Source organism: Anas acuta, chromosome 17 (genome assembly GCF_963932015.1).
Source record: "Anas acuta chromosome 17, bAnaAcu1.1, whole genome shotgun sequence".
In the NCBI taxonomy this organism is placed as follows: Eukaryota; Metazoa; Chordata; class Aves; order Anseriformes; family Anatidae; genus Anas; species Anas acuta.
This window is the reverse complement of record NC_088995.1, coordinates 9,650,930-9,938,408: the sequence shown is the minus strand read 5'-3', so window position 1 is coordinate 9,938,408 and position 287,479 is coordinate 9,650,930. Positions and strand designations below refer to the sequence as shown.

Below are 287,479 nucleotides of genomic sequence, written 5' to 3'. Positions count from 1 at the left end.
GTTTACTTACAAGAATGTCATATACAGTCCATGGCCAGCCTTAAATTGAGACCCTATCACATCTCTCCTTTCATATCTGTCCCTTTTTGTCTTCACGTGTGGCTTATCACAGACACGGCATGGATTACTTCAGAGGCAACAAGAATCTCAGTATTAGCGAGTAGTAAAATTCCTGGCAAAACAATGTCCGTGCATGGCGACTATCAGGCAGTTTCTTTTTGTCCAAGAGGATGTCTATCCCTATAACTTCAGGAAAACATCACACAGACTGGTAAGTGTGTCTCTCCCTCAGGAATAAATCTTGTGCAGCCACCAGTTTATTTCTTTATTGAATCAAAAGCTACGTGCCAAGCCCCTGGTGCCCCTCTGCCCAAGGTAAGCAGTGATTTGAGAAGGGCTAGGGAGGAAGCAGGAGTCACAGGATGAGCCAGGGATACCCACCACCAGGAGGGCAGCCTGGAAATACCTGCCGGTTGGTACAGGCAGATATTCTGCTCCGGGAAAACACACCTTATTTTTAGATCCAGTCAATAACAGGATGTTAGGTGATCACCGAAGACAGCTACTGCTGCGTTTCAAACCCTGCCAGCTAGCTGTACTCATCTCCAGAGTAACCCTTAGCATAATCACAAACAACTGGTGTGATTTTAAACATAAGTGGCTGACCGTGGCTCGCGGTGCCATTAGCCGAGCACGGCCCCGTCCCTTTCCCCCGCCGGAGCCTGCTGGTCGCACGGCGGCTCTCGCTGCCGCTGCCTGCCCGCTGCCTCCTGCCTCACCCTGAAAGGCAGCCGAGCTCTAATGACCTCCCATGCACTTACATCTAGCAGATACGTTCCTGAAAACAGAATCAGACCTCACACATCTACGACCACTTTAAAAGGCTTCCCACCGCACCTTCTGCTCTCTGTTCTCTGCACTTGAGCGGAAGAATTGCACAAGTCTCCCCCTCCCTCCCGTCCTTTCCACCTAAACTCTTCCCGACAGCAAGAAAAACTCAGACCAACGAAAGGAAAGTCAAAGAAACAACCCTGGGGCCTGCCTGCTCAGGGAACAATTTCCATATCTGGCTTTCACTGCTTCTGGTGGGCTGGGTGCAGCCGTGCTGTGACTTCTCTCCCTCTGTGCCCTCTGCTTTCCATGGCTCCACGTGGGGAAGGATTTTGTTTGCCAAATCAAAGCAGTCAATGGGAGAATCCTTCCACCAACACATCCCCAAAACTGTCCCTCCTTTCCCTCTGATGCCCACCCACTCAGCATAAAAGGGCAAAAGAGATAACAAAAGCAGTCTTGGCTCTCCTCTTCTCCCCTCACAGCTGTGACTCCCAGCTGCCAGGTTTACAGAGCCCCTCTTGCTGATGGCCATGGGCTGAGGCTCACGGGGCACGTCCAAGCCACGTGCCACAGCCGGGGCGCGAGCAGGGGCTGGAGACAAACAGGCAGCGCTGACAGTGCCAGGACTCATTCACCAGGCGGATACTCAGAGCTGTGCAGCAGCGTAATGGGTGACTTCCCCATACCAAAGCACGTAACGCTTTGGTACAGGGTCACGGTACCACACCGTAGCTGGCACACCCTCCTAACAGCTCTGCGACAGACAGGCGAGAGGATGGGATGTGCAGCCACACACACAAACTGGTAGCGGGGCCCAGAGGTCCTTCAACAAGTCAGTAACGCAGTGAAACTATGAGGTTTTAGGCACTGGGCCACAAAAGACACAGGCAGACAAGAAAGATGGCTTTCGTACAAACTCAACCCACCAATTTTTCACTGAAAGCAGATCACCAGGGCAGCCTTGTCCCAAGGTTTCTCCCCGGAGCAGATCTCACCTGCCTGTGCCATTCCCTCGGGCTGTGCCAGGTGTTGCTCCGCAGATCCTGTCAGGTGCTCTGGGCGGTTTGGCAGGACCACGACCACACAGCCATGATTCGGATTGCCAAAATTTTAGATCACTAGGTTACCAGGGGCTTGGCAGGCACAATCCCATATCAGAGAATAGCACAAGTCAGGTCAGTGGCTTAAATCCAAAGGACCACATCCCTTCTCCAGTACAAAACCCCCCCAAATTTCCTACTGACTACAAGGGACTTCCAGCCATGTCTTTTTTAAGGATTAGTACCAGAGAGAGATAGTTTGTGTGCAAGATTTGTGACACCTGTATATCAAAGGCTCTCTAAAATATAAATTAGCGCTAGTAATGGGCTGAGTCAGATTGTCACTTTAACAGATAATAGCTTTTGTCATACAGATGTATACATAACTTCTAATCCCACCTACATTCTAAATTAGCATATGAAAATCTTAGCATAATTGATTTCTGAAGAGTAAAACAAATACTGATAACTATTTAAAATTAATTCAAATTTGGAAGAGGAAAAAATTCCCCCAAAACCTTGACAGGTTCAACTCTCAGAATGAGATGCCACCTGGGCCACCTTCCTTTACCAGTTCTAGTTGGGGTTTCTTTAACTAAATAGTTGTAATAAGTTATTTTGCAGAAGTAGACCAAGACAGCTGCAATCCCTTTAGTGGAGCACAACACACATACACCTTCTTCCATTTCCCCTCTGCTGTGCTACATTCACTTCCTTTTGGGCACTCACCTTTGGGGCTCTCTGTTCAGTGCCCCTTGAGCCCAAAGGGCTCCCAGGGCAATGGTTTACCCTCCCCAGACGAAGACCCATTGCTCCTTTGAGTTTTTCTCTCTCCCACTAATTATCCCCCTCCACCTTCACAGTCACATTGCCTGCCCTTTGCTACGGTTCAGTCATCTCTTCCCTCATGCCTCTCCGGTGACTGGAAGAAGGCAGAAGGAAAGCAGTGACTCACAGCAAGTAAATGGGGTTTGAACTTCCTTTGGGTCTGCATTTCTTCTCAAACAGAGCTAGGGAAGCTCTGCCAGCCCAACACAAACCCTCCTCAACCAGCGCTCTCCCTCGCTGCCGCCCTGGCCTTTCCCCCATTTCGGGGGAGTGAGGACGTTCACTGTTGAGAACCAGCCGAGGTGAGGAGCTGGCTGTTCTTCTGAGGCCAAGGATGCAAGGTGGCAAACTTAATTCTCCTCTCTTAACTGCTTCTTCACTAAATCTACGCTGCCTGCTAATCTCCCGCATCCGTATAGAAAAGTCACGACTGAAGACTCAAGTTGTCAAAACATCACATGTCTTTTCCACCAACGCTGGTGGAAGCATGGCTGTGCTCAGCTGGAGTGGAGTTGAGCGAGCTTTTAGAGGGTCCCTGTTTCCAATTTAGCACAGCTCCCAGGAGGTATTACATTTCCTGGTGCAGAGCAGAAAACGCTTTGAGATCCTCAAGCACAAAGCCCTGTTGTTTTATTCATTTGTACTGCTGAGCAAATTCTCTTTTCAAGGCTTCCAGTGGGGAAATGTCCTCCAGTTTCTTCATAGCAAAGTCCAGATTAAAGTTACCTTCACCCTTTTAATGTCTAGAAAGCACAATTCCTTCAAAGACCGGCTTTATTTCCTGTATTCCTGGAAGATCTTTTTAATTGCAAGAAATACACCGTTCCTAATTACAAAAGCATTTAAGCTCATCCTCTATTCTGTTGTGTTGTTGGCAAAGCCCCTGGAAGAGCTCTCCAACCTGAAACTTCCAAGGAATCTATTCGGAAACCCATTGCAGCTTCCAGATAATGCCCTGCCAGCGTTATTAAAAGAGCAATGCACGAGCCGGCTCATACTCGCATTGCAGTCATTCTTGGCACTCCCGCGGGCTCCTCCATCCAAGAATCCTGCACGGCTCATTCCACCAGCTGCCGCTTCCTACCGGCCCCATGGCTGACGCGCGCGAGCACCTTCCACGATCACCTGAAGCTCACGCGTTTTACAGCACTTCATGAATTACGCTTTACAAGGACCCTCTGGTGTCATCCCCGCTTCTCCCACGAGAGAAACTGAGGCACGGAGCTGATCAGAAGCAGCTGCAGAGGTCCTCGCACCAGCGGCCGAGGGCAGGCTGGCTGTCTCGGGAATTCGGGACAGGCTCTCTGATGTTTAACATGGTGAACACCGCTGTCCCCAAGCACTCGTGCTGTGCTACCGTCAGCCAACCACATCCCAGCATTTTTTCTTGAATTTTCCCCAGATTACAACCAGGGCAAGTTTGCTGCTGCTTCAAAACAATGTTTCTCTGATTACAACCTAGGCTGACAATTATAGTGATTTAAAACCAAACTAATTGTGAAGTACTTTGATCATGCTTAGCACAACTTGTGGTTTGTAGGCTGAAAATAGTTAAAAGGAACCCTTGGGTTCACAATTTCCTTGCATATAAATTTTATTTTGATACATAAGGTATGATTTTAATATTAAAATTAACCTTGTGCCTGTGTTTTCCCCTCATCCCATTTCTTCTTTGAATATTATTGCCAGTATAATTTTCTCTCCCTTCCCTTAATATTTACCACACAATTTGTTTTAGCTTAAACTTAGCTTTCCTTATTTATTGGCTTTTATTGAGATGAGTTTTCTGAAGTATGTCTTGATTTTGGTCTCAGTTGCTTCTTTTCCTTTGTTAAAAGAAAAAGGGTTGGCAATGCAAATCGCTCCCCTGCGGGGGCAGAGAGAGGGCATCCGAGCAGCAGACCCGGGGTACCGCGAGGATCTCTGCTGATATCACAGAAGCCCTAACAGCAATTTGCACTGCGTTCATTCAGCTCATGCACAGTTTTTGTTAACATAGTATGGGCAATAAATCCTGTTTCCCCGTCCTTCCTTCGCCTTGCTGAGAGTACAGGACGTTTGCTTTTGCAGCGCTGACAAGCCTCATCGGTTGGCTGCAGCCAAACCTTCTGGCCAAGCACCGTCTGCAGACCCCTATTTCAAACCATGTTTATTTGTGGCACAGCTACCAGGTAGCCCTGGGCCCTGTGTTTGGAAAACCCTCACGGCTCCCCTGCTTCCACCCCGCTGCTTCTGCCCCTTCCTGCAGCAAGCCTCCACCCAGGGCTGCTCCGGACTTTTCCTGCCTCTGGCCCAGCGCGTGCTCGTTTTCGGCGTGATTTCAGGTACAAGGGGCTGCTTCAAAGGGAGGTGCACATGTTGGTCCCATCCCCGAACTGGCGCCTCTCTGCCTGGGAAACCTGAGAGTTTCTGTCCCTGCTTATGAACCGTGACATCTGCGCATTCCTCGGGCGCTGACCCCCGGGGGCCACAGGTCACCCCCAGGTCAAGCAGTTTCCTCTTTCACCACCAATAGAGACCTTGACTAGAGGTAAATTATGTTGCAGTTTAAGGAAATAATTTGAAACACTCTTGTAATTATAATAAATTTTGCTGTTTACATTTTAATCTTCAACCCTTTCACCCTCTGGTTCTCTTGTTTAAGGAAAAAAAAAAAAAAAAAGCGGGGAATTATATATTTAGCAGAAAAACTCCTGCCATGGTGGACAGTTGGGTAAATAACTTGAGTCCCAGTAACGCAACAGCTCCAAGGTCTTTGTCTGCCTTCAGCATGAGCATGCACTTTTGTAAGTGCAAGATCTACTTAATCTTCAGATAAGTACGCTCGTGCAGTGCGGCTGGAAACATAATCCAGTGTCAGGAATGCCACGTGATAACCAGTCCTCGCGGCGAGAAACTGTAAAGTTACTTGAAGCAAAATCTTGAGCACCTTACTCAGGCAAAATTCCAGTCGGCTCCAATGAAATCTTGCAGTAAACCAGACTTTGACTCATGGCTATAGAAACAGCAGCTGTTTTACTGAGCATACGTTGTCATCTGATCATTTTCGCTTGCTGCTCAGGAGTGCTGATGGGGTTGGAAAAGTCTTTCATTCAAAGGAAAGTGTTCAAATAACCAGAACAAAATCCTGCTAGCTTTCAGCTGGGTACCATCACTCCATCTGATATTTTACAACAAGACCCTGCACACGTACAACCATTCCCCACTCACCCAATACACACCATCATCCAAAAACTGAATCTGGGGCAAAGAAGAATGACTACAGCAGGAAGGTGACATTGAGTGTTGCAAGAATGAACACTCAAGGAAAGTGGAGAAAACAAAACTACTTGCCACCAAACTTGAATTCTCAGGACTAAAGCATGGGGCTTTTTTACAGGGAAACCTGAGCTTGGTGCCCATCACCACTTTGAATGAGCAAGAACTAGAGCCCCCCTCCTGCGGGTGTCGGGGGTTTGCCATCCCACATCACCCTGCTTGAAGCTACGTGGTGTCAGCACAACACAGTAAGGCCAGGGGAGCAAACGGAGCAAGTGCAACTGGTATCGGCACACTCCGATCTTTGTTCTGGTGCAGAGCAGTTGTGTGTCTTAGGGCAGACAGCGTAACTCCGCTCTGCTTTAGCAACGGCACTTGCAAAGCAGGTACAACAATCACCTTCTTAAAATGCCGTCAGATTTACAACTGCAAGCTGCTACTCGTAGCAATATTGGATCTATGTTAGGTATTATTACAGAATGCCACGTGCTTTGAGAGCTTTGGATAGCAACGGCTTACAAAGAGAAAAACATTGCCTTTAAAAACCAAACCAAACCAAAACAACCAGCACCAAAAACCCACACAGACTAGCACAGGCTAAAGGTACTCACTCACCAGCAGCCACAGAGGAACCTCCTGCAAAGCACAGTGACTCTCAGAATTAGCCCGACAAGGCTGAAGTAGCTGGAGCTGTCAAACTGAAAGCCTGGCCCTGCATGTGGCGGGGCTCTCTGGGAAGGGAGTCCCTGTAACAGCGGGCTCGGTGCAGCTGGGTAAGCGCTAAGCGGTTTGCTTGCTGTAATGAGCAGCTCGCTGACACCAGGTGGTCCTAAAGCGTGGGCAAGATAAGCCCCAACACTGCTTACTGAAAGAGGAAAGGGAATACAAGGAATCACTGACCAGTCTGTTTTCTGGATCTTCCCGTCCTTGTTTCTGGAACGAGCAGGGGCAGTCAGTCCAGGGAACTGCCGCCTGCCTCTGGGTGCTGCATGCATGGGGGAGCCAAGGGGCAACCTCGGCTCCTTCCTTCCCCGATCACAGTCCTATCTGGGGCAGCACAGCTCCAGCTCCCCACTGCCAGCACTTTCCCACCCCTCACTGTGTGTACCTGATGGATGCACGGGCTGTCCTCAGCTGAAATAATGCTGTTCTGCTCTAAAGGGAGGACCGTGGCGGGGAGTAGGAGAGGACAACTTCCTCTGCGGGACCAAGGGGAGGGAGGTGTCTGTTCTCTGCTTGAGAGCACAGGGAACAGCGAGACACTGGGCTGAAATGTGGCAAGAGTCTGTAGCTGGCAACCACTGTGTTCCTGTTGGCAGAGCATGGTCTAAGCCTCTTTATCCTTTTTTCCTTCCTGGGGATCCTTTCCCTGGCCAGCTGGAATAGGGTACCAGTGTCTTGGTCTTCTGTCACAGCACGTGAAATGAATCCTGTTGTAGCAAGCTCTGATGGCAGCGTCCTGCACCTCTGAATACTTACTGTCCCTTGAGACACACACACAGCCTCCAGCTGGGCCAATGAAAGCCGCACGCCTGTGTCCAGAAGCAGTTTCAGTCCTCACGCTGATCCACATCAATGATTTCAGCAGAAGATGCTGTTGGCTGGTTAGGGACTGGAAGCTCTCCAGACCTCAGTTCTGGGCTGCAGTGGAAAGTCTGTTTCTTTAGCACTCTGGTGCACTTGTCGTCCTGCACCGACGCAGCCTAATAGTGTAATTCTACCTGCACTCAAAGCCAGCAGCACAGTCCCACTGCTTTCAGATGGAAACTGTTCCAAGCCCTTAATCTTCAATTAAGTGGCCAAATTAGAAATGAATAAGCGCCTTCCATGTTCAAAGGGTTGAAAACAGCGATACTCTATGTCTTCCTAAAACACGACAAACGAACCATTTCCAAACAGTGTAACAAAGCAGGGCTGCACAGAAAAGCACGGAACTGGGTAGTGAAACAGACACTGCTTTACTCCGAGCATCCCCCCCGAACTTGGTCAGCTCCCACGTGGGACCTTTTCTACACTCTGCATGGACCACGGGAAACGATCTCGGCTTCTTCAGGTCTTGCTTTTCACCCATCTGCTGCTGAGGGGTTTCTTAAAAGCAATCTCTGTCTCAGTGCAGAAGTCCTGCCAGGAATAGCTGGACTGACAGAGCTTTCCCCATCTCCAGTTTCTGAATGCATTAAATTAGATCGGTATCTTGTTTCGGGACAAACCTAGGTAGATTGCTCTTTTGATCTACTAGGGCCATGCCTGTGTTCCTCTGATGACAGGATATCACAGAAATCTCACAGGAGTTTCCATGGATCCTCCCCAGGAGCAGCAGGTATCTGCCATTCCTATCAGCAGTACTCAGAGCCGTGGCAGCAGTGCTGATGGAGCTGCAGCACACAGGTGTACAGGAGTGGAGACGAGACAGTGCTAGATCCTACATCGCAATGAAACGTCTTATTGTCTGACTTCTCTGAGGTTTCAGGAAACAATGGAAAATGAGAGAAGGCAAGTGAAAATCTGTCAGTAAATAGGCTGGTCCACATTTTTGTCCAGCCCTGGTTTCTATGAGAACTCCTCAGTTGCTTTCCCCAGAGGAGCCGGTGTCTCTGCGGGACAAACCAGTCAAATCCCAGAGATGGGTTTCTCTGGGAATTCAACCACGGGACTGCTGCCCAGCCCTCACCCCAAACCAGAGACAGAAGGCTAAAACTAAAATCCAAGAAGCGTGAACTAAGGACACATCAGATTATGAAAGCGATCAAGATACTGTGATCATTAGCAATCTCCATGCCCTGTGCTAAGAATATTTATTTAAGCAGATCTGTATTCTGAGGGTCCTCTAATATATTTTCCTATCAACCCGTAGACAGTTTACAATGTTCATGCTCAAAACTTCAGCTCCCTCTCCCATTTTCTCTCCGGAGTGGAGAGCAGATTGCTCCCCGCACACACACACTCACATCTAACCAGACACATGGGTAGGAGGAGTAGAGATCGAGATATTTGCTTTCCCCACAACATATAAGTACAGGAGGGATCAGGGTAAGACCTCTTGTGATTTCACCCTCTGAGAAGCAAGCAGATGCCTTAGTGGCACACTCACAGGATTCCAGCATTACTCAGAGCATTCTCTCCTCTTGTATCCAAACGTGGATGATGATGCACGACCGAGTTGTAGTCATCTTGCAAGAGGGATGTTCTACCACTGGGGAGTTTTGATTCTCTTCTTACAATTTATTACTCTCTCTCTGACTTTCATTTTCATTTAGTTATTAAAGCTCTGACAGTGAGGATTTTGCCCCACAGGGTTAGAGACTTGATCCAATTTATTGCAGCTACTTTTTCTTTCTTGAAATAGCAAAGTTAGCTGTTAAAATATTTTGGTAGATATTCAGCAAACTCAAAACTCAGCTGGTGCTTAGGTAATCCCATGGACCACAGGAGAGCATCGTGGGGAAGCACATGGAGAGGGTAGCTGATTCATTTTCCACACCTGCACATTTCTAAAAGTGTCTGGGACTCAGATGAAAAACGAAGCACGCTGCCTGCTGTCCATGTGCTGGCCAGTCCCTGGTCACCTGTAAAGCAAAAACTGCTTGTGTTGGGATAAACACCTTGTCTGAGCCTTAAAGCAGTGCCAGGGGAGGGGATGGCTGGTCCCAGCGGACAAATGAAGGAAAAGCAAAGTGCGGGGCATGCACCCTGGCACAGGGGAGCGGAGCTGGGATACATCATTCTCTCTTCAGTCTGACTCCAAACGGGCACTGCTGTATTGCTGAGGCTGCCTGCAACAAAAAAGGGCTCTGACACCTGTGGTGTTTGTGCGGTATAAACTTTGCCACTCTCTCCTGCTCTCTGGGCTCTGACATTTCTCTCACTTACTCTTCCCACAAGCTGCACAGTTCAGGAACCCACTTCTGCTTCTGTTCAGGCAGTGCAGATTACTCACGTCCCTGCTGCCTGACTTAACCCTTTTTACCTCCTGTATCTCCACCGAACGCAGAGCTTTTGTTTGCTGCGTACATCCTTGCAGTCAGGAGCCAGTGTCTCCTGGTGCACTTGACACCTTAAGAAGGAGGGACCCACAGATCCGCACCGGAACTGAAGAAACCACAGTAGAGAGGAAAAAAAAAAAAAAAAAAAAAAAGGATTTTGGTTGTGTCTGCCCTACAAGGGTTGCCTTACAGTGAGCACCTGGCACCAGAAGCCTCTGCCTCAGCTGCTGCTGGGAGGCACAGTGGCAGCAGTAACAGCAGAAATCTCACCAGGACAGATTTTTATGTGAGCGACCTGCTCCCAGTGAAATCACTTTGAACAACAAGACAGCTTTCTTCAGTCTGAAGAAATCGGTACGCTCACCCCAGCCACTATTTATTTTATAAGTGTCCTGCGTGTAATGAAAGGAACAATCTTTCTTACCATCTGCCTTACTGAAAGGCACATTTTGTGTGTCGACCAGTTTCAGAGAGCTAATGGCAAAGTGCACATTACGAGCCCAGCAGTGAAAGCATTTGTAAACATCATCATCATCAAAGAGGCCTAGAGCTGCAAAGGCTGTTTTTTGCCTTGTGAGTTTATGTCTGTAAATGACTAATTGGTAAAGTTTTATCTGCAGAAGGTGGTTGGTGGTGGAAGATATTTACAAGAAAGAAAAGCAGGAAATAATTCATCTTGAGAAGCTGAATCTAATCCGAGATGCTCGCAAATTAAAGTGGGCTTTAAAAACGGGTTTATTTTCTTTGAAAACATATCAAAAAATACAATTCTAGTTTCCATGAATGAGGAATGGAAACAGGCTGCCAGAGGGTGCAAAAAACTGGAAAACAGGTGAGCGGGAGGCTGCGTGGCTGGCTGCTGCAGCCAGGATCACCGCGCAGGAGTTTCAGGATGGAAGAGCTGAGCACTTGCACCCACTTGCTGCACTTGCCACTAATTTACTGAAAACAAACAAGATACCGGATTTTGAATGACACAATGGCTCAGCTGTGGAAAATAACCACTTGCGTCTTACTGCTTTATTTTATGCAACCCTCCAAAAATTCTTCTTCTTTGAAACAAAACCAAAAAGGAAAAAAAAAAAAAAAAGGTATTGTAGGCTAGAGAGCAGTATTTTCCTTTAGGCCATGAAGTTGTTAAAATCATTTCAAATGAGGTTGGTGTTTAGTCTTCACTGCAGGAAACATTGCTCTACCTGTCTGAAATGGCTCTTATCAGGAAAATAACGCTCGCTACCTCTGCCGAAAAATCAAGGGGTGACTCTTTAAAACAGTTATATGACCTTTAAAAAGTACACAAAATAAAGGAACAACAAGGATGTTGGGATCCCCATTAGTTAAATGGCCTCCTAGGCTTTCATTGGGTTATGGATGTATTTAACTAATAGAAAACATCGCCCAGTCTGATTCCTGTCTTAGAAGGAAAATAGGGATAATTTAGTATCAGGAGTGATTAATGTCATTTACTTACCCATTTTGTTATAGCTGTTACTGAATTTAAAATGCTACTCACAAATTAAATATTTTACAACCATTTTGCTCCTAATTGGTTGCAGATCACAGATTTCCTTTAAACATAACGGCTGTTTAGGTGGTGGGGTTTGCAATGCACATTGTTTTTTTACAATCACTTTCGACATTTTGAGAATTTGTTTAATTTTGATTAATTTTGGTTAAATGAGATGAGAGTGTTCTCAGACTATTCTCTGGAACAGTCTGTTGTTTTGAAGTGTGGTTTAAGTGCACAACAACCTTTACCATATTAATTTGCACTCTTTGCCATATGTATGTTGGTTTTAAGAGTCTGAATTAATGTAGCTTAAAGAGATGTTATCTTGATTGTTACTTGAATCAGGATAGTTTAACAAACTCTTACTAAAAACACCCCATCACATAATGAGTCTAAAGGTTTTAGGGATTTCTTTTGATGATGTCTTTTAAGGTAGCAGTGAATTCAAACCCAAAGGAGCAGTGATGAAGCACAGAGTGTGCATCCCATACATGAGCAGTGGAGGAAAGCTGGTTGCTTTTTACAGGAGGCTAACAAACAGCAAGTTTTGGTGTGCCAGGAACTTCTGAAAGTTGTGCTGAAACCAAGATAAGGTCTGCCAAGAGCCAGGGAAGAGCAGTAAATAAACTTTACACTGCATCCGAGTCAACTCCTGTTAGACAAAGCTTACATGCATACTTGGAAGAAACCCTAATAGTCTGTTTTAAATATTATCAAGGTATTCTTACTGTGGGTTGGTTTCTTTGTGTGTGTGTGTGGTTTGTTTAATCACAGTCAGAGTACACCTCTCCTCTCTTAAATTTTTACATAGGAAAGAGAAAAACTGTCTGAGCTGAAACATAATGATGCTTGAAGCTTCCACTGTCAGGTCTTAGGAGAGCACTTTTTCTCTTAAATTCTTAAAATTTTAAAGGATTTTGATGGTGTTTACAGCACCAAAGCAGCTTCATTCTAAGTTGAGGTCCAAAAAACTGCTCTCTCTGGTTTCTGCCACAAAGCACAAGTCTTTCTCTTCACTGGTAGTATTAAATCAAGTACTTGGAAGAACTGGTGAACTGCTGCTGCCCTGCCCTGCACTCACTTGCCCCTTTCTCTAGTTCCCTGTCACTCCTGTCCAGGCAAAACCCTACCCTTCCTTGATGGCTCTGTAATTCCCCCCAAATGTCCTCTACCCAGAGGAGCTGCCCAAGGACAGAAGCCCTGCCTTGCCTCCCCACTGCAGCTCTGCCATCCCACAGCATTTGCCCACCTCGAAATGTGTGCGACGTGCTGCAGCAACCACGCATGGGCTGTATTTGCCCCTTCCTTTCCCAATTCAAACATTTGCTCCCTGATCATCCAAATATTGATTTAAACGCTCTTTGATGTCATTTGGGAAAATACATTTGAATGTTTTAAATGTGGACTCAGTCCACTACAAGGAATACTCGGAGGACTGAGACAAACAGGGACCCCCTGCACTCCGTTAGCTAATGCCATATTCCCTCCAGCATTTACTAAAATCATTTAGTCAGAAAGATAACATTGTGGATAAGGAATATTTTTAAATGTTTTCAAAAGCCCCTGTTATCTGTTTGATCTTAACAGATGACTTCTGCAATCTAAATTCCACCTTCACCGATAGAGAAAGCTACTATTCTGTAAGAGAGTGTTTATAGTAAACCCTATCTGAATTTGTCCTGGGTTTGGTCACAGGCTCCTAACAGGTTTGAGCTCTCACTGAAGAATTAGTTCTCCTTGTGGGTTGTTATTTTCCAGGTACAGATCTCAATTAGCGTGGAAAAGCTCTAGTTCTCACAGAACTGCTCCCAGCTACAGGCTGCTGCATTTAAGCAGGACTTCCCAGTTTCTGGGTGTATAAACACCCAAATTTCATTGCTATTTTTTCCCCATTGACATGAAAGGCATACATAAACATGCTCAAGAGCTAGCAGTGTTGACTGAAATATTTCTAAAGGCTCTTTTACACCTTAAGCACCCACCACTTCCCTGTGGTTAAATGCACAATGTGTGTGCGATATTAACCAAAGAAATTCTGTAATTGCAAAGATTATTTTTCAAGGCTTGTTAATTCATTTATTTTCATTTTCCACTTGTGCCAACAAAGCCTTGCTTAACTAGTTCAGTATCTTTCATTACAACTGACGAGGAATGCGAGGTTATAATTTAAGGTAGGTGCTCTGCTCAGTTAACCAGAGGGATCTGAAATCTGGATGTGAACTAACAAGCGAGATTTTAAATATAAGTGAAGCACTGATCTCTGATGAACTCAAATAATTGGTATACAGCTTGAGAGAAAATAATTTAACAAAATGCCAATATTAATTGTTTGGGATTTGTGAGAAGAGCAAACCACACAAGTTTGAAGGTAATGGGAAATTAATCTTGAAACAAAGTTTTAATAAAGGTGGTTTCAAATGAAGCCTCGCCGGTGCTGCTGAACAATACAAAGGTTAGATTTAACTTTGGAAGCACCCACCAAGGCTGCAGGTTTAAAACAAAGTTATATTGGTTAACAGCTAAAAGCACTGGAAATGAGTTTTCAATTCATTTCTAGGACGTAATTCAGCAGCCATGCCAAGCAAAACTGCAAACACTTCTTTCTGCAGTTTTCTGTTTCATTCTGAAGGACAGTTTATGAGCTAGTCAAACCGAGAGCACAGAGCCACGGGTCACCCCCCGCGCCCCCCACATTTAGGCTGAAGATTCACAAGGTTTGTGAACTAAAGCATCGGTTTGATAATCAAACCATAACTTCATCACTCCATCTGTGCAGGTCAGTTACTTTTACATACACAAAGTGCATCTGCACAAGTGTTTGCTGGGGGGATTTTGAAGTTAAAAAAGGAAAGGGTGCTCCCAGCATTAATCAGGGAAACAAATACCTCTGCTCACACCGCACTGAGACAGGCTGCGGTTGCACCTCAACAAACACACAGCTATCCTCGTGTTTGGCACGTATTTTACAGATAACCTAAGGCAGAGAAAACCTCTATACTGATTTATTTTCATATTAAATTCTTAACTCAGAAGTGAGATGTGACCCTCAGATAAATCTCCCACAATACCCTGCTGATTCCTCCCGTTTGGTCAGGGCTAACAGATTCGGATTAATTGGCAACTCTGCTGGGGGGGTAAGGAGGGAGGTTTGTTCTGCAGTTACTTTTCTTGAATGTCAAGCAGATTAGTGCACTAAAATGCCTGGGAGATAAATATGCTGCAGATTTCAAACAAATGAAATTCCAAAATTGTTTGTTGAGATTAATTCAGTGAATGAAGGAAATCACTCTCCTTTTTTCATGCTCTCTGAACTGTGGGTTATACAGTTGATTTTGTTTTGTTTGTAAAAACAAAAAACATTTAAACTCTTTCAAAAACAGCCACTAGATTTGGAAAGAAGGAAAAAATTAATCCCAGGTTTGGCTTCTGATTAAATTTAGTGGATTATTTTTTTTTTAATTATTATTAACTAAATGTTCTTCTTGACACCAAAAGAAAGAATGAGATCCTGAAATACTTTCAAGTCTGTGTTTTGTTGCTGCAGTGCACTCTTAAAAAAATGCTTCCAACCTTTCACAGCACAGCTCCCTGGCTAGCTGGAAGCACATTTTAATTGTTTGATGCAGCAAAACGACCTTTTTACTTTTGTTCCAAACAGAAGTTAAAGCACATATTCACAGAATTGTGAAGATAAGCTCATCCTAGGTATTTTAGGAAGGGTTTTTTATTAGTAAATATTTTGTTTTAAAATGTACATATGAAAGCTTGTACAATGGTGAAAAGATGAGTTTCCTGAAATTAGCTAATCCTGAAAAAGTTTCTTTCTATTTAAAATTGTATTTGTTACTGAGAATCCCAGGGTTCTCTAAAAATAATATGTCCTGGAAAGCTTCCTAAGGCATATTCTGAACAAGCTAGAAATAACTGTTGCATATTTGTCTGAATTAATACAAAATGTTTGGGACAATTTTGTCTAAATAAAAATCATTAAATAAAAATAGGAAGCATTTGAACTGTGATTTAAATACAACTTTACACTAAACAATTTATTGAAAAAACTCTTTAGTTTTAGTTATATTACATAGAAAAGGTACTTTTTTGTTGTTTTTTTTTTTCCTTGTATAGCTCCACTTAAATTATCTCGCTCAAAGTCGTGCACTTTTGAACCAGTAAACTCATTCCTCAGTTAGTGTTACACTGATAAACTAATTTCAAACAAATGTAGCTCAGTGCCAACACACAATTTCAACAAGTAGAATTACACCAACAAATATCAAACAAACTATTTGACTGTTTGAGCCCGTGTGAAATCTGAGAAAGGCAGATTTCTCAAACAATTGTTACAGGAACTTGGGGTTGTTTGCTGCTTTGGAGCTTTTTGCTGTTAGATGCAGCCACGTTACGTTGTACTGATGAAACACTTTCAGGCTGCTTTTTGCTTTTAGATTTTACATTGAAATGAAGCTTCCAGACACAGCTATGAATTTTCTTTTAAATAATGATTAAGAACTGCTTGCTTTCTAAGGAGAGAACGTAGCTATTCACTTTTAGACCCATGCCAAACCTCTGCAGTATTTCTTTGAGCTAACCTTTATCCCCTTTCTGGACTTGCCTTGGTCTCTGCTAGAGAGCAAGTCAGCTGTAATTACTTACAGGTGAGTTATTCCATACTAATGAAATAGCTCTATGAAAACGATGTTATTGAATTGAAACGTAGATGGCAGAAACACATTGATTTATTTTGCATGGATTTTTAAACGCTTAACAATCCCCCCCTCTCCCCTCGGTGCTAAAGAAATTAAGACCCAGCAGCGAAGGGGAAGTTCCCTCCTAAGCGAGCCCCGCACCACTTTTGCTCGGGCTGGGGGCAGAACGAAAAAACCGGCTCGGTTTAAGAGCTTCCTGGCAAACCCTCTCCTTGCTGACTTCCAAAAGCCCGGTGCTGGACACAGCAAAGCGCAGCACCCTCGCCTCGCTCGTGACACTCTCCGCCAGATGAATTTGTTTACCCCGTTGTGCCTTTTTTTTTTTTTTTTTTAAAGCGTGGGTAACTCCACCCATAACTCTGCAACTCCCCACTCTCCCCGTCCTTTTTAACCTGTTAGGCACTGCTCCTGACCTCCAGCCATCCTCCCCGCCGCTCCGGCCAGCAGGCGCTTTGCAGCCCGGGCCGTGCAGTGGAGCAGGAGCCGCCCGGAGCCCGCAGCCCCTCGCCAGGAGCCCCCAGCAGCTGCCAAAGCAGCGCCGGGGGGGCCCTGCCCTGCGGGGTGGGCGCTGCTCGGGGCTCCCCTCTCCCCATCCCTACGGAGTTATTGTTATGATTATTATTTAGCGTTATTATATTTTTTCCTTTTTTTTTTTTTTTTTTTTTTTGGCGGGGGAGGGCCGGGGGGGTTGTTTTGTTTTTACAGCAGCCATGCAGAGCCCCGGCTATTGATTTTCGGGCAGATGAAAGGGATTTTTACAGGCCTTCCCTGTGGAAGGGAGCAGCAGTAAAAGGTGATACCACCCACTCCGAAGGAATGCTGTGCATGCAATTAGGAGCGAGCTCCCAGCCGGGGGGTTCCAATTCAAAGCAAGGCGAAGGTTCCCCACCCCCCCAGCCCCCAAATCCCTTCAAACTACCGAAGCCATCAATACGGATCGATGCCGCCCGCGCCCCTTAACCCCTTCGCGCCCGCTCCCCGCCGCCGCCGGCCATGGGGTCGGGGGTCGGGGAGGGGGGGGACGCGGCCACCGCCGGCTCCCTCCGCTCCGCGGGCACACCGGGGGCACCGTGGCCATCCCGGGGGGTGCCCCCACAGCCGGGGGGGGCTCCCCGGGAGCGGCATCGCCCGGCCGGGGCAGCAGCGAAGCGGTTAATCAATAGCGGGGCTGCGGGCAGGGGAGGGGCGGGCTGGAGGGGGGATAAAAAATGCAGAAAGGAAGGAAATGGAGGGAGTGAGAATTAGAGTCGCTATAAAACCTCCCCGGCCTGCCTTACAAAAGCGGGAGGGGGCGGGGGGGAGCCCGGCCGGGCCCCGAGCCCCCCGCCCCAGCAGCGGCCGTGCGGGGCTGCGGCTGCCGGCCCGACCCGCACAAAGCGCGGCGGGGCAAAAGCGGCGGCATTCACCCGGCTTGGGGCAGGGGCTGCGTCTCCCCCCCCTTCTCTCTCTTTTTTTTTTTTCTCTTCCCTCCCTCCCATCCAATCCCTCATTCATAACTTGCATTTAGCGACTGTTTTTCTCATTCATGTTCCCCTCCCTCTCGGACACTGTCAAAGCGAGCACAAGAGCCTGCTTTGTAGGGGTTTGATCAGCAGAGATTTGAGATCTTGGGGCTGGCTGCGTTTGGGTTACATTCAATCACTTTTGAAGCTATCGATTGGATATGTTTATGGAAACACGAAAGGTATTTCTGGCCATCCGCTAGCTAGGAAATGATTGAGATTATTTATTTTTATCGAAAGGAACGAGGAGGTTTCTCCGGCTCTCTGATTTTCAATCCTGCAGACAGGGAAATGCCATTAAGAAACTATTGCGTTTGTATCACGTTAAAACGATTGTTCAGCCTAAATAAAGACGTGTTTGGGGGGGTGGGCGCGGGTGCGTTTTAAACTTTTAAAAATCGTTTCTGACAGCTTCTCAATTACTAAAACGTTTCCGAGGGTGGCTTTTTGTCGTGAATAGTTCTTTTGTTTATATTTTTCATTTAAAAATCCTCTAAGCAGCTGCATTTGTTGAAAAACTCTAAGAATGAAAAAAGGAAAGAACAATTTGAATTTCACTGGTGTGTAGCCTCGTATATCTGAATAGAGATATACACTCACAGAACAGTTTTAAACTGTTTTGTTCTCCTCTGCCTGAATCAAAGCCCATTCAAATAAAACTTTTCTGTAAACTACTTGGGTAAAATACGAGGATGGTGAAATCTCACCTATTTTACTAGCAACTTTAAGGATCATTCAAATCAGTGCTTAAAGAAAGGGTCCACTTCATATTGAAGTCTGTGTGTTAAAAAAGAAAAGTCGAGGTAGCTGTGCAAAATGAGGTTTAGGATTTTAGACGAGCCCAGAAGTGACTTTGATTCCCAGACTACATGCAGGGGCTTTCTGAAGTTGAGACAAACCAAAAGTCCAATCTGTTTAAGCTTAAACATTACTAGTCAATGCTGCCCTGTGAACGTTTTACGAATCTATTTGTTCCTGTCTCCTGTGGAGTTTTATCAATTCGTTTTGAATCCAGCCTTACAATTTTGTCCACAGGAGCAAATGTTTGCAGGTAGTGAGCCGGGAAGGAAAGCGAAAACACAAAAATCAAATCTATTCTTCCTAAATGTAGCAATCTTCCACAAAGATGGACTTTAAAGTTAATTTATAACAGCCTCTGTAAATATCGTTGGAAACTTCTATGAAATTTTCCTTGCCCTCCTCTTTTCCCTTTGTTCCTGCCTGTCACCCACATTCACGAAGCATATGTATGTTCAAGACCTAATTAGGAAGGTTTTATATGGGTTTGTACATGTGTTTTCACACAGACGCTAACGGCAGAGCGTGTTACTGTGCCGCTCGGGTGGGACTAGGGGAACCTTGCAGACGGGAAGAGCGTTATTAAAGAAATCGTAATTAATAGCATTAAGAAGCTGATTAAAATAAAAAACGCGTTATTGCAGCAGGGGTCTCATTAAGAAATAGTCATGCCTGTCTGCCACAGATTTAAGAACTTTCAGCCACAAGGCCTTGAACCGAGGCAGCCCCAGTTGAAGGAACGCGGCGCAGACTCCTCCCCCGGTGACATCAGATTGAGTTACACTGCAAAACCACCCCAGGACCGGGGAAAAAAATTCTGCTTTTCTCCCTCCCCTCCTTGATGTTTAAAAATGATAAAAACGCCATTCTTCTCCAGTGCTGGACGTTTGCAAGGAGCCCTTCTTTAAAGCGACCTAACATCACAACAAACGTCTTTCATCCGCCTTCCTTTCCAAAGGGAGGGAAGAGCACAACTGCCCGTTTGCAGCAAAGCACCACCAGAAAAATCCAAAGAATTCCCCAATGTCCCCCAGCCCTGAAACACAAAAACCCAGCCGGTCGGCCCGGCGTTGAGGCAGAGTAATGCTCCTTTCGTAGAGCAGGAGGAGCCCGGTGGGAAGAGCTGCGCGACGAGGCTGCGGATCTGGGGCTGGCGAGCAGAGCTGCTGATGGGGAACTTCCATTAACTTTATTTACAGTTGGGCCAAAATTAAACTGACAAAGCCGTTCGGAGCTTGCTGTAAAGTTACACATTTTTCATGTAAACATCCAAGGCAGTTGCCTTTCTCTAGGATGTGTCATTTCCTGTGTGGCTGCACTAATATATTAAGGAAAGGGATTGCAGTGGATTTGCATATTTGTGCACGTATAGACGCTGGGCGTAGGAAAGCTAGCAGGATGTTGTATATATACAACAGCAGAAATCGGCAGAAAGCATTTTGTTCAAAAGTTTGACCACCCTGCAGTAAGAAAATTGCTTCAGATACTCTTGACGTTCAGGACAAGGCTGGCAATGAAAGATTTGTGGACAAGCCAGTGTGGGACAGGAAAGCCTCTATGTTTAAGGACTCGGGGAGGAGGATGTCATACTCAGGACACAGGTCACCAAAAGGAGCTACAAAACCAACTTAATTCTTACCAGCTCCCTCACTCATTATTTACTGTGCCTCGCTCAGTGCTAAACATTTAGGAAGGCAGCTGTAAAGAGACGCTCTGGCAACCAACAGCAAGAAATTAACTGCAGGGATATAGGGGCTCACCTTTGCTCCAGGAAGGACATCTTTCTGGTTCTGCTGTAAGATAACTTTTTTTTTTTTTTTTTTTTTTTTCCTTCCAGCAGTAAAGTGTCAAACCCACAAAGGAAGCGATATAATTAGTGCTGGTACCTACTACAGACCCGGATCTCTGAAGAGACCAGTGCAGCTTTTCAAACGTCTACCATTTTGAAATCAGAAAAACATTTTCTAACAGACAGAAGAATCCCTCTTGAATCCCCCCTGGCCCTTTTGAATTCACGCCCTGCCTTACATCAAACGCTTTTTTGCTGATTAACCGCACAATCAGGTCCCTGCAGATCAGGGGAAGAATGGAGAAGAGAAAAGCAACCTCTTTTCCAGAGAACAATACCATTATTTCAGCTCCATTGGACAGGAATGTGTGATTTCACAGCCCACTGCCCTTCTCTCCCATCTCCAAAAACACTGCCAGAGATCCACTGCCCCAAGTCCCCACCCATTCGGCCCCAGAGCCAGCGGTTACAACTCGGGTTCAGTGTCTGTGCGTGGGGGCTACGCTCACACTAACATACTTATATGGAGAAAATATCCAAATGGGAACCGACTCCCAAGCCCAGGAATAGATACAAAGGAAGTTTAGTTTATTTTTGAAAATAGCTAATATCCTTTTTCTTGTATAATGTAAAATTCTCGTTCACATGCACACGAGATAGATTTTGGGGTTGGGCTGTGTTTGAAGGTAGTTAACAAATGAAAGGAAAGGAGATTTTGAAACAAAAATCATTCATCACTTTAGGGAGAAATATGTTTTTCAAATACTGATTACTTAACAAAATGCTAGCAAATACAATAGGAAAAAAAAAAACTTTTTTTTTTTTTTTTTTTACATACAGAAGTGTATCACTTTCTTAAAGCTTGTTCAGTTCATTTGCTGTTAGGTTGGTCTCGTTTGAGTGCTAAAACACTTTCATTTTAAAAAACATCTGTTGAAAACAATTGTTGAATAGCTGATTCCACAGGAGGAGCTATTTATTTCAGAGGTGAAAGCAACTGCACAAACGTGAGTTTGTTGGTTAACAACGTGGCAGAAATCTTTTCAAACACGAGCCACCAGCACATGCCCGTGTTACAGAGACCGTGCCTCGTTGCTCTCCCGGTCCCCGTTTATCCATTTTTTCCAACAAATCCCGCGCCGTGCGGCTGGCAGGGTGGGAGCCATACCACGCAGCCTCCCTCCCTACCCCCAGACTCGGCGATAACGCGCTGTGAGGTCAGCAGCGATGCCCGGGGGGAGCAGCCCCCGCTGTCACGCCGTGCCCCCCGCTGGCCCCCGGCCCTCGGTGCCTGCCCAGCGGAGCCCAGCCCTGCCCGGCCCGTACCCAGCGCGGCTCCGGCACCGAGCGGACCCGGGGGAGCCGGGCCCGGGGCTCGCACACGCGGGGTGCCCCGGCTCGAGCAGCGCTGCCCCTCCTGCTCTGCCCAGCTCGGCGATTTGTTTTGCCAAGGCAGGGCTTGCTTTGCTACTCGGGTCGAGCTTCGAGAGGGCAACGTGCACGGGGTAGCCGCGATCTCTCGGGCAGGGCAGAGCGGAGAAACACCGACCACACCTCTCCGATAAGGGACCGCTGGGGCTCGGGTTTGTTCCCCCAACACCAGCAGCCCCGAACAAAAGAGAGAAAGAGGGGAGAAAATAATATTTGCTCAGGTCCCCCCTCCGCTCGCCTTTGATTTATCTGTTTACAGCCGGGACCCCCTCAGTTGAAACAAAAAAAATCAATGAAAATGTAGTTGCAGAAAAGGCGGGCAAACTACTGAAAAAAAAAAAAAATTTGTGAATGGAAGAATGTGTTTGTGCGTTCATTGTTAAAATAAAGCCCAGCCCGTGACGTCGGCCGCCGCGGGCCAATGGGCGGCGGGCTAAGATTTTTAAATATCCTCCCCGGCGGCCAATGGGCGAGGCGGTGGCAGAGACTAGCGCAGGGCCCGGCCAATGGCGGGGCCGCTATGCTAATGAGGACTTGGTCAGGCAGGAGCTGAATGTCAACTAGTCAAAGATGGAGGCCGGAGCGGGGAGGCCATGAGGTTCGTACCGGAGGGCTTTGCCCCGAGCGCCGGCGCTCGGGGAGCGGCGCCCGAGCCCGCCCGGCGCGGGGCCGGGGGCTCGGGGGGGCTCTGGGGAGGCCCCGGGGGGTCCTGGGGGGGCAGCGCGGGGCCGGTCCCGTCCCGTCCCGTCCTCGCTTTTGCGCCTCTTTTGGGAAGTTTCGCCTCCCCGCCCCGCGCAGCCCGGCTCGCCGCAGCCGGGGGGGCTCCGGGGCTCCGCCGCAGCCTCCTCCGGGGTCGCAGCCTGGGGGGCCGGGGGGGAAACGGCGGGAGCGGAGGGCCCCGAGGGGGAGCGGGGGGACGGCGGGGAGCGGCCGCGCTGCTGCCGTGCCCGTGGGGGCCCCGCGGGGCTCGGGGCAGAGGCGGGGGCGGCCCCTCCCGGGCGGAGAGCGGGGCGAGGCGGGGGCACCGCGGCATCCCCGAGCCCCGCTCTCCCGGAGCGCTTTCCCCGTGGGGCGGGCGAGCCCGTCCTGCCCTCCTTCCCTGGCTCCATCCCTCCTCGCCTCCATCCATCGCTGCCTCCCTGCTTCCCTCCGGAGCGGCTCCGGCGGCGAAGTTGCTGCCGGTGCCCCGGCGGGGGCCGCGGAAGGCGGCGGCGGGGCCGGGGAGCGAGGCGGGGAGCGGCCGGGGGCGGCCGGCGGCCCGGTGCGGCGGGGAGAGGCGGGGATGCGCGGGAGGCGTGCGGGAGGCGGCTGCGGGCGGGCTCGGCTGAAAACGCTTTGCCTAGGGGCGAGCCGGCTGCTCCCCTTCTTGCCCTTTTCCTCCCCCTTCTCCCGGTCCCTTTCTCGATGCAAAAAGCTCCGGAGAAAGCCGAGCGCGGTCCCGCGCCCCGCGCTCCGTTCGCCGCAGCCGAGCCGGCCCCGGCGAGCTTTGTGCGGCTCGGCTCGCTCAGCGCTGCTGCCGGCGGAGCCCCGCTGCTCTCCCCGCACACACGGCGTAGCTCGCTTTCCTCTAAGAGGTCCCGCTCTCTTCCCCCCTTCTCTTTTTGTGTCTCTTAAAACCCCCGAAGAGCGAGGCACTAAGTCACATGCTATCTCCGGCCAGTATTTATATTGGCTTAATATTTAAATCTCGTAAAAGTAATGCTTTGCTTAAATAGTCCAGAGTTTTTGCAATAAACCAGGGTGCGCAGCCCGAAGTGTTTCTTTGGCATTCTTGCACTTTGCCCCAATTCCACTCCGTTTCCCTCCAGTGTGTGGTCTTGAGTTGTGTAAGGAAGGCTCGTACCCTCGAACACAAACTGGGGCTCGGGAATTTTAAAAAAAAAAAAAAAAACTTCCCAAAGTTTAAAGCACATTCTTTCTTCTAGCTCTCACTCTCTCTTTCTCTCTCTCTTTTTTCTTCCCCCACCCCCTTCTCTCTTTCTTTCCTCTTTTAAACATCTCCAAACTAGCCTAGGTTTCTGGGTTAGGGAGAAATTCTTGTCCAAAAAAAAGGAGAAAAAAATAAAATTAAATCAGCAAATAACAACAATGCAGTTTAAGATTCTAATTGGTTGGGACACTTCCAAATCAACTGGCTTTTTGTTAATACTACTCTATAAATTTGACAACCAAAATTCATTTAGTGCATTTTCTCACTCAGCCCAAACTCCCCCAGACTCGAATCAGTTTAATTCATTGTAGCATTTGGTACGATTCTTACTCATCTGTACAGCTTATGGAAAATTGTTTTCAATTTTGGATTTCTTTGCCTAGAATTTCTTTGCATTGTTTGAAGCTTGAAATCAAAGTATTTTGTAATTTCTCCAGTGATTCTTATTTAACAAGTAGTTACGTTTTCCAGCTTTAAGTTTGAAATTGTTTAAAGAAACAAATGGTAACCAGTTTGAAACCTAAAGACTAACAAGTTGACTTTTAAATGTTACTTATTGCTAAAATTATTTGGAATGTCTGATTTGTAATGATTAACTGATGTTTTCTCCTCACTACCCCTATATTCTTTCTGAAAAAAAGAAAGAAAATAATTCAATAGTAATGTTTTCACGATGCAAGCAGATGACTTTTAAAGGTCTCTCCCCTCCTGGATGGCAGTTGTTTTGAAAGCTTGTTTAGATGCTTGCAAAAAATAGCAAAACTTCCTCAGCACTTAAAAATAAATAGAAGCAATTTAAACTACTAGCAGGCATGTATATAATAAATACCAAATATTTTAGCAGATGATTCAGATGAAAGCAATAGAAAGAATATGAACTTCTCCTGCATTGTGTCTTTGAGATAATGTTTAATCTACTTCATTACACACCTACTTTTGTAACGTGCTGGGTCCTGAAATGCAAGGAGGACAATCCAATTCTGGTCTTTGCTTTCACGTGCTCTAATGCAGTACATTTGTCATGGAAAAGAAAAAAGTCCCTAAAACAACCTTGTCTAAATTCTTGCTGAATTAAATTTTAAGATGCAGTTGTGAAGTATTAAAATCTGACTTTAAAGAATAACATTGATTCAATGTGGTTGTCGAAGAAACTCCTTTTTTTTGAATATAACAAATCTGTTTTAGAGTAAATCATGCACAGAAGGCCATCACTTGGAGAAGTTTCTAACTGATTTATCACTTATATTGGAAAGTCTCTGAAGTATGCTGTTGTCCAGAGCCCTTTTTCTGTTGTACTACTGGCAATTATGATGAGCAGTGCAATATTAAAAGGGCATTGGCTGGCAGAAACATGACCCCCTTTAGCAGCCCACCCTCTTCAGAGTGGGCAAACAACCCTAAAATAGATGCCTCCTCCAGTGTATTTATGCACGTGTGTGAAATAAGGTTTTATACATGTGGGAGTGGTTTTAAGTAAGGAGACAGATCCTGGGTTATAGATTTTATTTGTCCTTATATATGAAAGGGCTGGAATAGTTTAAACACATCCTATTTAAAACAATCTCTAAACATTTCTGGGAGCTTTCAAGGCATCACATTACCTGCTTTGTTTACCGATATCCCGTGAGTAATTCATTATTCTACACACTCTAAATTTCTACACACTTTCATGCAATATCTACATGGAAATTTTTATAATGATTTCTCAATAGTTTTTCCCCTTTAGAAACTCTTCCCTGTATGTTCAAGGTGGTCTCTACCAATGTCTGTAGGGATTTAATGCTGTTGATTTGTTTCTATGAATCTGTTGTGTTTATGCTGTGATTTTTGAGTGGTGACACTGAGATATGCGTGAGATTGAAGCACAGACACTATGTATTTTTGTATACAAGTCCCATCGTTTCTCTAACATTTTCCTCCACAGCAAATCAAAGCACTGTGTATTTATACCAGTCTATATATACACACACATCAGGCTTTTTGGTCTGTACTGGTCAACCACTAGAAAACACACAGCACAATTAAGAAAACTTCTGAAAGCACAGGAAGGGGCTGGCACTTTGTGTGATTTATTTAAATTGTGCAGTTCAGATTCATTGACTGACCAATTTAGTTTTTATGGAAACACATACGTTTGGGAATGCTGAATTAAGCCCCTTGTTCTTTTTATTCTTCATTACTATAGCAAAATATTTGATTGTATAAAACCTTCATAACGTACCGTGCCTAGATATACTGGGCATGTAGCAAAAGCCTGAATGGTTTGTTTAACAAGCCATACTAACAGTGCTCTTTCTCTCTCTCTCTCTCTCTTTCTTTCTTTCTCTCTCCCTCTCATTTTTTTAACTAACTTTTTGTTATTGTTGTTTTTTTTTTACCTTGTCTAATTACGATTGCAAATAAACTTTGTCATGCAGAGTTTTATTGGGGCTAAACATAAAAACGTTATTGTGGTTAACACTGTAATGTAACAGTCCCTTACAAAAGGATGCAGGGCAGCTGTGCAGAACGTGACAGTGGCTGCTGGTATCGCTGGCTCTGACAATGTTGCACTACTGTCTGCACAAATAAAGCAGTGCAATAATATTGTCAAAGCATTTGGTTCCAGTCCTAATACATCCTTATGATCAGTTACTGTTGCACACCCAGCCCCTGACATTATGGGATTCTGTAGTTATTTAATGCATTTTAGGAGGCAACCATCCCCCTACTCTGATTCCTCCTCCCCACCCTGCCACAAAGGCTCGAGCGAGTGTTAAATTGTCAAGCTTGTGTAGAAATTGCCTAAAAAATCCATCCCCTCGTGTTTGTTTGTTTATTTTGTGTTTAGGTTGAGTGGTCTGTATGGAAATTCCTTGGGTTTTGTTCCCCGTTTTGACTGCTTCAGTGTACAAAATGGATTGCCCTTTCTGCCACTAGCGTGGGTTTGTGTGTCCAAGTTGTAAAATAAAACGCTGGCCTATTCACATTTTAAAGCCCTCTTGTCCTCCTTTAGAGCAATCACCACCTTTAAAAATATCCTGACCAAGTCTGAATATTTTCTTGCTTCTGCTTTAAAAATTAGTCTTAGGAACGTCAGGATGTTGTTATTGTGTATGGAATTCAGTGACTTTAATATATACACGTGTATTCACAGGCAATTTAATTTTTGCTTCCTATTGATGTATCTTCCAAGTTCCATCGTATTTCACTTTTAGAGGAATTACTGTTAAGACTAAAGCAATATTGATACCTTCATTTTCATTAAACAAAACAAAAAAAGAATAGGAGGCGCGTAAATAACAATCAATAGATTTTGAAAGACAATCTTTCTCTGCAGTTCTCAATAGCAAGCGTGGAGCGGGTCTGAGAGACGCAGGGATGATGCAGGCCTAGGAACCGTAATATTGCATTCAGAATTGATCTTTAAATAACAATCTGTTGGTGACTGTCACTCGCGGTGTGGTTGGAGGCAGATGTGGTATTTTCACTTGCAGCTGCTAAGAAAGGGGTTTGGAGGGCTGGGGGATGGGACCTTTCTCTCTCTCCCTCTCTCTCTCTCTTTTTTTTTTTTTTCCTGAAGCCTTGAGCTGTTACCTTGGGAGCAAAGGGTGGGGGTGGGGAGAGCCGTCATATTGGAAATCAAATCTAGGTAAAGGAGCATTTTCAGATTGCATTGCGTACCCCAAGCCAGGCCAGGGTGTGCTAGCGAGCGAGCCATGGGGAGGCAGAAAATGGAGGACCACATCCTGAGGCAGGGGGGGGAGGTGGGATCCCATTTTAGAGGGACAAGGGGAAGCCGAACCTCAATAACGCCCTCCATTCCTCAACGAACAAGTGAGCAAACAAAAGGCACCTTTTCGGTCCCCGGGGTGGTGAGGAGCTGAAGCCTGCCTCCCTTTCACACCCCGAGGAGAAGGCTAAGCCTCCGAACCTGAAGCGGAGGCTCGGGGCCGGTGGCGGCTGCAGTGCAGTGCCCAAGCCTCAGAGGAGGTAACCCGAGCCTCATGGCTCCCTCTCTCTGGAGCTTTCCTTTTCCTCCATCTCTGCGCGTTGCAGCCCGGTTGCCATTTTTGCGTGCGGTAAGGAGCAGGGAGGCCTGGGTAGCTGAGGCGCCTTCCCCTCCTGATTTTTAATTAAAAACTAGGAGAGAGCAGGGTCTGTAGAGACCCTGGCGGTGAAGGGGGGGACACCATCCCCCCGCCATCACTGGGAGCAGAAGAGGGAGCAGAGGGGATGCGCGAGGGGCCCTTTGCTGCGTCCCTCTGAGGAGGCCGGCAGGGAGGAGCAGTGCCCGGCTGGAGCCACCCCGCTGCAGGCAGCATGGAGCCCACCGGGCACTGGGGGCAAGGGGCAGCCACGGCTTTAGGCCGGGCTGTAAGATGGCCTCTCCGAGGCCCGAGCCCGCCTTGTTTGGCGGCGCAGAGCTCCTGGGGGGAACACACATGGAGCTGTGTGTCCATGTGAAGCCCTGACCTTACAGACCAAGTGGTAGCACTGCTTGGAAACCTCCCCTGGGCAGGGGGGATTCGAGGCGTGCGATGCAGGGCAAGGCCTGGGTGGTGACAAGGACTGAGTTCCACTCGCCAAGGGCCAGGGGCCACTATCCGAGTCCTGCTCATGGCCACTGGGGCCACTGCAGGCCCTCCACCGAGCTCAGGCTGCCAAAGGCAGCCCTGGGGGCGTGGGGGGCGAGGACTGGGGTCCCCTGCAGATCTGGGCCTGGGATGGAGGTTACACATTCCAAGCCCTTCCTTCCCCACTCGCTCTCTTTCTCTCTCTCTTTTTTTTTTTTTTTTAACCCTGCCTGGCTGAGGAATGTAACAGCGAAAAAAAAAAAAAGGCACTGGAGGAAAGCAAAAAAAAAAAAAAAAAAAAGCGGGGGGATTCGGAAGCAAAGGCCCCTTCAGGAGTCTGTATTTGTGCAAGGGAAACCATTTGCATGTGTGTGGAGATGCCAGAGTTTGTCTCCAGTTGGGTCGGAGGGGGAGGGCGCGGGAGGAATGCGGGGAATCAGGTCGGGCTGCGGGGGGAAGGGCTCCGGCAGAGCCTCCATCCTGTTGTTGCATAAACTTGTTAAAAGAACCCCTCCTCTGTGGAGGCAGCACACATAGGGTATTAGTGTGGTGGAGGAGGCCAGACCTGCGCCCTGGCTACACAACCAATTGGAGCGGAAAGTGAAATCAGATGGTTTAAGTTTTCAGAGGGATTTTTTTTTTTTTTTTTTTTTTTTTTTGCAGGGGGACTTTTTGAGTCATTGCATTGAGTGCTCGAGCCCTGTTAAGGTCGCTCCCGCTCTCGCTGCTCTTGGGTGGTTTGGGGACCGGGGCTGGGGGGGGTGCAGGAGGTGCCCGCTCCCCTCCTGCGGGGCCTTGCGGGGAGCGCAGCCCTGGGCCAGGCGGTGAGGGCACTGAGGGCTGCCCCGAGCCCTGTGGGGCTCCCGATGGGGTGGCAGGCTCCGAGGTCAGCCCCACACACACGTCTCCACCAGCTGAGGCTGCTGGCAGATGCCCCGCTCACCCCGCTGTGTGCACAGGGCTGTGAGTGGGCCCGGCCCTCCCCAGGTGATAGGATTTAGCCCTATTTTGCTCCTGCTTTCAGTACCACAAGTCTTTTTTTTTTTTTTTTTTCCATCAGACAGCAGAGCGCTGGTAAACACCACGCAGAAAAGCCGTATTGTGGGGTTACAAAGTCTAGGCTGTTTAAGGAGCTCTGTCATTCCTTTTAATGGAGCTCACTGACGCAGATCTGGCTTCTGCCAGCCGAGGAAATGTTGCTGCTGAGAAAAGGGTTATTGAAACCCACAAACTAAATATTATAAGCAAGAATCAAACGGCGGGACATTCTGGTGTGTAATCCCTCCTGATTGCAGGCGGAGGGAGGGGGGACATGTTGATAAGTGGCTGTGGGTGACAGAGGCCCCCGGCCTGGTGGGTGAAACGGGCTGGGGAAGGCAGCGTCTGCGGGGAGCACTGCCAGCACGGCCTCTCCGGAGGCTCACACCTGGACAGGTTGACTCTTGCATGGAAGCAAGAATCCCCTTTTTCTCTGGACGGACTTGTAGTAACTTGCAAGATAGACTTAAGGAGCCAGGACTGGAATGCTAAGAATTTTCTCTTTCAGAAAAAAAAAAAGGGGGGGGGAGAGAATTAAAAAGGCAACACTTCCCAGTTTTAAAACAATGATACAATTACTAAAGAGGTTGGAAAACTCTAAATCAACCCTCAGCCTACAGCTGTTTCCAAAGTGTTTGCTCTGACCTTTGGTAATAGTGTCAATTTTGCTGCAGAAAATATATTGTGGACTATATAATGTATTTAATTGCAAGATGGCTTTTAAATGGTCTCCTTTCCCCAGGCTAGCGAAATGGCTGTGACCAGGGAAACGAGGCTGGACTGAAGCTTTGTTGTCCTGCCACGTTTTGTGAGGTTGCAACCGAGATGAACGTTTTAAAAACACTCTTGCCCGAAGTGGCACCTTTAACCACAAGGGAAAACAAACAAACAAACAGCAGTGAAGGGAAGGGGAAATGGCTCCCTAAACTACACCAAAGAGGATGAGGTCTGATCTCACATGGAGCGGGAGGCCTCTGAGCTCCAGAGAGGCTGCTCACTACTTTATATTTATCCTCAGGCTTCATCATTGGGACACTTCAGTCTCACCGACGCTTTCTGCTAACATCAGAAAAAGGGGGCTTAATCATCCAGCAATGACTCCACTACAGTTAGAGATTCCCCCCCCCCAACACTGCCAAAAAAAAAAAAAAAAAGCTTTGATTATTGAGCAACATGTAAAGCGTTATTTCCATACTAGTCTGGGTGACATTTCCATTTAGTTTCTATAACTGTGATTAAAGGCGAGAGAGGTTTCTAAACATATCTAGAGATGCTGAGCCTCCTGGAGTATAAATAGCATGCATTTCATAATCTCGTGTTTAAACGTTTATTTTAAAATAACCCCCATATACATTCCAGAGAAGTCTCCCTGCTATAGGGCATAGATTGACCCTGGCTTTGCACATATTGTTTGCAAACTGGGGAAATACTATTGGGTATTTGAAGCCGCCTTTATTTTTCCTGTCTTGTTAAAAAAGAAAAAAGGGGGGGAAGTGTGGGGAGTCCTGTGCCAGTGCACCACTTGGAGATAAGGAAATTCTTGAGACACGTCTAGGCTCTCAGTGCAGATCCAGAAGCATAAAGGCATAGTATCTTAATTGCCTTTGCTTGGACTTTAACTCGTGGCTGACGTCTCTAATTACATCCCTTACTCCTTCCTGCCAGTTGTAGCTTCTGCAACTGCTGAAATTCTTAAGTTGTGTAGAAATTGTCAAGCCGTGCTTTCCCCCCACCACTACTGGTGCATTAGCAACGTCACTCGATGTGTGAATTGTACGTTTCGACTGTACGCTCACCAGTGGGCTTGTCTTTGGGCCACTGGAGAAGTTAAATTGTGTGTGTTAAGCATAAGTCTTGTTTGAAATAACATCGAGGCTGAAGAGTGGAAAACACATGGTAAACATAAGCAAAATAGAGACTGGACGGGAATAGATGGAAAGGTAAGGCAGAGCCTAGCTGCATTTTTTTTGTTCTCAGTCCAACTGGATGTCTAGGTTGCAGGGATTGCTGAGAAGCAGAGTGGCAGGGTTAAACGTGAGGGTTTGCCAAGGTAACAAGAACACCAAAGTTTGATAAAAACTCATTCTGAGCTGCTTACAGCAATCTCTGTGAACATGGCCTCTTAATTAGCGTGAGCAAAGGTTAATACAAATAAATAACGTGGAAGAAAGATTCCTGTTTGCTTCCAACAAGCATCACAAAGGACAGGGATAGGGAGGGGTTGGGGCAGACTGGAGATTTTGTTTATCAGTCCATTAGAAAAACAAACAATTAATGGAGCTTCCCCTGTTCTCTTTTCTTTGGCATGTCCTCGGTTTTCAGCTGCTTTGGGCAAGTCAGGCAACATCAAAGGGGATGCAGGGCTGCCTCACACCAGCATGCCAAACGCCAGGGATCTCTAATGGCAAAAACCAGATCAATGTGGTATGCATAAATTAGCCAGGAATCCATGAATTAGGGGATTGTCTCTCCATTACACTCTTATTTAATGCACTGGAAAGCAGGCTGAGGAAAGAGAAGCTTAAAGTGTCAAAATCATGAACTGGTTTGGGATGGCCTGGGAATGAAGTTTCCTTCATCTTCCTCTGGACTCTCAAGTGTTCCTACGTGAGGAAGGCGCTGGGGCAGGTTCACTGGGAGCAGGATTGCAGAGGAAGAGCCTTGCTGGCAAAGCAGCCCCAAAGCTGGAGGTGCCTCAGCCCCTCCCTGGGGCCGCTGCTGTGCTCAGCCCCAGCTGAAGATTGCGCCTTCCAGCCTAGGACAGAAAAGGTGCCAGGGAGGGGGCAGGAGGAGAACAAGCTGAACAAAACCAGCTAGGGCACAGCACGCGTGCGTCTCCAAACAGCGTCTGATCTGTGTGCGTTAACGTGAAGTCAGTGCTGGAGAGCCAGCCCTGCAGATCCTGTTTCGCTTTCTAATTTTTGGTGTGTACTTAATCCCGTGATTTCCAATGAAGGGAGGGATATTTTCAAACACTGGGCTCTCCAAGTAGGACAGCCCTGGAAAGGAAGTTCTCCGAGGGCTCGATGCCTATTACTAAGAGGTTCAAAATACAACTATCAATTAACCAAATAAATAGTGCTTCCCAGCCCTTCCAGCTCAGGCAGCTAATTGACTGAGTTTATTAATAAAGGAGAAATTCACACGCAAGAAGAAGGTGAGAACTGGGGACAGAGGTACAGAAACCTGGGTAAAATCCACACTGGTGTTACAGACGTCCTGGGAGAAAGGGACAGTGTCCCCAAACCGATTCTGTGGGGCCAGAGGTTTACTGCTGCTGCACCCCAGCCTCCTGGGAGCACAGGGTGCTGCGATGCACAGGGCAGTGCGCTGCTTTCTAACTTTTTACCCCTTCCCCATTTGCAGGCATGGAATGAAGCTCCCTCCAGTCACCTGCCGCAAGACACATTGTCCAGCTTCCTAACCTTAAGGATGAGACCCTATCAATATTGCCTCTGCTTTTGTGCTCAGGGTAGTAGTGCAATATTGCTTATAGGGTCTTTTCTTTTGGGGGTATTCTTCACGGAGAGAAGACAGCCACAGCAGGAAAAACTAATCCTATGTGCCCATCGAGTTAAGGGGAAAGTTGTGAAATATCGAGCCTTGTTAGATAGGCAAGTAATGGTGCGGAGACGTTACTTGTGACAAATAATTGTGCTATTGTGGTGACTCAGGTCGTGAGTAATGGGCGTATTTTCGATGCTATCGCACAGGATTCAAAATGGCCTTGTGTTTAAAAAGCTCACGCGGTGACTGAAACTGGAGAAACCCATCGTGTCTCCATTTTAAATAGCACGAGTCCCGAGAGGTTTGAAGGGTGCCTATTTTACATCACGCTGTAAACACCCACCGAGGGATGGGAGGAGATACATAGCCACACTTGCTGTTTCCGCGCCTGATCCCAGCCCGAAAACCAGCGCTGTGCGAAGCAGGGCGCCGCACAAAGGGGCCGGGGCTCTGCTCCCGCTGACCTCCCCGCGGCAAAGCTCTCGCCTCTGCCCGGTGAGCGTGGCCGGGCCCGCGGCTCGCAGCGGGGTCGGGCGGTGGAGCGGGGCTGGGCACGGCCCCCGGCCCTTCCCCAGAGCCGTTCCCGGAGGTACGTGGGAAAGGAGCAAGGGACGGGGGCGTTAAATCTCTCCGCTTTGTGAGGGATCAGCTGGGGGCTGACAGCAGCCGGGATGGCCGAGTGGGTGGCCCTGCCTTCCATTTCAGGTGGTCCTCGCGGTCCCTTTCGGGACCTCTGGGGCCCAGGGAAAGGGGTGGTGGGAGGGGACTTTGGGGCCAGAGCGGGGCTCGGCGGAGCAGCCGCTGCCTCCGCGGGGCTTCACAAGCCGCTCCCAGGGCGGTGTGGGGCTGCTGCAGCACAGCCAGGCTCGGGGTGCTGCCGGGGCTGCACTCGCTGCTTGGGGCTTCCCCCCCCTCACACACACACCCAGCATCGCTGCGGGGGGAGGCAGCCAGCTCGGGGACAAAGCCAGGAAATTCCTCCCCCCACCTCCAACCCTAAACCCGGGCTCTCCCTCTGTGCCCCCAGCCCAGCAGCAGGGCCAGCGCTGGGACCACCGGGCGGGCTGCCCCTCTTTCCCTGTTGCACTACTGTCACGGTCGCAGCGAGCAGTGCAATAATGAAAGGGCGTCAGTGCGCCGGGGAGCGGCGAGAGCCGGGGCCGAGCTGGTGACAGTGAGCAGGGCCGGGCCCCCCACCCAAGAGCTGTCTGATGGGGGGCCGGGGGGAGCCGGCATCATGACCCATGGCCAGGGGGAGCTGGGCACAGGGGCAGGGCGAGGTGAGTGGCCCCACACAAATAAAGTGACTTCCCATGTCCCTGTCGCTGCCTTTTCTTCCTCGGGGGGGTTTCTTGCAGGTCACCGGCCTCCCCAGCGGCGGCACACAGATGCAGAGCCCCCGCAACGTGGTTTTGTGGGGCCGGCCAGGCCTGTGCTTTGTGGGGAGAGGCTGAAGGCACTAATAGGACCGGGGGTCTTCCTGCCCTGTGGAGCCCGAGAAGCGGGCGGGAGGCATGCCCTGGTGCTGGGCTCAGCGGTGGGGTGGGAGGGAAGGAGCTGCAGTAAGGGAGAGCAGATCGGTGCTCTGCAGCTGGGAAGGCCAGGAAATAGCCCCGTGATTATTAGTGGCCATGGCGAAATGGATCCTTCTATAAAAGAGGGCCGGGGAGGGTTATTTCCTTTAGCAAAGGACCTTTCCACTCTGGCCTTTTGAACCCGCGCTTCTCCCTGGCACCGTTTCTGCTTCATCATGACTTTTTGCAGAGGAAGGTGAGTGCAGAAAGCGGACCGGCTCGAGGCGAGGGCTGCAATCTAATCCTGATGAAAAGGCTTTTACAGCCTATGCTTCATTTCCTATTTCTTTTGGATTCTCTCTTCCGCCTCTCACGTGCACAAGCAGATAGAAAAGCCGAATCCTTCCCTGCAGTCTCTCTCCCGGGGAAGAGTCAGCCCCCTCCCCAGCTTCACCTTCAGGCTGTGCACACACAAAATGGCTGCAGCAGCCTGTGGGTGGGCATGGAGAGCTCAGGAAGCCGCTTTTCTTTTTCCCACCCTGCCTGCCCAGGAAGCCCTTCTGCTTTTATTTTCTGTGGCATTTCGCTCTCGCATAGCTCTGTGCAAATCCAAGGGGGTCTCCTATGTGTAAGCTATGCATGGAATGGGAGCTGGGGAGGGAAACGGCCAGTTTGCATGAGAAGGGGACCTGTCGGGCCCCAGTGTTTATTTTTTTGCTGACCTTCTGGGGATATGGTCAGTGAGAGCTGTGACAGCTGCTGGAAGCGGCAGGGGCTTTGAAGATTGTGAAGGTTGTGACCTCGAGGCCCCTTTCCTCTCTCTGTCCCAGGAGCTGCTGAGTCAATCAGGGAAAAGGGGAGGTGAAACGGGGGCTGCTCTTTAGCCATTTTTCAATCGGTGAATGAAACAGGAAAGGACAAATGCAAGAAGAAAAAAGAGCGATTACTTCCACTTTGGTGCATTACTGAGAAGGGGGGATATCTCTTTGGCAAAAGATTATAACAATAATGGGAAACCACTGTGCTCCTGAGATCCAGCACCTTGAATAAAGGGGTTGACTGGGCAAGGAGCTGATGGCAGATCAATAACGCTAAATTAGGGGGAAAGCCTACAAACTCCTCATGGTTCAAAGCAAGAGGAAATCCACCTCTCATTTCCACCTGATACCAGCTCTAGATGTAGGGGGGGAACCCGGGTACCACTATCCTCCACCCCCTCCTGGACTTCATAGGACCACGGCTTCACCTTCGCTGAGCTCAGCTCAACACTGCGGCTGTTGTAGGAGCCACCAAGGAGGGCTGCACCGCACACGCCAAAATAAAGGGACAAAGTACATTGTGCTGCATCCCTGGGGTGTGCATGCTTTCTAAGAGCACGGGCTTGCTTAGAAATCCACGCTCCAGGCAGCCCACGAGAGGGCTCTCAGCCCCTGAGTCCTCTCTAAGCCCAGAAAGTGGGGTTTAAGTCTTTTTCCCTTTCTGGATAACATGATCCTATGGATCTATCCTTTAAAATAGTAATCAGAACAGCAAACACAGCGCCTGGCTTCGGTTGACCAATACACAACAGAGGCAAAGAAGGCAAACAGCAGGCTTTTCAGTTAGTTTACACAGGGGGCACTTAAATACTGTATTGGTTACATAATACCATTTGGGGGTTGGGGTTTTACACATTCTTCTACTAAATATATCTGTGAGATTTGTTTTAAAGTGATCAACATAAATCCAGCCACAGCTTTAAGGGGGAAAATTCCTGTGATTAGACTTAATACCACTAGGTAGCTCACAGTGTATTTACTGAAAACCAACACACAATAGATTTCCCCCCCCAGCCTCGCGCTTTGCTGCGGTGGAGGGTGTTGCTCTCCTCTAGAAGGGCTGCCATAGACAGCCACTTCCCCGCAGGAAGCACAGGCTGCTGGTTTTAGGGCCATATCCTGCTACTGTTCCACATCCAGCCCTCAGGATTCATCCCAGCGCGGGCTGAAGGCAGGATATGGTCTGGCAATCTTGACAAACTAAGTGCTAAGCGAGAGGGCGAGGCATATAAAAAATAAATAAATATCTGAGAGCCTTCTTGGCTGCGATTGATTATAAAAGCACAATTCACTGTTAACTCTTCCTGAGAATCCCATTCACATGGGACACCTGAAGGTATTTTCCCTTCCTGATGAGCCTTCCAGTAGGCATCCTGTTCCCATCCAAAGGGAGTAGCAGGTGGCCAAACTGCCCCACTGGAGGCTTGACAATGGCATTAGCTGAAGCCTGGCTCAATCTGTACACAACTCCTCAGGCTCCAGCTAAGCCCTTCCTGGGAACAGCAAGCATCCCCGGGCAAGGCCCGGATCTAGCAGCCCCATGTCCTTGCGAGGCACCCTCTGCTCAGAAGTGAACAGATGGGAAGAAGCGCCTCAAAGCAGCACAGCTTTAAAACCGTGCTCTTCTCTTCAGCGTGTTGTCACCAGCACCTCCGCGGGCAGAGATCTCTGCCATAAGGAGCGAGCAGAACGGCGGGTGGGTGGCTAATTGAGAAGGGGAGATCCTCGGGGGCAAACCCAAAGTGTTTGCGGGTGCACAGAACAAGGTACACTGCCTGCACTCAGCACCAAACTGCAGCTCAGTACAAATCCTGCTTACTGGCTCACCTGGGAGGTGGGTGCGCCTGGTCCTGTAAACCTCCTCAGGCACACAGTGACCGGGTGGTGGCAATAAGCTGCTGTGCATGGTATGAACTCAAACCTAATAGTCTGCAGGGGTGTAATAAGCCAGTTACCTTAAAAGTCACCCTGCTACTACTACACCAAATGGCAGACCTCTACCTCCCTCAAAAACTGATCTGCTGAGAAGCACCACCTTTGCCAGGACCTGCTACTTCTTTACCAGCAATTTACCCAGTTACAACCAGTAGGGAGTGACACTGGGTACAAAGGCACACTGCGCTAGAAGACAAACTCTGCTTTGTCCCTCCTCTGTGAATCCCCATCACATTTCAGGATAAGTTTGGGTTGACAACAGTCGGTTTTACACAACCCACCAGCAATTCTGTTGCTTAATTTTCCCTTTACAGCAGTTACACCTTTAACATGATCTAAATAATTTAAAGAGGGAGGAAGAAAAAAAAAAAAAAAAAGAAACAAAAGGCAGACTCTGCCCTGAGAAAAGCAAAAAATGAAAGACTTCCAGACCTGAAGGAAATGGGGATCTCTCAACAGCCCTGGAGAAGCAGGGGAGGCCACCTCATCTGTAAGCTGTTAAGAGACACCGAGCACCAGTAAAGGATTCCTCACTGCCAGCCCCCCACACCCCGACACCAAGCAATTCATTTAGGGCATTTATAGCAGCGTTTGGAGCAAGTCAGAGGGCAGTTTTGGTGTTCCCCTGTTGAATCTCTGGTCAAATTCTCTGATCAAAATCAACTCCTCCTTCCCCTCCTCACACACAGACATCCACCCCACTAACCTACAGAAAGGTGAACGCTTGAAAAAAAAAAGAAAAAAAAAAAAAAACGAACCAATACAAACAAGAACCCCCCCCAAAACCACTACAGACACACCAGCAGCAGGAGAGCTTTTAAATCGGGACGCGAGGCAGGTAGGGGTGGAAACCGGGTTAATCCCGAACCGGGGCTCCCGCACGGCTTTCTGTTATCCTGTACGAGGCAGCACCGGAGCCCCGTGCAGGCGGGGCGCAGCCAAACCCCGCAGCATCCCCGCCGGCTGCCGCCGAGCCCCGCAGACCGCGGAGGGAGCGCAGAAAAGGGGCTCCTGTGGCTCTCGAAAGGAGCCCGCTGCCAGCCGGCCCCGGCGCTGGGTTCCTGCGGTGTTGCCCTAAGGGAAGGCGGCCAAGGCCGGGGACGGGGCAGTGCGGGGGGAGCTCCGGCCAAAGCCCCTCCTTGAGCCGTTTTGGTTCACCCGGGGGCACGCAATAAAACGGGTGTGGGGAAGAGAGACCGCTCGCCAGGCGGTGCTGATGCTAGGCACTGCCAGGCTTCCAGGCATCCCTGCCCCAAACATCCCCGAAACCCTCGCACATCCCTCCCTGCCCCTACGCTCCTGAACCCTAAACCCAGCGGGGCGTATCTGTTGGACCACCAGAGAGCAGAAAATCCGTTCTAGCGTCAAGGTGCCTTTCTGGCAAGAGCGGGCAACTTTCCTAGGGAGAAGGGCACTAGAAAGCAGCCCAAAAGGAGTGCAGTCGATTCGCATCATTATTTTTCCTCCCCAAACGCCCTTTATCGCAGCGCCCCGCTCAGCACCAGCCCCCCCAGCGCGGCCGGGCAGCATCCCGGCCCGCAGCCGTCGGAAGCTTCGCGGCCGGGGCTCGGCGGCGGGGGCTCAGCCGGGGGGGGTAGGGAAGGGCTAGGGACACGGAGCTCCCCCCGCCCGGCCCCCTCCAGGTCCCTGCTGAGCCCCACCGGGCTCAGAAAGCCTCTCTCCCCGGGGTACGTTAGGAACACTTGTTCTCCACCCCTAAAAGCCGCACGGGGAAGCTTCACGCCTCGGGGAGGGTCGGGTTTTCCTCCTTTTTCCCCCTTGCCCAGAAGCCCTGCGGGGGCTGCTGCCCGGTGAAGGCAGCTCCCCAAGGGCCGACCCGAGGCGCTTTCCCCCCTCAGGGGCTCCCAGCCCGGTGCCGGGGCACTGCTGGGACCTTTAAGCAAGGTCTCAGCTAACCGCAGCGAACAGCCTCCCGTCTCACAGGGAAACCCGCGGCCCGGCAGGATGCAGGTAGATTTTAACATTTTACCCCAGAGACTGGATTTGAAGCTCGACTGGGAGACCCCCTCCCCGCCCTGCTTCTTTTGTACGCGGTGCACCACAAACGGGCGTTTTGCTGCGCAGCTTTAGGGAAAATTGCCCCCGGCTCGCCAGGAATCACCTCCGCACCCGCACCCAGGGAGGGCAGAGTTAATGCACGCAGCAGGATGATTTCTGCAAGAGAGACAGCAGATGGTGCTCCCTCGGGAGCAATTTCGGGAGGAGCCTCGCTTTCTGCGCTTCCCAGTTTCTGCTCGAGCCGCGCAGGTTTGACGCTGCAGCAGCCTTTTGGCGACAGTCACCCGGCAGCCGTGTACAAAAAGCTGCTGGCACAAACCAAGAATCCGTCCTCCTTGAGCAGGAGGGGAAGATACAAGCGGAGCAGGTCGGCTGTTACACGAGTGCCTCGCCACTTGGCACCCCGCACCCCCGGAGTCCTCCGCATCTAACCCAGTAACCGCGCCAGCCCAGTTTGGAACAAGCTGGGAACTGCTGGAAGCTCGCTACGGGGCGCTCCCCCGCAGTGCCAGCAGCCGGACAGGGCTGGAAACCCTCTCTGAAGCCCTCCAGCAGCAGCGGAACCCTTCAGGTGCGAGGTGAGGGCTGGGGGCGCCTGGCAGCGCCCCCCCGGGGGCTCCGGCCGGCTCTGTCGGGCGGGCACCGGCGGGGCGGAGGAGGGAGCCGGGCTTTGCCAGCAGGCAGGAGCCGAGGGGGGGGGGGGACACGGGGACCTCCGGCCACCCCCCGAGGATGGCGGTGGCGGGGCTGGCTCCAAGCGCTGCCGTCCGGGCTCGCAGGAGGCTCCCGATGAAGAGCGGCTTCGCGCTGGGTGCAGGGGAATAGCGGCGGGTGGCTGATGCTGGGAGAAGGCTGCCAGGGAGAGGCACAGAGGGAAGAAAAAAGGAAAGCAAACCAAAACCCTACATCCACCTGGCGAACGAGCCCCCGGCTGCCCTCCTGCCGCCGCCGGGCCCCGCACAGCACCGGGCTGGCTCCGGGGGGGGGGGGAAGAGCATCGCTGCTGCCGGGAGCCGGGGCTGGCACGGGAGCGCTCCGGCTTCTGCTTTCGGAAGCTCGGAAAGACGCCGCGGGATTGCTGCATGCACCCAGGGAGCTCTGTTCCCCTCCTTTCAGCCCCCCTACACCGAAACCAGCACCTCCTTTTATTACGCAGCTAACTGCCCTGAACCTCTACCTTAAGCAAGCGGACCTCACCCTTGGCCGCACTCCACGGGCAGCCAGAAACGCCCGGCGCATCCATCCCCTGCCAGCCTGCGCCCCCCGCTCGCTTCCCTCCCACGCCAGCCAGGCACGGCTGAGAGCAGCGACCCCCGGGGGCGGCAGGGACCACCAGTGGCCCCCCCGGCCCCGGCCGTGCCGGGGGTGCGGGCTCCGAGCCCCCGCTGCCTTTGCCCGGAGCCGGAGAGCCCGGCACCGGCGGGGCAGCAGCGCTCGCTAGCGGCAGCTCGTGTCCCGCAGCCTCTTGCGGCTCTCGCAAGGCTTTAGGGCTTTAAAAAGTGGTAAGAGAGAAGACCCAGGACCTGCCCGACCCCTTCTTTCCCCCCCAGGCACAAGCACCCTGCTCGCGTGCACGCCCCCCGAGTGTAGGTAATTTAAAGCGCTGTTTCCCACGCAGGACGGAGCAGTCACCTGGATTCTGGTGTCGAGAACAAACCCTGAAGTGTATAAAGGATCCTACGGGTCTCCATGCATGGGGTGCCTACAGACCCAGGAACCAGTGGAAGGTATTGGAGAAAAGTAACAACATCAAATACCGCTGATTAAGCATCACTGGAACAGGGGTTGGTCATTTTTTTCCCTTCTTTCAACTTTTTTTTTTTAAATGCTGGTTTAACTTAATAAGAACAGATACACCCACTTAGCATTCCCAAACGTAATGGAATAAAAATGCTGGTTTATCTTTAGCTTTGTCATTCAGAATTAAGGATCATCCCACAATAAGTCTCTTCTGGCAATTTAAAGCAGTGAAAGCAGTAACAGACCTCATTTATACTGACAAAGAAGGCAAAGTATGTGGCAAGTGTCCGTATGCTGAGCAGTTAGACAAACCTTTAAAAAAAACTGCAGGAAATAAGAGAGTAAGAGTGTTTGCACTCACAAGTTTCCCTATCCCCATATGAACATGCCTCCACAACTGCGCCATCCCACACTGAATTAGGTATAGTCTATATACACCTTTACATGAAATAAATGCAGCATTTGGCAGAATTTTCAAAGTAGAGAACTTGGAGCAGATTTCTTTCGGCAAATATTCCCACTGAGAACAATTATGAAGATCCCTCTAATGCTTTTCCCCCAAAAGCTTTTCTAGCTTGTTAAAGGCAGCGTAACACTGGCACACCTTCTCACAGAGCTCCTGTAACAGCATAACGAGCAACAAATTGCAGAGCACCTACCAGTTGTTTGAAAGCACTACATTCTGCTAGCATCAGCAACCAAAACATGTAGTTGTTACTTAGCCTTAGAGCACACACAGAGCTTTGGAAGGAGGTACTATAGAGCTTACATTGCCACAGTAGAAAATAACAAAGGGAAAGAAGAGAAAGCAGCAAAACAGTGTTTCAAACTTTCACATCTATATCTGAGTATTTCACGTTTTACTCAAAGTCCCAACATCTTTAGGCAGATAAATTACACGGAAAACAAGCAAAACCAAAATCCAATAAAAGAATCTTCAGTTTCTGAAGTCTCTAGTCCTCAGCTGTGGAGGATGAACTGAAAACTTGAATTCTAAGCAGTCAGAGTAAATAAAAACACTTGAAAGAGATTCTGAAGTCTCAGTAATGCAGTTTAAAGCATAAAAGACAACATTAAACAGATACTAATGGAGGTCTTGTAAGTCTAGGAGTTATATAAAAAGGGAAGCACATTAGCAGTTGTACAAGCCATCATTTTTTACAGCTACGAACCTCTGCATTTCCTACATTAACTCATGACTTTTATAGTCTGCGTTTAGCACATTACCAATGACAACAGTTATCTCAGCATTCCAATAGGCTTTTCCAAACTAAGAGGTACTTCAACTCAAGTTGTTTAACAGCATAACTTCTGTAGTGAAAAGAAGCAAAACAAACAGAGCTACCTGGCACACAGACCGATGTGAGCCACACAGACCTACCCTTTCTCAGCTAAACCAGTATTCCATAAGTGCATCAACAAACACATATTTAACTCTTACTGACAGAGAACTCATTGCCAAATTTATTTTTTCCTTATGTAAATGCAACACCTGCAATCCTTAAATAGCAACATTCAACTAAGATTCATAAGAAAACAAAATAATCTTACCTTATTTGAAGAATAATCAGGCATTGCAGAATGACAGCTACAGAGGAGTCTTGTTTTGTAGGATGTGAAGGGTCTTCACTAGTATCAAAAACCCTTAACTAAAAACTGGAGCTAGCCTGTGAAGCACCACTGCATAAGGCACTAGATAAGAAGCAGACAAGTGTAGGTACAGCTAAAGTCTAAATGAAACTGCGTTGGTGTGTTGCAGCTCATCAACACAACTCTCTAACACAGCACCACATGACTGACAATTTAAAAGCAGCAAATCACTTTCCTGCTTCTTTAACTGATTGACTAATTCAAGACATAATTAGCAAGCTGTTTACACATGGAAACAAAAACCACCTGGGTTTTCTGACTTTTCGCATTCGTTTAGCGAGCTTTCCTGTTTAAAACCAATAGAAAATGTATGGTACTTTAAATTTTAATCAGTGGTTCCAGCATCACTGTATAACACATACTCAAGAGTTATTTTTTTTCATAAAAATAAAACACAGGAACACAGAAATTCATGCCTTATTCATTGTAGATTCCTTGCCAGCACTCTATAGCATACCTCTCTGATAAAAATCTAGAACCAAACCATTTCTAAAATTAATTCTTTTTCTGGATTCACACAAAAGAACTCCACGTGGGTATAAGTCCCACTATTTATTCACCTGGATTCTCATACTGGTCTTGCGGTGACATGCAAGTACAATATAAATCAATTTCCTTCACATCAGTTTATAAAATTATAGTATTAATTAAATGAGAGTAGCTTCGTGCACCAGTTCTTAGAGCAAGACAGTCTTACCATTTGATAATTAGCAGTATCACCATTGCCAGAAAACCTGAACTTCTTGGGAGAAAGGAAACAAAAACTTTTGTCTTCTTATGCCAATATATACAACATTTTCAACTCTTTCATACATATACAACAGAACTCAAGAAAGACATTGGAGGCAATTTTCAGACAGGCTGTGATATTTTTCTGGAAGGCTGAGTAGCTGACTTCAAACCGTTCAAAAGATACTACATTCCAAGCATTATATTCCCTTTCTAGACTTACTCCAACTCCTCCGAAATAACATTCTCCCCATTAACAAGTAGAAGGAAGTTTCCAAATATTTAATGATAATTGGAAAAAGATTACAAAATACAAAGTTTTGCTGTATTTGGGACTACAGAAATGTATTACTTGTTTTTTTTTCCATTTCCTTTGAATTTGAGAAAAAGTAACAACCAAAACAAACAATAGTGAAAACTAACAGACGTATGAACTAGTTTCACCAAATAAGCTTGAAAATTTAGAAGGGATTTCTTAAATAAATCTCAGTGTCTGAACCCGGCAGATGTCATTCCCCACAGAAGTGCTGCATTCCTAGAGTGAACTAATGCCCTTCAGTAACACAGAAAGTCAGTCACTTAGGCAAGGCAGGACTTATAAGAGACCAAGGGTTAGCATCTCCGAACATTGGAGTAAGCTGAAGCATTTTGGATCCTCTGTCAATTCAGAGCTCATCGTGTTTTGCAGGGTCCATACTGGGTTTGATGAAGACTCCTTCCATTGCTTTCCAATAGTTGTGGTGATTAGCGGTGGGCATGCCATGAACTTCCCGTTGGCCTCTAATTGGATGGCCATATTGCTCCCCCGTTATCGAAAGGAACACCTCAGTTCCCACGTGCTTGAAGCGCACTGCATCCTCCCGCTCCCAGTGTGTCCCACTGCATTGCACAATCCATATATCGAGGTCATCGCCTTCACCATCATCACCAAAGGCACTTACTTCCTGTTAGAGACACAAACTTCCTGAAGTGAAAATGTAAGCAAACACTCAACGCGCACACAGAAATATCAGCCACGGAGCCAGCAGAGTTTAAAGGCAGGGATGGAGAGGAAAGACAAATATGATCAATTGCTTTGTCAACAGCAGTCAAATCCTGAAGCAGTAACTTTCTCACACTACAATCTGAAGATAAGATGCCAACAAACTCCAACGCACAATCTGAGCAAAGAGCCACCAAACCCCAACATATATTAGAAATTAAAGAGCACTTGAGCACAGAGATCAGAACAATCCTTCTGACAAAAAAAAAATAAAAAAAAATAAAAAGAAACTAATGCTGATACAAATTTTCTCCACTAAAACAAGTTTGTAACTGTAAATATTTAGCATGACCACTTTCAGAGTTACCACTGCAACAGACTTTTTTCCGCATAATGTGTTTTTAATCACAACATTGCAACAATTTAGCTTAAGTAATTGTATTCCTTTTTTACTTAATGATACCAAGATTACAACTGGGTTAACAACTATTTTGGTTTGCACTCTTACTTCAGACAGACAGTTGAAGGGCTCTTAAAAAAAATAATAATAAAAAAAAGATAAAGCAAATGAATTCCTGCTAACACAGAAATTAAAGATCAGATTTCATTACGCACCCCAAAATATTCCAAGTGTTTGCAGAAACACGGTAGGTCTCAGCTCAAATCATTTAAGACTCACTACAGATTTTAATTCTTAAAAAATCTGATGACTAGAAGGGAATAACAACTTGAAAGTAGAACAGAAATAGTTTGTACCTAGCAAGTTAATCTTTTAGGGTCATGTTATTCAAGTTTATGTAGTCCAAACACTGTCAAAGGCAAGCTATTAATTGAAAAACAAACTTATTTGTTAAGAATATGAAATTAAAGTTTGTGCTCAGAACCACACCATGCTTAGTAAGATAAGTCACAGTACTATCAATCTCAGGGAAGCCATGCAAAATCTCCTTTTGCTTAGAAATTATGCAAGCACATAGCTAATGCAAAGGGAAAACAACAAAAAAAAAAGACAGTTGCTGAATATTTTTTACATTAATGACAGTGTTAAATTGTAAAATGAATTGTCTAAATTGACAAATGGTGGAAGATTTAAAAGTCCATCTGTTCTTTAAGTAATTCTTCTGATATGTTATTTTTCCATCACTTCTTTTGTTTTGATAAATATGTAAACTAGATATTCCAAACAAAACTGGACCTTATTTTTTCAGCCAACTTCAGACAAATTTGTTTCAAACAGAGTCTGGTCTTTCAACTTAGAATCGAATGGCCTAACTACTTGGCCTAAAGGAAAACTAAAATGACTGCCAATAACCAATAAATTTAGATTTTTATACAGTGAGAAACATTGTTCTAGAAAATTATAAAATGACAAATAAATGTGATTGTGAGATGATTTTTTTTTTTCTGGCAAAGTAGGCAAATAAATAAGAATAGAGAACTAAAACAGGGACAGGGAGATGATTGAGACTAATGGATTGGAACTCCAAGAAACTTGGATGCAGAACAGCCTAGCGTCCTAACACTAGATTAGCTGTCTGGTTCTAGACCAGTCTTTATAATGTTCAGGAAGGTGCCCAATCTCCTGGACTGTAAAAGTTCTGAATACTTCAGAACAGTCTTCCCAGTATCAGTGGTGCAGAATAGAGAAACAAATACAGGTTTGTTAAAACTATTCTGGCAAACAAGTACTGGTAAATATTTCTCTTAGAATAACGTATTCAAGTTCTTGACAGAGACAAAGATGCAGAGAAGAATCCATCTGGACTCAGCATATCCAGCGATACACTTTCTGGCGGTACACGTGCCTGATTCTCCATTTTTCTTGTTTTTGAGGAGAGTTATTGTCAAAAATCAGCCATGCACTGTTTATGCAAAAGCTTAAGATCTAGAACAACTTACCTGGTTATTGGAGAGCGGTGATGGGAAGTGATGAGTGTGTAAGTTTTTTCCCGTGTTCACATGGGTAAGTCGTATTGCTTGCCCACATTTCACTGGTGTTCCACGTTGGCAACTGCCATCACTCTTCCCCCGAATCCGCCAGTAACTGTTAGCATCATCTGAAGCTTCAACTCCTGTCACTGACTGCTGCCCGCTTCCTGTTGGAATAGAATTAATGGCAAGAGACTTAACCCACTTCTCCAGTTCAGAAAGTCCTGAAAGAATTAGAGAAATCTGCTTTAATGTTCTCATGCCCTCATATTTAAGAAATGCTTAGTTCTCACAGTCTGTTCACTCACTCTGGTGGGAATGGTACCATACAATACTGCAGATTGAGGCACTTCAACACGCTACATGTTAGCACATGCAAATTGCCAGAGCTCACAGTGAAGTTCTGACTCATGACAAAATTACTAAAAAGCTCTTCAACAAGGCACTCCGCAGCCTCAGTCTCACCAGAGCAGGTGCTCCCCAGAAGGCGCTGCTGAGGCCCCAGACCCGGACCAGGGCTCTCCTCGAGGACCAGGCAGCACATCAGCACCCCAGGGCCCATGGGGTTCACCTCCAACGCCTTCCTGCACCCAGGCCTCGTTGTCCCCCTCTCCCTGCTGGGCTGCCAGGCCTCCAGCCCACGCCACAGCCCCACCTCCGGCCCGCTGCCCCCTCTGCCCCAGCGACACGCACCTCAGAGACCCCCAGCTTCCCTCCCTGTCCCCTCAGGACCCCCCCCGGCCATCTCATTTCCCCTCAGCCCCCCCTCAGCATCCCCCCACCATTTCCCAGACCCCAAATCCCCCCCTCCCCACCACTTCCCTGTCCCCTCAGGACTCCCCCCCTCACCTCCCTTCCCCTCAGGACTCCCCCCCCCCACTCCTCTCAGGATTCCCCCCCCATCTCCCCTCCCCCCCTTTCCCTTCCCCTCAGCGCCGCCCCCGCCGCTCACCGGAGCCGTACTTGACCTCGTGCGAGTGCAGCCTCACGCTGTGCCGGGTGTTGAGCAGCTTCAGCACCGAGCCGCAGGTAACAGCGCCCGGCGCCGGCTCCCTGCCGCGGCACGGCCCGCGCAGCAGCGCCAGCAGCAGCAGCGGGAGGAGGCGGCGGCCGCCCCGCATCGCGCCTCAGCCCGCCCGGCCCCGCTGCCCACAGCGCTTCCGCACCTCCCTCCCCCCTCCGCCGCCGCCTCGGCCAATCGCCTCCCGCCAGCTCCGCGGCCGCCCAATCGCCGCCCACCTTCCTCTCGGCTTCGGTCTCTCATTGGGCAGCGCCGCGGCGATCTCAAAGCCCGGGGACCCCCGGCACGGGGAGCTGATTGGGCCGAGGGGGAGAGGCGGCCAATCAGAGCGAGCGGCGTGGCGCCTCCCAGGGGAGGACGCGAAGGAGGACTGCGGCGCCGCGGGGTTCCCCGGCCGCTGGGCAGCGCTGACGGGAGCGGGGCGGGGCGGGGCGGGGCGGGGTGGCGGCCCCGGGCCCTCAGCGCCTCAGCCCGGGAAAAACGAAGCCGGGGCTGGTCACCGCCGGGCGGTACGCGCTGCCCGAGGAGCTAACAGAGACATTTAGCGTGTGGTGATTTCCTGGGGTTGCACCTGCCGCGGTTGTCGCTCGGTGAAAGCCTTCCACAGGTTGTCAGGAGCTGCCCTGTACAGAAGGGTTACAGAAGGGTTCCCACACACACAGGTTAACACACGACCCTCACTGGTTTGGGGCTGCAGGTTGGCAAAGGGCCCGCAGCCCGTTAGTTTTGCCTCAGAAATCACTCGTTGGGTTGCCCCGTGTATCACATCACGGGCAGCCTGGTGTCAGCCTCAGGTAACGCTCCCAAGAGTACAACAGATTTATCATTTATCAGGATTTTTATCTTAACAGCAGGGAGACACTTAGGTAGGCACCTGCCTTGGGACTTCACTCTATGTAACAACTGGATTCTGTGTGAGAACAGCACAGAACTGCAACGCTGCACCGTTACAGGATGGGTTAGAAAGTGCACTCGTGTCCCTGGCTAGGGGAAACATCATGCGACGCGCAGCTGACTCCTTATCACCTACACCGATCTGTGAGGCTTTTTCCTACCCATGTGATGCCGCCCCCTTGAATGGTTAGTCTTCTTCATGCTGGCTCTGGCCTGGTTTTTGTATCTGTATCTCTGAAGAATCTCTGACTTAAATGTCAGGCCTGCATTAAACAAACGTGGCTCCTGAACCGAGTCACACAGGCGTACATGTGCACACACGTACACACAGGCCCAGTGTGTTTTTCTGAGGACTAAAAGTTCGTGGTCCCAGAAATGTGTTTATTTGCTCACAGAAACAAACACAAACCCCACAGATTCAATAGTCAAACACCGTATTTCTTTGTCATTCTAAGAAACCTTGTTCCTAAAACTAAGACAAGAGCTCACATTTGCTGCCCTTGTTATAAACAGGGCAAAACCAGATGTCTGTAGTTGCCATTTTAGCCGTGGAAAATCAATAATATGGGGCTTTAGCTGGCACCTGTCTATCTTTCTGGGAGGTCACTCAGTCTCTGTGCATTTAGTGCCATTTACATGGTGCTCCCTACAATGCTTTTCAGTTGTACTTTAGAAACATAATTGGGTTAGAACGGTTGCCAACAAAGAACCCCATCAATGCCAAACACCCATGGCAATTAACAGCCACCTCACTGTGACAAAGCCCACTATTGTTTCTAGCAGGCTGCTGCAAGCTGCAGGTAAATTTTTTGTTGAAATTAAGCGATGGTGCAGGTTGGTAATGGAAACGACAGCTATTTATTTATTTATTTTAATAGGAATCTCATCATGACTCTTTTTTTTATGCACACAAAATAATTGAACAACACTGTAAAAGGGGAGAATGCAGTATGTAACAAGGATGCCTTCTGCCTTCAGTCACTTAACCCTGCAGTCATTTTTCACATTTGGTTCTCAAGGACTGAAAGCACCTACTATCCCCACTCAAGTGTGCTTCAAAGTATGACCTGCCCCTCCCTGATAGGCAAGTTTTAGTGGATTTGGCAGGGCCAAACGTTTTCAGTGCACAGGAATAGGAGACCTGAGGCACATGAAAACTGGCAAACTCAGAGAAGCATGTTACAGAAAAGGATGTTCCTTCTTTTTACATTGACCTCTGTTAAACATGCTTTTGGTTTCTATTTATTTTGCATGACAAAAGCAGTGACTGACAACTAAGGTAGCATAGCAGGCATCTCCTGAGCATGATCTACAACTGAAAAAGCGCTGGTGTATCTTTGGATAGAGACAGCCCCCAATTTATGAAGAACCTTGCAATAATATTGCCTGGATTCTCTTCCACAGACTGTCACTAATCTAAGACAAAATATATAGGGCACAGTTCTGACCTTCTTAAGACCTGATGCAAAAATAAATGTGTGAGCTTTTCCATCGACTTTTCTCTGCATCTAGTCCTTTCACGGATGTCAGTAAGGACATATTGTACTGAATTCAGGGAGTAACACTGAGGAATTAGGCCTGTAAACATTCTGTGGTTCTTTCTGTCTCCTTTCACCCCATGCTGATGAACTGACAATTATAACCTTACTTCAGATCTAGTATTTATATCCATTGGCATGCCTTACAACAGAGCTCTTCTAACTGTGATCTCTAAGCATGACCTAAATTGAAATAGTAAGAAGTAGTAATAACAACAAAATGCTGTCACCCAGGGAGAAATCAAAATGGCAAAATAAAAATAAAAATATATATGGCTTGCCAAAAATTTACATAATTACAGTTTATCATTTAGCCCATACTGTTTAAAGGATTAGAAACCCAAAATCAGATATCCAGAATTTTGCATCAGAAGATAAAAGTAGAATATAAGAATAAACAGAATGGAGGAGTAAGCAAAATAAGTAAGCACGAGATATTTGGCAAAATATACAGATATTTTAAGTGAAGCATTTTTCATCTGGGGGAGTTTTTTGACCGCTGTCTTCTGCTTCTAGACTGTGAAGAATTGAGGACTTCCTTAAAAGTTCTGCAGAGTCCTGGCAATCTGTGTGTGGTAACAGTCAGCATCTTTCATCTACTCTTCAGAACAATACTTGTCCTTCAAGAAGATGGGATCTCTCCTAACTCCAAGGGAATTATTTGATGTGTCCATTCAATCAGCTGAGATTTTCCAGGATGCTTTCAGAGATGCTGAGAGATGACAATGATTGCTCTAAGTGATCTGACAGATTCAATTCCATGTGTAGTAATGTTACTGAGAAGCAGGAATGAATAGGCTGACTTTACATTATCTCAAACTCAGTCAGAAATCACAGATGCTGTAGCTTAGGTCACAATCAAATATTAATTTCTACCCCACATTGGACACGCTGAAGGAAAATCAGCAGCAGAGAGAAAATAACCCTCTGAAATAAATGGGTAGTATCTCCCTACACCTCAACATGGTACCAAATGAGTACCAAAAACCTCCTGTCTGGGTCACAGAGGATTTGAGATTGGCACTTGAGCAGTACCTGATAATTTAATACAAATGTAAAGTTAATAATAAGGTTGTGGGTCAAACCTCGCCTTTCACTTTGTGCCCCCATGCTAGCACCGTGCACGTTGAGGCACTGACTGAAGTTTGTATGTCTGTAAATTCAGAGGATTTCAGAAGGGAAGGCGACTGATACGCCACGTGTTACAGTGTAGGGAGATCTCTGAGCTCTTAGCAGACGTACCCCAAAACTTGGGAATTTCGCCCCTTTTGATGCAAGAACCCCCAGGGCTTTGCCCAGCGGAGGGGTGGCTGCGCACTGCTCCTCCCACTGGTTGGGGGGGGGCGGCAGAGCACGAACTGGAGCAGAAGCGACCCTGCTTGGTCCTGCAGCACACTGAGGTACAGCCCTCAGCCCCCTCAGCCCTCAGCCCTCAGCAGCCGCTCCTCGCCCCTCCGTGCCCGCTCCCCCCTCAGAGCCCCGGCCCCTGGCCACAAAATGGCGCCCACGTGCCCGGGCCGCGTCTCCCCGCTGCCGGGCCGGGGCACTGCGCAAGCGCAGCGGCCGCCCCGCCGCGGGGCACACCGGGAGTTGTAGTGCGGGAGGGCGCCACGGTGAGGCGGGAGGGGCCTCCCCGCAGCGGGGCTGGCGGCGGGGCGAGGCCCCCAGGGCGCAGAGATGGCCTCAAGGAGCGGGGAGCCGTGCCTTGCTGTCACACCCAGCGCTGTGAATTCTGTGCAGCCTGACCTGGAGTCCAGCTCTCCTCAGCACTATGTCCCTTTGCTCCTGGTCAGGTGTACACAGACACTGCGAGTTACAGCTAACGAACACCCGGCCCTACAAACACTCCTGCGTGCCCCCTACCTCAGCCTTTCTGAGAGCCCACAACGCCTCTTTCCCCTTCTGCATCTTTTTTTCCTCTGAAAACAGATCTCCTTAGAGGGATGAAAAGGCTTTAATTTAAAAATTAATACACTGAGTTACAAGGTTTTGTAAATATTCAAGACTGGGGAAGAGAAAAAAAAGTTAACGTTCTTTCATGTAAAGAGTGGGTTTTACTTCATCTCATTCAAACACCTTGTCTTTTACAATTCATACTTTCAACAAAATTTCATGCTCAAGGAAAAGACAAATGAAGTCCTACTGTGCTACCATTGTAATCCCAAATGAACTAACTCACTACAGCTGAGGGAACAAGAAAAGCAGCATACATTTTCTATGTCAACAGCCAGTTTATTGGAAGCATTTGCTTTTAGGAAATGCTTTTGTGAAATACAGGAAACCTCTAAATCTGCTACTGAATAACTGGAAGTTCAGGAAAGAAATGCAAGCTGAAAACCAGTGAAGCCTCGTAACTTGAGGATGGAGAAAGCTCTTGCTGGCTTCTGTGACTAAGATAAGGTTGGTTGGGCTATGTGTTTTTTTTTTTTTTTTTTTTTCCAGAAAGCTGGAAGATGCAGCTTGTGCTTTGTACATGCCCTGGCTCATGCAGTTCAACCAGAAATGCTGGCCAATATTCTCTTTTGTGACTTTAATGAAGAAGAGAGAGTAGCCAGATAAAACCTGCCTTGCCTTTCAGCTCCAGGTTGATTTTGTAAGCGGCTTTCCTCACACAGGGTGGGATGCAAAGGCTATTTTGGCAGCCTGCAAGGGTGTGCAGGCTGCAGAGGAAACATGGTTCTGGGGTCTCAGGGAGATGTGGCACTGTGGCAAAATTTGCTTGCTGTGTTTGCTTCCAGTCACAGGAAGGAGAGCTGGATAAACAGGAATAAAATAAAAAAATAAAAGCCTCCAGGAATTGCATGCAATATTTAAGAAGGATGTTACTGTTAATAGCATTAAACACACACTAAGATTAAGAAGGCTGAGAAGCCAAGCTTTGTCTAAGATTCTTACGTAGCACCTCTCACCTGTGCGGAGGCAAGCAGCACTGTCGCTACTAGAAAGAGGCAAACCAAAACCCAAGTGGTTTGCATTGGCAAAGGCAGGATGTACTTGTTTTTCATTCATGACATTACTTCAGAGCCATGCTGACTTAATCTGTTATAGTAATAGCCTTCATCGGTAGATGAAGCCTTGAGGGAACGTGAGGTTCACGTCCCAGAAGAGGAAGCAAGCAGCAGTTGCACAAATATCCGCTCTGAAATGCCAAGGGCACTGGAAGCCCTTACAGAGCATCAAAAACTTGTCTGTAACAGAAGCACACAATGTGAAATCACGGAAATACTCACAGGTATAGCCAGAACGGAGATTTAGCAAGTTCTCTAATGCATTTTAGCATGTTTCTGTTTGGTTTTAATTTAATTCCGTGTAATTTTTTGATGAGAAAAAAAAGAGCCACTAAGGGGGCAGAAGGCTGTCTCCAGCTCTCACTGAGTTTTCCTCTAGTCAGTGTTTGTTTACATGCTGGGGAGGAGTCAGCTTTCTGAACCATCACTGTCCCCCTGCCCGAGCACCACTTTGTTATTTTCCCTGTGCCAGCAGCAGTGGCCGGGTACCTGGGGCTAACATCAGCCCGAGAAGGGACGCGCTCTGCTTTGGTGGCACTTCCAAGTCCTCCTTCCCCAGGCAAACCCGCAGGCTGGAATCTCCCCCACCCAACTCCTGAGGTGCTCAGCGCTTCCACTTCCACTCCGGCAGCCCGAGACCAGCTCCTGGGGACCCCGGGGGGCTGTGAGGGACCCCCTGGCTCAGGCCTCCCGCAGCCCCGGGCCTCGTTTTCCTCTCAGGAGCCTGAGGCAGCGCGGCCGGGTCCCCTCACACGGGGCAGGGCCGGGCCGGGCCGGGCAGCCTCGCCTCACCTCAGCGGGGCCGGGGGAGGCCGCGCTGCAGCCCGCGGCCGCCAGGGGCCGCCGGTGTGGCGGTGCTGCCGGCCGAGGGGGGGCCCGGCGGTAGCGGCCGGCTCCCCGCGGGGGCTGCCCGGCGGTGCCGGGGCTGTGAGGGGATGCGCGGCGGGGCGGCGCGGCCCGGGCTCCGCCGCCGGAGCCAGCGGCCCCCCGGGACGACAGCGGAGGCGAGCGGGACCCGCACCTGGCAGCGGGCAGGAGGGGAGGTGAGCGGCGCCCCGCAGCGCCGGGGGGCGGCCGGGACCCGCGGACCCCGGGAAGGGCCCGAGCTCGGGGGCCGCGCCTCGCCTCTTGCCCCCGGGGAGCGGCGAGGCGGCGCCCCGGGAGCTTTGCCCTCGGGCCCTGCAGGCCGGGAGGGGAGGGAATTTGCCCCCTGGGGCGTTCGGGCGGCCAGGTAGGGAGCGAGCACGGCCCGAGCACGCAGCTGCCGGCGGAGGTGAGGCGGGAGGGGTTGGCCACGAGCTGAGTCACGACGGGGCTGCCCCCGCCGAGCAGCGCCTGCTCCTGCTCGCCCCCGAGCTGCCGGCCGTGCTGATTGTGCCTCCTTTCCTTTTTATTTTCGCCAGGGATGACCTCTAAGGATGGTTCAGGTGAAGCTCATAGTCACGGGAGATGACTTCGGCTATTGTCCTCGGAGAAACCAAGGCATTGTGGACTGTTTCCTGGCTGGAGCGGTGTCTAACGTGTCCCTGCTCGTCAACGGAAGTGCTGCAGCAGATGCAGCCAAGCTGGCAAGGAGGTAAGCTGCTTTCTTTAGCTCCTTTGTGGACAGCCTCCTCAGGCTATCCGAGGGAAGCCGAGCCCGTGAACTGTAGTATAGTGTAGCCCTAGTACAAACACTGTATGATAACCTGGATTGGTATAAGAGAACTGGATTACAGGCATCTTAACTAACTCCTCATATCAAAACCACCAACCTACCAGTCATACCCAAAGCGGCTTTTCCTCTGGTGTTAGCTCCTACACCGCCCATTTTGTTACGGTGATAGAAGGCCAGTTACACAATTTGACTGGTACGGTTTGGGTTGGTGGGTTTTCTTTCCCCACACTTCTAAAAGACGTGCCATCAGAATGAAAGTCCACGCTATCCTGCCAGACTAAACTGCCACCCCTAAAACTATTGAGGCATAAAAGCACTAATTTTTAAGCCTAATCTAATTTGATTAATTTCAGCCAGACTGAACATGGAATTAACCAGATTGTTTTTGGAATCCGGAAGCAGGATTGTTCTGCAAAGGCTCACCTATAAAGCTGGGCAGTGGAAAACTCAACTTTTAAAAAAAAACTTTTTTAAAAACACATCAATATTTCTATTTATTCTAGTCTTGATAAATCCATTCTTAAAACAAACAAACAAACAATCTTCAAGCATAACAAGAGATGATACCTCCTACCTGTCTTGTACCTACCACTTTTGCCCTTTCATGAACTTTTCAGAGGTTTCTGGCACAGTTTGCTCTGTAGCAAATCAAATGGCATGCATCATTCTGTTGGACTAGCCCAGCAAATCCTTTAACAGGAAGCATTACTTCAATTTAGAAGGTAAAACCCAGCTAATACTATAATTCTGGAGGGGAGGCACTTTGGAGCTGGAGTACATCCTGAAAAGAAGAAGAGCAGGGCTGAAAAAAGGGAGGAAACAAACTGTAATGGGACTAGATAAACTGAAACCTTATGCTTTACATATGCCTCCTGCAAGGGACAGTTTGATGGGAGTCACGCTGTCCTTGTTCTCCTGGAACACTTCTCCCTGATTTAATTGTACTTTTGGAGGTACTTAGAAATTGCCTGCAGCTTCCCTGGTGAAAATGAGTATTGTGTAGTGCAGGAAAGTCAGGGTGTGGTGTTAGTGGCAAACTTCTGTTAAAAGGGCTAGAAATGACACAAACACTGGGAGGGAACCACCTCTGGGCTGATAAGGGGAAAGGCAGCAGGGTAGGCACAACACTGCTGAGGTGTCTAAAAGCCTGTTAGTAAAACAAATGAAATGTAAAATGAGGAGGTAGAGGCAGCACTTCTCTCAGACTTGCAGGCACCATGAAACCCTTTAAGCCCAAAAGCTGTGGTAATGTTGTCTGCTATTTCAGCTGTGGTCTTTAGCAGGCTTTTAAATATAGAATCCACCTGGCCTCATTTCCATAGCCAGAAAGTAGGCTGTACAGTCAGAGGTTTAAAAAGCATCTTTGAATCCAGGTCATGACACTTGTGCTGACAGCTGATAAGGGTATGAAAAGCCAGGTTGGGGGGCTGCTGACAGCAGAAGCTGCTCAACCTGCTGCTGCAATTTTCCTTTTTTAGGGGCGGTTTTGAATTGTATGTGTGAACAAAATGGATTAAAAATCTATTTCTGAGAATATAATCTGAGTGACTTCAGGAACATCTGTTAGCATCAGCAACCCACATTCTACAATTCCTCATTCCTGAGTAACTCATTGCAGCTGTATTCAGGCCTACCCCTGCACTGGAGAAATATTTGCAGGTGTAGGACACAGGATTTGTCTAATGCAAAACCTCAATTCAGGTGCTGAATATACATGTACTAAATTGGCATCTGAACATGTAAACAAACTTGTCATCCCTCATATGTTCCCATCATGCAGAGATTTGCACAAAGTTTTGTGGACGCGGATGTCTAATAGGTTGGACTTACTAAAAACATCATTGAATCCTCACCTTGTGGTGTCATGATGAAAGGCAAACAGGAGTGGGAAAGTATCACTGTTGCTTTGCTGCCTTGCCACTGTATTGCCACTTCCCCCTGCTTGATGTTGTCTCCTGTCCCACTGTGAATGATGATACTTTGCAGCATTTTATGTTTTAGGGGATGAAAATCTGCCCTGTTTTCCTATCCCATGTTTGCCTTCCGCTACAGACACCCTGCTAAGCAAGTACCAAGCACACACACACACACACATGATCAACTCCCCAGCAGTGCTTTCAGCCTGCAACTACACAGTGGTGTAAGCTGGGAGGCTGGATCTGTCACCAGTTGAAAAAAAGGCTTGCAGCAAGCAGCTTCTGCTTTCCTGGGGTTCATCCCAGTGCTGTGGGATTTGAACTTCTGCACTCAGTGCCAGGATTGTCAGACTGCTGGTGTTTGTGACTTGTGGAGATCATCTGTGTGCTTCTTGGTTAACTACGTCCTGGTTGCTTGTCACTGAAGGTCTTAAGCTCTCCTCACCTGGTCTGCAGTTAATTGCATGCATGCAAAGCTAATTAGTAACAAAAAGGCGTTTCTTGCAGGGTAGTCTTTTGTAAGCACCTTACGCTGTCCTGCAATGTTAGGACTCACCATCCTTCAAAAACACAGTTCTGGAATTTCATTCTTCCCTTCATTTTCACAATAACTCTGTAGGCTTCTGGGTATGCCATCTGTTGTCCTGTGCTTTCATTAGAAGAGCTGGCAGAAATGTAACTGTAGTCAGCAGCTGTTTGTACCAGCTCTAACACAAACTAATTGCAAAGCAGCAGAACCAAGCAGTAAATAATATACCTTCCATCACATTCAGGCTCTGGATTTGGGTTTTTTCACACTCACTTTCACAACCGGGCTAAAAGAAAGGGCCCACTCACTTCAGGCAAGAGAGTAGTTTCAGCAGAGGCCTGATTCATCCTCAGATGACAAACCTATTGACAGCAATTGCTAGAGCAGTGTGTAACCAGAGCAGCAGAAGGGAGAACAGATTTCTATTGTTTTTTTTCCAGTAACTCAAAAGTTTTCTCTTTATGAGGCATAAGGCAACGTGATATCCTGGTTATCCAAAAAGGTAATCTTAATTGTGTATTTTATCAAGCCCCACCTTGGATTCTGGCAGTCATCTTGGTGCTTCTAGAGCCTTTTCCAGAGATCAGAAGAATTATTTTGTTAACTGAACAGGTCTCTTCATTTTTCCTTAGAAACAAATATGGAGATAGCAGAAATACAGAGACCTATGAGTGTTTGCTGCCTTACTTCCCCCCCTTTTTATCGCTCAGCTCAATTGTGACTTTTAGGCCCATTTTCTAGATGATTATATCCAAACACTTGATAAAGAGTGGCATATTTTAGAACACAACCTCAGTTGTCTTCTTTTTTCCTTTCTGTTAAATGCTGAACATCAACTACACAAAAGCTGAAGCCCCCACATCTGGGTACATTTAACAGAAGAATCTAACAAAACCACATTTAATTGCTGTCTATGTTTTCACTTCCTTTCCCATCAACACTAATTGCAAAATGTGTGTGTAAATTGTGACTTAATTCTGACCCTCCCAGTTGACATCTGACTAATCTAGAAGTCTCTCATGCTTTCTCATCATCCTTTTATCTGACTGTTAATCACACGGCAGACAGCCCAACTGTGTTTGGGTTAGGGTTAGCATGCTGAGACATTAAACTAGAGACCTAGATCAAATTAACTCCACTGGAAACAGCACTTTTGCTGATGTAAGGTTATGGATGTTAAACCTAAAGCCAATAAAGATGTAACTGAAAAGAAAGTCTGTTCTAAACACTGTTATAGTATTGGTTCTTAATACAACAGAGGCTTTGGAGTGCTCCTCCCACCAAGAATAAATCCTTAGCAGTAATGGAGCAAGACAAGATACAGTTAGATAAACACATTTTGCTATAGAGTGAAAGTGGGGGAAAAAAGTGTGCAAACGTCCACCTGAAGAAACTGAGATGTGCCCTTCTTTGTGCGGAGCACAGCCTTGCTTTGACTGGACATTTACTGAAGCAGGATGTCTGCATAAAGATATTTACATGGGGCTCTTAATTGCATCACACGGGCTGAAACCTGATGAGCCAGTAACTTCCCAGATAAGGATACAACCAGGATGTTGAAGGTGGGATCTATTTACCCAGCAAGGAAACGAGTAAGTGCCACGCTTATCCCAGAGTATGCAGCCTTGAGTGAAACAATTGGCAAGGTCTAGGCCTGGGGAAATCACACAATTTCCACAGCTATTGCAGCTGCTCGCAGGGACTGCACAGAGTCCTCTCTGTGGCCAGGCAGGGCACTGTAGTCATCCACCAAGCTCCGAAACGTGCAGCAATGCTGGCGGCATTATAAGGAGTGCCTCAGTACAGTGACACGGTCCCTGGGGACCCTTTACTGCTAAGGATATGAACGAGCAGGGATTGCAACTGCACAAAAGCCCATTGCCTCAGCTGGGCCATTTGTTCAGAGCACTCGTGTGGCAAAACAAGCAACTACTTGAAAAGGAAGCAGTTTAGCCGATTGTATTTCCTCTATTTGATAGCTGGGCTGGGCGTGTTGGCTGAGAAAGCTTTCCAGACTTAATTCCTTGTTGCCTCTTGGAGCATTTGTTGCAAGGGTATCTCCTTTCTTCCCCCCCTCTACAGGGGATGCAGAGCAGTGAGCTGCAGAGCTGGGCTCGCTTCAACAGCCAAATTGCTCTCAGTGGAAGCAGCTCACTAATGGACTAGCCTTAGTGGCTGCAGAAGCTACTCAAACTCCTTAAACTCCTCTCAGCAAGGTCACAGACCCCAGCCCAACACTCCTGATGTAGAAGCAGGAACATGCATTTGTAGGCATTGCCCTTTGGGTTCATCAGGATGGAATTAAACCCTTGTGTTAAATTCACTTCACATCCGTGTATTCTCCAGGGCAGTGGGAGTGCAAACACCTAGACATGCACCCCTCCAAAGAGGTAGTGGAAGGGTCAATGCTGCCTTAAAGAACCAGCAACAGGAGTTAAGAGACCAAGCCTCAGCATCATGCTGTGTTGGCAGTAGTAGCTGTTAACTGCAGCTCTTTTATTGCAGAGACCGGTGCTCAAACCTTGGTGCCAATCGTTTTGAATCAGACCTTGGGTCGAGCAGTTAGATTTGGCTGGTAAGGACCAGCAGGGCTCATCCTGTCCCATCTATGGGGAAATCTAAGGGCAAACCCACAACAGCTGAGCTCTGGTCCCAGCATGGCATCACGTGCCAAGCAGCTTGGGCTCTTGGTATCTGCTCCAATATTCTGTCAGCTTCAATATTTCAGTTACTGCCTTTGGAAAGATCTCGGCACCTATCAAGCACGTTGGTGTAGAGGAAGCAGTTACCTGCCTGCTGCTAAAAAAGGGCCCTTCCAGGGCGTTCCTCTGACTTCACTTTTCACCATGGCTTTCTTCCAGTGCCATGTGCCTTGGCATTGCTCTTTGGTTGCAGCAGCTACATTTCACTGGTGAGAGGCAGCTGAGAGAGTTCGTCCAGTGCTCACAGGAGTAGAGGAAAGCTGGTGGAATCAGTCTTAAAGGCCAAGCCTCCAGTCAGGACAGAGCATTACTGGAGCCCAATTTCCTGGGGCATAGCCCAGCAGTTACCATAATGCTTTAAGTTTTGCTCACATTTTCATCCTTTCACTTTGGGCTTCAGATACTTGTGCAGTGTCAGACTGTTAGGAACAAACACTCAGCTGCAGGGCATTTGGTGCTGATTAGGAGCAGCACCTGGCTCATTTCATTTAGAGGACATGCACTGGCTTGGGTACAGGAAAATGCTAGCTAGCAGCAGAATGCTGCTGAGCCCACTGCAGTGTCCACCTTCACACGTCCTTAGAGCTCCTGGCGTGCTTGCTTCTATGCATCTCCCACAGACGAATACTCCCAAAGAAGTTTATTGTGTGCTGTGTTTCGAGTTCTGGTTTCAGTGCCTTTATCCCAGAGCTATTAAATGCTAACAGTTCCTCTTTAGACATCTCAGTGTGGACAGTCTGTCAGACCAGCCAGGACTAACTCCAGGAGAAAACTATTAAGATACTCAGCTGGTGTTAGCCCAAGCTCTGAAACACGCTCTAAAGTTACGGAGAGAGGCTCTCCTTACAGCGAGAACAAGGCCAGCTCTCTGCACTTCCACATTCTGCACATTCCCCAGCTCCGGGGCTGGCTTCGGCTCAGGCAGAGGAGCGGCTCCAGCGTTCTGCAGTGCAGTGCTTGGCTCCTCGGTGTCCCACACCTGTCAGAGGGGCTTGCCTTTTCCTGGGGATCGCTTCACTCACAGCGTTTGAGGCATTGCACAATTGGAGGCAGTTCATTCGATGCCCCTGGGAAGCCCAGCTGTTCATTTCTGGCCCTCCTGCAACACATGAGAAGGCAAGTGCTCCACAAGAGAAGTCATCCATCTGCTGATTCATGGTAACACATGAATCCTTTTCTTGTCGACACCAGTGGCTGTGATGCAAGTAGTGCTATCAGCTGACGTAGTCAGAGCTTCCCAGAGACACGGTAACCAATCTGCAGTGGCTTTCCAGAAGAACAAGCTCCCCCTCTGCCTTTGGGCTCACGCAAGGTATGCATCAGGTGACAGGAGGGAAGGGATGCCCTCTGCCACAGCTCCTCTTCTGCACCGTAGCTGCCTCCTGCCCTGCCACCAGCTGCCTGTGAGCTTCTCAGCGGAACGCCTCAGGGCCCCCGCTCCCAGTGACAGCATCTTCCAGTGATAACTTGGACACAACCACGCTAACTCCTTCCATGTGCTCAGGCCCTGGTGTGAAAACCAGATGGTCAGTTATACAACCAGGTCCTGCTGCAAAGAAATCACCAGATCAGAGGAGTTTGAGGACCTTTTCCTCCACAAGCTGTTTTGCTCCATGAAGCAGACTTTCAAACTGCAGAGACATGGACTCGTTTTGTTTCACAGAGCTGTCCATACAGCTTAACACTTCCATCTGCCAGGAGGAGGAGTACCTAGCAACAGACTACACCATCCACCTGGAGCACAAGACATGGAGGAGCCAGGAAGAAAATTTCAGTCCTTCAAGGCCTTTAAGGTTTTACTTAAAGCCTGGAGGAGCTAAATGGTTCTGATCCAGTCTAATCCATCCATAGTCCCTCTGCTCCCTGTAACTTGGTACTTCACTAACCAGCCTCAGGGCAGCAGACAGAAGGGGAGATCTGGTTTTCCAGCAGCCCTTTGCCTTGTCTTGGACAAAGTTCATGGCAGTCCATCCATCCCAGGGGCACCTCTGTAGGTTTTCACATTCTCCTTTTGCAACCAGAACACCATGGAGTGTTTCAATGAAATCACTCCAAAATTTAGCACCCTTCAGCCATCCTGTTTCCATTACCCCTCCAGAGAAATCTGTTCCAAAAACAGGACTGGAAGCAACCACTGCCACCAGAGATCTGTCCTCCTGTAGGCATTTGGAATTATTGCAGAGCTCCTCAGAGAATCCTGAGAACATGTCTAAACAGGAACCAATTTATGATAACAGAACTTGGAGCTAGAGCTGGACAGGACAGTTATCTGATCCCATAAAACTTTAACAGGCATTTCCACATAGAGATGAAAGAGATATCTGACTTGGAATAGCTCTGGGGGAAGGTCAGTTATTTGTAAGCTGGGTGTTAACTCTCCTGCCTTGCTTGTCATTAGTATCTTGGGAAGGAGTTTGTGATGATCCACATCTCCTGTTGGAACTGTTCTGTTTTGCAGATATCCTTTGAGCCACGGGCTTGATGCAGTCTGCCACAGTCTGATGAGTCTTAAAACCCTGAACCAGAAAGGTCCCTCTTCCATGAATGCCTCTTTGTGTGTGGAAAAACTTAAATCAACACTTGCACCAACACAAGGGAAAATTAGCTCCTAGACTGGATAAGAAATTTCCTCATTAAAACTTCTTGTCCAAACATGAGCATTCTCTGAAATGCAGCTGTTTCAGCTTCACCTGGAACCACCCTCTCTCTCTCAAGACAGCAGGGATAGAAGGGAAGTTGGTTGGCCAGAGAACTTGAGTTTTCCTAAATGGATGTTGCTTTTGCTCTCCTCCTTGTAGTACAAGCATTGCAACGGGGACCAGGCCCTGTTTTAGCAGCTCCGTGCAGAAGTTCCAGGAAGGATATAAACCATAGACTTGTTGCCTTGAAGTTTGCTTGGCACCGTGACTCAGGCTGGACAGCACAGAAGGGGCACTGCACTCCAGCTAGAGGGTGTCTTGGGAGAAGTCTCAAGGCATCATTTTGGTCACCCTGAGAGGATTTTGGGAGCAGCAAGCGAGACTCGCACAAGGCTGAGCACTCCCAGGTCCTGTTCTCAGTTTAGGGGAAGCCACGGCACACAGAAGGAAACACCAGCACTGTGCAAAGCCTGGTGGCTGACAGGAGCTCTGCAGATACACTGGTAGTTTTTGTTTTAATTTGCAGAGTGCAACTCACTAACAACTTGGACCCTTTCATCTCCTTAACAAGGCCCTACACTTACACCACCAACCTCCTGTGTAACTCTGCCTCTGTGCTGGAGATGCCACTTGGTACAGCCCAGCTCCGTCATCTGCACGGGTAGATGGAAACCTCGCCACTGCAGGCAATTCCAGCTGCTGCCTCTCAGACCAGGTTACCCCTGAACTCAGGCAGTATTTACACTTGCAGCCTGTGCTGTTGCCATAACCGCTGCCTTTGGCACTGCTGATACATAGCGGGGTTCTGCTTAAAGGCAGCTTTAGAGGTTGTCAAATAAAACTCCAACGTCTCAGAAATGCAGCATCTTCAGGAGTGTGAACTCAAGGGAGTACCTGGGCTAATGAAGTGCTTTAGAACAGAGTTGCAAGGTCCAGATTTCTGTCAGTCACTGATGAGTTCAGCACCATACAGTTAGAGCTTTTAGTGCAGTTACAAAATTTAGCCTGAAGTGCCTTGTGGCTGCTCTCCACTCAAAGTAGGATGAGAACAGAACTGGGGGAGTCTCAGAACTGGACAGGATTGTTACCTGGTGATATCCTGCTCTGGTCTAGTGTTCTGTTTTCTTTTCTAGAAGAGCAGAGGTCCAAAGATGTACTCGTGTGAGCACACTGTTTAGATCAGAGTAGCTCTTTGTCTGAAATCTCACCCTTTGGACCCAGTAAGGAAGGTAGAGGTGCAAAGCTTAACAGATATTTCAATCCTGTTACAGATACAACATCCCGATAGGACTGCATGCCAACCTCTCCGAGGGCTCCCCTGTATGTGAGGTGCTCAAGACAAACTCTTCTCTGCTCAATGAAGATGGATTTTTCCACGGGAAGATGGGATTCAGAACAGCCCTATCAAAAGGTCTCCTGAACATGTCAGAGGTAGGAGAAAGCCACATACAACCATGCAACTGATAAAACTTAGCCTGCACTTATCCCAGAATGTAACAGTTGAAGGTCGTTGCCAGGTCCCAGCTGGGAGTACACCTACAGATGAATCTAGGTTGTGTTTTGGCATCTGGAACTGCCTGTGTCCTACACCTAATTTCACCACAGCCTCTGAGAACCCATTCCTCCCTGCTTCAGTGACACACATGCTAATGTGCTGTTAGCTGCTTATCTGATAGGGCAGAAGAGACATTGGAACAGAAACTTACTAAGAACCTAGAAATCAATAAAAGGAAAGTGTCAGAGAAGTGCTAAGTAGGCTTTGCATCACCTTGTCAGAGGCTTTTGTTCTCTAGGGAAGTGCCTGGTTTTGCCCCATGAACAAAGATAAATGTGTTCAGGTGATCAAAACTGCCTACAGGATTAAAGCTGCCTTTCATTTTAAAGGGAAAGGGACAGCAAAATCTCCAGGAGGCACTATGCACTCTTCTGACCTCAGCCTACTGACAGGTCTTTCTTTAACCCCTTTCTACTGTGCAGGTGAAGCAGGAGCTAAAGGCCCAGGTGGAGCTGTTCCATGAGCTGACAGGCCACCTACCTCCTCACATGGATGGGCACCAGCACGTTCACGTCCTCCCAGGTAAGAGGGCACTCCTCTTCTTCCCAGCACCAAGCAGGTGAAAGACAGTCAGCTGAGAGATGACTCCACTTGCCATGGCTCCCTGGGCAATAAGCCTTCTAAGACCTTAAAGAGGCTCTACAATTGCAGTTTGAGCATTCTCACCTGGGTCAAGTTAGTCACTGAGACTGAAGCTGGTAGCTCTTTGAAGTGCTTCAAGATCTCTATCCTGTCAGTTGCATTTCCACACCAATCGTTGCAGGTCTCAGCATGCTTTCCATCAGTGGGCAAGTACCTGCTTTTCAACTAAGGTCATTGTGGTAGAGATAGAAAACAGCAAAAATCAGTATTTCCCCATGTCAACACAGCTGTCTCTGGATGACACTGCTCTTAGTAATTTACTCTTTCAACAAATACCTCTGTGCAGAGGCTTGGTGAAGAACTTCTTCCCAGCTGTGCAGATGCCTCAGGTGCACTGTACTACTAGGCTAATTTAGGAGAAGTTGGTGGACTAAATGCTTAGTGCTGGGGGGAAGATGAGGCACCTGTGGCAGGTGTCAAGGGAGTAATGTTCCCAGATATTTCCAGTTTAGAAGGGGACTCCCATTAAGATGAATGGAACCATTTCAGCAGAAGAGAAGCCAAGTCAGATTTTTTTTTTTTAAATGCAGAGAGGAAAAGATGTCTCTCTGCTAACAGGTTGCAGGGGACATGTTTTGATTCCTGACTAAAGTAACTCTGTTTTTACTTGCAGAGGTCAGGAATGTATTTGCAGAGGTGTTAGAAGAATATGGGATCAAATACACACGTGTCCCAATAGAGCCAGGCCTTCATAAGTGTGACTGGATCACACCATCCCTGATGGACTTCTATCTGGGAGTAGAAGAAGATTCTCTTAACACAGTGGATGTGTTTACAAGTCATGGAATAAGGTAAGACAGGCTTTACTCATCCTTTTTGTGGTAAAGCTTTAAGATCTTGTCAGTTCCTGATAGGATCTTTTCAGGGATGGAACAAGACCTTGCTCTCCTCAATTTGGGGTTTCCAAGGGGATTCAGCAGCAGTACTAAAGCAGTGGAGACACTAAGGGTAGCATACAGTTTTGTTTGAACAGGGATAACTCACTTCTCACCTGAAAGGGATTGTTCTTTTCAGGGTTTGCTTCTCAGCCTTTCCAATCAAATAGATTAGTCTGGCCTCTGGGACAGTAGGAGACTGAAGTGCTACTTCAAGACCGAAACTTTGTAAGTAAGATCATGGGGAAACTTTCAAAAGATAACTTCTCATCTCCTTGGAATAGTGAAGAAAGGGTTTTAAGTAGCAGGAAAGAGACTAATTAAAAACAAGTATCTGTAGTTATAGGGAGACGAGGTCAGAGAGCTTGCAGTGCCACAGCAAGTGATCACTGCTTTAAGCAGTCTTTTCAGTGTCCTGCATCTCAAAACGCAGCACCCACACCTCAAAAGCTCAGCCCTTCCACCAGTAACACATTTCTTTTAAAAGCTTAAACTATTTTTTACAGGTGAAAAGTTCTTTAGCTGAGATCCTTGCAGTCACCTGTCCTTTGTGGCACATTTCATTACTTTCTCAGTCTGCTGAGAAAGTTTTCTTGGCTTTTACACAATTTATTTAGGGTATCAGTTATTCTCAACACCAACACAACACCAGCATTTCACTGTGCTCTTCCCAGGCAGAGCACACAGACTCTCATAAGACAGCCAATTTCTGAGGAGAAGGGCACAGTAACTCAGAGTGGGAAATCAGGAGAGATTAACCTACCTTTTAGGGCAGCTTCGCATCAGGAATAACAGAGGGGAGCTTAGCAGAAATCCTGCATGCTCCAGGGCTCTCTGTGCCATATCATAGGACCTCCAAGAAGCCCCTGTTGCTGTACCCACCCTGCTGGCCCTCAGGAGGGAACTCAGAGAAAGGGCTGCTGTGGGAGCTGCATCTTTATACCCGCTGTGGCACCGCCCCAATAAGTGGGCACCTGCAGCTGCCTCCTGCCCAGAAACACTGCAGTGGGCCAGGCTCCTCCTCTTTCTCCAGGTGCCAGGGAGAGTGAGGAGGAATGGACTGCTACCAAAGAAACAAGTAATGTGAAAAAACACAGGAAAACGTGGGGAAGGTGGTCAGCTGAAGTCACAGGAGAACAAGCTGCAATTCAATTTCTGCATCTGTGCAAGGAGATACCACACCGAGCCCTCTGAGTACACTTTATGACACTGTAGAGGGCAAGACTGTGCTTACTGCGTAACAAGGCTCTCCTTTGAACAAGTTTGATCAGTTTACAGTTAAAAAAAAAATGTTAACTTTTTTCTTTCCCCAAGTGCTGCAAACTCAGATCTGATGAGGGCAGTCAGCTGGGCTCATCCTTGAGCACATGGGTCAGCATCTAGCTTGTTTCTTCCAAAAGCCTGCTCATTCTGCCCTCAGATACACTTGTACATCCTTCCTGGGCTTTTATGCACCAAGCTAGAACTGCAGTTTGCAGCCAGATGTGAACAAAGAATTGTGCTGAAGCTACATAAGAAGCAGCCTTCAGCTGGTGTCCTCTTAGCTGTGTATGGTCTTTAGTAGTAACAACATTTTGCCTGGTGCTTCATCTTGTCCTTTGAGTTCTTGTGGCTCTTTGACATATACTAGGAGAATGATTTGTTAACCAAGGTTGTTTCCATTTTATTTCAGTCACTTCTTTTCCCCATATAGCTGAAGGTTATTATCTGGAGGTGGTTATTATTCAGGTTTTAATTGGCCTATAAATAGTTACTTTAATCGAGTGGCATTTCTCAGTTTAGCTCCATTCTTCCCTTCTGTGCCAATGATGTGCACCTGTAAGCTCTCAGATGCCACACAAGGCCAGTGCTGCGATGCAGTGTATGTTACCAGAGTGATAACAGAACCGCTGGTGTCGGGGCTCTGCTGTGCCTTTCTGCCAGACTGCAGAACTGCTGCGCTAAATAGTGGCTTGATTTTGATCAGGAAAGAAACTGTGATTCCTAAGCCACTGGACATGACACACTCCTGTCTAACTGCCTTGTTAGCATTAATATCTGTGTTCCCACCTCTGGCTGCAGGTGGCCAGACATTTACATAGGTTTGAGTACCATGGGCAAGAACATGTCCGTGAGCACCATCTGCAGTGCCATCGACGCTGCCGTTGTGGAGTTCACATCCAAGGCGCCCTCGCCCACACACCCGACGCCACGGAGCAGGACCGTAACGATTGAACTGATGGTGCATCCAGGGTACCCGAGCGTCCCGCCCATCGGCGGCTGTGGGGAAGGACCAGACGATTTCTCACAGTCCTGGGAGCGCCTGCACGAACTCCAGACATTAATTAAGCCAGAGCTGCAGAGCCATTACAAAAGCAGGAACATTCAGCTCTGTTCATTCAAAGATCTCTAAGGAAGCAAACATACACACACCCCTACGTTTGTATTTTGGGGGTGCGCAGAAGCCAGCCAGCTGCTGTTTGTGCTACCTCCCTGACAGGAGCCGGGGATGGCCTGGGAATGGCGTTAGGCCTTTCATGGAAGGTGCAACACCCTGTGAGCAGTGACAGTACCCCAAAGCCCAGTTTTTAGGTCACAGCAGCTGCTTTGAACATTGCAGCTCTTTGCAGTGTAGCCCACTCGCACACCATTCTGTGGCACCAGCGTGGCAGCAAAGGTCAGCTCACACTACCAGAGGTCAGTTCTGGCTGATGTGATGGTAAACGGCACAAAGACATTTGCTGGGAGACCAAGGAGCCTGCTAGCACCCTGCCAGGCACGATCGTTTCTGTTTCAGCAACATTTTTCATTTCTGGACTTATTGCCAAAACAAAAACCAAACCCACACGCTGGGTAGCAAATGCTTTGGAACAACCCATTGTTGCAGGCTGGCTACAGGGGAACCAGAAACCTGCAACATTTCATTTTGTTACCGCATGGTCTTGCTGCATGGACCCTTACCTGCTGCTCGTGCCTGCCCATGGTGCCAAGGGCTCGCTGCTTCGGAGCATTTCCCCAGTCAGAGCAGTCGGAGTGTGGTTTTAGCCTGACGGTGAGCGCAGCCATGCTCCATGGATGTCCCCAGCCAGCACCACTTAAAGCTCTATTCTATTTTTGTTGCCTCAGCATTGAGCCATCACAGGAGAGTAACCATCAGTGACAGCCCTTTCATACTTTTTTTTGTTGGGGGGGATGACTTTACAGGAACAGCAACTGTTGACCCAGCTGCTGTTTCAGTAGCTGCTGCATGTAAGAGCTCACCAGCACCCGTTACTGCGCTGCCCACTGCCTGCCATGAAAAATGCACGGGATGGCCGTCCACCAGTTGACAGCAAGTTTTCAAGGGGACAAAGTTCTTGTACCTTTGTTCATTTTTATTCCAATCATGAAAGCATCTGAACTCCAGCAAGCCCTAGTAATCCCATGTTTAACTGCATTTTTAACTGTGGCCCTGTCACTTGCTCGTAACTTTCATGTGGGGAAAAAATATTGTTTACACTAATTTTCTGCACAAAAGCACTCTACTTAGCATTACTTTTAACTGTTTTTAAAATATTAAAAATTTCAATATGATCATCATTCTTTTAAATGAAGAATAAACTCAGGCCTTTTTCTATTGTAATGCTTCAAGAGACTTTCATTTTTACTTTTAGCTAAAAAACGCTCAAGTATCCACTCTAACTGTGATCACCTGCAGAATGCCAAAAGAACATCCTTTTGTACCATTAATGGGAACCAGTTCACCTTTCCTTCCTTTTGGACATCTGAAGGAGTTTTTGTTCTGTACAAATACAAAAAAGAAAAACATCACCAGGGACATTTTATGAATATTTTTTCAGGCTATTTCCTAGATTACTATCACAGAATTAATTTGACTTTTTTTTTAAACAAACATCTGCCACACCATGCAAGTGCTATACAAAGCAGTTTCAGGTTACAGTAGTAGCTAGCACATGGAATGACAACTTCTGAAGCTTGTCCCATCGGTGTTTGATGGTAAAGTTTTTGTTTCTGTTGTCAATACAACATACAAAAAAAAAAAGATGGTAAACCTGTGGAAGGTGACTGAAGATCCTGAGCGCAGTTAGACGTGTGAGTGCCATCTAGTGACTGATGGTATCTTACATACAGGAATATGCCTGACACCAACGCAGCTTAGCTTATAATAGTTCTCTGCTTTTAATGTAATGGGACCATATTTTGACATGTAATTTTTAACCTTATTTTTAACTTTTAAATTGCACCATATCCTGATTGATCAATTTGCTCTGATCACCATCAATGGGTTACAACACGTTGACTTCTGTGCATTTTCTGCTAACTCAACACAGAAATTAACGTGATGACAGCAATCTTAACCTGAGTTGGCTCTGTATTGTTAAGAAAAACATTCTATAAATACCGTATTTATGTGAACAGCATCAAAACACAAGTTTTCTTTTAAATTCAAATGAGTTTTAAATTGAAAAATGAATAAAGAACTACTGAAGGACTTCTAAATAAGAAACCTTTCAAATGCATAAAACGCACAGGGTGAAGTTTTCTCAGCAGCTCTATGAAAGCTTTAAAAAACAACACTGAGTTCAAATTAAAAATGCATTCAGACCACTACATATGAATGACGCTGGATCAAGATATTTAAAAAGAAGTCTGAAAACAAAACCATGCCACACCACCTTTGAGAGCAATTTTTATTAGGGTAGCAGTATGGAATTGCAGAAAGCCTATACCAGTGCTCCTGGGTGTAGTTTCACCAGTATGTTGTTTTTATTTTGGATTTTAAACTGCATGTTTAGAATTCAGCATGGCTTAGGGAACCAAAGAGCACAAGAGCTTGATTTCCTGAGTTAACAAAGGATTTGACTTCTCCCCTGCCCCCCCCAACTTCAACCATACAGTACAGTATTTGATGTCTCATCTTTCTTTCCGAGGGCCACCTACAGACAAAAGCCATTAAGTACGTTACACACCTCATAGTTTAGAAATTGAGCCATGAAGAACACACAACGAGAACTGATAGCAACACCTGTCTTCTACATGATCTTTACAGATGAATTCGAGTAGCCGGTGTATAGCACTGCTAGAGGCCTGTATGAATCAGCTGCAGCTCCTTGAATTACACAGCCCTTCCAGTTCCCTTTCAATGGCATCCACATCACACTGATTCAAAGAAATGCAGTCTTTAACCTGAGAGGCTTACAACCAGAAAGTATATTGTTTAGTAGTAACGATGGCAGCAAACTAGTGCCAGAGTTGTTTTAAATAATGATAATAAAAAAGCAAATTTAAAGAATGGAAAGTTTCTATGCCAGCAGACATGATCGAAAGGTACAGTGACTCATCTGATGCAGAAGTTACACACACTTCAGTTTGACAGATAATTTGGCATTATTTTATTATGAATCCGAGTGAGCATGAATGAAACAAAATCAGTACCAACTTTCTGCAAATGAAGACACAAAGATGTGAAAATTTGGTAATAGACAGTGCTCTCACAAGCCTGAAAACACTTAGGAAATGCAAGTTTCCGTAAATAAGGTGAATGTGGTTTAACTTTATTTACCTGCCAAAGAATCTGTCTAAGAACACTTAAACATAAAATTTCTTAGCTCCCTAACTTATAAAAAAATTTACTTTCAACAGAGGTGAGGTACTGGGCTGTCATTGTTTACGCTAAGTCTGAAATAAAAGCTGGATGAGAAGAGTGAATGAAGAAATAGCAAATATACAATACATTAAAAACCAAAAAAAGAGACCTACCGCTTGACACACTAGTTCTGAAAGGTTGCAGAGGCTGTATTAAAACTGAATTTAGGAGTAAAAACAACCATCCGGGTGTGAGGGATTTTCTAGTTCAACTTCCTGCACATCAGCGTGATATGTACTCCCAGATACCTATGGATTTCTGGAAACATGTTTGCTCATTAACATACCCCAATTCCACAGGTGGGGAAGAGAAGGCAGTTTGATTGTATGGCAGTTTGACTGTGGAGCTATGATCACACTTTAGATTTAGGACAGGCAGGCAGAAGAAAAGCAATACAGGGAATAGAGGGTGCTCAGTTTTGAGCAGAAAGGGCAGCCTTCAGCATGGGCGTGCCCTGGAGCAAAGGGAAAAGAGCTCTGCCTGATTAAGTTAGGGTGATAGAACAATACTTGAAGTAGTCATTAAACCATCTAATGTGTATTTCTAAAACATAGGAACAGCAGTAGTGAAGTGTACTCTATTACAGTTTATTGCTTAATCCTATTCTCATACTATTTTAAGTAAGAACTGTACAGCAACTGGGCAGGGAAGCAGCATGAGTGCCATCCCCTAAAGCACAGATGTTCCATATGCATTCTGATGAGAAAACATACTCAGATAACTAGCAGTGCTGACAGATTTAGTATTTGAATTCAAAATAATTTCTAAAATCAAAATTATTTCTAAAATACTGACTTTTGACTCAAGAACAGTTTATTACTTTGGTACCTCTTGGTCCTCAGTTTCTGGAACTGGTAGCAAATGTTCTGTGCATGTTTTCCTAGCTACTCTGCATAGGCATAAAGAATAGAAGTGAAAGGAGTTTGTAATCACATTCCACTATTTGTTTGCTACAGATTAGTTTTTTCCATAGTTTTCCAAAAGCAGGATATAAGCCATATTTTAATTCAATCACGCACACAGAAACTTGGGTTTCCCCGTTTAATAAACATTTTGTGGTAACACCAGCCAGATTTACATAAGACCTGGACATTATTTCTGATTGTATTTGTGGGGTTTGTTTTTTGTTTATTATGTTACAAACTGAAGTTAAAGGGAACTTGCAGCAAGTCCCATAAAAGCACAGTGCAATGTTCAAAGAGAAAAGTAAACAAAACTGCCAAACACTCAATCATTTTCTGCCAGAACTGGGATATTTTTTTCTAAGACATCAGTTTGGGGAAGGAGAGAAAATTCAATGAAGAATTAAGTGAACTCAGGATAGTGGGAACTGCAAGGAAAAAAAAAAAAAAAGAAATGACAGCCACAACCTTTTCAATTTAAGGGCAGAATATAAGTCTAAGATATTTTTGATAAATTCTGACAAGAAAAAGAAAACAGCATACTTTAAAGTATATTGAAGCAGTGATTTTTAAACAAAGAAAGCAGAACTAGAACATCTTAAATTTTTAATCCTTTCTTTACAGGTTACCTAGCCCACTTTTGATTAAGAAAACTGTAGAAAGTTAGTAACAGCCACAAGTTAACACCGAAAGGTGGCACTTGTCAATTTTCCATAGAGTCCTGCTTTACGGGGTGTCTCAAATGCACTGCTCCGATCTTCTATCATACGTTGCTGACATCAACTGTGTCAGATTTTAGTCCACTGGTCGCTTTTCACCATATTTCTTTGTAAACTCTTCAGCGTTCTTACAGAATTTTTTACGGTCCTTAGAGTATTCTTCAGCTAGGTCAGCCCGAAGGGGGTGCTCGGGCTGTGGATCATTCACCAGTGCTATGAGGGACTGGATTACTGTCAAAAGAAGTATAAATATTGTCAGATACTAAGATGGTTCATTTTTAATATCAAAATATAAGCCAAAATTTCCAATAAGAAAATAGCAGTATGCCAAGACTGAGTTTGATACAGTGAATGGGTACCAGAAAATCTTATCTGTAAGCAAAATCAACTACTTCAGCATAGATCAAAATGCACTTCAAATTATTTCCCATGTAATTAGCATCCTATCTGTGAAATACTTTTCACACAGCTAAGGAGGAAATGAAGTTTCACAGACAAGCTCATCTAAAATGGACTGGATGAAGAGAACACTGGGATCTCCATTGTGAAGCATTTTTTCTTGACACCTGTCACAATGAGTTACACCATTCAGTTGTAATTGGGTCTGCTTCGGGAAACCATTTCTTCAGCTTTATATCTTTCTATGACTCTTACCTCCCCTACAAACACCAGACAAGTCTTGTCATTATTCTGAACTGCCAAATATATCTCCTAGTAGAGAGATACTGCGGAAAACAAATGGGTAAGAACTGTAAGATGCTTTTTACCTTACTGTTGACAACTATTTCATCAGCACTCCTCATCACTGTCAAAGGAAGTCATTCTTACAATAACTGCATCGCACTTCACATTTACACAATGAACCTCACATACTACGATGACATTTATTGCTACATTTTCCTCATATACATTCTCATGACCATTTAAAGCTAAATTGGTTACAACAATCCTGAGATCTGATACCCATCCACTGAGAGGGAGGTACGTAACAGGGCAAGCCTACAGACAGGACACAGAAGACGCATTTCTCTGTACAAGAATAGCAACAACATTCCACTTGAAGTAAGTTTGGGCTATCGAGAGCAACACAAAGCAGTACCAAGATATCTTAAAGTAAGCGTACCACACCTGTTAACTGCATACATTACACACCACAGCCAGCCTCCTTCTGAACTTGCATCAAATTCTGAGAGCCACAACATCCAGTGGCAGGGAGCTCCACAACAGAACTACACATCGTATGGAAAGTCAGGTGCTATTGTTTGTTCTGAAACTTCTGCCTACCAGTTTAACTGCATTCTCCCTGGTTTGGCAATGTCAGTTCTTACAGTACCTATCACTCTGGTAGATTCTAGAGCAGCTTCTGTCAGAGCACAAATCTCTTCACACTCATATTCATTTCTACCCTTACCTGACACAAAGGAGGGACACACCTCTCAAAACAAACTCCCAAGAAGTAAGGTTGTCAGTATATTGCCAAGCAGGAACCTTTCTTAACATAAATCAGAGTTTAAACTGTAACAAACTTTCTAAGGAATGCAGAACTGGTACTAGCTTACTTCACAGCAATTTGCCTGTCCTGTACTTCTGAAAACTGTCATCATATTGCTAGTATTTACTTACCAGACTAGGATCAATCCTGTATGTAACCCTTTTCACTCAGTAAAACATAATAAAACACTGTAACAATCTAGTAACACTTTATAGGAAGTTAACCCACAAACCAGGAAAAAATAGCATTTTTCCTAATTCCCTAAATTCCTAAAACCAGTAGTTGTCTCAACAGCCACAGCATTTTAATACCATACTGTCACCATAGTCTTAGTATTAAGCTAAATTAATAAAGTTCAACTGTAAACACTATACAAAAGATGAGTTGATGATCTATGATAAACCTCATTTCTCTATTCTGTGACACTTAACTGATCAAAATCAATTATTTTGATACCCATAGTAATAACGTTGCCTTATTTCCAGAAAAAGGCCTACACAGCAAACAACCTGAAGTTTATTTTTCTGTGCAGAACAGTCCTACAGAAGAGGGGACAGACACTTAAGCAGGGCTGTAATGATATTGTTGCAGGCTCATATAAGGATGAATTAACATCAGACATTGACACTAAAATGACTTCTTAAAGAGGAAAAAAGATGCACGGAAGACCATAAAACAGCAGGATGAGAAATTTGAAATATTTTGGTACCCAAGATCTGTTCCAAATTCTAATTGTAAGGTACTTTGTATTGCTTTTCTCAGAAAAAGAGGATTTTACTACTTCTTCAGGAAACACTATTTCCCACACACAAATGATTTCCTCAATAGTTCCAGCTGACACCAACTCACACTTCTAGCCAGGTGAAGCCATTAAGTCATTCCTTTCCTTCAACTTATTAGCTTTCTCTAGTTAAGACAACTACTAAGTTGTTCACAGAAACCTTCTACACATTGCTTCAACTTCATTTCTCCAAAGGATCTTTGTCCTACATATTCTAAGAAAAATCCAGAACAAATTGCAAGATTTTCACTATCTACTTAACAGGTTCTTTTTGCTTCTGTCCCCACTTCCCCCCCAACATTCAACTGCTCATTCTTTTCCAAAATAAATTTATGTGTGTATATATGTATATACACACACACATAAATATATATATTTATTTTGTCATTGGGGTGAGATGGTGCAAACTAAGTAGTTTTATTAGCATAGAAAAATATACAGAAAAAGAAATCTTAACTAGAGCATTGTTTACTATCAGGAACAAGGTTCACATGAAAATAATCCTAAAGAGCCTGGAAGATGGAAATACGTTTTCCTACAGACCAAGACATATCAGTGCCATTGAAGTTCTTGCACTGGATTAAACTGCTACTGATTTGCATTCAACTTGTTAAAACATGCAGTTATTGCAAGAATGCTTGCCTTTTTTTTTTTTTTTTTTTTTTTTTAAAAGTGTACAGTAGTAATCACTTAATATCAAATTTCTCGTTCCCTGCCAGAAAAAAAAAAAAGAAATTCTCACCCCAACAGGAACAACAACAGACGAAGCCTATTCATTTCATACTCTCAGTCTGGCCAAGGACCCGATGAAACTTTTACCTTAAAATATTTAAATTCTTATCCAAAGACACTCTACACACTAAACCTCACAGCAGTGACCTTTTAAGAGCTAAGAGTTGTGTTATAATTCAGTTTTTGCTTAACCAAGCAAGGCAAACGACACATCTGGATTATAAAGTCACTGTTTAAAATGAAACATGAACATGAATACCCTCACCATTCTCTCCTGACTACCAAAAGAAATGACTTTTAAAAAAAATATATACCATGAGCTACCACCTTAATAAACTCATCAGTCATTAAGTTTCGTGGTTTCCTGGAGGTGGAAATGCCACAAGTCAGTGTCATTACCTTATGTTCTAATAACAAAATGAGATTCCAAAAGAGTTGCACACTGTGCTCACATCATGTGATTCATGATGCAGAGCTTATGGAAACAGATACATCAGGAAAGCAGTCACTGCCTGACAAGGTGAAATGCTACTAGCTTCAAACACACAGTGCAAAGTCTCTTAATATCCGTTTTTTTCCCCCATGGACTCCTACCTTGGTCAGTTTTGGTTGCTGGCTTCCAGTTTTCAGCACTAATTACTGGCAGACAAACCTGACCCTTTTCATCGATGTTAGGGTGATAGATCTTCGTTTTAAATGTAATCTTAGGAGGTTTGAATGGATATTCTGCTGGGAAGTTGATTTCGATTCTGAAGGCTCCTTTGTCATATGGAGGATTGTCCTGCAACAAGGTAACAAAAATCAAGAATGCAGCATATTCTAACAAACAAAATTTAAGAAAAAGCAAGCTCCAGGCTTCAATCTATCAAATGACCTCGTTTTAAAGCACTTTTTTCCCTAAGCACACTGACACGTCCATGTGTCAGAACATCAGAACCAATTTGGGAAGAAAGAAGCACTACAACCTCTATCTTTGTATTCACCCTGGAAAAGGAGAATTATCACTGTTCTGAAGCAGGCTGACATTTCTACTGGTAGGAAAGCACCCAATACCATTAACTCCATGATCAGAGATCTATCTAGTAAGTACTTTTATTTCCACACCTTTGTATTTCAAAAAAAGCATTGTAAACCCTTTCTGAGACACTAACAGGAAATCTGGCAAGGAAATTGGTTTCTCTAAACCTAGTTATTTTGTGTGTCTCGCAACATGGTGGTTCGAACAGCAAGGCAGCTTGATTCGTCAGATTTCCCTATACATTCTGAGAACCTTTTTGTGCTGACTACATAAAAATCTGCTGAGCATTCATTTGTACTAAAGATAGATATTCACTGCGTCTGCTGATGAGAACATTCTGAATTCGTATGCAGTTTTAGCACCCACTGTTATCAGATCATGTTTGAAGGAGTACGATGAAAGAACTGTGAAGGAGGCAAAGCAGATCTTCCTGCTGTAACAGAAAAAAACAATGCCTAGAACCTCATTTAGAAAACCTGTTAGACTATTGATATTGTTTCAAATAGTAACTGCAGAGAAAGGCAGAAGAAAAATAAGTTATTGCTACATTTCAAGCTGATAAAAATGCCATTCTGCAATGAAAACAAAAAACTGTCATGAAGCCTTTCCAGATACTTGAAGAAAAACAGTTGAAGACTGAATGTTTCCAGTTTGTGTTAAGTACAATCACACAGATCCTTCATGACCCATCAGATAATTTCTTTCAATCAAACTCACCCACGAGTTAAAAAAAGCTTTACCAATATTTGGGGGTAAGGAGCATTTTGAAGTTTTATTTTAGTTTCATCCATGTGGGGAAGGCTGGCTGTGCATTTCTAAGAAATAAAGCACAACTTTTTGAGTCAAGGCCAGAGGAAAGTAAAGTGCCTTAAAATCACTTTTTATCAAAGCAATCATAAAAGCCTGGTAAGTTTAACAGGTAACTTTCTGGTCATAGCGACCATTTCAGCATTTAATGCCCTCTCCCCCGACCCTGTTCACTTGTTCTTACCTCCACCACATGCTAGAAATTGTGAAGATGTTCAATGAACTGATACAGGAACTGACCTGGCTTAAAAACATCCATTTCCTGCTTGGCTCTCTTTCAGTCAGAACAGTTCTTCACTATAACTCACCAATAAATTTAACTAAAAATGTATGTAAAAGGGTTGCTCATCTTTTCAATAGACAAAACACAAACTATTCCAGCAACTCATTTCCAATAGTTTGTTACATTTATTCTGATACTGACAAGGGAGAGAATCAGAATTATAGTGAAACACAGATGACAAGCAGTTGACTTACATTCACCTGGAGTATTTTGCTGCAAAAATTTATCAAAACTGCTCTTTTTTACTCTGCAAAAGTTTATCAAAACTGCTTGCTATGGACAAAGTAAAATGAAATTCATGGTACACCAACAGTCCCTCTTAAAAGGGCAAGGAGCCTGAAGTCTTGTACTGGTGTTTGAAACAAACAGTGTACCTTCCCAACATAGGGTACATACGGTGCCCTATTCTAGGATTTAGAACAGGAAAACACATTGACAAGCTGTCTCAGTTGAACACTCTGGAAAACTAACAGTCATTGCAAAGAGCAAAATATGATATATAAAGGTTTTTAGAGCAGTATTTTTCACAGTAATTCTGCATCAACATGCAGAACTAACATATTAACCTTCATATCTTAATGAAAGTGTTAAACGAAACTGACCAAAATAATGCCTAGTTACAGAGTTTAATGATCAGTAACCAGTTATTCCTACTACAATATGAGTAGTAGGTCATTAAACCCTTACCAAGAACAAAAATGGAAACAGCAAGTAAAACTTCAAAAGCAACAACTCAGGAAAAGAAACAAAACAAACAACCTATACTTGCAACCAGTTTGTATTTGACATTTTTAAGCCACCAACCCCAAGAATGCAATAGCTAAAATATTATGCTTCATAGAAAGCATCGTTTTTAGTATTTCCTCTGAATAGTCATCTATACTACTCTTTCAACACTTACAACACATAATTATTAATTACTATAATAAACGTAGATTTCGTGACAAAATTCCCTCTTAACTACACCAGTAATGAATCTATTTATGTGCCCTTGCAACAGGGCACAGCATAAAGCAAAAGGCAAGCATAAAGTGTGGCTCATTGCAATGATGCTCGAACACTTGCAACGTGAATCTTTGCAAAGAAAACAAAGTTCATGCTCATACCCTGGTGAGCAGAAAGCATTAGAAATAGTACACCATGTACTGCAAATTTTAACAGGAATAAACTTTCTGGTGTTTTGCTTTATTAGCCACATTAGTGTATTATCAAAACACTATCCTGTTATACACGAACCACAAAGAGCGGAGTGGCTTACAAAGCACACTGTTCCTCAGCTATGCCAAATCCTAGTGTCAAATCCTGCATTCTTTATTTGCGAGAATAAGCTCAACCACTAGAATTATTTGCAGAAATGCATGTAAAGAGTAAACTAAATCTGTTTTACAGTACCTCAAGTTCAAAGGCCTTGCAATTATCTCAGCAGAGACTGTATGATCCAAGTTCGGGAATGCCCTTCAGCTAACACAGCACAGGCACTGCCAGACTGTTTCAAAGTGTTTTAAAAAGACAGATTTACGCTGGTCAGGAGACCTTTTAGGTTGTACTAAAGGAAAAGCAGAACTGATGCTCTACTGGCATGGCTTCTATTGCTGCAGACATTCGAGTAGCTCATGTAACTAAGTAAGCGTGAGCCATGGCTGTGGAAAATAAAGGAGGTGAAAATCCACATGACTTCAATTTAAAGAGTTCAGTTCTGGGAATCCAAACCTTTTCCTTGCATCAAACTTTTTCCAACACTAAATTTTGTTCTAGAAATACAGTCAGTTACAAACAAAACAATCCAACCAACCAAAAAAAAAAACTGAAAACCGAAACACACACCAAAAGCTATTGAGAAGTGAACAAAGTATTCACAATTCAGACTTTATCCAATGATGTAGATTTTGTACTTTCAGATTAACGTAACAAACCACAAAACGAACCTGCCTCCCCTTTACAAAACCTTTCCATAGTAACCCAGTGCCATCACTGAGCCCCAGCCCTTGCCAGTTGCAGCTGTCTGTTGGACCAGGCCAACAGCTGTGCAGCATCCAGCCAGGTATCGATCAGAGAGGTCTAGAATCTCTTTCAATTACGTATGGATTTTTCTTCACAGGAGTTATGAGAAACACCGACTAACGTAATCACACATGGATAGAATAAAACCACACAGGACATTCAAGTAAAATGAGACAGGAAGGTCACAGTATTTGCCTAAGATCAGAGAAGTCTAAAGAGAACCAAGAATTAAGTCTAGGGCTACATTAAATGCCCAGAAAACCAGAACTCCGAAAGCCAGTTCTTACAGCAGTAAGAAATAGTTTTGCACCCTCACAAGACTAACAGCACTAACAGTCACTAACAGCAGTGCTAACCTGTGCATTTGTGATACAAATGATCATTGCTTTATTTTAAAGCTCATTAGAATAAGGAACCATCTATACTCACAGGAACAATAAGCCCTTGCCAGGTCAATAAATTAGCTTCATCAACCTGGATATTACGGAAGTTTTTCATTCCACATTTGCGGATTTCTTCAAGCTCCTGGAAAACAAGCAGAGTGTAAGCGAAAGTTAATAGTAACATCAGACAAGATGCTCATATCAACATTTCAGAATGCTTGCAGGTCAGTGTGGGTTCTTTGATACTAAAGAATATTGAGATTTCAGTGGCGGCAACCCACATAAAACAGAAAATTTTGCCCCTGTGGGAAGTAAAATTTTCTGAGACAGGGTATTTTAAAATAGTTGTTTTTTGGTAGGTCACAGATACAAAAATGCTTTGTTAATAACACCACTATACATGCAATGAAGTAGCAGTATAAGAAAAAGTATATTTTTTAACTGTTTTTACATCTCAAATGCAGATCAGTGCCTTTGATAACAGCAAATAACAAAAATCAAGTGCAACTGAGGACTTTTCTGAATGAGAACTATTGATTTGGAAGAATTACTCCATAACAGCTTTAAACACTTAAGTCACTAATCAGACCCATTATTTCAACCAAAAACTAACAGATTCCTGCTAGATCAACTTAAACTGATGCAAATCCAGAAAAGTATCCAACCCAAGGTAGACTTATTTAGATCAGTAACTCAAGTAGAGTTCAGAAGAGTTCTTCATCTTTGGTTCATACCTCTGAGTTAGCAGCATTTATTAAGATGCCACTCTTTATAACTACATCACTCTTGAACAAAGCATCTTTCTGCACCCATCAATCACCTGTCAAATTATTTTCGATAGGTTAGTGATCTATCACCAAAACAAATATTTTAGCTATTTTTATATTTAAAGTCACCTATAAGCCCTACTGTTTTCCAGAGTATTTCATCTTGAAGCTTTAAGACCAAAAAAAACCACCTCAAGGCTCCACTTTTTTTTTGTAATTATTATTTTTAAACCCAGTAGTGATAGGCCTTTGCTGTTGAATTAAAGAGCTTGACCTTTAATGAGAATTTAAGTGAATTTGAATTCAAGTCATCCCCAGTGAAACGTAAAATCTTCCCGGTGATTTCAAGACTGAAGCACATGCCTGTATGGCCACACACGTTAGGAAAAATGTTGCTTCTGTGCACTCTGCCAGCACACAATTCTTTGCTGAGTGCAACCACATTCGTGAAACTAGGCTGTATGTTATGATAGGAACTCCAACTATGAACTCCAAAAACACTGTATGCTGGAAAAACAAAACAAAACAGGTTTCATGGTAAATGTTTTTTTTTTTTTTTTTTGGCTAAAATATTCGTATTTCGTCATAGAACAACCTTTTCTGCATCTGCCTGGCAGAGATTTAATGCTTGGAGTGATCTCTTGCATAAACTTAGCAACATGATAAAACACAAACACAAAGGGGGAACAAGATTTCCAAATGCACAAAGCAAATAATAAAAAAATCACGACAGCTACACACTAGAAGATGAACATTTCCACTTCCACCCACTGCACCTCTGAAAGCAGGAGCACACTCAGAACACAACAGTTTAACCTTGGTGTCTCGGATATTGAACTGATGCCCAACGCAATCTCCATGACACTAAAACCAGCTGCTCAGGCAGGATCTCTGGATTAATCCCCAAATTCTACTGCTGTTAGATTTGTGCAATATCACAGACATTTTTGTTGTTGTTGTTTTGCTTTTTCTAAAGGATAAGAGGATTATCTTATTTCCTTAATGCAGGAAAACATACGGAAACAAAAAATCCCATGAAGCACATTTAGAGGGATCCAGAGCAAGTCAAACTACCCAGATGAAAATAACCTTTGTTATCACAGGTATGAGAGATCATTTTTGACCTCTGAAACTGCAAATCTGCACGCTGCTTTACAGCTGGCTTTGAACACTCACTGCACAAAGCATCAGCTCACGAATGACCTGACCAACACTGCTCATCCTGGCTGGTTCAGGAAAGGAACTAACTCACAACACTGCTCTAAGCCGCTTGCTGTCTACACTTACAGAACTGTGAAGGCCTGCAAACAACCCCTCCACAGGGTGTAATAGGGATAAACCCCCTTCTACACCAGATGTAACACGCCAAACACCAGGACCAAAACAAGCCAGATTAACCATAAGGCATTCAAGCATGAATAAACATGCAACACAAGTAGTTTGCCTCTAAAACATGGGAAGAAAAACGGGTTTAGATATTTTCTAGTCAATATATTTAAAATGTTACACGTATATGGAAGCCTACAGAAATCCCCAGAACATCCCAGTGAGGGTGCAGCTTCCATGTGGAAGTTATCATCACAGGTTTGGAAAAGTTGCATGAAAGGAAGAAAAAAAAAATCCGACAAATATGCAAAAAATTATTCCCTGTTTTCCCTCAAGTCCACCACACGGGAGAGGGAATTAAATAGCCTGGAAGACACTAGGGCAAAGAGCAAGCAGAAACCGTGTTCAGGGCACCTTCCTCTTTTAAAATGACTTGCTAAGCCTATGCAGGAGTTCCCTTTCATAATCAAAGAAGTGGTAAATTACTGCGGTGCACTGGGACTACATTCTGTGCTTCTGCTGCTGCCTTGGGTCTTGAGGTAGTAACTAATAACTGAAAAAGGAAGCAGAGGAGTATAAACTCAGCAATTCCTCTCCTCACACAGATATGACTTGCATGAATTATTTGCTTAAGACGGGTTCCAATTTATCCTAGAAGTGTATTTACAGTGTAATACTATATTTGCAATTCATATTTTTAGGTTCTTTTTTGTGTGTAATTCATCAGGAGTGATAAGAGATTCAGTACTCGGGATTATAAAGGGCACAGGGGGTGTTTGTGTTTTTTTTTTTTTTTCTGGCAACTGACAAAACCCCTAATAAAGATCTAAATTGCCTCCGAATTACAGAGGCAGACACAACTAAAGCATACACGTACAGTTAGGAGTGAATGAGCTACTAAATACCATCAAACAGCACAGATTAAAAGTTCATACTGTATTTAGCATGAGCTTGAGTAAGTCCAAAGAGACAAAAATTACTTGATGATGTTAAAGGATATAGTTCAAATATTTACTTTAAAATAACCCTTAGGAGTTTAGGCAGACAGTGAATGGATTAATTCCTACTCCCGTTCTCTACCCCTTAATTTTGTCAAGTAACATAATTAAAGGCGCACAGAAGGAGTGTAACTAGAGGTTAGAACACTGCAGTAAGAATTTAAGTCATCTTTCATTACTCTGTTATCAACCTTGCACGTGGCCTGCCTGCACTGGTTTGCCCGTTTATAAAACAGAAATGTCTTCTTATTTCAGGGGGCTCCCTTGGGACAGGATGTTTGTAGTTTGGAGATGTTCAGAGAAAGTGTTACACACAGTGCGTGAAAAGGGGAAAATGTTGTTTTAGAGGCAATAACTGGTCTGAAGGCAGTCCTACAAGTACGCGCTACCCTTCTCATATATAATCAATCAATAAATTGTTAAAATTTTAATTTTAGCTTTGGACAGCACAAATGATTACATGCTATTGAAAATAAAATGTTTGAAATGAAGAAGAAAATTAAGTGGCATCAGCTTAAAACGTACTCAACTCTTAAAAAGAAGGTTCAGATATTAAGTATACACCTAAATCCATGTATTCTTGTTCTAATAATTTTTAGAATTCCCAGTTCCTCTAAATTCCATCCAGGACTAGGAAAAAATGGTTCTGAACACAGGCCTGAAACTGCTTTGCCCATGCATCTCTGAAGTTTGGGGTCTTGTCTAAAAAGAAACAAACCTGGTATGAAAACACAGTGAAGACTTAACACCAGGTAAGAGTTTAATCCAAGATATGGGAGTAGGGTAAGGGCTTATATTGACTTCACCAAGTTCTGCATCAAGCCCAAAATGCTATTAAATTCACAGAGAAAAACGAGTTTACTGAAACAACTCCAAACCTCATTTGTCTTGTGTTTACAATTTCTGTTTACCTGGTCATAAATAGAATCTCTAAGAGAAGCGTGACAAAGTTAAACAAGGCTCCAAAGCACTGATAAGGCGCTGGCCAATTTTACTCTCTGAATCTTGTATACTGCTGAGAAAGGTCAAAAAACAAAAACAAAAACACACATTAAAACCCAGTATAATGGAAAACAAAACAAAACAGATTCTAGCTCTTATAGGAGCTATTATTAAGTTTCCACTGTGACATTACAGCCTGTATACACACGCTTTTTATTTATTAATTCTACTTTTTGGCAGAATATTTTCCATCTGATCTTTATTCAGAAATGTTTTCTTAAGATGTTGATTACAAATCCTTTTGCCACTCTTCAGTTTCCAAAAAGGAAAGTAAATCAGTATTCTCACTTTTCCATAGGGACAACCATAGCTGCTCAAAGCCAGACTTCCCTTGTTACTGAGGACCAGTGTCTGGATCCATGTAGAGTTGTTTTTCAATAGCGAAGTTGGTTAGAACACCTTTATTTGGAATGGTTATACTGTTTACAAGACCACAGCATACTGCAGATTGCAGGCCATCTACAGCAGGTACATGGGTGTGGCTTTGTTTTTCTGTTTTATCATGAAGTTCAATAGTTGCATAAATGTTTGCCTATGCAATCATGGCAGCACAGTGAGAACAACAAGAAGAAAATACCTGTTACTTATTATTTACATCTATTTTCAGTTCTTAATGCTAAAAATACTTTTGATATCTAAAAGCCAGGAACAAAAGCATGGATCCTACAGAAACCTTGGCTTGCTCATATTGCAGATGAACACAAAGAAGTAGCTCCAAGCCCGGGAGCAGCCAGCCTTCTCAGATGTTGCTGAAAAATGCCAGTTGAAGGCCCGTGTCGGTACCACACGCTACTCAAACCCCAAGTACTATGACTATCCAGCCCCGAAATAGCCTTCCCTTTGCAACTACCCACTACCTCTCCACATATCATTTAGTTCCAGATCTCCAATGGAAAGCGGCTTGTTTTACATCAGTGGGTGGCAACTGTGAAAAGCACTCGAGTGAAATCTCTGGCACGTCTCCTGGAGATCTGTGTTCCCCATCAGAAGTGTTTGGAGACAATTTGATTTTTACGAGAAAGGGTCTTGAAGCAAAGCAGCTCCCCTGAAAGAGAAAGCTATGCTGCTTTCCTAAATCTAATTACTCTGTATTTGCCTGTTTTTTTTTCCCCCCCTCGAGAGATGATCCAAAACAACAAACCCTTGTTGAAGACTGCCTTATTCCCACCTCTCACATTTCATGAGGAGCTGGTATCTGACAGCTGTGGCTCTTTGAAGAGGTGTAATGGTGGCTCATAGATCAAAACTCCACCTCAAATGTTGGTGGAACGTGATTCATTAGCTATGAATATTTCACATTTTTACTAACCTAGGTGTGCTCCTGGAAAGACTTGAAAAAACAGTAGAGAACACTTGAGTTAGACTAATCAATGGTATAAAGTCAATGGCATAAAGCTACAGGAGGCCATAAATAAGGTCTCCAGCCCATGAAATGTAACTTGTGCACACAGAGCCCGATATAACAAGACAATCTTATGCATGTTACAACTTGACTTTTTTAGGACTTGATTTTTTTTAGTACTTCTTTCATAAGGAGGCTTGTGAGTTGAAGATTCCACCATCGGAAAAGGACATCCACTTCCACCTGCAAGGTGGCAACAAGGCTCCTGTTGCCAGTTTTCTGTGGGCAGGTAGCATGTTATTACAAACTTACTACATCCAATCTTTGTGCCACTGTGATTAATGTGAGTAACTATGCTGCATGACACGCACCCAGAAAAAATTACAGTACTTCAAAATGCTGGCAAGACCTACAGAAATGGGAATTACTTTATTTTATGTGACCTATAAAAGGTTCAAAGCTTATTCTCAGCTACCAAAGACAAACTTGATATTTAGCCCAAAGAAAGACAGTTAATGCTTATCCTAAATTGCTTTAGGAAATGGAGTGACGTGCTGAAAAACTATTTCCTTTAGTTACCATCTCTCATCATTCTATGGCCCTGAGAAATAAACACCACATACCCTTCAATATTGCAAAACTTTAACAGTGAAAGACTTTAAAAAGTCATTTGCTGATCTATGAATTTCCACTTTAGAACTTAAACAACAGTATCAGGTTGATACAGATGAGATTGGACCTGCAAAACACCATGCTGCAGAGATCCGCATTACATCATCTGCACAAGAGCTCTGGTTTGTTCCTACCGAGATGAATGAAGACTCAGAGCATGTTGGACCCTGCAAAAAGCACAAAGGTAGCTGCCTATTTAACAGCACTGACAAGTTACACAATAAAGCATCTCACAGCTGTTGAACTCGCATAGAAAAGTGCACAACACACAGTCCATAAATATAAGGCAATAAAAATGAAAGTAAAAATGTAAGAGGGAAGTTACCAATGCCTCCTTCCTTCCTAAACCACTCCCTCTGAAGAGCAATTGCCACACTGTTTTTCTAGAAAAGAACATCACATTATCAAAAGTCATTTTTACGGTATGCTTTCAGTGGAAAACTAAAGTATTACCTGATGGTTAAGAAGCATAGTGAAACTGAACGGGGGTTGAAAAGCAAGAGGCACTATAAATATTAAGGACAATTTACTCACCTCCTGGATTTTTATGTCCTGTGCTTTTTTTTTTTTTTTAAATAATTACACTTTTTCCCCTCTAACAAGAAAGTAGCAATGCTCTTTTTCAACAATTAACAGATTTTTCAGAACTAGCATAGAAACTGCTTTGCAAAAAGATAGTTAACAACAGTTCAGTTTATCTGAAACAAAGAACCTTATCTGAGTACAAAGGAACAGACATATTGATGATTCTAAAGCTGTGACAAGAACAACTGCTATCAAAAATGAAATAAATGAACGTCATCTCACCGGGATCCTTAAGGACAATTAAAGGCTTACTCCTATTGATTCAATATATATGAATGACTCTGCACATAATGTATTTACTATTTAATTTGTGATGGCTACATAACACAATTAAAATGTTAAAACTACCCTTATGGAAGCAATACTAAGCTATTGTTTTCTTCAAAAGTGACTGAGCTTCAATGGTTAATTAAGCATTTGCACACTTAAGGAAATACAATTTCAAATATCTACATATCCCAGCCAAGTCCCAGCCCTACCGGGGGGCTGCATCCTTGGAGATGCTTCTAAGCCCTGTATTAAAAGGCTAAGTTTAAAAGAATCACCCATATATATGCCAAATCCTAGTGCACGGTTACGTTGCACTCCACAGGGAGGTGGTTTTTAATCAGGTTAAAGCACTGCCTGACAGTCTGAGGGTCCTTCCCCTACGTTTCACAGCACTAGCCTGTAAAGTTCATTGATTTATGTTCCAGGCGTGCAAATACTGTAGGGTACTGCCACAGCATTTTACAGATGACCAGATTTTATGCCACTAAGTACGCGTGTCCTAGGCAAATTCCACTGCAAACAGCTTGTGACATGAATTGGCAATTACACACAACACACAGAAGAAACTTGCACCTTTTGGGGACAATCAGTATCTTTTTGTTTTTAAGAAGTATTTTAGCTCTCAAACAAGACGATGACAAAACAAGCCCCTCAGACGAAGCGTCGGTTTAAAAATCACACGCTCCCTTTGTCGAAGCCGAGCTGCAAACAGCACCGCACTCGGGCGCGAGCCGCCGGCTGAGGACGCAAACATCACCGCGCCCGGCGCGTCTGAGCAAAGTGCTGAACCCGGGTCCAGACTTCACCGATAAGCCCCGGCCTCACTCGGAGCCCCCCCCGGCAGCCCCCGAGCACGGCACCCCCCGGGCAGAGCCCCCCCGGCCCAGGAGCCCCGCTCGCTGCCCGGGGCAGGGCTGGGGCAGGCAGAAAGGCCGGGGCGCCTCTGCTCTCCTCCCCTCTCCTCGCCCCCTTCCCCTCTCCCCCCGTCCTTCCCCTTCCCTCCCGGCGCTGCCCCGACCCCTGGCAGCGCCCCGGGGCTCGGCCTCTCCCCGCGGCGTCCCGGCAGCGGCGCTTCCTCCCCCCCGGCCCTTCCTCTTTGCTTAGTCACCGCGGGAGCCCCCCGCGGGAGGGGACCCGGCCGGCCCCCGCCCCGCGCCCCCGCCCAGCCCCGGGCTCTCGGCGGGGCCCTCGGCGGCGCCTCAGAGCCCGGCGGGCGGCGGAGGGGGGGGGGGGGGAGCCGGGGCGGCCCCTGACGGCCGCGGCCTAGGTGCCGGCTGCTCCCCGCCCGGCCAACTCGACCCGGCCGGCGGCGAGGAGCAGGGTGAGAGCCCCGCCGGGCTCGGAAGGGGCTCCCCGGCCGCCGGAGGGGCGCTGAGGGGGAGGGGGCGGCGGCGGGCGGGCGCCCCCCGGCCCGCGGCGGCGCGGCGCTGCTGTTACCTTCATCAGCCTCCTGCTGGCCGCCATCTTGGCTCTGCTGCTGCCGCCCCACAATGCATGGCGGCGGCGGGCAGGGCGCTGCGGGACCCAGCTTCCTGGGGCGGCGGGCGGGGAGGGGCGGGGCGGGGCGGGGCGGGGCTGAGGCGGCAGCGCCAGGCCGCGGGGGGCAGCCCCTGAGGTGCAGCCCCAGCGCTGTCAGCTCCGGGTTCAGGCACCTCAATTGTTCCCCAAGGGGTTCTCCCTCGCCCCAGTGCTCCCAGGAGATGCTCCAAGATCTGCCCCGCCCCTGGCTGGGAGCTTGTTTCCCCTTCACCCTCCCTCGCGTCAGGCAGTGGCCTCAGCTGATCGGACACTTGTTCTACAATAACGCCACTTTTATCACCCAAAAAGTCTCCAAGTTTTAAAACTAGCTTTACAGACTCAGACAAAAAATTAGGTGTAGTTATCAGAGAAGGCTTCAGGAACTCAAAAATGCAACAAAAGTTGATCGTAATGAACAACACGCTCATTGGTGTATGTTCTGAAAAATTATTCCCTGAACAGCTATTTGGTAACAAATATTTTGCATTTATATAGTACTTGTTGCTCCAAAACCCACTTAATGTTTGTTAATGAAATAAGCTATACAGGAACCAACTTAGTACTCACCACTTCATATGGGTGTTGTAAAATAGTTTGTAAACATCTTTGAAGATCATAATGTAAAATGAGATCATAACTCTAATGAATGTGATACATTCAAAGATTACCACATCCATTTTACTCAAGGAAAATGGAGTCAGAGGAAGCTAAATGAAAGGGGCAGACCATCCGGCTGAAGTAGTGGACAGATGTAAAGCAAGCAAGTGTGCTGGCCAGCTGGAGAAATTCCAGGTGTGTCAGGCAGGTGCACACAACGTGGAAACAGAAATGCAGAGACCCGAAGGAGTAGCGATGTGCTGCTGAAGTGGGGTGCTGGTGCTATTGATTAAAGAATTCTGGTCTGATAAAAGGGCTACCTCAGATTATATGCTATTGAAGTTCAGAAATACCTAAGTCTGATACCATGGTAACTTGGAAGAACAGTTCTTGCAAATTATTTTACAGATCTCTAAAAACACATACACACAAAAAAAAGCCGCTTTAGTTATTATCTTGATGTGACTGAACTCTATTCGTATCTTAATTCAATTCTTTAATTTTCCATGACCAGCGTAAGTCTGAAGTATTAATTTTTTTTTGTTCAGAAGAGTTACTCAGGCCCTTGCCTATACCTGCACAGAGGCACGTAGCGTCCATGCACAAAAGATAATACTAAAAGCAGCACAGGGAAATCTGCGTTTACTATCTATAATTTTAATCCATGATTTTTACAGCTTGTAAGAGTGTCAGAAATATCTGGGATAATTACTATGATAATCCGCATTTCCTTTGACAAGAAAAAATACCACCCACAGTATAACTAACAATAGCCCAGCCAGTTCTTAAGAAATCATTGCTGAGTGTAGCTGTCCTCACAAACTGCCACTTGATGTGGAAATCCTTTATTACAGCAAGGTGTTTGAGAAGTTTAGGCAGAACTGTGCACATTTCACATACCTGCCACCAGCATCCTGGGTCCTTTCAGTGTCCAGTTTTGGACTGTATACAAAGCAAATGCTGTGATGCCAACACTGTTGAATGATGCCTTGTTTATTAGCAAGGGCTGAGCAACCACGTTCATATTGCTGGATCTCTCCGGCATGTCAATTACTGGCAGTCATGCAATGCTGTTGTTCAATACTGAAGTAACAGGAATTTCCCTTCAGACAGAATTTCATCAATCATACCTCTTACTTCCCTGCTAGTGACAAGAACAGGTCATTACTTATACTGACTTTTGCAGACAGTTCTGCATTTTTGAACTTGTTGTTGTTGTTTCCAGGTTGTATCATTTTAATTGACAAGAGTACCCAAAAGACAGGTTTTAGCACTTGTCTTGTGATGTCTTCAAGGGACTGGCAGATGTTACATCTATGCCTGCCCACTTCTAAGATCATTTTCTATGATCTGTTTCTATTTAGATAAGGGACATAACTGTTCAACTTCAAAAAGAAGAAAAAAAAAAGAAATTGTGTAAACAGCTTGAACAGGTGAACCATAGCCCAATCCTTGAAAATTTTAGAGAAAAGAAAATTTCGGTGAATATTTTCCATTAGGAAATGACCGTCTGAAAGAAAACAAAAGAAACAAACAGAACTTTGTTCCCTTTGCTCTTCCCCTTTAGTTTTCACAAATCTGTTGCTGTATTAAGTCTGTCTGCACAACTTGAATATATGAGAAATATGCTGATTTGCAGAATAGAGACAAAATTCAGATTCGAAAGTTAATTAATTAATTCAGAACACAATAAAGGGATCTACCTGTGGTCTGCAAGGGTGAAGTTCACCTTCAGAAGCAGCTAAGATAAAAACATAAAATAATTCATGTCTTAAATCATTATATGGCTCTAAATTGGAACTGTTAAAATGGAATAAAAAGACTTTTTTTTTTTTGAGAATCCTCTACCCTATATTCCTGTACAGTTGCCAACAAATTTAAGTTTTTACACAGGTTTTCTTGTCGCATCAGCCTCTTAGATCTCCAATGATAAGCATTTTAGAGCAATCAACTACATATTGTGATAGAACAAATATATGATAACTATCGTGCATCTAGTAACTAATTATAAACTCATTTTCCTCCTCCTGTGTTTTGTATTTTATGTACATTATTAAATTGATTCTGCCCTTTATGGAACCCTTTCCTCTTAAACACAAGATTCCTTGACTATTTACAGAAAAAGAAATACATTAAGTCCCCTTTGCTCCAAGGTAAAAGGAAAAAAGAGCTCTGTTGATTTCTTGTGTACTAAGAGTAAACTTAACAGAATCTGGATCAAGTTAACACTGCATTGCACATACCATTTACCAGTTTGTGACCAATTTCTAACTCTGAATTACTTCCACTTCCATCCATGATCACGTAACACCCAGCTGACTTATGTAAATAACTCAACTGGCTTATTTAAATGAGTCACATATATCACTATGTTTTTAAGTTGCTTTCTAAAGAAGCGTAACAGCAGAAAAAAAAAAGGGAGAGCCTGTATCCATGCCCTGGTCAGCACTGCACAAATGAGCACAAAGTAGAGAAAAGCACTGCGAGTTGCTGCTCTTGCAGCAGGCAGGAGCTCAGCTCAAACCTCACTCACCCCTAGTGTCTCAGCTCAGTTCTTCAGTGCTGTGAGACAGTTTGAGGAAGGTTTCCCTTATAACTGCATAACTGTTCTGACAAGGTGGGGGTAGAAAGACATTTCAAAACAGCTTTAATAAAATCATTGCCAAATTACACCATGTTTCAATAGCAACTGTTTAAGTGTGCTGCTGGAAACCGATACACAGATGGTGAGGGAAGCATACGAACTACCAAAGCAGCTACACCATGAACTGCAAATATCCCAGTACTTGAAAGACTGCTAGCAACGCAAGCCTTCTGTTCAAGTTGCATTAGCATCTATAACCTTGAACCAGAGATGAGGTCCCACAGGTCTAGAAACTCTTCAGTATCACAGTGACAAAGACAAATCTCTCACTGAAAAAACTGAGAAGTGAGTGGTGCATCCCTCTCCAAATAACTCAGGAGATAGGATGGCTGGTAAATGCGTGTGCCATTGCTTGGAAGATTATTGAAATGTACATTACAGCAGATATCTTGAGGTCTCGTCTGAATTCCAAAGCTGGGCAGGTCCTAGTTCTTGAGGAGTTGCTCTCCTGTCCCAGTTTGGGGTGGGGGATGAGAATGGGGCTGTCCCAGTGTAAGGGTTTTAGATGGCCCAGCAGCATTACAGTTTGGGTAACAGACACAGGGCCAACAGCTTTAGGGATAAGTTGTTTCTCTCTAAATAACAGTACAGTAACAAACAGTAATCAGTCGTACAATTATCCATGTTGTTTCATTAGTACAATGAGCTGCATTGGAACAACAGCAGATCCAGTAATTCTCTAGTATTAGAGTTACTGCGGGCTAAACTTCACATCCAGGTGCACAAAGACTGACAGGAAGCAAGGCTTCTTCAGGCAAGTGACTCAGAGTAGCCACCAGGCTTTGGGAATTCCCCGTTCCCAGATCAGACTGACCTCTCTTGTTGGTGAGTCACAGCAGCACGACCTGGACTTGTCAGCCAACCGTCACATCCCACCTCTGCTCCTCCTCTGTGCCCTTTTTGTCCCTGGTGCACACGGGGCCTGGAAATAACCACTGCTGTGGGCTGACCCCGGCCAGCAAAAAGGGAACGTGATGAAGCTCAGGTGAAAGAACTGGAGAATCAGCATCAGAATCAAACAGAATGATATCAGTCACCATTTCAGGAACTTGAACAGCTGAAAAAGAGGGAAAACACAAATGTGTAATTTAAGAGCTGCCACATTGCATGTTCTTTCATGGCACAGACCTCGGCGGAGGATTCCAGTGATCTTTATAGCATTAAAGATAACTCTGACACTTCTGAGAAGAGCCCTGGCATCCCATGTAAGTGCCTCAGAATCAGATTCTGTACAAAACAGCCCTAGGTTTTTCCTTCTTTCAAAGAAGGACAATAAAGGATACAGAGAACCATTAACAAAAGTGTTCCTTAATAGTAGAGTCGCCAAGACAATCTCCAGCAAAACTTAACCGAAAACTTAGCTGAATACAGCTGTGATCCTTCTGATGATCCTAAAAAGCAGCCTGAAGCAGAGCTTCCTCTAATACCTAGAGAATAAGCTTTATTCCTTTTGAGGCACGGATGAGGCTGGTTTCTCTGAGGAAGAGCTGACAGGCGGCAGAAGAGGACTGGCTCCCTCTAATTTGATAGTTTCAGATGATCTGATGACAATTTTGCCTCCACAGCCAACTGATTTCTTGCAGAACACAGATCATGAAGTGAGTTTTTGCAGCAAAGTGTTAGTATTAGAGGAAAAGGGGATAGTCTTGACAAAGGAATCTGTGTCAGTGTTGGCTGATAGACGAGGAGACAGAGATTCCTCTTCATCATGCAGCAGTACCTTATCCAAGAAATCTCATCCTAATCAAACAATTTGCAAGAAGTATTATTATTGGCTGGGAGCCTCCACTTGTGCTAGCTGCGTGGGAGGAGGTGCAGAACTATAACATTTATGTAGATACCAAATGTAGTTTATATAGCCAGAATGTGAGATTTAGCTCAGAGACTCAAACAGCGACTGAAGGCTTGGATTTAAAGAAATAAGACCTACTGAATTTCAGCTCAAAGCATAAAATGGAAATGAAATTCAGATAAGAGGCAGCATACTATCCTGGTAGGGAAAGACTTCCAGATAGCTCCAAAAGGTTTGAAGTTTAGGAGTATCATTCCTACTTCAGAGGTCACTCAGAAGCCAAGCAGCAGCAATTATTTGCATGCTGTGTACCTTAATGAAAGGCACTGTGATGCAGCAAAGCCAGGGTTCTACTGCTCTGCTTTCCAAAGCTTGCAAAGCAACACACAGCATGAAGCAAAAGTGAGAGTGTGGCCTAAAGACATGAAATAGCACATTAACCAGAAGAAGCAGGAGGAAGAATCAGCAGCACTGAGACTTGTTACTCCACCTGCACAACCACCGCATGCTCCACTGGGTGTTCAGGTGGTAGCCTGGCTTCTCAGCTGTACCAGCGTCAGTTAATTCTGGAGGCTCTTCCAATGAACACTGCTGTTTACATCAATGGATGAAGTGACAGAAGCTGCATCTCCAGCACTGGGAGCACCCTGGTGGATCTGCCCCATTTACAGATGCTCCACATACCTCAGAGTTTTCATAATAACTTTGTCTCCAGAGGAAGATCCGTTGTTTCTACACAGAACGTCCTACACTGAACGTCAGGAACAGGAGACTGCAAATTGAATCATCCTAACTATCATAGTCATAGTCATGGTCTTTCTTTTTGGAAGAAGAGGGTCTAGCTTCAGGTGTTCAGGGGAATAAACAGCATAGAAACAGGAGATAACAGTAATCCCACCCTGCAGGAATCTCTCTTTCCCTTCACAACACGTTTACACCAGAACAACATTGAGAGCATAGGCCAATTCCTGACATCTTTGTTTTCCAGCCCATTCTCAGGGGAGATAGGTAACAACAATTCTCTAAGTACATCTGTGGCACTTTTCGACTGTGATCCCATATCTATGTCACCTGATCTTGAGGCAGCTGAAGGTGTCATGCAAGAGAACTCATTAAATACACGTGGAAAGTAAACCTCCACGTAAAGCTCAAAGTATTTGGGTCTGTGAATGATGATGGATTTCTCCTGCATGTGCAAGGACAGGGGCAGAATTATATGGCATATTGGGTATAAATGGCAAGGTTTTGGAAGTGGGGATCTGCTTGGGTGCCCTCTGTGCGTGGTGGTCTGAGGTGACCTGTGCCAGTCACGGTTCCAGCCGGCTCTGCAGCACACCACAGCTGGATGAGCTTGTGGTACCTCTGTGAAAACACATTCAAAAGAAGGCAGAAAATTCTGAGGAGAAGGGAACATGGGAATGACAGAACAACAAGGTCAGAGCACTATGAGGTGCCCCGTAGTGGAGCAGGCACACCCCTGAAGGGACTGCAACCTGTGGAGCACCACAGTGAGCTCCAGGATGTCCTCAGCAAGCTCTGCTGGAACACCAGTGGTAGCCAGGCCACCCATACTCACCAGGCCAAAACAGTTGCAGCTGGAAGTGTCCTCAAACACACCCCAATGTGGTTTGAGGAAGAGCTGCCTGAGGGCCAGGGGAAGGTGAGCAAGCAGCTGGGGGCGGCCTGGCTGCTGGCTGTGGCCGGCCCACCACAGGTGGACAGAGGGGCCTTGGCCCTTCTGACTTCCTAAAAGCTTTCTCAAAGTAGGAAGACAGTAATTTTAAAAATATAATTCTATCAAAGAGGGACACAGCTTAAAAGCAAAGCAAAAACAAGACAGAGATTAAAAATGTGATTGTTACAAAAAACTAGTATGATTGGTATCCATGAAAAGGCTCCAGCCAATCTGTACATCTAATGCTACACGTGGCAGAATACCACAATGAAAATCAGTTCCACTTCAAGTTTTAACCATTAAGGTAATATTGCTCTTTTTTTTTTTTTTTTTTTTTTTTTAAATGAAAAAGACAAAAATGCTAGTCCTTAAAAAAAAGGAAAAAGGAGCTCTTTCATCTCTTATTAGCTATATGCATACTATCTAAATGGCTGTTGCCTCCACACCAGGTAGAAGTTGTAGCAACAGACATGAACTTCTACTGCTTTTCAGGTCTTCTGCAAGATAACACTCACTCAGCTGCCTGTTCCTTCTCCCTCTGATTTCAAGTTCTGTTAAAATGGAAGGAGCAGCTCCTTACCAGCAGTAAGCAGAATATTGCAGCAGGAGACAAGCCGCAGAGGCACTTCAGTTAGTACAGAGCCCTTTCATAGCAGAATCCATGTGACTTAGACTCATGACATTCTCATACAAATCCTGTTCATCTGAGATCTTAATATGAAGAAAGACACTGCTTTCTTCAACCAGCAGAAGAAAACCCTACACAGCTGTTCTCACTAAACTTCATTTTATCTGGAGTGAACTTAGGAAATGTGTATTTATTTACCATTATTATTTTTAAATACTGCAACTTTACCCTGTTTGTTAACCCACAGATGTCTCTTCACCAGCTAGGTGTGTATATAGTGTCTCTATTTTTGTATGTAGAAGCCAAAAAAAATGAACGTATCTTGTCCCAGTTGAACTGAGTATTTTTTTCCACTGACTTTCAAAGTATACAATTAATGCTCAAATTCTTGTCCATCTCTAGATAGAAACACAGACTTTTATACCAGAAATATGTCTTAATTGATACATCACAGAGGAGTGACTGCCAAAAACAGCGTTCTGCTAGGACATGAATGAAATACCTATGAACTTCATAAGTTCTCCTATACTCAGAAAAAAGTTATTCTTAGCTCAGATTTCAAAATGCAGGGTTCTGCTCAGTTAGCACTCAGGTATCCAGTTTTACAATGACTCCATCCATGTTGACAACTCCACAGAATCACCTTTTGTGCATTTAATATAAGGTGTTTCCCCCCATAACTGATTAAAGCATTTTCTCTGTAGATACTTGCTTGCTTGGAATGTTACACTATTCTACTTATTAATGTTTAAAAATACACTAGAAATAAGGCAAGTATTTCTATATGAAAAAAGTATGATCAGATCTGGCTATATTATGTCGTAAAGGGTGACTCAGCTAAGTTACATTTAGGGTATTTTAAATACGTAAGTATTAATATATTTAAAGAAAATTCTTTATATTAAAGATAATTTATTTAGACCAGTGGAAGGCTTACTTTTTTTTTTTTTTATAGTATTGTTTGTCTCTTCCCATATTTCACTTTTTAAGATACAGATTTGTTTAGTTTTTGGATGTTGGAGATGGCTTGTTTTTAAGTAAGCCTTTATAGCAATAAAACACTCTTTTCAGCATTTGCTATTGTCCTTCACTAAATGGTGTTTTCAAAATTATAACTTTAATAAAGTTATTTAGCCCTTCTGATGTATTTCATTCCATGACTAACTGGTAAATTGATCTCTTTGGCGAGCAGGGGATCCTGTGACTGGGAGGGGAGAAGAAAAACCCGCAGTATTCCTTTCCAACATTCAGTCATTTCCTAGAATTCTATAACTGAAAAACAATTGATAATGAAAGAAACACTTGCTTCTAAAGCAGAATTAGCCACGCAGAAAGCAATTTAAAATGATTGACTTCAGAAATAGCGATTAAAGCCATGAGATGGCAGCAGAGCCCAAGAAACGAGTACCTTATGGACAGCAATACAGCAGGGATGTCTGCGTTATCGCCTCTGTCCTAAATGGCTTTCCTAAATGCCTCTGCTGTTACTTGCAATAAGAAGTCCAGAGAATGCTAATCAAAGCACCTGTTCTTCATTTGTGAGTTACATTTCTTTTTGTATTTCTCACAGCTGCGATAATTTGATCAGTAATCAGATCTCTATTTTAAATAAGTGACTTCTCCCCTGTCCCCCAAGTTTATGCACATCCTTATATCCGCCTCCACTTTGGAAAAGCCTGTTTCAAAAACAAAGATGAATTTTTAACCACATCTGAATTTCTAGTGTTCATTGCTCTGATACAAGTAAGTTTAGGAATACTCCATTACAGAAATGTAATTGTACTTAAAAGCATGTATTTTTTTAAAGATATGAAATATTACAAAGAAAGGTCTAAATTGAATATAATGGAATGGAGAAGATTGCAAGACTCAAGGCACTTAAAGGAAAAGTTAAGAAGCTCTTTTACATCAAATAAATTGCAGATAGATTGTCTCCAACCCTTAAAATACTTTAATACTTCTTCCCATATCCTGTCACTCTAAATTACGTCACTTTCATAGTGACCAAAAAATGTTTAAATATCACTGTCATATGGGGAGAAAAAAGGGCAAAGAGACAATCTTTTACCACAGTAACTGTTAGTAGAGATAGATATGAACTCAAGCAACATAGAAAGGGTTGAGAGAGCTATCAGAAGTCTGTCTCTCTAGTTGTATAGCTACAAGTTTGGGAAAAAAACAACAACAACAACAGAAAAATGAATAATCCAGTGGTCTAGAACAAGCACAGGTCCTGAAGATTGGGCCTGATGAAGTTAGGGGTGCAGGACAAGATCAGGACAGTTTGGGGATGGATTCTGTCTCATTTGTGGGGAAGCCATGGGGGTAGCAGGAGGCAGCGTGCCTGACGGCTCCTGCTGGGAAGGAGGGAGGACGTTGTACGGCTGCTGAAAGCCTGGATCAGCCGTATCCTTACGGATCCCCAGCCACAGGTCAGGTTAGCTCTCAGCTTGCAGCAGCCAGCAGGAAAGTGAGCCGGGCACTACTGCTGAGTAGCAGCTCCAAACTGGGCTGCCTGCCATCGCTGGGGGCACAGCCTGGCTCCTCAGATGGAGCTCACACCGAGCGGTGCTGAGCCAGGCTGAAGCAGAAAGCAACGCAGCAATAGGTGGAGCACTGGGTTTTCCTGGGGCGTCACGAATACCACTAGGTACAGCTGTCCGAGATATCACCACCTGCATGTGAGCTGCAAGTTCACTGAAATATTAGGCAGCTGAAGGACAAAGGTGGTGTGTGTGTATCGTTTGGCTGTGGACTTTGAAGGTGCTGAAAGGATGACTGACAGGTCTTATGCCCTAGGAGGTGTTGTTTTAATTAAAATAACTGAAATTTCCATGAGATGCACAAAGACAGACTACTCAAAAGGACTCAAGATACTATAAAAACAACTGCACATTCACAGGGAGATGGCATTAGATGACTGATTATTATTTTAATGTCCAATTTCTATGTTTAAGTAGGCCCATGAATGCCTAATTTAATATTAAAGGTATATTCATTCACACCCAGGGTTTAATTTGAAGAGCTATTGAGGGGTAACATTTAAATGAACCACCCTCCAGAAGCTGAACACAGATTTTAATAAATCAGCTTTGAAAGAAGGCGTCATCTCTCAGCAACCATGTTTTCCAACAAAAAAAATAAAAATCAGAGGTAATGGTCCAGACTTCTAAGTCAAGCCTTTGACTACACCTGTGCCCTCAAAACTAGATTGCTTTGCTGCCCAGGCTGTGAGCTTCTGAGCATGGGCTCAGGCATGGGTGAAATTCAGCCCTTCAGGCACACAGGTATGCAACATGACTGGTGGATGAGTGGCACACTCACAAGTCCATAGGGTGGTTCACATGTCAGTCCTGTAAAATGCAGCCAAAAGCATAATGCATCACTCCAAAAGTATTTCCTCTAAGAAATACTTTTTTTTTTTTTTTTTTTTTAAGAGCAAAGCTGACCCAGGCTGTACACAGTCACCCTTCACAAGAAATGCTTACAACGTTCTTAGATTCTCAGCTCAGTTACTTCTGCACACATCTGATGGAACAGATCCTGTGGAACAATGCCATGAGGCCAAGTCTAGTTTTATTAGATTTCGCTATTTAAAAAAACAAACAAAAAAACAACACCCTAATATTATTTTAAGCAATGAAAAGCAGGAGTGGCATCCACTTTAAGGGGATATATTTTGCTATGACTTTTACCCCTGACCTTTTCCTGCACAGCATGTTTCATCCTCATGGCCCGAGCACAACTGGTGCTAGCGACTCAAGCTGTCACATCCATGTAAAAGGAGGAAGCAAAGCTGGCATTATGCAACTCGCTGCTTATTCACAGAGTGAATGTGAGTAAAGACAAATCCATGAAGTATGTGGCAGCCTCAAGGACTGCATCCTTCAGAGCACATTAGTTGTCTGGTTCCCCTCCACACGACCAAAAGCATGCTGTTAGTGTTCAGAAAGCTCCAGCACAATATGGTTTATAACAACTTATCTGTGAAATATGGGGACCAAAAAGCTGTCTTTTTTTTTTTTAAACTAATGTTATCCATCCCATAAGAAGAACATTCTTAAAGGCTTGAAAAATCAAATCATAAAGTAGGAAGACTGAATTTTAAATTAAACTTATACATTACTTATCATCTCTAAAAAGGCAGGCAGATGATAAGAAGTATGGCAAATGCAGAAATCCGTATTTTTAGCAACATTTCTTTACATATTGTATTGCAAAATAGCCTTCCAAATTCTAATAGAAATCACCATGACTTACTTTACCCTAGTAAAGAAAAATAGAGTCTAGAGAAAACACTGCTTCCATGGCTTATAGCTTTTAGAAATTACCTGCCAAGTGTGTAATTTTAAAGTGATTGTCTTCCATTAGAGCTACAATAAACAGCATGGTAGAAAATTCAATCTGATTAGCTTTTCTAATGAGCTGCAGGAGGTTGCGGAGGCCAGAGCAGAAGAATCTTAAACATTTCATCACTGATTACAAACCTGCCTCTGAATTAATCAGATAATGAAGTGCATGGATTTAAGGAACCTAATGCTGATCAACAAATTATCAGTGATCCTTGCAGATTTTTGGCAGGCTAAACTCTTTTTTTCCCCTAAGATTTCCTAAATCACCAAGGTTACAAAAAGCATGTACTATGTATGTAGCTTTCTCTGCAGTGACCAGCAGATGCAAACTTTATAATTTACAGAGCTATTTAATTTACTCACAACCTGTTCAATTTCCTTTTGGTCTCTAGGAGGGCTGTTGATATCACAGGTGAAATTTAATTGAGACAGCAGCAATTAAGAAGATAAGATAAATCCAAACCACTTTTAAGTACAGTTTCACTCGAAAAAAGGAAGCTCTTACTCTGTAAATGAGAGCAGAAAGGGTTTCAGGTATTGCTAGTGCACATTGTGCAAATCCAGATTTCTAAACAGAAACTAGCCCTGTCAGTAGAACTACTTACCACAGTGAGCATTCAAACTATGCTCGGGCTGACCTGCTGTTGTCTGTGCTGCTGCTGCATTCCTCTCCAGCCAATTCTTTCCCTTCTGTGTTGCTGGAGTTTAATCGTGCGCTTCCATTTTGCAACAGAAAAACTGGCTGTAGGACCCCTAAGCAGTTGTATCTACTGAGGCAAAAGAACACAACAAATCAGTGCCACTGGTACTCAATATTTAAATTCCAGCAACCTCAGTGCTCTCTGTAAGCACGTGTAACACCTCATGGTTCGTACTTCTTGTGAGACCTTGAGCTAGGTCTGAGGCACAGGGAGAAACAGATTCACTTGCTGTTTCTTCTGAGTTGTGGAATACTTTGCTCTTGGGATTTCTTTTCGTTTTCTGCTTAGTCACCAACTTAATACTCACTGAAAGATCAAAGCCATTACCGTTAAAATCTAATATACTGCTCTTGGCTACTGCCAAAATCAGGGTATGGACTAGATAGACCCTTGCTCTGATCCACTATGGCAGGTCTTATGTTCTTATTATGACTTAAAATTTACTTTCCCCAAAGGGATGTGCTTGTAGAAGTACATCTGTCAAGTGATTCATGAGAAGTGGACATAAAAGAGAACTGAATATGACTAACTGAATACATTAAAAAATTTAAACAAGTATTCCTGGCAAATGAATACTTGAAAGATCTTACGTAAAAACCCTGAGTAACAACTTGAATTTGTCACTGCTGTAGTATCTGTTTTACACTTTAAATAGTTGCACCTTTAATCAAACATTTTTTTAACGTTATGTATTGCCCTTTTCTTATAAAGACATATGGGTTTTTCCTTTCTGTCTCAGTTGTTTTGGATTAAAGAAGAAGAGGCAATTACAGGAATATCAAAGAAAGAGACAGAAGCAATCGCATGGATCAAATTATCTCATTGAAATCCAGGGGCCTGTTACTTTGTGAGTTCAGTCAGACCAGGATTCATCCTCGTTGCTTGGAACAGTGGCAAATTTGTTTTAATCTCTGCACATCACTCATCTGTGCCCAGTATGACCTATCCTGCAAGGTTAGATTTTTGGTATTTGTCTGAATAGCTTTTAACATAGATAGCTCTGGAAATCAAAGATACTCTGGATAAAAATGCCAAAACTCTTTTGTAAAGTAGATTTTATAAGAAATTTCATTTCTTATTTCAGACTTCAAATGTTCAGAGTTACTGTGAAAGTAGAGGTGATTGATAGATTACTTGTTGAAAGCACGTTTTATTATAACACTTGTTATTGAGGAGTAGGAATAAGCTCAGTTTTATGGGAATAACCATTTTATACATTACTCCTCACATCAGTGTGTATGCTTTCAAGTAGTGGCATGCACATGTTGTAAATAAGGTGTCTTTATGATTCCAATAGCGCATAATCCAAACAGGTCAGCCAAGGAAATAGAAATGGGACTGCATCTAGAGATGGAATGGCATAACACTGACACTCATATTAAACAATCTCATTTTTCTTCCAACTGCAGACAAAGCATTGCTCAGTGTGGTTTTGAGGGTGACACATTGTCTCTAAAATGTCTTTTTCTAAGCACAATTTTGAACATCAGCTGTCTCATTGCTTCGGAGTTTTCATGACAGGCTTCATTTATAATGTTAGAAAACAGGATGCTGCAGCACCAGCAAGCCTTTCAAAACATCCAAACCAACAGGAATTCTGTTGGGTGCCATCTTAAGTGAAATGGAAAGACGGCAACACCTAAAAATAAACAAAGATGAAAGCTCTCTTTAAGCTATGATCAGTGGTGATTCTTGAGACATAAGAAAGGATTTTCCATATCCCACCTACCTGTACAAGCAGACAGCAGAACAGAGTTGGGGAAACAGGGGAATAAAAACAACAATTAGCTCAGACCTGGCAAGTGACTAGTTTAGTTTAAAAATTTTCCCCTTCTGGGATTCCACATCCTCCCTAGATAACCCGGTCCACTGCTTCGCTGCCCATAAACTCAGAAAGGAAGCCGTACTATTTAACCTAAAGTACCTGCTGAAAATTAGCCAAGTATCTTTCGTTTTGTGTTAGTAAACCTAAAGAGTGACTATTTGACACTTTAAGACATCAAATTAAAACACCATTTACATAGTTGGAGAACTGTAGTTTCCCTCATCACTCTTCTAAACTCAGAAAAGACATTTCTTTTAACCTGTCCTCCTGGGTCATGTTTTTTAAACCTCTTATCACTTTATCTCTCCCTCTCTCCTCTCTCCCCAGTTTTGCTCTTTTCAAACTGCAGAGTCCAGAACTAGAAACAGCAACCGGACTGAACTCTCACAAGCACTAAACTGATCACAGCAAGTTTTCCGTATGTGCCTTTTTGTAGACACAGTCTGTGATAGATGACAACCCTCCATGCCATCCAGCTCCCTACACACTAGACTCCTGTGCATTTATCTCATGGAGAACTAAAGTATTGCCACAAGTAACCAAGAGGAAAAATCATTCTAGATTTTAAAGTTAAGCGATGTCTGAGAGCTAGCACATCGCCATGCGTTCTGACCTTGAGCAAGCTCAGCATCATGCCAGCTGAACACTATAGTAAGTATAAGAAGGCCGTCCAGAGAAGTCTGTTTACTGGAGCATTATGATGGGTCAAAGAAAGTTCTTGGCAGGCTACATAAGCTCACGGGTCAGATATTATACAGGCCTGGTTTGTCTTGCCTTTTATGTAGGAAGTTCTTGGGAAGTTCTTCAATAATAAAATTTCTGTTGCTCTTCTACACGTTGTTCCAGTCTCTGAAGACCTACAGACTGAAAATCTAAGGTGCATGCTTTTGTTTATAGTTGCTTGAAAATTTACACATTTGCTATTGAAAATTACTGCCAGTAATTCCAAATCATTTAACAAAATAGAACATTTCCACATAGCTCCCAAATTCCTGTACCTCAAGGTCCTTCATGGCACACAGTAAAAATTGGATGGAAAGTCTGTAAATTATGGACACATACGGCGTGTACCTGTAAGAGTACCTTCAAATGATAGAAGATAGGTAGAACTCTAATGGATCAATGTACATTCTTTAAATAATTCTTTATATGAAGCTGAGAATGAAGGTAAATCTTCAAATTAATTTTCTTTTAAACTTTCTCCATTTTTGTAAATCCCTGTAAAAAGCAATATTGTAAGTAGTAGTGGCTGGTAGGAGAAAACCAAGTTTTAAACTGTACAGGAGCAAGAATAACTTTCAGGTCAGCAGTGTGTTTTAATGAAATACTTTTTAACGTCCATATGCTATTACAGTTATGCATTTTTTTATTTTTTTATTTTGGGGGGGAAGAAGGGAGGAGAAAATGAGTTTTGCATTTTCAAATACATGGCCGTATCTATACGAGGTTAGAGCAATGCAATGTAAGGCCAGCTCCAGCAGTCCTTACTCAGTTCTCGCTCTGTCAAGCAAGATCCACTGATCCTGAACAAATGTACACCGGACAATGACTTTGGGGCATGGCCTACAGAGAGGGCTTCATCCAGGGTCTTCGAACACAAACACACTTGTTAAGGCTATCACAGAATGAGTCGTTTGGTACAAATTTCCTTCATTAAGAGTCTAAGAGAGTTCCTAATAAAATTAGTGGAAATTTTCTTTCTGTCTTCAGAGAAAGCATTTTGGGGCATTCAGCTGAAATTCACAAGCAAAAGTTATTGCCACACAAGTGGGTTAGAATTTGGGTGAGACTTTGCAATGAGAGGAAACTGGGATGCTCTTTGGACAACGTAAGAGCAGTTTTTCATAACAATAAATGCATGGAGATGGCCAAATTCACTGCTGTCATCACTGCTCTGACTGTCTTGATTTAAATGAATTTCTCTCCCTTTACTCCAAACTGAGTACATCTCCTGGCCAAATACTTTTGAAAGCTTCCAGACTATCTAGTGACACAGCTAGACTTGCTAGATTAACTGCATGTACAAATTTGAGTGACCCAACTGCCACATGTTCACTAATCACTCGGGCCTGCTGGCAGCCTGGACCTGTGGCTGCTTTTTCAGTCCTGCAGAACGGTGAAGGCTGCAAGTCAAATCCTCTTTAGCTGAGCAAAGTGACTCGTATGCCATTTTTTGAATATATAGCTCTATAAATCTCAGGATGGCCTTTTGAACTGTATATTACTATAGAACTGTGGGAAACCCCTTTTGGGAGAGAAGTGGCACAGTTGATATTTATCACTACAAAGTCTATTGCAACACACTGTCTCCTTCCTTTGAAATAAAAGCTTTTGAATTACAGATGATCAAATATATTCACACCCCAAGCGAAACCAGAATATTTCTGGCTTTTTGCCAGTATCGGCTTGGGTGTGAAATATATGACATTTTGCATTATTTTTTTGCAGTAATAAAAGCACTTTCTCAGCTGAAATCTCCTCTGCCATCTAGCAAGTGCCACTGGGCTGCAGCTAGTTTAGATGCATGAGAGTGAATCTATCGGTCCCGCGACTGCAGAGAGCAGTCCCAGGCACTGTGCTACACACTGCTTATAGATGCCACCATGGTACAATCACTGACCACATCTAGAATTTGACAGATTAGCAACAAGCAATACTTTGGGATATCAATTAATAAAGGCAATTACATTAATCTCTGCATGTGACCAGTGAAACAAGGCCGCTGTGCTGTCTGTGTGGAATGTGGCTGAGCTGGCGCTGAGAGGCATCCTACCTCAGCATTTCCAAAATCTCCAGCTCTGTAACCTGAATGTTGCATTAACTTATCTTCCCCTTTCATGTATTGACATTTCTTTCCTTTGGGGAAGGAGGCACAAGATTTTAACAAACTGAGAAAGAGGATGTTAACCTTTTAGAGGGATCAGTCGCAGAGTGAGCTCTGAGTTCACCTCCAACGCTCAGTGATCTCAGTGTTGCTGCTAATGTGTGTTTTTGTTTCAGTTCAATGGTGCTAAAGAGGAAGTATTCCTCTCGACAGAAAGGAGATGTCCCCTTATTAAAACCTGCTCACACCGTCAGGGGAAGAGAGCCTGGCAGATCAGCGAGGCCTCGCGGCGCAGAGGCTGACAGATTTCAGCCTGCTCAGCTGCCCAGCTCCTGCTGAGCCGCAGCGAGGGAGCGGCTCGCACCGCCTCTGCAGGACCTGGAGGAGAAAGCAGAGCTGTCAGTACTGCTTCCAACGTCTCAACCCAATTGTCTTCGCTGTAATTAAACAGAAATAGAGAAGAACAAAAATTGCTTTTTCCTGCTACAGCAGTCACTTCTAACAGTCGATTTGTCTCCGAGCAGAGATCTCTTACTTGGGGCTTCCTGTGACAGACAGGATCCTGCCGCCTGGGTCTTCATTTCCAACAGGGAATGTGTCAGGGTACGAGGCTTAGAATCTCACTCGGGGCTTATTTGTGGGCTGCCACCTTGGGCCTGATATACAAAGGTATCAAGGCCCCTCATGATGCCGACAGGAATCCAAGACCCTTAATTCATTTAAGCCTCTAAAGCCATGATCTGGAGTTTTGTGCTTAAACTGCTTAGAAGTTTATTAATCCCTTCTGGACAGCTATCCTCTTCCATTGCTACTTAAATGCCATTGTGAATCAGGAATGGTTTCATTCTTCAAATTCCCTCTTTCTTGAAAGGATTTTTTTTTTTTTTTAACCAGCTGCCACCTCCAGCCATCGATGTTTGGCACGGGCTCAGGATGCTGCGGGAGATCTGCGCTGTGTCCGAGTGCCCGTGTGCATGCGACGCACCAGTGGGAACAAAAGGCCTGGTGAAGCCTGCATCTGCCCCACGCTGCCTCAAATGCTGAAAGCCACTTTTAGGAGACAATTTACAGAAAAATAAAAAAGTTTACAAACTGCTTTACGAGACAGTTAAATGGTTCTTGAGGGGGGGTCTTTATAATTGAATTATGAGAACAAAAGGAATCTGAAGAGCAGGCAGAGGCCTTAAGGCCCAACATGCTTGACCTCATTTGGTTTAATTGCACTGCTGGCTCTCTCACTACAACCTTCACTTGGAGAACAGTCTCTGGAAATCATTTAAACTCTTTGCTTCAGTTGCCTTTGTTAGTGATTTAGTCAATAATTTTATTACCTCTTTGGTGAGATAGCTCTGAGTGCCCCAGTCTTTAATTAAAAGCCTCTTAGGTTTGACTCTTTTAGCAATATGACCATATCTATCTGAGATCTTTATCAGAACCTCCCATAAATTTTATAACTTCCTCCGAGTCATCCTGGAGATGCTGTTTTCCATTGTGAATAAGCCCGACTCCCCCCGTACTGCCCGTGTGTCCAGAGCGTGGTGCAGAGCTGAGGGCGAGCTGAGCCCTGCGGGTCCCCTCCGGCAGCAGAGCAGAGCCAGCGGGAGGGAGGCCAGGGCCACGCACGTCACTCGGCACGGAGATCGAAGAAGTGTCTGCAACTGGGGCCAAGTGGGGCCAGCAAAGGTACTGCAGCACTGCTGAATCGGGATTTGGTCCTTCCCCTGCCACCTCTCTCCTGCTGGTGGTTATGGCAGTACTGATGCCGCAGTCGCCGAGATTCTTCCCTCTCTTGGTACATAATGATTGTTAGATTTTGAGCAAGCCCTTCCTGGAAGCCTTAGCCTTCAGACTGACTTTTTGTTTCTATCCGCCCTCCACTAACTTCTTTATTTTCAATACTGAGGCTATTTTTTAAAATGAGCTCCCGTTTTTCAGGGTGGTTTCTGTTCAGACCGTGATCCTCCTGAATCACAAACTCAGTGCAACATTTCCAACTCCGAGTGATCTGAAGTGAATGCCTGCAAAGCTGGAAGCAGTCATTACCCCTCTGAACACGGCCGCGGTGGTGTTCAGTTCACTGGGAGCAGAGCAAGGGGCAGTAATGATTACTAAACCACTTCAACTCCTGGTAACCTGATTCCGTCAAGGCTCGGTCCTGCTGTGGCAGGGCTGTGGAGGGTGGCCTCCCTGGGAGCACATTCTGGAAACACATGGGTCTGATCCTGGCCCGTGTCATGCTCTGAATCCTTGTGCAAAGTGGGTCGACTGTGCTCCTTCCTTAGCAGATCTGTTCAGCCCCAACTGTAAGAATGGAGAGAGTTAGACAGAGACAGCAGCAGTGGGTCCATCCCAGCTGTCTCAGGTAAAGCTGCCAGGGAGAATATACCAGGAGGTGGCACGTCTCCCCAAATCCAGAGGATGCTTCCAGCCTCCTCCCAGTGCAGGACTGGCCTTGGCAGACCCGCAGAGGGGCTCACGCATGCAGCAGCTCTCAACTGCTCACTTCTTTGGCTTCTTTCTGCTTGCTCAGCAGCTCTCTGTGCAAGTTCTCTGGGGCTGGAGGAAGGTTCCCTGAACCTCCGACCCCACAGAGAATTTGATGACAATCTGCTTTCTAACAACACCAGTTCAGCCAGCTCTCCCACAAAGAAGTGCCTGAGCATTGGTGCCAGCTGTAGCGCTGTCCTCTGGCTCCAGGCTCAGTCACAACCTTCCTGCCTCAGTTTCCCTTTCTGCAAAATTAGGGTAATCGTGCTGGACACCTCACGGGGGAGTAGAGGGGGCTCAAAGAGATTAATGAGCTCTTTGTAAAGTGCTTTGAATATGGATACAGCTACGGATAGTAAGTGCTAACTATCAATTATTAAGTGGGAGTCAGGTTTCAGGAGCTTTATAACAGGGAAAGGTTAAGCAAGTGTAATAGCAGAAGACATGTAATGAAGCTCAGCGCTGCCCTGTAGCACCGGCTATGAAAAGCTAATATCCACAGGAAAAATTCCAGCTCTGCGGCCTATGCAGAGTATTTTGCTCTGCTGCTATAATGATGACACTTAGAATTAGACCGACATAACCTAGAGAGCTCTGGGGACTCATCATCTCTGAGATTTCACTTAATTATTGGCAAACTCTGTCATTTAGTATCCCGAGCAGGCTGCGCTATGTATAACCAACACATCTAATTTGATTTCATCTTGAATTGCTCCTATGAGTGGTCTTGAATGGAACCGCATCTGGTATCTTGGCAACGTCTCTTCTTCTCTTGGAGAGAGCTGTCCTTGAATCTATAAAATGGATCTCTTACGGCGGGGGGTGCGTGTGTGTGCGTGTGTGCGTGTGTTGGGGGGGATAAACCCTCTGAGAGCACACAAAGGGAGGCTCTGCTTACATGCACATTTGATGTGTTCAGGTTTTTAATATTTTTTTTTTCCAGATAAATTATATCCACGAATCTTTGTGTGAATCTTTTTTGAACTAGGGCAGTGGATTTAAGAAGCACTGGGGTTACTTTATCCGTAATTGGGGCTTTCAAGAAGGAATTGCTTGTTGGTTAAATGCACAAAACTCTATTACTTTCCTCTATTTGCAATACACAATTAGAAGGGAGGGTGGGGGGATCAAATTTCACTGAGGAAGAAATAGTTATCATATAAGTCTAGTCAGAAACGTATTTTTCTGTGTAAGGACGCTCAGGATTTTGCCATGTGGGACGCGAGGATCACTCGAGGATTCCCACTGCCTCAGGATTTCTCTGTCCAGCCTGCTCCTTCCCCTGACAGATGGCTTGTGGAGAAGAAAACTCACCCCAACTTCCACATGCAGCAGAAAAACGGGAAACAATTCACAACTTATTACCTTCCTCAGTGTTTCGGATCTTAGGGAAAGCTCAGGTAAATAGCCTGTGGGTGAATGGCAATGAGCAAGTGGTGATGAGAAAATGAAGATGTGCCTTCTGCTGCTTTTGTTCTACAGGGGGGAAATGTGCAAATAGCGCACACACATTCACATGTGACTTTATTTCAGTAACTTCTCTCAGTTCCTACTATTCCTTGATAAAATGCCATTTTTTCTGAATTACTGGAACTTTACCTGCCACTTAAAACTTCTCCTCCTCTATTGCCATACTATACTTAAATCACTGGAGTTATTCCAGACACTGCAGTATCCTACTCATCAATAAGAATCAATCCTGCAAGGCTGAAATTACAAGACTTTTTTCCATTTCTTTCCAGATATGGAGGATTTTATCAAATTTGTAACCTAAACAGCTATGGGGAATCCTCTCCCTTTGTGTCATAAATGAAATATATTTAGGATCATATTTCGGAAGTAGTATGGCACTTTCAGCTCTGAAAAACAGCGGAGTACAACAGGAAAGCTCATGTTCTTGTTATTTCAGGTATGAAATAACTCAGGTTTATTTTTATGCTCTACAACTCAGAAACTATCTGACACTTTTTTCAGTCTTCTCTTGTTTTTTTCCAGACTATCAAATTAAAGTTTCAGTTGGACTAAAATACAGATTGGAATCATGAACATGATCAGCTACTTGGTAACTTGATGAAGTACTTGCCTACTTGATAAACTGATATTCTTGGAACTTTTTTTTTTTTTTAACAGTTTAACAGAAGGATCTTTTTCTATTCCAAAGAAAGCTGTAGTTACTTCTTGCATTCAAGACAGAATTTTATCAGAATCTAGGATGGCACAAACTGCCTATGTGCAACAGATACTAACTATTTACCCCTCTGTCCTTCTTTGTCAATTCTCTTATGCAGAGTAAAAATGCATTAACACACGCATTTGTGAGTACACTGTGTTTCAGTGGTCAATGTGCATTCATCAGCTGTAATAAAATGCTCAGTGCTTCCTGGATGCACAGGATATGAATCAGTTAATGTGAAGAAGATGACCACATAGCATCATCATTACAGAACCGTATTAGCATTTTCTGCGTGTGGAGCAGCTGTGGCAGTGTGTTACTACTCTGCACATTTCAACAGACTCAGCCAAAAAGAGGTAGACGAATGCAGTCCTCTGCTCAGGCACATAGAAGCTGATCATGAAAAGGTGTGATCTTTGTTTGGTATTTTCTTCTGGAGTTATATCCCTTACTTACAGGGCTTCTTTCTGACTGTTCTTCCCAATAACAACATGCTTTGAAGCACCGAGCAATAATTGTTATTGTTATTTGCATTGCAGGTTTGATTGGATAGAGGACCTTTGTATGACGTTCCAAACAAATGGAAAAAATAAAAATGATGCTGACATGATGATGTTCTGGGTGATTAATAAGGGAAGCAATGTTTGGAATCAGGGTGGAGTTGGTAACATTGCAAGGAGATCTGTAAGCCCTGCTGCAGCACAGTCCCTGCAGCCTGAGAGCTGTGTGGGGGACACTTCCTCTGGTGCATTGATCCCACTACATTTCAACGAAGCTGGATTAACTGGTAAAGAAAATGTTTATGAGCATCTATGAAAATAAGTGATGTTAAGACAAAACTAATCAGAACAAGTGGACTTGTACCTGTTTTGAAGTATAAGCAGACGTGGCTTTAATTTTTCTTTGATAACAGTTACTCAGCACTGGCCTTTCTCCAATTTAAAGAATAAAATCCAATTTCTGGTTGTTTTCATATTTAAACCATCCTGCTGGCACTCTGCAATGGTATAGGTTAAAAGAAAAAAAAAAAAAAAGCCAGGGCAGTCCTTTGATTAAAAAAAATTGATGACTGCCAGACTAGACCATTTCTCAAGGTCTCTGCCAGCCTTATGTTTCTCTCATTTGTCATCAGGTCTGGAAAAGTCTCTGCTCTCACTCGTATCCATGTAGCTGCACCTCTTCTTTTTAGCCAAAGCAGTGGTGGTGTACAGAACTAGCTTGCCAAGAGTCAAAAAAGGAATTAATGATCACGTCTGCGCAGAGACCAGACTTCTGGTTTTCCACTGCATAACCAGAGAGCCTGGCCTCCGATGGATCGGCTCAGCTGTCAGATCGGTCCCCCAGGGAGATACAATCTCTGCAGACCTCAGCACCTGATCCTACCAGTCAAATGTTGAACTTGCAAACAATGTTTTTTAGGAATTCCTTTAAAATTCCTTCAGCCTCATTCCAGTCTTGTTCTCACTCCCGTCTCTTTGCACAGCCACACATCCCTTGCACACTTCCCAGGCCTCATAAGAAAGCTTCTCCCATCGCTTCCTTCCAAACAGCTTCTGGAGGCACAGCAGAAGGGAGCACATGTGCAGAGGTGGGGAGAAGAACTGGAGACAGGTTGTGCTTGTGGGAAGAGCAAGTAGTCTGAAGAAGGGAACCCAGACTGTGCTGGCTTTGCCATAAAGCAGAGCATAAACGGGAGTCTGTGAAAGCTCTCAGAGGAGAATTTAACACAGAATGGCCAGAAAAGGCCAGGAATGTTTCAGACACCCTCCGGCCTGCAATCAGCAGGTGTTAAATGCCAGGGCATGTGAGACACCTGTGGCCATGAGACTGCAGAGTTCCCTTCCCTATTTAAATCGAACCTGCAGTGACCCCTCAGGATCTGCCTTCCACAGAAAATGAGGCTTCTGCAGTCTTGTTGTCTGCCTGTTCCTTGTCCCAGTAATGTTTGCAATGGACGACAAGTTTCGAGGAGAACTGTTTCAAAGACAGTAAGTTCCTACATTTCATGAAAGTGAGTGTCTGGACAGAATATGAAAGTTTTTGCCATAAAAAGTTCCTGTAACAAAGATCTGGAAGCAGAAGTGAGGTTGTCCATCCTGCTCTGAGTTTCATTTAAATTTATCTCATTTTCCTCTGTGAAGAGTTTTGAGTCTGAATCTGTTCTTGAAAACCTCTAGCAAGGGGATGCCTCAGCATCCGCTGGCAAACCCAGAGCTGCCACCCAAAGCTTTGCCTTCCTCCACACACTGCTGCCTCACCAGCTTGCTATGAAAGACAGTTTTAGAAAAAGTGAAATGAAGAAGCTTAAAATGACATAGAGAAAGGAAAATACTCCTGAGAAACAACATCAGATATCAGCTCTGTATCCTGAGACAACTGCTGCAGACCACAGCAGCTGCCTATAGAGGCAGTCCCTTCCAAAATTTAACAGAATATTTGGAGAAACCAGTCCCAATAGTCCCGTAAGCACAGGCCAAAACACAGCAGTGCCAGATGTTGCCAATTTGTTGCAGACAATGTTTTGTATCACAACTCTCACTTAGGAGCAGGGGATGGTAAATGCAGCCCTACTACTTCTCTCTGGTAGCCTCCGCTCTTTGTGCCATTTCATTTTTGCTCCAGGACTACTCTACATACCATATGCTCTTGTGAGAGGCAGGGACCTGGAGCTAAATGTATATAAATACCACCAAGACACATCCCTCAGCCTTGAATCCGAGCGAGGATATTACTCCATTTTGAAGTGCAGCGAGATAAGAGCACGCAGCCAAATGCCAGCTCCATTAACAGCTCCGCAGAAAGCACACGGGTGCGCGCAGCACAAAGGCACTCAGCCCGCCGTGCAGCCACCTCCCGCACACACAGCACACAAGACCCCAGCCCTGCAGAAGCTCGGCGTGTTGCTGACCCATACATTTGCCTCGAGTCCCAAGCCGGCCCCAGATCCGTTTGGGAACCCAGCAGAGGGCAGTCCTAAACAAGAGCCAGGAGGAGATGTCTTGGGCGGCTGCGGCAAATCTGCATTGGGATCCTGCTCTTGTGATGCGAGGACCAGCCAGCTTGCTTTCTATTCATGCAGGGGCATTCAGCAAGGGAGGAAATCCTGACAGAAAACGAGCTTTCTGGGAAAAAAAGCAGAGACATTCGTTGGCACATTGCTCCTCTGCTGTGTGTTTGGTTTGCCAGGGGAAAAAGTGACAGCTTTCCATGTCCTCCAGCTCACGGCCGTGGCTCCAGCTGCAGTATTTCTGCCAGGTTTGCTGGCAGTGCCTGAGAGCTGGGGATTATATTTCAGTATTTATTAGAAATAAAGCCAGGATATAGGGAAGGATAAAAAATCTTGTTTTAATGGGGAGAGTGCAAATGAGGCGTCAGCAGTTTTTGCTTTCCTTCACACCTTTGTGCTATCTTGTTGTTGCTGGTCCATCTTCCCTTCTCTCTGCCATCCTGCCAGACCAGCTCCCGTTGCCCTTTCACCCCTGCCACAGCGCAAAGGGGGGTTACAAATCCATCACTGCTCACGGGAAGCATTCAGCAGGGCTGCTCGGTCACCCTCTGCTTGGGTTGCTCTGTCTCTCAGCAATAGCTCCTGCATTTTGATTGCAAGCTCCGTGGGCCATAGCCGCCCATAAATAATTAGGAAATACTGAGGGATTTAGCTCTGGCTTTCCCATTTTCAGAGCTGCCCTTTTCTCTGCTTTCAGTATCATATTTTATTTACTCTATGCTGAATATTCTGTCCCTGGACCTTCCACGTTTCCAGGAAAGTTACTTCAGGGTTTTGCCAAACACGCTGGGGTCAGACAGACAGGGCAGGGAGGCAGCCGGGCATTCACACCTTCTTCCCAGCACCTCTCACGGCTCCGGAGTGTGCCAGCTCACAGTAAATCTTCCTGCTGCTTTCTGGGGAGCTAACTGCTTCTCTGCATGCAAAATTTCAACGAAGATGTAAGGAAGACTTAGTCAAACATTTTGTGAAATAGGCCACCGTTTAGAAGGTAATCACAAAGAATCAGGGAGGGCAGGAGCTGGCAGATGGCTGTGGGACAGGGGCTGGGAGCAAGCGCTGACTTCTGAACCGCTTCTGAGCAACGCCACAGCCCGGCCCTGTGCGGGTTGTGCTGCAGGATGGCAAACGTGGGCACAATCTCTCTTCTGCCCTCCCGATTTAACGCCTGCAAGAAGAGATGAAAAACTTCTCTTGCCCTCACTCACAGGAGGGAAGTGATGGGTATGACACAAACCCCCGACTTTGGGAAATAAAGGCACTAAAATCAGCTTTACATGGGCTCCTTTGCTTCAGGTTTCAGCCAAACCTACCTCTGTCTCTCAACAGGCTCAGTTCTCCTGTAAGTGACAGAAATGTCTGTTGGACCAGGAGCTCGGGTCACGGCTCAGCCTCAAACACAAAAGCTTGTCCATCTATTGCTGGGTGTTTAAGTTCTTAGGTTTTGAATTCTTGTGGGCGACTCAAGGAAATAAATCTGATTTAGTGGCATTTAAAAAAATTATTGCTTGTAAGAGACACAGACAGATTGCAAACAAAGGGCTGGTTCCTGCTCCTGGTGCAGGCATGGAGCTGAGGCACCAGAGTTCACTCCTGACTGCTGCAGGACAAAGAACGAAGTAAGAGCCAGCTGGAAGGCCAAAAGCAGGCACCGACTTGCTGTCAGACCCTCGTGATTACCTCTGAGGGGAGAAACACAGCTTGTAAAAAAAATTATAAGAGGATAACTGCACCTTCTCCTTCATGAAAATGAGCGAATTCCAGAGTGTTTCTTCCTCTGCCTGCTATGCGATTTGCTTCAGCTTCATTTCACGTGCTGTCTCACACAATAGCCTCCGGGGATTCTCAGGGAAAAAAAAATTTAGCTGCCTCACCTTCTATGCCCAACTCCTGCCTTCCTGCAAGAAAATTATTTGCTGCTTTCCTAACAAACCAGCTTCGGTTGTCACTGTAGTTAAGGTTATGTCAACACTTCTATTATAAACTCCTCTTGTCAGGAATTTACAAGTCGGCTGTAAAAATTCCCTTTGCACTTAATTCTGGCATAGATGAAAAAGCCCCAGGAGCACATTAAAAAAAAAATCAACATTTATGTATTAGATTTTAACACTTTCCAAGAAATGAAAATTTCCATGTTAGTGCAGACACCGTATCAGCAGACAAAGATGTACACCAATGGCTCCAGTCAGCGTGTGAATCCTCTGCTGAATTAAGTCACCTTGGAACGCTGCACGCCAGGGTTGCAAATGCAGAAACATCACTTTGAGAGGTACCGCTGGAACAAGAAGACAAGTTCCCCCCCAAAAAAGTCACCTAATTAGACTGCAGTAACTGAAATGCAAGCCGTTCCCTTTACTGAGGGATACATCCTGTCTCTTGTACTGAGAAGCCGAGTTTAATGTATGAGGGTTTCACAGGAGTTGAGGAAGGCTTATTTTCACCTGTCTAAAATATTTATCTCACCTTCATCCTCATCTGAGTTGCTCATAATCACCAGCACATTTAGTTTTCTGGCGCATTACTGCCGTTTATTTTCATTTCAGAGACCGAACAGCGATACGGAGCGAGGTTAAATGATGTGCCCAAGGTCTCAGAGGACAAGCCTCTGGATTGGGAAAGGAACTTGTACCCGTGACTGGGATCCACCCTGGTAGATTCTCCATCCTCTCGTGGTTTACAAAGAAGTAACAGCAATTTGTCGTCCTTAATACAGCTCTGAGCCTGCAGGTTCTTCCGTCTTCCCTAGCTACTGCTTGGCGGGGTTTAATAGCAGCTAGCTTCTCTCTCTCCCTCCACTTCCCCCCTTGCTTTTTAGGGTTTAAAGAAAAGCCTTGAAAAGATCTGGATTTGGCTATGGGGAAGTCTAGAGCTCATGCATGGGCTCTGCAAATCCTTTGTCTATCGGAAGTTTTGCTGTTTACAGGCTGAAAGGGAGACAGGCCAGGATTTGCTGTGTTCACAGAGGTATGTACTTTGGGGTTTTATCCAGCCCCATATAGAAACGGCAGATTACATGGCGCTAAACAAAACTCTGTATGTCCTGAGGAAAAAAACAGGGGAAGGCAAGGAGAAGGAATAAGAAGATATATGTTTTACCAGGGCAGACTTTAGTCTATTTTCAAATGTTAGAGGAAATCAACAACCAAAAGGGATCATAAACAATCCAGTCAGAACTAGTACATCTTCAGTAAGACCACATTTTAAAAGTATGATTCCAGCTCTGTAAACTAATTTACATATTTAATTTATGCAAATACCTACACCCATGAATATGATTTACCTTTGCAAAGTTATGCTCACGTTTGCAGCATTGCAAGCCACATTTTAAACAAAGGTTCAGATCTCTATCTTTTACCTTCTTTTAACAGCACTGACACGTACAGGGAACACTGCTTACTACAGTGACAACTAAGAAGGACAAGAAGTAACCCTGTGATGATTTAAGTCCAGTTTTGAGCTTGTGATGGTGTAAGTCTGGAGGGAAAATCACTGAATTTTGTGCAACAGAATCAGTCCCAAGAAGCGCAAAAAGCATTTACAAAGCAAGATTTTCTGTAATATGGTCCATTGGCTTTTGATAATAAAAAACACATTGTAAATGGCCAAGAAATTAATCTTTAAAAGGCAGCTGTAGCCCATGTGTATTAACTATTTTTTCAAAGACATTTCCTCTGGATTTTTGTTACCTTCTTTAATACGTGTTTCCAGCCAGCAGAGATGTTATGCTCTGTGGGCGAAATATAATATGCATTTTTAAAACATTTATAAATATGTATACACCCTATGGACTCACATGGCACTGTAGGAGCTGTGTTCAGGTCTGCCTTGAAATGAAGGCAGTCTTTAAAAAATAATTACAAGTATAGTAAGGTGTACGTTCAACACAATGCATGGGGATTTAGCCAAATAAATTTCATTAGCACTAATGAGAGGTGTGCAGCTAAAGCCCTGCATATCAAGACATAATGCATAAAGAAAAGCCTGTCTAATGATGTAGTTACTTATTAAACCAGAACAGCTCTGAAGGGCATGCATGTTTATCTATTTTTATTTATTCCTTTTAGAAAGAAATGAAATGCACACACACACATACACACACACAAGTGCATCAATATTCTACGCAACAGAGTATTTCTAAATTTTGATATATTATTATATTGAGAAATCATTTAAGTGATTCTTCAGCCATTATTATTTTCTGCAACAGTCATGATTAAAATGTCCCTTGAGGACATAAACCAGAAACATGCAAATAATTTGACTATGTGCTATGGCACTTTTGTGCTAGAATAAACAGGTGTGATAATACAGGCGTTGGTGGGATATTTTAGTTGAGTTGAGACTGTGACATATACTACTCAAAGCTGGGAAATTCTCAGTTCACCTACCTTGTTTTCTCAGCTATCACTGTCATCTTTATAAAACTTCTTTCCTTTTCTCAACAGCAGGGCATGCAGAGGGCACACAGTCTGTGTTATGGGAAAGCCGTGTATTTAGTGCATGCATGGAGGTCAGTAACTGTATTTTTCATCAGAGTTTTGTTAATTTCTGGACGTGAAAGGATGCATTTTTATTTTGGTTGTGCTATCTGAAGTAATTGTTTATTTTCTTCTGTGGATGGCAGGTAGGTTCCTTTTAGGATAGATACAACGTGCATTTGCTGCCAAGTTCAGGGTCCGAAGATGCTGCTCCAATGTATCATTTCAACACTTCGATGCCATCTACTAGATCATTGTGTTATGGGGCCAAGTTAGGGCCAGCAGGGTAAAGGCAATTTATAACCCACATAGTGACATCAATCTAACCTAGCAACCTCCCTAGCAACACTGCCAAAGCATCACAATGTGGCCCCTATAGCTCAGATGATATGAAGATAGTAGCATTGTTAGGGTGGGAGGTTGCCACTTTGGCCTAGCAACAAATAACAGCCTGACCTTGGGATCTATTGAAAGCTGAGAAGCCAAGCAGAACAGAGGGAGAACCACCAAATGAAAACCCACGGGTTCCTGCCTGTTTCTTTTATGTAACCTAAACAAATTCTTCAGAGAAAAATATGGCTATGCTTCCAGACATGGTGCATGCATATATATTCAACATTGCTTTTCCACATGGCTGCTTACGAGCTGTACAGCTTTTATGCTGTGGTTTGGAAATCATAAAATCTGGGTGCAGGCAAATGACAAGTATAGAAATCACTACAGCCAGCTCAGAGTGGTGGCAAATGGGTTGCATGTTGCTGTTAAAGTGCACTGATGTGTGAGGGCTCGATGCACACAGGTATGGCACATGGTAATCCATGGGCTACACGCACGCCAGGCCTTAGGTTCACTCAAGAAACCTAGCTGGAGCCAGCTTATATGCAGTGTTTTGTCACTGAAAATAATGAAATGGATATAAATCACATCCCCCCCCTTCTCTTTCTTCTTGTTACTCATTCAAATGAGCCCCCTATACATGTCATTGTGCCAGTTCACCACAAGCAGCTGCTGAAGCAAGGTAACGTTTCTCTCCCTTATATACATCAAGTGCAGAGCATCCTCTAAACACACCCTGGAGCTATAAGGAGTTGCACCTGACCTTCTTGATATTTCCAGTTCCTAACCATAATCCTATACTTCTGGTGTTTGTAACTGAATACCACTTACAGCATCTTGACAGTTACAGCGATTCAGAGGCAACTGAGAGAAACAAATGGAAAGTGTGGAAAAAGTAAGTGATGTGTTTGTTTCTGTGCAGGTGGCACTGAATGAGTATATGGTGATGGAGGTTACCTCGTGCTGAGCCTCCAGCCACTGTTTGGTCTTGCTTAAAAAAATCTATAACAATATTAGCCTACCAGTTCCTGTGAATCATAAACCATGTCATTTCAAAGCTATCCTGTACAGTGACCGCTTCTATGACCAACCAGTGGGGATAATTCACCTCCCCCTCCCGGTTTGCTGGCTTTAAGCTACCAGCTGGCCAGTGCAGAGAAGCTCAAATTGCAGCTGCCTTCACCCTGTTTAGCATTCAAGATAAACAGATGACTTTGGTTTTCAGCAACAAAATATTGCAATGGAAATATTTTATTTTCAGAAAAGCTATTTCTTTTGTTAAATTAAATATTTGCACAAATGCATGCATCTGTGTGCATCTGTGTGTGCATTAGACATGCACATATTTATATATAATTGTATATGTTTAAATGGGGATTTTTTTAGGTTTTTAATATCTTCTATTTTGTGACTTGTTTCCCCATTGTATAACACTTGGTATCACTTTCAGTTTATAACTTCACTTGAGAGAGTAGCCACAAGCCACAAATAGTCAATTGTACACTAGCAGCAGACTTTAACAAAGGGACTGATAGAGCTGAACTGGAAACGGTATGTCTATAGTGCAGTCACTGCTACAGTAACCACAACCATCATTTTGGTAACACAAAATTGGGTAATTTATCTTACAAAAATGTAGTGTAAGTTTCATAATACAATATAGCATCTATTAAATCCTTTTTGTTTTCTATTGAGACCACGACAAATTCAGACATTGTGCAAAGTGCATGGAAGTTTCTCCTTTTGCACATTTCTTAAACTGAAAGGTCTATATGCATTGAAAAATATGGGCACTGGGAGAAACCTCTCATGTTTTAGTGCCACTTTATCCATTCCATACTTCTTCAGACTGAAACTGGCCAGCTGGATTTTTCAAATACCTTGAATTTCCCCTAACAGCCCGTGTTGCAGATGTGTGTACCCAAACGGTAAAGCAGAAAGGGTGCAGTGGTAAACAAAGCAGTGTGCCTACCTCCCTGTGGTGCAGTGCTGCTGGGATTCCCACAGACACAGAGCAACATGAAATTTCAGCTCCCTGAAGGGCTTCCCTGCCCGCCTGCTCTGCCTCCTCCTGCTGCTGTCCCTGTGGCATGGTCTCCTCAGAGGGCAACTTCCAGGCTGTGAGAGAATGGGAGTAGAATGGGAACATGGATGAATTCTTACAGACCGACCATATGACTTTCCCCATGTGTTTCCCACTAAGCTTCTCGGTAAACAGTGGTAATCTCTCCCTAGCCCTAATGCTGGCTTTCCCCATGGGTCTAGAGGCAGCTCCCCAGCAGTAAATGAGCCTTCCCCCCGCCCTTTTCCATCTCATTTCCTTCCCCTCTTTGAACCACACTTCCTGAGGCAGGGCAGGGTCGCGTGTGGAAGTTTCTCCTCCATGCAGGGCTGCCAGAGAAGGAACAGTCGCTCCTGGCTGCGTGTCTTTTCCTTGGCACGGTGTTTTGCCACTTTGTGGATCACCGTGTGAAGTAGACTTGCACAAAATAGCAGAAAAGCAGCTCATTTCCTCCTCCTGCACCCGCTTTAAACCCCTGCCATGGCAGCCTGACCTCTCGCCAGTCCCAGCCACTGCATTTGAAAGCTCCAGCTCCAAGCATCCTCTGCTCTGCTGTGGCGACTTCAGCCAGAGCAAGAGCCCAGTGTAATGAGGAACCAGGAGGAGATTCAACAGGACCCAATGCCAGGAAAACAGCTTGATCTCTGCTTCAAAAATTCATTGTGATTCATTTTTTTTCCAGTTCTGAAACTGAGTAATTGAGGCGAGTCCAGAGTCAGTCCCAGGTACTTAGAGGATGAGACAAAAGACTCTTCATGAATGTTTCAAGAACAGGCAATGCTTTCACATGACAGAGGTTAGGACTGCCTTGCATGGCTTTGTGGATGCGTGTACACTTAGCATTCTTAATAGCTTTGTTATTTAAAAATAAAAGTAATCTTTAAAAACAAATACACCTGACTAAATACTTAAAATTCTTGTCTTTTCCCCCACAATTCATTCATAACTAGCATTGAAGCTGGGTCATTGCAACTGGGAGAACTGAATGATTCTTCAGACAAGATACAAACACACTCTGCTAAAAGCAGACAGATCTGAGCATTAATGAGCACGTGGGGCTGGGGGGAGATGACAGCAAACTTGGGTTTGGATCTGGGATTCATTCCACCTGTGAAAGGGAGGATGATGGATGCAGAATCTGGGACCCAGTATACATAGAGTTATCTGTGTCTGATGCAAATATAGGGTCCTCTTTGGTGTAAATCACGGTAAACCTCATACACAAGCACTTGGGAAAGCGCAGGCTCACTCAAACCCATTCATTCTTGCACAGGAGGGAAAAAGAAGTGGCCCTGCATTTGTGAGAGGAATGTAGCTATATATAAGGATCTCCAGTGCCTGCGGTTAATGCCAAGGTCAGCTCCAGCTGACACCCGTGCCTGAGGCTGTGGGGGAAGGGGCTGCTGTACTCTGCAGTGGAGCCACAAGATGTCAGGAGACTGCTGCTGTGCTGCTGCTGTGCTGAGCTGAGCTGAGCTGCTGCTGCTTTGCTGCTGCTGCTGTACTGAGCTGAGCTGCTGCTCTGCTGAGTTGCTGCTGCTTTGCTGCTGCTGCTGTGCTGAGCTGCTGCTCTGCTGCTGCACTACTCTGCTGCTGCTGCTCTGCTGCACTGCTGCTGCGCTGGCACTAGGGTCTGGGAGCTGCCTGCAAGCTCCTACTGTCATTTTTGGGGGCCAGCTTGCCTCTCCAGTGGGCTATCTGGCCTCCTTCCTGCACCCCTTCATTTCTTGATGACAAGGTGTCACCAAGGAAATGAAGAACCCTCTACCTTTTGACAGCTTTTCCCAAGTCCCTATTTTACAGCTTGCTAACTCCTTCACTGTGTATCCACATGCAGCTTCCTCTGTTCTATCTGACTTTATCTGGTTGAGTGTGTTCATGTTCTCCACAGGGTTACTGGTGGTTACAGCATGCTATGAGGTCACTGATTCACCTCCTTGTTTTCAGAACCCGCCCTACAGCCCCCCGACATAAAACTGAAAACCGGTCCTATGTGAGAAAACAGCACTTTGCAAGTACGCTCGCAATAAAAGGGTAAACAAGATCTTACTTGGGACTGTGCCTGGGCTTGCATCCAAACACGTTGTGCTCTACCTTTAATATAGAAGGATGCTTATAAAATGCATTTCATACTCACTGCATGCACTCCTCCAGTGAACACCCTGATAACCAGACACTAAGCTGGGTGCTATGTGAAAATCCTGCAGGAAACTGCTGGAGGAATAAATCCTTTTCCTGCACTTAAAGCACACCCCCGTGCTAGTTCCTGCATGTCAGACAGCCAGACCACAGCTGTGCACGCTTCTAAAGCAGCAATGCTCGTTCCACATGGTTTAGTTCAAGCAGGTGGTATTTAGGGTGTATATGACTGCTGCAAAATTGCACCTACATGTAATTCCTTTAAACATTCCTTCAGATCCAGCCTGGTGCAGAGCCAGCATCTATCTGATGGACTGACAGAGTGCTGTCCAAAGGGGAGCAAGTGATCCCCATTTTGTTGCTCCTGCCAGACCAAAACCGAAATGGTGGCCCAAGGAGAGGAGCAGCATCCCTCTCCCCTCACAGGCACACTGCCACTTACCTGCCTATACTTGCAGAATTGAAATTCTTTTACGGAGAAGCAATTTTTTTTTCCAAGTGTAAAACTGTTTTAAGTAGAAGATATGTGTCGCCAGATCTGCACAGTGCACAAACTGGACTGGGAATTTCAGGGGCCAGTGCTGTATGTGGTTGTTATTCTCATCCCCTTGCTCTGGCTGTAAGCCATTGCTCGTCTGAATCAGGAACTGTCTGTGAGCGTAAAAGAAACACAAGCCACTTACCTGCAGGGAAGAGTCAGTCCCTTCTTCCACGCTAGGAACTTTATCTCCCTGTATGGTAAGTGCTGCAAAAGCTCAATTGCTTTGGACAATCTCCACTGTTAAGATACTTTCTGGTATGTGTTACATCCGATTACCCAAATGACTACAGCAGTATACCTCCAGAGACTCCAAGGAGACCTGAAAGCCTTTGTTATATGGTGGCACTGCTGGTGCCAGGAAAGGATGAAGCAGTGCCACTGAGGTACCCCATCCTGTTCATGATCTGATCTTGACTGTATCTGAGTCCCGCAGCTTCTGGATACTGGACAGACACAGTGAAGTCTCTCTTTTGACCCTAAGCAGCATCTGCTAAGATCTAAGAAAATCAGAAGATGCTAGAGAAAAACGAAGAGTACGAATTTTGTTAGGGTGATAGCACATTTGCCAGAACAACTTGAAGAAATACAACACAAAGACCAGCTTGTCTTGCTCCACATTGAAGAGTCATTACCAGGGATGTCAAGGTGGGATGCAGAAATGGATGTTAGATAACTCAAAAGCAAAGCACAGGTACTGGCCTACAAGATATTTTCATGCACTGAACACTGCAACATTCAGCTCAGTTGAGACTGGAAATTTTCATTTCACAGCTTTTGACTTGCTATGTGAAATGACATGAAAAACACCGAGTTTATGTTCACATCAAAAAAAAAAAAAAGAAAGAAAAAAAAAAGCACCAAAAAACAAGCACAGATGGCACCGTGCCTTTCTGGCAGCGTCAGCAGGTTGTATAAGGATTAAGCAGGTAAGAAGGGTGAAATGCAGGCCCCATGCCTGCCACTCATACAGTTCTGCTGCTAGAAGTGATTTCGGCAGCATTGCTATTCTCTCCGTCCTGTCCTGTCTCCCACACGCTCATGCTCTCTGTCAGGCCTGAAGCTCATTAGTGGAGCAGCGCAGGATGCTCGCTTTGTCACTCTGCATTTGGTGCCTTGTAACTAGAAAATTTGTTTTCAGCTCTGTTAAGCAAGCGACTGACTAGCAAGTCAACTAGGAACATGAGTTATTTGGGAAACAGAGAAGTTACAAGCTCCTCCTCCGCTTTCAGCCCCACTGAATGCATCTGGTGCAAGGATGAGAGAAGGCAGGGAGTTAATGAGTGATGAGTGCTGAAGTTAAGTGGGGAAGGAGGATGTTTACAGGTCTGATCCTACTACCCGGCAGGTCAAGTTTTATGTCAACTTACTGCTGTAACTGTGAATTCTGAATTGAGCACTGATGTGTGAGAATGTACAAGTTGTGCAGGACAAGGCTGTAAAATTCACAGTATTTACCAAATTCTGCATTTGTTATCGTAATTGAATACCTGTATTTTATGAGGAAGTAGAGCATGCAGACTAATTCTTACTGCTGCCAATTACCGAAACATCAGGGAAGCAAGAATTACAGCCCTCTGCCTCTTTTAGGGATGGGGAACACTTGCTTCATGTAGAGCTCAACTGTTCTGTCATAGACATTTCTTTTGTGTGATTGCAGTGTAGACCAAGCTCTGTTAACAAAAATTGTATGGCATTAATTTTGTCGCTGTGACACCAGACTGGTGACGAAAATACTAATGTATTTGGCATTTTGAGTTGGCAAGCATTGGGAAATTATGGCACTTTCATTTTATCTTAACAGCTTATTTCCCAGAACGGTAGGGAGAAAGCTGCTAGATATCAAAACTGCTGGTTACTGACACTCTTGTACTTTAAAAGCAATTCTTAAAGAAAGCAAAGATAATACTATCAAGAGCTGGTAGATAAAATTCTGCAGCATAATCTAATGGGATGTTTTTGCTGTTGTTATAAATAAAGTTTTTGATTCTGTAGGTCCTGACTCCCTATTCATTAAGTGTACAGTTTATGTTCTGTGATACGTATTAGTTTCTTACAAGAGAAACTGCTTGGAGTTTTGTAAACTTACAGTTTGTTACCAAGTCAAGTAAGAAAGGTTGAACCTTAATAACCCTGACAATTAACTAACTTCCTCTATTTCAAGTAAGACCTTCCTTCCACTGCGCCGAGCCCTCACCTTACCGAGCACATCCCAGGTGTTGCAGTACCTCCTTATCAAGACTGCCTTTTCCATGCAAATGTCTTACAAACCGACTTCCAGCTTGAAGCAAAATTTCTTGTGACTACATGGTGGTGGTATCCTGTCTGAACTGAAAACTGCGGGCTGACTACTTGCACGGTTGTGAGCAGAGAAAAAAATGTATTACTTTCAGTGAAGCTTGTTTCCATGTTCAGAGTAAGACAAGCAGAAGATGCAACAGATTAGGGCAGCTGAATGAAACTTCCCTATAAATATTTGCAATTATTTTCAAGAAAAATATTCTTATTACCCAGCAATATCTTGCTTCATATATGATACCAAGCATTTTAATAAGTGAACTCTCGCACTGGTTAGAATGAGTTAGCACTTTTTTACTTTCTGGGAAAGTTTTTTTTTTGCAAAACCACCCGACTCAGGCTGAGCATTAGCATGATGGATCTTTTTAGAAATAAATATTAAAAGAACCTGTGTTCCACGAGCCCAGCCCTTTCGCATGGAAACAAGGACAGCAATGTATTAGGACCGCTGCATGGTGTAGTGTGGTTTTGCACCTCACGTTGGTGGAAAAAACAAGTCAACAGCAGCCCAATTTGTAAACCAATTGCTGCTTCTGGAACTGATGGTCTCACGCTGCTAACTGGGGGTCTAGCAGGATCAGGTGTTTGACTGCAGCGATGACCAGACAAGGACAAATTAAGTGCTATCCTGAGCTGCAAGGGAAACATTGCATTTCTTGCTCTACGTTAGCAACACCAAAGTTTTCATTTAGACTTCAAAGGCTTACACAGAAGTCAGAGCAGCATGTTGCTCTGCGGTGAGTTTACATCAAAAAGCAACAATGCTGGATTGAAAAGAAAACAAAAAGCCACTGAATTTGCTCTTGCATCGAAAAGACCACAAACTCTGTGAGCGTTTGGCAGCAGTCATGTGATGGCCTTCCCCTGCCTCTGTTTGGTGGATTATCGGCAAAACTATTCGGACACGCACACATGACCTCACAAAAATGTGCAGTAGCAAAAATTTACTTTTGCTCAAGCCAGAAAGGGAACAATTTTTTTTTTTTTTCATAAGAAAGACCTTGCTTTTGCACTAGTGATTGGATTAGGTAATGACTAATTAGATGAAGTCATCACTTTCTATGTCACATATATCCAGTATTTATGGAGAATTTGCTCTTTCTAATTAACAAAGTAGGAATAGTTTCTCGACAAACTTCATTTTCCTGAAACTAAGAGCCTTGAATTTGTTCCACTTTTGATCTTTCTTCGGTGGCTATGTTTGCTTTACATTAAAATAACTTCTAACATTCCCATTAAGGATAATCCCTCCAGCAGCCACAGTATGACATTTCTATATTAATCTTTTAAGCATTTTAGAAAAGCAAGGTTTCATGTTTTAATAATCACAGTGTTTTTCTCCAAGGAGTTGTAAAAATTTATGGGGCCTTTCTATCCTATTTGACTTCTACATCTTTAGAGTTTGGTGCTAATGGCCCATTCAGCCTGCTTACTCTTTGACTCCTTTTTTATTTCTTTTTCATCTTCTTACAAAAGAAAAATTGCTTCCGTGCCTTACGCTGTTGCAGATGCTATTCAAGTGGTAAGTAATTTCAACCAACTAGCTGAAGAAAACCCACAGTTTACCCTCATCTTGGAATCACTTGGGGGTCTCCACTGTAGACATGTGCATTTAAGCACTTTAATTCTTAATTAAGAACAAAATATAGCCATTTGTTTAGAGCAGCAAAAGCAGAAACAGCAATATACATACATACATGTTAGCATGTTACTGAGCCATTTAAAAAGTTATTTTTCTGCTTTAAGATTTTATCCTATTCTTGCTTTTTTTAGCAGAAAAATAAAAGAGGTGAAGTATTTATGCTTATTATAATTTTAAGATGGCCATAAAAGTGGTTATGCAGTGCCCCTAGAAGCACTCTTGTCCCAAACCAGTCACGCTTCGTTCTACGCAGCGCCAGGAAAGCCACTGAGACTACTAAAAATCCAGCCACACAATCACAGTAACAAAACCAGCAAATTCCTTGCTGTGTCACCTACACCTCTCTTACTGCTCACCATCACATGTTCTGAGAACCAAGTCTCAGCCCTTTAGGACAAAGCAATTTCCAAAGCAGAGAGTAAACAATATGCCCTCTTTAAGTTATGTTTGCCTCTGTTGATTTCTCCTGCTGAAATCCCTGCAGAAGAGATGCAGCGTCTCAGCTCGGCAAGTCTCACTGCACTTGTGGTTAGGAAGGACAAAGCCAATACACCCTGTTCCAACGCAGGTGGAAGGCATTCAGCAGGATCAATTTCCTGTGAGATGCTTCGTGCAAGAAACAGGTTGATGTGCTTCGCACAAATAGCATCATCATCAGAAGAGTCCCAAATTTGGTTTTAGCACTTACTGAAGCCACAATGAGTCAGTTCTCACCTGCCTACCCCGCAGAGAACCAAGGGGAGCAGGAAGCTTTGCAGCACTTTATGTAGCAACAGTTACCTGTTTCTTGGTGCGGTCCCACTGTGACCAGCAAAGATACTGGGACAGAGAGGATAAGGAACAGAGCAGTCAGCAGCACTTTGGAGTGAGTTTGCTAATGAAGGAGACAGAAGTTTCATGGGCTGGGAACACTCACCGGGTAAGCTGCAGTAACTCTAGAGGACTGGGAAAATGTAGTTTCAGTTGCATATTCAGGACTGTAATCAAAGAGATAAGTGCCAAGAAAATCTGCAGCATCCAGAAACTGTCAGGGTTGTCTTGCCACAGCTTCCTCGGTGATCTTATCCTAAGACAAGTGTTTCATAACAGATTGAACGATAGCTAGACTGCGTGTGTAAGAATATACCAGGAGGATGCAAGTCTTTTTTGCACCAGAAAGCTCCGTGCCATCCTCAAAAAAAGATCCTGTCAATCACCCCTGCCAGAGTCGGCAGTGCCCCAGTGCCCCGCAGCCCAGCAGGCAGAGGGGGCTCCCTGCACCACAGCCTCTGTGCCTTGCTGCGTGCACACAAAGCCAGTCCCAGGAGTGCCTCTGGATGATCCGCAGAGGCGTGGGTTGCTCAGCTAAGCAGGGGAGTGGGATGCAGAAATGCCTGTGCTCCAACCAGTTTCTGACACGGCCTCCTGTGGCCCAAGGCACGTCATGCTGCTTCTCAGCCTCTGGGCAAGTTCCCAATTCCTAAAGCAAACCCCGAGCACTTTCAGACGTGCTGTTAGAGGCTCCAGGAGAAGGGGGGGAGCTGGCAGAAGTGCCCAGCTGTTCCGCTCCAGCTCCCCTTCCTTCTGCGCGCCCCTCGTCCAGCCCCGGGGGGAGCACCGAGTCACTTGGTATGCAGCAAGGTGTGAGGATTTCCTTCAGGAGCCATCCTTTGTCTCCTGCCTCTGGGAGAGAAGTGCAGTGGATCTTTCTGCTGGATGGAAAGGGCAGCGGCGTTGCTCATCTGTTTCACAACCACACACTTTTTCTGGTCCTTTGCTACTGCAGAATTTTCTTTGGGCTCATGTTTGCCCAAGCACTTGGAACGAAGATTTGCCACTTCGTTTCTCTAATTGTACAGCTCTGACTGTTAAATTTCCTGCTCCGTATCCTTCTCTAGTGTTTGTAAAACCATTGAAAAATATAATGTCCGAAATGCTACATTTCCACTGACAATCTAAAGGTATCTTTCGGCAAATAGTGTTGATGATAGATATTGTTTTGCTCTCCACATAAAATTCAATCTTCGGCGGACTTTTGGGATAAGTAGGCTATTACCAGGCAACATGTTGCACGGTTTGCAAACTTTACATCAAGGAATGGAGCCAGCAGCACAATTTAGAAGCTCAGGATTCGTCACTAGAAGTTAAGCAAAAGATGAAAATATTTTGCTGTTATTCAGCCCAGAGTTCTGCTGGGGATCTCCCTGGCATGTTAATGCTGCATGGGTGGGACTGGGTGGCCACTGCAGTGTCTTTGGTTTTCCCAGTCCATGATATTTATAGTTCCCTGTCCCTGCACCGTCCTGTCACCCATCACTGGTTAGGGCAGGCTAAAAGCTGCTGTAAATGACAGGCTGGCCCAGAGGCAATAAAATAGCACCTGCAGCTCCCATTTTTATCTGGGTTTCTCGTATGTTGCTTTGTACATGCATTGTCCTTAAACTCAAACGGTGTGATAACATTGCCAGAGATAACGTGCCTTCACAGAAACTAAAGGAAAAAACAGTACAAATAGTAAAAAGAGGAGTGAGAAGCATAGTTTGCATTCCCATATATAATCCCGAAACTGGTATTATATCCAGAAATCCACAAGAAACCTCACTCAGCCGTTGGTGCTGATACAGAAAAGAATGAAACTAAATTGACCCAAACATTCATAACCACTTTTCTGTCTGCTCTTGAAAAAAAAAAAAAAAAAAAAAAGAAAAACAAAACCCACCACCAATCTCTTGTTCTTTGTCCTCTGAACTGTAGTCACCTTGCATTACACGGCATGAAATGACTAGCCAGGCTCCCCATTGTCGTCGGTGTTAATCAGAGAAGATGAATATGAACTGACCAACAGTGTTTTTAACCTTGTTTAACAATGTCAGGCACTGGGCTGGATTCTTCTCTTCTTTTCTCCTGTATCATTCCAGCGGCTCTAGTGTAGTTATTCCTGATTTACACCAGCACCTGTGAAGTCAGAATCTAACAGAAAGGCATTTTCAAAAAGGAAAAATCCAACAACATGTATGAAATAAAAAAAAGAATGAGAAATAATACCAAAACACAGTGAATTTCTTATTTTTTTTTCCACTCGCACACAAAAGCCACTTTCCATGAAAACAACATAGCATGTGCTAGAGTAAGACAGGCTGGCCTCTGAAGCAGATCCCCTGCCAGCATAAAGCAAAATATATTTCGCCCATGTCTTTTCACTAGCATTCATAAACATTTATGCAAAATCATAGCAAATACTGTCCACATTGGTACCAAACCAGAAAATGTTTCTCTGGTGGCAGAGGAACTTTTATCTTTGATCACTAGTGCCCTGCTGGCACTGGAGCATATTTATTTTTTTAGCATTCAGTGACCTTTGGAACCAGTAAGTACAGAGGGCTGCCAAGCTGCCCATGGGCTCTCCCATGCCAGTCTTTATCTGTTTGACAAAAGGTAAATAGGGCAGGTAGCAGCACCCTGCAGGGACCATACCCTGAGTCCACATGTGTGTGTGTGTAGCATGTGAGTGTGCCTGGGGACACACACACTGATTCTGGGGCCACCGATACTCAGTTTATGCACACCCATGAGTGTGCATGCAATCAAGGGGACTGCACCAACCTATAATGGGCAGGCAGAAGTAACACTTTGTCTCTCATATATAATTGCTGCTGTATAATATAAAAGGAGGTATTTGCGTGTCCATTGGCTTTAAGGAACAGTCTTCACCTGGGTACAGCATGTCCTAATATTCTGGTCTCCACTTTACATGGAAATGAGCCTTTTTGTTGTCCCTGTCTCTTGTCATTATCTTCTTCACCACATTAATTACAAACACTGCTGTGAACTGACCAAACGTGGAGTTCTTCCTGGCTTTACATTTTACACCAGGGCAGTGCTACTTTTGGGGAGTTTGCATTGCCTGACTGCTCCAAAGCAATTCCATTTTTTCCTGCTAAAATCCCAGCTGGAGAGGCACGTGTTGTCCTGAGCTTGCTACTCCCATGTGAAGTCCCAGCAGTGACAGTTCACCTAGATGTGACTCTGAAAAAATGCCAAGTTGGGGAGGGAGGAAGAGGTGACTTTTGGTTAGACCTCCCCCAACTCAATCAAGCTAAAACTGCCTATGCCCTTTGCTTAAGCGCCACTGCTTGAGAAACAATCTCACTACGTGTGGCAAACATGTAACCTCAAAGGCATTCAGCTCAAACCAATCCTTCTGCTGTCCCCTGGTCACCGACTGGCAACAAAGCTCCACTTCGACACCAATCTGGCAACCTGTAGAGTTTGCCCTCTATTACATTTTGCTTCTATAAGCACTGCTATTATTGGAACTGCTTACTTGACCATATTGTGTGCTTTACCTCCATCTGACAATAAGTCATTCTTCCAGCCTGCAGCATTAATTACTTATGCACACTGTACACACTGCCATTCAAAGCACACACACAAAGAAAGCAAAAAGATTTTTTGTACAGACAAGTTTGCTGTTATGTTGTGGGCTTTTTTTTTCTTCTGATTTGTATCAAATGTGAGGACAAGAACAGATTTTATGCTACCTGTAGCTTGAAAATCAATACCATGAATACTTAGAAATACCATTTAACAAACACTGGCTGGCTCTGTGGGTTATTACAAACCATACAAGATACAGTGTAGTATCTCTTTGCTACTCAAAAGAAAGACCATCAAAACATCACTTAAATAGGTAATTACGAATGTGTGTGTACATGTGTATGTACACACTCACATATACACTTATATGTAAACTCAAAAAAAATAAAGTGGGACCAAAATTAGTCAAAATATACACGTACTTTTGGTGATAAACACTTTCCTATCTATTCCTATTCCTATTCCTATTCCTATTCCTATTCCTATTCCTATTCCTATTCCTATTCCTATTCCTATTCCTATTCCTATTCCTATTCCTATTCCTATTCCTATTCCTATTCCTATTCCTATTCCCATGCTAGCTTTAGAAAGCTAGCATCTCTTATCATTACTCTGGGCATCCTGATAAATGAATATCTGTCTTAATCCCTGTGATGAGATCCTACACAACAACAGACACAAAGGTCCAGCAGCGCCTTGTATAATGGCAGCGGTGCCTTTCTATTGCTACTGGAAGAGTTTCATCTGGGATCATCACATTTATCACTTCTGTTACTGCCTCACGTACCCATGGTTCACAGTCATCCACTGACAAACTAATGCATTCAGCTACTCCCTTTTTTTTTTTTTTTTTCCCTTTTCTTTTTCTGTAGTCAGTTTTCTTCCTTGAAGAGAATTTATTTTCTTCATCCTTCTGTATAGGATCCTTTAGAGCTAATAGAGAGACTGACACATCCACAAAACAGTTTCTCTTTTCCTAAATTAGGAACCCAGAAGATGTGGGACAGACCTCCATCCCTGAGGTATCTTACTCTCTTTGTTGAGTACAGAAGCCCTGATGACCAGCTTGGTCATGACTAACTTTTGATGGCTAATGGTGAAGCACATCCCAAATGTATGCTTGTTTTTGCATGGAATTGTATCCAATTTTCACTGCTCGTTGCTTTCAGTGTCTTCCAGCTCACTGTCCGTGACATTATGACCCTTTTAATGTCAGTGCCTCTTGATTTCATAGCATCAGATTTTTTTTAGCACACTCCAGCTTAAATTACAATAGATCGTTATAGTAAATATTAAACAAGTTCTGTCTTGAATCACCAGTAATCTCTCTATCCCAATAGTAATCTATTGGCACCTCTCCCTCAGACAATTCCTTATGCATTTTACTGTTCTTGTACTAATCCCCATCTTCACCATCTTAATTAATAACTTCCCATGTGGCATCATATCAAATACTTGACTAAAATCCATACAGATTAGATCTACTACATTTCCTCTTGCTTAGAATATCAGTTATCTCAGCAAAGAAACGGTTCAGGATACTCCAGCAAAATCAGCTTTGTGGTTACATTTTATCCTATTTATCATCTCTTTCGCTCTTCTGTTGTTGGGTTATTTTGTGTGTGTGTGTGTTTTGTTTTGTCTTTGGTTAATTGTATTTTCCTTCAAAACTCTTCTGAAAGCTTGAAATGGTCTCAAAGTCAAGCTAACGAGCTCAGTGGCTACTTAGGTAATTTTTTATTACTTTTAAAAATAAAAGCATTCTATATACGTACTATTTTTAAAACATGCAAGAACCACCTCCATCTCAAAAGTGTATTTTAAAACTTTGCTATCAATCTGTTGTTTCTCTGGAATTCTGGGATGGAAATGACCTGACCTCCCTCCCTTGAACATGTGGAGCTCTTTTATGTTTACTTTCACATTTAGTGGGATAATTTCTATTTTTATTCTCTCATTCCAATTAATCACAGTGGTTTTGCTCCCTTCTTGAAATCCATTCTTTCTCTTAAAAGCTATGGCCAAGCTTTCATTTAGATTGTGTGTGCAAAAGTTATCTTTGCGCTTTTCCTTGTCCACACACTTCATAGTAGCACCTGTTCTTTTCTTGTTGTTCCCTGTTTATTTACATGGTTAAGAAATGTTTCCTTTTTCTTTTAATTTCCTTTAGACATCTACGTCAGTGTCATTTTCAACAAATCTCCCTTTATTCTTAAGACCTATAAGTTATTTTATTTTATTTTATTTTCCTTATTTTTTAATGCTCTACCATAGCCTAGTGAAATCGTGCCATTGCACAGACTGCATTAACTAACAGGGCAGAGACAGTTAAATACAGATGTTTTGTAGATAGGTACAAAGTGAGCATTCAGCAATGAAATTCATGGGCCAACAGAAATCAAAGATCTTGGTATAATGGAAGCAATGTTTTTATCTGATTAGAGTAGCAAAAAACCTTGCATCAGCCCCACGTATGCCAGAATGCCTAGCAAAAAGCTTCAGCTTCTAGCAATAAAAATATTGTATGCTCCTTCTCTTCCAAGGAAATTAAAACTTTCTATCACTAAGAACACAACAGAAGCAGAAGGGTACAAAATGGTACTTTGTACAAGCACTAGATGACCCTCATTGTTTTTCAGGATGTTACTTTCAGGGTTTTGTTGGTTTTGTTTTGTTTTGTTTTGTTTTGTTTTGTTTTGTTTTAGATGGGTTTCTAACCCTATGACTTTTAAAAGAAACCTTAAAATGCAAGCCAATGCAGAGCTGAGTGAATCTGTGATTAGTTGCAGTATAAAACTAGCTCAGAACTGCGGATCTTTGTAATTATTTTTGATACTATGATTTCAGATTACATTTAGAGATTTCGATTTGCCTTGATTATCTGTAAGTTTCCTAAACGACTGTAGTTTGCTTTTCAGCTGCGTTAGAATAAACCTGTGAAAAAAAATCATCGTCAAATTTGGGTACTAACAAGTTTTAGTTAGTAACAACAGGAACAGATATGAGAAATTAAGGTATCACTATAGAAAGGTCAGAATTAAATATTCTTTGTGTCCATCCACCCGCTGCGGTCAAAAGATCAAAGAAAGCAGTGGGGGAACCAACTCATCCAGTGAACTATATAGGGGCTTTACTGCAGATAGTATATTCATACATAGAGGCATCTGCAGCTAAGAAATGAAAGATTTTCACAACACATCTTAGCATTAAAAAATAGTCTCCCCCACGGACACTTCGAAGTCTGTTGGAAAAGACCTTCCAGACCCGTGTGTCATACTGCAGAGAGATATTTCCATTGAGGAGACAGGAAAACACCTTCATTTCATGAGCTATCACCGTCTGTTCTGTTGCCATTCAAGCAGAACTCAAAAACTTCTCCCAGGTCACTGAACTGCCTCCAAGGATGCCTGGTTTTGGTTCCTATCTGACATTCTGGTCCCCAGCATTTTTAGGCATTGCCAGGACTACCCCTCTGCAGAGGCAGTAACTGCAAACCACTGCTCAGAAGCGTTTTTGTTCCTGGAGCTAAATCCTTTTTCATTCTTGAGGAGCAGGCTGGCCAGCCCTCGCCTCCGCTCTGCTTTCAGCCACACCGCTGGGTTGCCATTCTCTGCCCCGTGTGCTTTCCCGAGTTCCTTGAATCGCCGTTTTCTTCCTTTTCACTTCAACTTTTCCACTCAGCCACCGGTTTACTACTGTAAACAACTGTTTTGCCTGCTAGATGGCACTGGCCATCCACTAGCGTCGGGACTGAAGGCAGGTGGCACTGAAGAGCTGTGAGGGCACATGGCCACACTTCGGTCGCTCCTCTATTGACTTTCTGCAGTGGCATTTTCTTTGCTCAGATTTCTTCATTCCCCATCCACAGCACTGACTCGCCACTGTATCAATTCTACCCACGTCCTCTTCCTGTTTTATGATGAGTATAAACTTGCCATTAGCACCGCTACAAAGGACGGGAGGTGCTCCTGAATCCATCAGTTGGTCGAAAACGATTAAAAACAAACCGAAGCCCTGAAATTCCTCTGGGTTTCTGCCACCACCTTGATTTGAATCCAAGTATTTTGCCAGCAAGAACTTGGGGGTAAGCAGTATTAATTACACTTTTATGCCTGAAAGCAGCATTACAAAGCTATTTGTGAATAGATACTGAGGGCTAACACCCAAGGATGGCATGACATTTCCCTGTGCTTTGAATTCTGGTCTGAATTCATTTTATGCTGTTAGGACAAAAATCTTTTCTTCGTAACTACCATAAGCACATAGTATTCAACGCATTCATCAACACATTGGACTGGGAAGTCGAAGCTTTTATTTGTAGCTGCAGAGCACCCAGCACAATCCACTACCGAGTCCTTACTGTGCGCTTTTTAAAATAAATGTTAAAAAAAAAAATACAGTCAAGCCAATTTTGGAAACAAAGTTAAGCACAAGTATCTGGCTGGAACCAAAGTGCCTCTTTCTTCGAAGTATCCATGAGCTCAAAACATCCTTCCCAATACAGTCATTGTGCCACCACACCTGCAAACAGAAGGCCACCGTTGCCTTTTTATTCTGGTCTTTCACCTGTGAATGCCATTCTCCGTGCCGCAGTAGGCATTTGCTTTTCACGTACATGGGCACGGGTTTCACCCGGTGCTAGGCATGCCCACAGTGGGTGTGATTTCCTGGAACTTGAGGGTGTACCCTCTGTTTGGATGGCAAGTTCCCTGGCTGAGGTTGCTTGGAGACACTGTAGGTATCATGGTATCTCCCTTGCATGCCTGTAGATGTTTTCCAGGTAGGTGTGGTCATACTTCTACTTGGCTCATCAGATTCTCCGCAGATGTCCATGGTTCTAGTGACAGCGCCAGGTCTAGCTTTCTCATTAATTCTTTTTCAACCTTATAATTATCATGTATATATGAAGCCGAATGCAGTGTTGCATCCTACCATATCATTTCCAGGTGCCAGACACCTAATTTCTCTCTTTTTTTTTTTTTGTCTTCACTGAGACATTTCCTCCATTTCCTTAGGGATGCTCATGAATTGATTGTTCCCAAACCTTGAAAGGATTCAAATAAAAGTAAAGCTTTTTGCACACCAGCTCCAGCAAATCTTATGATGGGATTTTAGGATGTTTTTCCTCTCCTTCCCAACCTTCTTCACTCTGTTCACACTCAGAGGTTATCATCTGCATAGCAAAGTTGGCACACAGACTGAAATGCTTATGCCTCAAGCCATTCCTGTGCAAAACCTGGCACCTTTGTTCAGATGTTTGATGAAAATGGGTTTGAACTAAGACGTGGGTCTGTGAACTGGCAGGGACACACAGACTGTTCTGCTGACTCTGTTTCTGGGGCGGTAAGCTTCTGGGGAAGGAAGGAAGGCTGAGGGCAGGCAGTGGCATTGTTGAGGTCTTGAAATGACACACAGATTCACAAAAGTGAGTCTTTCTAAACCCAACTGCCTAAACCAGCCTGAAATAACTCCAGGATGCATTTTGTTTCCCTGTTTAGGTAACATGGTGCAAGGACTTCTGTTTATTTGCCTACCAATTCCTCTTGCACAGCATGAAGCAAATGGCTACCTACACCTCCCTGGCTATTTGCAAGGCCGCTTAGCTTTAAAATACAGCTAGGAGCAGCACCACCAATCTTAAATTAACTTTCCCGGTGGGGGAAGAGTCTTGAATTGATCCTTATCTACTTCACTGGGTCTTGTGCTGACAGTCAGGTTTGCTGTTCTCACTGCGGTTAAAGTGTTCTGCTCTTTATGGGGTGTACTGTGAACAAACCACCAGTCCAGACCTTTCTGATACGGCTGTTGTGATCTGTCTTATCTTTATTTGCTCCTCGAGCCACTTTGGTAGGGCTGAAGAAACCATCTCCTGCAAAAACACTTTGAACTCTGGATGAGCAACTAAAAAATATCTTTATTATCGGAGAAGGAGAGCTTAGGCTGCAGCTGCGATACAGCTGAGGTGTACGCGAGCTGCAGAGATCTGCACAGGAAGTGGCCGAGAGCCGCTGGTGTTGGAGCTGTTAGGGAATTCTTAGAGCTGTGCTAAATGGTAGGCTCGGCTTCACTAATGAATCACCTTGCTCAGGCTGCAGGGAGTTTTGGTTATGGGTGGCAGGGATGGCACAGAAGGACAAAGAATGTCATTTCACACTTGCAGCTAATACAGTGATTCTCACGTGGGGTGGCGGAAGAGCTCTTGTGCATAATTACTATAAAAATGTTTATATGCATTGCTCCTGTATTACAGATTAACTAGCTACTGTCTTTATAACACTGAAGGGGAGAAGAGGAACAAAGGTACAATTCAGAATTCTGCACAGTTGTACTTCGTGGCAATGGTCAGTAAGATTAAAATATCAGTTCACTTAACATTTTACAAAATAGCATTTTGAGCTGGCAAGCTGTGCACATGCTTGGTGTAAGCATCTGAGTAGCCTCTGCTTGCTCAGAGTGATTACTGATGTGCTTAAAGTTAAGCGTGCATGAAAGTCTTTGCAGGACCAGGGATGCAAAATACAAATAACTTTTTCCCTCAATATACTTCCAATAGGTAAACTAACCAAAAACCTAAAACTTCAGATTTCTACTGATTCTATAGGTGCAAAGGCCACGTCTTCATCTGTGTCACGGATGGTACGAAACGCACTGTCAGTCCTTAACAAATAGACAGGAGTGATAAAAAGCTAATATGCAAATTGTGTTAACATGAGCATGCTTTCTTAATTTGTGTATAAAGCTCATTTAGGATTCCGATACATGTGCAAGTTATAATCTCTATAATTTCCCTTAAAACACACTTGAGACCTCATCGGTGATGGGGGAAATAATCTTAATAAATGCCCTTTTTTGCTGCTCAAAATCTGGGTGGGAGCTGCAGTATTTGGGCTGCCGGGAGCCAGTGGTTGGGCTCGGGGCTGGGTGTCGGGGTGTGGGTGGCAGGGAAGGGGGGCGGCTCGGGGTGGGGGAAGCCCTGGTCCCTCAGTGGGAATTACCCAGCTCCCGTCCCTCTCCCAGCCCTGCCGCTGCAACATTTATTGCAAAAGCAGGAAATTGCTTATTACTAAACTAGCTGGCAAGGGAGCGGGAGCCGATGCTGTTCCACACTGGCACAGCACTTGCTTAGCTGCTGCTTCCCCTGCCTCTCCTTGTTCCGCTCTTTCTTCTTCTTCTTCCCCCTCTTTCTCTCTCCTCTCTCTCTCCTCTTCTTTTTTTCATTTTGGCTTCTATTCAAATGTGGGTCAGGGGTGAGCGGCTCCCAACGTCACAAGCTTGCAAGATGGCGCTGGGAGGAAGGCTGTGAGATGAGGAACAGGCTGGTATAAACCGAGAGGACAGGAGAGGGAGAGGAGGAGGAGAGGGGCAGGGGAAGCCAAGCTGCTGCTCCAGATGCAATAAGAAGGTAACGCGGAGCGGGGCGCGGGCGCGGGCGGGGGCGCGGGGCCGCGCGTCCCGTTGGGGCCGGGGGCTGCCGGTCTCCGCGGTGCAGCCCAGCCCCGCTCCCCCGCTCTTTATCCGCCACCCTCTTTCTGTGCCCGGCTGCACCGGGGCCACCCGGCAGAGCCGCCGGGGGGGTGGCCCCTCGGTCCCTTTGCCCTGCGCTAGCCGGGCGGCAGTGCCCCGAAAGCAAAAAGAGGATTTTCCGTGCTCGGTGCCGTGCCCCCTCCCTTCCCTCCCGGTCCCCCCCGGCTCTCCCAACGCGCTGCCCCCGGAGCTTTGGGGTCGGGGCGTGCAGACGGTGCGGTGGCCGCGGCGCCTGGCTGGGGATCGCCGCTGTTGGCTATTTGGTTGGAGCGGCTGGAAACTTTCCCCCTCCTCCCGTGCCATTTGTGTGTGTGTGTGTGTGTGTATGGGTGTGTGTGTGTGCACGGGGGTGCGCTGCCCCTTCCCCGGCGGCGGGGGGCTCGGGGCGGGGGGGCCGCAGCTGCCGCCTGCCCGCCGGGGGTGCCCGGCAGCCCCGGAGCTGCCTTTTCCCCATCCCCACTCGTGCCTTGCAAGTGAGCCGGAATTTTTGTGTCTTTATTTATTTATTTTTAACCCCCCCGAAGGGAAGGAACGGAGCCTCGGGGTGCAGGGGTGGGGGGGTGGGGGTGGGGGGGCGTGTTTGTGTTGGGAATCTGGCCGTATTGTGGAGGAGAGGGCAGGGAAGGGGCTCCCGGGACTCGCATCGCCTCCTTCCCCCTCCCCTGTCCCTCGGCGGGGCTGCAAGGCGACGGAGCCAGGCCGGCATCCCCCAGCCAAACCCCCTGCCCCTGCCCCACCGGGCACCCCCTGGCCCCGCAGGCACCGCGGTGAACTTTTGCCCCGGCTCCCCCCTTTCCCCGCCGCCCCCCTGGGCCGCTCGGGATGGCGGAGGGAAGGAGCCTCCGGCCCCGCTCTCGCTGCCCGGCGCTGCGGGTCTCTGGCTTTTGTTACGGCACCGGCTGGGATGCAATGGACGGAGCGCAGGAGCGCGCACCCTGCCCGCCCGGCTTTGTGCCCTGGAGGAAATGCACGCCCCCCGCCCCGCCAGCCAGGGCGCAGCGCTGCTCCAAAAAAATAAATTAAAAAAAAATATTATTGAAAAAATAAATAAAAACGGTCCGTCCGGGCTGGCAGCGCTGTGGCCGGGGCTCGCTCCGCGGTGCCGCCGGAGCCGCGCTGCCCGGTCCCGTGTGAACGCGGCGCGGAGCGGGGCGCAGCCCGGCCGGGCTCCGCATCCCGGGCGTGCCGGTGGCGGGGCGAGCCGGGCTTTTTGGTGGTGGCGGTGGTGTTGGAGGTCCGCTGTTTAAGAGAAAAGCAAAGCCTTGGGCGGGGAGACGGGGGGGTGGGGGGGGGGTGGGGGGCGAGACCGGGGGGTGCGCGGCCCCCTGCGCGGTGCGCGGCCCGGCTGCGAGCCCCGCGGTGCCCGCGGCGCCCTGCTCCCTCCCGGCCCCTTTTGTATGGGGCGAGAGCCGGCGGCGAGAAGTCAATAATTGACCCGGGCTTGGCCGCGGCCCAGGTGGCAGTGGGCACAGCGGCGAGCGGGCGGCTCTCGGCGCGCCCCCCGCGCCCCCCGTTATCGCGGCCGCCAGCTGCGCTCCGCCCGGCCCCGCTGCGCCATCGGGCGCTGGGCTCTGGGTGCCCTGCAAACTTTTCCGCCGCCCAAGCCGCAGCTTTTGGAGAACTCCGCTCGCCTCCGGCGGGCCGCCAGGCTTGTAACTTCACGCTCGGTATCCGCGAGTCGGGAGGGTGGACGTCGCTCGGCATCAAATTAATGAATTGGCTGAGGAAGCGAGGGGTTTAGCGGTGGGTGCTGCGACCGCCCTGGATGGTGCTTTGCTGTTAGAGTGGCTCCGAGGGAGCAGCCAGAAGGCAGAGGGAAGAGCATCAAAATTGCATTCTGCTAATAAACTGTCCTTTGACCAAAACTGGTTTAAATTTATTGCGGAATGCTGTTTATATTTGAATGGCTTCCATGTTTTTCCACAAATTAAAGGGGAAAACAATATGCAATAGTCACTTTCGTTGGAAAATGTCAGAACTGCGAGCAGATGTTTGCTATGCTTGATAAATACAGTGTATAAACAACTAGTATTTCAGGATGACTTATTACTATTTTTTATGACTCAGAACTATTGTATATGCTACAGCAGCTCTGGAGAGAAAGCTGTAAATGGCTCCTTAGGATTTCACAGCAAATCTACATGGAGAAAATGACATATGGAAAGAAAATTGACTTATTTCCACAACTGCAAGTGGCCTCCTTTTTGCGCCTTTTCATTAGCAATCTAATCCTAAAAGCATTAGGAGCAATTATTTGCAGTGGTGCCTGACATTCTACGTCTAATTATTTAAATCAGTTTAACTTTTGATGGTTGACCCATCAGGTCAAATCTGTGTGCCCTTTGTTATATTTATTAAAAAAAAAAAAAGGAGGGGAGGGGGGTCTTCAAACTTGCCACCTGCCACTGACATATCATTTTAGCTCCGGAGGAGATCAGCATTAAGAATAAGCAACCTCTTACATTTGTTACTTTCCATTCTAACACGGGTAAGGAAACCCTACATGAGCGCCGTGCTCTTTTGCATCTAAAATGCATTGCTTAATCACGGCAGACTTATGTGGCTGGAGGGGTGCAAGCAGGAGGAATGGGAGAATCTGAGGATACAGCAGGTTTTTCTTATGTCACGCTTCCTAATCTATGTGAAATGCAGATGAGGCACAGATACATAAAAGGGATGATTTTTCAGTGTTTGGGGAAAATGCTTCTGCCAAGGAGCTGGGTGAGCTCTAAATCTTTAATGCATAAAGACATAGCTCATGTTAGTATTCACATACGTTGCTGGGCAGAATGACTTATGGATGTATAGATAGTAATAAGTATGGCAAGATGCTTCAAGCACTTGCTATCACGTGGTGCGTCCTAGTGTCAGTGCTGAATTGTTTGGCAGAAGCCAATGTGTGACAAGGGGTGGGGGAGAGAGAAAGAGAAAAAGGAGGTTGGAGGCCTTATTCCGGAAGGGTACGTGCTCAGTGCGCTTTGGTTAGCTGTTTAGAATGACTGGAACAGAACCTAATGTTAGTCGGTTTGGCTGTGTTAGTCGGCTTGGCTGTGAATGACTGAAACTCCCTAACACGGCTACTGTAGCCCCAAATTGGTGGTCGCAGTACAAAATTTGAAGTTGTAACCAGCAGATCATGCAACAAGAGTTCTTATTTTCTAGCACCTTTACAGCTCACAGTAACTAAGAACTGTCAAACATAAAGTGCATGTTGTGCATTCCTTTGACCTTGTCTAGAAAATAGTGCACGGCTACACGGCTATTTTTTGAGCTCTTGCTACCTTCTTTGATGATAGATGTAGAGAAACAGGATAATGTTTGAGAGCTGAAGTACATTTCCATTTGTATCAGAACTCCTGTATGTGCTAACTGCAGTGTTTAACCCTCATATCCAGTCTGATGAACACACCGTAGCTTGAAAGACAGAAGGTACTGGCATTAGGAGGTTTTTGTGTTTCTTCTACAGAAAACCAACCTTCCAGCCCCCTAACCAAATCATCCTGATCAGGTGTAAGAACAGAGCTGCCCTCCCTGGCAGTATCAGTGGAAGAATGTTGCCACGAAGTGGCATTGCAGTGTAGCAGCAAATGTGGTCTTGGAATGGAATAAAATAGAAGACATTTGTGACATAGCCACTGGATTGGCTATATGGTGACAGGCAAAGCTCAGTGGGAAGGAGAACCATTTCAGCATCAGTGGACATGCCTACCCTGCTGGGCTTGGAGAAAAATTAGCAGGGCTCAGCTGTGGAATTATAACAGAGTCCTGACCCAACCATAATATCTTTTAAAAATAAAGATGATTTCTCCTTTGGTTTGGTGTGGATTGAACCACTAAGGCTGCTTAAATTGGTTTTAATCTTGCTGTAGTATCAGGGACAAGGACAATGTAATGTAATAGTGATTTCAGTTTGCTGCGCTGCAGCTCACTGGCAAAGCAACTGTATTGGTTTGTTTAGTGTTTTTTTTTTTTTTTTTTTTTTTTTTTTTTTTTAATCAGCTGTTACAGTGTGCTTACTCCTCTCAAAACCAGCAGAAACAATGTAAAAAAACGTTCCTGAGAGTTGTATTTTCTTGTTCAGTTAGCATCTCCAGCTTCCAACAGAATGCCAATTTTATGCTGGGTTTCTTTCCTTGAAGTGTGTGAGTATTACGCGCTAGCTGTCCAAACATGTAAGTTACTCACACTTCTTGTTTGTAATTCCTGGAAAGAAAATTCACCCTCCAGTGCTGGCTCCCGCAAAACAAGGAAGAAATGAAACGGTGAGGTCAATCCTGAATTTTAAGCTGATATAAAAGGGATTGTTACAGTAGCTGTACGAAGGCGGCTACAACACCGCAATAGCTGTACCTGCTGTAAGTGACAGGTGGGAGAAGTTTTGTTCTTTTTCATCTATGCCTGGATGACGGCCCAGTGCTGGCCACAAACTGCAATCCAGGATTAATCCTCACATAGTGTTTTCTTTCTATATATCAGATTTCTCATTTTGTTAATAAGCACAGCCTAGCATGCACTTCAAGTCAGCTGTTCTGGAGTGGAAGCAACAGGGTTGTGCATTATTGAAATGACGGCTCGCAGGCTTTCCTAGAGACCGTTTTGTCTGACCAGGGCAGGGCGGAGGGTGATCCTTGTAATCACAAATCCTAAACAGCGATTCTAGTTACTGATTTTACTTAATGGAAAGGGGTGGGGAATCTAGTTTATCCAGGATTACATACGTACTCTTTCACATTTTCTTATTTGGAGAGGCTAAAGAGTGATCTTTTACACTGAAAACCTCAAGTGGATGTTCAGAAATGGACCTATTGTGGGAAATGGTTGTCAGCAATAGGCTTCCTTCAGTGTGGGCTTATTGCTAATGTAGAGAGGACAAAACTGCTTGGTTCTGCTCCAGAAGACACACTGCAACATGTGCAGACAGCTAAGCTGGGAGATGAAGGGTCCCAGCCTTCAGCAGACAATTAGAAGACTTTATAGAAGTGTAGGGAGCTTCCTGCTCAAAACAGTCATCAAGGGCTGCTTTCCTAATAAAAATGGCCCTGAAAATAGGATATACTTGCTCCTTTTGTAAAACTTTCTGAGACTTCTATGTGGGAACTAGGAACAATTTCCTCCTGTCCTTGCAGTTTTAGATACTGGATAGAAAATCTTGCCGGTGGTGTCCTCAGTCAGGTTCTGGATGGGAGGTAGAGAGCATTTCACTTCAGTATGCTGGCCCGAGGCATTAGCTGTCCTTCTGTCTCTTGGGTAAAGGAAGAGGGGATAGCTTTCAATAATATATGTTTGCCCTATCCACTCCCTTCCCCTGCTGAACCAAACAATATGCAAGATAAAATTGTCTTCAGATCAGCCTTTTGCCATGGGTTTAAATGAGACACAACAGACTAACTGGGGAAGAAACCTCAGATGGCAAACAACCTCGCTACGTTCTTTATACTGGGCTAGTCCCATTTATACGTGGGCTGGTTTAAGATGACAGAGGTGTACAGCAGATTTTTTCTGATAAATGTGTGATCATTCCCTATTGTACAAGAAAGGATTCAGTGTGTGGATTCGGTTTTCTGGGCGTCACATAAAGACGCTGCCATGTAAGACTCCACTTACAGTGTTTCCATCTGCTGTCAAGATGCCAGCAGTCAGTTTGACAGTTTGGAGGTCTTCTCTTGTCCGATAAAGAACAGAATAGAGTGATTTGCATTGCCAATTTTAACTGTGAATTGACGCCAGCCAACAAGAAACCTTATTTTAAAGCTCTCTTGCTTGCCTATATAGTAGATACTCTCCAGTGGAAAGACTGGATCTCACTGGTTTGTATCTATTAAAACATGTGGACATGCAACCAAACATACCATTAAATTTGGCATTGTTTTCTGTTAAGCAGGAAGACAGGGCTTAACACATTCAAGTTATGATTTAACATGCAAATCAGAAGCAAAATTAATTTACTGTGTTATTGTTTATGATAAATATACCAAGCAACTTCTATAGCATTGATTTCAATTAATGCTATAACTGAGTATTTTGAAGTGCTAAATTAAAAATAATACTTGGAAAATGCTTTCTTATCAAAACACTTCTTGATGTCCTCCTAAGATCCCTTCCTATGTGACTTACTCTGTGATTCTTATTCAGCTCCATTTTAAATGCAAAGCAAATGAAATGTTCTTCGAGCAAAAGGGGATTCATGATTTTCTAGCAATGCTGTTTTTTTTTATGAGTTTAGAACTAGCAGATACTAGTCTCTAACACCTAGTTTTAATTTGGAAGGAAGCAAGCTTTCCTGCCCTTCTACCCTTCCCAAATCTCCATTGCTTTCTCCAGTCTGAAAGAACTGGTTGTGGAACTAAAACTAAAACTGGAAGAAAACATCCCTTCTGTCCCTTTACAAGAGGGTACTGATGCAAAAGGTTAGTAAAGTGCCCAGAATTTGATGAAACAATAAAGTAGTGGCTTTCTCTATGTAGGATTTGACTTTCCTCAGATCACACATTGTTTTTTTAAACAAGAGCTATTTAAAAGTATGCTTGAAATTATGCCAGTGTATAGTGAGACTTGAACTTGTGCTGTTTTTATGTAATGTTCTTTCCCCCACCTCTGGAAGGGTGAGTTGCTTTGTTGTTTTTCTTAGTTTCTGTTCATCCTTATAAAGTATATAAAGGATTCAGAATGGTCCTCATGTGGAGCTTTTTGCATCAAACTTCTTGAGTCCTTGAAAAAGGCTCTTTGTTCATTTTCTAGGCAGTTCAAATGCTCTTTGATAATGTGATATTAATGACATGATCATGCTTGGTCTTCAAAGAAAAACGTGGATGTCCTCCTAGGCAGGAAAATATCTACCAAAGCTGTATATGGCAGGGAATCCACTAAAAAATACAAATGTGCATGTACAGCTATGAAGTGTACACAGCCAGCACTGAAGTACCAAAACACTAAATAAAAGGAATTTGGGGGTAAGAATGATAGCTGTCTTGTACTTCAGATATCACCAGACTGGTATTGGCTGAGAGTGTTTTAAAAGCAAAGGAACTTGAGACTTGGGAAATATTTTACACTGAAAACCTGGTTTTAGGTATTTACTGTTATGAATTGGTGCAGTGCTTGAACGTATGCACACATTTAATTCTTCTGGGTGAGCTGTGGTCTAGGGAACGCTGGGTTCAGTTTGTGTCACTGATTTAAATTTTCCATGCTATGGTCATAAAGGAAGTTAAGCAACTTAAGTTTTCTGCATGTTTAAAGTATGGAGAATACAATGTTCTTGGTTTGTCTTGTGTATTTATCTTATAAATACTCATCATATTTAAACGTTTGCACAACGGGACCCTGACCTTAGCAGGGGCTGTAAATGCTGTCATCGTACACATAATTCTAATCAAGCTTCAAAATGGTAAAGTTGCCAAAGGACTAACACTACGGTATTCTGCAAAACTCACACTGGGCAAGGAAGAATAGAAAAGATCATTCTCCTGTCTTTCAGATATGCTGCATTTCTCTTTCTTACTGTACTTTCTCAAACAATGTTTCAAAAATTGTTATGAAAATTGAAACATGCCAGGTATAGCATTCCCCTGCATTGAAAACTATTTTTTTGCATTTTTTTTTTGGGGGGGGGAGGTCTGTTTTGCGCCGCCGGTCTCTTCCTGGAAACAAGTAAGTCGCTCTAAATAATCTCTTTCAGGATGCGCTGAGCAGCAGCTTTGATTTTTTTGTCTTTCCTCCTTGGGTTGTGTGGTGCAGTGCCAGCATACAACATGACGCAACAGTCTTGGAAATTCTTGGAAAAGCACTTCCGCTTGCTCTAGGTAAAAATTGTATTGGCAGCAGAACTGACTCTGCTGTTTACAAGTTGGCAGCATTCTTAAGTGAACTCCAAAAAGAGCAGTTAAATGTATGTGGTTCGGCATACCCATCCAAGACACAGAGGTGTTTGAGACTGCTGGCCTGTTATTATGGGTGGTGCCTCTGGAAAGGGAATGTCTCGAGTATTTCCCCAAGAGTGGACTTCTTTTTAGTAGCTGTAGACAGCTGGCTTGTCCCAGTTTTGCTGGGTCTTCCAGTTTCTGGCTGTTCATTTTAAGTGATGTGTGTAATTGCCATAGTGATATTACTTAGCTCCTAAGTGAGGGAAAAAGTCACCTGGGCGAGGGGAGAGGACTGTTACCCATTATCTTCATTCTGACAGTCAGTATTACTGGGGCTAAGACAAAGACTTGAGTATGAGAACCTGCTTGCTGCTGATTTACCATTTGATTCTGGAAAAAACATTTCATCTGTCTGTACCTCTCCATTGCTACCTGGGTAAGGGCAGGATAGTCTGAAGATGGGCTGAATTTCCATTAGCATTTAATCATCAGTAAATAACAGTAGTAGCCTCTATTGTCTAATATTTCACCCTGCTAATGGTACACGAGGATATCATGCTGAATGCTGTGCTAATAATTCAGTGGCTTGTAAGAGGAAGCAAATGCCCAGAACACCAGCACACTTAATTGTGCTGCAGTAGTGGAAACCACGCTGTTATTTAAAAGCTGTGTGAAGGTATAACTAACAACAGAGGACAGTCATGGAAGATGTATATTTTAAGGGTCTTGCTGGAAGAGTGATCTTTGGAATATGGAATTAAAGTATTTACCTAACCAGCAAAGAGATTCTGTCTACCCTAGGATCTCAAAATGCTTTCTTAATTGGTAAACTATGCTTTGCAGTTCTACCTCTGGTATCTTCATATAACGATGCTATGCCCAGCATTTTTGAGATGTTTTTTATGACTTTCTGAAAGCTGCACAAGGGTTCTCCCTTAGCAGAACAGAGGGCACGGCCACAGCCAGACAAACCAGCTTCCACTCCCAGCAGATGCAGCAAATGACTGATTAAGCACCCCAGTTTTTCTCATTTGTAACAAACAAACAAAATCTCCCCTTCCCTTCCAAATTTTGAGAGGTTCACGTGAAATGGACCAGGGCTATGTGACACCAGCTGTACCATTTCAGGAGATCTATCAGTCATTTTAAACCTAAGACCCAGAGTATCTAACACCATATGCCAGAGGCTTGGGATGTTCCCCAGCCCTGAACTGGTTGGACTAGAAAGGGGGAAAGGAGTCCAGGTGAGTCCAAGCACATTTCCATGTGCGTCTACTCTGATATTATTCAGAATATTTGCCTATTTGTGCTTGCTTCCTCCATGGTTACACACGGACCTGTGCTACCCCCGTGTTTGTCTGCAGCGCCTTGGGTTGCATCCCCACCAAAAAGCAACCAAGGAACAAAAACAACAGAAAAAGCCAACCAACCAATACCCAACAAAACAACAACAAAAGAACACAACCCGCAAACCAACCAAACCAACCAAACCCCTCAAAGAGCCACCCTGAGCCTAGCTGGAGCACAGGGCAAACGTGGCCCTTCCCGAGGTGGAGGGGAGGCTGCTTCCCTACAATGGCTTTGACCATCAGAAGCGGTGTGTGGGAGGGTATCTGCCAGCGCTGGGGCTGTGCATTGACTGGCTGGGGTCACGTTTTTGTAAGTGAGAAGGTAGCAGCTGTCCTTTGTGGCATGCAGGACGCAGCATTTCAGGGGAAGTTGGGGATTTTTTTCCGCTCGGTGCTGTGCCCCGCTGCTGTCCCACCCCCTCCCCCTTGTCTGTTTTCGGGGGGAAGGGGCTGGGTGCCCAGCAGGAACGGCAGCGCTGGCACCGGGAGGGAAGCCGGCCTTGGCTAAGCTTACACACGACCGGAGGCTAACCGGTCACGTTTGTTGCTTTAATTTTGGATTCGGTTCCCAGTTCTTTTAAATCTTCAGGGAGGGAAGGATGGCAGCGTCTGAAGTGGAGTCAGTGTAATGCCAGGGTGTGGGATTTCTATAATTCAGTGCTCGTCTGGTTACTTTTTAGCAAAATGCTTGAAATTAAAGAAGTGGAGAGGCAATACGGACACGGTGGTTTTGCAATAAAACAAAATAATGAACAGTGCAAACTGGCTGTTGGTCAGAGCGCAGTCTTCAGGGGAAACTGTCTCTAATAGATGTCATTGTAAGGGTAATGCTGCACTTGGCACCAAAAATTAGATTTAATGCCATAAATGGAGATAAAGCACGTTGCAGCTGACAATATACTTCCAGACCATGTCCCTGGCTAAGAAGCTTGCAATGCAAGGCACAAATAGGTGCAGTATAGATAACTGCCTGGGGGGGAGCAGATTCTGCAAATGCTTACTCAGGCACTTCGCTTGAACCCAGTGTGACTGCTGGGGTAAGAGCTTGCACAATCCTGCCCGAGGAGCGGGGCTGGAGCCTTATAGCTGTTGGGTAAAGCAGAACTGCTCGGGGGGGTTATTTATTTTTCAAGTGCCTGGTGAGGCTGGTGTTAAGTAAAAGCCTGCTTCCGACCCTGACTTGTATGCCTGCTTATTTGCTGATATTCTTAATCACCTGTAATCTAGAATTGCAAAACTCCCGTGGATACGCTAGTGATGCCTTTGTAAAGGTTCTCTAGCAGAAAAAAAAAATCAACTGGATTTAAAAATCACATGCTTCTTTCAACACGCTTAGCTATAACGTTCAGTCCTGCCAGCCTGGTGGGCTGAGGACATTTCGGAAAAGGTCAGAGGGCCACACTGAGTACTATGGGTCCAATTTCCCAGGCTGATTTGTTGCCTGAACACTTTAAAGGGAGTGGAGCACCTGCAAATCCCCTTCTGGGGATTCCCTTAAAATGTGGGGAAGCCTCCAACAGGTGTGTGGAGCTGGCATGGCCTTGGCCCTAGGTGGGGAGAGGTGTGGCTGGGACACGTCTGAACCCGCGCCTGGGCTGCAGCAGGGAGGCAGAGGCTGCGCTGGTAGCAGCTCCCAGCTCCTCTCACTTCCCCGCGTGTAGGGAAGGGATGCTAACCTCCACAAGGCACTTCTGGGAGCTGTTTCTACTTTCCTGCAGCCCGTGGAGAGGAAGTGGGCAGTAGGGCAGCATTTGTAGGGCAAGGCAATTGCAGCTGCTTGTCCCCCCCTTGGAGAGGCAGCGGCTTGGCTGCAGGGGCAGATGCTAATTGTATCAGGAAAGAAGTGGGAGGCAATAGAGCTGATTCAGATCCCTGGTTTAAAAATCCTTAGCCTGGCTGTGTGAATGCCTGATTAATGTATTTTCTTCTCAGATTCATTTGCTTTGAGGTCACAGTTCAGAGGCTCGAGAGAAATTGGCCAAAACATTACAGGTCTAGCGGGAGGCATGGCACATGCTCATCGCCTAGGTGCTCCTCATGTAAAAGGCTCTGACAAAGCTAAGTCCCAGACAGGCTCCAGTACTTCTGTGCTAGAGAAGGCTTTGGCTGGGATGTCTGCTTGGGTAGGGGTTTGAATCTTCCCTTTTATTAGGGAGCAGTTTGTTGGCTGGCACTAAAAAGTTATTCCTTCTGATGGGTCACTGGATCTTGCTCGTAAAGCTTATTTAAAAAACTCTATGTTTAAGGAATAAACAAAACATTTATTTTGCTTTCATAAAAAAAAAAAAGCATAAGCACTTATTTTGAGTAGGAAAGAAAAGAATTATTATTCATATGAAGTCAGTCTCTGCAGTGAATGACCAAAAAAAGCCAAATTGCGAGGGTACATCAATTCTACTGAGGGCAGAAGGCATTTAAATTCTGTTCATTCCCAGAAGTCTTAGAGAGGAATAAGTTTTCTCTCTCTTGCTTCTTGTCAGAGGATTTGGCAGAAAGAAATCTACCTCCTTCTCAATCTAGTTTTTAGAACACATTTGCTCTTTAAGAACAAGTCAGCATGGTAATCCTGTTTCATGTTAACTGCTATGAAATATGGTGTTAACTTTTTAGCCCTATAGTGGCAGGAAATGGGATTTAAGATTTTTTTCCTTGAGTATGGAAGAGCTTAGGAGCAGGATTTCAATAATAAAATTCCTTACAATCCTCCCTCTGAGTCTATTCCCCTAGACTAATCTTCTTTCAATTCGTATCATTTGTCTATTATGCAATTTGGTGTATGACTAACCATGATAGTCTTTAAATGCAAGCTGATGCTTTAGATCCCAGTGCTGGCTTCGACTTAAGAGTCCATCGAGCCATCTTATTTTGATTTGTACTTTGCTTTGCTAACTTGCTGGATTCTTTACTTCCTCCAGAATTCTCAGCTGTGCACATACTTGCTTTGTCCAACCATTTCTACATATTTGCCCTATCACTGTAATCAGTTCATTCTCTGGCATGTGCCCATTCCTATCTGTTTTCTCTGTCTCTTTCCACACAGACTTTGCACCATGTTCTGGGATGTCCTTCATAAACACAGCAGTCATTTCTTCACTTTAAACTACTCCAGAACTTCAGAGAGTCACCAAAATAGTCTCGGACTGCATCCACGCAACTGCTGGTGTGGCATCTGTTTGTGCGTGAAGCCTCTCTTTAGAAGGAGATCTGTGACCCAAACCTCCCTGCAAACATTAGTCCTACTAGAACACGTGAAAAACACTGGGCAGAAATATTTTTGATTTGTGACTTGCATCAAACTGAGATCCCAGTAAATAAGAAGGCATCATGCTTTTAGGGAGATGAAAGTGAGGAATATCCATCATGACTTGCAGGAAAATCTTCTGGCTGTTCTGTTGGAGAAGATGCCTTTCTGCTTCCCTCAGTTTACCTTTCAATGTTTGATTAATTCTTCTGGAGAAGAAGAGTCATATGATAGAGTTCTAAGGAATATTCCAGAAGAGAGGAACTTTGATGTTTCTCTGCTTTGTCTTGCTAGATACCAGCGGTTACATTGAAGCCTCTGGTTGTACAATTCCCACTTGTTTTGAGGCTCAAACCTCCAGCATGTGTCGAAGTCCTGCTTTCCAGGTCTACATGCCCTTATATCTGAGGGAACTTGTGACTGATGGAGGGTTTGATACCAAGTGCTCTCAAATCCCATTGAAATGAGTTGAGAGTGCTCATTGCTAAGATCAGGCCCAACAGCTGAGATGCAATTTGCAGATCAGATCAGTCATTCCTGCACTTGGGTCACAGTGCTCTGGGGAGAAGCTGTGTGGGCTCATTCCCTGCCAGGGACAGCTTTGAGCCTTCTCATTACATTGATTATTACTTATTAAAGGCAAATATAACACATGCGCTCTTTCTCTCATTTGAATATTGGTATAATACGAAACAAGAGTGTGCCTGTGTGGACTAACTGAACACATTTACGCTTGGTGCTCAGTTACAGCAGGAAAAAGTAGGTTTTGGTACTTAGTGCTGAACAGCAGAGGCCAACCCATCAAGTTTTCCAGCTGCAAATATTCTATGTCTGAATTTCTTAAATAGTGTGTGTCTATCACAGGCCCAGAGACATGACAGCACATGTGGAGCACATGAAGGGGAAGACACAGGACATGAATTTTTCTGCAGGTTTTAACAAAGCCAGAATTTTCTGTGCCCTCTGCTCTGCCACACAGAATGGAAGCCCCTGGGGATTTGTTTCTAGAGTCATCTGAGAGCTGCCAGCACAAAATGAAAGCCCCAAGGGTTTCTCCAGTCACTGAAGGGGCACCCGGTGCCTGTAAATGTGAAAATGCAACTAAGCTGCACTTTGAAAGTGAGAGGACAGCAGCCTGGCACAGTCTCTTGGGAGTCACTGAGCAGTAGAGACTGACACAATGTGGAAATCACGAACATGTGCTTAAAGCAGTCATTTGGTTAGCCAGTATGCGACTTCCTACATCTGGGTGGCTGTTGGGCCCCACATCCCACATGGGGCTGTCCCTCTGCCACCTTCCCCATGTCTGTGCATAAGGCAGCTTCCCTTCAGGAGGGGCAGGACACCTGCTGTGACACCAAGTCCTCCTCCATTGCAGAGCTGGGCCCGTGGGATGCCTGGCTCTAACGTGCAACGTGAGCTTTCCTCTGCTGTCCCTTTAGGGGGCCTGCCACCAGTGTGTGTGGAGACAGAGGTCTGCATGGCCTCTGTGGGGAATTTCACCATGAGCCTGCTCCCACTTTTGGCTCCATCAGACAGATACACAGGCGTTGGATGTGAGTGATGTTGCTGCCCTCCCCAGCTGCCTCAGGTGCAGCTCACCTTGGGGGAGTGGGGCAGGGAGCGCTGCAGGAGGGCGCTGGGGGGAGCGTGGGCAGCGCAGGGGGCCTGGCTCCAGCCCCGGGCTGTTGGGACCCCCGGCAGCAGGGCTGCTGCGTGGCTGCGGTCACGGACAGTTGCACCTGACGTGTGGGAGCTACCTGGCACCTTGTGGCTGTAGCTGCCCATTGATTTTTGTGGAATTGATTCATAGAGCTATTTAATGGAATTGATTCTTTTTACAACTTTTTTCCTCTCTTAAAGACCAACTGTTTTTCTTGAGTGATGGCTACAAGTTCGTGTTTATGTATTAATATACTCACGCACCCACGGCCCTGACTGTATTCCTTCTGCTCACACTGCGAAGGAAAGTTTCAATCTCAAATGCAATCTTAAATTTTAATACTACATTTGATGTATGACCTGGAATAAATTAAACATGCTAGAACTTGTGAGCTGAAATCCTAGTGGTGGGTATAACCACAAAGCAGTGTTCTATTAAGCCAAGGACTGTCGAGAATGTCTGTTGTGGTTGTGTCTGGGTTACGAGTGGCTCCCTTTGGTTTAGTGTAGGTGGATATTTTTATTCTGCCTGGCTTGTGAACAAGGGGATGAAAATTCAAAATTTACCTACGAGAAGTGTAGGACTGTGCCGAGTTTTCCTTTACAAGCCCATAGGTAGGAACCACATTTTTATCCTAAACCCAATATTTTTATTGTACTTAATCTCTTTCATTGATTGTTGCTAACTGGTTTGCATTAAGAAAATCTGTTATTATGTGCCTGGAGGAATACTATGAGAAACACTAAATACTATCATTCTTTGTCACTGTTTTGTACCTTGTAGGTCAGTTCTGCCAGTAAGTTTAACTTGCCATGAATTTCTTTTATGTTTTTAGGATTCATTCTTTTTTCCTTCCTTTCTGTCTTTCTTCTTTTAAGAAGCACCAACATAAATTTGGGCAGGGTCCTAGCTCTGTGTGAGAATCCTGAAGGGATATTGCACCACCCAAACTTCCAGATCAGAGAGACTTAAAAATGTTGCTGAGGGGTTAGGATCCTGCTAACAACTGCCTGTCAGGATACACTGAAATACATAATCTCCGAAATAGCCAGCACTCAAGTCATACAAGGTATTAATAATCCAGAAGTATCTCCTTGAATGGCAATGCCAAACCAACAGGACATCAACAATCACAGTTGTTCCGTGTGATCCCTGTATGAAATTTAGCTAAGCAATTTGGCAGCTGTACGTACTACTAACTGCAGCCCTAAGCATAGTACATTTTGGTAATCTAGTTATCACCAGAGAAGTGACAGAGATAGTACAAGCCAACACCCTATTTGAATAGAAGAGCTCTCAGCTTCATGACTGCATATCAAAACTTCCACCCCTGCCCAGCTATCATTTGTAGCCATCTAAAAACTGTTGAGAATCCAGCAGGGCCCCCTACTGTGCATTTAACTTATACTGGGAGTTTAACAGGATGGCCAAGAATAATATCATTAGCATGCTGAATGTGCAACTGCTGTAGAAGTGGGTTGTACATGTGAACAAAGCTTAGTAGGAAAACTGTAGATGGTACGTGCATGATGCAGAGCAGATAATAGCAGTTCATCCGGTTGTCTTATATCTGCAACTCTAAATCCCACATGCCATTAGTTTTGGAAAAGGACTCCAAATGTAAGCAAATTGCCTTGACCCAGATTTTAAACTGGTAAAGGGACTTGAATTCACATGCAAGATGATATGGGCCTTTTTGCAAAACATGATATTTAAATGTGGCTTGCTTAGAGAGGCTTCTAACAACAATCAGCCTTAACCATGTGTCCCAGAAGACAGCTAAGACTTTATTCAACATCTTAGTGATCCTAAATGGCAGTCTTTGAGAGGGAAAACTACATCATTACTTTGTAAATTAAACCTGCAGCAGTTGAATTATACTGTAGTTTTACAGAGGTGTTTTATATACCACAGCCACATTGTAAACTAGATTTTGTTTGCTTGGAATTATACTAGTGATTTGTAGTCTGTCTCTGACAGATGTGTATGTGTTTCTCTCTAACCATCATATGCCCTAAGCAATTATGCGGAGTTAACAAAACCTACAGAGAAGGCAACTGCTCTTATCTGTCTTGCCCCATGCCAAGTCTTTGCCTTCCAGTCTCTGCTGGGAAATAGTAGAAATTCCAGGCATTCTTTGGAAGGGAGAGGGTTAAGTTTAAAGAGAAGGGTATCTTGTCTTTCACCACTACTGGGGTGGAAAGTTTTTAACTGTGCCTGCTCCCTAAAGGTGCTTCATTACAGATGTGATGATACGGGTTTGACATGTCCTTGTAGGATAGCTTGGACATTAAGGATCTGTACTGCTGAGGGTCTTCCTTGTCACATGGACAGATTCTGACATCATGACTCTCAGGGTATCAGAAGAAGCATTTACGTGAGTATATGAGATTTCATAGTTGGTGGTACATATACTCCTCTATAGCAAAGACTATAGATAAAAGCATTGTTTATTTTAGGGAATGCAAAGCCCTAAAGCTTTCACTAGGTGTGGTACAAGCACAGTCTGTTCCCTGAAGATGCCACAGTCTAAATGGACAGGATAAGCAAAAGGCGAGAAAGGAAGCAAAGCCATGAAGAGATGCATTTGAAGCCAAGGTAGTATGACAGATACAAAGGACTAGGAGAGGGAAGAGAACCTTGAGTTCCAGTTTACCTTGCTACCAGAACAGACTACTGTTATCATAACAATTTTTTTTTTTCATCCTTATTCTTCCAACTAAATTAACTTGCCTTGCCTCAACAACTGACCCAATCCCTGCAGTCTTCTGGTATATTTTAGCTGTTCCAGAGAACTGGACCAGCAAGCACACTAAGAGCTTACTGCACACTGACGGATCACTGCTGACACTCAGTATGGGAGCCTTTAGCTCATGGCAGAGGAAGGTAACCAGACAAGACAGCTTTGTGCCCAGGACAAAGGCAGCCACACAAATAGAAGTTGCTTTTGGGTTTGCACAGCTACATGTCAGTCTTGCTAGTTCTGGAGATGCTTACCTTCTGTTTTGTTTCCTGGTGCTTTCCACAAGCAGGAGTAAGACAAGACAGTGCTAACGCCACACGCATCTGCCCTAGGTGTGTTCTGGGCATGCACGTGCACCTTACCTGAGCTGTGACTGAGCTGTAGCCAGCTCTCCGATTAAGTCATAATGGTGCAAGTTGTTCTTAACTATTTAACTTACAAAGAGCAACATCATTCCCTGAGACAGAGTCCAACCTCTGGGCACCTACCCTCAGAACACAGAGTGGAGGCAGTTTTTATGTGTCTTCCCTGAGACACAGTAACAGGAAGATAAAACAAATACAACTTCTTACCACTCCATACTGCACAAGAGTGGTTTTATCAGAAAGGTCCTGTGGTTGTCTGCTCTAATCTTGCTTGTTTAAATTTCCTTGCCAGACTCCTGTCTTACCAAGCATTTAAGGGATTGCATTTCTGCAGTGCTTGAACTTGGAAAGTTGTGAGACGGAAACAAATATTCCCACTCCAGTATATGGTAAACTGGACCAAACAGTTACTTAGTCTTTGTGAGTTGCCTTGGTAAACTTAAAGACTTCCTTGTATTAAATAATGCAATAGCAAATTCTTCTCGAAAAATAAAAATAAAATGCCTGTAATCAGATAATGGTTGCTCTGGTGCTAGTGGTAACATGGCATTGAATATCTCTTGGTTTGGCTTCCACAGTTCAGGGGTGAGGGGAACTGGAATGGTGTTTACTGAGCCAATAAACTTCTCACTAAACATAATTCATGGGCTCTAGCTGGCTAATAACCAGGACCTCAATGCACTAACAGTTGGCCTCATACATTTTAAAACAAAGCTTTATTTGAAGTGAAAACTTTAAGAAAAATAAACTTTAGGATTTAGTGGCCTCTAATATTATCCGCCTCCATAGGCCATGGGAGATCTCATAACCAAGGAGTGCATTTTTAAATATTTCTATTGCAGATTTTTGACCAATGCTAAAAGACTGCTTGCTCCATAGATTGCCTCAGCATCATTTTTTGTTTATTTGTTTTGAAACTTACAGGAATCCATACAGTTCTTTTAAAACAACACTATGCGGGGATATTTTCGTCCTATTTATGTTTAAAAGGAATTTCTGCTGGCCATTTGAGTGCTCCAGGCAATCAGCTTTTCTTCAGTTAAAAGAATAAGGTGAAGCGCTGAAACAAGGCTCTCTTAAGATGGCATTTTTGAAATTATTTCCATGACCTTTCTTGTAGTATTAGATTTCCTCCAGAGAGGAGAGATCTTCATCTGAACAGGTTTATTTAAACACTTGCTAGGTTATGAAGCAGGATTTTCATTCCTCGCCTCATGAATGAAAACCTGTGCTTCTGCAGGTTGAATCAAGGAGTGCTTCTACTTGGAGCACTGCAGAACTTCAGATTTGGATTGGTTTCCAATCCCCATCTTTTGCATTTGTGGAGAAGAGTACTGCATTCCATATTTGTTTAGTTTCTAATGAATGTGATTTAAATTCTTAAATAATCCCTAGCAGTTCTCGGAGGAGCGTGGGTGAGAGGTGGTTCTGCCCTCTGGTGCACGTCTAACTTGTACTGGGAGCAATGTAGTTCCTTTATAAGGACTGGGAATTAGTTAATTTAGATTTCTGCTAATGGTTTTACCTTGTCTGGTAGACATTGCCACTTTGTGCTTCAGCTTCTTCCTTGGATGGATGGAGAAACAACGCCTGCCTGCCTCCTGTCAGATGCTTTGAAGTCTGTAGATGAAAGATATCATATGAATGCAAAGTACTTGCCAGTTAATGTCAGTAAGTCATTTTGCTTGTACCTTGATGGAAAAAGCTTTATTGTAGGCTTACAATGAATAGATTTGCATATGCACCAGCAGTTCTTTCCCTTTTACTTAAGTCTTTTGGAGAATTATATTGACTACCTCTCAGAAAGATAAAGGGAGGTTAAATAACAAACAATAAAAGATTATTAGAGGAAATTCCTTGTCATGTGATACCTTAAAGATAATACTTGTTAATATTTTGAAAAAGAAAGAAAATAACAACTATGCACCTAGTCACAAAGAGTTCCTGCTAAAGAGTATCTCCTGTCTTTCAGGGATTATTTTCTGATGCTGAGCCAAACCTAGTTCCATCAATGCAGAGAGAAGTTCTATTACTGTACGCTGATTTGATAAGATAATATAATTAGTGTCTTGGTCCATTGATGCAGACCTCTACTGTCCAAAAACAACATTAGGTTATTAAATCAATTCTCATATTTGTTACAGTAATAAGCTAAAATAGCATTATTTAGATACCACTTGTCTAAACTTAGATAAGTCATTCAACTGTATCTGTGTTTGCTTATCCACATTCTTCTGCTGCTTTTAAAAACCAACACAAATTCAATAGGTAGGTGTAGGCTTTGGATTTCCTGGTTTTTATTATTCGGTGTGGCAAGGTCTTTGCTGTCGGCTATTTGTATCTTGTCTGTTTAGCTCTGCCTCCCCGTGAGCAGGAGCAGATGGGCAGTAAGGAAACGAGGGCTCCAGTGGATAAATGCATCATCATCAGCTGCTTTCAAGAGTACCCATGAAGCAGGCTACAAGTGAGATAGTGCCTGGGCAGCTAATCTGAACAGGTACCTACCAGCAATTTCTGCTAACACACAGACTGGGAGACCTGGGTTTGAAGGTTAAACTGGCAGAGAGCCAAAATCAACAGATCGAAGAATATTCAGGTAGAAAGGCAGGGCTAAGTTTCCCCAGACTACAGTTGGCTTGAGGGACTTGGAAGCCCTCTGGCTCCTAGATATTCGAGGAAGAATGGGCCTTGCAAAATGCCCATTTCAAGTATAAATGCTATCTCCAAATACCTAGTTCCTAAGCTGCTACAAGTATTTATGATTCTACGGGAGATGTGCTGGCTTATTCAGAGGTGGCAGAGAATAGGTTTTGTAGGTAAACTTTGATGGGCTCTTTTTAGTTGTAGAGACACAGATTATACAGGACAGTCTAATGTAGCCTGATGTTGAGGGACTATTGTGTCTAGTGAGATCTGTTTTTTCTTTTTTTAATATTGCATTCTATATTAACTTGGGCTGCAGTCCACAATTTTGCTGTGGCCCCCTGTTCTGTAACACATTTACTTGCATGGGAACATCCTGCTTTTTGTATGAGTGAGGACTTCCAGGGTGAGAGCTGAACCCTGATCATCTTTGATCCCGATTCTGCAGTGGAACACAGAATTCTTTGAAAATGTAAAGAGCCAAGCTCTGCTGCTGTGTGCTCCCAGCGTGCTGCTGGCAGGAGAGCGCAGGGCCAGATGGAGAAGGAAGGCTATTTAACGGGCCGTGTGTTATTGGAACTTGCCATCTAACATTCCTCGCTTTCCCCAGTGTGTTCTCCCCCTTCCAGGGTGGAATGCAGTAATTGCCATACCAGAAAGAAGCCATGATCTGTCTGTCTAGTCTGGCATCCTCTCTCCAAGAGAGGCAAACACCAGATGCTTGAGGGAAAGGTACAAGAACTCCTAAAACAAACAACTAAGCAATAACTTGCCTATAGAGGAAGTTAGTGGTTGGCTTATGCCCGAAGGCAGGAGAGTTCCTAGCCTTTCCGTGAGTGTTCTGTGTAGCTGGGTATTCTCCTTCACGTACAACACACTTGCAGTTAATCCATTCTTGCTGACTCCTTGCCTTTTTGGGCTGGGGACCAAGGCACACCGCAGGTCAGCTGCACTGCCGTGCGCTGTGCTCCAGTGGTTCTCAGTCTTCAACTTTCTGTGGGACAGGGAAAGCGAGATGTGATGTTGTTCCTCGGTGCATCACTGACATTGCTGCCTACAGACCAGTGCTCGCTCTGGGCAGCTGCTATTCACACCTCCTTTTGCTTTTCTTTCTTTTGCCAGCTGTGTTTGCTGACCTTTTTAATTCATCTGCCATCAGTAGCCCAGCCTCTTGTGCTAAAGGCATGAACTATGTTTGTGCTTTTTCGTAGGGCTCAGTTTTGCACATCTCTGTCCTCTGCTCTCAGTCCTTTCCACCTCTGTACAGAAATCTTCCCACACTGTGCACGGCCTTATGCTGTGCCTCATCTCTTCCTGCATGCTGGGCCTGGTTAACATAGTAAATGTCCCTGGTCTTTCGGTAGATTTTCCTGGAGAGGATCCTGAGAGAGTGTGTTCCAGGTGGCACTACCAAATGATGGGATTTACCCTGTCCAGCAGAGTGGGATCTGAGCTCTCTCCTACTCCTCCCTTCCAAACACAGGAGCAGGAGCCTGGCTCCACTGGTGCAGAATCAAGGCCACCAGTAAAGGGCCACTGGGCCTCTACTGCAAGGCAAGATAAGAACCAGCATCTAGTTCCCTCCCTCCTGGTGTTCTCCAGTGGCTAAATCTTTCATCACAAGCTGCACATACGGACAGCATGTCCTGCTGCACAGGAACATTGCTGGTAACTGGTGTGAAATAGCCTCCAGCAACTGAAAGCAAGAGGGAGAGAGACCTGCCTAGAAATGAGAAAGACCTCAAGCAATATCTTCATTCTCTGGTGCTGATGTGGAAGTCAATATTATGCAGGACCTGTGTTCACCTCAGGGATGAGGAAGGGGAGAGCGCTTTTTTAATTATGTATTGCTAATTCTTTCCCAACCAGCCAGCCTGGGATTTCCTTGCATTCTGAGGCGATGCTTTCATCTGTCTCCTGTTAAACAATCTTTACTTGCTTGAGAAGTTGGTTTTCCCTCCTGTCGAAGCCTGCATCAGAGCCAGAGTGTTGCTTACTTAACATTTATAATAAAAATTCTTTATCCTTTTTTTCTTCTTCTCCTGCTCAAAAAGAGGAGCATGTATTTCTGGGGGGGGGGAGAAGATCTTTGGGGTTCGGCCTATTTAATAACCACAATTACCAGGTGCTCTCACTTCAAGCATTTGATCAGTTTCCCGTTGGCTAGCTGGACTTCTGTAGTTCATTTATATAAATATAAGAGGCGTTATTGTATAGGTATGACTAGCAGGGAAAGAACTGGGTCTTCTGGTTCTGATTTCCTCCAAGATGTCCCAGCAGTTTTAGGTAAACTGAAGCAGAGAAGTTGAGTCTCATTTCCTAAGTGACAGCTAGAAATTTACCATTGCTTGCTATTTCTCATCTGTGAAATGATCTTTGCTGAACACTTGTGATGAAAAAATGTTGTGGCCATGCAGCTGAATTGTGGTGTTGTATGGCCATGCATGAAGCTAGCTCTAAGAGGTTTGGATTGCTTAGGTAAGCTGGAAACATACCAGTTGCTTACAAACAGCACAACAATGTTGCCCTAAAGCTTGAGAACTGTCTGGTAGGTGGTAGATGTAGGTCATGGAAATGGTGGAAGTCAAATCTAGATGTAGGTCCACAAGCAGCCTGTTGTACAGATGTGGCTGGGGTCTGGCGTCTGTCATTTCACTGCATGAAGTAATACCATGAGTGTTTCTCATGCGCTGCTGTCTTTTCCCAATTTTTATGATATCAGTGTCCTTTTTCCTCACTTTTGCCTGCTAATGCTTTTATTCTTAACAACACATGTGCTCTGGTACATTGAAACAGAAGGCAAATGTAGAGCCAGAATTCTGTTTCATTGTTGGTTTTGTTTACTTTTAATGCAGCTTGAGATTTGTAGATATTAATAATTAGTAAAGTTGAATTTATAATTTTAGTTGGCTTGTTTTTAATTGTGGGTGATAATTAACTTCTGCATGGAAGTGGGGGGACTTCCTATGCCACATTCAACTCCAACGTAACGTGTAACTTCATCCTTTGTTCAGCTCATTAATCCTGCATGGGCACTCTTAGAATTAAAATGCTCTTAATTCAGTAAAATGAGATAAACCAAATTAAAGTTCCTTTTCAAACTGAATGAGTGTGCCTGCACAGAGATGTGGTTTAGCTCATTCACTTTAAATTTACAACTTTAGTTAATCTGAATTAAGTTTCCCAAGTCCTGCATGTAAGACCTCTTTATTTAGAAAGAGCTGCTCTTGTGGAAAGAGGGATGGACTCAGCCCTGTCCTGAGGCATTCGGGCGTGCAGCTAGCTTTTTCAGGGAGAGTTTCTGGGCATTAGCAAATTGTCTACCACATCCTTTTCTTCTCCTCCCAGAACGCCTCTGTGCCACCTCCTAATACCAAAGTTTCTGAGCCCTTACCCTGAATACTTGCTCTGTTCTTATTTGCGGTGCAGCTGGAGAAACAATATTTCAGCAACTTACATTATTTAAGAAGAGGGAAAGGCAAACGCATTGTAAAACCAGCCACGAACATACCCTTTGATTTGAAAGTCCTGGCTTGTGGACACTTACTGCCCACTCCAGATACAGAGCAAGAAGCAAAATGTGGCATCTCTCCACAGCAGTAAAGGTTTGCACTTCGATGTGAAAGCCAAACAATTACCAGGACTATTTTTTGGGGTTGGACTTGAGCTCAGAGATTTGCTTCTGGACATACATGCTTTTCTGCCTGGAAGTGATCTTGTGGCCATGTTACACTTTTCTTATGAAAAGACAAACTGGTCACATGGGTCAAGTATGTCCATTTAGGACAAACACTGCTTAATGAAACTTGCTGCTTGCCAGATGCAAGGAGTGTTGGACCATGTGAACTCTGCCTGCAAGTTTCACCCAGTCCTGTTTATTGCACTGTTTTCCAGCTCTTGCCCTAATGGGAAGTTGTTCACAGAATCCTTGCATTGTTTCACGGGTTGCTGTTTTTGCCAAAAAATCAACTAGGGAGGATCAGTTGGCTTCCTCTAAATTTTTTTCAGTTGGAATTTCCAGTACATTGATCACGGATGTTATGAATAATGGGGAGGAGATAAAAGAGCAAAAATTTTCTTTCACTCCAAATCTGAGCTGTAATACAGAAGTAGACAAACACCAGGGAGGTGGTTTTCTATGGATCAGTTGAAGAATTCCTGTTCCTTCTAACTGGCAAAGTCATACCTAAAATGCTGAAGTCTCCAGAAGCCCCGAAAGCATCATGCACTGTGCGCGTGTACTATAAATAAACTTTTAAAAACCTAATTTAAAAACACCTCTGGCAAAGCACATGCTTAACTGAAACTCAGTTGGTGGAGGTTGACTCAGGGGTGTAGGAAGGAGATGGGGAAAGAGCAAGTGGGAGGAAATAAATGGAACCTGCTGTCAGAGAAAAGCCACTTGTTTGTAATTTTTAGGCTGTCCAAGCTCTTGGCATCTCAGCTTTGGGAGATCCCTAGTGACTTTTGGATGTTTGCCCTTGGCAGGCATATGTTTGTGTGAGCTGAGAATTCGAGTATTAACAAAGCTGTATGAGCAGGTTTATTCAACCTACTAGAAAAGGATCAGATGTCTTGGAATTGCGGTTGATTCTCTGGCTCTAGGAATCCAAATGCCTCTTGCTGACAGTTTCCAATCAATTAGACAAAATAATTTCAACAAGCCCTCTTAATGAATTTTCATACATTCAACCTGCAATTTAGATATCTGCATCCCTTTATTTTAAATGGACAATACTTTTGATCTGCACAGAACTAGAGGCTGTTTGGGAAGATGGAGCTCTCTAAGGGTAAATTTCCCTGATAGTATCTGTGTAGGTATGTAATCCGCATTGCTGCTGACTCAAGGCAGGGCTGGCTTACGTGCTTGCTTGTTTTTCAAGGATGTATGAAACCATGATGCATCTTTGAGGAGGGAAAATAGGTCTTTTATACCTGAGCCTTTTAATGTCAGCCACTAAGGGGTTAAACACATTGCCCAGTTCTGAGGAAGCCCGTTCCAAGGAAGGCATTGACTGGAATAAGGTTTTGCTGCAGACACAAGCTGATGTGCTTGCAGCAAAGATTGCAGGCTTATCAGTAAAGATAAACACGCAAAGGCTTCTAAAACTGTGTGTCCCTGCCACTTGTTTGGGATCCTTTTTCAGAGACAAAGGGAAAATACAAGATCTTGTCCCAGATAGATGCTACGGCGAAGCGGGCAGCCAGCAGGCTGTAGAAACAGAGACCATGTATTACTGTGTGGTTTGGAACAGGTACAGGAGGTATTAGTTTACCTGATTCAAAATAGTACTTGAGACTTTGCAGTATCATGTGGGGTTGGCTCTTTCCACTCAATCATCAGCCTTTTGCAGAGCGTCCAAGTGCTGGACAATGCTGGGTTTTGTTGTCCTCACTTCGTTACTTCCCATGGCTAATTTCTGCATGCGGCTTTCTGCTGCTGAGCAATCTCCAGACTTTACTACCCATTTGTTTGCCATTTCCCACAAATACTTTGAATGTTCTTTTATTTTAATCCTGGTGCTGAGAGGAGGGGAATGGAGATAAAGTTTCTTTAACAGAATGGAATAAAAACGTGCAGGATCTGCTACAGAATTTCTGGGCACAGAACAGACCTCTTGAGTTGCCTGCAAAGGTAGTCCCAATGATAATATTAGGCATTATTATGGTGTAGCCTTATATATCATATATTTGTCTTTATTTCCCCCTTTTCCTACTTGTATCATCAACACTGCAAAACAGCAGATGCAGAAATCAAGCAACTTGCCTCTTCAGGTCAAATTCAGGAAGTCTGCATTTTAAATACAGAAATTATTCCAGATGGGTGAGGACTGGCACTTTGTTTCTCTCCAGGAAAGTCTGTGCCATTCTGAAATCTCAGCCTGGGTTCCTCTGTTTTGCCACAGAGTCTGATTGACACCTACATGTGTGTGGCCCTTTTATACAGGGGAGGACTTAAGTTTGAAAATCCGGACATTTTTGGACTGTGACAACAGTTGGTATGGTGTTTCAATCCATATTTTAGTTTTAAAAAATCAGGTTGATTATTTAAAAAGAGATTGTAGCCACTTATTGCAAAAATCAGAGAGGTGAACAGTTTGTAGGTTTTATAATTTAAAAGCTTCTCTCAATAAAGTGATTCTTTGAATTTGAAAAGAGGGATTTGTACTATTTTAAAAAATTCTCTTCAACTTGCAATGTGATAGATAAAGCTAGTTCTGAGAATGTGAAAATGTGGGCTCCATGTGCTAAAGCTATTTGAAAAGAGGTGTGAGTGAAGGGGCCGAGGTTGGTGTGAACGTCAGACTTCCTGCCTTCTGCACTTTCTGTGTCGCAGCTGTAGCACGTTCGTAGTGTGGCACTTTTTTAAAAAGGGACTCTGAACTTACCCAGCCTTTCAGGAAAAGACTAGCTGCAGCCAGAAATTCTGGTCCATTGCAGGATGACAAGAGGAAGAGCTTTGTTACTAGCTTGTGTTTGATCTTAGCTGCTTTTTTTTTTCCTGCTCTCAGTAGCATGCTAATGATACCTGTGGGAGGTGAAAAACGGGTGAATTCCTGCTAGGGTGCGGACAAGTTCGCAGTTTAGTTCTTGTCCTCTTCTTCCCCTCTGGTAAAAATTTTGGGGGCTGTCCCAGATACATAAAAAGGAACTTTTTCATAGAATAGTTTTCTGTCTTACATCTGCTGAGGACTCTGAATCAGAAAGACAGTAAGCAGTTGACTCAGTTTGTTTTGTCTCCTCTCCCCCTTTCTTATGTTTAAAATGATGAGTATTTATGGGAAATGACTGGCTTGAAAGCCTAGGACAAGTCTGAGCTGCCCATAAGCCATTCCTTTGCTACAGTTCAGGTTTGCTGTGTTTATTTTAAACTTTAAAGCTGAAATGCCAAGTGCATCCTGAATTCTCATTCTGCTTCAAATGCCAGTTGCCAGTTTTACATTTCTTATATGTGATTCTCGATGTATTACTCCACTCTTGGTATCAGAGAACCCAACGAGTGTGGGTAAGCTGCACCCCAGTCAGAAGAACAGGGTAATGGTGAAACAGAAGGGTGCCAAATGTGGAGGCAAATATGCTCCAGTTTCTGCTGCTGCCCAGGAGAGGGTCTGTAAGTCTGTGATAAGGAATGGAAAGAGACCAAAAGGGATGGGTGGGCCCCCAGAGAAGGCGATCTGGATGCCAAAATATCTTGCTCCAGCTTTGCACGGAGCAGTGTGCAACTGCTTCAGAGGGAGGGCTAGCTGTGGTTTGTGGTTTAGGGAGTCGACACAAATAGTCTCTGGACCCTTTTTACGGGCCTGCAAAGCAGTGTTCTGCCCAGTGAAACGGAACTTGCCCTCCTTGGTGTAATCCTTTCTTGCTTAGCAGGTTCGAGGCTCTGTTCGGAGCAAGAAGTCCTGTCTGTCTGTCAGAAAGGCTCCCAGCTTAAGAAGCAGGGTTTAGCATCCTATGTAGTTTATGCTATGCTAGAGTTAGATTATGCTGGACATGTCTGTAATTAAACACTTGGGTTTGGGTTTCTGTTTTTAAACTACTGTTGTAAACCAGCAGTAAGTACCACGGCAGACAACCCATGAAGATGTTTCCGTGCCCAAGAACCACATGGTAGGCTAGGCTATTTTTTTCTTCTCTCAGTAAATGAACTGTGTAACTTTTTTGTGGACAGAAAATACAGAACAGTGTGTTGACCTTCATTGCTGATCAAACTTCAGTTGCACCCAGATATAACTGATAGCAGGCCTTACCTGGATTTACTTTCTCTCAATGCACGTAGCTGGTCACAGGGAGGGGAAGTGAAATACTTCAGTAATACACACAGCATAAATGCCTGGATGGAATAAAGACAAACAAAGCATATCAGAAGGGAAAAGGCACTACAAATATTTCAAATTCAATGACAGAAAATTTCAATAGTTCAAATATTTCATTTTGTACGTGAGGCTGATGCTGTACCCCGTAAAACTCATCCAGACAGGGGGAGATCGCTGCTACCTGATACTAAAATACCAGCATGCCCATTGCCCAGTACCATGCTCCTCATACCTGGCAAAGCATTGGTTATGCTAATCTCTCAGTCTGCTTCCCTTCCAATTGAGTGTTCTATAGGGATGACCAGAGGGAATCTTAGTGATACTACAAAGAAGCCTGTTTGCTTAAGAGGGCATATGTATATCTTTTAACAGTTCGGCTGTGTACCTCCTTTGTGGGAGGATCCCTGATCTTATACAGAGGGGGACAAGTGCTAATTAACTTAATTCTGGGAACAGGAGGTGGTATGACCTTTTCCAAAGTGATTCTTTTGGGCTAGAGTTTATGGAGAGGTATTTGCTAGATCAGTGCCTGAATTTCCTATAAAAACACTGTTTGTTCCCTGGTGTGGCTGAGGGAAGAAATTAACCTCCTGTCCTGCTGGTTTGGGTTCACAGTTCCTTGCCTAAAGATTGTTGGCAAGATTTATCCATCTTATCTTTTAGCACTGAACACAGCAAGTAGATCCAAGTTTTTAAACTTAGTTTGGCCTCCACTCACCATATGTTGTGAACATCCAGTCTTTTACTGGTACCCCAGGAGGAAATTCATTTCTGGGGCTTTTTTTTTTTCCTTTGTAACTATCAAGATGTTGTCTGTCCTGCACATCTTAAAAAATTCTCCCCCTTTCACCAAAGAAGTGTTAAGGATCCTTAATGCCATCTCTTTGCTGCACCCCCTCTGAGCTGCTCAGGGACACAATTACAAACGCCCTGAGGGTGCCAATGCTGTTTGATTTTTATTCTTCCTACCAGCACTAAGCGATCAGTTCCAGTGGCCCCAGTGTAGACAAAACCAGAGGCAGCTACAGCACTGCCTTAGCACTAACTGAAAAAAGCAGAAGTTATGAGACGTGGCTGATATCAGCTGGACTGAGGGCCTTTGGTCTGAGTGCTGAGGAACCGAAACACAGCCCCCACAAAGCAGGCCAGACCCTCTGGGTCACCACATCCCTGGCTCACAAAGCACCCAGGAAGCCCTGGCTGCTGAGCAGCGCGCAGAAAGCTGGCCACGGGGACTTACTACCTTGAGAGAGGTAAGGAGGCAGCTGATGAGACTGAATTTTCCTCACAGAAAGAAAGATCTTTGGTTCCTGCCCCCTGTTGTCTTCTAATGTTTCAAAAAAAAAAAAAAAAAAAAAAAAAAAAGCAACTCTTCCTCATTCCCCACCACCACCCCCACCACCAAAAAAACACCCACAGGTTTGCCGGACCCTAAGAGAAACAAACGTAAGCACCTCTTTGGAAAACACTCCTGAGGCCTGCGGCCATCCGGCATTCCTGAGGAGGCCGCGAGCCTCCCGAGCCTCCCGGCGCCCGGCGGGCAGGGCAGCGCTCTGGGGGCTCGGGGCTGCCCCCGTCACAGCCAGAAAACCCACTCAGCACCGTGATTAAAGGCTCCGACTCTGCTAAGTCTTTGGGCTACTCGTGCTCGGGAGATGACGGCTTAGTTTTCTGTCTCGGTCTGTCCCATGCCTGAAGTGTGGGGGACTCGTCCCTGTCCTACTGACACCGCGAAGCAGATGCGGTGTCCTCAGCTCACTTGGTGCCACGGCATGGCCACTGCAGAGAGAAGTCATTTGGTAACACAGCTAGGTAGGGGGGAATTATTTTGATCCAAATGAAGTGAAAATCTCCATTTCCCACTTGGTTTGACCCCTATTTACAGAGATCTATGGGTATGTGTAAGTAGAATGAAGATCTACATGAGTGGAAATGTGCCCTGCTAATATTAAAAGGTACACTGTGGAATTTTGCCTAAGGATAAGATGTAATTTTAATTGAAAGCTGCTGTAACTTGATAGGGAATATCCACAACAGTCTTGAGGATCTACTTTAAAAAATAGTTAAACACAGAGCCAACTCCCATCACTCTGTCTCTCAGAGCTCTGTGCCCTCTTTGATCCATCCATGGTGCTTACGATTCCTCAGAGACACGCACACTGCCAGTAGTCAGAGCTCATTAATATTTATATGATTCCTTCCATCTTAAGATGTGCGCTTTGCGATTATTAATTAAAACAATTTCACCGAACCCTAGAATTTAGCTCCGTTTTTATAGCTTCCAAAACTGAGACCCAGAAAGTTTGTGTCCTCGCATGAAGACAGAATGAGATCAAGAATGAGGAAGCTCGCAAGCGCGGACTCCTATTAGGCTGCATTTATTTATCTTCTCCAGTAATTGAGGAGGCAGCACAGGGCTCCTCTGGCACTAAGGCGCTATGTGTCTGTATAGCCTGGGCAGTGCTGAGAGGGTGAGTGAAGGGAACCCACTCTTTTATTTTGATTCTTCACACAGCACTTGGTTGCTTTTTAAAAGCCTCTTTAGGAACGCAACCTGGGAAGGACTCGCCAGCCTTGCAGAAAAGCGAATGCATTACAGCTTTCCCCAGCACGCTGTGTTTTAGTTCCAGGGTGGGAGCAGACAGAAGGGATGGTGGTTATAATCCAAGCCAGACGTGGGCTCTTTCCTTGCTGTCCTTCCTGGTGCATATGGAATGAAGGAGCTGGGCTGAGCGTGAGACTGATAACGGGAGGGAGGGAGGGCTTGCCACGCGATTAGACCAGTTCACTGTAAACACCTAAGTTGCACAAGTAGCTCAAACTTTGATCTTTTTTGTTGTGGAAAAGAAATCTGAGACTGTGAAGCCTGCCTTCAGTCACAAACAAGGAGGTGGACATTACTCAGACCCAACTTTGGAAATGTAAATACAGGTAAATGTGATCAAAATGGGAAAAGCACTATTTTTTTTACCCATCCATGGCTCCCTGGCATAGTCTGCTTTCAGCAGGGGCTCCTACTCTGACTTGTCTAGCTCTGTTTGTGAATGCAGGCCCCAGTCCCACACCTGAAACGCCCAAATCCAAATGTTCCCAAATACTGTCTGGGATAAGGTTTAAGCCACAGGTGCAATTAAGCTTTTAAGTGGTAAGCCTATTTGGTTAGGGGCACACCTAGAGCCTACAACAAGCTGAGAGAAAAACGATCAGTCTTTCAAACTGACAGGCGGTTCCCGAAATACTGCTGGAAGGGTTAAGAAGAAGCTACAACATTCGTAATTCTCCTGGTATTTATTGTAACGAGTCTCTGAACAAGTTCTCTGTGGATGCATCTGGCTGCCCTAGTGAGGTGGGACTTGCTTTTAATTACAAATCTGGTAATGGATTGTCAAAATGATGGTGTTGCTAAGGCCCTGGGCACACTTTTCTTCGCCCTCTCTTCTTTTCCCCCACCCCCTCCTTCCCAAATCTGCCTGAGCAAACACTGGAGCAAAAGGAGAAGTTTCACAAGAGTGTAGGCTGTTAGCCTGTGGCCTCTTTTCCTATTGGCATTTGGAGCTCTGATTAGATTTTTAGAGGAAAAATGTCACAGCAGGTTGAACAGTAAGATACTGACGAATATTTTAGACAGAAATATTCAGAGACACTCAACGAGCTTATGAAAAATACTGGGTGTAACACTTGGGCTGATCCTCGCCATTCTGATTTCTCTGCACCATGTCGTAGTGCTGCCCTTACAATCACTGGGACAACATCAGAGACCTTTGCTTTGCATAGCCTTGAGTTCTTGGGCAAGGATTGAAGCGTGGAACATCAGGACGTGTTAGCGAACACGTCCTAATTAGCCTCTGCCTTGGCTACCACAACCTTAAAGGCCGTGAGCCTTGCCTCCACGATGCCTCCCAAGCATGTTCTACAATATTGCATTTTATCCGAGTCTAGACAAAGTCTTAAGGGTTACGTTGTCAACTAATCACTCGTTTTAGTGGGAAAACTGCTTTCCTGCAGGTTTGTTTCTGTGCCTGCTTTTTCCCCATTGCTGTCTCTTTTCTCCTCCTTCCCTCTGCATACCTTCCCTGCAGCAACTCCCGTTCCATCTGCTGTAATGTAAGCGTTAACTGTTTAATTGCTGATTAGGGAAATCTCATCACGTGGCCTTTGGAACCACACTGGAGTGGGAAGAGTGGGGTGGGGGGCAGAGGAAGGAGACGTGCGAGTTCCCACTTCTCTCTCACAGGCTGACCTGCGAGGGCATTAGTCATTTTTGACACATGAGGGTGTTTAACGTCTCCTCGATCTGATGGGTAGAACTGGTGAATGGGATTTGGATGTAACCGAGTCCTCGTCATCTTCTGCTGCTGAACTTGCTATTTGACCTTGAGAGAGTTCGGCCTGGCCTTTCATCCTTTAAGTGGATAAAGGGCAAGTACTACAGCTTCATTCTGGGATTCTTGAATGCAGAAGACATACTCATGCAAAGGACTAGTGCTCTTCCTGTATAACAAAATGCTGAGTTTTCTCCATTTTTTTTCATGGTTTTGCATCAAGTTGCAGAGAGTGAGATGATAAGCTGGAGGAGATCTGCAGTTCTCAAAACAGTGAAAGCCCTTTTAGCTCTATGTTCCCAAGCAACCATATGGGGGGCTTTTACCCAACTAACTCACTGCATTGTGCGATGCGCGTTCAGCTGGTGTGCCCCTTCTCTCCCTCTGGCACCAGCTATTCTAAGCCTTCTCATGTTATCAGCATTTTGGCTCCTCTTGCACTTGCAGCACCTAGCTGCCACAGCAGCTGTGGCGTGCAGAATAATACTTCAGAAAATTTGGCAGAGTCCTGGGGGACCGTGGGCGACGGAGGAGAGGAGGTGTGCAGGTGGACTCTGCTACCCGCGTAGTCAGTCTCTGCTCTGAAAACTTTTTGTGACTAGACGTAACAGCCAGTTTCGCATTTGGTTTTGCAGGACTGTAGGAATTGCTTGGAGATACGAGCTGGACATTTTCCTTTCTGTCATGAAAGGAAATATTTTGATAATTGGCAAACTAATGAATTTGCCATTATAGCAGAGAAGAAAGAGGTATTTTTAGCAATTAGCAAAGAAAAGCATTTTAGTCAAACTGAAACTATCTTCTCATTTGTATGGGGATTTTATTGCTAGCAGATGTTTAATTTCCGTAAGCAATTAATGTTTTGGAAAGCTGAAAAATTATTTATACACATGTAAAAAAAACCTTGTATTTCACTTCAGTCAGAGAGTAAGCACTCACACGGTGCAAGCTCAAAGACCCCACAAAGACTAGAACTGGCATTCTTCATACTTTCAAGGAGCAGATGGGTCTACGTATAGGAGAGCATAAAGGAGAGAGTAAGTGTATATATGGCAGGGAATGGAAATAAAGGGAAATATACCTTTGAGGAGAGGGACAATAAAATGCCAATATACTTATCATGCTGTCTGCCTTCATCACAAAAAAATCCACTCCTCTTTTTCCCCATCCCCACCCCAAAAAAAGTCCAAGTCCATTTAGAAAACACCCTTACAGATCACGTGGCAGCTGGCAGAGGCTGCCTGCCCTTCTGCTGAAGCCAGCTTAAACTCCTGAAACAAAGCAAACTGGGCTGAAATTCTAGGCATTAAAAACCCAAAGCAGCTGCCTCCCTGACATCCTGGGTCAGACTCCCATTTCAGTTTCGCTTCTGCTAGATCTTAGGTAATATCATCGCCACGGTGTAACTGAAATCAGGGTCTGCTCATCGTGACATCGGTCACCCGTTGGTAATCCATTTGTTATCTCTGCTGCGTTTGTGGGAGCACACCCACCCACTCCCTGTAGGCTGCGGTAATTTATTTGGCCTATTTTACGTCTGATGGTCACTTGAAACTGTACCTCTTGCCTGTCAGCAGCTGTAGTTGTTTTGCTAAGTGACTATCTAAAGCGAGACTTCCTTGTGCAAATGTGGATTTTAGCCACTGTCACCAGAAATCCAGTGGTCCTCTTCTCTCCCGACCCCTCCTGTCCCCTTCAGCTGTCTAAGTTTCAGGACACATGGCTGCCACGAACGTGTGCTCGGGGTTTGCAAAAGGGCTTGGATGACAGGAGAAATCGGATCACACAATGCGCGTTCAGAGCCCAGCCACCAATTGGTACGGCAGGAGCCTGCAGCTCCCTCACGCTCCTTATTGTCTCGGCGTAACATCGAGCAGCCTGCCTTTCTCACGTCCCCCCCTCAAAAATGGTAACACAACTGAAAGGAGCAGGCGGAGGAATGTCAGCACCTCCCGCTGAGCGGCCGGGCTGTCAGCCTGCGCTCGCTGTGGTACCCCCAAGGGCTGTGGGTATCGGGGTGGGGAAGGGCCTGCACACCTCATTGTGCCTTCTTGCTTACGCTGGAGAATCTCCAGCTTATCCTGCCAGTGCAGTGACTGCATGTGGAGGAGGGGGAGAGGTTGTGTTGCAACCTCTGAGAAAATTAGTTGTCTCTATTTTATCTTTTGCAGCTGCAGCACTTTTTTTTCCCCTCATCACTCCCCCCCCCCCATGTGAGTGGTATGTCTGAACCATATCCTTCAAAACCAGTTTTCTAAGCAGATTAGATGGGTAGCAGAGACAGCTATGCAATCAGGCAAAAATGTGCACTCAAGCCTCCACTTTTGCAGTGGCCGGAGCAGTAAGTGTCTACCACCTGGATTTTTTTTTTCCTTATTCTCTCCCTTTCCTGTTGCTGCAGTGCTGTGCTCTGTTGCTGTTGCAGACTCAAGCAAAATGCTCATTTGGGATCTGAATTATATCGCAAATAGGGAGAGGAAGGAAGCTGGGTTCCATGCTAATGTTCATTAACGTGCAATTAAAGCAGACTCCCTGGCTGGCATGCTGCACCATGCAAAGTGACATTTGCTCCCTGTGACTGCGCTGAGGGGTAAGCTGGGGATTACCTCGGGTCTTCCAACACCAGCCCTCCCCTAACTGGTCTGGAAAAGCAGCGTCTAAGTTTACTGCCCCTCTGAATTCATTCTGCTCTCATGGACTGCAGCTGCAAGTGAATTTGGTTTCTTGCTGCCCCGTATCTTTCGGTGCTCCGTGTCGGTCTCGTTGCATGCTAGGAATCTGACAATAATGGTCGTCACCTGCTTGGAGATATCATGAGAACTCTTAAGCATTGGTATTGGTTTCACGTCTGGTCTCTTACAGGACAACGAGCTGAATTTAGGGCTAAGCTCTTCAGACGAGTTTGGAAACCTTGCAGCTTGTTCAGTGTGGGTGGAAAATGGGGATAGGTTAGTGGGCTGAGCGGCAGACCTGAGGAAAAGAGTTGAGTAAGCTTTGGCTTTCTTCCATGAGAGGAAACAGAGCAAAGTGTCCCAGGAGGCATTTGTTGCTTCTCTGGAGGACAGGAAGGAACCCAAAGCAAAGTGATCCAGAAATGGTTTTCACGGCGAGTCTGGGGAAACAACAATGCTTAAGGGAAGGAGGGAGAGAACTCAAAATATTAAGCCAGAGAAGTTTAGGATTGAGATTTGGGAGAAGAAGGGGGAAGAGAAAATAAACCCTTTATTTACCATATAAGGCACAGTAAAGAAAGAAAAGAGAAACTATCTTGAAGACTTTAGTGTGCTTGATGAGGTAAGAAAGAAACTACCAGAAGCCTAGGCAATTGAAGTTGTATTTGAAATATTGATAGAAAAATGAGCTTTAACGTGTTGGCACAATGCACTTGTTTATCTTCTGCTGATTCCCCAAAAGTGAAGAATTAATTTGAGAAGATGTAGAAATTACACGCAGAAGGAAGATCCAATCTTACTGGTAGAAAGGGGGTGAAAAAGTGGGTGGAAAGCTGGTTGGATGTGTCAACCACAAAAGCAGTGAGATACGATCATAAAGAATTCGGGTTTTAAAACACAAGGAAATCATGCAGATACCTTTCGCACTGACTAAAGCAGCGTCTTTGGGTGCGCAGCGCTGCCAAATGCCCCCCTGTCACAGGGGCAATGTTCGGTACGTTCCCACCAAAGCCATGCACCATCTGTTTGTGTTGCTCAGAGAAAAGGTTCGTCTCCTTATTCCCTTTCTATTAGATGTGACAGATTAATGTCTTTGAGGGCAGATCACTGTTAGGCTAAATCTTTCTCTGGTTATGATTCCTTATAACTATAAAACAGTCACAAGGTTATGGGGTTTAAAAAGAGAGGTTTATTACAGTTTCCAACACTAAAACTACAGGCTAAGTGTCTCTCTCTCTTTTTTTTTTTAAAGTAAATCAAAACCATGCATCCACAAGCACTCTCTCTACCTTCTCTCGGATGCACAGACCTACGGGTAAAAACACGCATTATGAGACAACCGTTACAGATTCTGCAGGAAAAGAGCTAAATTAACTTTCTGTGAACGTACACTAGACCTCATTGAAACCTCTCGCCTTGTTTTAAGAGCAGTTTGGTGAGCACGAGCTGGTGGCAGCCCTTAGCTTTGGGGCAGAACTCAAAGCCTGCAGCAGCTCCACCAGCACTCGCCTCTACCTCACCAATGCAAAAGCCACGGCCATGCCTTGGCCAGAAGCGAGGTTCAGGCATCTGCTGCTAAACCTCAGCCTCCATCCTCGTCAGACCCTCTCTAAACCAGACGTTATACTTGGTCGATGAACTCAGTCCTGCAGTCCTTGGGTCACACCAGGAGCTGTGTAGGAGGCGGAGAGGCGCTGATATTGCTGCGATTTAAGTTCCCTGCTGGGGAATTTCTGTAAGAGTGAGCTTCGTTCACTGCATTGCTTTTAAGACAGCGTGTTCGAGTGCCCGAACGAAGGTGCTGCTGTGGTCGGTCTGAGCCTGATCTGAGCTTTCCTTTGGAGTGGCTTTTCCGGGAAAAATAGTTTCTTTGAATTAGAAACTTTTTTTTTTCCCCCTTAGAAAAGCCCAATTCTAGGTGTCTGTTCACCTGTACAACTAAGAAACTTGCTCCTTACCAGAACTGTTACATTGACGGGTCTATGCTGTGACAATGGGAATACTTCTTTCCTTTGCTTTTCTTCAACTGGTCTGAAAGGTTTCACCCAGATTAGTTCAAAACTTTGTGCCACACTCCTCACCGTGCACGGCTGCTCAGAGAGCAGCACTGTGATGTACCTGTCCTCCTCTGGACTCCCAGGGACCTGGATTTCCCATACAGCTCTCCCTGGGACCACGCTGTGCCACGGGGCCTTCCAGCCATGGAGACAGACCCAGCAGTGCAAGCAGGGTTATCAGGCTGCCAAACTGCAGGGCCTCTGAGGCTGTGTGCCAGTGTGAGAATAAAGGCAGTTCAATAGTGTACTGACTCAAAGCAAAATTTCTTGGGTCAGGTCACCAAAACAAAATGAACCAACCTTGGTTTCAGAAATGTCAAAATATTCCGTTTCAAAATGCACTGATGTTCATGAATAGGTTTCTCTTCTTTTTTCTTCTTTTTTTTTTTTTTAACTTGTGAATTTCCATCTACGAAGAGTCTTTAATTTCATTTTTTCTCCCCAGTTTGGGATGAGAGCAAATGTTGAAATACTGGAATTTCTTCCTTCCTGGGCAGGAGGCAGCTGATGAATATGAGCAGCCAGTCTGAGGGTTAGGACAGCTGCCTGAAGCCTTGCACACTGGAGCAGTGAAGGTGATGGGGGGACAGATACAGAGAGGTGATGGAGGGGGGCGGGCAGGCAGAAGGCAGGCAGTAGGAGACAGGAACGAGAAGTAGCAATGAGGGCAAGAACAGAAGAGAAAGGAGAGAGCAGAAATTTCTGTGTAGGTCCCTGGGCCCTAGGAGCTGCTGCATTTTTGTACTGTTGTGCTGCTGGCCATGCCTAGCACAGCACCTTCTGTTTTGCTGGGCAACCAGCAGAAACGCAAGCTGGTGCTGCACCGAGGGCTCCATCCGAGAGAGCTTGAGGCTTATCTGAGAGAGGGCAGAGCGGGGTGAGGTGGAGACCTGAGGTTCACCCCAGCGCACAACCAGGCTGCGCTGTGCAGTTTCACTTCTGCTCACTGCGCGGTTGAGCTCTTCCACATTAATCGAACAGGGGTGAAAGCAGGGCTAGAAGTTGAACATTTCTCACGGCACGGAAGCCCTCGTGAGCTACAGAATCTCTGTGCCACTAATTTTTATTTTTATTTTTCCAAAGAGAAAGAACAGGAATATTCCTCTGTGGTGTGACTGGGAAGGAGCACCAGTTACTGTTCCTAACCTACTGCACAGTGTTTATAGTGTTTATTATGCTGATGCTTTTATTATTTAACAAGTTTCTTAACTTTTTTTTTTTTTTTTTTTAAGTATACCAAATTGATACACTCCATCCATCAGCAATGCCCTCCAGGAATGAGTAGCTAATTAGAGAGCAGGACTTGTGAAAAGACAAACCTGGGTTATGCACAGAACAGGTTTCTCCAGTATTTATTGCCTACATTACTGGCCAAGCTTCCTTGTAAGTAATAGTCAAATAATCGGCCTGGGTCCTTTTGTGAATGGCTTGAGTCTGTGTGGTCTTCCTTTGTTAGAACAGCTCATGGGTTCTGAAAGCTCCTGCACCCCCTGTTCTGAACAGCAGAGCCTGGTGGCACCAGCTGCTTCTGCCTGGAACAAACATTTGCATGTGACATTAAAAAAAAAAGAGCCAATTTAAAAAATGTATTTGCTTTTCCTTATCCCCTCATTTTTCAGGCCTCCTTAGAACTCTGGAAATATTTAAAAGATGAATATATTTAGCTTTTGCTACAAGCATCTTTTAAACAAGTAAAGCTTGAAGAGGAAAGAGAAATCTTTCCTTCAGAAATAAAGCAGCAGCCAGTGTTTGGAAATATTTTAACAATAGACCATATGGGAGTCCCAAACTATTAAGCTTTATTATTCAGAAGGCGGAAAATGTGGTTTGATATTCAATTGATATACAGCATAAATGAGAGCCACAAACTCGGCTCCCTTGAGCTGGGATTCAGATGTTCTCTTGAATATAATAACTAACGCTTTGGCCTAGTTCCACAGAATGCATCCAGCCTGCTGATCACAAGCCAAGAAACTGGAGGCTTTTTTTTTTTCCTTCCTCTCTCTTTTCCAAAGTACTTTCCTCTCCTGCCAGCGTGAGCTTTTGGCCTGAATATAAATCTCCTGATATTAGATGTGTATAGAAAATGGGGAGGATGCTAGTAGTGCACAGCAGTGGAGCTATGTGTGTGTGCGTGTGTGTTTGTTTTTCCTCTGCTTTAATGATAATAAGGTTTTCCTTCTGTGATATACTGTCAGGGGATTATGTCGGTCATCCTAGGTGGGAGCTTCTTTGTTCCTGTTTCACTGTTTGTTTCTTATTGCTGTGGGAGCAGGTGAACATCTTTTGGGGTTACTGTGAAGTAGTGCCAGAGACCATGAGAGTGTGGAATTTGTTGGATAGAGAGACTGGAAGTGGTTTCAGTTTCTCTCTTTTTTTTTTTTCCTGATCTGACTTGCATATATTTATAATTGCCCTTTCCCATTTGTATCAGGTCTCTCTTAAATTTCTGTCCTATAGGGAAAAGAGACCATAAAAGTTGCCTATAAAACAATACATATGTGGACTAAGATTGCCAGTGTGCAAAGGGAGACTGCAAGTTACGCAGATCCTGCGACCAAGTAATTGCAGGCTGGGTCACCTGCTATTTTTTGACATGGGATCCCTGATTCACCCAGTGTACGGGATGGACCAGCTCTGTCAGTGTGGATGTGGGAGGTGTGGGATAAACAAGGAATTGCAGGGATACAAAAAAATTGGTCTGGTGGATCTGGCAGTTGAAGGCTGCCCTGAAATACTGAGTGCTGTGCCCGTCTTTGTCAGAGTTCCTTGAGATGCCAGCGTTGTCCTTGCAAATGGCTGAACTCTGGCCACTGACACTTTCTGCCTGGGCACGGGCTTCTGGCATAGGAAATCGTGCAGAGGGTCAAAGTGGGAAGTGCTGTTTATCCCCGGAGTTGGTGGGTAAAGTGACAACAGCATGAGGGTGGACCTGAGAGCAGGGACTTCTTGGGCAATAAGGCAGCAAAGCTTCCTCCTGAGGCCACAGTTCCCAGGAGAGGTGCCAATGTGCTGGGGCCCCGCTTACAGAACAATACCTAGCACCAGCTGAAGAACTGGCTGTGATGCTTGACAGCTGGGTAAACCAAGTCATACCCTGACAGCCTAGATGCAGCCTTAACAGAGTAGTGTTTTGTTTCTGTTCCTTCCCTGTACATGTAATGGATCTGAATATGTTTCAAGTGGTAGATGTTCTCATGGTTTGTGCTGTAGGACTTGATGAGTATTTCTGAGTACCGCTCTACCCAATTTTGTAGCTGTTGTCCTCGCTATGTTGGGTCCTCTCTTTTCCAGCCTCTCAGAATCTGTTATCAAGCAGAGTTCTCTATGGATCTGCGACTTCCCCTGAGCTGGCTGGAAGGCTCCAGCATTAAGCTATTTGGCACTTTTCTCTATAAATGTGATGAGCCCAAGGAAAAGTCTTTCACTTTACGTTTAAGTCCAGGAATGCCTGTAATACAGAACACTAGAGAGAATATAAATTATGCAGTCTGAATGTGAAGTTCAGTTTTGGCTTCTGTCTTTCTTCCATTTCTCCTCTCAGTTGTTCATGATAGCTGAAATTTTCCATGTTTTTGTCTCAACCCACACACAAATTTTTTCCTTTGGGGAAAACTGGAGCAAAATCAATTTTAGTGCAATTTTTCAAGCCTCTTTGACTTGCACCTACATCTGTTTGGTGTGGGGGAGTGGAATTTTATCATAAAACGTTTGATTTATTTAATGTATTCAATAAGCATCCAAGATGTGCCAGGTACTTTCTCAGCCCTTTTTGGATGAGAAATCTTGCAAGCTAAGAACTTAATAAACAAAGAAGCTACAGAACTCAGAATTTCCCTGCTGTTAAAGTGTCCATATATCTAAGGAATAAACCAAGTTTGAACAAGGCAGTCCCAAAGACTTCTAAGTTACAAAATGTCACACGCAGTACTGATGAGATCTAACATTAAAGGAACAACTATTTTTAAACCTATTTCTTGATCCTGTAAACTGCCCAAGGTACAACAAACTCAGCTGAGACGGGTCCACGCAGCAGCTTTACTCTCATTGCAGCTAGGAGTCTGTTTTTATTGACGAACCCATCACACTGACTGTATGATCATGTACTAACTAAGGGCACATTTACACAGGGTCACTGATTCAGACCAAGGTAAGTTACAGCAGAAGAGCTGTTCCCAGTTAACTTCATAATCGTACCGAAGAGGTGATTGGGAATAAGGAATAGCTGTTCTGGAATAATCCCTTTTTAAGACAAACCCTTACGCTTTCTATAATTGTATTCTAGGAAGCTATTCTGTACTGAATCAGCATGGGATAGAGTGCCTAGAAGACGTTCAGACCAAGCACAGCTAGCGGTGAGTGGGGCAATGTGCGCTGGGATGCCCTATAGCAACTATTATGAGTGAGCAGAAGAATAGCAAAATGGGTTGCCTGTGCATCTTTCTAGAAGGCAACTGGGAGTATTGTAACAAAGTCACTGTGCAAAGGCCTCTCACTTAGCAGGGATGAAATATTAGCTACCTGTCACTGTCTCAGCATTATCCCCATGTTATGGACAGAAAACATGTTTCAGCTCGTAACTGTCACAAGTGCATTAAATGCTGGGGTGTGGAAAGGACTTGTATGCTTTTTTCCTTGTGTATATTTACGGTTTTATTTGGGGAGCAATCAATTTATCAAACCTGTCTGATTATTCAATAGTGGGGAAAGACAGTTGTTCAGAAGAAAACTATTGTTTCTAAGAGGGCCAGAAAGTAATATTAGATTTTAAAAATGCCTTTTTTTTTTTTTTTTTTTTTTTTTTTGTGGACAACCTATACCAACAAACTAATTTAAAAAAAGTAGGAAAAAAAGAAAACCCAATTACTTATAATGCCAAAGAAAATTTTCTTTTAACATGAAATTTTGTGCTTGACCTTGCTAAGGAGGATGGGCTGGAATATGGTGCTCTTGTACATTAATGCATTGTAGTTGTGATATAGTTGCGTTTAATTCATAATTCTCTTTTGGACTCCTGGAATTTGTCCCTCCCCATAAAATGGAAGGTGGCAGGCTGGAGTGGAGAAGCTCCAACTGCAGCCCTTTGGATGTTAATCCACCCTGACTTTCTTAAGCCTCCTACTTAAACCATTATCTTAATGAATCACCACTGCTGCTATCTTCAGTGCTACATAGGAACATGCAAATTTTAAACAGCCTGGGGGAAAGACCTTTTTGTCTGTAAAGTGCTCTGATACTTGCATTTAGATGTTGCCATGATAGGTACCTTGGATACTACTTTCTGCCTAACCCCATGGATAGATCATGGGCTCTGTGTATCCCGGGTGCATGCTGCTAGGCAGCTCTCAGGGCTTGCCTCTGAGAGGAGATGGATGGGATTCTGCTGCTGACTGTAAGAAGCAGCTTTGCTCAGGCAGATGAAGCCAGATCACTGTGCAGGTTTGTCATTTATTTAACTGCCCGTTGGCTATCCTTTTATTTAGTTACAAGATGATAAATAGTTAAGGGACCAGGGATGGGGGTCCTTCATCAGCTCTGCAGCTGCCATTGTAACTTTGAGGCAAGTTTCTCCACCCCTATACTTGATTTTTTTTCCCAGCACAAACAAACATGCCATGCAAATGTTCATATACCAACTAAATTTTCTCCCAGATAAATGAAGAAGGGAAGGAAATTTGATACAGCAGAAAAATTACCAGCTTGCAAGAAAATCTTAAGAGCATTTCTTTGAAGAAAAACTGAACATAGCAAAGCCACTGCAAAATACCTCCAAAACTTTCATCGTTGTGTTGTCCAAATGTTTTACTTGCAGAGTCAGCTTGGCTAGGCATTGAGCTTTCCCTCTGCCAGCTCCTCTAGATGACCACTTGAGAAATGTTTCCTTGTAGACAGTGGGTATGGAAAGGGAGCAATGTACAGCTGCTTCAGGTGGCAAATCCTTATGGCTATTTTCAATATACATTGAAAGGCTTGATTCGCTTATCCATTAAACCAAGAACAGGGGAAGCCATTTTATGCAAATGTTCTGGATGATAAGAAGGACCCATCTCAAATTGCAAACTAAATTCACCCACGGTCCTCTTTTTGTGGCTTAGAAGAGCCCATTCCCTTCCAGCAGTAATAGTTCTGCTTCTGGAACAATGACACCGGGTGAACAGAGATTCTAGAATCTCTCCTGGAAGAGGACCCTATTAACAGAACTCACATGCATTTTCTGCAATAACATGATGAATTGTCAAGTCCTGCTGGGAGAGTCACACCCTCAAGAGGCCAGAACATCTATCTCCAGGAGGGCATCCTCATTCTTCTCAGCCAAATCTTCTCCAAAACCAGTTGAGCTGGAACTAGATGTTTTTCAGCTATGAAGAAATGTGTTTTCTTGGCTCATGCTAAAGCTAAATAACATGTCCTTAATCAGTTACCAAAGAATGGGGATGTGAGCAAACTGCACATACTGACTTTTTGCAGCTGAAAGCCTGGACAGAAGTCCAAAGTGAGGCAGGAGATGTTTCCTTACTGCTTTGTGCACACCTTCCTAGATAGCAGCAAGTAACTAATCCTGTGACTCAAACTTCAGAAAATCCCTACAAAGAGTAGAAATTTCGGAAGAAATACCAGAAGTGATGTGTGTGTCTGCATGTGTATAAACACATGTATGTCTTTCAAAAGAGAGAGAAAGGAGACGGCTAACATTTGAGCCCGAGTGCAAAACTTAAATGCAACTTTATCTCATTCCAGCCTTGGAAAGCACTGGTGATGGGTGTGGGCAGGTCTCTGGCTGACTTTCTGAATTGCCTCTGTCAGAGTTCCAGCAAGGGATTTGCTGGAATTTCTCATCCCATTGAGTAAAAGTGATGTTCTGTCCCACGTTGGTTTCCTTCAGAAGCAGAAGGAAAGGAATTCTTCTCCCCAGTACTTAACACGTCCGATGTTATTTTTGCAGGCACTGTATGCAAAACATTCAGAAAATGAGATACCCAGAAGGAAAGTTTAGATCTCAATTTGTTCAGCTGGCTGACAATATTCACCTAGCTTCTGGATGCTATCTGACGCTTCTGGGCACTGGTAGAATTCTGTCCATGTGCAAAGGTTGTCGTTTCAACCATTTATTCATTCAGATTGAGAGGTTTCTAACTGTGGAAGTAAAATGTGTTTCTGCTATTATTTTGTTCAGGTGTCTTGAGCTGTCTTTGTTAACTACGTGTTCACAGCCGTCTGTTTGCTCAAATTACCTGCTCAGTTTTCTGCTCAGCTATGCTGAGATGCAGTGTTCCAGCTCGTAACTTTGTTTCGTGTTACCTTTCTCATGGTCCGTTACAATGCTTCCCAGAAATTCTGAAGCTGGGGTCAAACAAATTGTTCTGATGTTTCTCCCAGCATTCACAAATTTGGCAGGATTTGAGCTGCTACTAAGAAGCACGGAGAAATGGCAGCTGAGCACAGTGGCTGACAGAGCTGTCACGAACAAGTGATGCACGTGGCATTAGACAAGATTTTGATCTGCAAGCATATCTATCATTAATTTTAAGGGCTTTAGGAACCATGTAGAAGAGAGGGGAGATAAGCCAAGCAATTAATGGAGCAGCTATATTTGGTGAAGCATGCCTCTTGGGATTAGCGGCGACTCATGAGGCAGCGTAGTGAACTGAGTGCGTTACGGTGCCAAGTCTGACTGATCCTTGCAGGACACTCATTAATACGGGAACACCTGGGAAACTTCTTAAAACTGAGGTATTTGCTGGGATGAGCTTATGGAAGTTTTGCCTGGGTTGGTCAGTATAGATTTTAATGCACCCGTGCTTCTTCCTGCCTGCTGGGGAGAACCACGTCCTTTCTGCTTCTCTGGCTTGTGGGACTTCCTCCTGAGTGTGCAGGTGAAAGAAGAAACTGTGAGCTTTGAGGAGCTGCAAACCGATGTGCTCATGGGAAAAGGGGAGAGCGGCAGGGATTTGAAAGCTGTGAGTGTCATAAGAGACAATCATCCTGGGAGAAACGGCTCTTTCTTGGGAGCAAGGATAGGAACAGAGGAGTGGGAGATGGAAGAGAAGGGACCGCAGGTACCGCTCTGACCAGCGCGAGGCTGTCTGGGGCTTGTGCTGCTGCTGTGCTTTGGCTCAGAGCTCACTGCTCTGCTCCAGCTCTAAGCCCAGGGTAGCTGCAGTACCCGGCACACTGCAGGCCAGGAAATGGGGGGAGGAGGGAGTGTCATTTTGGTGTTTCAGTAGATATTTGGCAGTACGGGAGGAAATTACATTGTGAGTTAAGTATACACCAATGAAACAACCTGCAAATTTGCACCAAAGGTGAGCTTAAATTAGGAAGAAAAAAAAAAGTAAGTTTTAGCATTTTTGTTACTATTTGTTTTTAAGCAAGGTAAAGACGGCAAGGTTTGTTGGAAGGTCTTACATAAAACCAATTACCACAGCGGCAAAATCAGTTAAGGACTTGGGCTCAAAAGGTTTTTCTGTGTCTAAATGGGGGAAAAAATAACACACGTGTAGGTCATGTTTCATGTTTTAGCCTGTGGTGACAGAACGAGCTCGGTTTTGTGCTGTCCTTTCCTGGGGTCCTGGGACTGCCTGATGGCCACCTGGAGAGTGCCAAGCAAGCACCCTGTGAGCAGCCTCGGGCTCCTGCAGGGAGGAATCCAGCAGTTCGCAGGTAGCCAGAACACCAGCATGGGTGGAGGGGCGGTGGTGGCAATTGTAAAAATCCACCTCTGCATAATAATGTAATTCTTTAAGACAAAGAAGGAAGAGAGCTTAACGTGAGCTGAGGGAAGTTAGTAAGCACCTCGGCTGTGGTGTCTCTGCAGATGATGACAGGGCTCTTCCCTCATGGTTCCGGAATGCCATTCTCCTCTCTCTTCATGCTGGAGCAGTGCTTTACAAATTACTTCTGCCTACTTTAATCCCCGTGTATTAAAAATAAGAAACAAAACAAAGCCTAACCACAAACAAATCCCTATTTTTACTAGCTTGAATTGGGTAAAAAGTTTACAGATCTGCGGTGGCACTTGTTTGGAGATGAAAATGCTCACTCGCCATCCCAGCAGGCTGTTTTAGAGCACTGGCTGAAGTGAGTCCCCAAAATCTTCTTACAGAGAGGCCATGGGCCAGCTGGGAGGAAATGCTACACTCCCTGAGCGATCAACAAGATCTCTGGATGTTTACCCAAGCTGGTAAACCAAACAGAAACCATCAGTATGCTGCTGCGTAAATTCGTGGTGTGTCAGTGCCCTCCACACTGTGCAGTTCTGACTGCCACCTCTCCAAGGCAGTGGTGGACTAGGGACGGTCCGGAGACCATCAAAGACGGGTCTCAAGTCAGTCAACAGGATTCCTCTCCTCACCATAGAAAGGAGATGACTTATTACAGAAATTGCAGCTGTTCTGTGCTGTCATGAACGGGGAGGGGAAGGGGAGGAGGGAGGGATTCTTCACAGTTCTTGTGTTGTCTTAACTAAACTGAATCAAATCAGGCAAAGACAGCACACACTGTCAAGCAGCAGTTACCACGTGAAACACATTGCCAAAGGGTGTTATGGATAGCAAAAGTCTAAACAGATGCAAAAATCGATGAAGGGCAGATAAGTTCTTATTAAAAGTGATGGCCTGGATGCAACCTCGGGATCAGAAAATCTTTAACAATTGCAGAGGGTATTAGAAGAGAAAAGACTGCCTGTGCTCTACCCTATTTCACTGCCTCTTTTTTTCCCACTGTTCTGGCTACTCCTGAAGAACAGATAGAAAGCTAGACCTTTGCTCTATTGTGATATGGCTATTTTTATAGTTCAAAAGTAGAAGGGAAACTAACTACACTGCAGTGCAGGGAACTAGTTTTGTCTTGCAGCCTGCAAGTACTGCATAGCACACCGAAATAAAGAGAATTAGGAGCCAAATGCCTCCTAATACCTTAAAAATCTGTTATGAAATGCTTCTGTAGCCTGCTTACTTCATTAAAACTCTGACTTAGCAAAAAGCTGACCGTCTTAATGAAGCAGTGAGTCACTACAATGTTTCTGGTTATTTTTCCCACCTCTGTGTTTCCTGCTAGGCAGTCAGCTTGCCTGATAATGCACCTAACGAGCTGGCTTAGGCATTTGAGCTCAAGTAGTAGTGACACCTTGGGCTGGAAGCTGAAGATGCTTTGGGAGCACAGCAGGGAGAGCAGCAGCAGCGAGCTGAGCAGGAGAAGCTAAAATCCCTTGCACATGTAGAAAAGCAGGAGAGTCTAATACAGAGCAGGGCGTCTCGTTGTGACTGCAGTGGCAACAGTCAGTTGGTATTTGGGAGGTGAAAAAATCAGTTTTACATTTTGCTAGACGACCGTACTGTAATACAGCAGTGCCTCCTGGCAGGGAAAGCAATGTAATGTAAAGCAATACAGCGTGGTAGAGCAGTTGGAGCGCTGTCAGGAGCTGAGTAGCTTGGAATGCTTCCACGTGAACCTGGGAGCAGGCGAGCTCACTGCAGCGTGGCATTCCCCGGCCGAGGAGCACGGACTGCAGCACGGGCGTCAGCAGCGCATCTTACACACGGCGCAGGCCAGCTCTGTGGAGGAGGGCACCGGGAGGCTTTTCAAGGCAAAATAGCGAGTTGCTCTCTTCTCTCGGACTTTGTCTCTTCTTGGACGTTTGGTGGTTTCTTTTCCATGTTATGGAGCCCTTCGGAGTTTGCATGCCAGGCACCCCTGGGGCAAATGAGTTTGTACCTGTCAGCTGTCACTGCCTGCCACACCCGGGTACTCAAGGGCACAGGGTTGCCAAAGGTTTAGCAAAAAGCCAGGACTCCACGATACAGGCTGCAGGAAAGCTGCTGTGTCTGACCCGACTGGACAAACAAGGAAGTAATGACTTTTTTCAAAAACAGTTTATATTTCCAGAGGGCTTTGGAGCATGGCTTTTATTCCAATTTTTAGTTGTTGGACAAACTTAGCAAACTGACTTGTGGTTTTTAAGCCTCCCCCCTTTCCCTGTCCCCAGCATTCTCTTCCCCTTCAAATCCTCTGCCCGACTCTGTGTATTGCTACTATAAACTGCTCTGGACGATGGGTCCAGCTTCTTACTTGGAGCCTCTGGATGCTATTAACAAGTAATTGCTGGGGAAGCTTGTTTAAACATCAAAACAGAACATTATTTTTTAAATTGCCCTTTGAGGTGGCTAAAATGCTACTGAAAGATTACTTTCCTTTAATACCGAATAAGGGACTTTATTAAGAAAGGGAAATGGCATTCTCACTAGGGTATATCGAAGAAGGGACATGCAGCTGTACTCCCTCTGCTCCCTAGCTCCATACCAGCAAACCACCCGATGTTTAGACAGAGGAGCAAGGAAGTTTTATGGCTCTACCTCTTCAACACATCAGGATTTTTTCAAAACTCTGTAAGAACTCAACACTTCATTCTCCGTGCTTGCTCCCTAGCCACCACTGAAATCCAGCAAAAAGTGGATCAGTTACCCCGAGAGATTCTCTCAGTGGCCCAGCTCCACACAGGAGGGCTGTCCAGCAAGATGCAGACCAGGGCACTCTGTCTAATAGCTGCTTCTCCTGCTATAATCACACCAGTCAGATTACTGCACGGCTAACCTGTGGTCACGGATGAGCTGCATCATTCTGAAACAGGGCTCGCTACAGGCATGCTGCACCTCTTGTGGTTAGGAGCGCTGTCAGATCGCTGAAGCACCGGAGGTCTCGTTCAAGCTGTGACTGAGGTGTGCTCCATCCATGCACTGAGTCACTGGGAGCCCACCAGCAGCCCCTGGCTGGTCAGGTGAAGCCTGCATTTCTTTCACATACTGATAGCTGTTAGCAAAGACTTCCTCACGAGATCAGTGTCTTCTGACTCCAGGAACAAGTGGTTCACTTTGCTTTGACATTTATGCAGTTGCAGGGACACAGTAAATGTATTGACTTTTTAATCTGGTTTTGCCGAGGCATTTCTTTTCATTTCAGTCTACTTAATGCAGTAAAGGATTTCATTCAAAGCTGAGAAACCAATGAAAGCTTAAGAAAATTGGGATGTTTGTTTTCCTTTTCTAAGTTGGTGAATAAGGACTAGGTATAATGGGAGGCAAATATCAGCTAGCTCTACATTTTGAAGGACGAGGAAATGGGAATTCAGTTTTACATCATCAGCTACAGCTCACTTCTCCTTAATAAATCAGTTTGTTTTAAATGTTAAACATGTTCTGACTTAAATGCCTGATAAGGAAATGAGGTCAGAAAATTCTCAATGATTGGTTATTTTTTTGAGTATTCAGGCAGCATAATTCAAATGAAAAAAATAAAATGTCTAACAAATGTCATTGGCTATTTATTAAAATAATAAAAAAGAGGGAAAATGTCAGTTGGATAAATACCTGTAAAATAAAATAAATGTTTGAACTGGAGATCGTGCATCCCTCCAGTTAGCAAAAAAAATAATACCAAATTGAGAGCAGGCTACATTTAGATGTAAATTAAAATGGCTTAGCAGTTACCAGCCACTGATCATCCTTTACAGAAACAACATGAGCATAAATGTAAAACAAGATTAAAATTGGTAGCTTTAGATGACTTTGTTTTCAATCTACCCTTCCCTCACCATAGGACACTATTTGAAAAAAGGAGTAAGTAAAAGCACCTTAACTACTGGCATGGCATTGCCACAGCTTTTCCTGTATGGGCTGTGATGTGACAGATAAAGGAACTCCCTCTGTGTGTGCATGGAGTAAGTCAATAACCTCACTCTCTGGTCCCCTTCTCCCCTTCCTCTTTCTCTCATCTGCACTACCACGCCCAAATATCAAAATGGGCAACTGGATTGTAAATTTGTCACGTTGTACATACTTCTCAAGGTGTGTGAGCTGCCTCTGGAGATAAGTGCATCTGGCCTCCTGTTCTCCTGTCTTCTCTATGTTTGATACAAACTTCAAGGCAGCCCCAGAGAGGTTTTCCTTATTTTACTACTGGTCACATGTTTGGTACTGTAACTTCTGAAAATTAAAATTAATTATGACCTTAGAGGCAGACAGTCCAACGGTGAAATAGCTTGTAATTTATTTGAACTCTGAAATTCTGCTGGTTAAAACTGTGTAAAACTTTCCAATAATTTGTTTATATATTTCAAGAAAAAAACACCTTAATTATTACTCTGGTTCCTCAATAAAAAAGGATAGCTATCTGGTTAATCATGGCTATGCACTAGATCACTAATTTTCTTCTTAATGAGTGGGATTTTTGCCATTTTCCCCTGTAAAACTTCTTCAATTATATAATGCCAGCATTTGGTTTAAAGGGACGCTGTCTAGGATTTTCTGCCCCAAGACAGGCATGTCATGAAATAGCTGTAGGTTGGTGAAGAGCCTCTCTTGGATTAAACGCTTGCAAGTACTGACAAGAGTGAGAGTTGAGCATTTGGATGGAGGCCTGTACAGGAGGCTCATGGACAGCTCTGTTCTCAGCTACTCCTACTTGAAGTGAGCTATTTTGTTGCTCTCTTACCAAGAAATTCAAACTTCCCGAGCCTTCAGAGAAAATGAGTGCTGCTGCCTCCCCACGGGAACACAGCTTTACCTGGCTGAGAAGGCCTGGTTTTCTCAAAGTCTGAATTTTTATCTGTAGAAAAATGACATGAATGATTGCACTCCTGTACTACATGTGGGGAATTTCTTTAATGGTTTCTTAATTATTTGCTTCTGCATTAGATGCATCATTAAAAATGAATGTTTCTCAATATGCACATCCCATATACTGCACAGATATAAAATACAGCTGGGCCTCCATTTGTCTGCTGGGGACACAGACCTGCCCTTGTGATTTGGTTTCAAGTTGCTTGAGAAAGACATGGCAGCGTATATTCTAAGATGACAGATGTGAAGAGTTAAGTGCTCTTACCAGGCTGGCTGCTAACAGGCCAGGAAGTCACTAACACTGCGATCACCAAAGTAGAAATAAAAATGTAAAGATGTTAAATCTTGGCTATGGGAAACTGCTCAACATTTGAACTCCTCTTGTCTGAGAACATGGGGTGGCATTTGTAACAGATGCTTGTCTGGTAATCAAAGCCCCGGTGTAATAAATAGTTGGTTTAAGAGTAAGAGTTCACCTGGCGGTTAATGCTGATTTTTATGGTTATGGACTTGAGACCTCCTGAAAATGAGAAATGACAGCAGTAAGAACTGTACATGTTTCTAGGGTTAGATAGATTTGGCGGTTTGGGGGTTCTGCTTATTTGTCTAAGAATGAAGTATCATGGCATGACCTCATTCTGGGATTCATTTGACCAGGGGCGGCCAGTGGGCTGAAGGTATGACTGGGACGTAGGGTATGTGAGAATTTCTCTTTGCTTCCAACCTGTGCTGGACTGATGAGTTAGGCACACTGAACCCTCTGTGTCACCCAGCCCTCGAGGCATTCTGGTGGCCTGAAAAAGTTCTACCTACGCCACTTCTGAGGAACGTTTAGTTTGGCACTGCCTCCACCGCTGCCAGCTGCTCGCACGGCCCGGGGCCATTTATCGTAGGGATGAGCAGACAAACCTGATGTGTGCTCAAACCTGGAAATCTGAATTAATTAACCAGTGGAATAATTTATGGATGTGGTAGATTCCTCATAAATTAGACTTTTCATTAAGATCGGTGCGTGCACTCTCACTCGTGCACTCTCTCCTATAAGGTCCTGCCTGAATATAAGAATCCCCTGCTGGAAAATGAATGAAATGAAGGAAGAATAAGGCAGGAGGGTCCTGCAGGGCTCTGCAGTCCTCCGCCTCTGAGCCCATGACCGCTGGTCAGCAGCTTCTTGCCTCCATCAGTGCTCAGTCTCCTTGTCATGTACTGCACGATGCCCTTCATGAGATGGGTGGCATGGGAGCAGTTCTTCATGCTCAATACTTCTGTGCTGCGACGCAGAGCTGTAGCAAAACCAAGCAGCTCTTCTCTTTTGATTATCTGTGCCAAGCACAAAGACGTGATACAAAAAGTGCCATTAATGCATTTGCTGCCCCCAGAATTTTCTTGCTGGCTTTTGCAGCCACTTAGGCCAGCAAGGCCTAGTGACGAATTAGGCTGAAATTGCCACGGGGTGTCTGTTCCTGCACTGACTTGAAGAGATGTGTGAGGCTCGCTCTCCTTTGTCCTTCCTTCATCCTGTGCTAGCCATATCTGTCTTGTGCCCTGTCAGCATTTTCTGCTTAGGAATGGCTGAGTGGACTTTGCTTTGTTAGCCATGCATCTTTTTTTAGTTAAAGGAGATCTCCAGAGTGTCTGTTTGGCATAAATCAGTTGAGAATTTGCTGGTAGTAAGGGCAGAGGAGGGAAAAAAGAGAATTCTTGGAGCCCTCTGCTCACCGTCACTTGGCAGCGCCTCGTCATTGCTCTTGGAGGAGTCTCTTGCCCGTCCCTGGATTGATCCAGCCCCTCGAGCACAAATGCTGTGAAGCTGCAGGCCCGGGGTCGCTGTCTGTCTCCGAAAAGTCACGTGGCGAGGGCCCCGCGTGGTATGGAGAGTGGCTCCCCCCGTGCGAGGAGTTACAGGATACCGCTGGGGGTAGCTCCAGCTGGTATGCACTGGTACTAATATAATCCCCCAGGACTGTGTCCATGAGACACAAGTGTGACATGTGAGGTATTTAAGGAGACACACCTGTTCTAGGCACAGGCCCGGGCACTGCATGCTTTGGAAATGGGAGGTTTTGGTGGAGCAGGAAAGACTCCTATTTCATCCACAGGAGGGCTTTCCTTTCTTCTTTCTCCCCAGCCTCACAGTATTTTATAATTTCCTAATATCATGCAATTTTGTGGCCTTGTAGCACTGGGCTGTTTCAAAGGCCAGGCTAGCGTTTTGCATTTGAACTTTTTTTACCTTTGTGTGATTCCAGAGTGATTAGCACACGAGAACAGCTTCTGGACTGAGTGATGGTTTGGGTGTAACTGCTCCCAAGAAAGGGCAGAGAATTTGGAGAATGCCATCTATGTGTGGGGCTGGGTTTTTGAGTCCTTTAGATGATTTAGATTTTATGCCGTGTTTACCTGTATTTTTATTATAAGACCTCTCTCTTGCAATTTGGAGCAGTAAAACACATAAATGATATCAATTTACCAAATTTTGTACAAAAATATGTCATCCCTTTGCTTTGAAACCTTTGAGTGTCTTTCTCTCTTCTGCCCTACTGCCCCCCATCCCCAAAACTGTGAATGGCTACTTTCCACGGAGAGAAAAAAAAGCCAGCAAATGCGAAATAAATCTCATGGTTGTGTATTATAAAGAAATTAAATGGCTTAGATTTTTATCTCTCTTTTTAAAGTTAATTTGACATTTATTTGGCAGAAGTTTTTCGTCATTGAAAAAGGGATGTATTAAGGTGGAGAAAAAAAAGTTGCAGTTTGCCATATGACTTGATTTTATCTGTTGTTTTGGTGTTTTTTTTTCAGTCTTTCAAGTAGAATGGAATTTTTTATCAAATTTCTTTTCATGTGCTTTTTTGGATGTCAGTATGGAATCTCCTAGTTTGCCTTGGTCCCACTCTGTATGACACTTCTCTTCATGGATTCCTGCTCTTGTTGGTGTGGGACAGCTTCTAGGAGTGGGGCCAAGATTTCTCTTGTACCTGATTGTTGTGTGAAAATAGTAGCAACTGGATGGTCTTCCCCTCCCATACTTTTTAATAGAATTTGCCAATAAATATCCAATATTTAGTTGTTTTTAGAACTAATAATGGCTGGCAGAAATACAGGAGAGAAGGTGAGAGGTACGTTTTATTTCAGGACTTGGTTAGTTTGGGCTGTTAGGTATTGAGGTGGGAGGTGGTTATTATCCCCTTCCATAAAAGCTTTGAATTCTGAGCACGGTGGTAGAATAACCAGACCCTGAGGGGACAACAAATTCTCCTTTTCATATATGAAATGTTGTTGGCAAGGGAGAAGACCCTGGGACTGGAGATTCCTCAGCTCCAGCTTCACCTGGCCCATGGGGCAGTCCCAGAGTGAGCAGGTCACTGACCCTTATGGCACAGGGACATCTGGAATCTTGTTAATCCTCTTCTGAAAGGTGGCTGCAGTGTGGCTAGAGCCTCCCTGGCTGCATGGGTGAGCAGAGCTGCTGACCAAAACCCACGGCTCTCTTCAGTCCCTGCACGCTGGTATTCCCCGTTTGGCCAACCCCAAAGCCTCAAGTCCGTTTTCCTCCTTGTGGGCAGATACTGGTTTCAGTCTTGTGCAGACACATTTTTGTATGGATTAATGTGAAAATACCTTTGATCATTACACTAAGAAGCAAAATATCTCGTTGTAAGGGAAGCATTATCCTCGGCTGGGTGTGGTGCCCCCCAGACCTGGCCGAGCTCTGTATCTCTGCACATCACTACGTTTTGTGGCACGGACACAGCCTAGGGTAGACACGGCCCCACTGTCCCTGCTGGCCGGTAATGGTGGGCTCTTTCCCACCCCTGTCCCCACTGGATTCCCACAGTTAATCAACTTCCAACCAAAAACTGGAGAGACTTACTCTGTTTTCTCTCTTTTTTCTGTTTTTTGTTTTTGGTTCCTTAACTGCACCCCACTGCAAAATGTCCCTGCTCGGTTGTTTCCAAATGCTAGCATCTCTAGGGAAGGGGTTATAAATTGCTAATTTAAAGCCTGCAACAGGATAATTAACTAACCAGTTTGATGTAAATGGCTTAATGGGGCTTTACTAGCCCCTTTGAACTTAAAGTAGCACTAAAAAGTAAACTGTAAATACCTTCAAGGAAAGTACTGGCATGCTTGAATGTGGGGCTGCTTCATTTTAAGGAGCAAGCCTGTTCGACTTGCCAGGAATCTGGTGTCCTGTGTGACAGCAGACATGTCAAGGGGGTGAGGGGACCGACCAGGCACCCCTTTGGGAAGGCTCTGCAACTGCTCTAGTTCTTCAGGAAGTGCATAAACTCTGATATATCAGGCTTTCAAACCTGCCCTGCCTGCTTTGGAAAATGTAAATCACAACCTCTGTTTAAATGCAACTGTAATGAATTTCATCAGGATTGAAGAAAAAAAAAAAACCCTGAGGGGGAGGCAGCTACTAGAGTCCACCCTAATTTTCCTGGAGTTGTATTTGCATTAAGGTCTTTTGGCAAGTCCAGGCAGAAACGCGCATTACATTTTGTTTCAGAAGCCCTTGTTACCCACTAAATCTGCTGAGACAACGTACTGCAGCCCTGCAGCAGCTTTCGGTTTCTGATGCATCTTGGGGACTTTTGGGAGATCCTCTAAATGTTCATCCTTGCCAGGCTGCTACAAAATTCCAAGGGAGGAAGGCAGCAATTATTAAGCATCTAGAAATGAAGATTATTTTAAAGGAGGAGCATCTCTCATTGCTAGGCATTGATCTTCTCTCTGGAGTGTCAGAGAGGAGAACTTCAGGCCCAAAGGCAGGCAGGAGTATTCACCTCTGTCCTTCTCTTTGATGGGAGAGAAGCTCCTCCTGGTCCAGGGTGCTGCTCAGATCCATCTTTTCATTGCACATGCACCATGCAGTGCCAGAAAAATTGTCACCACCTTCCTCGTCTTCCTTGTTCCTCTGTCTCCCCACCATATTCCACCCATTGCCAGCAGCCTTCCTGGATAGGGGAGGATGTTTTGGAGTTTGAAGCACGATCCTCAATTACTTTTGTGACCTCTGACATATGGGATTTGGCTTTACAACTAGTTTTGCTGATGAGTGTTCCTGGTCCTTGGCTGTGCTTTCCTGCCTGCTCAGCTGCACTACAGTGGAAGACCGTGGGGTGTATGGCTGAGCCAGACCAGGCTCGATGTGGCAGGAGGGCAAGACCTAACCTTTACAGTGGCCTCCTTGATTTGGATGGCCTAAAACAGATCATGATGCCTCATCATTTATAGTAATAGATATTTTTTTTTTCCTGAGCTGCAAAATGAGGAAATAACATACCTGTCTTTCCCACTGGCAATGTTAATGCTGGCTTTAAAAAAAACGAAGGTGAAAGTAGGGTGGGCAATGATATAGGAGTGTTACATCTTATCCTAAAAAGCATGCCTGACGCAGGATTCAGCTCTGCACTCTGATCCTGCAGGTGTTGATGGGCCCGTTACGTGCAAAGACCAAGATGCTCTGCTGTCCTTTGGAGGAAGAGCTGTGCCATGGCACGTCTTTGCCCCTGCACGCTGCCTGAAGCCGTGGCACTACCTGCGTGCTGCGTGTGGGTGGGAGCAGTGCAGGATTCACGCGGGGTTGGTTGTGTGAGCAGGGATCTGACAGCAGAGCGTGCCCAGCTGCCTGTGCGAGGCTGTAGCTGTTAATCCTTTGCTTTTATGAGCACTAACCTAGATCACATATTTAAAAATAAATAAATTAAAAATGCATGTGCTACCGGAGAGAGAGACTTGCAAGCAGGAGAGCCCTGTACTCACGCAGTGCTGATGGCTGGAGACTCCCTAAAGAAACGCCAGAACACCTTAGCATGCCAGCATTGATATCTTGGCATCTGACTGGGAAATGCAAATCCTCAATCTTAATCCATCATTCCCACACGCTGACTTGTATCCAAGGGGAGCTTCTGTGAAGCTTGTTATTCCCATATAACTTCAGCTATTTCTTTGCTTCCCAGCACCACCCCACCATGTGTCCAACTGAGCGTGGTGTCTTCCAGGCCTTTTATGGCAGATCTTTTGGATTTGTTTCTCTCATGGGAAGGCAAAAGGGCATTGAGTGAGCATGTGTGGCAGGAGGAGCAAACCCTGTGTTTGGAGGCGGGGTGTTATCATGAAGCTTTTCTAATTTTTACCTCCCTGACAAACTATTTAGAATTTTTGTATTCCTTGGTCAGTCCTTCAAATATTATGATCAATTAAAAAATAAATGAACAAAAAAGCTTTTTCAGATGAGGAAAACAAAAATGCAGATAAAGAAAAAAGTGGCTTGTAATAATCACCCGCTTTCAAATGAGAGACAGTCTGAGTTGGGGATTCTTTCTGAAGCTCTGGTGTGCTTTACGCAACTTCTAATAACCATATTTTTGTCTCTTTACAATGGAAGTTTTATACAAATAGTGAAAGAATACATATAGGGAGAAAAAAATCTAAGAAGCCTAAGAATTTTTACTGCACCTTTTCTACATTCATCCCAGTGCAACACCCAAACTCGTCAGTTATTTGGGGGCATCTCAGTCAATTTTAGCACATTTTTTAGGCTTTTCTGGAGCTCTGCTTATGTCTCAGTGATCCGGTCTCTTCTGAAGGGGAAGCAGTATTTTCAAGATGTCAAAGCAGAATTTATTTTCCCAGCTATTTCACTATTTGTTATGAACAATTGTCTTCAAAAATAAAACAAAACCAAACACAATCAACTCCCTTCCAATACACCTTTTGTTTCAAAACCCACCAAACCCGACACCCCTACTTGATTTGTTGGTTCAAGAGTAGCAGGGAAAATGTGAGCAGTAAACCCTGGCCCAGCACTTTCAGTGACTGCTGCTAGAGAGAGAACAAATCATGTGTAACAGTGCTTTCTTGACCTTTCCTCTGTTTTTAGAAACACAAAAAATTTCATCAGCACTTTCTGGCTACTACAAATAATAGAAAGTTGTGTGAAAATTAGAACATAATGAAGACAAATTTTAGAGTGGTGTCTGCTGCAGGGTCTTGGGTGTGTTCGCTGAATTGCCTCCTACTTAGAGAGGCGTTGGAAAATCCAAGTCCTTTCCCAACATGTCAAAACCAACTTTTTCAAAAGATGCAGTAGTAGTGCCAAAGCACCTTGCCTGTTTGAAAGCAAATTCATAGCATTGGAACCCTCTCTGCTTGGGCCAGCATTCTCACATGCAGCTGGGCTGTATTAAATCAATTTGATGAATTACCATGTAACTTTTTTCTTCAGGCAGGTCCCTGCTATTTTTCTCCTGCAGAAGATGAAAAGGATTTTTATATTACATACCTTGTTTTAAGACTTTGATTGGAGTGGGTCTGTGTATGCAATGACTGGTCCTGGAAGGATCTGGGGATTTGGGATTATTGTCAGGCTTCTTACGTTGAGGTACCTGAGAGAGAAAGAACGTAAAAGCCATGTTAGCATCACAGTGGCCTGCCTACAAACGAACACAGTCTCTCTTAGACAACAGATGTTTTCCATGATGGAGGATCCTTATGGTAAGAAGGATGCCACCTATGCCACAAATTCAAGTTCTTTACAGGAGATGATTGTTGTCTGGGGATTTTGGAGTGCTTTCCATGCTGCTAGAAAAGGTGTCTGCCAAGAAAAGGTTTGGAGAAGGGATCAGATTAACCCCAGATGGATTGACCTGATGGGTCAGAGCAAGTTGGATGGCATCAGAACACCCCTGTGTCTTACAAGGAATATGCAGAACACCTCTTCTCAAATTCATGAGCTTTAGGACACGTGTGTTTTGGAGCACCTGCAGTGTGGCATAACAGTGCTACAATTTATTTAGCCCTCCTCCAGGACAGAACTGCATGTGGCTGAATAATGTGCAGCCAAGGGCCTGGGACTGAATGCAGCTAGATACTAGATACAGGTGTTTGGGAATGCACAATGCCAAAAGAGAGGTTTTAGTCCAAATATACCCTCATTAAACATACTTTCTGCATCACCTGGAAGTCTCTTGATGCTGTTATAATAGCAAGCTCTGCTGGAAGTGGTAAGGATATAAGAATTTTATTTTTTCCTTCCAGTCCAAGGTGTAGCACTGGTGTTTGTTGTGGCTGTTAGCAGTAGTTTGTACATATATTACTCCTTTGGCCAGATTCTGATCATATTTATGGAGCTGTAAAACTGCTGAGTTGTTTCATCTGTGTAACGGAGGTTTCAGTCCCTCTGGCTGTTTTGGTTTTTCTGTTTTGGTTCTGGGTTTTTTGTTTTTTGCTTTTTTTTTTTTTTTTTTTCTTTAACCACTTTCCTTGCTGAGAGGGTAGAGCTCTGTGGGAAGAGATCCAGCAAACTTTTAAAATAGCCTTTTAGCGTGTGTTGTTTTTTTTTTTTAACTCTTGCTCAAGGTTTTAAATATGTGAATTCTCCCTGTGAATTCTCATCTGAGTGCCTATGAAACCTGCCAGTCAAGCCTGAATCTTGCAGGAGGTGCGGCCACGTTTGTGTTCTCAGAGCTCTCTGGCACAGACACCTGGTACACCTGCGTCTCCTGCTAGTTTCAGTACTGTCACAACTTCACCCCTCATGCCTGTTTCTCTCGTACCTCCTGTTTTTCCCAAGGTTATCTGCTATAAATAGAATCTGCTCCAGCTTTTCACTCCCCCACACCCATCTTGAGGAGAATAATTACCAAATGAGATGGTTTTAATAGTGCTGAAAGAAGGAGGGCGATCCATTCTGCTGTGCTCTTTGAGGCTTGTTTCTGACAGGAAATAAATGCACAAATGGCTTAGCAATTTCCTTAGGTGACAACTGCAAAGTGAGTAGCTTTCGAAATACTTAAGCCTGAGTATTTAAACATTTGATAAACCATGGGTTATCTGAAGAATAAAATTCTTTTAACTGTTTTGGAACTGACAAGATTCTGAGCCAAGGTCTCAGTCTGAGTATAAAATGTAGTTGTTTCCTTAATTGTTGCTAGGCGGGTGGAGGTAATTGTGGTATCTGTTGTTCACCTGTCCAGAAACCAAAGCCGTGCTCAACCCAGGCGAGCAGAGATGCTTTGGGTGATGCAGCTTGCTTTCAGCAAGTGATGCAGCAGCCAGAGGGTGCAAACATGTAGAGCGTTCAGAAACCATAAACCTTCTTAAAACGAATGCGAGTAAGGGTTTAAGGTGATGATGCCAACTTTGCTGTGCTTTAAACTATGCTCACAGCAGCCCAGATGGTAACGTGGTTACATCAAGAGAAACGAAAGAGAAGCTGTCTGCAGGCTCTATGAAGCAACTGGTGAGCAATCGCTGAGGTGCTGGGGTGCTCTGCGCAGAACAAGTGCCTACAGATACAAATGCTGTGCGAAGGAACCATTAGTGGCACGCAGATACACGCTGGCAAATTAGGCTGGAGGACGATAAGACGCTCCTACAGCTTTTAAAGTCATCCTTGTCGTGATCACTTCACCATAAAATATTAATTTCTCCAGCGCAAATAAAAGCACAGCACATCTCCCAAATAATCTCTTAAAACCCAAACAGACCGGTAAGAGTAAACCAAGTCTGACTGCCCAGAGCTCAGAATGAAATGGGACTGGCAGTACTTGTTCAGGCTTTACAGCCACCTCTCTGCTCTACTCTGACAATTATTTATTACCACTAATACTGTGCTTTGTAAACTTATCCAGTGCTTTATGAAGTAAGACATGTTTCCCATTTTAAATATGTTATAATCTTGTGTGCTGATAAGGGGTGCAGGTTATGCCTTGGATGTTCATAAACAGCATTAGCACTAAGAGTTTTATTAGTGCTGGGTCCTTTCAAGCCTGTGGCTCTTTCTTTTTCTTAATGACCCTTTCCCGGTCAAGTGCTGGAATAAGGATTTTGACACCTTTATCTTCCAGGCTGGAACAGTGTGGGCATGCTTTTGTTTTGCTGGTAGTGAAAGAGCAAAACCCAAGCAGAGCTCCAGTGGAGTGACTGTTGCTCTGCATGGGTTTAATCCACTGCCTTTTGATGCTTCTCTGAGACAAATCTCGAGTTTGGATGATGGCAGCAGAGAGCCAGCTTGTGAGATCGGAGCGTGTGTGTGTGTGTGTTCGCGCGCGTGTTTTAAATAAACAAACAATGGAACAGCAACTTCAACAAATTGTGAGTGGTGCTAATTTGTTGTAGCGCTGTCTTGCCTTCTGGCAGTGTTGATTTAGGAGAAGCTGAGCAGGCTGGAAGGGCTGAGGGAGATGCTGGTTCTTTTGCTGCAGGGCGTGCATATGGTTCAGCATAAAGCACTTCGGGGGTCCTGTCCTGAGGATGCAGAGGCTACCAATTCCCCTCAAACAAAATCTTGGGCAAAACTACCTCATCCTCTGCCTTGCCCCTCCCCTTTCACTTTTTTTTTTTTTAAATGGAGGCATGTTTTGAGTCTTGATTCATGACAAGAGCCTATAATTTGTGTGTTTTGAGAACTGCCAGAAAATCCTTGACCTTGACAAGAATAGAGTGTAGGGAAGGTAAGTAGTAAGATACTTTGCTTTGGATTGTAGCAAAGCTTTCAACATCCCATGACCTTGCTGGGCAGCTTTTCATAACCCTCCTGGGGTTGTAATCACTGAAGCTGAGAAGCCTTCTGACAGAAGGCTGGCCAAATGTGCCTGAGATCTCTGCAGCCCTGGCCCACAGTTGTGCAGTGCTGCAGGGTAAGGATGGCAGGATGCGAGCCTCGCTGGGAAGAGATGGGTTTGGAAGCATATGTGGAGTGACCTCCCTGTAGCCAGTGAGCCAAATGTAAAGGAAGTTTGAAGTCTCAAGTGGAGATAAGAGAGGAATAAAACAGTTGAAATGAGAATTTGGGGTACCAGTAGCATTTGAAGACAGTCAGAGAAGGAAATGTGAATTTTTAAAATGAGTAAAATCACAGAAACCATTCCTGCAATGCCCTAAGCTCTGCTGTCCCCTTAGGATATCTTCAGCTTGGACAGATTTGACTGCAATACAAATAGTTTGCAAGACCTTGAGTCTGTGTAAGGCTGCCTGTTTTTACAAGTGATAGTGGCTTTCTGGCATCTTCTCATTTCCAGGCTCAGAGTTGCAGAAACACTGTGGTGGTTACACAGCACCCAGCACCTGAGTGTTCAGGATGCTCAGTTAAGCGTAGGATTTGGAGGGGTGTTTGATGGGCAGTGCAGCACAGGGTCTGGATTCCACCAGGACTAATTCTTCAACAGTGCTGTGCTCAAAAGACTGCACAGGAGGGGAGCATACAGGAAGAATTTGAGGCCAGGTTGGTGCTTGGAGGCAAAGATTTTTCTCTAGAAGTACAGGCCAGTTCTTGGCAAAAAAGAAAAAAGAAAAATGATGGATACAATGCAAAAGGTGCCATATTTAAAGCATTGCTTATTTGTGTTAAGGAGAACTGCTGCTGCAACCACAGGTACGGCTGAGATAAGGTTATGAGATTTGATCTCGTAGAAAAAAATGGGATGGCAAAGTTTGTTTCTCTACTCACTGGCACCTGGCATATGGTGAGAGAGATGACATTTTGGTCCAAGACTGTGACTGCCCACGTCCTCCCCACACCCCTCAACATGGAGCTTAGTGGAAATGTAAACTACTGCAACACGTTCACAGCATTAGCGGTGTTCTGTATGCAGATGCTCCTGCGCAGACTGCTGCTCTCTGCAGAAAAGTTTGCTGAGTCCACAACAAGAAATAAAAATAAGCAGGCCAATTGAGAGGATCTTTATCAAACCCTCTCCCATTTCTTCTAGTACTCCGAAGCCTTGTTTGCTCTAACAAACCCTGTAACTAAGGGGTCTGAGTCACAACAGCTCGTGGATTTAACACTCCCAGCTGTCTGCCTCATCCCTGTCCTGGAGATCCCTCCCCAGTCGCAGGGACAGCTGAAAGCCATGCATTTGCTCCAGAATTGCTGCATTTCACAACCCAGCTATCAGCTTGTACCTGCGGTGACTCAGAGCCCTAAAGCTGTGCTGCAACGGGGGAGGCTGCTGTAAGACAGCCTCAGCTGGAAGAGGGTCACAGCGTTCCTTCCCCACCGTGCCCCCGGAGCAATGTCCGGCACGAAGCTGCCGCCCCGAGCACCCCCTGCCAACTGTAGCTCACCACAGCGAGGAGCAGGCCCCGTGCTTTTAGGACCAGAAGCATCTTCTCACTCCATGCAATTCATAGGGTTGTTGATTCTGCCTAACACTCTCTAGGATTAGCTGGGAGGTAGCAGCAGTCCTTTAGTCATGTCCTAAATTCTTGCATTGTAAAGGGAGAATTCTGTATGCCAAGGCTCAAAGGTAGCTGGGAAACAGGAGTTTTGCATACCAAAGGGCCCCTACCTGGTGGGTGGGTAGGGGCTCCCTTCCTCCTCTGAGGACTGAGCTACTCCACTGGCTGTGTGGGTATTTTAGTGCAATAAGGAGTCCTTAGATTAGTGTGGGGCATCAAAGCTGCCTGTACCACTTGCAATGCAGTACCGAGCTGGAGCTGAGCCTGCTCAGTTGCTGCAGAGCTGCAGGAGGACCCGACATCTGTTGCTGCTCACTGGCTTCTGAGCCTTTATTTGTGCCACTGCTGTGCTGAGATCAACCGTGCTCTGCAGATCTGCAAGGGTTTGTGGTGCCTGGCTCTGCCTGACAAGATCTCCGACGTCCATGCCTCTGCTTTTCTCCTCCCATCTGAAGGATCCGGGCAGTCTTCATGTCAATGCTGAGAATAGATGTATAGTATACAAAAGCTCTGTTTAGGAATTGGCAGGAAGCTTTATTTCTGACTGCAGTGTGATGTTCTAGCAGTAGGAAACACCTTTGTGTTAAGCAGTTCTCTGCTAATCTCTGCCCTAGAGGGGAAACACAACTATGGAGAAGAGCTTCTTGCTTCACAGTAGCAAGAAGTAAATTGCTGTAATCTGGGTGTAAATCTGCTCTTGAGCTACTGTCTCGAAACCAGTCCAAAAATACCTCAATGCAGCATTCAGCCTTCCTTAAGCTGAGTATTGCTGAGGGTTTTGCAGAGTCCCGATGCTGGCAGGCGAGGTGCCTTGCTTTTAGGCAGTCTGGAGGGTGTGATCTGCTGGAGAGGGGAGCTCCAGCTCCCCAGGGCTCAGGCCCTTTGTGCCTAAAGCTGAAGGCCGTTTCAGTGTGGGTTGGCCTGTTTGTGCTGGCAGTGGCCCGATGTCTGTAGTTCAGCAAATGCTCTTGGATCAGCGTAGCCCAGGTCAGTAAGCAAACACTTGCTTACATTTCACTTCTTCATTGTATTGACAAGATTTAAAAATCGACAGCCCATAGCAGTCAAAACAGGACAATCTGAATACAAAAGCCCTGTTAGCTCATTGTGGAAGGGATTTAGTTACAGAACTGTGGGGTAAGAACGCAGGTGGGAATAATGGGAACATGCTGTCCTGGGCCTGAGCCCAGCAGATGTCCGGGAAGAATGAAGATCTCCTTACATCCGGTGTCCTTTGCGTGAAGACACTTCCTAGCTGCCAGGCCACTGTCCCCCCTTCCATTCCCTGTCCTCCAGATAGATTCCTTATTGTAAGCCTTTTTCATTCGGCCTTTTATCTTTTAAGGTTGAACTGATAATCGATATTCTTCTAACTTTTCACATGTAAGATTTCTATCTCCAACAGCACAGCTGGAGACATGCAGCCATCAAGAGCTCTGCAAAAGCTCCATTTTGCCAGGAGGGTCTAAAACCTATTTTAAATCCCTGAACAGCCACAGGCTTATTTCTGGTGGGTTGTTTCTTTTTCCCACTGGGGGAGCAGCATCAGTTGTAGAGAGAGACCCGTACTTAGCCATCTACCCTGCAAGTATCCTCTTTGATAACTGCCAGAGCTGATTACAGGAACTGCTGGAGGAGGATATGCACTGCAGAGGATATCCTAGGTTTGACAAGCTGAGTGTCTGTGGGACGTGCCTTTTCTTGGCATGCAAAGGATGTTGTTGTTTTTACCTTTGGGCAGGGAAGGGTGGAATTACACCTCAAGTTTTGTGACTCTCGTATGAGCTGCAGTTCACCATGAATCAGCTTCATCTCCAGTCTCAAAGAATGGAGACTCAAATTGTTAGTGAAGCATTATTATAAACAGGAGTGGGTACACAAGATTCTCTTTTTCCTCCTCCTTGCTCCACAGCTGTAACAAAAGCCAAAGGACTTGGCTCAATTATGACCACAGGCTACCAGGGGCTTGGGAAGAGGGACAGGGAAAAGGCCCCACGGCAGAGGATCAGCATTCATGTGTTTCTTTCATTGCCTGTATGCGGGGAACAAGACCATGAAGCTCTGGCACCGTGCTCTTCTTGTTGTAGAAGCATTTCTCAATTACGATATTTAGTTGCCTGAGTTTGTGGGCAGAAGGAAGCTGGTGCAGACACCCTGGGATCTGCTGTTCCTGGATCCGTGTCGCCTGCTCCCCCCCCCCCAGCTCAGTGCCGTTGGAGTCGTGAATGGAGATGGCCCGAGCAAGTCAGCAAGAAACTTGCAGAGGCCTTCTGCCGTGTTCACTGCAGCTCAGCAGCTCCGGGGAGATGGGTGGAGGGGAGGTTGTTCTAGCACTTACATTTTTAAGGCAGGTGGCCATTTTAAAATGTACGTTTCAATTTTGATTGCAGTTTTTTAATTGCATTTAACAGCGCCTGGTTCTCCATTCTGCATCCGTGCAGCCACGTTCTATTGATGGCCTGTTGTGATTTCAATGGAACATCATGGGATGTACCTGGCACGTCGGGCAGCACTGGATGGAGGTGCCTTTAGCCCAATGTACCTGGCATGGTAAGCGGCAACCAAGCGGTTAATCTGCATTCTACTGCTCGTAGTCTCAGCTTGTATAGCAAGGTGTTCCTGCTTTGCTGCAGCCTTGCAATGACTGGAAATCACTTTGCTCTCCTGATGTTAGTGCTTTCACGCACAAAGGGCCCCTACCCCTTTCACTCATGGCGATTCCCCTTCCCTGTACAGTTTGCCATGCAGTAGGGAAGGGACTAGCCATGTCAGGCTCTGCTTGCTCTTCTAGGACAGGAAAGAGAAGGGACTGGGGACATCATCTGACTCTTTATCTTCTCTCCTTTTTGGGGCAGGAGCAGTTGAGCATTTATTGCCCACGTACCAAATGTCCAAACGTTGCCGCACGAGGGTACCAAACAGGTGCTTGTGTCCATAAGCAAAACAATTTCTGTGGGAGTCCTGCAAGAGCTGCTTCAGGGAGCCGGGAGGGCAGTTCTGCCTGGCACTAATTGGAATGTAACAAACTAAATAAGGGCCACTTTAAGTTTGCTGATGTGGTATCCTCTGTGAAATAATCCTCCATTCTCCTTCTCCTTTCCATGTCCACAATTGCAACAACAGCTGCGCATCCTGCTCTGCCTTGCATGTCGCTTTCTCTCCCTTGCCCAGCTCGCAGACCTCTTTCCGAGTAACTCGACATGTTGTTCTTACCTATTTTGAAGTGTGAGATACTCCTGTGTGAAAACAAGGGTGCTGCATCCTGTTTTCTGCTTGAGATCACCCCAAAGAGCTTTTGCTGCTTCACTGCCAGTGATGAACAAAGTGCATGTTCTTGCCTCTGCTTCCACATTCTGCTGTCTGCCTGCTCGCAGGGGCTGGGGATAGGGAACCGTGTGGGCTAACACAGTTCGTGCATTCCTCTGTCTGCCTCTGCTGCTCTGGAATGTGAATACATTTACAAGGCATGGGCTAATGACCTGCCAACTGCAGCTCCTAGGGGGAAGGTTAGCAGCCATGAAAGACCACCTCACTGATACCTCAGGAGAGCCATGGAAATAAGTTCTGTTGGGATGTGGGGAGAGAAAGATCAGATGAGCCAATGAGCAACAGGAAAGCTCTTCCCACTGGGGTCTTCCAGTGTTCTAAAAGAGTTAGTTCCTCTGAAACTGAAGGGTGGAAAAGCGATCTGTTTCAGTTTCACCCAGATCCAGTAGTAGATGGACAAAGTATTTTTAATGTTAGAAGTAAATTGGTGGAAAGAGCAACATAGGAAACGACTGATTCTGTCTTGTCTTGTTCTTCCCCATGCTCACTACTGCAGCGTGTGCTCAGTGCAGCAGAACTGCTTGGGAAGGCAGAGATATAAGCCAGCAGGCCACTATCTTGTCCTAAGTATATTATAACATGCACAGTAGGCTAGCGCTTTGATGGCATCTAATTTGATACATCTAATCTGTTTGTTGGTTTTTATCTGCAGTACGGTTAGTGCACTGCTCAGGTGCTCGGTGTCTAGCCTTCTCATCCATCCACAAATCCTCTACGTGAAATGAGTGATTCCTTAGATCTGTTTTTGATTGATTCTTTGCTTCACTGGTGTTGCTTCTTAAAAGGTAAACAATATTCATATGCTGCAATCTATAACACAGAGGTGAAATCAAATAGCATCTCCTGCCAGAGGTTGCTAGGATAACCCATTTAGCATTCATTCAGGAATTACTTTTATGAAGAGATGTAGCACTATTAAAGAGAATCAAACCTGTAATGAATATGTAGATTTTATACTACTTAACGGGGTGAAGGCATTCCTCTTCTCCTGTATTTGGCAATTTAATTTTAGTGATTTCCAGAGTCCTTATGGAAATTGAGAGCAAATTATGTTTTTCCTGCTTTGTAGTGAGAGCAGCAAAGCTCCTGGAGCAGCTGGTATGTTCTGCACCATCTTCATACCCACTGGATCACTGTGTGCTCCAGGCTGGGCACAGCAGCTCAGTTACCCAGCTCCCTGGGCACAATTGCTTGTGAAAATGCTATCAGCTCTTAGCTTGCGTAGCTTTGTTTGATGTGTGGCATCTGCTTGCAGCATTACTGCATTCTGTGATTTGTGCCCTGTATTTCCCACACCTTTGCATGTGCTGTGTCTCAGTGCCATGGATATGGTGGAGGTAGTGGAGAGCCTCAGCCTTGCTTCCTTCCTCCCTTGCACAAGAATATCTGGCAGGTTCACTGCTCTGAGAACTGTGTGCCTTGAATGACTAGGAAGCAACCTAAATCTGAAAAAAAAACATCTCGAATGCTAATTGAACAAAGCCTTTTGTGATTGTTTTAAATGCAAAGGAATGAAATTTTGCACACCAACTTCAATGCTAATAGACTGTGGCCCCAGTGAGATATTTACATATTCTTTAGTTTTATTTTGTTGTTGTTTTTGTTTTTGCTTTTGTTTTTGTTTTGTTTTTTTTTAACCTGAAATGCAGCTGAGCCTCTCCCTAGCCAGGGCTCCTCTGAATGGAGAGTTTATTTTTTGTATTTATGTGCAGAAGAAAGAAAAGGAAGGGGTCTTAAAAATTGTACTGAAATACATGAAATATAAACCACTGTAATTTTTCAGGGACTTTTGGGGCTTTTGTTGTTGTTATTGGTGGTGGTAGCCAAATGTTCAGGGTTTGTTAAGAGCCATTCTCTGCAAACTAATGGATAGCAAGGCTTTTGTAAGGCTGCACCTGCCATTTGTTTGGGAAGATCTGCTAACTTTTATGCTGGACTTAACCTTGTAGTTATCTTTGGTCCCATGCTTTCAGCTAGAACTGAGATCTCAGGAATGCCACAGATTAAGGAATAATGCCTGCTTCTCTCTTTGCTAACAAGATTTCCAACACCCCCCCTCTTTCCCTACACCAAAAATGCATCATTGCTAAGAAGTGTTTATAACTGGTCAGCTCTGGAAGACATCTCAGAAGGGATTTCTTTGTGTTCAGGACTACACAAGATACCGAAGCCAGGCTGATGCTATAAAGCTTTTGCCAACAAAGGTATGCAGTCAAAGGGTGTGTGCTCTGACCCACCTGGCTGTCCTGGGAAAAGCGCTCAGTGGGCAATACCTGGCAAACCTTTAAACACGGGGCTCTGAACTAGGCTGAAGGTTTTCCTGCCTTGTTCTTTACATTCATTTTGTTGGGGCTGCTAAATCCACGTTAGACTTCAGCTAACAAATTCAAATGGGATAGGCAGCGTTGTAGTACTTAAAAGCTGACCACTGCTTTTAAAACCTCCTAAAGGTAATAACCGACCCCATACTTACATCCTACTGAACATGAGTACTTTTGTAAAATTTGACAGGTGAGATAAATAGAAGTAATTTAAACAACTTGTACTATGCTAATTTTTCTGCTGCAGAATGTCCTGAGATTTAATAATAACATTATCTTCCTCATAAAGGTCAGTAAAAAGCAAAACTATAATTCTACGTCAGCTTCCCGGGCTTTCCCTGCAGGCTCATTACCTGGCTTCAAGATCATTTAAAGCAGAAAGAAAAAACAGAAGTAAAAATCCCCAAACATTTCCTGCCAGTAGCAGCAGCAATCCTTGACTTTTTGCAAAGGCTTAGACAAACACGTACACAGAGATTTCTAGGCCACTGCTTCAGGTGCCACATGAATGGGAAATAAGCTCACTTTTAGTTCAGTAACATACTTTTTTTTCAGTGTGTTTAGGAAAAAAAATACTGGCTATGCTGTTTCCTTTCCCTTCCTGCATTTCTTTTTTTGATGGAACACTTACAAATCCTATTGAGGGATTTTGTGTGTTATATGCGTGGAGAAGCACCATTCTATCTGCAGTGAAAACAGTGTAGTAATGGGCTGTCTCCTGAGCATGATGCATTTATATAGAGAGATGCTGTGTTACGTTGCAAGCCATGTTTTTGTCCTTCCCTATCGATATATCTTGGTGACCCAGAAGTAAGTGCTTTTACTGGCCTGGTTAGATAAAAGTGGGTATTTGGTGCCTCTCTTGTTGCTTCCTCCTTTTAATCAGCAATTCTGGAAGCAAGCCACTAAAGCCAGACACATCGCCTGCGTGCTGCAACTCTGATGTAGCTAATTACAGCAAAACTTGTTTTTAAAGTGCTCAACACTGCTCAGCGCTGGTAATCCCTGTCTCTGTCGTGTTTTTGTGATGCTGCAGAATGAATTTCTATGGCAGAAACACTACAGAGAGAGAAGAACTAACTGGCTAATACCACGGCAAGCCTGCATTTCCTTCTTTGGCTGCAACCCTTTTTAAAGGCAGCCACCTCAGGGAACAGTATTCATGTGCCAAAGGCTCAGTGGTGGATGCCCCATCTACTGGGTTCTCATCCACCGCTGGAACGGATGGGAACAGAAGAGAAAAGCAGAGCAGGCATTTTAGCTGTGGGTCAAGGTGAAAAGCCCCTGAGATCCGTGTGGGTGCAGAACTAAGTGCCAGGGCACTGAGCAGGGGCCACAAAATTGTACCAAATGCCTAACCAAATTTCAGGCTAGCCAAGTGGAGACATGTGTCCCGTGGAAGAAGGGAGGCACATCCTCGGCATTTCTTTTGGTAACCACAAAAGTACCATGCTAGCGAGTCAGCAGTATGGGAGGAAAAAATGCATTAGTTTACTTTTCTGTAGCTTTTTTCATAAAGAAAAATCTTTTTGTTGTACAGAAATGGATGAGGTAAATTTACCACCTTTCTGCCAACTGAAATATTTCTATTAATCACCAGTCAGTAAGAATCACGTTTGAAAAAGGCTTATTTTTACTAATGAGAGTCTCACTCATATTTCTTTTCCTCGAGTACACATACTTGACCCCAAGAGAAGATAATTCAGTCTAATGCTTCATCATTTGAAGTCTGATGGGACAGAATGTGGTAATGGGGCTCACAAGCAATAAAAACATTAACTCAAGATGATTTTAAGACAAAACTTAAGCTCTTCATTTCTATGGATGTATGGCCCACTCCTCCTTCAAAAGCAGAAATCTGTTTCAATAATAACATGAAGTGGGAAAGGAATGAAGAAGGGGAAGGCTAAAGGTAGCTGGTTTATGTCTGGTATTTAATTCCTATGTTTGAAATTCAGCAATTGCTTTAAACCAACTTTAAACTAACAGATAAATGCCTATTACAAATAGTAGCTGGCACTTTCAAACAAAAGTCTCAACAACAAAGTAAAAAAAAAAGATCTTGGATTTCTGAAAGCAGCCCCAACTTTAAATTCTAGTTATTATGTGCTTTACTAGCTACCAAATTTGCAGTTGCAGTTAGTTAATTCTGATCCTCCTCAAAGTAGATGTTTCCTAATTGTCATAGTACTGGGAAAGTCAATATAAATATCTAAACTAAAACACATCATAAATAGTGTTTGTGAAACACATGAACTATGCAGAGGGAACCACTATCTTCCTCTCTTCTCAGTATTTCAGGGTAGAGAGACTGTGACTTGAGACAGGTTATTTGACTCTATCAGTTTAAACAAAATTCCTTCAAGCTAAGGGAGGGGAATTGACTTAAGAAAACAGTTTCAGATTGCTGAAGACTTTTGGTGGCATTTGGCTCGCTCAACACCCTGAATTTCAGCCAGTTCGGGGTTGATTCTAGCCCCTGAGGTTAGTGGATTGGGCTGTGGACATTGCCAGGGGGCTGGTTTTTAAAGCAGCCTTTCATACTCTTAAGGAGATTTCCCATTCGCACCTCAGTGTGATTAATTCCATCTCCTACAGATTTAGTTGCTACATGTCATTTTCACAACCCCAGAGCCACCGGGTTTTGTAAGACTTCAACATGTAAAAGCCAGGAAACAAACTACACGGTAAAGCAGGGAAGCTGCAGCTTATGCCGATTCTTTTACATGCTCAGATACGCAAATGGCAGAGAGGTAGATGCTTCTTTTTTCTTCCCTTTTTCTATCTCCCCCATTCACCCTTCAGATTTGCACCAGGGAAGGGAAACAGCTTTCCTCTGTACCTAACTATTGTTTTCTCGCTGGTAGCTTTTGAACACTAATTCCAGCCAATGCTGATTTCTTTTGTAAAAAGATACTCGCAAATTTGAGTTTTGAGAGGACCAAAAATGAGAGCCACTGATGAGAACCACTCCTGTCTGTACTCCGAGCAGGATCACAGCTTGCAAGGCTGGATCATTCCCAGGCCTCCTTAGTCAGTGTCAAGCCGAAGGCAGCCTGCACCGTGTTAAGCCAGTCTATTAAATGTCGACTTGCTCAAGTGGAAACAGCAGGTTCACACTTCTCGTCCTCCTGTTTTGCAGGTGGTAAAGTGAAGGTGAAAGGAAGAGAAGGTGGAGATGGAACTGCCAAATCATGCCAAACAACTGCTACTGCAGCTGAACCAGCAACGAGCCAAAGGTTTCCTCTGTGATGTGATCATTGTGGTAGAAAATGCCCTGTTTCGTGCCCATAAGAACATCCTGGCAGCCAGCAGCATGTATTTCAAATCCCTTGTCCTGCATGACAACCTGATTAACTTAGACACGGACATGGTGAACCCCACCGTGTTCCGGCAGATCTTGGACTTTATTTATACTGGTAAGCTCTTAACGACTGACCAGCCCGGTGAACAGAACTTTAATGCTCTCCTCACCGCAGCAAGCTACCTCCAACTGCACGACCTGGCAGCTCTCTGCAGAAAGAAGCTGAAGCGGAGCAGCAAGTCCTTTGCTGGCAAGGCCGGCGGCCTCGGGGTCGGGAGATCCGCCAGGAGTCAGAGACTTTCCACCGCTTCGGTCATCCAAGCTCGCTATTCAGGGTCAAATGAGGGGATGAAGGGCTCGCACTCAAAGGAGCTGTCAAAGGGAAAGCTCTCCGATGACGAGGTCTTCATCAGCAGCTCCAACCAAGAGAACTGTCACTCCTTAAGCAGGGGAGCCAGTAAGAACGGCGGTGGGGGCGGCAGCGCGAACGGGAGCACCGGCGACCAGGAGCTAGGCCTCGACCTGTCCAAAAAAAGCCCGTCGCTCCCTGTTGCAGCCTCCCACGATGACACGCAGCACAGCGAAAGCCAGCACGGCTCTCCCCAATCTGCCTCAGCCCCCGCAGCCAACAGTGCCTCATCGTTCGACGAGTCTGGAGTCGGAGCCCCTCACAGCATGGCGGACAGCAGCGACCCCATGGAGATGGATCTGAGCGAGGAGTGCCACCACGCGCTGACGGAGAGCAGCCAGCGCAAGGGCCTCCGGCACTCGTCCCGCAAGAAGGAGTGGATCAAGAAAGACAGCGCCTTTGACCGAAAGGAGGGGAGCAAAGACAGGGACGAGGGCGAAGGGCTGCCCAACGGCATCCTGCTGGGGCCCTTGTCCAAATCTGTGGAGCGGAGCTTGGCCGGAGCCTACGGCGCAGACCTGCCCTACCCGTGCAAGGAGGAGGTGGAAAACGGGAAGGAGAACAGCGACGACAGCGGCCAGAGTGAGAGCGAGAGCGGCGGGCACACCAGCGCCAACTACGTCTACCGGCAGGAGGGGTTTGAGCCAGTGGCCTACGGCGACAACCTGTACGTCTGCATCCCCTGCGGCAAAGGCTTCCCCAGCTCCGAGCAGCTGAACGCCCACGTGGAGACGCACACCGAGGAAGACCTTTACATCAAGGAGGAAGGCACGTACGGCAGCAAGGATGAAGCTGAGGATTTGTCCAACCCCAACCAGGCCTACGCCGCCGAGTCCCGGCCCTTCAAGTGTTCAGTGTGTGAGAAGAGCTACAAGGATCCAGCGACGCTGCGGCAGCATGAGAAGACTCACTGGCTGACACGGCCCTTCCCTTGCAACATCTGCGGCAAGATGTTCACGCAGCGGGGCACCATGACACGGCACATGCGCAGCCACTTGGGGCTCAAGCCCTTTGCTTGCGAGGAATGCGGGATGCGCTTTACCCGGCAGTACCGACTGACAGAGCATATGCGTGTCCACTCAGGAGAAAAACCTTACGAATGTCAACTGTGTGGTGGGAAATTCACCCAGCAGCGCAATCTGATCAGCCACCTGCGAATGCATACCTCTCCCACATAAGCCAAAGACTCCAGAATGAGCTTCGAGCCCATCCGCAGTGATTTACCTTTCTGTAGACTTGCTGCTTAAAAAAAAAAAAAAAAGAAAAAAAGAAAAAAAAAAAACAAACAAAAAAGGGGGCAGCTCCCCACACTCTGTTCAGTCATGGGAGGCCTAAACAAATGTAGCTTTAACATTTAAAAAAAAAATAAAGTTCCTTTTTTCCCTTTTTTTAAAAAAAAGAAAGGTCCACAGCCAAGCTGATGCATTTAGTCCAACTCTCCCTCCAAATCTTGGTGATCTGGCAAGAAATGCCGCTTCTCTTTGAGCATGTTGACTTCTTTGCCATATTGATTACCTGCAGCGGGAAGCAGGACTGTGGGGGAACTTTTGACCTCCGCTGGCTGCCTCCTCCCTGCCTCGTTCCTTTGTGTTGCTGTTCCCCTACTCACGTCCTCTTTTAACATCCAACTCAGTAGGGGCATTTCTTGCCATTAAAGAAAAAAAGTACATCTTTTCAGCAGCCTGAGCAGCTGTGAAATAACACAGCATTGCCCTCACAAGCGTGGCAGCTGTGTCTGTGGACCATCTCACAGGGTCGGCAGCCCCTTCGGATCCGGTGGGAAAGCCACAGCAGTGGTGGAACCCCCCAGCCGTGCCCAAGGGCTGCCCAGGGTGGGGAGAGCAGCCTCCCGAGGCATGCACCACCAGAGTGCTTCACTTCAAGAAGTGGTGATGCTTCCCTCGCCGTCCCTCCCTCTTTTTGTTTTGATCTTTCTCCCTGGCACGCATAACCACATGCCACCCGTCCCCACAAAACACGCAAACCTCTTCTGCCTTACCCATGACTGAACAGGGCCTGGATGCCCTGGGAATTTCCTTCAGTGAGCAGGGGGTCGTCTTTACTTTTCTAGTAGTTTCGTATGAATATTCTTTGCTTAGAGGTACTTGTTTTATTAAAGGAAAAACCATTGTAACGTTTATGTGAATGTTTGAACTGGAAGGTCTGAGGTTAATTCTAGGGTGGGTGGGTGGGGAGGGGGTTTGATGTAGGCTGGACTTGCTACAAGTTCCTTAGGTACTTTTTTATTATTTTTTATTTTATTTTTTGTGTGTGTGTATGTTTTTAGCTTTCCTCCCTCACTAAAGAGCGAGTCTGTGTGGACAGACTTGTTACCTTTGCTACCTCTTGAATTCATGAGAACAATAAGATGGTTAGTGAAAGATTAGGCATTTTTTTCTCTTATTGTAAGTAATTAAATGTATAAAAGTAGAAGCTAAATTAAAGTTAAGGGATTTTTACCACCCTGTCCTTCCATCGAAAGTCAGCTAGAGAAATGTTAACGCAAAGCTTGGCCAAAGACAAAGCAAAAAATACGCAGCGCCAGAAGCTGTGCTGGCTGCTTGGATTGGCTTGCTGGCAGTCTCTTGGCTGGTTGTAGTAACTTTTAGATAAAAGAAGAAAACTTCTCGGAGCTTTCTGGGCCCTTTCCAGCTTTGTTTATTGACTCTGGATACTTTGGGGAGAGGAAAATGTCCCCCTCATCTTCCGCTCCCCCAGCACATCTGGGTCAGTCTGCAAACACCTGGCAGGACAGAGGGTGAGGGCATAGCAGCCTATAATTTACTAGAATCCAGAGTGCAATAAGGTGGGGGAGAGGAGGAGAAAGCAAACCAAAGTGTTTCATATCCTCCCTTTTAGACAATTTAACACACGCACACAAAAAGAAAGAAAAATGAAAAGAAAAAGAAACAAAATGTTCTTGCAACATCTGCATAAGACATCACAGCCAACAGCTGCTATTGGTTTAGGAGAGAAGACAGAGAACGTAGCCCACCGATTCTTGGCCCCCTTGACTTTGTTGGCGTGACCTTGTGGAAAGCTATGGCTTATTTCAAGCCTCCCGTGACTGTGGTGGTAAAAATTCACAGCCAGTAGAATCATCCCTTCTGAATTGAGTAAGGTTTACACTTGCGTTTTTTCATATTTTTTTTTTCTGCTCAAACCAGTATAGTCTCTATGCGTAGAGTTTACCAAACCTCACATTTTGTCTTTTTTTAAAAAACAAAAAACAAAACCATTTTTTTTAAGTTTTGACCAAAAAAGAAAAAAGAAAAAAAAAGGAAAAAGTGAGCATGTTTAACTAAAACAAAGAAATATAAGCTTCATTTTGTTTTGTTTTGTTTTGTTTTTTTTAAGGTAGACTAGTCCAAAAGAAGTTTTTGGGTCAATTGAATGAACCGAGGAAACTGGAATCCAGGCTCCAAGCAATAGAGAACCCAACTGCGCCTTGGCCTGGTGTCACGTTACAGGGAACACGCTCGCCCCTCTCCTGCCCGCTCCGCTCTGCTTCTGCTCGTGCCATTGTCTGCCTGCTCCGGCCCCGCTGCGAGCTGGGGGCATGAGGGGAGCCTGGCCTTCTTTTTTCTCATTGTGCCACGATGCACTGTTTTCTTTTGCGGGGTTAGGTGGGTTTTTAGTGTCTTTAGCACTTCCACGTTTTGAATATATATTGAATTCTTCTCCCCTCGATTCCCTGCCAAGCCCTGAGAACGTCCCCGGAGTCGTCTCGGGGTGAGACGGGGAAGGCCTTGCCATCTACCTTTTTCTCGGAGCAAGTCTCAGCAGGGCCCAGGGACAGCTGTGCGAGACGAGTTCCTAGGCACTTTGACCCTGCCTTTCCCTTCCCTCCAGCAGCCCGCAGGCTGAGCTGGACCCCAGGCTGCCTGCCGAGCACGGCTCCCCTTGCCTGGCTCTGGACCCGTGGAGCCCAGCTTGCCCGAACAATTTTTAGCTCTTTTGGTGAGCGGCACGCGGCTGGCGCTGAGCTCTGCTCCCGCTGCCACTGCCCCCTTGGCTGTGCCCTGCGGTGGCTCTGGCCCTGGGGACAGCAGGAGCCTGAGCAGAGCCCCCCGGGAGCAGCCGGAGCTGCTGCCCTTGATTAGTGCCATTTTTACAACACGTGTGTGGGTGGTGCAGCCTCTCCTAACCCCTCCGCCCCTCCAGGCCCCCGCTTCACTTTTTTTTAAGCCTTGAGAATCATTGTGACGATTCAGGACCCAATGCTATTTTTTTTTTTTTTTTTTTTTTCCGGAGCGTTTTTTTAAACTTTACCCCCCTCCCCCAGCACTTAAACAATACGACATAAAGTCTGTGTACAGCGAGAGTATTGTACAAAAGGAAATTTTGTTCTTTTTTTTTCAAGTAGCTGTGTAAAGTTGTGTTCCATAGATTGAGTATAAACAACATTTTCCAAATTGTGACAGTAATAATGAATAACTAATAATACTCAAAACTTCAGGGACTGTTTAAGGCCTGCTTTGGGCCTGAACACTCAACTGCATTTGTACGACATAGTATTGTATCAAACATTTTTCTGTATTTTAATGAGAAAGCAAAACACTAGTTTCATATTTAAGATTTTAAGAGTTTTAGGGTGGGGGGGAGGGAGTTGCATTTTTTTTTAATTTTATTTTAATTTTTTTTTGAAATACACAAAGAGCCTCAAGAGGAATAAAACAATTTAAAAACAACAAAAAAGAAAAAAAAAAAGAAAAAAAGAGGCCTGGCAGCTTAAGTATATGCTTTAGTCACTTAGTTCCAGAATGTTTTCGGAATAACAGGAAAAAAAAAAAAAGATAAAATAGCAAAAGTTGTATAAAAATAAAGAAGCTCATACCCAAATTCACAAAACTATTTTTTAAACCAAAGCACATTTGAATGAGTATGGAACCTCACTTGGCTCAGAAAAGTACTAATATATTTATCTCATTGTTTACATAAACTTTTACAGTTTCAGACCTCAACAGATCTAGGGGCCAGTCAAAATTAATCTTTGCTTTTTCCATTGGTTTGTCTTCTGAAGGCTACTGCAGTGTTCCCCAAACCGAGAGGGGAAACCTGCGACCCAGCCTGCATTCCAGCACTGCTCGGGGAGGGCGATCAGAAATACGGCACGGAGATTTAGGGGTTTTTGACGAGGGGCATCGCAGAAGAGACCCAGGCAGGACTGCAGAGGCACTCCTGGGAGTGTCTCCATCTGGGCAAGCAGGAGGTGCTTTGGGCTAGCCGGGGCTGCCCAGGCCCTCGCTCTGCAGGTGCGGCAGGGAGGCGAATATTGATATTTGGCCTAAGCCAGCCGAGCTCTTCCTCAGAGGAGTAGGAGTGGGTAAAGAAAGGGTAGGGAGAGACGTGAGAAGCTCTGGAGATCAGAGAAGGGTGTTGACAGAGGATGGTGGGAGCTGCTGTACCCAGCACATCTCCTTACCGCTAGCCATGGGTGAGCTGGGCTGAACTGTTTTCCAGTCCTTACTGCAGAACGTCCAAAACCAAATTCCTGGCAAAAAAAAAAAAAAAGCCCAGCTCTGTGCATCTGGGGGAGTTAGCAGGAGCCACAGAGACCACAGAAGACACCAAAGAGCTATTGGCACGCAGCTTCTGTGAGGCTCTGTGGCTGCTGACGTGGCAGAGTACGCACAACTCTGAGCCGCCCTGCCGCGCCGGGCAGGGGCTGCGCAGAGGCGGCCGACGTCCCCGCGAGGACGAGGCGGTGACTTGGGTAGCTTTAAGGGTCTGGGGTGAGGCAGAGAGCGCAGGTACGTGGCCTCCTGTTTCTGTCCAGAGCTGTGCTGGGGCCTGAGCTACCCCGTTCGGACTGTCTGAGCCACCTTTTAGTTGAACAGCTGGATGGATTCACTCCAGACCTTACAGTCACGCGCAAAGAGACCGACCAAAACCTGCAAGGCTTTCTAGGTGAAACCTAAGCTTGATTTGCATGTTAGAACAGTCGAAAGATGACCAATGAAGATGGTTTGCTAAACTACCGCTGAAGCCAAAAAAAAAAAGGATTTTTTTTTTTTTTAAATTCCCCATCATTAGTCTTGACCCTTTGTAGCTTTTACCTTCTACACCAAAGCCACCTCAAACATTTGAGGGGGGGGGCTGATGGAAAATGAAATATTAATTTTGCCTGGTCTTAATATCTAACAAAGATGGTGCAAACACTATTTGACAGTGTTGTTTTTGTATCAATATGTATGTGCAGTAATGAATGTATTTATTTCTCAGATTCTGTATGCACAGTTTTGCAATGTAATTCAGAAAGTTGCAAACACAAAGATGTGTCCGCAGGGTCTTCTCTACAGGATTTCAAAAAAATGAAAAAAATATATTAAAAAAAAAAAAAAAGAATCTCAGAGACTCTCAGCATAGCCATAAACCATAACCTGTGAAGACAATACAAAGACTGGACTTTTGTAGCTTTGCATAGAAGAGGAATTTATGTTTTGCTGTATTTAAATGTTTCCAGTTACAGTGTCACTCTTTTAAGATTCCTGTTTTGTTTTTTTTTTTTTCCTCTCTCTCGTGTGTGTGGAAAGCATTGTTTTCAAGCAGTGCAGGTTCAAAGTCTGGGTTAGCAGTATTTTACCGTGTCGCTTCAGTTCCGAAAAGCAGGAATATGGGTCTTGACCAGGGAAACATCCAGCGCACTCAGTCAAACAAAATTAATTCTGGGGTAAATGCTGGCAAAATTCAGAGAATGTAAAAGTTATCAGAGGAATGGTTGTGTGCTTCCGATTGCAACTTGTGACTGAGAGGAGTCTACGTCCCGCCCGAAGGTCAGGACAGAGCTCCTTTACCGACCCCCCTCTCTTCCTCCTTTCACTGTTTACTGTAGAAGCAATAAGGTCTCAAAGGTGGGGAGGTGATGCCCAAGGTAGCTGGAGGAAGCTTCGTGCCAAACTCAACAGCATTTGTGCCATTTTGTGATGGGCCTCGCAAACGACGTTGAAGTGTCAGATTCCCTGCCAAGTGAGGTGGTAAGAGTCCCTGGGAAAAGCTGTACTTCACAAAGCCTCTTGTGCCAGTACTGGTAGAGTTAGCAGTTATGGTCCTGCAATAACCTTAAAAATCAGCACGACGAAAGGGATGTTTGTTGGTTTGAGGGTACATGCCAAATTCAGAAACCTTCCCAATCAGCTGTACTGGAGTTAAGGGAAAAGTAAATCAAAAACAAAGCAAAAAATCCTCCCCACAGTTTAAATGGGTTTGAGGTGCTAAATGGTAAACATCTAGCTCTCTCTAGCCAGCAGAAATGCTTACCACTGAGATGGCATGTTTGATTAAACTCTTATTTAAGCAGGAGTTTAAATTCTAAATGAGCTCTGACCTGTGATCCTGCAGTATTTAATTGGTCTTCTAGCATTTTTTCTTGTTGTTGTTGTTTTTGTTTAAACTTAATGATTTTCTCAACTTCAACAAAGTCTCTTCATTTACTATAACCCCCCCTTTTTTTCCATAGTTACTCTTTCACTCCAGAACTGGTCACATTCTTGAAAACAAAATTTGCAGGTTGCTTTCAGCAGCTGCTTTTGCAATATTTTAAGTCCCATGGTACCTTATTGTCTTTTTTTTAGTGCAGGAGATAAGGAGGCAAGCAGTCGATGATTTTCAGCCCCTTTCCACTCCTTGTATTTGCATTTTTTCAGGGTAGGGGAAGAAAGCAATTTCACCTTCGACAATTTCCCAAGACACTCACTATATTTGCTACTTTCCTTGTAAAAGCAAAAGCTCTATGATCCTCTGTGAGGCAGTTCCAGCTCTGCCACAGAGTTCCCAGCTGGGCCTCTTAGGAAGGCTTCTTCATTTCAGCCCTAGTTCATCTCTGTGCCACTGTTTATTCTGCTTTCCTTTTTTGAACTAACATGACTCAAAAATACTGAAACAGAAGTTTAGAGAGAGAAATTAATTTGTCATTCAGTCATTCCTGCTGTCTCTTCTCCTGGAAGCCCAGTGGCTTCAAAATATAAACGGATTGGTGTTTTCTGAACAGAGGGGACCCTGTGGGATGCTGTAGGGAAGGTTTAAAACAATATTTTGTGCTGCAGTATTTGCTGGCAGTTAGGGGACACACCTCATAGTGCTTGCTTTTCCTGAAGAGTGGGATGTTTTTTAAACTTTCTCATTCACAAGTTATCAATCGAAGCACCTGGACAACTGTTGCTCTAAATGCCACGAGAATTGAGGATAACTGGCTGAGGATAACTTTTCTAATGAGGACAGGACCTTGTTTTGGCTGGCTGGATATTTTCCCCCACTTTATTTTAATACTTTAAATACAACTAAAAAGGGGATGCTCCATCTCTCTCTCTCTCTCTCTCTCTCTTTTTAATTTTAAGCCTTAATTGTCAGTCAGTCTAGGTGCCCTGGATGTTTCCTGGGGAGGGGGAGAAGAGGGCAGGGCAAGGTAAAGGCCGACATTCCTGCTGCAATGTTCTGTTCATTTCCTTCAAGAGCTTGAATTCAGGTCAGAGCCACACGGAGTTGTGGCTTCAACTCAAGTGTCATATAAAAAGATACAGAAATTATAATATGATCTCAGCATTCAGAAATTTGCAGTCTTAATGTACAGTGATGAGAAACTGTTATTTTATGATCTTTTCATTAAAAGCTTGATTGAAAAATTACCTCTTTTGCTCTAGAGTTCACCTTGTTCCTCCAGCTGACTGTGTCCATGTTTTCTCCTCCCTCATTTGTTCTTGCCCAGGGATTTGAACCAGCTGCTTCACAAAGAAGAACCACTGCCCCACACAAACGCAGCCGAAACAGCCACACACAGCATTTTTATGCACTTACTGCTCGTAAGCCAGAATGTGGTGCTTGTTAGAATGTAAGAAAGGATAAATAACACGGGCCAGGCTGGCATACAGGAAATGTGCAGGCGAAGGACAGTGGTGGTACCCTAATTTTACCTTTCTTGTCGTGACCCTGAGCAACCTGAGGCTGTTTCTGAACAGTCACTCTTGCTTTGCTCTGCTCATGTCCTAATGACAGTTTGAAAGCAGCCTCTGTCAGAGACAGAAGGAGGCAGATGCACCTCCTGATCTGCAGATCCCTGCAGTCTGTTTGGGCTGCACGTCTAACTCTGTAGGCCCATCTCCGAGGAGCAGAGAAGCATCTGAAGCAGAAAAGTTTCCTAAAAGAAATTAAGGTTCTCTATCCACATGTGGTGCACATAAACCAGGGAAATGCTTCCAGGGAAGATGACTGTAAGTAATGACAAAAGCACTGGCTGCAGATTTCGCCCTCTCAAATGCTAAAAAACAGATATTTTTCCTTGGACAGGTGAAGTGTGAACCTAGTGAAATTAATTAACATTTCTTTGGTCCATGTTTTAACAGCATTTTCTAGTTCCCAGGCCACCTTTCTGGATCTAAACATGCTTTAATATATATTTAATGAAGACAAATTAAGTATCTGCACCATAATGCAAGAGCCAAGCCTGATATTCTGCACCATTTCCCTTTGTCACACTGCACATCACAGCAGTTGTTCTGTTTCTCCCAGAGCCCATTGGAACGTCTTAATATTCAGCAGAGTAATCCTGGTGTTGAATTCCTGTATTTTGTTCTTCCTCTTCTTTTTAAGCGCAGTGCTGACTATATTTTAAAGTGACTGACTGAAGGAGCTTCAAGTTTAGTCAGTTTTCTGACAGGTTGCAAAGTCAGCAGTGCTGGTAAGAATATCATTTTTATTTGTCCTTGGAGATGTGTTTTACCCGGCAAGGTTAAATAGAAGGACAAAAAGGAACAGAAAAACAGATGAAGAGCTACAGAAAACCAGCGGCTATTTTTCAACAGCTCAGATGTGGTAACGAGCCTGTACTCTTCTCCCAGCTACCGGTGACTTTTTTTCCTTTTTTTTTTTATTAATATTTTTCTTTTTCCTTTTTTCTTCCCTTTTTTTTCCCCCTTAATTTCTTCTGGAAGTTTTTGCTTCCTGGCACCCACTTCTTTGTGGCATAAGTGGTTTCCAGCATAGTTAATAGATTGCATGTTCTATTTTACTTTCTTTGCCGCGGTCAGCTCCTTTTCATCTCATAAGATCCTGCGACAACTATACAAAACTCTTCATATAATAACTCACGACTGAAATGCAGCTGCTTCTGTGGTGGAACACTGAAATATGTACAAGTGAAGTGCCCAGCGCAGGATGTAAAGGATACCAGATATGTCTGGAATGCCTGGGAATTTGTACTTTTCATCCCTCTGCTTTCATTGCTCCCATTTATTGGTTGGTAGGACTTTTCTCCCAAACCCACACTTGCTTTCTCTCCACTGCCTTTCTGCTTCTTGAGGAGTACACAGACGTTGGGTAAAACCTTCGAACGATAGCTTTGGTTTTGCTCTTTTGCAGGGAATACAATTTCATCAAAATTGGAACTCTTCCTTGGGAACAAAACTTCCAATTTTTTGTTAAATGAAATTTTGTTTCAGCCACTGCTGAAATCCAATTTTGACCCTGCTGAGTAGATACAGATGCAGAATGTTTGTTTCATAAGAATTCTGATGACAGATATCATACTAAGAAGTTAAAAGGGAAGGACAGTTGTTGTTTTTTTTTTAATAAAGAATAACTTCAGGTCAGTAGAAGCCAAAAGACTAACACCTCATTTTGCAAATTGTTTCTAAAAAATGCCTTCATCCTTTTTTGTATTGAAGATAAAATCTGAAACACTGTTTTTTTTTATCTGCAAGCAATGCCAAATTTTCAACAGCTCTTAGAATGCTGAAGCTATTACCACCTATTAATTCTGTGTATCTGCCTGGGTTTTGTTTGTTTGGATGTACTACAAAGTTGCCCAGGTTTAAACAAATTGATTTTGCGTGCACTTGTGCAAAGCCTGCTATGTACCAAGCGTAGTGTGACCTGGCTTAAGTCTGCAATAGCTAAAATTATGCATTTGCCTTAGCAAAACCCATTGTTCTTTGTCTACAAAGAATTTGTTATAGGAACAAAACCCTAAGCATGTCATTTTTCTAATTTTCTTCTCTTCTGAGAGAGGAATTCTTCTCAAAATCTATTACATATACCCTCTCAGACCATGAAATGTGAGAAGTATCTAAGAAAAGGCTTTCTTCTGCTGGGGTAAGAGTCACGGGCTGGGCCTCTTGCACAGTGGGAGCTGCACCCCTTAAGCTGCACCTTGAGAATCCAGCTGAGAAAGGGCTCCCACTGGTACCAGCAGAGCTGGAAGGTCCCTCACTCCTCTCATCTGGTGGATATATACTCTTCAGCTCCCCATGCTGGACCACAAGATACTTTGCGGCAGGATGAAAACTGCCTAGAACTCCAGTGATTCAATGGTTGCATCCATCTGGAAGCCTAACCCCTAGCCTGCAAATGTAATGTAGTTTTCATCCTTCTCTGCACGATGGTTTGTGTCCTGTCACAGCCTGCTTCTGGTCACAACGCTGTTTCTTGGTGTTGGTTTCCATAAGATTGTGTTCTTCCAGTAATTGAAGCCAACACCCATCCCACCCCACACCTTGAGGTACCTGTATGCCAAAACTTGGCACAGAGAGCCGGAAATGCTCCCAAGTTTGCTATTTGGGACAAAACCACTTCCCTCTGCACTCCTCTGGGCGCTGCTCTTGCCTCAGTTCTAGTTTCCTGCCTCCTCCAGGTCATCACAACACATCTTCATTCTTTCCCTTCATGGGCTCTGTAGCAGGTTTTTTTTTTTTTTTTCCCCTCTGCAGCTGTGCTGTGTCTTATTGATGAACACGATTGAAAACTGCTGCAGAGCAAGGTCTGAATCCATATGTTTCAGCTTGGTCGGTTGAGCCAGTTCTAAGAAAGCACGATCTCCCTGCAATTACAGCGCGTCCATGGCTCCGATACTATATAGCAAAAAACATTCATCATACTGTCTTCTGTTCCAGGTGCTAAGAAGAGAGGCCAATGTAGCTGGTATGTATCAGCCGAGGAGGTGATTGATGGTCCTGCCCACATCCTTTGCTTTCTGCTTCTCACCACTTTGTCCCTTCCCTTAGTTTCTTGCTCGGTTACAGAGAGGAGCACTAGGAGAAGAGGGATGTTGCAGGGCTCTTTCAGCAGGAGACTGTAGTGATTTTTTTGTGGATAATTTGGCTCTGAAGCAAAGGCCTAACTCTCTATCTCTGTTCTTGTCCATCCCCTCCTTCTTGAACTCAATAATTAGATTTTAAAACGAAAAAAATGGTCCCACACCCTTCTTCCCTGGCTTCAAAATCAGCTGCCACATTAAAGCTACAGGCTCCTTTACTTCTAGTTAGAAAATTTGAATTTAACACAAATCAAGAACTTGTCCAGAAGCCTGACCTGAAGCAACCAGCAGTTAAGGCTACGGAAAACATGGCAAGGCCCTCCCTTGATTTCAGGGGATGGTGATGGTTGTCAGCTCTGCGTTTTTGTTTTTTTTTTGCTCAGCCTCCCTGCAGAACATGTGTGTGTTGTTTTGTTGCTTGGTGTGCGCCCACTCACCAGGATGGGCACGGAGGATTCAGCTGCAGGAACCTGACCAGAGCACAGAACCACAGCCCTTGCTGTGGCCACCTAGTGAGCACTTTATGAGCTCCAGGAATCAAGCTCCACACCAGTCAGGTCGCTTTTCTGTAGCCTTACAGCTCTGGCTGCCTTTACTGTAACTGGTTTGGCCACTCAAATGCCATCTGGGCTAGCTGGACAGATCTGACTGCAGCGCAGTGGAGAGGGCAGCATCACCACGTGTCACTTGTCTCCTCTCACTCAAGTCTAAAACATGCAGAACTAAGAGCTGAGTTTCTAGCCCTCTTGTCACCAGAGGCTCTCACTACCCTACTGCCTGGCACCAGCCTCCTGCCAGCTCCAGCTGGTCCCCTTGCCACAATAGCAGCCAAAGGCCAGCCAGGGAAGATTGCACAACCAGGCCTTGATCTGTATTTTCCACTGCTCAGCCAGCAAACCCCTCCTTTTTTCCAGCCCAGCTGTTTTCCATCTCTGCTCAGGAAGCATGCCCTGTTTTTGATTCCTGGGTCTTGCTTTATGAAGCAATCATGGGCAGGCTGTCTGGGTGGAACGGGTCACAAAGTGGCTGCGGGATAACTCTGGATTCTGAAGCCAACACAGAACAAAGGGGAGCTTTGCCAAGGCTCAGGTGAGCCTGGGGTCAGCACACAGACAGGCTACTGACGCAAGCATGAAGGCAGGGTTTTCTTTCTCTGGGCCACAGGGTTTGAACTCCCCCCTCCCTTTTCCTCTCCTGCCTGCCTGCCACAGCCTTTTCCCTGCTAGATCCACGTTTCGGTAACAACAGCGGGTGCATGGGTGATGGTGTCACTTTTTTCTGCATCTTACTCACGCAGAACTAGACCGAGGTAGCTGTGTCTTCTTAGGCCACCAGCCTCGTGTCACTCAGTTAACAAGCTGCCAGCCTGTCCCCCTCCAGGCATCCTGGTTGACTGTATCACAACACACAGCTGCAGCTTGTAGCCCTGCCGTTACAGCCACCTAGCCCACGGCGCAAGCAGAGGACGGTGGGGTGGCAGGCCATGGGTGGAGGCCTGGGATGAAGCACAGACCCGTTTGTGCTCCATTCGGGAACACCAGCAACCAAAACCACCCTGGCATTGCTCATCTTGGCACCCTCCCCAAAACACTAGAAATTAGCCAGCTCCCTGCTCATATCAAGCTGGAAATTAACTGGCTTCCTTAAGGGTTAAGGCATTAGTGTTAACACCATCTACATTAACTAAAAATAATGTGTGCAAAAAGGTCCGAGTTACAGCTGTTACAGGAGTCACACCTTCACTTTGCTGAGCCCTTTACGTGTGAAGTGTGGTCCTTTGCTGTAAAGCCCTGTGAAGTGTCAGTTCTCGCATGTCTTTAGGCTGGAATTGGTTGAAGGGGCAGCTACAAAGAACAGCCTTGGAGCACACAAGAATCTGCTCTACAACAGGCTTTGAGATCACCAAGGGCAGAACAACCTTTTTCTTCCCAGAAAGAGCTAACAGCAACTTCTAAGGCAAAGCAGCTGAGCGCTGCAACCAAACTGCCTGGCTGTGCATCTAGGTAGAGGCAACAGACAGAAAAAGAGAAGGAGAGCAGTGTTCCACCTCCTTTTCTTTAACAGATTTACGCTCGATCAGTTCCTGGCCACTCTAACTGGTTTAAGTGTCCACACAAGTGACTTACTGCCCTACGAGGAAGGATTCAAAAATCAGCTAATTGAATCAGGGCTGTCATCACACAAGCCACAGCCTGCAGCAGCAGTCGACATTTGGGCAGCAACTAGGAAATCTGCTGCTACAGCTCCTGCCTTGCTTTTAGTGGGAGTCTTTGTTTCAGGGCTGGGGGCATGGGTGGGAACTGGAAGGAGGCAAGGAAAGCAAGCAGGCTGGGATGTCTCTAGCAGCGCTCTGCAGTCCTGCCCAACAGACGGATGCAGCCTGCTCTTCCAGTCTCTGCTTCTGAGCAGAGCGTGCCACTCACACCAGGTTGTGCAATAGCAGTTTAGGATGTGTACAAATACTGGCAGCGGGAGAGATGTCAATTCTTGGTGTAAACTCTGACCTAGCCTGGCTTCGAGCCACAGATCGCAGTGGATAGGTCTATATGTGCCAGAGCTTGTCACACGCTCCCTGTGCACTCTACCCTTCCTGACAAGGTCCGTCAGGCTCCTCCTGTGCTTTGCTTTATGTGTGTACACAGAACGCTGTTTATGAGCACTCTTGTCCTCTTCATTTCCTTTGAAGGCAGCAGAAGTGAAGGGGATCTCCATTATTTTAGAGAGCATTTAGGTTAATCTCCTGAACTCCTAACAAGATGGATATTTTCCAAACCTCTTGAACACTGTGAACACTTTCTACTGAGGCATATTAATTTCCCTTGATTGAGTTCGAGTGCCTACCTACTCTCATTACACTTTTGCCCTGCATGGTACTGTTCTTCAAACTACTGCAGTGCAGAGGGCCTCTGATCAAGAAGTCCTCATCAATTCCTGACCCACAGCACAACTGCAGTGTCAGTTAAAAAAAACAGTTTTCAGAAGGATCACCCTTCTGTCAGCATCAGCCCAACAGTGCCTGATGCGTGGTCTATGGGGCACATCTTCCCAGCAACATGGCCCTTTCACACCCTAGGAACCAGTGAGACAACATTCTTGAGCAACAAAGGGAAGCCTGACACAGTGGCACATAAAATGAACTTGTTAAACTTCTCCCCTGCCATCTTCTTTCTGCTGGGCTCTGATTTCGCCTATCTCCAATGGCAGTACCTTGCTATTACCTTCACCCATATTTTCTTAACTCAGTGTTACAGTTTCACTTTGTTCTGTGTGAAGCACAGTTAAAAAAAGATTACAGAAAAGGAAGACCCGCTTTGTTTTGATTCCAAAGGTCAATTTTTTTCATTTCTTTTTTTTTTCTTTCTCTTTCTTTTGAATTTTTTTAGTCTAAACAAGAGATGACATACCTTTTGAAAAGCAGCTTTCAGGTGGTTGCTTGTGCCCTGAGAACGTATGCACCTGGAAATTCCAGTGCTTGAGAGAAGCTGAAGATCAGTCCACAAATGTTCTTGCTGCACTTGGGGAGGTAGAAGATGGACTGGATTCCATGCCTCAGTCTTCCCTAGAAATGACAACAGAGAGCATCAACACTGGAATATAAGAGCAGACTAAAAGACCAGGATTCTTTTTCTTTAACAACATATCTGAAAGAGCCTTCCACCACCTCTCAGTAGAGTTGACTCTTCTGAGACATTCAGGAAGACAATGCTTTGACTACCTCTCAAATTATGCAGTATGCTAGCGTACCTAAGAGATCTTTTAATACTGCAGTGATGTTACCTGGCCAGAAGCACAAGACAAAGTTTTTCCAAGTCTTCGTAGCAAATAGACCTAGTCCTAAATGCATCGTTATTGGCTTCTTCCACCTGTCTCATTAAGCTTGGAAAAAGGACAGAATTAAAGTGCATTTTTTTAATATGAAGCAAAGCCTGACCCTGTCTGCTGCTGGAGAGCACTAAGTTCTTCAGACAGCACAGGAGCGCTTGAAGGAAGGATCTGCAAACACATACGAAAAGATTTGCAAGCAATCTCTGAAGTCTGTTACAAAAGCCAGAAAAGTTTAAACTGTGCTGCCCTACAAAGGAGGCCTGTTTTGGGCAAAACTCGGTAAAATCCCATCTGAACCAGGACTGTGTCACTTATGCTGATGGAGTTGAACATGTATGAACCATGGAGTGAGGGAGAAAAATTCAGCCTTTTACATCTTACATGATCATTACCTTGGTGCCTGCTCTAGCCAAGGCAGCCGAGGGGCTGGCTGGTTTTGAAGTGTGCAGAGCAGTAAGGAGAGTTAGCAAAGCTACGTCAGGTTGCTCTATGCCTTATCCAATCACATTCAGAAAATCTCCAAGGATGGAGCTTTCACAGCCTTGCTGGGTGACCTGTTACAGTACTCAATGCACTCTAACTGCAAAAGCTTTTTCCTTATATCCAATTTAATAGGTAATTCGGTGGGCTGAGGGGGTTGTCTAAAATACTAGCCTTACGCTTTCCTCCCTAACTTGACACGTTGGGGCTCCAGACCATGGGGAAAGTCCCACGGTGCCACCAACACAGAGGGAGCCTGCAGTGTAATTCTGTGTGGGTGCACAGGCTGCAGAGGCCCAAGGGTCTGGAGGTGAGGACAGACACAAGAACTGCTAACTGGCTGGGCCTTGTCTTTGTTCCCAAGTCCTGTACAAGCCATGCTGCCAACCATGCGTGGTGTGCACATTAGATAATAGTTGGAAATGTTTTTCCTCCAGAGGCATGTTCTGTGCTCATGGTCTCTGCTGCTATGCAGAGAGCCAGCTCTCCTTCTTCTTCCTGAACTTTGTGAGCCCGGGACTGAGCAGAAGTCAGCCCACGTAAAGGCTTCAAGGGGCTTCAGGTGTGAGGCTGCTTCTGCAGGGCACAATCCTGAGCAACAAGCGTGATAGAGCCCACAGAAGGAGAGACATGAGAAGCTCTGTAATACTGAAAGCAACATATTATCCTCTTCTGATCTGGGCCAACTGAACCTCAGTGGCTTTATTTCCTTCTACACTTTAAGTTACAGGGAAATCCACATTCAGAAAGTAGCAGTTGGAAGAATTCAGCTAGTGCCACCATATCTGCATCTACTATGCTTTTATGGGTACGCAGGGCCTTACTTCCTTCTGATAAATGGGTGAAGGGAAAGGCCAGGCATTGGACATGTATTCAGATGCTGCAATTTATTCTCCTGGCTTTAAAAGGCTCAGTTATAGTAGGGCTGAGAGCCAAATACAACTCTGTCTTGAGCTATTCCTTCTCCTCCCCCCCGAAGAATGATCTTTAAGGTCTATACCCTCACCTCCACCCAAAACGACTGCCCTGATTTATTTTATGCTTTTTGTTGTTGTTGTTGTTTCCTTTTAAATAACTTCTAAGCTTAGCCTTTGTTTGCCAAGCTTTCAGCCTGGAGCAAGATTTTACAGTTGAATTATAACCTTCTCTCCTTCCCCTTGAAAAGAGGTGTTTTTCTGGATATGCTGCTGTCCCACCCATACTCACCTAGCTGCGGGGAGGCAGGGGAGATGACAAGCTTTTTACAGATCAGCAGCTCAGAGTTCAGTGTTGCAGGCATGGGCACACATCTGGTTAAACCATTTCCCTTATATCTTGGCTCAAAATCCTTGGCTGAGACATCTCATGGCAGCAGCCGTGTCCAGGGAGCTGAGAGGGAGGGAATAAAGGAGACAAAGTGGTTAGGTTTCTCAGAAAGGGAATGGCTGTGGGCTGGAATATAACGAAATGCCAGGACTGCAGAGTCTGCTCTCTCAGCATGTTACAGGGTTTTTGACTCACGGCAGCATGATGCCAACCCACACTTGAAAAGCCCCCTCGGAAGCGCAGGGAGCAAAAGGCAGAAGGCTGCTGAGGCCAGCGCCTTCCACAGAAGGAAGGAATGGGTGATGGTCTGAAAAGGTACTATAAGCTGGAGCCTCAGACAGTTTTGGACACTTCTCAGGGGTTTCAGTTTCCCCACTCAGACCCCAGTAAAACCTGAAAATCCCTACTCAGCTGCCAATGCATTCCCAACACTGAGCTGAAGCCAGGCAGGCTCTGGAGAAGACATTTCAAAGCACGCAGCGTCACCTCCCCAGCTGCCTGCTTTACCAGTAGGATCCAGTCCCCTGTGCTTACTCACAGCATGCCTAAAAGTGTTATCTGTGGTCCAGGATGGGGTGTAGGAGCACGAAGAGGAGTGAAGTAAGGCATATTTGGTGGGGAATTCCCTGTGGATGTGTCAGACCGGGACGGTAAGTCCTTCACTGGATTAGGGATGTTTCTTGTACGTGAACTGGTGCCCAAATTTCTCTGGGTTAAGATCTTTTATTATTTTTATCAGCACTCTCCTCCTCCCACACGATCAGTTGACAAGAAAGGTTGCCTCTCCTCGCTCCAGGCAGGCTGCCTGCCTGTCTGCCACACTCCCTCTCCTCCAGCATTGCTCCATGTCAAGGAGCCACCCTAATGTGTAACCTGACATTTTCAAACACGCTGATATTGGCAGCGAGTTACGTGATATGCTAGGCTTTATCCACCCTGCACAGGTCTTCTAGAAAGGCTACTGACTTGGAAGGAGAATGCCCAGCATTCAGCATAACAAAAAGGTCACTCCTGGTGCTGAGCACCTCTGCAATGACAGAGCTGGACCCAGGACTAACTGAATTTGAAACGTGAACTCTGTGAACTTCAGGTGTGAACAGCCATGGCAAGGCTCAGAGGTAAGAAAACCACAGGGCAAAATGCATTTCTGTTGCTTTCCCCTGTGAGTTCGAATCCAAGTGAGGGACAGCGAGAGGAGCTCCTTCCTACATGCAAGCTCTCAGCTGCATGCTAACCCCCACTGGTGCAGGGAGTCGCAGAAACCAGGGACAGAAAGGGAGCTTCTGCTCTGTCTATCTGCTTGCTTCAAGGCAGGACAGTTCAGTCTGCAATCTGAGACTGAAATTTTTATACCTTGCTTTCAGAACTGCCTTTGTAGACCCTGCAGCCACTATTGCACTTTATTCCAGGGCTTCATTAGCCTTAGCGCTAGGAAGATTTTTCCTAATGTCTTGCTGTAGTCAAAAACCTTGACATTTTGTCCTATATGCCCTGGGTATGGAGAACAAATTATACCCATCCTCCTTGTGTTACTTGTATTGTCCCTCCAGCCCTTTACTACTTCATGATGTTATCGCATTGCTCCTTCATTCTCCTTGGCTCAGAGCCTCAGGCTCTCTCCGTTCTGCTCATCGAGACCTCCTCCATCCTCTTCTCATACCTGCAGGCAAATGCCAAGCTTGCTACCTCAGCAGAGAATGGCACAGGCCCACACTTTGGGGGCAGGGACTGAAGTGCAGTTGCATGACGGATTGCCTTAAATAATAGAGCTGGCTTAGAAATTTCCCCTTTCCATTGTCTCTGCCATGCTGCAGCTCATCCCTTTCCTCACTTGTGATTATCAATTAGTCTGCAGGCTGTGTTCCAGCACAGCCTGGACAAATATACCTTAAAAAAGAAGTGTGGAGAGTTGTTGTTAACTGGGATATTTTCAGAGACCTACTGAGAACATTTGAAGCTGGTTTCACCTCCCAAGCAGCTTACCAAACTACCCTTTAACAAGTATTTTGCAAATGTAGTTACTGAATCACGGAGTTTGGAAGCATCCATGGAGACTGCTTGTCCAACCCCCCTGCTCAAGCCAGGCTCAACTACAGCAGGCTGCCCAGGAGCTCTCCAGTTGGGCTTTGAAGATTTCTGAGGATGGAGATTCTGCAACCTCTCAGGACAACCCCTTCCTGTGTTCAGTCACCCTTACAGCAGAAATCACTGAGGAGACTGTGGTCTCATCCCCTTTATCCCTACCCATCAAGTGTTTGCATAGATTGGCTAATCAGGTCCACACGGAAGAACCTGCTCTTTTCTTGCCTCCACACTTCCTTTTCCCACTAATCCGTGCTTCAGTGGGTGAAGCAGATTCCAGGTTTCGGGAGCTGCCGGGGTGAAACATGCAGCTAACAACCCCAGGGGAGCCCAAGTGTTTGGTGGCTCCTGCTCTGGTTGAGCCTACATGACCAAGGCTGTGGTGCTAACGCTTACTGTACTTTGCAGTGACAGAGGAACACGGATGCAGCACCACAGACGTCAAAGCCAGCATCAGAAGACGAGGGTGAAGCAGTGCTCTACCGATCTTCTGTATTACATTCTTGACAGTCATTAAAAAAGGAAAAAATAAGCCACCATCACGTCCATAAGCCTGCAGGTGATAAATGCATAAAAGACCGTGCGTGAGGAATCTCATGATATCTGCCTGAATCTGCAGACAGCCTGAGAAGCACAAACAGCCTCCACTTATTTCAACATAAGATAACTCAGGACCACAGATCTGGAAGGGGTAGGAATGGGTAAGGCTGCCTGGTATCCTTCCCGAAACACAGGGCTTCTCACCCAGCCTCCACACCGCCACCCCAGCTTTTCCAGGGAAGGAGGACGTGGTAGCATGGAGACAGAGATAAGGAAACTGCTCCTCCCTGCACCCTCAATGCCTCCGTGGTGTGCCAAGATCCCAAATTGCACTAATTTGACCTTGCCAGACTTGTCAAGGAAACAATTACCTGGGTCTTTGCCCTTGGGACTTTACATTTACTCCAACCCTTCCAAGATGTATGCACTTGTGTGGCTCCTGCACACCCCGACATGATAGGAATGAGTTACAGGCGAAGAAGAAAGGCTGGGACATGCAAATTCTTGGGAGGTTTGCTGGAGAGCCGAAGACAATCACAGACCTTTTTTCTGCATCAGGTGAAAACTGTTACAAACCATGGAAACTCGCAGCCTTCCCCCTCATCTGGAGTCTGCTTCTTCCCTGCAATATTTATGTTTTCCTACATTTCCCCTCAGTAATGATCTAATCAAGCAGAATTCTTTTGGTATTAATCAGAAGAGCAGGGAGACACTTCTGTGGTTACTATTATCAATTGGGGATGTCAGGAAGACTTTGACAGGATTACCCTTGGAATTTGCCATTTATTAACCAGGCTGTGAGCTAACATGGCAGGGCTGGGGTGCGGCTGCTTTTGCTTTGCACATGGGAGATGGCTTGTTTGAGGGTGGGGAAGCTGAGGGTGGTGGAGCTCTGTCTCCATCTGATTCAGAGATCTCAAACAGCTGCCCTGGCAGCCCTGAGATATCTCTCCCCATCTGTACGTCTTTCTTTGCTTTCATCATCTCTTCCCATTATTGGGAAACCGTCACAAATCAGGCTGCACGCGGAGCTCGGAGAGCTTGCACCACCAAGAGTAGGCTTGCGGTCCTGACCCAGGGAGGATGGGAGTGACACCCTGCTCACAGGGTATGCTGCTACGGGAGGCCAGAGATAAGTGCTACAAGCCCTCAGGCCAGGGCTCCAGGAAAGAGAAACTGGGTTTAGAGGCATTAGACTTGCAGAAGTAGCTGGGATGCAAAGTAGGCACACGCGAAAATCTAGCCAAGTCAGGAAACAAAACGAAAAATTGCTTCTCCCTCCTTGAAATGTAGGGCTGCTGTTCACCCAGCACAGACAGAAGGTTAAACGTGGTAGGTAAGGGACAAATCCAATCAGACATAAAAAGGGAAACACAGGTCAAAATACAGCTGCAATATGCCCACACCCCTCCAAAAAAGCAGGTTTTGCTCCCATATTCCAGCGGCACCAGACATTCTTTACTGTGCTTCACACTACTAGATGGCCCTGGCCCACGGCTCTGACCCTGCAGGGCAATTTTTGTGCTGTTTCAAACCCCCAAATCACAAAGGCATTGACTGAGAGCTTTCAGCAGCTCCCAAAGTTTGTGCACCACAGTACCTGTCACTGCATTCACATATCCCACAGCATGCATTTGTCATGAGTGACTCAGTGGAGTAATGGGACACACTGGGTCCTTGTGGAGTGTTCAGACACTCTGGAAAAGAAGCATTGCTCTTCTAGGCCTGAACATTGAATATTGAAAGGCAAAAATGTTGGCATTCATCTCTAAATCCCGTCCTGGCTGGTCAGCTAAAGAAAGAATTAATGCTAGAATCTAAAATGCTGCAGGAACAAAAGCAGATCCAATCCACACAGTTCCTCTGCTTCGATACACACAGAGAACTTATTTATGTAACTCCAGCCACTTCAAACATTGCACTGATGCATAGGAAGGGCCTTGAAATCTCAGTAGAATTTGTAAAACGGAGTTCCTAGATCATAAACCAAGGTCTTGCATCAGCCCTTTACCATTTATTCAGCAGGAATAGAATGAACTGAAAATTCAACAGCTAGTCCATATTTTCTCACATTGCGTATGGAAAAACCCATCAACTCATGTCTCAAAATCCAGGTGTGAAATTCCTTCTTCCCAATTTGTTCCAGCAATTGCTCAGACGAGGGAACATCCCAGAAGAGGTACTTCTTCACTAGGTACTTTCACAAGCCTGGCTTCCAAACCCAAATTCCCTATGCCATCTTCCCAGCACCTTCTTCTTCACCTTAAGCAGAGCACTTAGTCCTTGGTTTAGAGAGAGGGCTACGGGTTCTCCTTGAGGCAGCTGGCTTCGTCAGAGATGTCCACCCAAAAGATAACTGAAAAGCCAAAAAAACGTCAACATAAAATAGAGACTCAACCTAACAAAACTGCTGCTGATATTTGGGAGCACAAACCACATGCCTCTTGTCTGAACAATTTCCAAACCATAAATGGTGTTTAATGTGGAAAAAGTCATAAATGTACAAAAGTTACTTCTAAAACCAAAAACACAGAGTTTTTTACTTATGGCTTTGATGAATGAAGTGTTTTCTATTCTGGCGTCACGCTTGGTGCTCTGAAGAACCTTTCTGCTAGGTGGAAATTACTGGCACTGCGTGTCAGTGTGACCACTGGCTTTGCAGCAGACTGGAGAGCGCCCTTCCAGGTCCTAACATGGGCTACTTGTGTTGACTACTCAGCAAAATGGAGTACGTTCTCCTTCCATCAAAGGTATATTGCAAGAAAGAGTTGTGAAACAATACTAAAAGGACTTAAAATGGTGCTGTCCGTTATGTTCTTCCGTGCTCTCCATTCGGAATTGTCTTTCAGCTACATGTTCTTTACTGTCTGTGCAACCCAGCAAGAGATAATGCATGAATAAATCACACATCAATCACAAGCAGCTCTCGTAAAGCAAAGCGGATTAAGGTATTTCTAAAGGACACAGGAGTAAAAGAAAGGATGCTCTGCTGTCCTCTCCATTGCTGTTGATCTGCAGACATTTCCAAGTATGTTTCCAAAACTATAGTTAGAATTAAGTTTTTAAAGTAAACAGCTTGCACCGGGTGCCAAGATTGCTTTAAGGCCAAAACAGAAAACACTGCTTGTCTGGCACACGCGTCACTTTCCAAGCAGGAAATCCAACAAAGCTATAACACAACAGACATCATTTGATAGTCTCAACTCAGACGCCCACTTGGCACTGGCAGTAACCAGTCTTCCATCAACCAGATCCAAAAATGATGCTTGCCTAACTTGTTATCATGCAAAACATTAATGGGAGTATCTTCCTCTTTTGAAGTCCATTGGAACTGGAAATGTGGGCTGAAAATGCCTGGTACACAACCACGCGGAACAGCTGAGAACCAGCCTTCCAGGAGAGCAGCGCGCAGAGGAGCAGCAGCAAGCAGAGCTTCCCAGTCGTCTGTGCTGTGAGTCACATCGACGCACGGTGCTGGGAAAACCTTACGGGAGATCCAGCCACTGGGAATACAGGGAAGCAAAGCTAATAAATACTTGATATATTTGTTTGAGTAGCTGGAAGAGGTCAGCGAGCCTGGAGCTGCCCTGTCAGCTCTCTGAAGGCAACTAGTGGCCAGTCCGCAGGCCGCAGGTTTGAGCACTGCTATCGAAGCCCTTTTCTTTTTTTCTCACTACCATTTACTTTTCGCATTATGTAATCCCAAACTTTGTCTTTTCAAAGGATCTTTTCCTCTTTATGCATCAGCATGAGGCATGGGGTCACATCTTGACCTGGGGTGAAAGAGAGCTATATTAACACCTTCACTTACAAACAGCAGTGACTTCAAAAAGCTGAGAGGGGTAGTATAAAAGCTGCTACAAGACTGCACGTATTGCTGCTCATAAACATATATATGAACCCCAACACCAGATTCTCAAGACGAACAGCCTTGCTATCAACACCTGAAGATTCATAGTTTTCCTAGGCAAACGGGGGCTGTTGAAAGAAACACACAGCTGAAAAGGATACATCAGCACCACCACCATTTGTTTAAGCATATTCCTCTGTGACATCCTAAAGCCTTGCCCCTACTCAGAGAAAAAGCATGCTACCTACCACTGGATCTTTTCGAGCAGGTCCTGATAGCTGTTTTCATCATTTCTAATAGCCAGTGACTCAGTTTTCCTTTCTTCCTCTTGCACCTCACTCGCTGCATTAAACTGGCTGTCAGTGGCTCAAGGCCAAGTCTGGCCCTTTCTGACAACTCGCTTCAGTTTTGCTGTTCAAGCACTTCTCCCGGGACAGGTGCCCAATAAGTGCTTTAGAAACCAGTGTTTACTATTCCCGATCGGAAGAATTTCTGGAAAAATACTGTAACATCCATGACTTCTTTTTTTTTTAATCGCTGTTATTACAGACGTGCAGTTTTGGCACGCCAGCATTTTCAATTCACCTCTCCTAGGGCCCAGCCCACTCCAGGTTGCCATTCTCTGCACTCGCACAACAGAGTGTGCGTTGCCTTGGGTCTAGTCCTGCCCACATCCACGGCAGTGTTATTCCTGGGACAATCACATTGGGAAAGAGTTAGTAACATGCTCCTTAAAGCCAAGTGGTGAGAACTGAAGTATTTCAGAGGAAATGTGTTCCTTAACATACCCACTGTAGCACAGCTGGTCTCTCCTTATGGCTGGAACTGGGAACCCCACATCCTTTGTGTCTCAGCAGACACCTAAATCCTGAACAGGCAACAGAGCTGACTGAGTGCCCTACCGGCTCATGAAGTTCTCTCACTCTTTTTCACTGTCAGTTTATTTCCCTATTGACTTGTATCAAGCTTTCTCCCCAGCATAAACAACTCGTACATCCTATCAGTGACTGCTGCAGGTAGGGCAGGGTCCATACACATGGTGAGGTGTCAAACACCAGAAGCTGCAGGAATTAGCTCAAGCTCCACGTGAACGATGTGGCGTTCTTCATCAGTGACAGTTTTGTTTTACTCTCTTGCTCATTATTGAATGCTGCTCCTGCTTCTCATCCTCTCACAATGGGTCTATGTCTTCAGACCTTGTGCATGCCCCCCAGTAATCCAGGCATGGCTCCCATGCTCATACCTGGTGCTTGCTTCTCATCACCTTTCCTGTTTTTCCTATCCTCTTCGCAAAAGGCTCAGACACTTTTTTCTTTGCTTTTTGTTAGCTATAATACTTGTCTTCCTCCCACTTATTCGAAACTCACCACCATAACAACCCAACGTGCCACCACTGTCCGCCTCACAGCAACAACCTCTGAGCACTCACTCCTGGATCTGCTATGGAAACAAGTATTGCTGAAAGAGTTTTCTGGGCATCTCACAGCTCCTCACCTGCAGCCCAGGGGCTAGGGATGAAGAAATCAGTGGTCAGTTGTTTAAATGGATGAAGATCCTGACCACTGTAACGCCGCACACTCTTTCCCACTTAAATTTACTGAGCCTCAGCTTTAAGCCACTGAATATAACACACCAATTTTGTCCTGATTGGGCAATTTCATTATCAAAGCTGCACTCTAAGCAAGTACTAACAGATCAGTGTAACATCTGTATTCTTTTCTGTATTGGTAAATGGGTGCTAAGGTTGATTCTGGGTTATCCAGTGCAGAAGTCTCCAGCTCAAAACACTTTGAGCAGGGACAACAAGCACTGATAGACCTTTGAGTCAATGGAAACGTGGGGATTATTTCCACCAGCACTGGTGAGAGCACTGCCAGGTTTTAGAGCAATAAAGAGACACTCCTGAACCCCAAATTCCTGTAAAGAAGGAAATGATCCTCAGACTGGGCTTGAAGCTTTCTAGTGAAGAGGCAGAAAACTTTGTCCTGTTGCCCCGCAGACTTTGTTTGGTGACTAAGTATTCCTGAGTATCTTGTTAACATGCCCAACGATCTTGAAAGCTGACCCTTTGCAATACGAAGTGCGACAAAGAAACAAGCTCTTGAACAGGAAAAAAAAAAAAAAAAAAAGGCTGCGTGCCCCAAGCACTGTAACCCGAATAAAGGTGCTTTCTGCAGGAACAAAGATGCTTGTACACAGGTGCCTGCTACAATTGCTGCTCCTTGAGGCAGTGGGGAAAGTGCAAGACGGCAACACTGCTGGGAATTGGGCAGCACGGGAGTTTGAAGCAGGGAGGCTCTCGCTGCTTAGCCTCTCGATTTCACAACAGTTCCTGAAAATTTCTGAGTTCCAGGAGAGCTGCCCGACTTCCTCTGAGCCGCTGCCTCCGAGCTGCGTTCGCAACACTGGCGGCCTGTGTATTTCAGGAATGCGAAAAACTGGCACAGTGAGGTCTGTGATTCAGCCAAGATGATGTGTTGGGACATGACTGAAGTTAATTAAAAGGAGCTTAAGACAGACAGACAAAAAAAAGAGTTTGCAAGACTTCTTAAAGAGCCAATTAATTATTATTTGTGGCTGCACACGCCAGCTGGGCCACAACATGGAATCTCCCCAGCCCTTACCACTCACCTCAGCGCCTTCATACAAAGCCAAAGAAAGCCCAAATGCAGGTCAGCTTTCAGGAGCTCTGGGCCAGTGTCTTCACACTGTAGCCAGGTAAAACTTTACTGAAATCAGCAGAACGGCATCGTTTACACCCACAGATTTAGGGTAGGTCTTAGTGGTGAACACAGAAGCAAGAAATGAGCAGCACCTCCACTGACATGTAAAAAAGCATGGGCTGCTCCAGAGCCAGGTCACCTCGTGCCATCTATTGTCTTTGTGCACGCGGACCGGAAAAAGGAAGGACGGTGTCTGCCTGGAGAGAGGGTGGGGGCAGAGGACAAATGTGAATTTCATCCTCTCTCGACTGCATGATAGTGATCGTTTTCAGAGCTGCATGAGGCACCCACATGAAAAGAAGCACAGTTTCACACAACACACTTCCAGAGCAGTTTCCCATAAGGAATTCAGAGCATCCTTAGCAATTTCCTACGACCCCGAATTCCTCTGACTTTCCAGAGACTCCACATCAGTAACTCCAAATCCTGACTCTATGGCCCTGCATCCTTCATCACCTCCCCAAGACAGCAAAGCAACGGTGACAGAGCCCAGCGCGTAGCAACCTCCTCGCTTCCAGCTGTGCTCACTGAGCACCGTCCCAGAGGCAGCGAGCAACAGCAGGAGCGAGCCTGGCCACAGAGCTGCCTGGCTGGGCACGTGGCTCCAGCTGCCCTGCACAAAGGCAGAGCCATGCAGTGCGAGCGGGCTGCCTGACCAAAATTTGCACTTCTCATCCTCCCGAGGAACAGACCCCCCTAGGCCCTGCCAGTAACCACCGAGTATGTCTAACAGGAGGCTGCAAATTTTAACAGAGGGGACTTTTGGCTTCGGCTCGCTGTCGTGTCACTGGTTGTGGCAATTAGAGCTCGCGAGGCTGCAGCGTGCGTGTGACTGGCACGGCTGCTCCCCTGCTCCCCCCGGCCGGGGCGAGGAGCCTCCTACCGCTGCAGGCCCCACACCTGCTGCCGCAGCCCTACCTGCACGTCTGCCTTGGCAGCCCCTGTGGCATTTGCTGGGGTGGGGGTGGGAAGCCCATGGTGTCATTTACACACAGGTTGAGCAAACCAGGTGCAATCAGCTTGGGTTTGGCTGAAGAATCCTCCACCCTGTGCAAGCTGCTTAACCCCTGCAGTGCCGAAGCTTTCTGCACACCCACGGCAATGGGAGCGTGAGCCTGCAGAGAAGGAAGCACCAAGTCGGTCGCCATTCCCAGGATCCTGAAGGCACCACAGGAGGGGCTGGTCATATTAAAGACCTGCTGCCTAAAGACAATAGCCAAAGCTCCATCTGCTGTACTCGGGAAATTATTTTAACCTAAGCAATGAAAGCACACAGTACGTACTGTGAAACCAACTGGCACTCAGGTCTGGTTCCATTGCCTTGTGCTACCTGCCCTGGGACACGTTCAAACAGTGCCTGGAAACCCTCTGAGGAGCTCAGCACGGGCACCAACGTGTTCCAGGTGTGAGGGGCAAGCAGACTGCAACTTGCCCGCTCCAGGAGGCTGCAGTAGTGCTTCTGGTGCTGTCCTGGTGTGATGCTGAGAGCACAGGGAGTCTTGGGGGTGGCTTCAAGACCCAGTGCTCGGTCACGCTCCATGCAGGTTGTGTGCAGAAAGCGACCTGAAAAGCATCTCCTTCACACGGCTTTGCAAATAAGCCACCTACTGCAGGCAGGAACACAGACACTGGAGAATCAGTAGATAAGCTGTGGCACTTCTGAGCGGCGTGTACCCCAAAAGCACTTCACATGTTGCTAATGACTTACAGTGAGGGGTGGATGGGGCCTGCTGGGCAGCCCAAGCCCTCAGCACGGGGAGCAGGGCGGTAGTGCCACTGGACCAGCTTTGGGCACGGCTGTGTGTTCAGCCCAGCTCCATCCTGCATCGAGGCAAAACCACTGGGACCCATGGTCACCTCTGCCCTGCAGCTCATGCCCTGGAACACCAACCATTTGCCATCCCACCCACCGAGCCCTCTGGCTTCTGGGGTATACATCCCTCTGCTCCCCGACAGGGAGGTTTTGGTACGTGGTCTGTAGGGGCTGGACAGTGATCCAGCCCTGAGCTCGGTGTCCATAAAGCCCACTAAGGGCTGCTTACTCCCGGTCTGTTACGCTGCTCAAAATGAATACCACCATGACAAAAGCTTACGGTGGAAACCCCTATGGGAAACTGCTGACTGCAGATCACTCAGGCTGAGAGGAACGTGTTTGCAGAAAGCCCTGAAACGGTGGATTTTATTTGAGTTTCTATCTCCAGTTGTCCTTCTAACCCTTTCACAAAGGCTTGACGAAGCAGGGGAGGGACTTGGGGGGAACTCCTGATTGAAAGTAGCTTAACACCTTGCTGGATCCTCGCCAAGCACGGTTTTACGTTAAGAACTCCAAACGAGCAGGGAAAACGCTTCTCTCGACCCCTGGGGGGTCAGCGAGAGACCCAAGCAAGGCAGAGCTGGGATCTGACACAAAAAGACAGGGCTGCTCACCTCATTCAGGGACTGAAGCCCCAAGAAAGGGGCACAGCTTCCAGGAGGGGACAAAGCCTGCAAACCCCACAACAAAGGCTACTTTTCAGCAGCACATAAAAGAAGGAGGGCCTGGCTCTGCCCCTCCAGCCAGACCCCACCCCTCGCAGCGTGGAGGCCTTCGCCAGAGCGCCAGCCAAATCTAATCAAGTCTGACAGACAAGACAAGGCGGACAGCCGCTCGCCTTCGGCACCCCCAGCCTCGCCTCACCCACAGGCCTCTCCCCCTACCCACGGGGGTGCTGCCTCGCTGGGAGAGCCCACGCCAGCCCCACGGCACCTCAGCCCATGGGGCCGCCTGCCCCGAGCCACCTCCAGGCCCTCACCCTCTGGAGCGAGGCATGTGCCCAGCCATGGCCCTGCCAGCCCCGGGGAGGATGCAGCAGGAGTCTGGGAGCAGAAGCCTGGGACCGTCGCTGCCCCCAGCGTGCCCGATGCTGGGCACCCACGGGTGGGTGGCACGTAGCCGGGGGATTCTTGGCCCCCCAGGTCCTTAGGGTTTCATGAAAAGCCTGGCGTTGATTCAAGTAAACAGGAACTGGGCCAGATCCTCAACAATACGAGTTTTCCTTCAGACAGAAAAAAAATAAATAAATGCAAAGCTTTAAAAGAGTTTGTTTAAGCGTTGTTGGGACAAACAAGCCGGTGTAGATGGTGAAGAACAGCTTAAAGCAGTCAGACCTGTCCTGTAATAGCAGGGAAGGCCGAATATTTCCTAAAATTGCCCCTCCTGCATTACCTACTCCGCTCCTCAGGTCAGGGCTCAGTCTGCTCCGGAGCAGGGAGGAGGTGGGGGGGAGAATCTACAAAGGAAAGCTGAATAAGCATTGCTTGAAAGGGAGGAGGCAGGAATTCACCAAAGAGAAGAGGAGGAGGAGGGGGAGACGGCAGAGGCTGTTTTTAGTACTGGCACCACCTTAGTCTGCAGCGGCCAGGAAACTGGTTGGAAGCCCCATGACTTGACCAAGACACCCGGACCCGGGAGCCAGAAGAGGAAGGGACTTGGCAGAAATTCCCCTGCAAAGCAAGGAATCATTTCTGCAGCACAATATTCAGCTTGGCCTCTCCGCAAGCAAACCCTGCCAGATACCTGATCATGCCACCAGAATATTAGCGCTTGCTCCCCTGCTGTAATACAGCCATGAATCTTCCTCACCCACTTCTATCTTCCAGTTGGTCTCTTTTAGTCAGCTCCCTCAGTCCTGATCTTCCTGCACTGCCCTGGGGCCATCACAGTGCTCAGGGACCCAGAGCAGCCCAGCTCCCACCCCCTGGCTTCCAGCTGCCCACCCTCATTCCTCCCACACTTGCCCTTTGGGCACCGTTGTCACTTCCCTGTCTCCCCCCCTCCATCAGGAGGCCACAGCTCACAGCACATGGAAAAATACTGCCCTGGACTTGCTAGGGTTAAAGGCAGAGAGGCCAAGCATCAAAGAGCCAACTCAGGGAAGCTTTGGCACCAGCAGGAAGCTGAGATAACCTGGCTGCTGCACTGCTAAACTGCTGCAGTTTATCTTTACCCTTCCTCTCTGGGACCAGCTGCGTACAGCACACACCACGGCGCAGTGGTATAAAGCCCCGGGCAGCTGGAACGTCTGCAGAGAAACACAGCAGATACGGCACTAATATAGCAGCACATTAATTCTCTGACTTGCCATACAGAAGGAGGCTCCATAGCAGGCAGCTGGAGTGCCTGGCACCCACACCATCACGGTGGCGTTGCACTTCTCCTATCCATCCTGCAGAAACGTTTGTGTCAGGGGCTGGCGGTGCCAGCACACACCATAAAGGCAGTCTGAGAGGTTTACACACGTGCCAGCTACAACTTCAAGAAGAGAATACCACTTCAGATACAGATAAAGCACCTAAAAGCTTCACTGTACAGAAGACAGCCGTGTCCCGTTTTCTGCATGTGGCTCTTTCGAATTCATAAGAAATGAAGCAGGACAATTTTAACCTTTTAAGACATTTCCCAGGGCAAAACAACACATTGAATAATTTCCTTTCACTATAACCCATAGAAATAAAAATATCCCTTTTAGAAAAAGCTGTAATCAGCTGCGTAGTGCATGTGTATACTTCTCCCCAGCAGACACAAAAAAATAAATCTACACTGGAGTCATAGTCCTGTTTTAACATGCATCTAACAAGGCTGTCGATTCTAGTCCAGCTATGAATATCTGCTGGTAGAGGAATAAAATCCTAGCTAAAAGTTTAGAGCTAAAACATAACTGCCCTGGAAACTTCTTGTTAATGAACAAATGACTGTGTAAAATGTACACTAGCATTTACAATTGTATTTTAATTATCCTCTCTGTTGAAAAGAAGCATAAACATACCCAAATCCACTTGGAAGAGCTCTACGGGGAATTCTAAAAAATGAGACAGAAGAAAGCAAAGTTCACTTTGGACCTGATGCTTGCCACACTGTTTGAAGTTACGCAGAAACAGCCCCTCCAGCAACAGTTCTGGTTCCAGACCTTCTGTCCAATAACTCCTGCTGCAGACCAGACCCTGCATTCTTCCCCTTTTAAAAGAAATGCTTGCACAGGGAAGGCCTTGTGCCCACACCACGGGCTGGGTAACACCAGCAGGCACAGAGGATCTACATTAAATGGGTTTGATCGTGGCTGAAGGGAAAGACTGATAAGCAGGAAAGTAAGTTCAAATTTGTGTTGTTGGCTACTTTAAATGAGAACAGGTCCCTGTCTTTGGGTCTATGCCTAGTTTTTGCAAGCTAGCTGGGTTCTCATCCTGTCTTTCCACATGCTCACGCTGGCTATGAGTATAAGGCTCTTGAAAGGTACCAGATGTTTGGGGGATTGTTTGTTTGTTTGAACTCCCCTTGCAAAAACAACAATTAAAGAAGGGAAGAAGATTGGATGACTTAAGATTTACTTTCCAGCAGGGTGTGACTGAAGCAGGGAGGTAGCTTAGTAAATGCACTCAGGGAGGACTATAGGAGGGAACAGAAAAGTATGGAGAAACTCAACAAAAAAGGAGCAAGAAGGATAGATGTTTCCAGACATTAGTGGGGTGAAAAAAGGCCTGGAAGGGAAGAGACAGGAGTTTAATCCCTAGGCACAGTCTAAAAAGGACCCAGCAGACTGACAGCGGAAGCAATAGGTGAGAAAAGTGAGGGCAGGAGACAGCTCAGGAAGCTGGGCTCACTTTGTGATGAGCAGTCCAAATGTTGTGCTGGAACCTGGTTGGGTTAGTCTCTGCTGTGTTACTGACGATTCCTCTCTGTCCTTCTAGAAGTTTGTAGCATTCAAGAGCTGTCTTCTACAGCGAACTTGTTACGCCTGCATGGAAGATCACAGTAACCAAGGTGAGCCACAGAGCTGTTGTTGGGGGTAAACCAGAAAAGGTGTGAAGGTAAATATGAATAAGTGTCAAAGGAATCCAAATTGATCCTGGGCTGTGGGACAGGGACAATCCAAGGAGGAAAGGATAATGTAGACAAAAGGAAAGCCCTGGAAGGAGAAAACAGAAGTTCTTTGAACTGAAATTCTGCTTTCCTTTAAAACACACACATTGCAACAGAGATGCGCACACGCACGCACACACACAAACAAGTCAAGTATCCACATGTACACAGTTGGTTCTGGATATTCCTTCTTTCTTTAATTGGTCCCAGGTGAGGCATCAACAATCACATCTGGAAATTTTTATACAAATGGCAGGAAAGCCAATGACTCGGGTCACAAATATTTCACGCTCTCTCTTTGCCAGAAACACAGGACAAATGTGGTTTAAATCTGCCTCCCTATAAATACACACACTCACACTTGCAGGATTCTCTGCTACGGCTAATACTTCTGTATGCAAAAGCAGAGCTGGTCAGCATGCCTCCCATCTCACCCAGCCTGGACGTGGTCAGAACTGAGAACCCGGATGCTGGGTGACAACCGTGGCCCAGGTCAGCTTCTCATTAGGATAAGGCTCATGAGATGGCAAAGACAACCAAACTGACTGTAGATACCAAGCACAGAATCAAATTACATGGATGAGCACTTTTAAAGGCTGCTGCAGCCTCAGCCTTCCAGACCCAGATTCTCCAAGAGACCACAGGAGAGGCACACCCAGCTTCTGCCTGATGTGCAAGCTCGGCATAGCTTTCAAAAGCTCACCTTTCAAGGAAAAATGTCACCAGTCATCCTTCAGTGCCCACCCTTTCTTGCCTCAGCTGCTAACAAGCTTGCTGCAGAATGGTGGTGGCAGTAGCTATGCTGTCTATCCAGTCATATTCAAGAAGAGATTGCTCTGGTTCTTGCCGATGATACACCAGTTCATCTAACTAGTTTGACCTGGTGTGCACTGGTGCTGCAAAATGTTACATCAGTTCAACACATCTCGGTAGCACGGACATCACTCTCAGGCATCAAAGTCAGGACTCAGATCAAGCCTTAACATCAGCACTGGTTCCTACCAGTAACAGTGCATTCAGCTTCATTTTGGGATGAAGCCTCAGAGAATGCTCAATATCCTCAGTGCTGTCCGTGTATGAGCATTACAGCTGCAAAGGATGCTCACAGCTTCCTTACTGTCTGTGACATCAGTGCTCCCAGGACTGAAGAGATGTTCTTCTCTTTTCTTTGGTATTAGCCAATTCTTACAAGAACCACAACTTCCTTGGTTCTTTGCTCTTCTGAGACGTCCTGCTAGCGCAGATGCTCCTGTTGGTCCTTCACAATAAATGCTGATTTAGAAGTCTCCTGGGTGCGATGGAGCGTGCAAGGAAGGCAGAACTGGGCAGGAGCAGTTTACACACTTCTAATGAGGCAACTCAGATCCTATCTATGGTAACTTTGTGTCGCTCCAGGGATAAAAAGACTGCCGAAGTGACTTAACTATATGCCAGAGGGAATCTCCTACTACTCCAAGCAATCCATTTGGCAGTTTTTCATTCCTTCTGCCCTCGGCATAGTGGATATGACAGTAGCTATTTACAGAGCTCTGCCAGCCCCTGGGTAGGAAGATATAAGTGCACTGCACTGAGCTGCAAACCTACAGCAGCCTAGTGCCTGCAGCTCCAGGATGATGAAGCTGCTTAGTAGACTTAGAGCAAAATATTCTCCCTCACCAAGGAAACTGCCCACAGCTAAAGACACCTTTGAATATGCTTTACCTACTTCTGAATGCCCACTGTTATGCTTCATGCCATCAGAATCTCTAATGGACAAGAGTTAACAGCACCCAGTTACTGCATCTCTTGTTTTTTTGTGCTTGAACCATGGCATTTAGCTATTGCACCTGGCCATGTTTTCCTTCACCTAAAGCTTTAAACCAAGTTGGCAGGTTCCACATATGTTCAAGCAAGAGTTGGCCATGCAAGCAGAAGAGCAGAGCAAGATGTACATTCCCTTGAAGTCAGTGGAATTCTAAAGGAAAAGCATTTAAAATTGACAAGAGGTCATTATTTTTCATGCAACTTTTAACACATACAATTTTCCTCTAGTCTCACTTGCTACTTTTTATTTTTTTTAGCAGCCAGGCTAGAACGTGTGATACCGCTGGTACCTGTCCTAGTCACTCTAGTCCAGACCATGTACTGCCTTAACTGTTACCTTGTTAGCCTAATTTTTTTGGAGTTTTCCTTGGGATTTCCTACAACGTTCATTACTGGAAACAGATCAGTGAACTGACTGACAAATTCATCGTGGATGGTTCCCACTGCTCTCTTCTGCAACTTTGGGAGTTCCCCCGAAGCCCGGACCAGGCCGGCCAGCATCACTGCAAGACAGGGGTAATGCAAAGAACTGAAAGAAACTGAACCAAGTAGGAGCAGAAATGTTTGGAATCCTCATTCAGAGTGCTGACAGACACTGCCGCGCTCTGATTTATTCTCTGTAGCCTTTTTAAGGGCACACATTAAAATGACCTCCCCACGTGTCTCCACCAGTGCTCATCTGGTATGCCACAGGTGTGAGGCTGTTGCTGCTCTTAACATCTTTTAAATGTTCCACCAGATGAAGAGATGAATTCCCTTTGTTCCTCAGAGATGCAGTTTCTTTCATTTCCTGCATAAGGATGCAGTCCACACTTCCAGTGGAGGGAACAGATGATGTAGGCCTAGAGGGTAAGGGTGTATTTGCATGGGATGGGTTATCAGGTGGTTTTGCACAATTAATCATATATGCCCAGTGGGCTGTACGAGGCTGGTAAAAGCAATACATTGCTGAGGCTGTGCTCTGTTTTGCAAGAGCTCAAGAGAAGAAACCATCCTTTCAAATCCCTTTGCTCTCAAGCCCATGGACACAGTCCCCTTAAAACCAAAGCTGAAAGAAAGGACCCTGATTTGACCTATTTGCATATGTGATTATGCAAATCAACCTACTGCATCTTATCCCATGGCAGCAGACCTGCCACACTATGCTGCAGAAGAGCCTCCAGGTCTGTGCCACAGTGGAGAAGAAGATTGGATTATAGAAAGGGACATATGTGTGAAAACAGGTCCTAGCTGCATATTCACAGCTCATCAGCAGGCACATGGGAAAAGTCAGCTTTAACCCTTCACGGTCAGAGAAGTGGGGGAGAGGAAAGTGGTGCAGCAACCACAGAGAACGCTTAGATGTAACAGCAACCTTCGCTTGAACTTGTTTAAGGAGAAGCATCCTGCGACCATGCAGGCAGGCAGCAGCCTGCTGGGTGCAAGAGCATCAATGCCCTTAAGCCACCAGCTAGAGCAGGAAGTCACCAGAAATCCAGATGGTGCAAGGCGTCCAGCCCCGGGATCACCACAGGACGAAATGCCTCACTCACACGCCTGTCACTTTGTGCCGTGGGTGCACCACCTGCTTGTGCCTCACCAACGTGCACGCTGCGCTACCCACTGCTGCCATCTGCCTCCAGGCCTCCACCCGTCCAGCTGCCATCCCATAGAAAGCATCCAAACCACTGCTGGCTGCACTGCCTAGGTGTCCGGGACATGCCACAGCCCAACAGCTCCTTGTTTTTTATTACAGATCTGCCCACCCAGTGCCCCACTACCTCCTGGGGCGGCTGGGCATCGGCCCCGTGGGGTGCTTCCAGAAGGCAGCTCCTTACCAGTGGTAGGCTCAGGTCAGTGCAGCAGCACTGCTAGGGTTAACGCATCCCCTGGGCCACGTATCTCAGCATCTGTAGGAAGTGGAACATTTGTAATGCTGTGAGGAAACTGCTGCGTGGACTGGACGACAGAGGCAAAGAGACCGGGCCCCATCTCCATCAAGAGGAAATAGAAGCAGTGTTCAGGGATGCATGGAAAGTGCTGAGTAGTCACAAGACATATTTTGCAAGCTCTAAATAATCTCTTACTAGGGCTAATAAGGCACCTCCCACAAAAGTATGAGAAATAACAGAAGGAAAAAGAATTGCCACTTCTGGAGACCACGGGCCATATGCACCAGCCATCTCCCAGGAACGGATTTCAAACTGACAGTAACTTCAGGGCTCCAAGAAACGTCCCAAAGCAGAAGTTAGAGAGTATCTGGATTTCTCTTTGTTTTGAGTTTTAAACTCAGGCTGGTTTTGGCCAGGAGTCACTCAACCTTTAAAGCCAACCTGGCCCAACCTAAAGTTTCCAAAGCAGGGCAAATGAAGTGGATCTGGCTGAGTTTCCTTTGGAGGGAGGGACTTTGCACGTGTGACACAAATTCAAAGCAAAAAGTTTTTCTGGGGGGAGTTGGTTTTGTTTCACTAATTTTGCCAGGGCTGGGCACACAAGGAGTGGGTTTAGCAATACTACAGGTTGACCAAAGCCACTAACATTTCTTCAAACACTGCTGGTTTTACCTGCCCTGGGTCGGTTACCCTCACCCACCCTTTGTACACACGCAGAAAAGCACGCTGCCGTGCAGAAGCTGGTACTGGCTGACTCTACCTCATCTTCCTAGGGCGTGCAGAACCCAGGTGAGAACAAACAACGCTGAGTCAAAACCAAACTTAGCAAAGCAGCAGTGCTACGCGCAGCCCTAGCAGTCCCAGAGGGCCTCACTTCAAATATTCACGGTTTGAAATGTAAAAAATACAATTTCTTCGCTTACAGGATTCCACATCCTTCTAACCCAACCTTACAGCTTTGATACCCCTCAAAGGCAAGAACAAATGTACAAAATGAGGGCATCTGTGCTGCAACTGTGCTCTAATCCTGCAGTTTAGATGCCAGCTTCCTCTTCTGTGGTAGAAGGCCCTGTGCAGAGTCATTCTCTGAAACCATCAAGCAACCATGAGTTTCTCTTCATTATTTCAGAGTTAAACCAGGGGTTAGCCACGGAGTTCCTTGCACCCCAGCTGCACTGCTCTAGCCACGGCACCGTATTGATTCTGTAGTTAGAAGGATGACACCATAAGAACAACATCCGTATAGCTCCAGCAAAAAGTATTCTGGCAACTTGCAAGACAATTACTAAGCTTCCATTCATTTGTGTTTGTTTCCTCACAGTGGAATCCAGGGTATGTGGTGGTGGAGTCCAAAGCCCTAGAGGCTTGCACATGACTGCCAGCCATGGCCACTCCAGAGAAGAGCGATAAAGCAATGAGAAAGAAGGAATCCAGCTGTGGGAAGGAACATCCGTATGGACAAACCCATCCTTCTGAGCACTGCATGGAGGAGCAGGGTGCCGAGTTCAATGCATCCTTAGGGACGGAGTCCGGAAGCAATGGGAAGGACTCTTGGATGTGCTCAACAACAGCAGGACGAGCTAGCTATTGGCAAGGACCCTCACTGGCAGCATTCACATATTATGTTTCTCTTTCCCCTTTCCCGAACACCCACAGCAGGCCTCTGCCACTTGAAGGTATCAAGTCTGTATATGCATGGACCTACCGTGTTACCTGTACATGAATCTCACTGTTCTCACGCAGTCAGGAACCGACAGACAGGTGGGAATGCTGCAGTACCCTGCAGAGACAGCTGCACCAGCTGGGAAGGTAGCTGCTGGAGGCTGGAGGCCACTTTTTCCAGGGGTGAGACTAAGGCAGTCTAACAAGACCGAGTACTTCTTGCCCCTAATAGCTGGGTGCTCCTCTACCCTCTGTTCCTCCATGTGTCCTTCCCCTGCAGTCCTGTGGCACCAGATAAACCAGCCCAAGGTCGAAGCACGTTTGAAAGGCAGCTGCTGTAACACCCATAGTGCCCTGGCCCTGGCCCGAGTGAGAGCATCGCCGACACGAGGCATCCGGCACCAGCCAGCCCAGAGGTTAGGCTCCAGCAACGTCTTCCCATCCCCGGCTGGCTGTCTCCCATGTGGCGACGCACAGCACTATTCACCCGGCCATTGGCCCAGCCCAAAACTGTTTTTATTAGAAAACACTAAGGCAAGCCTTTCCAAGCCTCAGAAGAATCATCTTGTAAAGATCTGGGCTTGAGATGCCAAATGATTGCTGCTTTGGCGGAGTCTGCACATTCATTTTTTATTGGTCACAAACGCTTTCCAGATGCTGGCATGCTGGCTGCAGATTGCAACTCTGGAGACTTGGCTCCCAGCCCCAGTCACTTTGTTAAACTCTTGACCTGCTGTGGGTTAAAAGAAGCGGGGAATGGGACTGAGTCACCACGAGGGCATTGCTAAGAGAGAGTGCGCTGCACAGCAGAGACCCATTTCAGCAGCTTTCTGTGCTCAGCTGGCATGGAAAACATTTAAGGTGGTCCACAGCAATCCAGCTCCGCTGCCAAAGCTGGTGAGAACTGCAGCACGACACCAGCCCGGGGCTTAGCAGCGGGGACGGAGAGGCTGTCCCGCAGCTGGATTTTCCACGCTACAGCCCATACACTTTCCATCTTTTTTTCCTCTGCACAAGTGGATTTCCCATCCCTGCTCCAAGACTAAAGCGATCCTCTGAGCCAGAGCCATGTGCAACATCAGACTGAAAGCTGAAGCCAGGAAACCTTCCTTGGACTCAGGTTTCATGACAAGCCTGAAGCTTGTTCATCGAGGAGGTTTGCAAATCTTTGGGGAAAAAAAGACTTTCTGGATTCTGAGTTGTTACAGGATGTCCCAAATAAGGGAAAAATGTGAACAAGGAGGAGGAAACACCATTTTGATAGAGCCGTTTGATATTTTTCTGATTGGAAAAAATTCCCTTTGAAAAACACAGCTGTTAAAAGGAATTGTTGTCACCCCCCACACATCATAGGGGATTTTTTTAAAATTAACATTTTGCATTTTTGATATATTTCTCAACAGAAATTCTTTTGCAGTTGATGCCTTTCTTTAATCTCAGCTTTCAAGAGGAAAAGGTTCGCTTAAAACCTCAGTTCAAAGAGAACTCCATGAATGGAAACAAAGTTTTTCATTCAGCCCTGAAACATCACATCCAGGCAAAAGAAGTGTTTCAGAGGAAATACTTCCATTAGGAGCTTCTGGACAGAAAGGAAGATGGTTCTTGTCTACTTCTGCTGACCCGAGCTCTGGCTCACGGCTCTGCCCTCTGCTGTGTGGGCACCCAGCCGTAGGGCTCCGAGGAGCAGGTTCCTCGGCAAGGCCTTTGCCCAGGACATCACCTCAAAGCTCTTGTTCCCAGTTCTGTAACCAAACGCTGCCTAAAGCACAGCCCTGACGAGCTCCTGGTGTCTCTGCAAGGGGCAGGCAATGAACAAGGCTGTGCTGGATGCCGGGCAGGATGGCAGACAGACGCTGGTGCAAGGTTGCAGACTCCCGGCAAGGAATCAGCTCCTCTGGCCCTCCCAAAACGCGGTGGTGACAGCTGCTCTTGATGCCTGGGCAGGTGTCTGCTGCTGCTTCACCTGCAGGGGAACTGTGAGCAGAGGTCAGACTTCCTCCCATCCGCCCTCATAGCTGGGGCTGGAGAGTTGCAGGACACAGACAGAGGCTGCTCGGGGATGGCGAGGTGCCTCGCTGCTCTTTTACTTGTTGGCCTTTAACCTTTCTTCAAACCTGCGTGGGAGCTTGGTGTCCTCCACGGGCAGTTTGTTACCCCGGGGCTGGTAGGGCCTCAGGGTCTTGACCCAGCCAGGGAGGAGACAGCGGGCCAGTGCTCCTCAAGCCTCCAGCAGTCGCTCAAGAGACAGAAGCCACAGGCAGAAGGTTCAGCAAGTAAGCTGCGACCTGCCTCTTTGTACTCCTTCTCCTCAGCAGAGCCTGCTCACAGCTCTCCTGCCCACGTTTGCAGGCAATGCACAATCCTTTCAGCGTACAGAAAGCACAGCGCTCCTGAGGGAGCACAGGGAGAAGGTTTTATCCCATGGAGCTGGTCCAGTGATGCTAATTAAATCATCACATTAGAGCTGGGGGCTTTCTTGAGTAAGTGTTGCCACTTGAGCTGAATCGCACCTCAGAGCACGGCCAGGTGTGCTGCCTAGCCTCCAGAGAGCCCTGCCAAACTCATTTCACTTGTGATGCTGAGGCCAATTCCAGCAGAGTCTCCAGAGATTAATAAAATAGTGGAGCAATCCAGAGTAAACCCAAAGCCTTTTAGGTTCAGCCAAGTGGAAATCCAGCCTGACTCCCCACCCAAAAACAAACAACTGAGAAAAAGAAAGAAAGTTTTACATAATAATCTATCCAATGTTGCAGCAGACAGGGTTTCTCCGAGGACATTATGTAATGTCTCGTAAGGGCTTTTAGCTGAATTATCAGGTGACTTTCACAATTACTAAAGCAAAAAACAGAAAACCAGGTGAGCAGTGGGTGTGAGAATACACATCTGCCTGTTGTGCATTAGTAGCAGGAGAAGTAATTCAGAATCAATGAGATCTCATTGGAGATAAGCTCATGCTACAGACCTCAGATGTGGAGCTGACGAGCTGCAAAAGCGATAGCTGCTCAGGGCTATGTTCTGCTCCAGGCCTGTCTTCTCCAGTGCTGAGGAGGGCCCTTGCAGAGGGGCAGGCTCCCCCTGAGCTTTGCTGCCTCCTTGCATCTTTAGGCCTTTGCACCAGGAAGCTCTGCTCTGGGACTGATCCTCTGTGCCACAGAGGCACAAAGGAGAGCTCTGGGCTATTTCCTCTCTCGTCCTCCAGGATGGGAATGATGCAAACCCTCTCGGTGAACTCACACTGCATATATGCTGAGGTTTACTCGCGTGCTATTCTCTCCTCCACCCCTTCTGCTGAGGACTGTGGGGACCCAGGACGGAGGGAGGACACACGCAGACACCACCAGTACATCAGACACAACCCCTGTGACAGCTGACCGAGGTCTATCTTAACCTCATTTCCAAGCAAGAGGGGTGAAAAAAAGCACAACGCACAACAAAAAGCATCACTTCTTGGGAGTTTGTTCCAGAATCTCTCTCCTCTGATGGTTGGGAACCTTCTAATTACCAGCCTAAAGTTACCAGTGGCTAGATGACACCCATCTGTTCCCGTGCCAGTGTTGCCTTTAGTTGAAGCAGTTGCTCTCCCTCCTTGGCATTTGCTTCCCGTTTTCCTCCTGTCCTGGTGTATTTATAGAATTTCTCTCAGCCTTGCACTTTGCCAGACTAAACTTTTTATGGAGGGGAGATTTATCTAATGGGTTTCACATTTGCTTTTGCTATGGATTGGTCAGTTATTTGTCCAGTCTCGATGTCTGAGCGGGGAGCTTTGCTTTTGCATTAGCACTGTCCTTTTAGCGTGGCACTGAAGAGGTACCTCATACATTCATCAAATGAGTGAATGCTCTATTACTATGCAGAGTGCTTTGCAACAGAATAAACACTCTCAGGAAGATAAATCTATGAAGTGCTATCAAAACAGTAGTGATTACTGAAGCAACAGGTAGATATTAGCACACAGAAGGCAACAGAAGAACCAGGTGGATGGTATTGAGAGCCGTTTGAAAGAGAAAAGAAAAGGCACTTGGCAGAACGAAGAAGAATTAACTTCCAGACATGTGGAGAGACCTCGCACTGCTCTTCAGCAAGCCCCTCGGCAACACACCAATGGTGGATGGCAGCAGAACAAACTTTTCCTAAAGAAGAGGAAAAAGCAAATGTTGCCAAAATTGTTATACTAAAATTTATTTTCAGTAGACGGTTCTGGTAATACCAGAGTAATTCTGCACACAGAATCATAAAATTACACCACAGCAAACTTAAATCCTTAATATCCTCTCACTTGCACCATAACCAAATTGCTAGTATCATAACCCTGGTGCGGCAAAACCAGCCAGACCAGCAGAGGGGAATGCCTCTTGGGTGAGTACATGCAAGTCTCACATGATGGTGGGATGAGATAGGAAGGCTTTGTCCTGTCTGCCTTTAGGTTCCCTACTGCTTTTCAGTATAGCACAATAGCCTGGATGCACACTGTCCTCTCTGCTGTGAGTGCAACCCAGAGCTACACGTGTGAACCCAAGCCAGTGTATGCAGCTGGCTTAAATACATCTCTGCGAACAGCATTCCCAGCAAAGATTGCCTTAGACTGTATTTTCTGGCTAAATTACTGCTCACATTTTGAAGTAGTTTCAACTGGAGACATTTTTAAGCCTAGATTTTGTACATGGGTATAAATCAAACAATTCCTCTGACAGTTGAGGGAATTGTTCCACATTTCACCAGGGCAGCTGATACAAAAATCTCGTATTTTGTGTCCCTCCCAAACTCGGCTGCAAAGTCCTGTTGGTTAACTAACTTTTGTGTTGCATCCCAGAGCAGCTGCATCAGGCCAGAGAGCGAGCAGCTCTGGGAGTTAATCTGTTACTCCGTGATGCTTCCTACTGAGAGAACAGTGCCCAACAAGACCTTAGCCCATTACAATTTAAGATAAGTGCAACTGATTAACTAGAACTCTGGGAATCACCCAGCAAGCTTTAAAAACACATTCATATTTCTCTTAAATGCATTTAGCACCTTTCTGCAGATTTAAAGACTTTTCCTACCCCCTGCAACAAGCCACCAGCAGCACCTACTGTTTAACTGATGGGTGACCTACCGACAGCTCTTCTGCTCCCCCTAGCACTTGTTCCTACTACTGCACATTATTTACTGCATTGCCAGTTACTGCTAATTTGACAATGTTCTGATTGCAAAGCAGGGTTTCACCCTCCCACATGAAACCTGTGGGAAGGGAGGATGGGTAAAAGAAGAGCCATAAGAAGATTCCCCCGAATCGACCTGAGAACAGCTGGTTTCAGCTCACCCCACGCGTACTGGTCCTCACTACTGCACTCACCAGGAGCTGCAAGAGCTCGCTCATCCCAGGGCCCACCACAGGCCAGAAAGGCTCCTTGGCTTTGCCTCCATTCTGGGACCTCATTCTCATTGCACCCTTTTTGCATGTACCCAACATGCAACGAGAATAATAAAATAATAATAATAAATCCTATCAGTCCTTCCATGAAATTTGTCTGATTTTAATTCTGTTATGTGTAATTACTACTCCCTAAACATATTTGCAGGACATGCTGATGCTAACGCACAGATCCAGTAGATGTCAAACCTCACCTCTCGTGGCTCTGTGCAAACAGATCAGTTCCTTTCTGAACAGGCACTCAGCCACAGCTCTAGCCCGAGCTGTAGGTACAGCAGTGAGCTGCTGTGTGCACGCAGCATGCTGCCTTCCGCTTCAGGGCATTTCCAGCACCAACATCAGCACCTGGCATCAGCAGTCTCATTCCTTGCTGCCGTCCTCTGTGACTCACCAACTATTCTCACATTCTCACCTGGCTCTTTGTAAGCCTCTCTCCAGTAATGAATCAATAAACGTCCACATCCACGTCCACATCCACACTCCAATACCCCAAACCTCCACCTGACTTTGTCGTGCTGGTAGGCTTCAAGAACAGAAGGGTGGGTTTGAGGTCCCTTAGGAAGGGACAAAGATTGATGTTGATGCCCAGAGCCTCATCCTCAGCTATAGTAAGCCTAAGCTCTAAGAAGGACAAGTGAAAGACAAGAGTTCTAGGGAGCTATCCTTGGAAAGAAAATTCCCAAACTGCAATGGACAGACCATTTAGGTTCCTTGAGGTTAAGACAGGAAAAGGTTCCCCAGAACACACCCTGGGGTAAGGGAGATAGGAGTATGACTAATTCAAGCACATCTTACCTCCTTCCCTCTGGAAATTAAGGGAGCTGCCAGCAGTTTGGGACTGGGACTCGGTCTCCAGGTATTCCTGGCTCTCACCTCTTTGCTGACTGGCAGATCAATTTCTGTCTTAAACACTTCCCCATTTCTTTCTCTATCACTCATGTCTTCCCTTAAGAGTAAAATGAGTCAACTGGTTAGCAGAACAAGAAAAAGAAGATATGTTTATTAGAAGCTGGATAGAGTAAGTATCTTCTATTGCAGGGATTGGCACAGATTCCTACCCATGAAGATAAGCCTCCACAGCCTTAGCTCTAGGAGGTTAGATCTTCCTCCAAGCCTGATAGGCCTCAATCCAGTGGATAGTACAAAGAGATCAGGGATTTCCCCAATATTGGTTCATATTATGGTAAGTTCCACCTTCAGGCAATATATAATGGATGAATTATAAACCCTTGAAACCTTGTTTTCTAGTACAAACATTGGTAGATCCCTGAAACAGTCATATTGATATAACAATTAGACTGGATAGCATTGTTTGCTAGCTGCAGTAATATACCACAATAAACTATAATCTACCATGATATTATAATAGTGTACTGTGATTACAGCTAAAACAAATATTATGCTGAACTGTGTGCATGACACTTTCACATTCTTCTACTCAGCCACACCTAAGGCAACTGCTTTAGCACACAGAAAAATCTTAGCTTAATTTCAAGTTTCACAACGGCAGAGAATGCCAAAACAAATTGAAGTCCACAGGCAGAACAAAAGGAAACGGAAAGTTATGAGACCAGCATGCTTCAAAAAGAAAAAGGGAAAAGACTGGCAAAGGCGATAACTGGCAAAAGGAATCACTTCACAGAACCTGAAGGAAGAGAGCGCTGGGAAGGGCACAGAGCAACACGCTTAAAATGGTCACAGAAACATTTGATTTCCATTTACTATTATAGGAGTAACAAAATAAACTGCACGTGTGCAGTGACAAGCTACTTGGTCATATGTGTTTAATGCATATACATCTGAAGAACACAGTAAGTAAACATCCAAACCAGAACTATGCTGCTGTTCCTGCTCTAAGAGCAAGAAATGCCGTAGCTGGTCTATGGGCTGCCGTATCCTGCGGAGAGATGTTCAGACTATTGCTCAACCACTTCTAATGTCATTTGGTGCTTCAAGAAACCTGGTGAGAAAGTTTACAGAGCCATAAATAAAAGTCTCTTACACCTAGATCATCACTCAGGTGTCCTGACTGATAGCAATTACTAATGGTGCTTCATAACTGCCGACAGCTGTATAGTTTAGAAACCGTGATGTGGTAGATGCCTGAAAGCAGGAAGATAAATCCATATTCAGGTAGAAATGAAAAGAAAACATTTCCATTTGCTAACCTTAAAATGCATGCACATGCACACAGAAACGTGCACACACACCCTACTTTATCATAGTGCTTTCCCAACACAGTGCTGCTGCACAGTGCCTCAGAGATTTGGGGTGACTGCTCTGAATGCTTTAGGATGCCTTTTCCTACTCTCCAACCTAACGTAAGAGTCATATTTTTTTTGCTTTTACCCATGCCTGATTTTGTTCAGTGCCGGTCAATGTTATTGTTTGCAGTTATACGTACAGCAGACTTTTCAAAATGGTGTTGAATATTTATGGTAACCTCACAGTTGCAGTGAGCAGGCTGGACAGGTCTTCCTGGCCTTCAGAAAGGACAGAATATGCCACCTCTTGGTTCCGCTCCTAACCCATCCTTGAACAGCCTTTTCATTTGCCTATTTCAGCGGTGGATCCACCCAAGACATGAAAGGCTCAGCAACCATCATGCAAACTAGCAGGGGTTTGTGCAGAAGTTCTACATACAGGCAGAGCTACAGTTACCGTGGTTCTGGTCAGCCCCATAAACCCAGCATCTCCGACCTTTCAAGCAGTGATGACTTCCTCTACCACACCACACTGTCACAGGTGACCCGAAGTTGTAAACAATTTCCATCCATCCCAGCCTCACCCTATTCTGAACAGAAGCACGTGAAACACTGCTCGTTCATGTCACAAGAATGTGAAAATTAGGGGGTCTGCATCGGAACTGGTGTGCGCTTACACACTTAGCTTGGAATATCACAAGCACAGTTTGCCCTGAAATCACCCAGTAAGCACTCTTGCCCCAGCGATAGCTTTCTGCTGCATTCTCGGTGCTGTTACAGGTGTGCAAGTATCAGTGGAGCATGAACTCTGCATCCATCCTTTGGAGTTAAGGGAGCAGGAGGGACCTACCAGCGCTGCAGATAGGCAGAACCACCACCGAAGTGGTTCTGCTATCTCTGCACTAGGTTTTAGTCACTCTGATTTAAGAAGAGGAAAAAAAAAAAAGATCGGGGGCTGGTGTTTTATGAAAGCTGAGATTCTCCCCCTCTGCATGATACCATCTGCCACATCAGAGAAAGCCCAATAGCCCTGGGCTTCCCATCCAGCTCTGGCTCCTCTATGGCAAAGCTGCAAACAAACTCTAAATTAGGCAATGACTTCAGGTAAAAGCAGAATTACCACACACTTGTCAAGCAGCCAATTCAAAGCAGCCAGACCTGAGGAGGAGGCTGAAAGTTTGATGGCTTTGCTGGCTTGATTGGCTGCCATGATGCCCAGGATGACCGATGACACTTTCTTGGGCAGGAGCCATCTCCTGCAGGGCCCACACCCTGATCAGAGCCTGCTCTCCTTCAGAGCAGCTGGCTCCTGCAGCTGGTTCACTGCCTAGATGTTTGCTTCTTCCCGACTCCTGAAACAGGTCCTACTTGTACGGGGGCTTGGTGTGTCTCTGGTATTTATAATTACACATTTATTGAGCTTGTGCAATCTAAGCTCCAGCTTCAGGCCAAAAGTTCATTGCTAGAGGGGTTCAATAAAGAATTTCCTCCTGAGAATGGAGCATTACATCACTTGCCAAGTGTGTCAGGCGGTTTTCCAGCCTCCTGTTGGGTCACGCCCATTCTGACTGCTCTAGTGCCTGGGTACTGTACATACCCTTATGCTCCATTGGGCTAATCGTGGCTATACTCCAGACGGCAGAAAATTGAGTGAGGTTGTTGCACTGCCCCTGCTGTCACAGCCCTGGAACCCAGAACAGCTGAGGGAGTGCCGAGAGGTCAATGCAGAAGGATGAAATCAAGCTTCCAAGCAGCAGACTGCAAACGTTTAATATTTTGCAGGTACACCCCTAAAATACCAGACCATTCGTTGCAAATCTCACAAGCAGTCAGTTGTGACAATGACATTTTTTCTGACGGAATGCTTAACCATCTCCCAGCCACACCGCTTATCATGCTAGAGACAGTGCATACATTATGGAAAGTGACGGTTCCTGCCCCAAAGAGTTCAGGCTCTGTTTAGCACGAGATCATGTTCCTTTTGCTTTATTCTTGTAGCATCATGAAGAGCTGAATCCTTAATAGCACATTATCATCTCCCACTTAAAGGAATACAAATACTGGTCCTTCCACGTGCCATTAAAGGATCATTGCCTGCCTCTTCACACGCACACGCCTGAAGATGCTGAAGTTAAGAAAACAGCTCATTTCCAATTCCCCTATGGGATATTGCATCATGCTGCCATGCGGATCAACAGAATAATCCTACTGCAAACAGAAACTAGAACCCTTACACAGACGGTTTTAGTTTATTATGGAGCCTGATACCACTGCTGGTAGAAAAAGTAGGGGAACGAGGCTCATTTTGTTATCGATGTCACGAATCACGTGAGTACAAATGCTCTTCCTTAGCCTTGCTCTATCGGCTTCCTCAAGGACCTTGCTGCACTAAGCCTTACACCGCTTGCAACGTGACAAACAATTCTGCAGGTGGGGAAACACAGGCAAGAAGTCAGAGGTGTCTTTTCAGGGGATCACGCCGAGAGTGAAAGCTGCACCAAGAGCAGGTACCTGCTGCTAGTCTGTAACCTCCCCTTGCTGGACACCGGGCTGAATTTCCTCCACCCCAGCTGGGAGCACTGGTGAATGGGTTGCTGATAGGAAGCAAGTTACAGGAAGACATGGGTTTTAGTAGGTGAGCAGACTGGAGCGGACAGATTAACGTTATTTAATGGGTCACTTGGGGAGTAAAATTGGGAAACATAAATACCATCCTATTCCGTAAAACTTAACTAGCAGATAACCCAGGCCCAAACTGTAGACAGATATATTGCTACAGATAAAAGGTCCTTTTTCTCCCATGGAATCTAACAGCTCTGTGCCCCCCAGCATTCAGGGATCTGTATTCAGAAAGGAACAAGGAACATGCATATACGATTTGGGGATATACAAACAGCACAGCCTGGTGATTTCTTTCCAAGCTGAGGCTGCCAGAATCAGTATAACCTCCCCAGCTCCAGCCCTGATGCAAGAGCACCCTCAGCTCTACCAATTTGGGTGGAAACCACGCAAACTAAGAACCTTGCTGTATTCATCTCTTTGTTACAGATTACTCTGACACTGAGGCTTTGAATTAAGCCAAGGATCTTGTGTTGTCCTGATGTCCCTGGAGCTGAAAGCCCAGAATAACACATTTTTTTCATTCCCCATGTCACACAGCCTGGAGCCAGCCTCGTGTCTGGGATAATGGCCAGTGATGTTTCTGAATGGTTTCCAGACCCTGCCAGAGGTCTGCGCCCAACAGATCCCAGTAGCAGGCACACATTTCCTTGTGATTTGAGACTGCCTTACCACAGCTAAGGTGGGCAGCACGACCTGCCACGTTAGCCCCCTAACACGGGTATGTCAGCCATGTCATACAGCCCTCTGGTCTAAAGAAATAGATCACCAAAATGCCCTGCCCATCTTTAAAGCTAATCACCATGGCACAGACCAGCTGGAAAACCCCATGAAACACAAGGCAACATTTGCAGGGACAGACGTGTGTGTAAACCCAGGAGAAAAACGGGGACTGGAAAGAGCCTCCAAATAAAAATCCCGTTGTTGCTGACCAATAACTGTGCCAGACCACCTTAAATGGACACTGTGCCCATCTGCTCTTCCTCCCTCCTCCCCCACACCTCCTCCCTCAGGGTTGTAAACCATCCTGCAATATTTAAAGTAGCATTGTTCACCTCCCTCCTGAAGCCCCTGGACCATTTGAGTGGCTATATATTCTCTGTGCTGTTTGTTATTCCTGAGGACATGCACATTGCTGAACATACTAATAAAAATTTCATAAAAGAGGTTGCCAAAGGGGTGTGTGTAAGGGATTCGTAAAGCGTGCACACAATCTCCATTCACCATTAAGAAAGGTCTGCAGCAGGCAAGAGCAAGTACCCCTAACACAGAGAGAAATGCCCTTGCCACTGCACGGGACCAGGTGGCCTCTGGTAACAGAGCACAGATCTGTGGCATCCAGTAACCCAACGTAAGCAAACACTGAAGTGTTCCTGTGCAGTTCCCAGCAAGTTAAGCGAGAGGCAGAAGGAACCAGCAAGCAAATGCCTGTTTGAGGTATGCCTGTGCAGCAGTGCTGCGTGTGCATGTTAGCGTCCTGCCTGCTCATGCACCCACCTGGGGCCTGTCCGCACCTTCCCCCAGCAGAGCTCAGCAGGACAGGGAGACATTGGGACTAGAAATGCGCTTAGGGACGGTGGCTTATGGTTGTTTTTTTTTGGTAGTTTTAGTGCTGGACTATCAGCTCTAGAGACTGAAACGTGGAGCCCTTGTGCTGCCTGCTGCAGATGTCAGCATCTTCCCTCCCGTGGGTCCCTCGGGGACGGCTGGGCTCCCTGCCGGGGGCATCTCCCGACACCTGCCCCCCCCTCAGCTTTTGGGATGTGGAGGTCTGAGGCTTTCCCAGTTTGCTTCCTTTAAAGGTGACCAACCACGCTGAGGTCTCTGTGGCTTATTATTGCTAACTACTTTTGGTTAGAATTGTTGGTTTTTATGTTACTGTGCTCATTATCTGCGGCCTGGGACTCTGTGCAGAAGTGGTGGTGCTGGTACTTGACTCTAAGGCTGTACAAATTTTAAAAGCAGCTACATAACAGTTTCACTGAGGAAAACCTTTGCCCTCACAGACTGTCCTGCCTCAAGGCTAATCAGAAATAGGTTTCATACAACCGCAGATATCTAGAAAGCTACGGTGCTAAAGAATGCTTTCTGGTGATCTGTTTGATAACTTTCTCCCTTCGCATCATTCCCCAGGGGATCAATGTTCTGCTTAGCAGAGTTAACACTCATTTCCAGCAATTCTGAGATTGTCAGTTGAGACTTTCTGTGCAAGACAGGGGTTTTAAGCGGCTTTTAAAACTCTTCAATCTAGTCTGTGTGCAGCATCCAGTGGATGCAGCGCTCTACCTCTGAGCAACTTCTGTGTCGGTGAAGTCACACACGGCTTATCTGCGATCCATCTCTGCCTCCTGGATGGAAAGCATGGTGTAAGTGTGTGTCATTATAATCAAATACAACCAGCAAAGAAACAAAAACCCACAAGATCTGCAAACGCATGTTTTGACTGCACTAAAGAGGTAGAGCATTTATAGAATTGTAAATCAGGACCTGGTGAAGTCAGGCTCTTTGTTAAGCCATACGTTAGGAAACGAGTGAAATGCCGGCTGTTGCCCTCACAGCGAGCAGCAGCCCGTGCGGAATGGTTATGGCACAGCGCTCAGCTACACGTTGGGGATGTTTTTGTTGTAACACATATTTACAGGCTTCGTGATCTGTCTTGTAAATACATATTAAGGAAATGTAAGCAGTCAACTTTCAGTGCCGGGCCTCAAATATTTGCCAGCTCTACCTCAGATAAACAGGCACAGGCTGCACAGGATGTAGAGCTTTGTTTGTAGTTGCTGCTATAGGAAATACCCAGAGAGTGCAGGAGTTATTTAAGCAAGCAGCAAGCTTAAAGGAACCAATTGCCTTAACGGTAAGGAAAGAGGACTTACACACAAGAAGTCACATTGTCCAGGGCTGAAGCCTACTGCACTCTCTGACGTACATTTACAGAGCCATGGACGTTTGGGTGGGCTGGTGGCCTCGCAGCCTGAACGTCCACAGAATGTCTTCTGTAACGTGAGGAAACTATTGACACTGTTTTCCACCCAAGACTCATGCATGCTGTACTGATGTACCATAACAAGCGTTAATAATTATTATACAGGCAAACAGATGTATACTGCGTGAAGTGACTTGGCTAGAATTTTACTAATGTGCAAGAACACATTCACTAAGAAGAAAAAATTGTTTTCCAGATTACAATCTCTGTGCTGAATATTCCATATACATTCACCAGCCCAGCAAGCTCCACGTGTATATAAACACAGAACATACAGATGTTCGCTGTAATTTGCCTCGGTGAACATCGTGTCTATTTAATCCATTTTGAAGGTCAAACATATTTTAATATTTCTGCAAATGCCTTTGGAACCAACTTAATTAAACGCCACGGTTAAATTGGGCAGTAGGGTTTCCTCAAAAATGCTTACAGCAACCAGCCTGAACAATTAACTGCAGGCTTAGACCGATCCCGCTGGAGGACTGGAGCTGGGGTGTCTGTGCTCTGCCAGACCTGTGCTGCCTCGCAGCAGATCCACCTGGGTGCTGGCGCTGCTCTCCGGGCACCGCGTGGCACAACTGGTGACAGAGCAAGAGCACAAGGCCCCGAGGCAGAGCGTGACAAAAGGAAAAGTGGGAGCTGGAAAGAAAGGAAGTGAATCAATGAGATGTTTAGCACTGGTCTAACCCTAAGCGCAGCTCATCTACAAAATGTCTGAGAACCCCTGTCGAGAGCTCCACGTGAGCAGTAAGGCAAAGGACTGGTGTTCCCAGGAAGGTAACTAAGGGCTGGGACTGGAACCCAGTTATTCTCAGAAGACACTGCCTTCATGTGAGATACACGCACAAATACACGCTCATGGTATGCATGTGTACAGCACAGACGCCCTGCTTCTCCACACGAGTGCTCGTGCAAGACACCTTTTGCATGTCAGCAGGACTTTCTGCAGGCTTCTCACATGAAATGTACATCTTATTTTCACACGTCAGCTCAGCAGCGTGTATGAACACCAGATTGCAGGCACATGTGCACATGCATGTGTTCTTGTGAAATACTCTGGCAGGAAAGCAAGCTTTAGGAAAATGTTCTGTCAGATATTATGTTGACAGATGTAGATGCAATGCCTCTTCCAACTTACAGAAACCAGCCCAGACATCATCTTTCCATACACAAAGCCAAAACTGGAGTGTTAAAAATTCAGCATTGACATCACATCCAATGTTTTAATTGTTATCACTTGACCCTTTAGTCCATGCTTGTTCAAGGCAGCTTCTTTTTTATTAATATCTCAGCACACTGTGCGACACAACTTCAGTGTGTCCTAATTTAATTTTAATTAGTGCCGACTTTTGCTTTCCTCACTAATGAAACAGTGCTCATTACGAAGTGTAATTGAAGACCCCTAGAGGGAGGGGCGCCTGGAGACCTCATTGTGTTGGTAACCGGCATCCTGCCCAATAAAATTCCCTTCTGAACGAAAGCAGTTTTATCATTAATTCATACAGCAGGGGGGCTAACTAGCTGCCAGCCGCTGAGTTCATACTGCTCTTAGGAAGAGCCCAGAGCCTGTTTGTTTTCTCCAAAGAAACAATTCCAATTTTCTAATGACTAAAACACTTATATCGTAAATCCTTCGCTCTTGCTGTTAAAAGTATCTTTGAACACGGGCTGTTATGAAAGTACGTCTCTTCATTAGAAGCAGACTATTCATGAACTTTGTGTGTGTGTGCTTTTAATTGAGCTTGAATGATATAAATATTGAGTTGTGGTTGACTCCTTTCAAAAAAAAAAAAAAAAAAAGAGAGAGAGAGAGAAGGAAACGTGCTCAGTTTACTAACAGGCTGAGATGACCCGGGCAATTCCAGAGAGAAACAAACAAACTCAGAAGAACAGCCCAGGCAGGTGGTTAAGCGACCACCTTTGGATGCACACGCGGAGTGCCAACTGGAAAGATGTCTGTTTGCCCAAAGCAGCCCCCGAGTCTCACTTTCTTTGCTCTATAGGTGTGTAATCTCTGTGACTGCAGCAAAAACATTCTTTAGACAACTGCATGCATTGTGGTTGCAGCAGACTCAGGACTTTTTGTAATTTTGGCCTCAAGTTTCCCCTCTCACAGTTGCTGGAGACAGGACTGCCACTGAGTTCTCTACAAATAATGACAGCGTATCTACGGGGATTTATTCAGAACAGTTATTGCATCTTAAATTCACCTCCTGCTTCAATCCAAGCTAAGGCTGGAGCACGTCAAGCCTCTATAACAACAGGACAGAGTAAAAAGGGGCCTCCAGGCTTATCAGAGCTATCGCCATCCTCCACACTGGAAATGGCAAAGTTCTGCTGGCACAGCGCGTGCCTTGAATCCGGGCCTGCGGTGGTACCATGGTTGGCAAAAGCTGAGGATACGCTTGCCAACAGATACACAAATCCGTCCAGGAAGGGGATACAGATTTACATACAAATCTCATCTCATTTTGCACTAAAAATTTCACTTCACCAATATGGGATTAGGTCTGTAACAAGGTTTAAGCTAGCGTTTGCTGGGATTAGAGACACTTATCTGGTGATAACCCAAATAGCGTTTGTGTGAAAAAGGCACCTCCTGTGAATGGATTGCTGAAAAATACAGAGCCTTTTTGCCAGCACTGATCCTAAGAAACGTCCAATTGGGATTTTCCTCAAAGCCTGCAGCAAGCATACATACACCTTTTTTAGAGCAGTGGGGATTCCAATGTCTTTTCCTTCCATGGCTACAAACAATGACACAGCTTGTATTCTAATAACTGAAGAGTGAGACACCAGAATGACTTGCACAGTCTCTTGGGATTTTGGTCCCTGTGAGCATAAAATAAAAAAATAAAAATCTGTGGATCAAGCCCCAATGCTGCTATAGGTAATGGCAAAATTACCTTTTCTGTTTCTGATCTGAAAATGCTTCTCTGGGCTAAGGTTTCCCAGTCAAGTTTGGTGCATGCATGCTGATTTGAACATCCTCTGCTAGCCCATTCCTGGACAGCAGTTGCCACAGGAGAATTTTTTCCAAATTTTTGTTGTCCCAGTTGAATGCACAAGCTTTCTCTAGGGCTGAGACATAACTTAGTACCCTGCAAACCTGGCCAGACTGTATAGGGCACTCAAACCGTGAAGGAAAATGGTGTGTTGACACAAACCTAGTCCATTTCCCTAGACTCAAATTAATGACTCTTCATTAACTCTCCTCAGATGGCCCTGTATAAAGCAGCAGCAAAGATCCATGAACTATTGTGCATTTAGATGACTCCATTTCCAGCTTAGTTCTGGAGCTGAACCACAATTTAATTGCATCTCATAACAGTAAAAACCTCTGTTCTTGCGTCCTTTTTAAGCTTGGGCTTTGGTGATAAGAAAGTTGGGGGAGACCCAGGGAAGGGATTTTGCCTACTGACTCACAGCACCCATCGCCAGCAAAATATCATTAGCAAAACTCAGTCCCTTTAATAATGAAGTGCCTGATAGACACCGCTGCTGCGGTCCTGCTATTAATCTTGTCCTGACGCTTCTACATTAGGGGATGTAAACTATCTTTTCTCTCTACTCATTATGGAAACTGTGCAATTCACATCCTCCCAGGAGTGCTCCAATTAGCCCAGCCTGCATCTCACTCGGCTTTCCATCAGCTCGCTGCATTATGCTGCGCTGGAAAAGCTAACCTCCTACCACAGGCATGCACAGAAACAGCCTGTGGTGGCATATCGCTGCTGACGCTTCAGATACATTCTCTCTAAAGTTGCAGGTTTTGGTCTCATCAGCAATTCCTGAATCTACACAAGAAAAGTGAAACCAACAATAAAATATTTTAAAGCAGCTTAGAGACACACACAATTCTTGACTGTAGCAGAACTATACCCATTAACTGGGGGGAAAAGCAAAGGTGACCTTAACCGGTTTACTTTTACCCACCAAGTACAATTTTGTACTGTCCAGCACAACATGAACAATGAGAACTGAAAGACACTTTTTACAGCCTGAGTAATCATTTGATGGCACAGTCAACTATCAAATAGTTAACTGATTGTTTTGTGCATCTGCCAGCGTTTTCAGCTCACCTCTTGGGCTTTCCTACCTTGCACTTAGTACATCTACCCCAGTGCCAGTGTTTTACACAAACAAGTGGGTTCTAAGAAGCGATTGGACTTGCTCTATTTTCTTCTTCACTTTAAAAGCAAATGATTTCTGCACTGTTTCTGTAGTTAACTTCATTTTGGGTGGTGGGCACAAAATTACTCTGACTCTCTTAGGTGAGATCATGTAGGGCTTATGGGTTTTGCTTCACGAGTGAATTATCCTCTCCATGGGAACTGAAGCCTGCTTCAGCAGAGGATGGCTCCAGTGGCCTGCAACGCCTCTCTAGGGCTCTGCTCCCACCTCTCGGTCTGCATGCAGCAGACAAATGATGATGCTAATTCCCTGGTGCAAGCCCTGCCACTGCCTGTCTGATCTGCTGGCGTAACTACAATTACAGTTGCTCCCTAACTCAGTGCTGCTTGTTGAGAGCTGGCACAGGGAAGGCAGAGGCTTATTGCTGCTTTGTGTGCCTCACCTACAGCCAGAACAGAGCATGCAAAAGTAACCCAAAGCTTCTGGTTAACCCAAAGCTTCTGCACTTGGTTGTTGCCAACACTTCAGGGCTTTGGGGGGACAGTAGAAGCACAGTAATCAAGATTTCATCCTTTAGAAGTTAGATTCACCTGTCCTGGAAGTAGGAAGGAACAACTGCTTATGCAAATTGGTGCAGAGCTGCTGATTACAGAGCCTGCAGCTCCCTAGGTGCTGCGTGCTCCCAGCGGCACGCTGACCGTGGAGCTGGGTCAGCGCCAGCAGCGCGCTGCACACCAGTGCACGCTGCAGCACGGCTGGGCAAGCAGAAAGCAGTTTTCAGAGGATGCTGCACAGACTGAGCAGCCCACAGACCCCATTGAACAGGCACTGTTGTGTGCTCCAGGAAGATGGGAAGGGGTGTGGGTATGTGTGTTAATTTATTAATTTTAAAGAGCTCTCCTGCAGCGTGCAGCATTTTAAGCAAGTTCTAATCCTGAGATTGCTTCATACATCCCAACTACGGCTGGTGATAGAGCCCAGGTCTGAGATTTGGGGATGGAACAGCCATAAATAGGATTTTGTATGCCCCCAGCTCTCCTTAGCTCGAAATACAAACTCTGTATATGTGCATTAGCAAAATGGCACATTCCACTGTGAGGGGAGTGAACCACTCCAGAGGTGACATTGGGCAGGGGTTACATGTGTACAGAGCAGCCAGCTGATGTGTGAATCCATTACTGTTATCAGCAATGCATTCAAATGACCTACTTTTTAACAATGTCACAATGGCCCCACAGAAGAATTCAGTAAACTGCTGGCATGCAATTCTCTGCCTAGAGTGACAGAATAATAACCCTGCAGAAACACAGCAGGTTGATCTTCCTCAGGTATACGCTTCTCCATGCAAAGTGATCAAAGAAAGGTGGAAGAAGCCAAGAAAGGTCTTCTCAATGGTCTGAGTGCTCTCTTCCAGCACTGAGTCATGAAGGTCACTGTGCAAGCTGCTGCTGTAAATGGCAAGAGCCAGAGATCCCCCTTCTCATACAAGCTGAGGATGCAGGAGCTCATTCAGCAGCACCTAACCGGCACAGACAGCTTGTCACTGCTCCCTTCCTTTGCTAGGCATTGTGCTTTTACATTGCTATGAATAAACTTTCTGCATAAACAGCAACTGCCTTGTTCTCAAGTCAGAAGAGCCTGCTGTAAAACCTACTACAGATCTCCATTCTCATGAGTAGATGTTATTGTTTGTCCTTGTGTTCCTTACATGTTATCATTTGGGACTGAAAAAATGAAGTTGCTTTCACCTGTAGCAATGTACAAATGCAGGTTCATGCATTTCAGCATATCTTGATCTAATGCCTACAACACAAGTCCCAAATTTAGCTGAGCCCATTCAAAAATATTAACTCGTAGCTTTTTATCTTAAAAGCAGAACAACTGTACTGACTATAAAAAGATAATAGTAAAACAGTAGTCCTATTACAAGTGCATTGCAAATGCATTAAGGATATGCTGAAAAGACATCTATAAATCTTCCGTGTTGCTGAAAAGACATCTATAAATCTTCAGTGTTCACTAGAGACGCGCTTAAGTAATTAAGTAACTCAGCTGCAACAATCCCACCGACTTCAACAGCGCCAAGTTTTTAATCCAGGTCTTACTGAGATGAGGTCCTGCACGCATCTCTCTCAGATGAGCTGGAATTACAGACAATCCTGACCATCTTCCAGCCCGATCTGTAGAAATGTGACACATGCTCGCTCTTCTAAACATACCACAAGAGACACTTGGGAGGCAGCAGGCTGGTAGGGTTACTGAGAGGGGCTGCTCCAAGCTGCCCCCATACTCTTGGCCAGCAGGGAACTGAGCGCCCAGCATAGATACAGCACCTCTGAACTGAGGTCAAGGAAAGGCATGAAAATACAAGAGAAAGAGCTAATTCAAAATCTGCTTATCTCGGATAATACCATGCTGGGAAGCATCTCTCCTCCCAGCATTTTACGGAACAGGGAGCATTTGGGAATCAAAATCAGTCTGTCCATTACTCATCTGGGGCCAGGGAAGGGATACAGACTGCAGCACGATGGTAAAGCAGCAATTTATCTGCCTCCCCACTGTCCTGAACACATCTACACATCCACTCTAAGCAGAAGAAGTTGCTCTATAGCTACACAGGGCTGAGACACCTTTGGCCAATAAGCACTAAACATTAAAAAAAAAAAAAAAAAGACATTTTCTTCTTTATAGGGAAAAAAAAAAGCCTGAGCAAAGGACACAGAAAAGCCCCATGTCCTCACAACTTCCCTTGGAGGCTGTAGGCACGTAAAGGTATCTGTGTACTACTTGACACCACCAGGCAGATTTCATGTCATAGGGCATGCACAGAAAGCAAGCAGAGCCAACAGCAGCAGGAGAAACTAAATGATTAGCTTTAGCTTAATAAATACGAATATACAAACACACAGACCCCCAAGCATGTCTGTGCACACGTGCATCCCCACGGCCACACACATGCGTTCCACCCCTCGCATTAGTGGGAAACCATCTCCATTTGTCTTTTTCTCTCTGTTGTTCTTAGGATTGCAAATACAGCTTAGCAAATGGCCATTCCAGGCCACAGCAACCACCTACAGTGCGATGTTTTTCTACTTAAAGCTGTTAAAACGTAACACATGCAAGATGGGCACTGACACTTGCAAAAGCTGGTGAAGGAGAGAAAGAGGCTTTCCAGACCTGCCTAACCCCGCAGTCCCCAGCAAGAGGACAGCAGTGTGGGAAACCTTCTCACGCTGTAATTACACACACAACGTGCCGTGTATTAGCAGTACAATGGCACCAACTTGCTTTGGCTATCTAAGTGCAAGGCCCCACGGCTGCATTTGGAGCAGAAAAGCAAACTGTCTGCAATCAGGCTACAGAGGTCTCGAGGCTTAGAAGCAGCCCTCCAAATTCTTCATTTTCAGGCATACGGGGACCTTTCTTCTATAACCACAGCACGCAAAGTGCTGAACCCTACAAACCACTTGTGCCGTACGAAACCTTTTTACACAGCCTGCTGAAGACCCTCCTCAAGGCAGCAAACTCATCGCAGAGGCTGGAGCATTCATGAAGGCTTTTTTCATCAGTACCAGCAGCAGGGACCGCTCCAACAGTGGAATTTCTTTGCCTGTCGGTGCTCAGAGCAGGCCAGCCCCTGCAGCCGCCAGCCAGAGCCCAGACCAGCTCCTGGTGCTGGTTCCTGCCAGCCAGGAGCTGCTGCAGAGGTGCCCGTCACCAGCACTGGTGCTTTTGAAGCGTGCCACCTTGTATCTACAAGAAGCGCTTGCTTTGCAGGCTGTCTGTTGTGTGCTCCTCCAGCCAGATGGTCAGGGCTGCCCGTGAGCAGGAGTTTGGGAGTCTGTCTTCAGCACGCTGTTCAGATCCGAATTAGCAAGCGAAGGTTGCAAGGCCAATTACAGAGGGATTTTTCCACAAGTTTCTTCAAATTAAATAATGAGCAAGAAATGCAGCTTAGTCCTTCAAAAGCTGCAATCTGCTAAGGCCCTGAGGGCTTCTTGGCAAGTTCTTCATAGCTTCGTTCAAATATTATCTACTTCTCTGCGCTGCCAAATTTCAGGATAAACCTCTCTTCCACAGATCTCTTAATGTGTACCGGGTAGTGAGGCTGCAGTCTGCACACTTGGGTGTCCAAACCAGACCAGAGAGCTCAGTTCTCCCTTGCAGGGCCACTGAAGCCGCACAGGTCACAGGAGGAGAGGACAGAGACTTCTCACCATCGGAGGGGTTGCTGGGATAAGTGGGTGCCCACAGATCAATGTTCAAATGACAACCCTTGCTGGCCTCTAAGAGCACTGCTGCTCTCCATTTAGTTCTTTCTTGTTGCCATCACTCGCTGACACCAGTTCCAAATTAAAATCACTTCTCTGTATTCTGCATAACAAGGTCCTCCCTTTATCAGAAGGAAGAGAGGACCTCGGGCTTTCACTTACTCTAATGTTCATGAGATTCCATCACTTACTCTAATGTTCATGAGATTCCAGGGCTTGTTTCATGGCAGGAACTTTAGTGTTTCTTACACGTCTTCCATCCTTCTGGGACCCTGGAAATGCCGAGGTGTCAGGAAACTGGAAACGTAATTCTTTAGCATACAATTCCAACCTTTCGCAATACACGGTTTCCGTAATCTTTCTCTTCCCAGAAGCATCACACGCTTTCCAGTTTAGTGCTACTGAAGTTCTATCTTGCAACCTCTAATTTTGTGTATTACAGCCTAAGTTAACCGGGATAAGCACAAAATTAATGAACTCTTTCACTATTACAAATGTCACCCAAGAGCACTTTCTTCATTCCGTTTCAAAATGGGTCATTTCAATTCAAGTTCTTTAAGTTTCATCCCTAACTCCTTACTCCTCTAGGATTGTGTAATTGATCCACATTGGTTTTGCACCATATCCGGTCAGGAATATGTTAGTAAGCATTAAGCAAAAACATTTCAGTTCTCCCTTTGCTTTTGTAGTAACTATAATCACTGTGCATGAAAAGGAGACTGAAATGCCCATTTTGCACGATGGGACTTGCTCTGGCATGAGACAGCTTTGGAGCTGATCCAAGTGCAGACCAAGAGACAGCTTCAAAGATGACACAAAACAGCAATGCTGTACTAGAAGTAGCTGTATCTTCTTGGTAAATCCTTTTTTTTTTTTTTGACAAATCAAGGCTTCTTCCTGTGAAACAATCACTGCACAAGAGTGTCGGATCAGCTATGAAATAATGTGCAACCCCAAAACATATACATGCACCCACGTAGCACAGTGACGTTCAGAGAATGTGCATTTACTCTTTGCTCAAACTATTTTCCAAATGATGAAAGATTTAAAGTTTCTAATTTTTTCCCTTCCCCTGATGAAGGATTTTCACTTTCTCAACCCCCCAGGGAAGCAGAGTCACAGCAACAGCAGCAGGGCACTGTAAATCTTCGAAACTAATAATTATTAAACACATAAATCTATTTAATGCATAGAGCTCCCAAACACGCTGACTGGATAATATGTAAGAGAGAGAGAGAAAGGAAAATGGAAAGTCTAAGCGAAGGAAGCTATCCACCATCAAGGAATCTGCACATCCACAAAAAAGCCTTGCCATCTTCCCAAACACAAGGCTGGAATTGTATTTCAGTGCTAAGGCTTCACCTGCCAAAGCAGTTACCTGGCATGAGCCTTGGGAAATCCTGGGCTTCCAGCTTTTTCATTCCGTGCTACCAGCAGCTCCGATGGGCTCCCTGGTGTTGAACTGTAACCCCAAACCGGGGAACCAGACCTTCTGAGTTCTTTTAATGACCACAGCTCCCCACCCATGCCAAGCCCTCAGCAGATTTAGGCCCCTGAATAGGAAATAAAGCTGAACGAAAACTCTTCCCTGAGCCTCATTTCATCTGGTTCCATTTTTATTGCTTAGTACCTAAGACAAAGCTGTACTAACCCATGCCCCTTCCTCAGACTTGATTTTCAACCCAGCCAAGCAGAGTTGCTTCCCCCTCACAGAAAAATGGCATGGATGCTGAGTGTGAGATTCAGGGCAGGCGGTTTTGAGTTTCAGAGTTTGCCTCCACCAATACTCTCAGGAAAAATGGGAAACAAGTGCAGCATCCTCCATCAGGAAGCAGCTTCTGTGCTAGGCATAATGTAATGCTCTGGTAATGTGACCAAAGAACAAGCGCCCTGCAGCAGCCATGGGAGAATTAAAATCTCATTCGCTGCTGACCTGAGGCTAGAAGGAAGGGTAATGGACCTTTACAGGTTGCATCTTCCCATTACAGTTCCCCTTTTCAGTGCCAGCAGCTTCCCCAGCCTCGCTGTTTTTGCACATTTAGCTCCAGTAGCCTTTTGTGAGAGAATGCAGCTTTAGCATTTCTAACGCATCTGTCTCAGCTGGCACAGCCTTGGCTTCCGGCAGGCAGCTGCTGAGTTCAGCAAGCACCTTTCCTCTGCAGGAGGCAAAACAGAACCTGGCGTGATGGCAGCAGCTCTCTTCTACCCCAGAAGGCTTCGAAGCACCACTCCTTCAGATCTCATCTTCTACCCTGAAAACAAACAAACAAACAAACCAAACCAAACCAAACCAAAAGCCCGCAGCACACCTATAGCAACAACCTTCCTGACTACAGCTGGAGCCTGGGAAGAGTGGGAAGTCTCAGATGAGGCAGTTCTGGACCCCATGGGTACATCCTGCTTGTGACTCACGTTCTGCCACGAGAAAAATAAGGTGTGATGACTCTTTGTCTATTCTCAGTTAGGAGCAAGGTACTGCCAGGTTCTCACAGGGGCTGTGGCCATCCTGCTTGCAAAATGACACATCCCACCACTGCGATTGGGCTTCTCTCCATAACGCATGTGCACCCCGTTCAGGTGCCAGGTACACAAGTTTAGAGCAGAGCCCATTGTTAAATGGGCATCCCTAAAAACAAAACATCTTTGTTTTATAGAAGTCTGGTATTTTCAGAGAGTAAAAACTTCAAATTCTGGTTTTACAACAGCAATTACTGGGGAATGTATAAATATATATCACTGCATGGCTTATACAGATAAATTAAAATTCAGGTCCATTAAGAAATGTGATATGTTCTCTGTCATGTTCCAAGTGATGCTAACTGAATACACAGGGAAAAAAAATAATAACGCATAAAATCTAATGTACCTTAAAATCTGTTTAATTTTCACCACCAGCACTATGACATTTCTATCCTATAACAAATTCGTATCACTGAAAAGAACAGTTAGCTATTTTTGGATGATTTTCCATTCCTTATTTTATTCAGATTCTTTTAAAGTTTTATCTCAGTTCTGAATTCCCTGGTCATGTAGTGCCCACTGGGATCCTACATACAACAGACCCTTGCAATGTTTTACCCCTCAGTCACTGACAGGTATTCTTAGCTTCAGCTCCATTTTAACACAGACTTTCCCTGGGACTGGGATTCTGAATGCAGATCCAAATTTTGCATCTGAGGACTGCCTACTGCTATTTACAATAGAAATATCAAGAATAAAAGATGCTCCATGCAGAAATGCACTTAAGAGGAAGTAATTCATGGGACTTTTTAGAAGAGGCAGTGTATAAATGTGACACTGAGGTCTACAATATCAAAATTCAATATTTGATGAGGAATTTGAGCAGAAGATTGGACAAGATGGTCTCTTCCAACCCACATTATTTTATGATTTATGAGAGTATCTCATATTTTGACCACTAACAAATTTGTCTAGTTCTCCTTTTACCACTCTTCCCATCTCACCAGAACAGAAACCAATAAAATATTCCATGTTGCTCTCAATCCCGCCGCTGGAGAAGTGCTAGATAGTCTGGACCAGGCACTCCTCCTGCCTCTAATGGAAACATGCTGCCTGCGAGTGACTGCACTTTGAACAGACAGATCAAACACTGTGAGTGACAGGTTAAGAAAATGAAACAATCATCTCCATATTTTGTTGTATGATTTTTTTCTCCAAGAAAATATGAAAGTGAAATGTGGTGGACAGGTCCAAGGAGACTGAAATTAATCTGCTTTTGAAGTTGTTTGTGGATGGCAAAAATAAATGTGAAAATAATTTCTGGACAGATCTCCTACTTTGCAAACTAGTGGAATTTGCTGAAACAAGACCACCAGCTGCTTGCTTATAGTATTTTGCACTGGGTTCCAATACGTTCATTTCCTTCTAATAGCTACTGACTATTCCATGCTAAAGATGGACCTCAGCCAGTGCTGCAGATCCAAACATCCCTTTACCCTAATGGTACTACAAATTGGAGGGTACATTTCTCAGCATGGAAAGTATGAAGAATCAAAGAAAACCCTCAAGTCAGTGACCTCTACCTTCTGAGTGCGTGCAACTGAGATCTTGGTTAGAATCCTTAAAAATAAATCACGAACTTCCTGTGTACAAATGGCCAAGATAAAAAAGATATTTGATAGGAGTTTTTTAAAAAGCATTTTAATGTTTATTTTTGAGCAAACATTTCTTGGAAGTCTGAAAAAGTTCAGATACTTTTTTCCAAACCATCCGTTACTTACAGGCTGGTTTCCTGAGAAAACAAGTCTTGTGCAATCCTGCTCTATTACATGCTTGAGCAAGTCTCCCCATTAATAACTGGGCCATTTATTAATACCCCTGTACTACAGACTGTCTACCAGTTGTAACTCATTGGCCAAAGTCAACCAAATTTGACATCTAAAGATCTCAGAGGTACTCAGATCTGGTTTTAGCAAGAACTAGCTTTGATAATTCTGCATTGTTTTGCACAGAATTGCTCTTTTTGCAAAGATCTTTTTTCTCATTCAAGTCGAGACTGTCCAAGAAATACCTACAACTGGTGGGACTGACAGTCCACTGCTCTTCGTCGAGACAAGGAGGCTAGCTAACTTCTGATGCAAATGTAACTTACTGAAAATTTGATGTCCACCGTCCTCTACTAATGAGCTCAGAAGAGAGCACTGAGAATGGTAAGAGCTTAAAAAATGTTCTGCAAATGTTCTGTTTAGTTTAGACTCTTGAGGAGTAAGAAAACTCCATAAAAAAGTATAACAGAAGTCCTCAAACACAGAAAAGGACGTGGCAGTGGGAGGAGGTAATTTATTCTCTATGTCCATGGCAGATGTAATAAAAACAGTTGCAAAAGGAACCCAGGACGGTCCAGGTAAGGGCCACTTCTTATGGCAAGGAATAACGAAGCAGCTGTCTGGGAGGGTGCAGAAGCTCTGTCACTGGAGTTCCTTAAGGACAGGCTGGACGTCTCCCAGGAGCAGACACCAGGGCAGAAGAGCCCGCCCTGATTGAGAAGAATAACTTTACCTTTTGAGATCCCTTCCAGCTCAATTTGTCTGTACTTCTGTAGGAAGTAAAGTGGGTTGGGCAAAGGAAAGAAAGAAAGAGCAGAAAGGTGGAAATAGAACAGCCAAGGTGTTCAGAGAGGTAACCGAATAAAAGCACTCCCTCATGCTATGTGCAACCACAGCTGCTGGCCAGAGAGCTTATTTCAGTGCAGAATGTGAAGTGCAGAGCAAGTGCAAGGCCAGAGTGTTTGTTGCCGTCCCCTTTTTGTGCCAGAAAGCTTTCCATCTGTCTGTACAACATTGGGAAACCTTGCGAGCCTCTGTCATCCTTTGTCTGACACCCGTCACTGTGTCCCAACACCACCCACCCTTCCCAGCTTCAGAGGTGGCCTCCTGGCAAGCAACTGGAGTCTTCAGCTGTAACAAGCAGAGTAAGGAGATGCAGCTTGGGACCAACGGAGACAGTTATAGGTGCCAGTTCCACCACACCCTGCTCCCAGCTCCGTGCTGTAATCCTGTAACACTCTGCCCTCCAGACTCCCCACCAGGCACAGCGCGTCCTGCTTGGAGTTACAGATGTGAGCCCAAACTCAAAAGCCTCTGGAGATGCCTTTGGGACTCCTGGAGTGAAAGGGACCTGTAAACGCTCCAGGAGGATTTTTTTCAACATCAAGATGCTGCCACCTAATGGCAAAAGAGGACGAGCAGCAGTTGGGTAAAATGCCAATGACCATTTGTAACACTCGCAAAGGTCTGGGTTTTCTTTGCAGACCTGGAGAAGCCTTGAATTTAGCTCAACTCCGTAAGAAATCCCATTCACTCTCCACCCACTGATGCACGTTCAAGTGCATCGTGGATCCCTGAATACCATCCTCCCCACACCACTGTTTACTATTCATGCAGTAAGTCACTGTTATTGCCTCCAGCCCTGTCCCTTCCACGCATCCTAGTCAGTAAAACTTCCCTCGCGGTGTCACATACACATTAAATAGCCATCCCCATGATCCACGCATGATCGATCTCCCCATCCCACATTACAGTCATGATTAACCTTCTCCTGCTACGTCACATATTCAATACACCTCCTTTACCTCCTTCACTCAGACAAAATGAATCTCCTTAGTATTGTCAATAATAATTTTCTTTATATCCTGCATAACAACATGAGGCAACCTGACAGAGCACTCAGGCAATAATTCAATCTTAGCTTCCCACCAACGTTCATTAAACTGAATATAACTTCACCAGAGCTGCCACTGAATTATACCCTCATATCCTTGTGGGAATTGTATATTATTCCCTGGGGAATAGCAGCAATGCAGCTGAAGATGAAATAATTCGTTTTAAAAACCCCAGGATTGTATCTGATAGCACATCATTTCTTCATCTCATTACTCATTTTGCATTAGTAATTAGCAGAGGTTATTTCCTTCCCCCTCCTTCCCCCCTTTTTGCTTCATTTCATGTCTGATAACATTAGTCCATGGGAGATAAGACGCTGTAAGATTTTAATACAGCTGAAATGATTGGGATCTTCACTAGAGGCAGGCAAACCCTAGGAAATCCAAATTCAATTTGGCAAACAACAGAAGCCACTCCCCCCTGCATTTTGGCATCTGTCCCTTCCCCTAGAGAAGGAGCCTCCCCCGGGCCTCCTGTGCAGCTGGATGGTGTGAGGGTCAGGCGGTCCCTGCGCCACCATCTCAGCAGCCCTGTGCTTGGGCTGCACTGCCCACTTCTGAAGAGCTGTGATTCACTCCAGCCTCATGATAAGCACAAGATGCTCCCAAGTCCACAGTGGTTTCTCGCGAGGACTTTGGAAGCTGCTCTGTGGTGCTGCTGTGCAGGGGCTGGGGAGGGTTCCCTTTGTGCCACAGAAGCCACAGACGAGGCTGTACCTGTACATGACCAAAATAAATCGAAGCACGCAATTGAATGTTTCTTCCTGCCTCGTGCAGCCTCCTCCACCCTTCCGGGCCTTTGGGGAGTTCCCTTTAGCCAGCACATGTGCCACAATTCCTGATTTCTTACAACAATGGAACTACTTCAGCAAGATGGCTACTGGTCACAAAGCAATGAGAGCCACTCTGACATGCGGGCATCAGCCCCTGTCACAGAACTGCTTCCCAATCTTCTCCAAAGCGAACGGGGATAAAGAACCCAGCTCCGTCTCTGCCAGGCTGCGAGCAGCAACCGCCAGGCTCTGCCTTCTGCTTCTTTTTCATGGGCTGTTTGTTCCTGCGGCGTTTGGGGACAGAGCCCAAACATTCCCCCTGCCCCCCCACGTCAGTCTCCTGCTCGTGCACACGTTGCCTGCTGTTAAACCTTACCCTGCTGAATACCATGTGTTTGATATTAATTACATGTCCGAGCCCCATGAAAGTCATTGAAATTTAATGAGATGCAGGGATGGAACCACTGAGCCAATGGCATTCATTAAGGGTTGCCATGGAGATCAGTTTGCCAGGCTTGACCCACATTAAGTGCCACTGGTCACCTCCCAAATAGACAAAAACATGAAATTGGAGTTAAAAAAAAGAGCCAATTCCTGAGGGGTCTGGGCTCTGACCGCCTTCATTCAGTGCAGCTGGGGCTCACCAGTGCAGCGTGTGGCTCGTGGTCTGTCAGGGAACGGGGTTTTAACAGAAACTGGGGGGTGCTCCTCAGTGGCATCTGCAGCAAACAGAAAAAACAGCAACTCACTAATAAAAAGAAGCCGGTGAGCTCTTCACATTTCCTTTCTGCTCCTTACAAGTGGTTTAGCTGAGCAGGGCTGTCTTTGAAACACATCGTGTTCCGCTTCCAAAATAATGCTGTTCCTGGTGGATGGAGGTATTGTGGCTCTGAGACCACAGAGATGGGGTGACAGAATGAGAGACAGGGAACAAAGAAAGGATGTTGTAACTTATGGAAATAATAAGATGGAGAAATTTAAAAATAGAAGGCTTCAGCAAAAACCAAGGATGCCTTCTGATAAGGGCCCTGCACAGGAGTCTGGGAGAGATGACAATACTTTCTGGCTTAGCCGGGGTCTCTGTACAGCCCTGGCCACGTCTCTTAGCCTCTCCCCTTTCCCACTTAGCCCTGCACAAAACAAGGGTCACAACACGTCATTTTTCCCCACCCTTTTCTAGTGAGATAGAAACCAAATCAAAGTAGAAAGTGTCCTGCCCACACGCTTTTCAAGTGCTTAGTGGAGGGGGGGTGGGGGGTGCCTGACCTCAGACAGCTCTTTGAGCTCTTTGTAGTCTCTCAGTATAAACAGTAATAATCAAACAATTAATTAATCAGCTCACCAATCTGTCTACTTTTCAGTCCATCAATAATCTGTAAGAATCAGACTCAGATGCAACTGCAGGAGAAGCCAGGTGGTGATGGGGAGGGCTGCCTGCACAGCTTTGATACCCGGGCAGTGTCTTCACCTCCTGGGTAAAGCTGGTGCCAGCACAGCACGGGCCCCTGCGCGGAGCTTGCTGCAGGTAATAGGGTACTGCAGCAGCAGAGCTACCTCTGGGTTCCCAAACATCTTTTAATACTTTATTTTTCAACTTTAGCCCAAGCACTTGCCTACAAGCAAACACACACAACTGTCACATCCCTAGTCCTAGAAACGAACGTGCAAGAACAGGATAGTTTATGCCAGGTTTCAACGAAATGAAAAATGCACTCATCACAGAGGCAAAAATGTAAGTTAGAATTTATAAGGCAACTAACCCCTAAGCACAAGGGCCATCCTTTGAAGCACAACCCAAAAACCCACAGAAATTGCAACAAACTTATCTGAGTACATCTGGTTCACCTAACCCATCTGCAGCCCTGGGAAAGAACCCCATTGCCAAAAATGGCTGAAACCTTATCCTTATAGCCTACAGGGGTTCAGATAATTATATCTGACATGAAAACTTGTAGCACATACAAAAAAAAAAAATGGAGGGGGAAGAAAAGGTCAACTGTATAAAGATGCAATCACTGTAGAAGGGGCCAAGTTACAGCATGGTGAGCTGTTTAAACAGCCAAGATAAATAAGACACAATTAGGGTTACATTGGCTCACCCTTTTGAGATCCCATATGTGGGCGTATGAACCTTAGAAAAAAGGGGCCAAGTTATCAAGACTTGCTGCTTATTTAACTTGGCCCATTCCGAGGCTCTGCTTGTACTAACTTCATCCCATCTTTGCAGCAAACATCCCATTTCCAATATTTTTGTACTTGTTAAGTGCTTTGTGATCACATATCTCTTCTTTTTATTGTTTTCATTAGAAAGAGAAAAGTGCTGAGAAAGGGAAGAGAATCTGAACTCAGGGCTTCCTACACCAAAGTCAGCAAACCTTATCCCTTTGTGCCACTCAGCCTAGGGTCTTTGGTCAAAAATGAAAGCACAAGAATTTCCAGCATGTTTAATTACCAACCACAGGGAGCCTGGTACAGCCCCGCAGAGGGAATAACAGCATTCTGAAACTGGCAAAGGAAAACTGACTGAAAACATTCTGTGGAAGGGCCACGGAGTTGAAGCCCACTTCTGGAAGGATGCAGAATTTCATGGGAATGGGATGTTGGCACTTAAAGCCTGGCTCCTGCAGAGCTGCCCAGCCCCGTGCCTTGAGATCAGCATTCCCCAGCCTCTGCAGATATTCAGAGCTGTATTTTTACATAGTTACCACACTGAAAGGTGCTTGTAGGCAGCAGTAAGGTTAATACAGAACACTTACAGCTGTGCCCAGTTCAAGGCACTGTAAAAACAGTCAAGCTCTGGTTACGTATTTATGTAGTTGTTAACATCATGGTATCTGAGATCCTTCTTGCTATTTCACCAACACCACACCTCTGGCAAAAGGCAGGAGGATGACTCCATCTCTTACTTTCACCCCTGTGCCACTCCACGGAGGCATAGGAACCATGTCTGGAAACCTTTGAAGTGTCCTCATTAACATGTGAAACAGCACCCAGTTACCTGATGGTGGGAGCACCCTGGCGACAACCATCTGGGGCACAGATCACAGGGCAGGAGGGCGACCACGGCAATATAATGTAAATACGGAGCGGTGTCCTAGCTGCAGGGGAGAAGAGGGAAGAATCAGTGGTGCAAATCTTTCGCTTAGGGTATCGGATTTGACAAGTCTGTTACAGCCCTGCACCGAGCAGCGGGATGAGATTGCCTTGCTACAGGCACACCGCAAGTCTGCCAAGAGCAGCCCCACAAGGGCTGCAGCAACGTGCTGCTGTGGAGCCCTGGAGGGTGAGCAGTATTGCAGGTGTTCTCCTTTTGGTAAGAAAATTGCATGCTGCCTTTCAGCGAGGTTCGCTGATGTAGAAAGATGGCTGTTTTATGGAAGAGCGAATCTGCCTCTCTCTAGAATTCCCTGTCCCCTTAACTCCGCTCGGTGGTCTTGCTCCTTCACCAGGTCTGTGCCTCCGCACCCCATTTCAAGCAGCTGCCCCCCAGTGCACTCTAGGGGGCACCAGAGGCCTCCCAGTGCACCCTACATGCTCCAAGGGCTTCCCCTGTAATTTAGTGTCCCCGTGGAGACCTCACAGTGCCCCGAAGAAACTCTCCAAGGCTCTGTAGAGGCCGCCCAGGCTCCGCAGTGCCTCTGGTAACCCCTGCAGGCTTCCCAGGAGCCCCAGTGCACTCTAGAGAGCACTGGAGGGCTCCCAGTGCAACCTAGAGTCTTCCAGGGCCTCCTGGTGGAGTTTAGCAGAACCTGAAAGTCTCCCAGTGCCCCCAGGTGTACTCCAGTGCCACCTGGAGACCTCAAAGAGCTCTCAGTTGCTCGAGGGCACACGAGGGCTCCCAGAGCACTCAAGCACCAGCTGGATGCCTCACCGGGCTCTCCACCGCCCTCTAGGGTGCCGTAAATGCCTCCCAGTTCACACTAGAGGCCGCCAGTCGCCCTCCGCTCCACCCTAGATCCTCTGCAGGGCCACCCAGCGCACTCTCGGATGCCCTAGGAGCCTCCACCTGCAGCCGAGACCTCCCAGCGCTCCCCAGTGCACTCTAGGGCACACTCCAGGACTCCCAGGGCCCAGCCGTGTGGTCTAACACCAGCTGGAGGCCTTGCAAGGCTCTGCAGTGTCCTCCAGAGCGTCCTAAAGGCCTTCCAGCGCTCACTGCATGCCTCCCACGAATCTCCGATCTGACCTAAAGACTGTGTGTGTCTATGAGGGCCTCCAGCCCGCTCCAGCACCCCCAAAAGACTCAAAATGGCCCCTAGTGTAGTCTAGCATCCACTAGAGGCCTCCCAGTGCAGCCTACAAGCATCCTGAGATCTTGCAGTGCACTCTAGTGTCCCCTGGATGCCTCGCAGGGCCTGCCAGTGCCCTCTAATACTTCTAAACGCCTCTCAGCACGACCCAGATTGCTATGGCATACTGTACAGACAAACCAGGGACTCCCAGCGTACTTTAGCGATACCTAGGGGTGCCCAGTGTACCCTAGAGATGCTCAAGAAACCCCAGCGTAGTGTGGAAAACACTGAAATGAGCCTAAGCTGTGCTGCAATACTACTCACAACAGCACTCTGCGCTTTCATTCTCTCCAAACCCTGACCCTAACGGTAAGAATTACCCTAACCCAACATGCGCCTCACCAAAGTCTCCCATGAAATAGTGCTCACGACAGAAGCCTGTCAGTAGACCTCAACTTCTGAAGATGATGAGATTCTACATGCTTACATGGGGAGAACCTGAATTTATCAGTTACTAGTGACATATGGATGACGACAAGTCAGCTCCTGAAACCAGCAATAAAAATTAACTTCTGCAAAATCCAGAGCAGCCAAGAAGACTGGATGCCAATGCAGGATGATGCATTTGGAGACACCCTGTTTTGACCAGTAATGAAACAAACGGAAAAACAAACAAACAAACAAACAAACAAAACCAACCTGATTTTCAAGAAGAGCTGAAAACAAGTTTAGGAAGGCAATTCCTGTTCCGATCAGTTTTATAAAACTACGACCTGTAAGACTCCAGCAGTGACACTAAAAGACAACAATCAGAGCAACTTCTCACCAGATTTCAGTGCCCTGAGGTACTGACAGATGCACAGCCACCTCCCAGGAACAATTAGCCCTATTCATTGGTGTCACACGGAGCACATTAGGGTTTGTGAAGGAAGTAAATGCCCACACGGCTCGTGGTTCCCCACATCTCTAAAAGCAAGTCACCCAACATCAAGCAATAACTCTACTGCTCTTGTCCCGAGCTTTGCCCAGGGCTCAGTCTGCACTAGAAAGCTTGGCTACTTTGCTAGAGCAAGGCACCTACAAGCTTCCCCAGCCAGGCAGACCTTGTCTTTAAATGCATTCTGTGCAGATTTTCTTATGCTTGTAGGGTAAAACAGGACGGTCACCTCTGGCAGCACTGCCCAGAGGCGCTGATACGCAGAGGCATATTATGCTTTTTCCCTTCTTTGCAACACCACGCTGCCCCTCCCCTTGCCTTTTCAGCCAGAGCCGCACGCCAAATACCTGGAAGGAGTTTGCAGGGGCTGCTGGCTCGCACAGAAGCAGAACAGCACCCAGCAGCTGTGGGTCAGTGCCTGGAGGCAGGAGCTGAGAGTGGCTGCTCGCTGCAGCAGCCGATGGCTGAAGCTTGCCTCCTGCAAGACAATCCCCCCGGCTCTCCTGAGCTCAGACAGCATCCTCACCTCCTCCTGCCCAGCTTGGAAAACTGCCTACCAACAACCTATCACCTACCTATCACCGTACCTACCTTTATACTGAAACTTTTACCCCTGCAACCATACAAGAAAGTCATAGTCTAACCATTTTTAGATAAATTATTAAAGTTTCAAGGTAGGTGTAAGTCAAACTATTTAAAAGAAACCCAGAAATAGATCCTTCCACAATCAATGTTATAACAGCGTAACACATCCTTATCTGATGCTTTATGCAAACATACTACACACCAGCAGAGCTCCAATACTTCCAGGAATACCTTACTTATCTGGAATATTTGCAAACAACTTGCTGCAACTGTTGACTTTGAGCATTCTGTATTGGAACACTGGTGTGACTAATTGTCTAAATCATATTTCTATCTTTGCTGCTTGCCTAGATGCCTCCTCAAATAAAAATCAGCCTTCAAAGTAGCTGCTGTTTCAATGTTAATACTTGCCTATGTCCAAAGTTAACCCAATTATTTACAGGGGTCCCTTTTCCCCAACACCTCTATAAATTAAACTGTGTCAGAGCACCTGGGGAAAGCCAGCAGAGGAAGTCAGAGATATCATGGGGATGACGTCCTGATAGCTTATGCTGAATTCTGCACTGAAACTGAGACAGAGCAGCAAAAACCATCAATTATCCACCAGTGGCCTTTGTCAGCAGCCGTTGAGCTCAATCTGGTACATGGCAGTCCTCCCACTAGTTAACTCAGGCTTCTTGTCTCATTGAAGCTGTGTGCTAAAATGATGATTTACACTGTTTAAAGACAACCTCACATAAACCAATACACAAGCAAGCCTGCCCCATTCCATCCTGGCAACAGCAGACTTAAACCTAACCACAAGACCAGCACCTGACAGCCATGAGGACCTAAGGGTAAAACCCAACTGTTGCTTTATACTTTTAATTGGCTGGTAATGCGTTTGTTGCATCAGGCTGCTGTCTCTCATTGTGTACTCAAAATTGCAATTGCTTCAAGGCAGAGGCCATCATTTTTTGTATGTTTACACAGTGCCTACAGCAACAATAGAACAGCAACTGGAAATCAAATAATTAAGCTGTTACAGTAATAATGACAGGGCTGAGTACCAGTGACTCTGGCTGTGTCAAAGCTGCATAAATTCCTTTAAAACTTGCACAGATTTTCTAACCTCCCTTGTCTAACTTTTGGGGGCAGAAAACAGGGAAATAAACCAATGCACAAAGGGCTAACAGTCCTAGGTAGGTCAATGCATCGCTGCTAGTTGGGGTGACATGATGGGGCAGTCAGGGAAGCAAATCTGTGTGACTGCTTCAAAATTCCTATTGTGAATGCCATGGGTTAAATTCCCTCTAACACACAGAGGGTTAGAACTCAATTAAAAAAAAAAAAAAAAAAACAGAAATGGGATTTTGTTTTCATGAATGGATGCACTTGTAACAGAGAAACTTCTCAGATCTACAGACTAAGTCAGACTTGGCGTACTCATCCCTTGCACTGCACACAGAACAGCATTCCTTTCAATGAAGTTCAAACCTCAGAACTTCCTTTGGAGGCTGGTGCTATTCAGTTAGTTAAAATCAACAGCACAGGGCTCCATATAGCTGTCATACACAAACCTGAGTGCAAAACCACTTGGTTTTTAGTCCAAGAACACGAACAGTCGGTGATGCAAATGCAGCCACGTGTTCAGCTCTGGCTCAACTACTGGTGCATCACTCCCGTTAATAAAAGATCTCTTGGTCTACGTTACCACAGGACCGTGACCCTGCCCTGAACTGATTACAGTCTGAGTTAATGACAGGCGCAACAGGTAGGTGGAACAGAAGGAGACAGAAAAGGAGACAAGGCAATGAATAAAACGAGAGCATTTTGCATTTTAAGCAGTTATCCCATTTCTCTACGCCCTCAGATTGACAGGGACCCTTTCTGCAGTCCTTCTGCAGAGTTCATCCATGGGACCTATTTGTTGTTTGTTTGACAACTTCTACAGCCACCTTAGAGAACCACCTGCTGTGATGCTTGGCACTGCAAGAGATTTGGACTCATACCCAGACAGGCTACAGTGTTTTAAAACACACTAGATAGGGCACCAGACACTAACCATGTTTCCACCTGGAACTGCAGCCAGAGACCAAGGCCCTACCGCCTGTAGATGTCACACTGAAGTACTGTGCTTCTGGGCTCTGAAATCTTAAAATTTCACCAGACAGGTAGGGAACAAGGCAGGTGCTAAAGGCAATAGAACAGACTAGGAAAGGACCTTGGAAAGACCTCAGGTCTCTTGTGCACTAGCTCCAGGTTTCACCAAGACAGCACACTACCACTGCCTTGCCCACGTTTTGTCTTGAAGAGCACAAAGTTAAGACTGTATTGTCAGTGCTTCCTTCAGTCAGTCCAGACTGTGTTTTGTCAGTGAGTGCCTCTAGCAAAGCAGAAAAGGGGGCAAGTCATCTCCTGTATGAAGCACCAGGAAAAAGTAAGTATCACTTTTCAGACCTGTGTTTAGCTTTTCCATAGCTGGTCACTTACAGAAGAACCAAACTCCGAGGAAGAATCGGCAGCTGATGTGACCCTGAAATCAAAAGAGCAAACAATCAAAAGGCTCGAAGAAAGACTTTCTGTTGGAGGTCACACACAGGGCCCAGTATCCATCCAATTAAACTCTAGCATATGCATTATTTATGGGATCATTAGTAAGTCAGTGGCTGCTGGCCACCCAGGCCTACCCACAGTGCTAACAGTCCCCAGACAGGATGCACATGTGTCACAAAGCCCACGCGTCACCCTGGGAAGGTGACAGGATCCTGGGCCCAGGTTTAGTAGGCAGCTTTGCTTTCTGTTCTTTGACCCCCAGCCTCCCATGCAGCCACTCGCACTTCTAGCGGTGGTCACCATTTCCAAGCCTGGAAGAAACCTGAGAGGTCAAGAGAGGCACCAGCCCTTGGCTCCCTCCACTCAGGGAGGCAAAACAAGTGGCAGAGTTGCAACAGAGGCAAAAATTATTCCCCCTTGCAAAATCCATCAGTCCCACACCCCACTCACGAGGCTCTGTGCAACATTTGCTCTGGAAGACACAGCAAGGTCAGGTGGGAGGTGTGAGAACAAAACCGCTGTTCTTCCTTGGAGGAGCAAGCAACAGAATCCTATGGCCTGCGCCAGGGTGGCTGCAGATGAAGCTGGCTCACCCCTGCCACTCAGCTGTTTTAGCAGCTTTGAATTTAACAAGAGCAATGTCAAAATAACTATGCTAATTTATAAAAGCACGCAGGCTATGTCGCATTTCTATTACAGAACACCCGACCAGAAGATTCCCTGATGCTGCAGCAAACCAATGCAATCTCACATCACGATGCACTCCTCTCTGCAGCACGTACGAGGAGGCTGTGCTGGACTGGAGTAACAGCAGGGTTTCATTTTTCTTCCTAGAGCTGAAGGAAGTTTTGTTACAGGCTTTGGTGGTAATAAGATCAAGTACTAAACCCATAAGTAACCACTTACGTTGTTTGCATCCACCTTCCTGTTCATGTCATATAACCAGCATTACATATCTCGCGACCATGCTGTCACTGCAACATCTTGCAGCACACTGCTCTTCCTAACAGCTCAGACTGAAATGAGGGAATTCACTTCGGAGGATGTTGCACAAAACTGCACTATAATTTCTATGTTCTACTTCATGGCTGAGATTTTTAACACTGAAATACCGGACCACTGCAGTTAGTGAAAGGCTCACATTACAGTTGTTTAGACTCCTCCAAAAATCTCAGCAACCTACGGGAATCTATGGATTCCTCTCCTGTCCAACGATAGCTGCTAGAGCGTACTGGAGGCATTAACAAACTCCACAAAACAAGGTCAGATGCCGTTAATCACACCAGTTTAAACCCAGAGTCACTCTGATAAAATCGATTGGATTATTGATATTTACAACAGTATACAGCAGAGCAGAATTTGACCTCTAATCCCTATCACATGGGTTGCTGCCCTGCAGCAAAACACAGGTCTTAGTAATCTGTTCAGGTGCCACTGGTGTAGTCTGCTGTAACTCCTCCACATCTAGCCCACGAGTATTACAATCAAACAGAGCAATTAATGCTTATATCCAAGGCAAGCACTACTCTGTAAAATACAACATGCACAAAAATGCTGCAGTATATTGTACGAATTAGCTGTTTGTGTCAACTGAAGCTGCAAGCTCCAGATAGCCTCCCTGCAAGATACTACCAGCTTTACCCTGCCTGACTCAATATTCACTGGACCCAACTCTGTTCTTCTCATCTCAGTATAAGCATGATGGCACGCTCACTTCTCCCTTGCTGAGAGCCCTTCTGGATTATACTCATGCCCATGACTGCAGAACCTGATTTGCTAATATGAATGGATGTTGTACAAAATAGTCTTCTACATTTTAGCCCTATTTCTACTAATGTTAAATGATGAGCCTTCTGGAATGTTCTTTTAATATATATAGGCCTCATCTGTACAAAAACAATTTATTTTTTACAATCACTACAGACAACACTTTTTTGCCTTTTTCCACAAAAAATAATTTCTCAAAAACTGGTGTCCTTCTTTGCATCATGGCTTTAAAAAAAAAAAAGTATATCAAAGCCATAAAGTTTTTTTTTTTTTTTTTAAAGTACATTCTTCTAAAGACACTAAGCTCTGCTCTAGATACCTGTGGATTCTGACTATGCCCACACCAGTCCAAAGACAGCAGCAGCACGTGTTCAATCAGAACACACTTTAAAGCTATTCTCTGCCCCAGTCAAAAGGCACACGTGGTGTAAATCATAATCCCAAAGACTGACACTAAAATTGCCTTAGATGTCTCACAACTGGATATAGCTAAGCTTTTACATATTAATTCGGCTTTAAAAGCTCTGCCTTTCTGGTATTCAAACTGCAAGCACGATGCAGGGGGATGACTTTTTTGCAGGT

General features: G+C 45.4%; 4 protein-coding genes and 6 long non-coding RNA genes across 13 annotated transcripts in view; 4 read left to right on the top strand and 6 right to left on the bottom strand.

Annotated features, from left to right (window-relative positions):
* Positions 1-22,152: 22,152 nt before the first annotated feature.
* LOC137841365 (uncharacterized) lies at positions 22,153-40,903 on the top strand. The gene is made up of 3 exons (XR_011088590.1): positions 22,153-22,277; positions 32,570-39,574; positions 40,615-40,903. It is a non-coding gene; the product is annotated as an uncharacterized lncRNA (long non-coding RNA).
* Positions 40,904-42,923: 2,020 nt separating this feature from the next.
* Positions 42,924-47,205, bottom strand: SDF2L1 (stromal cell derived factor 2 like 1). The gene is made up of 3 exons (XM_068654177.1): positions 46,979-47,205; positions 45,997-46,193; positions 42,924-44,059 (listed from the first exon to the last, which is right to left on the bottom strand). The coding sequence occupies exons 1-3, from the start codon at positions 47,145-47,147 to the stop codon at positions 43,781-43,783; spliced, it is 645 nt and encodes a 214-aa protein (XP_068510278.1). The 5' UTR covers positions 47,148-47,205; the 3' UTR covers positions 42,924-43,780.
* A 6,124-nt stretch (positions 47,206-53,329) lies between these two features.
* On the top strand, positions 53,330-68,603 carry YDJC (YdjC chitooligosaccharide deacetylase homolog). 3 transcript variants are annotated; one of them, XM_068701112.1, is made up of 6 exons: positions 53,330-53,530; positions 53,891-54,063; positions 63,202-63,361; positions 63,908-64,007; positions 64,741-64,918; positions 67,031-68,603. In XM_068701112.1, the coding sequence occupies exons 2-6, from the start codon at positions 53,906-53,908 to the stop codon at positions 67,392-67,394; spliced, it is 960 nt and encodes a 319-aa protein (XP_068557213.1). In that variant the 5' UTR covers positions 53,330-53,530; positions 53,891-53,905; the 3' UTR covers positions 67,395-68,603. The 3 variants fall into 3 exon arrangements, with proteins under 3 accessions (XP_068557213.1, XP_068557215.1, XP_068557214.1); XM_068701114.1 differs by having other exon boundaries at positions 53,333-53,530; positions 67,064-68,603; XM_068701113.1 differs by lacking the exon at positions 53,330-53,530 and adding an exon at positions 53,580-53,760.
* Positions 68,604-71,655: 3,052 nt separating this feature from the next.
* On the bottom strand, positions 71,656-88,279 carry UBE2L3 (ubiquitin conjugating enzyme E2 L3). Its single transcript, XM_068701116.1, has 4 exons — positions 88,146-88,279; positions 79,793-79,888; positions 75,849-76,035; positions 71,656-72,480 (listed from the first exon to the last, which is right to left on the bottom strand). Exons 1-4 carry the CDS (start codon positions 88,170-88,172, stop codon positions 72,326-72,328), a joined length of 465 nt encoding a protein of 154 aa, XP_068557217.1. The 5' UTR covers positions 88,173-88,279; the 3' UTR covers positions 71,656-72,325.
* Positions 80,573-87,702, bottom strand: LOC137865748 (uncharacterized). The gene is made up of 3 exons (XR_011102068.1): positions 85,921-87,702; positions 83,749-83,852; positions 80,573-82,071 (listed from the first exon to the last, which is right to left on the bottom strand). It is a non-coding gene; the product is annotated as an uncharacterized lncRNA (long non-coding RNA).
* Positions 88,280-91,453: 3,174 nt separating the features above from the next.
* Positions 91,454-120,301, bottom strand: LOC137865749 (uncharacterized). Its single transcript, XR_011102069.1, has 4 exons — positions 119,718-120,301; positions 100,520-100,684; positions 99,894-100,420; positions 91,454-92,524 (listed from the first exon to the last, which is right to left on the bottom strand). It is a non-coding gene; the product is annotated as an uncharacterized lncRNA (long non-coding RNA).
* A 17,449-nt stretch (positions 120,302-137,750) lies between these two features.
* On the top strand, positions 137,751-218,825 carry HIC2 (HIC ZBTB transcriptional repressor 2). The gene is made up of 3 exons (XM_068701129.1): positions 137,751-138,182; positions 203,252-203,390; positions 209,631-218,825. The coding sequence occupies exon 3, from the start codon at positions 209,667-209,669 to the stop codon at positions 211,377-211,379; it is 1,713 nt and encodes a 570-aa protein (XP_068557230.1). The 5' UTR covers positions 137,751-138,182; positions 203,252-203,390; positions 209,631-209,666; the 3' UTR covers positions 211,380-218,825.
* Positions 218,826-221,775: 2,950 nt separating this feature from the next.
* On the top strand, positions 221,776-233,276 carry LOC137865755 (uncharacterized). Its single transcript, XR_011102072.1, has 3 exons — positions 221,776-222,111; positions 225,610-228,954; positions 230,327-233,276. It is a non-coding gene; the product is annotated as an uncharacterized lncRNA (long non-coding RNA).
* Positions 233,277-244,934: 11,658 nt separating this feature from the next.
* LOC137841272 (uncharacterized) lies at positions 244,935-253,466 on the bottom strand. Its single transcript, XR_011088523.1, has 2 exons — positions 253,356-253,466; positions 244,935-252,393 (listed from the first exon to the last, which is right to left on the bottom strand). It is a non-coding gene; the product is annotated as an uncharacterized lncRNA (long non-coding RNA).
* Positions 253,467-276,176: 22,710 nt separating this feature from the next.
* The window catches only part of LOC137841486 (uncharacterized), a 37,040-nt gene continuing 25,737 nt past the window's right edge, over positions 276,177-287,479 (bottom strand). For both annotated transcript variants that reach the window (XR_011088632.1, XR_011088633.1), the window contains 2 exons: positions 279,840-279,939; positions 276,177-277,560 (listed from right to left, as the gene is read on the bottom strand). This is a non-coding gene — a long non-coding RNA (uncharacterized lncRNA). The remainder of the gene's footprint in view (positions 277,561-279,839; positions 279,940-287,479) is intronic.

Bases quoted from the DNA above. Each gene is read 5' to 3' on its own strand.
- SDF2L1 (XM_068654177.1), bottom strand. From the start codon at position 47,147: ATGCGGGGCGGCCGCCGCCTCCTCCCGCTGCTGCTGCTGGCGCTGCTG. The intron at 46,194-46,978 runs GTGAGCGGCGGG...CTATTCCAACAG, and splicing joins CGAGGTCAAGTACGGCTCCG to GAAGCGGGCAGCAGTCAGTG. The intron at 44,060-45,996 runs GTAAGTTGTTCT...TGTCTCTAACAG, and splicing joins CACCGCTCTCCAATAACCAG to GAAGTAAGTGCCTTTGGTGA.
- YDJC (XM_068701112.1), top strand. From the start codon at position 53,906: ATGGTTCAGGTGAAGCTCATAGTCACGGGAGATGACTTCGGCTATTGT. The intron at 64,008-64,740 runs GTAAGAGGGCAC...TTTTACTTGCAG, and splicing joins GCACGTTCACGTCCTCCCAG to AGGTCAGGAATGTATTTGCA. The intron at 64,919-67,030 runs GTAAGACAGGCT...CTGCCTTGTTAG, and splicing joins TTTACAAGTCATGGAATAAG to CATTAATATCTGTGTTCCCA.
- UBE2L3 (XM_068701116.1), bottom strand. From the start codon at position 88,172: ATGGCGGCCAGCAGGAGGCTGATGAAG. The intron at 76,036-79,792 runs GTGAGTATAGAT...ACCTTGTTGCAG, and splicing joins GGCAAGGGCTTATTGTTCCT to GACAATCCTCCATATGACAA. The intron at 72,481-75,848 runs GTAGGAGTCCAT...TTCTTTTGACAG, and splicing joins AGCAACCAAAACTGACCAAG to TAATCCAGTCCCTCATAGCA.
- HIC2 (XM_068701129.1), top strand. From the start codon at position 209,667: ATGGAACTGCCAAATCATGCCAAACAACTGCTACTGCAGCTGAACCAG.